This window comes from Syngnathoides biaculeatus, chromosome 3, assembly GCF_019802595.1.
Source record: "Syngnathoides biaculeatus isolate LvHL_M chromosome 3, ASM1980259v1, whole genome shotgun sequence".
Taxonomy (NCBI): domain Eukaryota; kingdom Metazoa; phylum Chordata; class Actinopteri; order Syngnathiformes; family Syngnathidae; genus Syngnathoides; species Syngnathoides biaculeatus.
The window spans coordinates 5,654,256-5,912,141 of NC_084642.1; the positions used below are offsets into that span (position 1 = coordinate 5,654,256).

Genomic DNA, 257,886 nt, shown 5'->3' on the forward strand with positions numbered 1-257,886 from the left:
ACTAAAATCTTTGTGACAATTTTTTTTTTTTTTTTTTTTTGGTCAACACATCTATTCATCTTCTTGTCAAACTAAAGCTCTTATAATTGCACATTTAATTCTAAATATCCTTATAATATTCCCATATAGCTTATTCGGGATATATCTTTATTTTATATCCTCTGATGTGTAAAACAAATAACAATAAATTATGCTGATATAAATCCTTTTCTTTCTGTCTCTCTCTCTCTCTTATCAAATATTTGAAAAACATTTTGCTGTCGCGGCCGCCAGGATGAACGCAGATGTGGCGCAGTTGCGTCTTGTGACCACGAGATGGAAGCAGAAGCGCTTTCTACTCCTCCGAGAAGAAGAAGAGTCGTGAAAGCGGTCAGGACGAGGAAAGCCGGGGAAATGTTTTAGTCCATGTGCAAGATATCCAGCTTCGGATCCGTGTACTAGTACCCATTTTGTCCTCACTGGTAAGACAATTCACCACTCTTGTGTATGTGTGACACTTTTGGCTTACTAGTGCACAATCACACCTTACTAGTGCTGCACGAATAACACTACAAGGGCCAACAAGTACCGTAATTTCCGGCCTATAAGCCGTGACTTTTTTTGGACGCTTTCAACCCTGCGGTTGATGCGGCTAATTTGTGCATTTTTTTGCTAAAGGCCGCGAGGAGGCACTCGAGCGGAAAAGCTAAGAGTGAGGCGGGTGGAATATATGTGCCGAGGAAGTGATTTTTACTGGTCCGGCCCTGTTAGCATTAAATTCCGTGTACCATTTTTCTTTGTAAATATCTCGTGTTTCAATGTGAGCACTTGCAGCTTTTACACAGCTGCGGCGTATGTATGTATGTACCAAATGGTATTTCCTTTACAAATGTACCGAGTGAGGCTTATAACCGGGTGCGCTCTGTAGGCCGGGAATTACGGTAGGCATGTGTCACGCGCTATTAGCAAAGGACTCTACTAATAGCATCAAACTTCCCACTGGTAGTTTTGCCTCACTACTAGTCTTACAGTATTAAAAAACAAAAAACAAAAAGACTTTACTAGTAGATAGAGTCTTTCTCGGAGGCCGCACTAGTAATACAACAAGTGCTGACTTATCTTACTTGTGAGTACAAAGCTAGATAACAAGGATATCGAATAAATGCTTCCTTGATATCCCTCTTGAGGTCTATGTAGTATTTTCGGACAACAACATGTTACCGGTGAGCTAAAACTGTGTAGTAGTTCACACTTGTAGCAGTACTACTTTTGACATTCTACATTTTTAACATAGTACTAATAACACCTAAATGCCCACTAGTAGTTTTGCCACTAGTTACATGGAGGTAGTTTTCCTACTAGTGCAGTAAAGTTGTACAGTAGTGAAAAAAAAAAAAAAAAAAAAACACGACTAGCAAGACAGATGTTCTACTAGTGTGCTGAATTGTCTTATTAGCGAGGACAAAGAGCGTACTAGTGCGTGGATGTCAAACCGGATATCAAGACGGTCGATTAAATGTCCCGACGGCGTTTCGAAAGGCCACGCCCCCTCGCAAGTGCTCATTTGTGGCACGTCCGCGTCAGGCGTTCGTCACAGGTCAGCAGGCGGGATGAGCGCAAGAAGCTTTCGTGTAAACCGGAATGAAAGTCCGACGCCGTAGCGGAGGTGGTGCGGTTTGAGGTGGGCCTTTAGAGCGCCGTCTCCTTCAGGTCATTGAGGTTTGGCATTCTGGTGCGGGAGGCACGGGTAAAGGTGGGTCCGTTCTGCCCCGGTTTGATGCCCAGCTGTTCGGCGGCGAACTGCGCGCCCTCGGCCCGCTGCAGCGCCGACACGTGCCAGGCGGACTCCAGCTGGCCCGGCAGCGGGTAGCTGGCCTTGCGGCTCTTGGCCTGGGACGAGCCCCGGCCCTCGGGGTAGACGGCTTTGGAGGAGGGCTGGGGGGGGTTGGGGGGAGGGGGCTGGAAGCGCAGGTCTGCGGGAGGAGGGGGAGGAGGAGGCTGGCCTTGGTTTGGCGAAGGCGAGAGGTGGAGGAGCCTGCGAAGGGATTTCAGCGGTTGGCTCTGCGAGCGACACACACGAGGAAAGGTCATGAGACTCGACTGAAACTTGATTCCAGACTGAGCCAACTCATTTATCAGGTGCGCTACCTGGGTGTGCGAGTCCACCGTCTTTTCCGTCTGCCATTCCGTCACCCTCTCCCTTCCCCTTTCCCTCTCCCGGTCTCGGTCCCGCTCTCGGCTCTGCTCCCGTTCCCTCTCTCGGTCTCGGGACCGCTCTCGGTTTTTCCGGCGGCTTCCGTGGTGCGAGGATGACTTGGTGGCCCTCTGCAGAGACAAATGCTCCGGAGCGTTCCCGGTTACCTTTTAGTCAAAAAAAAAAAAAGAAAAATAGCCAGGTAATCATCGCGTGCGTATTTTATTGTAGAAATTAATGATTCATATTTTCTTGCAGTAGCGTCAATGGTACCAAGAGTGATTGGACGTCAAAAATACAGACAGACTTAATACCCATCTTAAAGGTCTAATCCGGAGGAAATCTGTTTTATTTGTCTACCACACAAACGTAGCTAATTTTTCATCAAAAAAAAAACGTTAAAAAAATTCTCAACACAACAAAAATGAAACAAATTTTATTTGTTATCCGAATGCATCCGACGTCGGTTTCGAACCGAGGCCTTGTTGAAGCTGCTGCCGTGTGACGTCACGCCCAGACAACCCCAGTAAGGAAAATGGCTTCCTACGTAGACAATCATTCGCACCGCGAGTGGGATCTAGAGGAGATGAGACAGCAGTGCGGAAGAAGTTGTGACGGAATGCTCTGTGGAAGAGACGGGGTCTGAAGAGGTCCCGTCTTCGAAAAACATCCCATGCTGGTGGAACTCGAACCTGAGTTGACGAATGCGACACGGGGACGGGATTCGTCCAGACCCGGCGAAGTTGACGTGGAACTTCGCACCCGAAACACAGGCCGGTAGGTGCCTCAAGAAGTCTACGTACACCTTGTTGACGAAATAATCAAATTCAAACACGTTTACACGTCTGATGCTGCTTGCAGACAACAGTGAGTCGTTTGTTGTTGTTGGTGTACTAGCGACGGAGTCGGCGGAAAACAAAAATGGAAAAATTCAGTATCGTTCTGAGTTGAAAGATTTAGAATTGAAATAACGCACCTAACACTTGAAGAGCACACAGCGCCGTAGTCAAATTTCAGGAAGACCTCAGCGTCAACGGTACACTAACTTTATACAGTGTCCAAATTTCGTCACCTGCTAAACATCACACCGATAACGGATATTAGCTGATATATATATATGGATCGGTATTGTACTTAGATTTAAAACGAGGTAGATACTTGTCAATACTAAACAATTGAACACGTACTTGCTACCGTCAACGCTGTACCAGGTTTTTCAAAGCAGTCCTCCGTGAATCACTTGGAACATATTACTGTCCACTTTGATTTGTAAGTCCAATGTGCCCGCTTTGTCTTCACAAACCTGGTCCTCGACCCGCCTATCCGTTCACGTTTCGGCCATTCACTCCGTCGGCGTTTGACGCAGAACAGGCGCGTACGGCACAGCTCCTCACCATCTTTGCTAGCATTTTCACTCTCTGGATCAACGGGATCTAGGTGTGACATCACATTCCGGAGAGAACCAGAACTTCCCGGATCTGAGCGACATTTCGAACAAAATCTTGAGCCTGCCTTTGATGCTAATTTATTTCATTTCTGTTGTGCTGAGAATTTTTTCAATTTTTTTTTTTTTTCCAAATGAAATTTTAGCTACATTTGTATGACAGAGAAATAAAATAGATTACCTCTGGATTAGACCTTTAAAGTTCATGTACAGTACTAGGACAGTCTATGACCTCACTAGCGAGATAATTTCAGTCCACAGGTAGAACTGGTAATAATTCTTTTCTCAAGATAACTGAGCGCTAGTACCAGTATCTGTTTGTGAGCGCGTGTTTATTTTCACGTCATTCTACTACTTACTGTCGTAGCGGCGGGATACGGCGGGGGAGGGGCCTGCTGTTGTAGCATAGGCGAGGGAACCGCCGGGAGGACTTTGACAGCCGAGTTGTGCTTTAAGCTGTTCTTGGAGCTGAAGAGCGGGAAAAGGCTTTTCCTGATGCTGGGGTTCCTCCCGTCTGCCATGTCCGTCTGTGGAGAGGGAAATGCATCGATCTCGGCATCGTGATTACGAAACACTTTGTCGGTTCGCGGCTCGTTTTCGTTGTGGTTCTCATATTGGTGGTGGAATTGAAACGGACTTAAAAGTAAGAAAAATGCAACAGTGTGATAGCAAACGGAGAGTCGTTTAAGGAGTCGATATCCTGGACATCCAATTTAAGATCCATGTACTATTACATCCTCATAAGTAAAAAAAAAGTTCTGTGCACTACAGTACAACTGTGTCTTCCTAGTAATGTATTCTTTAGTGGCCCTTCTGGCCTACTAGTACATATTTAAAACCTTAGTCGTAAACTAGTGTGATGCACTAATAACACAACTAGGCTGAACTAGTGTCACATTCAAGTAATCTCCTGGACCTTGCTATTAGCACCACAATACCCACTAGTACGGGTAGTTTTGTCTCACTTTTATCCCAAATTTGTATTACCATTTGTCATGAGCGGGGCTGTAGCACTGCCGGGAGGGGCGTGGCCTGGTCACCGCTCGTCACAGCTTTTGCGCATTCGGCATGTGAATTGAAAATGTATTTACAGTATGTTGGAGTTTTTGTCACGGGCATTCGCCAGTTCATTGAGTTTGCACCGGGTCACCGGGTGCGGACGCCGCTTCTGCAATCAAACCCACCGGACATTATGCCTTTGTCTCGGAGTCCTGCGTTTGGTTCCTCCACCGCGCCGACGGCTCGTGACACCAGTGTGCAGAAATGTCATGCAGTTGTGGGATCAAAATGAGACTACGACGACACAGTCATTCAACTAGTGCGCCGAGCTGGTCTTTGAACTAGTGCATTCGTTGTCCTCACCGGTAGGACAACTACATGTTACCGAGCGAGGCAAAACTGAAATGAATAATGTACCATGTTTACAAATGTACTCCGTGGATCTCTGCTCGGCGTTGTCATGTTTTGCGTTTCTTGGTAACAATTTCTCCCGACCGGCGGCAAACGAGCGGGTCAGGGGCGGTTAAGTGTTCTTACAATTTGTGGCTTCTTCTTTTTCTTTTTAATGGCTCTGAAGAAGCCTTGTTTTTCCTTCTCTTTGGCGGGCTCCGGAGGATTCATCACCATTGCTTCCGCGGCGCTCCTGCGAGAGAAAACCTTCGTCATCATCGACGTTCGCATTGGCGAGACCACATTATGATAAATGACTTTGCTCTCATCCCGGCTAGGATCTAAAAATAAAAAAAATCGCACGTAGATCACTGCAATACAACTCTGAAAATTTCTCACATTTTTTGTTACTACTATTATTATTAACAATATTTCTACAATCTCTGTTCGGTATGATGTGGCATCCCCCGATTTTTTTTTTTTTTTTTTTTTTTTGGAGTTATAAGAAGATTCTCACCAGTCAAAGGCAGTCTGGCGTTTTGAGTGGTTGGCCATGGAAACAGGGTTGCCAGGGACAACGGATACGACTGGTCCTCGACCCTGCCCGACGCCGTCGTGGTAAGACGAGGAGTTATCCGGTCTTGGGGACGGCACTGAAAAGAAACAAACAGATACAAAGAAAGATTTGAACGGGGTTTGCCCCCTGGTATTTTGACCTTGGAGTTTACTATTTTCTGTGACAAGACTCTTAACTAAATTCATTCAATGAACAAATCAATTTTCCCCTTTGAAATGAATTGAAATGCCATGAATCCATTCCAGCGCCTCAAACACCATCATAATCTGTCTTTCGACAGTCATAAAAGGTCATGAAAACATTTTAGACTGAAGATTTAAATGCTCCAAGCGGACAAGTCCCTACATCTCCAGTAGATTTGACTATTGTAAGGATCTTCTGACTGGATTCCCCCAGAAGAGCATAAAACAGCCGCAGCTCATTCACAATTCTTCAGCTCAGGTTCTGAACAGAACGAATAGATCAGGCGGCACGGTGGACCAGCTGGTAAAGCGTTGGCCTCACAGTTCTGTGGACCCCGGGTTCGATCCCGGCCTCGCCTGTGTGGAGTTTTCATATTCTCCCCGTGCCTGCGTGGGTTTTCTCCGGGCACTCGGGTTTCCTCCCACGTCCCAAAAATTGGACACTCTGAATTGCCCCGAGGTGTGATTGTGAGTGCGGCTGTTTGTCTCGATGTGCCCTGCAATGGTCTGGCAACCAGTTCGGGGTGTCCCCTGCCTCCTGCTCGTTGACAGCTGGGATAGGCTCCAGCACTCCCCGCGACCCTTGTGAAGATAAGCGGCAAAGAAAATGGATGGACGGATATTACTCTAATTCTAAAGTCCCTTCACTGGCTCCCAGTCACCTATCAAATCCACTTTAAAGTTCTGATAAAGGTCTAGAAATCACTAACCCTTTTAAGTCTTGAATACTTGAAATGCTAACGTTTATTTATTTATTTATTTATTTATTTATTTTACCCCATTAGGGTTCTGCGATATCTACAGACTCAGATCAGATCGTGGAGCACAGAGTTCAAAGCTGTCATGATGCCCGAGTGTGAAAGTTTTGAAGTCATGTCACGATCCAGGTCTCATTGGTACTATTTCAGTCAGTTTAAGTCAGGTGATTACCTCTGTAAAAGCTACCAACTCTTCGAGGCATGGACTCAGTGAAGATCATCCTGTTCTCTTTGGAGGATGCGCCGTCCTCTCCATGAGGGTCGTGGTACATACTGACCTGTATGCCGCAGAACCAGAACAACAGAAATCTCTCAATATTGTATCACCCAGGATGCTCGGAGAAGAAAAAACTCTTCTCTGCGATAACGTTCATAACAGTCTCAAAGGGGCAAACCTCATTTTTAGGCGGTCGCTGATTATGAAAAGCAGCGGTGTTGTCCCTCGTTGAATCGTTGATGGGGGCGCAAGGGTGGCTCATGTCTTTAGGGGACTGCTCACTCTGGTGAATAAAAGAATATTCACGTCAAAGCAGATGTAAGGAAAGTCGTTTGAGAAGTTATTTGATACGTCGATATACAGCGGAAGGAAACGATAGTGCCGTTTGACTGAATCAGAATCAGAAATTCTGGAATTTTGGCCAATTCTTTCAAATGTTCAAGAGTACAAGAGCTCTCGAGTCGTAGGTGTTATATGCAGTACAGGTCTGCCACGGTGGGCATTAAAGGTAGAGTGAAGACAGGAAGTGTGGGAACGTTTCTAGAGATGTGACCGACCCATCTAGCTGCTGGGACGATAGCGTAAACCCAGCCCAAGCAATGATAAAGACTCCCCTGACGCAGTGCCGGCACTTACCCTGCTCATGCCATCCGTACAGTCTTCCCTGGAGGAGCTCACTGAGTGTCCCGTGAGGGCAGTCCTGTGCTGGAGTTGCGGGGAAAGGAGCTGCAGACTAGAGGCTCGCGTTGGTATGGCCTGACCCGGAGTGGGCAAGCCCGCCGTCCCGGCTTCTACGGCGTGAGGTCGGTGGCGCTCTCTCCTCACGTACATGGAGTGGCGTTGAGGCCGTTGCTGAGAGGAAAAGGGGGACGAGTAACCCAGGCCATAATGGTAGGAATCATGCGGGGAGGGCAGCGTGTGGGTGGAAGGCATCCCCGCACCCCCTGGGTCTAAGAGCTCCGGAGCTTTCGCTTCCTCTGTGGATGAGAGGGGATATTTACTGCACATTCCCGACAAGCAACCATCTGTTTATCCATTTTCAGTGTCAGTGGTGAGCTGTAGCCTCATTTAGCTCGAGGCAAGAATGGCGCTAATCTATCTGAACGATGCAAATGTGTCATGTGAATTGACCCTACATTTGCTAGCACGGTAAATATAATGAGACATCAGTCAATTTGTTTTTGTTAAATGGCAAAGTAAGAAGTCAATTTACATGTTGAACACAGCAAAACATGACAAAGTTAACCATTAAACCTTCCTTTTTTCCCTACACTCTACATAGCGACCACAAGCAAGTAATCATATGATGCTAGCTCATTCATTATTGCTTTAAGCATATTACTTACAATATTCTTAATAGCGTTGGGGTGAGCTGGAACCTATCCCGGATCTTTGGAACGGCTGCTAGCCAATTGCAGAGCACATGTTGGCAAATATTCACACTTATTAATTTTTATTGGACATTTTAGAGTTTAGAGTCGTGACCGAAAGAACAAGATACCGGATACAAGCGGCCGAAATGCGTTTCCTCCGCAGGGTGTCCGGGCTCTCCCCAAGAGATAGGGTGAGAAGCTCGGTCATCAGGGAGGGGCTCAGTGTCGAGCCGCTGCTCCTCCGCATTGAGAGGAGCCAGATGAGGTGGGTTGGGTCTCCTGTTCCGGGCACGTCCCACCGGAAAGAGACCCCGAGGACAACCCAGGACACGCTGGAGAGACCAAGTCTCTCCGCTGGCTTGGGAACGCCTCGGGATCCCTCTGGAAGAGCTTGAAGAAGTGGCCGGGGAAAGGGAAGTCTGGGTATCCCTGCTGGAGCTACTTCCCCCGCAACCCGACCCGGAAAAGCGGTGGATAATGGATGGATGGATGGATTTTAGAGTTTGTAAGAATCAACCAAATGGAAGGGCAGATCCAAGATTCAAAAGTGAACCTCAGACCTGTGTCACTTGCTGTTCTCTGACAAGGAACTGAATGAGAGAATCCACAACTGATATTTGATCCATTTAAGGACCAACACATGTCTCCTTCGATAGCTTTCTGTGACACTTCCAGTATCCTTTTTCCTCTGTTTCAAACTGATGATGACACAATAAACTCGATGGACATGTCCCTAAAAGGGATTCTTGCTTTAAGGCAAGGTACTAGTCGTCAATTTTTGGTGGGTTTTGGTCAAAATATGAACAGCATGATGAAGATGACTGTAGTGGTCGATTCGTGGATCAAACAGCTCTCTTCTCAGAGAGGGAAGTAGCTACTAAGCTTAGATCGTCACCAACAGATTGCAACAGAGAAAAAGAGTGCCTGGAGGAGTCTAACGCTTTCTGTAACTCTTCCAGTTTCTCTGAGATGAAAATGTATTTATGGATCAAAAACCTGTTGTGAAATCTGAAGTTCAGTTCCTCGTTTAGGGAACACGAGGTGTGCAAAAAAACTGAAACCACTGACACAACGGCTGGACGTTAAAGTTAAGAGAAGGTGGAATGAAGTCGTGTCAGTGTGTTCAACCTACCTGGAGCCAAATATTTTTGTCTAGACTTGTGTCTGGAGGAGGAGTCGAGCGTACTGCTCTCCATGCGGACGTTGCTGCTGCTACGGGATGCGGGGCTGTGCCCGGAGCGATCGCTGTGTCGTGCCGAGGGGCTGCCGGGCGGCCCCTGGGCCGCCGATGGGGCGTTGAGGTCCAGGCAGCTCGGGAAGAAACGGGGGCTGGTCCCCACCGCGGCTGTCATATTGGGGTTTGGGTCATCAGGGTGAAGTCGACCGTCGCTGAGGTTCCCTACGGATTTGGCGTCACTCAGAGCGCTGTGACTTTTGGACAGGCTGAGATAAGAGGCCGAGCTTTTGGATGACGACGACATGGATCCGTGGGCTGAGTCGGCCACGCTGTGGGGGTGTCTGCCGTGTTGTTTGTCTCCTCCGGACTGCATGGTGTTGGTCTTACTTTCCAGGAAGGTGTGACGCCCTCCTTGCTGCTGTTGTTGTTGTTGCTGCTGCTGCTGCTGCTGTTGCTGAGAGCGAGAGGAACCGCTGGGCTTGCCTGGGCCATACTTTACACCGTGTCCTTGGTCCGGCAACTTGGGCGCGGGTCCCAAATTGAAATCAAACTCGGACTTGTTTTTGACTTCTTTGGGGCTGAGGAGGTGCGGCAAGTTGTTATTGGCCAGATCTTTGCTGGATGAGGCAGAGCGATTGAGGGTCTGGGACAGGTACTGACTCTTGGGGTGGAGGGTCGGACTTAAACTCGATGGGGGTTTGTTGCCATTTAAGAAATTCTCATTGCCCAGGTGATGCAGGTCTCCGTGACGTGGGAGACTTGAACATTCTTTGCTGTTGGAGCGGCGTTGGCTTGAGCTTTTGGTGTGACTCCTGGGGGGGGGAGGCATGTACAAGGTCACTGTGAACCCCAGTTCATCACATTTATCATTACATTAAAACCTTCCTTCCTGGCTATATATGTTTTTTAATCATCCGGATGAATTGATAACATAACATTATTTAGATGAACCGATTATTTCTCAACACGATAACCGGTCTGTAGTTGAACTGTGACTCTATGCGATGTTTACGGGACCTTGTAGGGACTGTGTTCTCTCCGTGATGGTGCGTTTTCCTCTTGGAGGAGCGCGGCGGCTTGGGGGAGGCCGGCGAAGGCCTCTCTCTCTCCACCTGCCTCAGAGGCTGGAAGGCTGGATGATTCAGACTCTGCTCAGTCAGGTAGCGCTCGGTAGGATTGAGAAGCAGCAGGTTCTAATGAGTAAGACACGTGCGTTAAGTCAAGAGGAAGTATGCTCGACCGGCGGGGCAAACATTTTAGGGTTAAGCAGACAATATGGAAAACCACATCCTTGATATTCATCTTAAGATGGATGTGCTAGCTTGTTCTGTATGTCGTACCAGGGCAGCACCGACTGCCGGAGAAAAATTCCTCGTGTGTTTCTACACACTTGGCCATGATATATGATTCTGATTCAGACTCTGTTTCTGATAGTAGAAGACAGTGTCTCACTACAACAATTTTTACATTAGTGCCTTCTACAACTGTCGGCATTTTCTTCAGGACAAGTAAATGTTACTAGTTGGGCAAAACTGGGCATTAGTTTACATCTGCATATCAAGTAAAGCAAAGCAAATTTATTTGTATAACACATTTCATACATGAGGTGCTTTACATGATTAAACTACTAGACAAGTACTGTATGTACTGCTCCCCAGGCACTTTAGGTATGTTATTAGAATTGTATAATGTCACGAGAAGTACGAGTCGCTCACAGTTATCGATATCTGTGCAATTTTGTCACATCACCTAGATCTAGTTGTCCTACTTGTATGCTTCAGGTATCATTTTAGTTACATTCTGGAAGTCACTCATTCTAGACGGGTTGTTCACGTACCACTATTGGTACACAGGCTCCCTCTAGTGGTACTAGAAAGAATCACTCAACTCTTTAAACCAGTGGTCACAAACTCGATTCACCTCAGGGGCCGCTGTGGACACATTCTAGCTGAGCCACAAAACTGCAAATAGCCCGCGGGCCGGAAGTTTGAGACCCCCGCTTTAAACCGAACATAATACTTGTGGTACTGGTTACTGGTTCGAACATTTTTTTTTTTTTTCCCCAATTTGGAACAGCACATTTTTTAAAAATACATTTCAGTTGTACTAAATACGGAGCTCCAAAAGGGACAAAAAAACACAACTGGTTTCTCATTGTAATGCCAGTTGGGGTATTTTTTCAATGTCAATAGTTTCTCATTGTAATGAGAAACCTTTGAGGAAACCAGTTGGTTTTTTTCTCAATGTCAATAGTTTCTCATTGTAATGAGAAACCAGTTAGTTTTATTTTTTCCAATGTCCCTTTAGGGGCTCCGTAGTCTGTGACTAAACCTTTAACTAAAAAAAAAAAAAAATACTAATCTTTTAGCACTGTTTTTGAACACAAATAATTGCTTTATTAACCTGCACTCTACGTGTAATACATCTTAAATGAAGCATTACGAAGGTACTATTTTTTTCTGTCCTGTATTCAAGTGAAGAGTTTGTGTTTAAACTGAGCAAATTATATGAAATACTAAATGTTTAATATACAGGACTAGGACTAGAATTCCTGCCTCCGTTTTGACCATCAGTTCGCGGTACTTGGAAAGCCGAGTATTTTTTGTCAACCTCGTACTTGTTTTAGAACGTTTGAGAACAACTCGTCGGTGTACCTAATGAAGTGTCTGCAGCCGTCACGCAAATGCATATTTTATGCAACGACGTCCCTGTATTGTGTTTAAAATTTACCTTCATAAGATCCAACATCAAGCCGCTTAAAATGCCCTGGTACCTTCTCTCCAACGTCTGAGGATGAGTAACTGAGGGAAACTGAGACACACGCATGCACAAACGAAGAACGTTAAACCTTGATTATCGTAATTTGATTTTTTTTTTTTTTTTTAATTTCTCCCCCCCCCCCACGCTTGGAAGACATTCTAATTGGCCAAGGTCACACATCACTCGCAAACAAAACAATTTTCCGGACAGGCTCTCCCTCTCTATCACGCACATTCATTCTAGGCCTTGTGGAAAATGTTCTCCCGCGGGTTCGTTTGCATCTCATGAGTCAGAGCGCTGCATTCACTCACGCAGAACCGAGAGAGCGATTAGGAGAGTTAAGACAGGAGAGGAGGAGAGAAAGATTCGGACACCGAAGACGACGCAATGGAGAAACGGCGAGTGCGTCTAGTACCCTGATTCCGTGAAAGCGAGGGTTGTTGTAGAAGAGTTTCATCTGCTCAGCGGGAAGCGGTCCGAGGACCTTCTGAATGGTGAACAACTGTAAAATAAGAACGAAAAATTCAAATGTTGTGGAACGAATCGTGGGAAAAAAAAAAAAAAAAATCTGCACTAGTATCTATCTTAAGGTCCAGGAACATTTGATGGGTTTTCCTTGACTTGTAAGAGAATTCACAGAACTAGTATAATGCATACCTGTCAACTCGTACAGTTTGTATGGATTTTGTGGTGAATCTTACGTACACGGTTTGAATTTCATTTGTTTTGCCGGCAATGTTCGAATTTGTTTGGGCCCTTAAAGTAGATTAGCTTAGTGTAGCTCTTGCGTGCATTTTCCACCTGTTAGGTTGACTTTATTTATTTGACTCTTTGTTGTGTATACATATTTGATTTTCCATCCTTTATTTTGTTATTAAATGTCTGCACTTTTTGTTACATAAACAGCTTTATTATTTATCTGCACCACAGTTAAAAAAGTTAAAAGAGTTCATTTGCTAGCTTGATGATTTAAATTAGGATAACCTTAACTCATAAGGGGAAATATTGTTTCAGAGGCCTTTTGAGAGGGAAGAAGTGCACAAGTAAAGAGTAAAGTTGCAATACAAGTTTAGAATAATTAACATTGTTTTAATTGATTAGTTCCTAATGTTAATTGAGGAAAGAACTCAGGTTAGCCACTTCTCATCAAAGTATTATGTACTTGAGAGGCGCCACAGCCGCTTATCCTCACGAGGGTCGCGGGGCGTGCTGGAGCCTATCCCAGCTGCCAACGAGCAGAAGGCGGGGTAACACCCTGAACTGGTCGCCAGCCAATCGCAGGGCACATCGAGACAAACAGCTGCACTCACAATCACACCTAGGGGCAATTTAGAGTGTCCAATTTATGTTGCACGTTTCTGGGATGTGGGAGGAAACCGGAGCGCCCGGAGAAAACCCACGCAGCAACGGGGAGAACATGCAAAGTCCACACAGGCGGTTCCGGGATCGAACCCGGGACCTCAGAACTGTTTACGCTTTACTAGCTGCGCCACTGTGCCGCCACTAGTAATTCTCGTGCCACTTTTGGGCTACTACGGCGCAATTAAACCTTTCAAGTCACACTATTAGGCCCAACAAGTAAGCGTGTATCACACACTTGTAGTATCCTAGAGGCTACAAGTACGACTAAAATGCCGATTAGTACATTTTTTTTTTATCATTAGTAACGTGTAGAGATTCTGCTAGTAAGCCAAAGTTTTCCTAGTAGTGCGGAAAAATATAAAGTAGTAGATGGCACTATTACAGACGACAGATAACATGGATATTAAATATATCAGTATTCAATATAATGTACAGACATCAAGGACATTTAATATCCTTGATTTGCAGCTTAAAATTTGTGTACTAGTACATTATTGGTCCTAACTAGTTGGACAAATTTAGCAGTGCGGTAGGATAATTATTGTACTTGGAACTAGTTAAGCAAAATTGTGCAAAAGGTGACAACTACATACTATTTTAGTACTATGAAATTCTAGAAATGAACTATTAGATTTTTATAATTTCCCTCGTGCTAAATGTGCACAGTTTTTTCTGGTGATTTTTCTTTTTCCACTTTTTTTTACAATTGACAAACAAAGAGAACATAACTTGATATCAAAGTTACTGCATGAATGAATACTCAACGCTTCTGGGCAAAAATACGAATCTGCGATACACATTTGGAGGAGCACTCTTCTTGTCATGTTTATCTCATAATAACAATATGAAATATGGAATCACACGTGACTTTTCACGCTTGAGTGCTTAATGCAAAGGGGACTTTTTTGAGTCCCAATAAACCTGATCGATCTCGCTTTCGCCTGGAAACAAGGGCTGCCCGTCACTCAGCTCCCCGAGGATGCACCCGACTGACCACATGTCCACCGCTTTGCCGTAAGGAGCCCTGACGGGAGAAAGAAAATGTGGCAAGTTGTTAACAGCTCGTTTTAAACTCAGCGGGTAAACGGGGGAGGAAAAAAAAAAAAAAAAAAAAAAAACGAGGTTGGGAGCTCTTAAATTGAAGAGGCGGCGGAAGGGGAAAATGTTTCCGGCGCAGGGGGAATAAACGCAGAGATGGCGACGCTCATGAAGCAAATGGTCACTTGCGAGAAAATGGAGCTGAGGAGCGAGGAATGAGGAATGGCGAAGGATCTGGCAGCGGCCGAGCAGAGGTGCCGTTGGAGAGGGAGAAGATTTGAGGGGGCGGCAGTCAAACAATAAATGTTCCGGGGCATTTGCTGAATCGGGCGAGCGCACCGAGGCGACGTGACTTCGGCTTGTCTCTTGAGCTGGGCTGGACTTTCGGTGCGGAAAATCACATTCGGCGGAACGTAGCTCGCTGAACGGCGCGTGTCCGACCCCGAGACTCAAAACGTTAACGTCGGCAAAATGCAAAAAAACAAAACAAAACAAAGAACACTCTGTGCCCTACCCAGCCTTGAATATATCGGGAAGGGAACGACTCCGTTACGGGCTTTTAATGTGCTGTCCATTTTCCATGCATGCATTCTAGTAGTAGTACAGGGGTCACCAACGCGGTGCCCGCGGGCGAATGGTAGCCCGCGAGGACCTGATAAAGCGCCCGCGAGTTATGTTCTAAATGACTATTATTTGTGCTTTAAATTCTGAATCTGACTTGCTAACGTGAATTAAAATTTTAAAATACCTGTAATGTCATTTACTGCAATAAATTAAAACAAAAATATTTTATGTACGTGTAATGAACTGAGTCTGAAATTTGCCGCAGACGGGTCACGTAGACCTTCATCCGATCGGTGCTCACGAAGTAGCCCTGCTGTAGTATTTTTATAATGTTAAAGTGTATGGAATGTCTAATTTCTTACGCAAATTATCTCATCTAGATGAAAATATATGTTCAACTGTTTCATAAAATGCATATCCTGTTCGATGTTTTCACCCAAAAATATTGGTGTTTATGAATTAAAGTCGGTGAACTTTGACCTAGTTTCTCTTCCCTGCAAAACGACTCATTTCGTAGGCGGACCTATGACATCACAAATTCTGGGATGGGCCGTTTTGGAACGACGATAAGCTGGGAGTCTTTTGTGTTCACGCCAAAGAGAAAATGTTTCCAGAATTGTAAGCTTAAACCAATCCGTAAAAATGATTTTTTTATTTTTATTTTATTATTATATTATTAATTATTTGTGAAAATATACCAACTTAGACTATGTTATCGGCTTCTGTATGTTTTGGTGCCGTAATAAGCATTTTACACGCAAAGTAGTCGTCGGGTAGCAAATCACTCAATAAACGGCGTTTGCATCATTTCAAAACAAGACCGAAAACTTCGTATATACGTTCGGGGCATCGAAGCCTTCACGATTTGTCAGTTTATGACCAACTAAACCAAACGAGAACTTCACAAACGCTTACCAGTCGATATTTCCGAGTCGAGGCATTTCCTCCACGATGGGTCTGACCGCTGAGTCGGCTTCTTCGTCGCCAGCTACGTCGTCTGAATTCGAACGTGTGTACTGTCTAACTGGCTAAAATTGATAACTTTTAACGCCTTCACAAAGCTCGTATTCCTCACCGTCTTTGCGGGACCCTTCAGAATAATGTTCATCGCTCGAATTATCGGAAAATTCATCGGCGTTCTTACAGTGCACAACGTCCTACGTCACGCCCCTGATCGGCTGGCGGATACAGCAACGTGCGATCGTTTGTTGCAGATAATCGAAAAATAAAAATGTTTCCTTCATAACAGATTTAAGATTGGTATTCAGCATAGAAACTGTATGATATTAGCAAAAAGGGCCACTGGGGTCCTTCCATTCCCTTTAACCAAGGGGCCCCCGTCCCTGGGAAGGGGTGGGTCAAGAAGGGCATCCTGCGTCAAAACTGTGCCAAACACATATGAGCGTTCATCTGAGATGTCACTCTGTGGCGACCCCTAACGGAACAAGCCGAAAGAATCTTATTTCTGTTGTCATCATGAACATCTACAGCTGATTATAAACAACAGATTTTTCAAGCACTTGTGCAGATGAACAATTTTTCTAAATATTTTCAATTTACTTTTCATACTTTTAAAGTAAGAAAATGAAATTTGTAACATTGTCAAATCAAATCGGGTCCAATTTGACCTGATAGTATGTAAAGTTTTATTACTGTTGCTAAAATGAAAAAAAAAAAAAAAAAAGACTTGTGGTGTTTACATAATTCACCCGCGGGACCTCGAGTTGGGGTGCGGGGTTCCGCACGGACTGTTTTTGTTGTTGCGCTTCCGGAGCAAAAAGGTTAACAGAGTTCCCGCCGTTATGCGTGTAGTTTGGTGATGTCGAACAATAAAACAAGTTCTGTTTCTGTGTCCGACACTCCGCCTCCGACTCCTTTTCTCCGGCGCTACACTGGTGACCCCGACGTCAGTCCCGGCGTTTTCGAGACTGAAACGAACATGGCAACCGCCATCCTCAAATTGCCGGAGTTTTGGGAGACGTCCGCGGCAGCGTGGTTCGCACAGACGGAGGCTCAGTTCGCCCTCCGCGGGATCTCAGATGATTCCACGCGGTACTACCACGTTGTCTCAGCACTCGGGAGCTCAACGGCGGCCAGAGCAGTGAACTTCATCACCTCTCCCCCGGCCCGAGATAAGTATGCTGGGATCAAGGCTCACCTTCTCAAGGTTTTTGAACTTTCACGGCCGGAACGTGCCCGACGTCTGTTGGCTATTAATGGACTGGGGGACAGCAAACCTTCCGAACTCATGGAAATGATGCTAAACCTGCTGGGCACGGAAGAGCCCAATTTCATTTTCATGGAACTGTTTCTCAGGCAAATGCCACCGCATGTTCAGACGGCGCTCGCGAACAGTACTATCACTGAGCCCCGGGCCCTGGCCGAGGAGGCCGACCGTTTCTTCCTGGCAACCCAGCGCTTCTCCCCTGAGACGCTGGCCGCGACGCGCCCCTTGCAACTACGACGCGTCGGGAAACGCCAAAGCCCACGCTTCGCAGCGGCCGTGAGCGTGGGCGCGAAGAGCCGGCTGCTGTTCGTCAAGGACAACCTTTCCGGGCGCAAATTCCTTTGTGACACCGGCGCCCAGAGGAGCGTCCTGACGGCCACTGCGGAGGACGCCGCTGGCGGGACTCATGGGCCACCCCTACTGTCCGCTAATGGCTCCCCTATCCGCTCTTATGGCATGAGGACTGTGGACTTGTGTTTCGGGAGTCAGCGCTTCACATGGGACTTTGTCACTGCGGATGTCTCATTCCCTCTCCTCGGCGCTGATTTTTTTTGTGCCCACGGGCTGCTGGTGGATGTTAAGAGGGGCCGTCTGGTGGATGCACTGACTTTTTCCACGGTCGCCTGCGTCCGCAATGAGGCGACTTATGGTGGTCTCTCCAGTTCGCTATCGGACGGCACCAAGTACCAACTCCTCCTTGGTGAGTTCCCTGCCTTGACACGGCCCACTTTCTCCTCTGCCACGACTAAACATGGGGTCGAGCACCACATTGAGACCAAGGGCCCCCCGATCCACGCGAGGGCCCGACGGCTTGATCCCGAGAAGCTAGCAGTCGCTAAGTCCGAGTTTGCCAACATGGAGCGTCTGGGCATCGTCCGCCGCTCGGATAGCCCGTGGGCCTCGCCACTACACATCGTCCCTAAACCGAGTGGTGGGTGGCGACCGTGTGGTGACTACCGCCGCCTTAACGACGCCACTACGCCCGACCGCTACCCTGTTCCACACATTCAGGACTTCTCAGCCCACCTGGCAGGCAAAATCTTGTTCTCCAAGGTCGACCTGGTGCGCGGGTATCACCAGGTTCCCGTGCACCCCTCAGACGTTCCCAAGACAGCTGTAATCACTCCGTTTGGACTGTTCGAGTTTCTGAGGATGCCGTTTGGTCTTAAAAACGCGGCACAATCTTTCCAGCGTTTAATGGATTCTGTGCTCAGGGACTTGCCATTTGTGTTCGTCTATTTGGATGACATCCTCGTCGCCAGCTCCTCGGAGGATGAACATCTGATGCACCTCCGCGACCTCTTCGCAAGACTTGAGCAGCATGGCCTGATCATCAACCCGGCAAAGTGTGTTTTCGGGGTGCCATCTATCCAGTTCCTCGGGCACCTCATAGACAAGAACGGCGCCGCCCCCCTTCCGGCAAAGGTGGAGGCCGTCTCCGCTTTTCCCCGACCTCGCTCGGCTCGGGGCCTCCGGGAGTTCCTGGGGATGGTGACTTTCTACCACCGGTTCATCCGCCGGGCGGCCCACATCATGCGCCCGCTCTATGAGGCTCTTAAAGACAAGGCCCCCAACCGGGACGTTGAATGGACGGCCGAGAGGATGGAAGCCTTCGAGGCTACGAAGGCCGCACTGAGTCGTGCCGCTATGCTGGCTCACCCGACCCACGGGGCCCCTGTCGCTCTCACTACCGATGCATCGGACTACGCTGTTGGAGCCGTATTCGAACAGTGGGTCGGCGGCGCCTGGCAACCGCTTGCCTTTTTCAGCCGTCAGCTGGTCCCCAGGGAGCGCAAATACAGCACGTTCGATAGAGAGCTCCTCGGCCTCTGGCTGGCGATCCGCCACTTCCGCTCCCTATTGGAAGGCCGTGAGTTCACGGCATATGTGGACCATAAACCCCTCACTTTCGCCATGTCCAAGGTGGCCGAGCCGTGGTCCGCCCGCCAGCAACGCCAACTGTCGTTCATCTCTGAGTACACTACGGACATCCAACACATCGCCGGCAAATCCAATGTGGTCGCGGACTGCCTCTCCAGGGCGATCGTCGGCACTGTGCATCTGGGTCTCGACTACTCCCGCATGAGCGCAGACCAGGCCTCGGACCACGGGGTGCAGGCCCTCAAGACTTCTGACACGGGTTTGCGCCTGGAGGAAGTCGCGGTTGGTGACTCGGGCGTCAGGTTGCTGTGCGACCTCTCGGCTGACCAGCCTCGGCCGCTGGTCCCTGCAAACTGGCGAAGAGCTGTTTTCGAGGCGGTCCACAACCTCTCCCACCCCGGAAGGAAACCGTCCGTGAGGCTGGTGGCCCAGAAGTTCGTGTGGCGCGGTCTCAAGAAAGATGTGCAGGCCTGGGTCGACTCGTGCGTGGCCTGTCAGCGGGCTAAGGTGCATCGCCACACAAAAGCCCCCTTGGAGCCCTTTGCTGTCCCCGAGAGGAGGTTTGACCACGTCAACGTTGACTTGGTAGGTCCACTTCCTCCCTCGCACGGATTCACCTACTTGCTCACCATGGTGGACAGGACGACCCGCTGGCCCGAAGCCGTTCCCCTCTCCTCGACAACGTCGTCAGACGTGGCCCGGGCGTTCATCGGCACGTGGGTTGCACGCTTCGGGACACCGTGCGACCTTTCTTCAGATCGTGGCCCTCAGTTTACCTCTGAACTCTGGAACGCAGTCGCTGAGAGTTTGGGGGTCAAGCTGCACCGCACTACCGCCTATCACCCCCAGGCGAACGGTCTTTGCGAGCGGTTCCACCGCTCCATGAAAGCAGCCCTGCGTGCCGGCTTGACGGACGGCAACTGGTTGGATAAGCTCCCGTGGGTCATGCTCGGCCTCAGGTGCGCCCCCAAGGAGGACCTGTTGTCCTCATCCGCCGAACTCGTCTACGGCCAGCCACTGCGGGTCCCCGGCGAATTCATCCCGGATGCCACAGCGCCCTGGTCCGCAGCCAGGCAACGGTCCTCCCTGCTGGAGGCCGCAAAAGGGTTTGCGCCGGTTCCCACGTCGCAACATGGCACCCCAGCTGCCCGGCTGCCCCGTCACCTGCGCTCTGCGGATTTTGTGTTTGTTCGTCATGACGCCCACCGTGGACCTCTCCGCCCCCCATACGACGGGCCGTTCAGGGTCCTGGAGCATGGGGATAAGAGCCTGCTCGTGGACATTGGCGGCAGACCCGAGACTGTTTCCGTGGACAGGATCAAACCCGCGCACCTGGACATTGCCCAGCCTTTGGGGTTGGCCCTCCCCCCGCGCCGGGGTCGTCCCCCTTTGCCCTGTGCCCCTGCGCCCGCCGGGGTACCCTTGACCCCGCCTGAGCCCTTGTCCCGTGACTCAATGGACAGTGCGGCCCCGCCCCCATCGGCCCCTACAGTGCACACTCGCCGGGGTCGGGTCATCATCCCTCCACGGCACAAGGATTTTGACTATGGGTGAATTCTGGGGGGGCTTGTGTGGTGTTTACATAATTCACCCGCGGGACCTCGAGTTGGGGTGCGGGGTTCCGCACGGACTGTTTTTGTTGTTGCGCTTCCGGAGCAAAAAGGTTAACAGAGTTCCCGCCGTTATGCGTGTAGTTTGGTGATGTCGAACAATAAAACAAGTTCTGTTTCTGTGTCCGACACTCCGCCTCCGACTCCTTTTCTCCGGCGCTACAGACTTTAGAATCAGCATTGGACGTTCCCTTTTGGAGGACGTTTTTTTCCTCTGCGTGTTCGGTTAATTTCGGGTAGTGAGAATGTTGGTGATCCAAATGCAGGTTGGAGACGATGAACAGTTTCTTCGAAATTTTTACTTGCAGAATATTCCGGTTACTTATGAGTTACAGACGATTGCTGTAGCAGGTCACAAGTGCAAAGGTACAGAGAGATCACGCATCTTTTATCCTGTCTAAATGTCGGACCATGGGCGGTATCTAACCAATTACACAACATCGGGACCTTCCACTAGACAAAGAGTTTGTGTAAACCAGTTATAGCTGGCGGTGCATTACTACAAAGTTTCCAGTATACAGTTCAGCAAGGTTAACTTATGAGCCTAGGTGCAGAGGAGCGCGATATCACTCAAGGACAGAACTGGTCACAGAACAGAACAGAACCCCACTGAGGACATGAAGAAATTATGCCGCCATGACTAAATATGGGCAGGAGGCACACTTCAGGCCTTACTCACCCAAGCAGCAGCTCTGGTGAGCGGTACCACCTCGTGGCCACGTACTCCGTGTAGTTGGCGTCGGTCCCTTCGGACAGGTTACGTGCAAAACCTGAGCACAGCAACGCACAAGAGATGAAAAATGAACACACTCTGTCATTCATTATTTGATAATCACACGTATCTCCCGTTCTTAGCTATTTCGCTAGCTAGCTAGCTAGTACCTAGTTTAGTAGCTAGCCGGCTGGCTAGCTTCCACTACAGATGACAAATTATGTATGAACTGCACGGAACTTTATTTTTTTTTCAGGGCAAGCAAACAGCATTAATCTTACTTTCTCGGGGGGAAAAAAAGACATTTCACAAATTTTTATTATATAGTGTTTGTGTTAGTGGTGTTAGCTCACGGCAGAATTTCTCCCCCTGATACGCAACCTGCAAGGTGATAAATTAACTGTGAGATTTTTCACAAGGCAAAATTAAATGATAAAAATAACTACGGCGATTACTGCTAATTTGATAGCGGTGGTGACTCAGCCCACGGTGTTGTGGGCTTTAATGAACAGTAAACTAGTTCAATCTGCAAAAGGCTCCAGTGACATAGCGATGAAGACAGAAACACGATATAACACTTTCCTTGGCCCTGGGCACATATTTTAAATAGCGATACCGTGTGACAAAAAAAAAAAAAAAAAAAACCTCACCGAAGTCACAGAGCTTGAGGACATCCTCGGAGCTGATGAGCAGGTTCTCCGGTTTGATATCTGGAGCAGCAGGGGATCCAAACACAAATAAATGACTGACGCAGTTCTACTATTAACAAATGTAGCAACCTTCACATGTACACCCAAAAGCAGTCAACCCACTTTTTCATTGTTAGTATTTGTGAAGATACAATAGACACAAACTTATTAAATGTTATGTTCAGGTTTTGGGTGCAATGGACCTTTCCGACTGACGGTCCGACGCTGCGTCCCCCTTAGCTACATGTCCCACAAGCTTCCAAAATGGCGACACACCCTGCTAATAATTTTCTGTAGAACATTTCTAAAGAATTTCGAAAGAACTATAGAACATTTGTGTCCTATAGAATTTCTATAGAAATTCAATTCTGCACAAATTCTATAGAAAATCACAGCCAAAGTTCTACAGAACAAGTTATTCTGTACAAATTCTAGAGAATTCTATAGATTTCTATAGAAAATTTTTAGCAGGGGAACAGAACAGGTTTGAAGTCGATTCTCTAACGCGTATTCAAGCTAATTTTGCGGTATGTTTTTTGCCAAATCCGTCAGACTAGTCCAGGTCTCAACTATTTCACGCAAGGATATCTACACGGAATTAAGATTTTTGACGGAGCAGGAAGCAATGGCAGCGTTACAGCGAAGCATTAGCGATCGACGCAAAAAGGTTTGACGCCTCACAAAAATCTTATTGAAAGCCAACAGGATAAAATAGTGGAATTGTACTCCGCATGTAAAGCACGGTGAGTACTTTTTACTTGGAAAGATCACGAGTAATATCATTGTAGTCTTTATATGTCAGTAAGGTTCGATTTTCTACGTTTAATCAATGGTGATTAACTCTGTCAGTACCGTAGTCACCAGATGAAAAAGTTTGACTTGGCTCGTAATGGAACCAACCCAGTACTCTGTCTTAAAAGTCTGTATCACTAACCCGACTCTGCGACATAAAACATTACTCACTTCATTCAGCAGGTCAGTGATACACTAACAAAGTTGAAAGTTGTTCTCCCACAATGTATAAAGCACTGATAATAATTCAATCAAGCTCAGAGAAGATACTACAGCCTTGTGTTTGTTGATGTTGTCCACATTTAGTTGTACGTGCGCTCTTCCGCGAGCCTTAATCCAGTGTAGACACTTCCTCAACTGTGTTTTAGGCTTTGGAAAATGAATCAACCGGGCCCCTTGTAGGCTAGCAGGGTGTTTTCATCAGAATTGCACGTTCCTCAAGCGCATCTGAGGACCATTTCCTTTGTAACATTAACTTTTCCAAGCGCACGCTACTGACCACCGGCATTGCTTGTGGGACAATACGCCGAGAGGGGCGTGGCAAGCCAGGGGTTAAGACAATGCGGCTATCTGATTGGCTATTATTGTATGAGTGATTGACAGGTCGGAAAGGTCCATTGTAGGAAGAGCCTAAAATGAATGAAAACCATTACAGGCGAACTTGTCAAAACTCAGCAAAATTCACGACAGGTATTCGAACTATAAATGAATAGAAGGTCAAATGAAGTTCACCTGGAGCGCTTCACCCTGGAATTATCATTATTATTATTATTAATAATAATAATTCAATGAGAGGCAGACAATCATTTGCCATTCCCATTTTGAAAAATGGAACAACAATTTCACCTCTGTGGACGATCTCATTCTTGTGACACCAGTTGATGGCTTTGATTAGCTGGTAGATGTAACTCCGCACTTTGTCTGGCGCCGCGCCGTTCGGAACTTCCTCCAACAGCTCCAGCATGTTCTGCAAGCACACAATTTAACATTTCGTGAACTGGAAAGACAACTTATTTTAATATTCCCTTCCATCTTCTGTTCCGCTTATCCCCACTATGGTCACGAGCGCGCTGGAAGCTATCCCGGTTCTCCGCGGGCAGGAGGCGGAGTATGCCCTGAACCGGTCGCCGGCCAATCGCAGGGCACATGTAAACAAACAACTGTTCGCACTCACGGTCACACCTACGGGCAATTTCGAGTCCTCAGTTAATGCATGGGAGGAAACCGGCGTGCGCGGAGAAAACCCACGCAGGCACGGGGAGAAAGAACGCGCTAGCTCCACACAGGCGGGACTGGGATTTGAACCCCGGTCCGCAAAGCTGCGAGGCAAACGGTCCCTTCTCCGTGCCGCCCAAGAAAAAAAAAATGACTGGGCTGGAAACCCTAGCAACGTAGTGAGGGAATACCATCATGCGCTGAAAACAAAGTTCATATGTTGCCATGGTGATGCTTTTTTTTTTTAATGTGTAACTGAACTGTGAGAGCGTGCAGGCTGCACGGCGAAAATATTCCCTCTCCAGTGACAGATGAAAGTGCGCACCCTCTCCACGTATTCAAAGACGAGGTAGAGCTTCCCCCTGCGGCGAAAGGCTTCCTTCAGCTCGACGATGTTGTCCTGCTTCAGCGTGCGAAGCATCTTCAGCTCCCGAAGGGTCGTCTCCTTGACCTCTTCATTTTCTGTGCGGACAGGTCAAACGCAGCCGTGACTATGAACGAGATCATGTTGAGGATTTATTTTTTACCTTCGCTGTCTTTGAACTTCTTGATAGCCACCAGCTCATTGGTTTCCTGACAACACACAAGGATATACGTTGAAGCAGTCGCTCACATTTGGAAAAATGTGCGGGTGTGGTCAGTCATGCCCGCGGATGTAAAGTTGCGGACGTGTGTTCTGTTTGTAATTATGAGTGTATCCCTTTAAGAGCGCAGGGGGGTGGCGTCAGATAAACTAGGCTGAGCCACTGATTTAAAAAAAAAAAAAGAGACTGGATGGCTCATTGGCCACTAAAACTGAAGTCGCCATCCGCCATCTTGATACCCCAAAACAACCATGCCGACCTGTGCGTTAACCGCCAGTTTCGTGGCTGTGAGAAAACATTCCACAGGTAAGTTAGAAAGATTTACTTTAACACTGTTGAAGTTTGTAAAGTTTTGTTTTTTTATATGCTGATGAGCTTAATTCACTTGAACAAAGTTTTGTCTACAATTGTTGTTGTTCACTTTCTGCTTCACCTTTATAGGCTGATGACTTTTCGCAAATATTTTCCCAAACTTCATCGGTGGATAAGCAAGAAAACACATTTTCAGGGACAATTTTGATGAATTTCATAATGCGGAACTTGATTTGAATTAGATTTTCAAATGCAAAAAAAGAAGTTTACATTTTCTGTCTGAAATAGGACGTCGCAGAGACGATAAATGAACGATGCATTTAGCATGTATTTTCCCATTGCGAGTCCTTATTTCCAAAAATATATTGAAGTATGTCTTATGCCCATATTTAGTCAAGACTCCATAATTTCCTCATGTCCTCAGCTGAAGCCAGATGTGTCCTTGAGCGCATCTCTGCACGTAGGCTAACCTTGATGAACTGCATACTGGACACTTTGTAATAATCCATTTGCCAGCTAGAACCGGTTCAGAGAGAAACCCTTTGTCTAAGTGGAAAGCCCCAATCTCATGCCACAGGTTTGATACCACCCATAGTCCGCCCTTCTGGCAAGATAAAGGATGTGTGCTTTCTCTGTATCTTCGCACTTCTCATCTGCTCTCTACAGCCATTGTCTGTAACTCATAAGTGCCCGGAATATTCTGTAAGTAAATACTTCGAAGAAACTGTTCATCATCTCCATCCTTTGTTTGGATAACCAACATTCTCACTACCCGAAATTAAACGATCATGCGGAGGAAAAAAAAGCATCCTCCAACAATATCTAACAGATTGACTTAAAATTTGATGGTTTTATGGCAAAAAAGGCTTAGATTTTTGCTATGTTATGACGATAGTGCTTCACAGCGTATTTTGGGAAAAGCTAACATGTCACGGAAATCGGGCCCTAGGTAATATGTGCAAGCTTTCTTGGTAGTCACGGTGTTCTATGTCTTTCCTTTGCACTCAGCCTTTTTTGGCTTACCAAGTGGAATTAAAAATCCTTCATGTTACCAGAAGTGAAAAAATGTCAAGCTCACACGACCAGTTTTAATTCTCCATGCCAAATTTTGAAGAAAACGCCCACCATAATCCAACCTGTAAACCATGTCCTCCACACGTTTTGGGAGTATCAAGATGGCGGCCAACTGGCTTCAACCAATCGACATACCGCTCGATGTGTATGCGCTATCCAGTCTTTTTTTTTTTCTTTTCTTTTTTGATAAGAGGTTACGGACCGTGTGGTTCCGTGTTAAAAAAAAAAAAGAAAAAAGATGTCAGGCTGTGGTTCACTGCGCTGGATCGGGCGCATACGCGCCTGTCAAATCACAGTGACTGTGTTGCAGCCATGGACTAAGCCACTGAATGTATATAAATAAACATTGCTCATAATTAGAATCCTTAATACGGTGTCATCTTCTGAGTTCAATTCATTCCGTGTCTAAACTTCCAACTCAATTTATTCATCTATCAAACCCCCCCCCCCACCAACCCCCCCACCCTATTCCAATGGATCGAAATGCCATTAATGCCTTGCAGCTCCCCCAAAACACCACCATTTTTTTTTTTTGTTTGTTTTGTTTTTGTTACGCACACACACTGCAACTCCAGCTCTGACTTCTAGTTGGCCATTTACCATCCATATAATTTATTATTGAAATGTTCCTCCCGACGGGCACGGACGGATGGCTGTATGAACAGATGGATGGATACGTAGAAACAATGAAGCAGAAAACTATTTCACCGAGCTGAACAGATACAGTATTTCCAGTTTATAGAGGCGAAAGGCAATTACTTTATTTCTCTGCAGCGCAACCCACACGCAGAACAAAAACATCAAACATTGCATGAGGGCATCTCAGATGCATCTTCGGTCCCTTCAGCTTTTCTACAAGTTGCTTCAGTGACCTCGCTGGATTCAAACAATCTGGTCTCGTTCCAGATTTAGACTTTTGTAGATTTTTGCTTCTCCGCGGCGCTGATGTGCCGAGGATTTAACACATCCCACATTTCTTGGAAAGGCTCGACTTGGCTTCAATAACGGCCTGAGTTGGGTTTTTTTTTTCATCCCATCCTCAACCAACTTTGATAGATCGACTTTGAAGTCTGCTCAATTACGCTATTACAGCATGTTATACAGATCAATGGGTATGAGGTACAGTTCCCTACGGAGCTTTCCGACCTGTCAATCACTCGTGTGATAATGGCCAATCAGATAGCCGCATTGTCTTAACCCCTGTATTGACACGCCCCTCTCGCCGTATTGTCCCACGAGCAATGCTGGTTGTCAGTAGCGGGCGCTTGGAAAAGTTAATGTTATGAAGAAAATAGTTCTCAGATGCGCTTGGGAAACGTGCAATTCTGATGAAAGATATCCTGCTCTGTCGATTCATTTTCCAAAGCCTAAAACACAGTTGACCAAGTGTCTACGATGGATCAAGGCTCGCGGAAGAGCGCACGTACAACTAAATGTGGACAATATCAACAAACACAAGGCTGTATGTTCAAAGGTAAGGTGAGGGAGAAGTATCTTCTCGGTGTTTGATTGCATTATTATCAGTGCTTTACACATTGCAGGAGAACAAGTTTCACTTTGTTGGTGTATCACTGACCTGCTGAATGAATTGTGTCATGTTTGATGCCGAAGAGTCGGGTTAGCGATACGTAAAATCCGCAATGTCATGCAAGAGAAATGTCTATTTCCCCATTTGTATCACATCAGACTTTTAAGAGAGAGCACTGGGTCAAATGAATACACCCACTCACTTCTAAAGAATACAATGTTACTCGTGATCTTTCCAAGTAAAAAGTCCTCACCCTGCTTTACATGCGCAGTACGATTCCACTATTTTATCCTGTTGGATTTCAATATAAAGTTTGTGAGGCGTCAAACTTTTTTTGCATCGATCGCCAACGTTTCGCCGTAACTCTGACATTGCGTCCGGCTCCGTCCAAAATCCTAATTCCGTGTACATATCCTTGCGTGAAATAGTTGAGACCTCTCTGTAGAAACTGTCTTCGACAAGTCTGCCGCATTTGGGGCAAAAACATAACCCTATTTTATCTGGAATACGTGATAAAGAATCCACTTCAAACATGTCCTGTTCAGTCGCCATTTTGAAAGCTTGTGGGGCATGGCTAAGGGGGCGGAGCTTAAGATGCCAATTGGAAAGGTCCATTGTGGTCTACACTGTACCATCGATAATACTCCGGCAATGGCCAAAAGTGGTTGCCGGCCTAGCACGCACCAGTTTGCGGCGTCATCAATTATCTGAGTACTGTGAAACGGAAATCCCGTAGCTGAGCCATGATTTAGAACTATAAATTGAGTATCCATAGCATTAAACAAAGACCTGGTGACGGAGGAACACTTGTTAGATTTTAACACTGCACCGGTCATGGGTGAAGAATGACTTGTAACACTTTCATTTGTGTTTGTCTGGAAGTGTTCAGGGTCTACTACGCAAGAATGAAAATCCAGCCAAAATAGCGGAGAGGAGGAGGAAAAAAAAAAAACAAAACCCGAAGTGAAATCAATGAAAAGGCAAAAAAAAGGAAAAAGCAAGACGGGTGACCACCAGTAAGCCGTGACTCATTCTGTGTGAAAAGGGGAGTCCTGCATGTGGGAAGCAGAAAAAAAAAAAAAAAACACAACAGGCTCGGAACTCATCAAGCGGTGACACACGTCGTCTGATCGCGGAGCCAAAGAAGACCCGATAAGTGCCGGACGGCGTTTGGCGATCGATCGATTCACGTCAGTTTCTCTCGCAGTCGTGGGGCGATGTCGGCTTACGCTTGTGGGAAGGTCATCGTCAAGTGGGCTGAGCTCTCTTGGAGGTTTTTTTTTTTTTTTTTTTTGGGGGGGGGGGGTCAATGCTTTTGTTGTCGTACTGTATGTTTAAATCAATCATCTCTGGCCGTCATTGATGTAATATGCAAACGTGAGAGGAACACTCACTCGGGTCTCGTTTCAAAGGAGCTCATGGGGGACATGAATAATGCATGCCCCCCCCCCCCAAAAAAATGGACATGAATTAAACGCTCTGCATCTCGTTTTGATTTTGTGTTGTTTTTAGAAATGTATTTTTGGGTGGTAATAATGTATAAATATTCAAACCAGCAGATAGAATCAACTTTATTGGCCCAGAATGTTACGATGCAAAAGGAAATCGGAGTCACATCTGGGCCAGGAACAGAATTTCCAACACTGAAGTTTTTAATGTTAAAAATTCAGTTCAATAAAATTAATTACAATTAAAAATACTCCATCCAGATTTTTTTTTTTTTTTTTTTTTTTTTTTAAGGGTAAGGCAGGGGTGTCAAACTCATTTTTCTTGCGGGCCACATTGTTGTTCCGGTTTCCCTCAGAGGGCCGTTTTGACTGTGGAATAAAAATATCATCTCATCTTATGAACTATTTTTGGAATCAGAAATCAAGGCTAATGTGTTTTTCAACTATTCACGTTTGGTAACACAAAAATGCTTGTAATAGCTCAACTTTATCATTTACGATATATGACAATTTGAAATTTTGGTTCAGATTTTTTACAAGAATCATGGAAATTGACACTAGATTTGGCTTTGCGGGCCACATACAATCATGTGGCGGGCCAGATCTGGCCCCCCGGGCCTTGGGTTTGACACCTGTGAGGTGAGGTAACTGGTCAGTGCGAGATCCCAGGGGTGTGTCCACGAAGTGTCTGCCCGCTAAAGTGGGACAAACGACTTACACCTTGTCAGTCACAGATTGGTTGTTTTTCATTGGGCTCACTGTTTTCAAATTAGAGGTACAAAATTATTATTTTTTTTAATACATATTTATCATGGACAACTGTCAAGTCAAAATGACCATTTTTAACGAATCAGGTATGCCCTATTTGCGATCTGTCTTGTTTATTCAGGCCCTTTTTTAAGAATCTATTTTCTTTATTTTCCTATAAATAAGCCCAGTGTTAATTTTCAAAGTCCGCATAACGTTACAGTGGCTTGCCGTGATTACTTGTAGGAATGAAATTTCTCCTTGTTTTGAGGAACACTTAAAGTGGGCGGCGCTTCCTGTGAGGGGCGTGGCCAGGCCACTGCCCTGGGCGGTGCCATTTCTGACAGCTGTCACAAGCTGTGTTGCATTTTGGACACTAACGGACCAAGTACTTAAACGTTTCACTGGCATTTGCCAGTTCGTTGCATGTGCTTTACTGCATCCTGGGATACTCCACTACTCTGTGTAAGTCGCAACTTTAGTGTAGAGCAATCCTTTGTCACTGTGCCACCATAGTCAAGTCACGTTTTTGTTCATGTTTCCAAGTTTTGCGTCGTTGTCGTCGGACCTCGTTTCATGTTTTTGGACCTTGCCTCGAGCCTTACGTTTTTTGTGCCTCTGCCTTCCAAGCTTTGCCTCGTACTTCGGACCTTGTTCCAGGATTATTGGACTTTGACTTTTTGGCACGCGTTTTTGTGGTTCCGCCTTTTTGGACTTCTTAGGTTTGTACGACCTCTTCCTGAAATATAACCGTTCTTAAGATCATGCCCTCGCCTCGGAGTCCTGCATTTGGGTCTGTCCCCGTGCCGCTGGCCCATGACACCTATTGTATTTTATTGATACTCATGCTGGGGGTACTGAGTATTTTTGGAGGAGGTCCCAATTTGGAACAAAATTTACAGACTACTGACTTTCTCGTTTTAAAAATACTACAATTAAGCTGAAATCAATATTCAGATTGAATAGGCGAGTCAAAAGACTAAAAATAACAGTAGCACACATGTGAGTCTCCCTCGGCCGTCTCTTCGATTCCGATGCTTCTCGATGGCGTTGTTATTCAAGGAGGGTCAGACATCAGAGGTGGATCAGTGCTGGTGCGCAGCGTGGGGCTGGCAGTGAGATCTCCTACACAAACCCACTGGTTGGCTCAAGATGCTTCAGATAGCGGTTAAAAAAAAAAAAAAAAAAAAAGAGAGAGAGATCATTTTCACGTTGTCTGAGGAGTAAAATGTAATCCGCCGACATGTTCTTGTAGCCGAAGACGAAGGCAAGTGGATGTGAACGGTAGAGGAGGACGTCCCGATGATTAGCACCGGCGCACGATGCAGCGGGCCGCCTTCAAGATCTGTGACAGCATCTCAGCCGGGTGCTGAGGATCGTTTTAATCGTGTGCGGCGTCTCTGACCTTCGCTCATCAGCCTTTGGAGCCACTGTGGTGTCAGCACAGTTATAAATAAACGCTGACTTTTTCAGTCTGCTTAGGATACGAGCAGCTCTACATTGTCTCAGTACTACTGCTTAAAAACGATGATTTTTCATTTTAGGCACAGTAACGCAAAATGAAAAGATTTGGCTTTTAGCTTTTTTCAATCACAAATGTATGTTTGTCCTCGAGTTAGCTACTGTAGTGTTACATCACTATATGTTGGGGTTCATCATTTGTGCCACTGCTATGTTGTTGAGTATTTTTTTTTCTCACTGTCCATATTTCGTATGTGACATCACATTAGTTTGCGCTTGTATATTCTTTAGGCAAGTAAGGGTTAGTTAAAAACACTAAAGAATGTGCCATTCTGGAAGATCCAAACATACAGTATGCAGAGCAGGCTTGGGGAGTAACAGAATATACTGTATTTAAATGACAGGAGCAAGGCTAGACCACGGCCTGGGCGGTGTCACCTCTGACACCTGTCACCAGCCACAGCTGTTTTCCATGTGGACTCCAATTAGACTGTGTGTTTAAGTTTGGAGTTTTGTCACTGCCGTTGCCTTGAGTTAGTGAGTTGAGTTCACTCCTAGCAAGAATCCCCACCACAGAGAGAAAGTGTTTATTGAGCTATCCTCGTCACAGCGATCCTGTGCCGCCATAGTTTAGTCCCGTTTTAGTTCACGTTTTCAAGGTTGCCTCCTAGTCATCAGACCTCGCTTCATGTTCTTGGATTTTGCCTAGAGCCTTGCGTTGTTGTGCTTCTACCTTCTCGGACTGCTTACACGGTGTTTGATCTCAGCTTTGAATAAACCCAACAGCATGCCCTCGTCTCGGAGTCCTGCATTTGGGTCCAGCCTCGCACTGTTGGTTCATGACAGTAAAGGCATTACATAATCTGGACCCTCCCCCCCCCCCCAAAAAAAAAAAGATGACACAGTTAGAGAAAAGAAAAAACAATTTCTAATCAAGGTAAACTATTCCAATTTAATATCTCCATGATTCACAGGCAGCTAGTAACTATCTGAGAATACATTTTTCAAAGACGCATCCCGACCCTGACTTTACGTATTCACTGTCGACGGCAACTGCTTCTGCTCCAGCTTTCATAACATCTGTTTACAAAGTCACTTGATTGTGTTTCGTGTAATTATTTCACAGGTCATTCCTGACGAATCGGCTTCAGGCGAGTATGTAGGTTGCGCTATCGTCACTCCCAAATTGAATCTCGCAAGTAAGCCTCCGTACACACCCACATACGCTACAACACTTGGACTAGAACATTGCACAAATGCTGGCACGCGTTTGCTTGCCTAATTAAATATTCTCTCCAAGTCGCGCCGTTGTATGGAAGCGTACGTGATTTTAGACGTCCACGTTTCAGAACGCATTATGTTAAGTGGGGTGACAGTCGCCCGCTTGGGTCACAGCCCGGTATCGCGCGTCTTTCTATTTTCTTATGTTTGACTCAAGTAATCCCAGCTCGGCTTTAGCGTGTTATTAGAGTGACCCATTTACCATCAGCAAGGTCTCCACATTCAGTTCAGTACCTCCTCCGCTCCGTTGCCAATGCGCGTGCACGCAAAAATCCTCACGTTGCTTCTCTTTCTGCCCCCCCCCCTCCACCTTTTTATCCCCCCACCCCCTTCCCATTTGCATCTGAGAAAAGTAAAAATAACGGCTCTCGTGCGGCAAACCTATTATTAATTCGGTCAGGGTCCAGCTTCACACGTCGACATGAATGCCGGACTACGTCTGCTGTGTAAATCACAATCATTTAACATTTTTTTAGTTTTCATGTTAGTGAGTCCCAAAAGCGTGGAACCAGGAGGCAATGTATTGTTAAATATTTATTTACAGAAAAAGAAAAAAGGCATCATGGATGAATCTAAATATCTAAAGCAGTAACTACTATCCATCCATCAATTTTCTTAGCCACTTATCCTGACGAGGGTCGCGGGAGTGCTGGAGCCTATCCCGGCTGTCAATGGGCAGGAGGCAGGGCACGCCCTAAACTGGTTCAATGACATTTTAAGATTCCGTTAGTTAACATCTAGCGTTTCACGATTAGTACTAGTACTATTTCTTCTTTTCCTTTCAGCTTGTCCCGTTAGGGGTCGCCACAGCGTGTCATTTTTTCCTTTTAAGCCTATCTTGTGCACCCACAGTCTTCATGTCCTCCCTCACAACATCCATCAAGCTTTTCTTTGGTCTTCCTCTCACTCATTTGCCTGGCAGCTCCATCCTCAGACTCTCTCGCCTCGAGACATGTCCAAACCATCGAAGTCTGCTCTCTCTAACCTTGTTGGCTGTCCCTCTATGAGCTCATTTCTCTCTTTTGACTCTTCTGTCACATAGAACACCAGACACCTTCCGTCAACTGTTCCCCACCCCGCTTGGACCCGTTTCTTCACTTCCTTACCACACTCACCATTGCTCTGGATTGTTGACCCCAAGCATTTGAAGTCGTCCACCCTCGCTATCTCTTCTCCCTGTAGCCTCACTCTTCCCCCTCTACTTTTCTCATTCACGCACATATATTCTGTTTTACTTCGGCTAATCTTCATTCCTCTCCTTTCCAGTGCATGTCTCCATCTTTCCAATTGTTCCTCTGCATGCTCCCTGCTTTCACTGCATATCACAATATCATCTGCGAACGTCATGGTCCAAGGGAATTCCAGTCTAACCTCATCTGTCAGCCTATCCATTACCACTGCAAACAGGAAGGGGCTCAGCGCGGAACCCTGGTGCACTCCCACCTCCGCCTTAAATTCTTCTGTCACGCCTAAGGCACACCTCACCGCTGTTCTGCTGCCATCATACATGTCCTGTACTATTTTAACATACTTCTCTGCCACACCAGACTTACGCATGCAGTACCACAGTTCCTCTCTTGGTACTCTGTCATAGGCTTTCTCTAGATCCACAAAGACACAATGTACCTCCTTATGACCTTCTCTGTACTTTTCCACAATCATCGTTAAGGCAAATAATGCATCTATGGTACTCTTTCGAGGCATGAAACCATACTGTTGCTCGCAGATACTTTTGTCTGTCCTGAGTCTCGCCTCCACTACTCTTTCCCATAACTTCATTGTGCGGCTCATCATCTTTAGTCCTCTAATTAGTACTAGTACTACATAAATGCAGAAATGTCATACAGTACAGAAGGCATTATTGGAAATAAACATGACTAGTCTTGTTAGTCATCTTAATTGAATTGCAAGTGTGGAATATTATAGTACATGGACCTTAATTTTAATATCAAGGTGGTCGTAAAGAAAAAAAAAAAATGCAGAACTCGCTTGACATGTACCTTGACAGGTAACCGAAACGTGTTTCCAGTTTCTGTCTCTGTGATGCAGTGCAGTTTTACATTACTGCAAACTGCACCACGATAATACTGTATTTTTACAGATATAAATGAACATCTGTCTGACATTTCCAGTCCAAACCGGGCATCATCATATATGCAATGGCAAAATTGTTTGCTACAGCTCTTTGATTTGATCCTACGCTATTATGTACAATAAATGTACTAGATTCTGGTTGTTGAATGTAAACACTTTTACTCAAAGCCCAACATGGAGGGAGGATACTACCCTCAACAGATGGACTGATGATCACATCAGGAGAATATGTAAACATCAACAAACAAACTGCTTTCTGCAACGCTGTTTAGTTTAATTCATTTTTATATTTGTATCCTTGAAAATTGTGACCCGTCAACTACTGCTGTTGTTTTTTTAATGGGCACAGAGCGCAAGTGCTCGGCATTATTCAATTCTTTGTTCATAATTCATGCGTCTTTCAAAATTTATGATGTAGTCTTGAAGAAAAAACACACACATTGGGAATTCACTGACAGCAAACAAATCATTATAGAATAATTGTTTTAAACATTTCTTAGGTATTCATGAAGTAGAACAATGTTTAGTCTCCAAAATGAATTGACATTTTCACTCTTCAGTATTGTGTTGTTCGGTAAAGCCTTGGTTCTCGAACGTCTCCGTTTTTGAACGAAAATGTCAAGATTTTTTTTCCTTCTGTTTTCGAACGTCCCCGACAAAACCCGGAAATAACATATTGCGCTCGGCCAGATCAGCTGACCCATGAAGTGCTTTGTTGTGAATTCCCACGCCGCCGAGAAAAAAACTGGAAATAACGTCGCGCGCGGCGCGAGCGGTTGACCCGCCCACGACGCGTTTTGTTATTGTCAATTCAAACGCCCCCCCGGGAAAAAAAAAAATGCAACCAGCACACTTTTGTTATTCTGTATAACGCAGCCTCTGTACACAGACGTGTCCCGGTAGTGACTGCTGTTTTTCTTCTTATCGAGGACTACCGTATTAACCCCTAATCATGGTTCCAAAGAACGCGAGTTGCTTGTTTCAAGTTATTCTGCACTTTTGTTAATTTAAAAGAAAAATTTATAAGGCTGGGGGCCGACTCGCTACAGATACAGCAATGCACTCCCAGCCTAGCCTACTCTACTACTAAAGCATACATTTTAAGCAAAAAATACATGTATTTCTTAAATTATTTTAAAGTGAAAAATAATGCTTTAAAAAGCCAAATTTTTTAGGCTAGGAACGCATTATTTCTTTTTCCATTCATTGTAATGGGAAACATTGATTTGGTTTTTGAACAAATCACTTCTCGAATCATTTTCTGGAAGGGTTGGAAGGGATTGTTGTCGAGAACCGAGGCATCACTGTACTATTTCCCATGGACCCAGGGGCACATGATGTTGTATTTGAATAACCTCTTCATACTGCACATCATAATCAATATTCATGTTATGAAATTGTTCCAGTGTGAACAATATGTGAAGTATAGTAATATAGCTTGCGTTGAACTACTACAAGCAGTTACAGAAATAAAGGCAGAGGGTAATGTTTTGAAAATATAGTAATTTTTTTTTTTAAAAGGTCAATAAACTGACAAATGAGTGAGTCGGATCCCTCACCTTGACAACCGCCATTTTGCGCTTGAAATTGCCATTAAAATGATGGCACCTTTTAAAAGGTGCTCATAAATATGATGAAATATGTACACCCCGGACCATCTGCCAGTCAGTCGCAGCACATCCAGACGACGGCTGTCCGATAAAGATTTCAATTGAAGCCTTGCATAACTGTAGTGATTGGTTTTATTCATAGCTGCATGTGATTAATACAAATTGAAAATATAGATCACAAATAGCAAAACTCATCATTCCAAAAAGGTTTATGATTGCATACAGATGCCAAAATATGGTGTGAAAGTACTACTTATGGCTAAATCAAGCTCCTTGATTTACTTCCAAGGTATTTATTTTTTTGGCAGCAAGATAGCAGCGAAGCACTCTTTTTGTCTAAATGAAACTCTTCAACCCACTCCAACATACTATAGAGCACAGGTGTCAAACTCAAGGGCCGGGGGCCACATCCGGCCCTCCACATAATTTTATGTGGCCCGCAACTGCAAATAATGTCAACTAATGTGATTCTTGTTCAAATCTGGACCAAAATTTCAAATTGTCATATCATAAATCATAACGTTGAGGTATTGCAAGCCTTTTTACGTTACCAAACAATAGTTGAAAAACCCATTATCCTTGATTTATGGTTCCAAAAGCAATTAATAAATTTCAGGTGTCAATACGATGAGGCGATTAAACGATTTTTATGGTTTCACAATCATAACGGCCCTCTGAGGGGAAACCCGAACTACAACGCGGCCCGCGACAAAAATGAGTTCGACACTCCTGCTGTAGATCCTTCGCATGAGGATTGCACGAGATTTGTCAAGGCACTACTTTTGTCTAAAGGAAACTTTGTAAAGGTTTGGCCCGAAAACAAAAATGAAAAAAATAGTTAAGAAATGTTTGGACAGAGAACCCTCCAAAAAAAAAAAAAAAAAAAAAAAGAGAAGGTTCCTCAGGATTTGAGACCTTTAACCAAAAATGCGTTTCACATGGCAGTGTTGCTATTTATGAACGTCAAAAACCGGCTATAATAAATTACGCCCGCTTTGTTTGGGTTTAAACTGTACAGAAATATCATCCATCCATCCATTCCGTTCATTCATTTTCAATAGCGCTTATCCTCACAGGATGACGGGTCACTGGAGCCCATCCCAGTTGAATTTGTGCGAGAGGCCTTGGATTGAGTCCGTCGGTCCTGAAATAATCCCCATTATAAAACCGTGCTACCTCAAAATCAAATGTACTGTAAATGTAAACATGAATAGAAGCAGAGTAGTGGCGCTTTTGTAGCTCTTGACTGAAAAGAAAACAATTAATCGGATCGGTACACTTACGGGCTTCGGATAGAAAAATAGCGACAGTCATTAACCAAAGGACCGATTGATTGAAATACAGCAAGCGGAAATCTCCGATTCTGAAGTGGTGCGCTGGCGGCAAGGCCTCCTCTCCTGGTCCAAATTCTATCAAAAGCCCTGACCTACATGCGCAACCTAAATTCTTGCGTTTCTTTCACGAAACACCCGCTCGCCCGTCAACCGTACCTCAAACGACATCACAGGAACTTCAATCCATCCGCCTTCAAACTCTTGAATAAACGACCTCACAATCTGTGAAACCCACTGTGCAGTATTTTTTTATTTTTTATTTTTTTTCAATTGTAATCCCGCACACTTAAAAGTTCACACCGCCCAAGACCTCCGCAACCTTTCCGTGAAAGGACACGCCGTCGTTGCGTCGGTGCTCCGAACTCGCCGCGCACCGCTCTGACAAATTGCCAAACGCCCACGACGGACCTTGCACGAAAATTAAGAGGCGCCGGTTTTGGCACTCCACCGTCGTTGTGCAATCTTCAAAAATAGAGCCCCTATGTCTTTCAGCAGATATTATGAAATATACGACATTTTGCTGTTACTCGGGTTGCGGTACGGTCAGGGACTGTCTTGTCGGTCTTAATAATACTTCAGTGTTTGTGGGTCTGCTGTGTTGCTTGGTCTGCGCGACACATTTTTCTGAACCTTAAAATCCACGTCACCAACACAACTGGACAAAACTCACCTTGGTTTAAAAAGCACTTTGAAAACGACCACAGCGCCAACAAAGTGCTGTACACGCATTAAAAGAAAAAATCAAGTACAATAGACACACATATGTGTGTGTACGCAGGGGAGTGCAGGAACATATATTTTCTTTTCCTTTCGGCTTGTCCCGATTAGGGGTCGCCACAGCGTGTCATCTTTTTCCATCCAAGCCCATCTCCTGCATCTTCTTCTCTAACCCCAACTGCCCTCATGTCTTCCCTCACCACATCCATCAACCTTTTCCTTGGTCTTCCTCTCGCTCTTTTGCCTGGCAGCTCGTCCTAGCGGAGACTCTTCTGTCACATAGAACACCAGACACCTTCCGCCAAGTGTTCCACCCCGCTTGGACCCGTTTCTTCACTTCCTTACCACACTCACCATTGCTCTGGATTGTTGACCCCAAGCATTTGAAGTCGTCCACCCTCGCTATCTTTTCTCCCTGGAGCTTCACTCTTCCTCCTCCACCTTTCTCATTCGCGCACATATATTCCGTTTTACTTCGGCTAATCTTCATTCCTCTCCTTTCCAGTGCGGCCCTCCATCTTTCCAACTGTTCCTCTGCCTGTTCCCTGCTTTCACTACAGATCACAATATCATCTGCGAACGTCATGGTCCAAGGGGATTCCAGTCTAACCTCATCTGTCAGCCTATCCATTACCACTGCAAACAGGAAGGGGCTCAGCGCGGAACCCTGGTGCACTCCCACCTCCACCTTAAATTCCTCTGTCACACCTAAGGCACACCTCACCATTGTTCTGCTGCCCTCATACATGTCCTGTACTATTTCTAACATATTTCTCCGCCACACCAGACTTACGCATGCAGTACCACACTTCCTCTCTTGGTACTCTGTCATAGGCTTTCTCTTGATCCACAAAGACACAATGTAGCTCCTTCTGACCTTCTCTGTACTTTTCCACTGTTTTCTTTTCCACACTTTTTTACTGTTAGCCCAGGGGTCGGGAACCTATGGCTCCCGAGCCATACGTGGCTCTTTTGATGGTTGCGTATGGCTCGCAGAGCCCTCATAACGACATATACTGTACATTTTGATTTCTGTCGTGCGGTCAACGCAAATGACGCAGAGGTAGTTTGTCCTAGTGGAGTTGCCGTAGTTCACCAGAGCAGAAGACGTGCAGAGGCGCAAAAGGGGTCCAACGCAGCGCAGGTAGCGACAACTAATTGTGCAAACGATCGCTCAAGAAAAAAAAGATGGGGAGTTGTACAGTTTTCGGCAAGACTGAGCAGCCATTCACAGATGGAGGAGTATGCCAAAACATTCATGCCTGTTTTCGGGTAAAGACAAGTTAAACGTGCTCTTGTTAGGTTTTCGTACCGTCATGATAGCAAATCATCCTGAATTACGTTCACGATGAACGAATGGAAGTTTCAACGCCTGCATGAAGCTTCATCTAACGATGTATGAAAGACTATAAAGCCATACGCAAGACCAGAAGTGCTTTTGTCATCATTGGTTAGCAACATCATAACAATGTTATTTCAACTTATTTTACTCTAAAAGTGTCGGTTCCACATAAATGCTCAAATACACCTGTCTTTAGTTTTTAAACTATTGCATGGCTCTTTTGAAATTACATTTTCCCATTCATGGCTCTCTCGGCCTAAAAGGTTCCCGACCCCTGTGTCAGCCTATCCATTACTACCGCAAACAGGAAGGGGCTCAGCGCGGAACCCTGGTGCACTCCCACCTCCACCTTAAATTCTTCTGACACTCCTACGGCAGATCTCACCGCTGTTCTGCTGCCCTCATACACGTCCTGTACTATTCTAACATATTTCTCCGCCACACCGCACTTGCGCATGCAGTACCGCAGTTCCTCTCTTGGTACTCTGTCATAGGCTTTCTTTAGATCCACAAAGACACAATGTAGCTCCTTCTGACCTTCTCCGTACTTTTCCACCAGCATCCTCCTCAAGGTGGAAGAATGGAAGGTGGAACCTATATATAGTTATACAAACAATTTAACCATCATCAGTCCATTTGTAATTGTGTCACATCTCAGTACTTTTTGCTCAACTTGCCGCTCAGGTTTGAAATGAATAAAATTTGCTGTATTAATTAGAATGGAGAATGAAACAGTCCTCTTCATCATACTGTTGGCATTTTGACATCGTGAGATGAAGAGGACACCAAACAACTGCTCAACAGATGTACCGACACGTTGAACAATTGGACGTGCGCGTTTAACGGTTTAGGGAAGGTCAGATTAAGTTTACGGTACTTTTAAAGGTTGTAATGCGTGTATGCGGTAAGGGCTCCATCTTTTTTTTTTGCTGATGTGGCGGTCATTCCGTCTGTCCATTCTGTTGTATCTTGTCTAAAGAAATCTATATATTTCTTAAATTCCTCAGCTCATGATCTTCCCCCGCATTTCAATTTGAGTATCATTTCCGTAAGAGTGCCTCGCGCTTTGTTTGAGCGCAATTGACGAGACTTCCCGGCCAGACAACATTGCCGATGCTTCGATAAACAAAGTGCTGAGAAAACGCAAGCAGAGGAAGACACACGCGCATTCAAGTAGTGCGGCGGTACATAAAGGCAGCGCTGGAAGTGCCGTTCGCGTCGAATGCATTCATTTCGTTCAATTCATTTGGAAACTTCTTTTGAGGAGCTTCTGGGGATCAATCAACTTATTCATGAATGTGAAAACAGAGATTCAGCCCCTCTTACATAATTTTTTTTCCCCCTTTGAACTGTATTGTGGTTCAAGCGCAACAAAACACAAACTGTAAAATGTGATGTTACATAAATAAATGAGAGGCCTCTTACCTTATGCCTGCACTTGAGCACCACTCCATACGCGCCTCCAAGGAGAAAACAAAAAATTAGGATCAAATAAGACGTGAGTAAGAGATGTACGCTAGTGTATTGCTGCCACACCAAAAACAAAAATGTCGCTATCATGTTATAGCATGATATGTTTCATGTTATAATGTGGTTAATTACACATTATAACAGAACCATTTCATGTTATAACGTAATTCATTTCACATTATAACATGAAACATTTCATGTTATAACGTGAAATGAACCACATTATAACGTGAAACATATCACGGTAAAACCTAATAAGTTTTACGTTATAACCTGAAAAATTGGCATCAATTTGTTGCGGCCCTGTGGTCACTCACATCCTTCCAAGGTGGCATTCAGGAAGACACAGCTAGAAGTGGACTCCCGTTCAGTGTTGCACAAAACATGGATTTGGTGAGCTTTTTACAGAGTCGTAATGTACCCAAAGATTGCCTCCCACGCACTGGAGCAAGAACGTGTCGTAATGTAGTAGAACCGGAAGTGATTGCCTTTTGGGGATGGGGTGAAGAGGGGTGAAATGTAATTGTTATTTTCTTGATGATTCGTTTCACGTTATAACGTGGAACATATCATGTTATAACATGAAAGTTTCACATGATAACATGAAATAAATTACGTTATAATGTGAATCATTTCACGTTATAGCATTAAACTTTTCACATTATAACGTGTAATTAACCACAACATAACGTGAAACATCCACATTATAATGTGAAACATATCACGTTATAACGTGATAGCGACTTTTTCCTTTTTTTTTTGGGTGTGGCAGCAATACGCTTCCGTAGTGATGCGCATTAATTGTACAACATTTAAATTGCCATTTATGACTTTTCTGCAGCCTCCTAAACATCATCGAGGTGAGACGCGCCAAACTAAAAACAGCTAAGACGTGCAACAGGCATAGACTTCCTTCACAGTTTTCACAAATGCCACAAAAGTATTTTCCTTGTGGTTTGCTAAAGCTGTTTTGCTGATGTGCAATGCATTATGGGTTGACGACATTGGCAGTACAATCAGAATCTTTAGCCGATCTTGGAGTCTCGTTGATACTATCCACTTTGAGGTGTTTACATGTGACTTATACACTACACAAAGAGGTACTATACTCTCGTAGTATTACGATTCAATTTGTACTCAGTGGTAAAGACGGAGCTAAATCCAAATGCGAAGCTCTCAATTTACCAGTCGATCTACGTTCCAAACCTCACCTATGGGGCACGAGCTGTGGTGCCGTGACCGAAAGAACAAGATCCCGGATACAAGCGGCCGAAATGCGTTTCCTCCGCAGGGTGTCCGGGCTCTCCCTTAGAGAACGGGTGAGAAGCTCGGTCATCCGGGAGGGGCTCAGTGTCGAGCCGCTACTCCTCCGCATTGAGAGGAGCCAGGTGAGGTGGCTGGGGCATCTGCTCCGGACGCCTCCCTGGGGAGGTGTTCCGGGCACGTCCCATCAGAAAGAGACCCCGGGGGTGACACTGGAAGAGACTATGTCTCTCGGCTGGCCTGGGAACGCCTCAGGATCCTGCTGGAAGAAGTGGAAGTCGCGGTATCTTTGCTGAAGCTACTTCCCCTGCGACCCCACACGGAGAGGCGGTCGAAAATGGATGGGTGGAATTTGTACTCCCTTTCAGCGGGCAATATTATGCATACATATGATGCATAGACCTATCAACAATTTGATAAAATGTATATCCATCCATCCATTCATTTTCTTGGCCGCTGATCCTCACAAGGGTCGCGGGGAGTGCTGGAGCCAATCCCAGCTGCCAACGGGCAGGAGGCGGGGTACACCCTGAACTGGCTGCCGCCCAATCGCAGGGCACATAGAGACAAACAGCCGTATTCACAATCACACCCAGGGGCAATTTAGAGTGTCCAGTTAATGTTGCGTGTTTTTGGGGATGTGGGAGGAAACCGGAGTGCCCGGAGAAGACCCACGCAGGCACGCGGAGAACATGCAAACTCCACACTGGCTGGGCCGGGATTTCAAACTGCGACCTCAGAACTGTGAGGCCAATGCTTTCCAGCTGAGTCAACGCGCCTAAAATGTTTTATTGGGATTTTTTTTTTTTTTTACCTCACCATTAACCGTCACCGTCAAGAATACTACACTTGCCACTTTGCACGACTTGTACAAATATTGCTGCAGGATAATGATGTATGTCTCTGTCTATTTGTTTGACATTGTTTGATTCCTAATAGCAGCGAGGTTGCCAAAAACAGTGAATGACTTTAATGTCTGGCACATCGGCATTTCAACGCGTTGTCATTTATTAATTGCCATCAAGTTGTGCCACTTTTTTTTTTTTTTTTTCTCCACGGGGGTTAAGTGCATCAAACGCATTTCCTCTGCGCCATCGCTTTACATCTGAAGTGTCGAATGTAATTGACTGTACTTCTGTTAGCGATAGCGGGGGGAAGAAGCAGCGACGCTCGGGAATTAAAGCGCTGAAAAATAATTAGGAAGAGGTACTGTAAATATGCCAAAGCGTCTTGATATTAACATAATAAATCAATTAAACAGTAGGATTACAGTGGATTTGACTTTTTCTTTATTAATTCCAGGAGAGTAAATTTGTTCGGTACAGTTCGCTTGTATTTAACTTTCAAGTAAAATACATTTGCATCTTTTTAATTTTCTCAGTCGCTCTGGTACATTTCTTGAATCATCTTCGACATATGCGAAACATTAATTTCATTTCTCAAAACAATTTGTACAAATAGCCAATCTCTTTTTTTCAATAATTCATAGTTCATCATTCAAAAGTACGCAGATGTCTGTCGTTGAACATGTCAATTCCATCAGACTGAGCTACTGTACGCGTTTTTTGAGATGGTCCTCGATGTAAACAATTTCAGGACCACCGGCAGAGATGTTTGCTCGTCGCAGCAACCGAAATATCAAATAATTGACATTATTTTACATTATATTATTACGCGATGTCGTCAAAGAAGGTAATCAGATGCGGATGACCTCCATCCCCGCTGGGCGAGGTCGTGCACGCCTCGCACACGGCACCAAACGCAATCAAATCCGGCGACTCACCTTCACCCACAATGCCAAGGACTTCAAACTTATTCATCACATCACCGTTTGGCGGAGATCCTCCAGCGGGTGAAACGAGCCGCTTCCGTTTCAAGGTTGACGCTCTCGCCGGCGGATGGACGCGACTGTGGAGTCCGGGAGAAATGCAGCGAGCCTCTGACTACACCCCATCGTCGTAGGTCCTCTTCGTCTTCACGTCCTCGTTCGCCTCACGCGGCTGCTCCGTTGCTCGGAAATATCATTTTCTTTGATTTATCACTTCTGGTTTCTTCGGGTTATTCCACTCGGATTATTTTTCCAAAGCTTTTACGCAGCAATGGCTGGAAGACAAAACAAAACAGGAATAAGTTCAGAAGGAATTGATTAGATCAGGGGTGCCCAGACTTTTTTCTACCCCAAGATCTACTTTTCAAGCAGCCAGCCTCTCGCGAGCTACCGACAAAAAGGGTGGGGTGGGGGGGGGTGACAAATTAGCTTTTTGTGTGTACTGTATTGTCTGTGCTTTCATCCTGGATCAGGCTGTGCCAAGGTGGAATTTAAAAAATTACACACCATCTCATCCTGCACTTTCTACTTTGGCTTCGGACCAGACCAGAAAAGAGAAAATCTCGTCCAGTTTCACCGCTTTTTCTTCTATTATTCACATACTCCGACAGTCATTGCGTCTTAAAACAACAGTGTTTCTTTTTTTAACTTTCTCCATTGATATCGAAAGTAAACATAAGCAGCATGTCTAGCTCGTGTTTGCTCTACGTTGCCCAGACTGTGTTGCTAACTAAAGCAGCGGTGGTGGGCGCTGTCATTATAAAACACATTGGTGGGCTGCGTAAGTAGTGTAACATTTGTAATTATGAGTGTATGTTTTTAAGAGCTTGTGGTGTGTGTGTGTGTGTGTGTGTGTGTGTGTGTGGTGTGTGTGTGTGTGTGTGTGTGTGTGTAAGGTAAACTAGGAAAAAGAGAGTGCAGCGGTCGTCGTTAGAGAAAGTTCCGTGTGCTGCCTAAAAGAAACCAGTGGCTTCTTCTTTTCATTTTTTACAGTACGTATGTGAATTGTGCCATTGGATATAACAACCAGTCATCCCTCACTCATTGAATCACATTGCAAAATGCCACAAACTGAATAGCTGTATATTATATTTTCAATTTGCGTTGGATTATTATTTTTGTTTTTTTGCACGCAAGAGATTATCTGCGAAGAGACTGCGTCAGTGGTGCACAATTGCGCATGTGCGCAGTTTAGGGGGAACATTGGCTGACGTCTTTTTTTGGGGTTTTTTTTGGGCACGCTGTCCTTCGATCGACCGGTCTTGATCGACGCGTTGAGCACGCCTGGATTAGATGTTATGGATAATTTATTGTTGCCAATCATTTGGCGTATTTGACCTTTGCAATGTTCATGTCGATACAGTTTTATCATGCGGCTCTCGAAACCATCCAACAGTCAAATGAGTGAAGTAATGACTCTGTGACTGTACTTCAGTAGCTTTATCAAGTATCTGAACTTGAGCAGTATTTCATTACCTGACGACTTGTGAATTTTTTTTTACTCCCTGCATTTGAAAACTGGTGACTGTACTTTCTGCACCTTGCGCCATCAAAATGGATTCGTTACTTTTTTCAGAGGACGATGTAAAAACGGACAGGCGTTATAACGCTTTAAGGAACAAGATATTTGAATACAATCGGTGCAGCAACACACGTAGACAGACAATATAGGAGTTTATTCTTCAAACTCTGTGAAAAATTTCCACAGCTTACTGAGTCACTTAGAGCAACGGTGAAACTTTTCTGTGTGTCTGTGTTACAAAGTACTGCTCCCTCGACTAGAGGGAACTATAATGAATGAATCATGACCCACAATTTGTTTAATTCTTTACATTTTGGTATTATAATGATGCGTGGAATGTGTTTCTAGAGCCTTTGAACAACAAAACCGCTCGTGTTTGCGCCCATGTCGTAGAGGACGACTGTAAAATAAGCTACATTTCCGGGTTTGGAGCCAGCAAGCCAGCTGGCCGGACAGCTGCCGCGAGCCACGCGGATACAATCTAGAAAAGCTTCCACGCGTTGTGTTTTACGACAGCACTTCACCATATGTTGAACGTAACTGCGCTCGCTGTCGTCATAATGCGTGACAGATGCACGTCGCGCGGCGAGACGGTTATGTTTTTCGTGATGGAACGAAAGTGCCAAATTAGCGTTCGCCCATGGCCAATCAGAGCTAAGCATTTTTCCCATATTTTAATTGAGAAATTATTCAAACCGAGCAAAACTTCTTTACATCTCGGATCTGAAACCTGATTCTGGTGTACGTGTACTTCTACTTAGGTACAGTGTAGGTACTTTTTGCCACCTCCGCTCACAGTAATGAGCAAACAATCGCTATCAAGTTTCAAGAGAGTAGATCTCGTGTAAACTGCTGCAAGCTGAAAAAGGGAACACAGATCAATGGAACTAGAACAGGCTGATGCAAAATAATTAGAATTCTCCCAAGTTGGCTAAGATAAGATTTCAGACTGTAAATAGGCTTTTATTGGTTGTTACTACAGATTATATTGACATGATGTGTCATGGTTGTGCCGAGCGGGGACCACAAAGCAGTGACGGTTCTTTAAAGTCTTTACTTCGGTAAGATATCAAGAAAAGGCGCTACTTTGCCGACAAGTACAACAAATTTTCTTGTTTTCCTTTCGGCTTGTGCCGATCAGGGGTCGCCACACCGTGTCATCTTTTTCCATCTAAGCCTATCTTGTGCATCTTCCTCTGTAACACCCTCACAACATCCATCAACCTTTTCTTTGGTCTTTTGGTTCCTCGCTCGTCTGGCAGCTCCATCCACACCACCCTTCTACCAATGTCCTCACTCTCTCGCCTCTGGACATGTCCCAACCATCGAAGTCTGCTCTCTCTAACCTTGTCTCCAAAACGTCCAACTTTGGCTGTCCCTCTAACGAACACATTTCTAATCCTCCCCGACCTGCTCACTCCGAGCGAGAACTTCAAAGTCTTCATTTCTGCCACTTCCAGGTCTGCTTCCTGTTGTCTCTTCAGTGTCACGGTCTCTAATCCGTACATCATGGCATCACCACTGTTTTATAAACTTTGCCCTTCATCCTAGCGGAGACTCTTCTGTCACATAGAACACCAGACCCCTTCCGCCAGCTGTTCCACCTCATTCGTTTGCCTTTGGATATGTCCAAACCATCGAAGTTAGCTCTCTCTAACCTTGTCTCCAAAACATCCAATTTTTGCTGTCCCTCCAATGAGCTCATTTCTAATCCTATCCAACCTGCTCACTCCGAGCGAGAGCCTCAACATCTTCATTTCTGCCACCTCCAGGTCTCCCTCCTGTGGTCTCTTCAGTGCCACCGTCTCTAATCCATACATCATGGCCGACCTCACCACTGTTTTATAGACTTTGCCCTTCATCCTAGCGGAGACTCTTCTGGTACATAGAACACCAGACACCTCCTGCCAACTGTTCCACCCTGCTTGGACCTGTTTCTTCCCTTCCGTACCACACTCTCCATTGCTCTGTACTGATGACCCCAAGTATTTGAATTCGTCCACCCTCGCCAGCCGGTCGTTTTGGCACTCCACCGTCGTTGTGCAATCTTCAAAAATAGAGCCCCTATGTCTTTCAGCAGATATTATGAAATATACGACATTTTGCTGTTACTCGGGTTGCGGTACGGTCAGGGACTGTCTTGTCGGTCTTAATAATACTTCAGTGTTTGTGGGTCTGCTGTGTTGCTTGGTCTGCGCGACACATTTTTCTGAACCTTAAAATCCACGTCACCAACACAACTGGACAAAACTCACCTTGGTTTAAAAAGCACTTTGAAAACGACCACAGCGCCAACAAAGTGCTGTACACGCATTAAAAGAAAAAATCAAGTACAATAGACACACATATGTGTGTGTACGCAGGGGAGTGCAGGAACATATATTTTCTTTTCCTTTCGGCTTGTCCCGATTAGGGGTCGCCACAGCGTGTCATCTTTTTCCATCCAAGCCCATCTCCTGCATCTTCTTCTCTAACCCCAACTGCCCTCATGTCTTCCCTCACCACATCCATCAACCTTTTCCTTGGTCTTCCTCTCGCTCTTTTGCCTGGCAGCTCGTCCTAGCAGAGACTCTTCTGTCACATAACACACCAGACAGCTTCCGCCAGCTGTTCCACCCCGCTTGGACCCGTTTCTTCACTTCCTTACCACACTCACCATTGCTCTGGATTGTTGACCCCAAGCATTTGAAGTCGTCCACCCTCGCTATCTTTTCTCCCTGGAGCTTCACTCTTCCTCCTCCACCTTTCTCATTCGCGCACATATATTCCGTTTTACTTCGGCTAATCTTCATTCCTCTCCTTTCCAGTGCGGCCCTCCATCTTTCCAACTGTTCCTCTGCCTGTTCCCTGCTTTCACTACAGATCACAATATCATCTGCGAACGTCATGGTCCAAGGGGATTCCAGTCTAACCTCATCTGTCAGCCTATCCATTACCACTGCAAACAGGAAGGGGCTCAGCGCGGAACCCTGGTGCACTCCCACCTCCACCTTAAATTCCTCTGTCACACCTAAGGCACACCTCACCATTGTTCTGCTGCCCTCATACATGTCCTGTACTATTTCTGACATATTTCTCCACTCACTCTTCCCTCAGCGCCCCTCTCATTCACGCACATATACTCTGTTTTACTACGAGAAGACACTCAAAGTACCCAACAAGTAGAACAAACGGCAATCTACAAAGTACCAGTAATAATGCTAATCATCACCCGTGGTCGGTCCAGATTTTGGTTTTCCAAATGTCAAATCCCAAAGGTCCAGGGTCCCATTTTGTATGATATAAAGAGTGTCATATTGAAATATTCTCGGCACTGATGCTTGTTTACTAGCTCATGTAAAATGAACACAATCGCAACATTTCCTTGAGGACGTCTATAAATAATGTGTGACTTCAGCACGATTCCCATCCCGCGAGGCACAGGAGGTCGCAAATAGTACACCGCAAAGTATGTATGATCACTTGTCTAATTCCTACATTCAGATTTTGTGAATTTACGACATCAGGGATTTCAAATGACCTTTTTAAAAATTGGTTTGTACTCTCCTGTGTTCTGCAGAGGCAAGTCCGAATTTGGAGTCGCATGCCTTCAGTGTAGTACCACCTTGCACCACAACATGCCAAGCAGCGTTGGGCTTGATTGGGTGTCGATGCAACGGAATTAAGGGCAAGAATAAAAGGCAGCGCGGACGCCCAACCATACTAGGACTAAATAATCAGAGAATATATGTTCTCTATGTATTTGTGGCTACTCCATGTTTATAACTACCACGACATCCTTGCTGTTTTTGCTGGCCCGTCTATTGTCATGAGCAGAACTTGGCCACTGCCTGTTTCACATTGGGACTGTAATTAGACAGGGATTCAAGTTGGAGTTTTTGTCACTGGCATTTGCCAGTTCGTTGCCCTGAGTTGGTGAGTCGTATTCACTGACAGGAGGAATCTCCGCCACTGTGAATAGTGTAGTGTTGAGCTATCCTCGTCACAGCGTTTTAGTCCAGTCTTAGTTTGTGTTTCATAGTCATGGACAAGTCCTATTTCATGTTTCCTAGTTTTTCTCCTCGTCATTAGGCCTCGCTTCACGTTTTCGGATCCTGCCTCTGCCTTCTCGGACTGGTTACACCGTGTACGACCCTGTTCCTTGAATAAACCACGCCGAACATCATGCTCGCGTCTCGGAGTCCTGCATTTGGGTCCAGCCTCGCACCGTTTGTTCGTGACAGTCTATGGCATTAAACGGTGTCTGATAGCGTTAAGCTCGCAGACAAAATGATGTGGTTTGGTTAAATTTTGATAAACAAATACACAATATTTATTTTTATAGGTTTTCAACTCTAACTACGTGTGACAACTTAAAGCAAGCACATTTTGCCTCTGAGAGTCTTTTCATTTCATCAAAGTTATGTTATGATAGTGACGCTTTTTCACAGTGAGATTGTGAGAACGGACACTAAGGAAAACTTTTAAAAAATGTGTTTCAACCAATTTTAACGTGTTTTCATCATTTCAAGTGCTTTTACAATGTATGTAGGAAGGCATAAAATGATTTGTAAACATTTTTTTATACAGTCATATCCCCATATGTTAAACATGGATCGTCGTTCACGTTTGATGATTAATTCCATTAATAACCAATGAGTAATACGTTCGATCGGTCCAAAATTTCTTTGTTGCTTAATTTGCTTCAGCTGAATTTATAAGAAAAAGCAACGGCAGCACCCAAAAGACACACGCGCAGGTTTTATTCGGGCATTTTGCTCGCCAAAATGTTTCGGCACGGGCGTGATGAGCACGGGCGCCATTTGCGCGCCTGCTGGCGTCGTCTGCCGCTCTTTTCTTCATCGAGGGCGCTCAAAACGTTCACTCATTCACGCGGGGACAGCGGCAGTGGCGGGCTGCCCCTCGGTGTTTTGCTCAAGGGCACTCGGGCGGATGGAGAGCAGGAAGTGACTCAGCCGTACATATTACGAGATTACACACGAGAGCTTCGGAGCCACCGTTACAACAGCTCCCCTTGACTTTCCTCAGCCTTTGGGTGTTTTTTTTTTTTTCTTTCTTTTCGAGCACATCACACATCATTTCCGTCACGGCAAAAACATCTTTTCACCTTAGTACTAGTCTTTATCTTTTTTTATATATTTACATACAGTAAGTGAAGGAATTGAATCACAAATTTGATTTTTTTCCCTTGTCTTTTTTTTTTTTTTTTTTTGCACAACTAGCTGTATTTCTACTTCAGTACAGCATGTACAAGCGGGAATCTAACTTCAAAAAGCAATGGCGGCACCCAGAGACACACTGGAAAACTGTATAATCTATATTTTCCTCTGTATTTCAAAAGTTTAACTAGTAAAGGTTGTTTCTGCTGGGAAATTGGTGAGCAAATCTTGCTACAGCTGTATGATCTCTGCAAGAGGTTACTTGGGTATATACATTAAACTAACTCATTAAGGCTGCCGAAAAAGATGGGAAAATACTGATTTTGTGGTCAGCAGCCATGTTTTTTGTTTTGTCTATATTTGACTACTACGAGGCAGCACAGTGGAGCAGCTGGTAAAGCGTTGGCCTCACAGTTCGGTGGACCTGGGTTCAATCCCGGCCCCGCCTGTGTGGAGTTTGCATGTTCTCCCCATGCCTGCGTGGGTTTTCTCCGGGCACTCCGGTTTCCTCCCACATCCCAAAAACATATGACAGTAATTGGACACTCTAAATTGCCCATAGGTGTGATTGTGACTGCAACTGTTTGTCTCCACGTGCCCTGCGATTTGGCTGGCAACCAGTTCAGGATGTACCCCGCCTCCTGCCCGTTGACAACTGGGAGAGGCTCCAGCACTCCCCGTGACCCTCGTGAGGATAAGTGGCAAAGAAAATGGATGAATGGATGGATTTGACTACAACGCTGTTGGGTGTTCCCTCCTAATACTTCTGATTTCAACCAGCAATCACTTGTGGAACTTCAACTGTCCATCCATCCATTTTCTTAGCCGCTCATCCTCACAAGTGTAGTTCTAGAGCTGATACCTGTCAACGGGCAGGAGGCGGGGAACACCCTGAACTGGTTGCCAGCCAATCGCAGAGTACATGGAGACAAACAGCCGCACTCACAATCACACCTACGGTCAATTTCGAGTCACCAATTAATGTTGTTTTTGGGATGTGGGAGGAAACCAGAGTGGCCCGGAGAAAATCCACTCAGGCACGGGGAGAACATGCAAACTCCACACAGGTGGGTCAGGGATTGAACCTGGGTCCTCAGAGCTGTGAGGCCAACGCTTCCCAGCTGTTGCATCGTGCCGCCCAACTTCAACGGATGAACTTCAAAATTCACGCTGACAAAGGCCAAAATTCTTCTGACTAGCGCCAAAGCGGAGGGCGCAGAGGTGGCAAACAACAAAATGTAGAACATCACCATGGCCCATTATTGAACTATTGAAGAAACGGGCAAATATTACAAAAAACAGCACAAGTTTTTCTGGGTTTTTGGGGGAAAGGATTCATCTGTGCCCCTTGTCCGGCGTGACGGTCTGAGTGTTCCCGGTGCTGCAAAGTCTCTTTGTGAGTAATGCGCATGCACGTATTACCCATTCGCGTATATTTTGTAAACGTCCGGCCATTTTGAAACATCTCCATCCATGCTTCGACGTGTGCCATTTGACAAATTGTCGCCGAGTGTTTATGTTCGCTATGGACGCCTCAGAAAGACCAACAAAGCGAGCATACATATATGTGTATATCTTTTTTTTTTTATCAACTTTTGTTTTAAGGTTAGGTGATAACGTATGTTAGCTTCTTCTATGTAGAAGAAGGGGAACTATGAGACCGGGCGATTTCCTAGTAAGTGTTTACTATGTGCCCAGAGTTCCCCTGTTAGTAACGCATGCGCATTCATCACAAGGAGACTTTTCAGCACGGGGGAGCACTCAGACCCTCACACCGGGACAATTGGAAGTGCCTCCAGCCCCTACACAATCCATTTTTCCAAAAATCTACATCCTCAAAAGGCCCAGAATTGGCCAAGACTAACGAACGCAAGGCAATGCCAGGAACGGAGAGCCCGGCTGACAACAAGGCGACCATAAACCGTGTGACTCGACTTTAATGCAAAACATCATGTCCCCATCGCTTTGCTAGCATTTTTTACCCGCGTCGCGCGATTGGATTTTGCAAGTTTTTGCAATCGTGGAATCGTTTTAGCCAACGACGTAATGAAGCAATTCTCCAAAATAAGGCCGCACGGTTTGGGAATATCTTGCTTCCCCGAATCTGTGGCCGTCGTCGTCCGCGCTCCCGAGTTCACGCTCAAAAGTACCGAGCCCGCTTTTGTCAAATACAAAAGCACTCCAATCTGTTTCCAAAACTACGACGTGAAAGCAAAAGGTCGTCACGTCGTACGCGCACCTGAAAAATCCACTCAAGGGCAGTAAGAAATGATTCAGACTTGGTGACTTCCAGCCACTGACCAGCCTGCACGTATTCAACACTTGTTCATCTTCCCCCCCCCCCAAAAAAAGCCACTTTTAGTGATGATGTGGTGCTCTTCCCCATCCTCGAGGTCATCCAACGATATGCCTCTGCTGTAGATTAGTGACCATCAAGTCCATTATAAGCAAACCTGCACTCCAAAAAAATAAAAATAAAAACGAAAGGAACAAATCGATAGGTGGGGGAACATCCCGATTTGCTTTGTATTTGGCGTGCGGGGAAATTAAGAATGAGCTCGCTCGTGTGGATGTAAAACAAACACGCCTCCCGCGGTTGTGCACGCCAGAGAGAGAGAGAGACGGAGAGAAACGAGAAATGTTGATGGAAGGAGGACGTTGCACTGACACTGCTGCACCTTCTAACTGCGTTGCGGAGCGCGCCACCATTCCAGCACTGTGCACGCCTCCCCTCAGCCTACACAGCAACCGGTGCATACATTACAACGCGCCGAGCGTGCTCACGACAGTGTTGCGCCAACAAACGTGCGCCGACGAACGCTCTCGATGCGATCTACGAGCCCTTATCATGACGATCGGGTTGGGTTAAAAAAAAAAACAAAAAAAAACAAAACCGCCGCCTGAGACTGAGCTTGATTAATAAACGTGTTTACCTTGCAGATGTGAGGTGAGGATGCTCGAGCAGGCGTCATGCACACTGGTTGTGAGGACGAGGTGGGGGGCGGGGGGTGGGGATGAAATGAAGAGCTGTGCATGTGTGTGAGAGAGAGAGAGAGAGAGAGTGGGGTGGACAAAAAAAAAAAAAAAAAAAAGCCCAATCAGGCCCTTGCGTCGTGACATGATGAAAAATCACTCACTCAATCCCTGGACGGAGCTGGAGAGCGAATCCTCCGTCAATAAAAAACGCCGACGACGGGCTTGAAGTTGCATGTAACACTTGTTCCCAGGGCTGCGCGCTCACTGCCTGGGCATCGGAGGCTGCTTAGAACTGCAAGTATATATATATATATATATATATATATACTGTATAAAAAAAAAAAAGTGTCAATCCGATGAGCGACGCCGCCGAGAGCCAATAGAATCCTCGCAACATCGTCTTCGGCGTCCAACATCAGGAGCTGCGATGATGACACATGACACACAATTTTGGATTGGAATCTCTCTTCTTATTTTTTTTTTTTCAAGCTTGGCGAATGCATGCACGTTTCGTCTTCTACAATGACGCCTGTATAAAAAAAACAAAAAATCTTGCGGCAGTTTGTCCTCACTCTCCTCCACCCACACCTCCACGGTGCCCCCCACCACCCCACCCGCTGCATAGGGGGAGTTTAAAAAATATTAAATAAAATAAAAAAAAAAGACAACAACAACGTGTGGGTACCTTCTTGTGGGTACCTTCTGGTGAAACCTGTGCAAAAAAACAACAACAAATTTTTTTTTGGAAAGGTTACGTGCCCACTGGTCAACAGTGGAAAGTAACTAAGTAAAGATACTGAGTACTTTTTGGGGTATGTATATGCTATTCAAAAATGGTAAAAGTACTCCCATGGTTAGGCACAAGTAAAGATACTTGTGCAATAAAAATAAAAGACTGGTACAACTTCATTACGTAAATAATAGTTAAAAAAAGGACATGTTGAAATATATTTAAGTATAAAAGTAAGGATGGCCAAAGTGATGACATAAATAATGTAGAAGTACAGATGCTTGTGTTTAAAAAAAAAAAAAAAGTCTGGCAAAAGTCGAAGTACTGAGTCATCTACTTAAGTGAAAAAAATAATATATTTTAAAGTACAAACTTTGAAATGTAAGTATGCAGAAAAAGTACTCTCACTGTATTTAAGTAGAAGCATAGATTGTATTAACATGTACATGTAGGTACATTGGCTAAAGTACATTGATTTAACTCTTGTCCCAAGTACAGATTTTGAAATGCATTTAAGTAAAAATAATTTTTAAAAAAACATAGTCTAGAAGTACAGATACTTAAAAAAAGTAAAAAAATAGAAGTATTAATGATGACAGAGGTAATGCTTTTATTTCAGTAAAAATAAAAAGGATTACAGTAAATGAACATAAAAATACAGTATAAATGCTGCCAGAGAAACATAAAGTCAAAGTGCAAGTCCTGAGTCAACTTTTTTTTTTTCTAAACTAAAAGAAAATAAGTACATATTTGGAAATGCATTTAAGTCCTGGACAAAAGCAGAGGTGGCAAAAGTACTCACACGCTGTACTAAACAATTACACATAGCAAAATAGGCATTGGTAAAAGTAAAAGTAAAATGACCTTTACGATTCCCTGGCAACTGCAATACGAAATACTTTCCATATTTAAATCAACACTTATATAAGATATGAATATATAAACATAGTACAATGCAATAAGAGCAGGTCAAGAAAATAAAACGGGTTTTATAAAATGTAATCAAGATGAAAGTTACACACAACCTGTACTACAGTGTTGTATATTCATGTGTGGAGGTGCCTTTAAGGGGCGTGGCCTAGCGAATTACGTCAGGAGACATAACTCCGAGTTGGATTGACTGGTTAGTTCAGGATTAGCGTGTAGTCCATGCTCCTTGCGAGTGTTTTCATTTTGTTTTGGTGTATTTGACAATTTGACCCATTCACTAAAGGGTATACTTCTTTATTTTTATTTTTATTTTACAGCTGTTATTAATGTAGTGCTTTATCATCTGGAGTATTTTGTGCAGACCGTTCACGTCCTCTCTTGTTGAATAGCACTTCTGCGATAAGGTTATAGGATATCATAATTATCATCAATATTATTAACATAAAATAAAATTGGGGAGGGAGGACTCGCATAATACTGGAAAGAGTTAGAAATAGTCGTACATCAAATAGCGACACAAAACACTGAAAAATGAACAAAAACAAAACTGCAGACAACTTGATTTCCCTTTTTTATGAACGTACATCGGGTTTGTAATACATCTTTGCTTTAGTTTTTCACATTAGTTTTGCAGCCAGTGGTTTTTCTCTTGGCGCAACGGCTTCGCTACAAATCATACTTGACATGAAACAATTTTTCTCTTCCCCACCCCCCTAAAATTCAATATTTGAGTTTATTGTTTTTGTGCCTTCCGAGTTTGGATTGGAATTTAAGGGGTTTGATGTTTTTCCACGGTTTTTTTTTTTTTTGCAAGTTGCTGTTTAATTATGCCATTTTGTGCACATTTTTTAACCAACATAAAATCAGGGGGAAAATGCAATTTATTAAAATGATGTACACATTTAGATGGCACTATAATAGGAAAAGCTCTAGATTCAGCATAAAAATAAATTTGAATAAAATTTTTTGAAATCTTGTGATTTTTGTTGGCGAGTAATGCACAAATATATATATAAAATCACAAACAAATTCCAGTGTAGGAATTTAAACTCAAGATGCACAGATGGATATATTTTTACATTAAAAAATGTGTTAGCTGTTGTGATATTTTTGTGCCATTAGCCTTTCTTTCAATTTGAATTTAAGACACTGAATTTATTTTAGATATTTTTTTATCTCCAAATAATTTTCTGAAACGTATCTAAAAAATTATTACATCTTCAATTTCAGTTGAAACAGAGATGGCATTAAGATACTTGCAACATCTAGTGCATGATTTTTCTTTTTTTAAACATGAAAAAAATACAGTGTCGCAATTCAAATTCAGGTAGCAAAGATATATCTTGTGGTACTTTTGAAATATTTATCGTTATTTTCACAATCATACTATTGTACTCAGAGAAAATCAATCAAATTAATCAGCCAACAAATTTTGTAGGACTATATCAGTTATTAATTTTACCTCATTGTATTTATAAATATTATTACAGTATATGAGTGGCAGTCCCTCCCAAAAAATCTATGAACAATTCTATACATTATATATTATTGTTACTTATATATTATATTCAATAATAATGAGTAATTTCAGCATCTATTTTCTAACCCGCTTATCCTCACGAAGGTCAGGGAGTGCCGGAGCCAATCCCAGCTGTCATCGAGGAGGAGGCGAGCTCCACCCTGAACTGGTCGCCAGCCAATCGCAGGGCTTGATTTCAATATCATTCGAACTAAACCTGATTATTATTTTTGCCAATATGAATTCGAATCCAAGACGTGGAAGTTTGCACGTTGCATTCCGGAGACCGAGTTGAAATTGAAGTTCGGATGGCGCAGATCCACTTCCACGTTGTTCGTCCTCTGCTCTCATCGATGAAGAAATGATGTCATCAGGTAACATCCTTCCTAATCTTTGTGCGGGTAAAACAAACAAACAAACAAACAAACAAACCCGGAAGCTACACTCATACCTTCTTGTTTTCGTTTTCTCGCCGCGCGTAGGTTATTATCAACAGCCAAAAATTCGTCTTTTGATCAATGTAATCAATAATTCCCCCCATCGTCCCTTCTTTCGCTTTTGTGTTTTTTTTTTTTTTTTTGAGGAGGGAAGGGGTGCGTGTGCGCGCGCGTGGCGGCGACGGACATGCGCGGAGGTGCAGCGAACATGGCGGCCGCCTGTATCTGACAGAAACCCACAGCTCCGCCATCCAAAAGTCGGCGCCTGCGACGCTCGGTACGTCTCCTTTCTGCTTCTTCTTGCCCCGCGCCCACTCCCGGGACGTTATTTGACGGCTCTCACCCCCCGTCGTTTGTGCCAGAACGGTGGTTTTGGCCATCTTGGAAGCTATGTGCTGGTACTGTGTGTGTGTGTTTTTTTTCCTCCACTGTACTGCGTGTTGCTCGGATGAAGCGTACTTGTTATTATTGTTGCACTACTGAGTGCGAAGCGCTCTCGCTCTTCCGTTCTGGTCGGTAACCGAGTGGGCTTACTGTGTGAGATTTTATCCGGTGTTTTTAAAATATGTGTACATTTTATTTTTATTTATTGCAACATTAGCCGCCGTTAGCCTTGATAATAATGAGGGGGAGTCCCGCCCACCGAATTGGGAAGAGTGAAAATGCGTTATACAGTACACACACTATCTATCTATCTATCTATCTATCTATCTATCTATCTATCTATCTATCTATCTATCTATCTATCTATCTATCTATCTATCTGGATAAATACAAAACTAATAAACAAACAACGTTTCTGGAGGAATAAATTGTATTCACATCAAGTTTGAAAATTCTTCGCTCTCCAGGTAAACAACACTACAACCGAATAAACATTAAAAAAAAAAAAAACGCTTCTTCAGGATAAAGCTAAAAATACAAATAATAAAACTGGTATATCCACTGCTCTTGAGAATTCCCCCCCCTTGCTAATAGAGGTGGAAAATTCAAATAATTGATTTTGAGGTTTAATTGACATGTATTTCCATGATTGATGAATAGTTTTGAGCCGTTGTTTCCTTCAACTTGTTGAAATCGTCCGATTCTGGATTCTCAACAGTAAATAGTCTTTCATTCTTATCGTCCTCTATTAAAGCAGACAAATGATCTTTGTGTTTTATCCGAGTCACACATTTGCTTTTAGTTTAGTTGACATTTTTTCCCCTATTTTATGACCTGTTAAAAAGCAAACCAGGAACTGAAACACTTTATGGGGGAAAAAAAAACAAGAGTCATTTCAATCTGTTTCAAAATCACGATAGTATTTGCAGTCGTCGTATGAATAAGCAGTGGCGGGAGTCAAAACCGAAGCCGCCCCAGAAACATCGAACTATTATCCCTTTGCGATTAATCACCGCCCAAGAAATTTCCAAAGGCTTCCCTTCCGCTCGTGTGATATTGCTTCATTGTTCTTTATTTTATTTTGCTTAATCATTAGACAGTACTAAATAGAAATCTGTTAACAAACAGCAGAAACGAAAAAAATGATTTTGCAACACATTTTTAAAACGAAATAAATCAGATTATTTAAATCTCTGATGGAATAACTGATATAATAATTGATTCTGAAAATATTTGATTGTGAAAGCCCTTCTTTTGAGTGGTATCATGAATTTTTGACACAACTTGGAAGTTAAGTGCCAAAGATTATTTATTCTTATAATGTAGTGCCGATATATTTTGAAATGTTCAAATAATTCACAAAGTGAAAGTAGCCATAAGTTTTTTTATTTTTATTTTTTGTAATCCTGCACGGTACAATTGTTGAGTACTTTTCGGCTATATTTAACTTTCAAGTGCATTTACGCCACATCTTTTCAAACTGTTTCCAAACATTTACTCACTGATTTAAAAAAAAAAAAATGTAACTTTTATGTGACGCTTAAAATGAATCATAATTTCAGGACATATTTTTTATTTTCTGGTATATAAACAGTGTTTGCATAGAAAAAGTCAAACAAACGTAAAAAATGGATTTTCTCTCTCAATGAGAACTTACCGTAAATGTATTTTTTTTTGTCTTTTCATGAATGTACAATAATGTATGGCTCTAAACAATATTAGAATTTCATAGTTCAGTGACTCACAAAGTGTGGTATGCGTACCCTCTGATCAATTTTGGTTTGAAGAAATTATTATTTGTGGTGTCATTTTAAACAGAATTTAATAAACCTGTCATTTGGTCTGCATGTCAGAAACTAATTATTTTAGTGTTGAATTAAAAGGACTCCGTGCAGGGTTTTATCAATTTAACTCTACTGAAAGGTACATTTCAGTTTATAAATATTTTTTAAATATTTTTGAGCGTCATTATCATTATTTCAAATGTGTATAATCTTGACAGATATTTTTATGCAGTGCAACATCTTGGTTACATTAGGTTCATGTTATTTTGAAATATGTTTTTGGCCCTCTTAGCAATTCAGTTTGACACCCAGAAGTTTCCAAATTGCATTGTTGAGCCGATCACACGCGTTCACGTTTGTTTACGCGAGCGGAAAAAGATCAGTTTTCCCCAATCGTCTGTCTTTCGTTAAAGCCTTCTGCCCGGCTCAATTTTCTGATTCCGACTCAGTCGCATCGGTTCACCCGAGGTTTGGATCTACGTATACAGTTTCAGAGTAGTCGTGCGACGGGAATTGTGCCGCAATTTTTGCCCGTTTAACTGACGCAATCCTGGCTGCGCCCGCTTCACGGCTCAGCTTCCACATCGGCTTGTACCCGTTTACACACGCGCAGACCTTTTAGTAAATCAGAAGCTATGTGTTTGCACAAGTTCTGTCATCATTTCAACACTTTCAAAGAGTTTTTTTTTTCTTTTTTTTTTTTGTTAACAACAAAATGCCTCTCATATTAACCATGCCTGTCAATCAAAAGTTAAAACTGCTCATGAAACCACCAATTTTCCCTCCTTCATCTGCTCTGTGCAAAGCATCATAACGCTAATCTCAGACCGGGGGCCTCTTGAGTGGAAATGGAGGTTGTAAAAATGGAAGTGCTTCCTGGTCTGCTGAGCTTTTTAAGCATGACCCTCATGAGTGGAGCAGACAGGGGCGTGCAAACACCGAAGCCGTCTGTCGCTGAGCGAGTGGCAGGGCAGGAATCCTTTTCATCTGGGCCCGCAGATGTCCCATATCCGCGCTTCTTAATGGCTTTTTATGACACCTTGGAATCTTTATAGCGCCTTCCCACTTCGTGGCTTTTTTCTGCAAAGACATAAGAGCTTCACAGGGAGGAGCGGCTACACTACAATGCAGAGGTTAAAGTTCCCGGGGTGAAAAATTCTGGATTTTTAGGGGGATATTTCTGGCATTTTTTTTTTGTTTGTTTTTTTTTTTTGCTACTGACTGCTGGAAGTTGGACGATGGTCAGACCTTATCTGGATTATTCTGAAAAGATTTTCACCCTTAAAATCGGTGGTAACAACTTTAAAATGATTTTTTAGCAAATGTTGGATTTGGTTAATAATAATCTTTTTCATTGTAGGATCATCTGTTGCAATGATTGACCAAAAATGTGTGTATTTAACTTTGAAAAATCATTTTAGAATCAACTAATGTAGAGAGAGTTTGTCAAATAATCACCCCCCCCCCTCCCTATTTAAAATTATTATTATATTTTTACTACTAACATTTAGCATTTTATTCTCATATACAATACAGTATGAGTGCTGGAAATATATCCTGAAATATTGCATATTTTGGGAGCAGTTGCTAAACATTTAGCAATTGCAGTTAGCATTAGCGCATTTGCAATTACAATTTCAGTTTAAAAAAAAGACAAAAAAACACATTCTTATTCAGATCACTCATATATCATGTGATATGTATATTTCACATGTAATAGTGTCTTAAAAATCACGTATAGAGGCTTTTCTGTCGCTTTTGTCACTTGTCCACCAGCACATCTGCAACAAAAGTCTGTGCGATAAACATGGACATTACCCAACTGGTTCCAGGCGATGCAAATTGCACCCTGGTGACACAAATATGCTTTTATTAATGTTCTTATTGGGTCAGGGGCGGGCGTTTTTCCATCAACTTGACTGAGTTAGCAATTTGTTTTCACAGCCCTAACCATTGAAAGTTTTGTATTCATCAATAATGAAAAAAAATAATTAAAGAGACAAAAATCGACGATATTCATTTGTATTTTTCGGAGTGATTTATACTAACCACTCCATGACAAAGTTGCTGTCTTATTATTAGGATATTCAGATGCGTATTACTCCTCCTGCCTCCGACAGTGGGCTGCGTTCCAGGCCTCCATTGTTGAGGCAGCCGACTGGAATTATGACCGTAAGGTGGTCGGTGTCCTTTGTGGGGGCAATCCCTGAACCCATTGGCAAACACCAGGGTGAGGCTTCCCATTAAGATGAATAGGAGTCCTATTGAGCCATTTTGGCCTGCGGGACTCGCGAGGCAGCTGCTGGGTACCGGCAGACTAAGCGGAATGCCACTTTTGTGGTTGCTGAGGCAAAAACTCAAAAGGACGTGGAGAACGACTTCCGGACTGCTAAGAAGAAATTCTGTTCCACCATAGGTGTGTCGGGAGGGGGGAGCAGTGTACCATTAACACCGTGAATAGTGGGGATGGGGCGCCGCTGACCTTGACTTGGGATGTTGTGAATTGTTGGCGAAATTGGAATAGTTTGAAGACCTCCTCAATTCCACTTGCTATGAACAAGTAGAGTGAGGGTATTAAGTTGAAAAGGGTGGTGTGGCCTCCCCAGGTCGCGGATGAGATCCTGCCCCAAGTGGAGGATTTCATGAGTCTTGGGGTCTCCTTAAAAAGTGAGGGAAAAATAGAGCTGGAGATCGACTGCTGATTGATGGAGCATCTGCAGTGATGCGGACCCCGTATCGGTCTTTGGAGGAGCCAAGCTGAAGCTCTCGATTTACCTGTCAGTCTACGTTTATACGCTTATGATCATACTCTATGGGTTGCAACCCAAAGAAGAAGATCACAGATACAAGCGGGGTTCGGGATCTCCATTAGAAATAGGATAAGAAGCTGGGTCATCCGGGAGGGGCTCAAAGTAGTGCTGCTGCTCCCCTATATCGAGAGGACACAGATGAGTTTCAGGTTCGGATGCCTCCTGGACACCTCCCTGGTGAGGCATTCTGGGCACCGCCGAGCATTATGACTCCCGACTGGCCTGGGAACGCCTCGGAGCCACCGGATGAAGTCGTTGAGGAGAGGGAAGTCTAAGCCTCCCTGCTGGATTTGCTGCCCCTGCAACCCAACCCCATATGAGTTGACTAAGATGGATGGATAGACAGACTTTGCTTCTTTTTTTTTTTTTGGGTGTGTGGACATTAATAACCAAGTTATGTGCTTTGTGATTTTAGGGAAGAGCTTGTCTGATTTTCTCTGCTGCTGTGGGATAACATCTTGGGCGTCATGGGTCGAACGCCTCACAAAGGTTGGCCTTCTCTATCTTAATGTCACAAATCTCTGTAATGGCAGAACAGTAACAGTGCAGTTTTCAGGTGTACTTGACAAAGTATCTGGTAACCGTACCGTCACTCACGCTAATAAACACGGTTTGATTTCAGATCAGAAAGAGGAAAAGAAGGAGAGGCCGAGCATCGGCGCGGGCTCTGCGCTCGACAAATCTAACGGTGAGTGGCTCACCCAATTTTGCTAAACTGTCAAAAATGGAGAAACAGTCGGACTACAGTCCTATCCCGAAACAAAATACTTTTTTGTTAAAAAAAATCTGCTTTTCACTGGCATCCAAACTTTGTAAAAACAACAACATCAAAAAAATGTATTGTCTTAGCTTTAATCGTTTTATTAATTATTATTAATTACTCTGGAAACAACTCGACATATCCACTGAACAAATGAACACGACACCGTAAAGTTTTGTTAGGCCAAACAGTCAAGACAGTTCTGTCAATGAGTAAATGCAATTTATTTGTTTAACACACATGGAACGGTCTTTTTTTTTTTTTTTTTTTTTTTCCCCAACATTCCGGGTGATACAGTACAACCTCGGTTCTCGACCACAATCCGTTCCAGAAGGCGGTTCAAGAACCGATTTGTTCGAAAACCGAATCCATATTTATGTCTGCATACAGATGCTGCTACACAATAACAACGCGCGTCGTGGATCAGCTGGTCGGGCCGCGGGCGTTACGTGATTTCCGGGACTTGTCGCAGGCGTTCGAGTACGGATTTTCGCTCGAAAACAGAAGCAAAAAAAAAATCTCGAAATTTTTGTTCGAAAGCCAAACAGAGTACTCACTGTATTTGTTACAGCTTTGTTTGTTTCTTTTCCCAGAGCCATTCAGTTGGGAAGAGTACCTGAGGGAAACCTCGTCCATTGCGGCCTCACCAACTTGCTTCAAACAGGTAGTTGATCATTACTTAATATGAAGTGCAGGACCTCACAAGAGCTATTCACGCCTGACATTCCTGGAATCTTCCTGAGCGGTTTTACAAAGCAAAATCCTCCACGTCTGATTTGCACTTATAGGGAATGTTGGGCTCTGTGTTTTTGCTGCCATAGTATGGTTACCCAGTTATTGCAAATTCAAGGGTTAAATAAGGTTTTCCTCCCTGTCCTATGAATGTTGTGGGGTATTTTTTTTTCAAGAAAAATATGAAAACGTATTTGTGTGGCATTAGTTTTCGCATGGCGGCACGGTGGCTCAGCTCAGCTGATTCAATCTCGGCCCCGCCTGTGTGGAGTTTGCATCTTTTCCCCGTGGCTGTGTGGGTTTTCTTCGGGCACTCAGATTTCCTCCCACATCCCAAAAATAAACATCCAACATTAATTGGACACTCTAAATTGCCCCTCGGTGTGATTGTGAGTGCGACTGTTCCTCTCTTTGTGCCCTGCGATTGGCTGGCAACCAGTTCAGCGTGTGCCCCGCCTCCTGCCTGTTGACAGCTGGGATAGGCTCCAGCATGCCCCGCGACACTTGTGAGGATAAGCGGCAAAGAAAATGGATGGATGGATCGATAGTTTTAGCATACTCTTGTTAATTTTTGTAAAAGTATGTGCCTTTAATGTTCTTAAGAATAATGGGCTTAACCCATTTTTGGGCAGTGTCCCATTTTTTTCCCTTGAAAAATATATCCTTTCATGAGCAAGTTCCTATTTTTGGGACGATCTACTAAGAAAAACCGAGTACCCTCTCGTGGGCAGTGTCCCATTTTTGGGACGAGATTATAAATGAGTAAAGTTATCATATAATTTAACCATTAACGAAAAAGAAGTGTTATTTCCTTGATTGTGGCCTGTTAGGAGACTCTTATCTCAATAAGGCAAAAAAATTGCCACCCTGCCCATGAATGGGTTAAGCACAATTAAAAATGTTTGACGTAGCGTCTTCGTGAAGGAAGAATCACGACAAAGCCTGGAAAACGTTGTAGTGTAATAAGTCATGTTAGCTTCAGTATCTTTGACCACGTCTTCCATCTTTTTGTTTGGCTCCAGTCCAGAATCCCCCCCTCTAATGACTTCAAGGCAGGCATGAAGGTGGAGGCGCGCGACCCCCGTAACGCCAACTCCGTGTGCATCGCCACGGTGATGGGCATGATGGGGACCAGACTGCGCCTGCGTCTGGATGGCAGCGACAACACCAACGACTTCTGGAGACTGGTCGACTCGTCTGACATACAACCGATCGGGACCTGCGAGAGGAACGGCGACATGCTGCAGCCCCCGCTGGGTGAGACCACATTAAGATGTGCATGCTTTTTCATGCAGAGGCCGTTATACCCGGCATGGGAGCCTCCATAATGGGTCCGCACACATGTCTTAGCTTGATGGAACCACCAGGATATTCCATGATGCAGTGTAAGAAATACTAAAATGATTACTAGCAAATGAACTGCATCCAAATAACGCTCGACCTCAATCCACCAATCACTGTGGTTGTTTTATGACGCAGCCTCTCACATTCGCGCACGTTGTACGGTAAAAGTAATGATTCCAATTAGCGGCATCTCTATTAGAGGCCTACTTAATTAGATGCGTTCATGGAGCAAATCCATTGTTAATGTTATGACTATCACCAGTGTTTTTCTGCCAAGTTACATCTGCGAGTCTACATTGAGGACACGATGTCTTCATTTCCCAAAGAGATTTTAGACAATTCTACACTTTTAACATTGATCCTTTGGCCAAAGGTCTTTTCCTTTTCAGCACGACTTTGTCCTGGTGCACAAAGTAAGGTCTATAGAGCTTGTTTATTTTAGTGTTAAATGACTCGAGAAGGGCAGCACGGTGGAGCAGCTGGTATACCGTTGGCCTCACAGTTCTGAGGACCCGGGTTTGATCCCGGCCCCGTCTGTGTGGAGTCTGCATGTTCTACCCCGTGCCTGTGTGTGTTTTCTCCGGGCACTCCGGTTTCCTCCCACATCCCATAAACACGCAACATTAATTGGACACTCTAAATTGCCCCTAGGTGTGATTGTGGGTGTGGCTGTTTGTCTCTTTGTGCCCTGCGATTGGCTGGCAACCAGTTCAGGGTGTCCCCCACCTCCTGCCCGTTGACAGCTGGGATAGGCTCCAGCGCTCCCGTGACCCCCGTGAGGATAAGCGGCAAAGAAAATGGAAGGATGGATGACTGGAGAACACTGTCCGCAACTACTAACATCGTTGGGATGAATAAAAACTAAAGTTGAAGCTCCTGTAACTTCATATAAGAGACTCATGAGAAACTTACTTAGAACTTCCGTAGGTTAGGTAGGCAGGTTAAATAGCATATTTGATGAGCCAATATTTTCTTATTTAACTTCATTGACATCCATTTTTGGTGTACAGTGCTAGAATAAAAACATCCAGTCCAACATTGGTTAGCGGCATACCATGATGGTTAGCTCACAACTAAGGCTACTTTTCACCTAAACAACACATTGTTAACCATCCACCTATTTTTTTTTTTACACCACCTGTCCTCATTACCACCATAAAAGATGAAATAAAAATAATGGCTTGAATTTTTGTTCAGGTTTTAGAATGAATGCCTCCTCGTGGCCCATGTTCCTTCTCCGAACACTGAGCGGAGCCGAAATGGCGCCAGCGTCTGCTTTTAAGAAGGTTTGTTCCTAAAATCTGAAGCTATCACATAATGAAACTGTGCATATCCTTACATAATTAGCTTGATATACATTTTTTAATAAATGTATTAGATATTGTTTAGCTCAGAAAATCTGTGTGTGTGTGTGTGTCTAGGAACCTGCGAGCCCCATTAAAAACTACTTCAAGCCCGGTATGAAGCTGGAAGCCGTGGACAGGAAAAACCCTTACTTGATTTGCCCGGCCACAGTGGGTGAAGTCAAAGGTCAGGAGATCTTTGTCATGTTCGACGGCTGGCGAGGTGCCTTTGACTACTGGTGCGCCTTCGACTCCAGAGACATCTTCCCAGTCGGCTGGTGTGTGTTGACGAAACACAGTTTACAGCCACCTGGAAACTTCTGTGAGTGTAACTTTCATTTTCATCCAAATGGCACCCATTTTTAGTTTCCATGTTGGGATGTACACTGATCTTAAAAAAAAAAAAAAAAAAAAAAAAGAGACTGGATAGCGCATACACGTCTAGCGGTTTGTCGATTGGTTGAAGCCAGTTGGCCGCCATCTTGGTACTCCCAAAACGTGTGGAGGACATGGTTTACAGGTTGGATTATGGCGGGGTTATTCTCAAAGTTTGGCATGTAGAATTAAAACTGGTCGTGTGAGCTTGACATTTTTTCAGTTCTGGTAACATGAAGGATTTTTAATTCCACTAAAAAAGGCTAAGAGCAAAGGAAAGACACCAAGAAACCTTGTATATCACCGAGTTCCCGATTTCCGTGACATGTTAACTTTTCCCAAAATACAATGTGAAGCACTATCATCATAACATGGCAAAAAACTAAGCATTTTTTGTCATAAAAACATTAAATTATAAGGCAATCATTTCGATATATTTTTGTAAATAAGGACTGGCAATGGGAAAATACATCCTCAACGCATTGTTCATTTGTAGTCTCTGCGATGTCCTATTTCAGACAGAAAATTGAAACTTGTTTCCTCGCATTTGAAAATCAAATTCAATTTGCAGAATTCTGTATCATGAAATTCATCAAAAATTTCACAGAAAGTGTTTTCTTGCTTATCCACTGATGAGGTTTGGGAAAATATTGGCATCGCTTTTTTGTGAAAAACCGTCGGCCTATGCAGTTTATTTAGGTTTAGCCCTCCCACACAACTTCATAAAACACACTTAAACGTATTCAATTACGTTCTTAAGGTTTTCCCTCACTCTGTTCTTACTCTCTTGCTGTCAAGACATGGAAGAGATTGTATAACGTCCCTGTGATGAAACAAAAAGTCTCTCACTCAAACAGTTGTCCAAATGGAACGCAAAGCATGCTTGCTTAAAGCCGTTTGTCATCCCTAGTTGAAGTTTCCTGCGAAAGTGCTCGACAAAGCATACTAGAATAAAACATTGTATATTTAAACACCTAAGTGTTTAAGCAAACCATGAAATGTCATCAAATGAAAGTCTGCTAGCTTCATGCTAACATAATGTAAAATGCAATAAACAAGCTAATGCAAATTAGCATAGTTGTTGCGGAAATGATAAGCTTTTAATAAACTGCTGCTCTCTGCTTGTATGTGTTGCTTGGGCGGCACTTTTGAAAATACGTTGAGGTTTTGTCACATCCCAGCTCGTAAAGATATTACAGTATAAAACAGAACATATTCAATACAGCACACTTTATTTTGATTCTCAAGATAAATATGCTCCTATGAATGCTAGGCAGACTAAAATGAACTTTTTGCCTGATGCTTACTTACTCCTCTTAGAGCTGTGATGTAGACATTACAGGGTATTACCACTAGAGTGCAGCGCAACCAACATTTTCCATCTGAAGGTGGCGCTGCAGCGCAACCGACATTTTCCATCTGAAGGTGGCGCGTCTTAATTTAACAAAGCACGGAATCGGATTACAATCTTTTTTTGCAGCCAAAGCACCAAAATGAAAAGTTATCCTGAGGCCAAGAGGCTATCAGGCTAGACAGAAAAGTTTTGTTCGAGTCACTTGAAACCAGACTGCATCTAAAAGCCCCAAAACACCAGAGACCTGAAGTCTGTGCTTGGGCTTGTGAAATGAATACAAACTTCTCACTTTCATTTTTCAGGCTTTGATTTTCATCAGGTTCACTCATGCTTCCTTAACCTGTGGACCTGTTTTGGTGGTCTATTCCATTAGTCTGATATTGAGCCTGTTTAAGTATTAAGCCGCAATACTTTAACTGGAGGTGGAAAGAAGTGAAGACTAATAGAACCTCTGAGGTGATCCTACTTTAAGGTGCTTCTTATAACACTGAAATTCTGATATTTTCTTTTCGAGCCAGGAGGCCTGCTCGGAACTGAGTTCCTCCCTTTAAAACATGAAAAATTATAGCTGTTGCACATCAAGCTTGCGTAAGAAAAACAATCAGCAATCCTCCCCCAGGTTATAACTCAATAACAACACACAAAGCAGCCCGGTGTTTGGGAGTACTCCTGATACTAAGCATGTCCTTGTGCGGTAATCTGGGCTATTCAGACACAACCCGTCCAGAAGAACTTATCTTGGCTCCCAAGGAATGGTAAACACAGGTTTCAAACGTATCACAAAAGCAAGAGGCTTCCCAATGTTATAGTCGTCCGGTATGTGAAAACGTGCACTTGCACTTACACGAGTGTTCAAAATAATAGCAGTCCAATGTGACGAACCAGATGAATCCATGTTTTCAGTGTGCATGTGCAAGTGCAGTAGATTCTCAGAAAACCAACAAGAGCCAGCGTTCATGACGTACATACTCTTAGGTATCATCAGGTAGCATCATGAGGTGGAAAAATTATAGGGTTTTCAGCTAAAACGATCTTGCGATCGATGCCTTAAAGCCCAAGTGTCATCCCTATAAACGTTCTAAAATAGATATTATAATGAAAAATACATATAACATTATTCACTTCAGTGTCTATACGAAAAAATAAATATGAGCGGAGAGCGCGTCAACCATGCGCAAAGTTGCGGAAGTGTCATTCGACATCCAAGTGGTCGCCATATTGGCTGCATCTCCTGTCCGTGACGTCACCCCGGACATTCGCCATTGAAAACACGCAGTGGTCCCTACTATGGGAGACGAACACGCCCCTTCTGACATGGAAGCTCTTTTCAAAGAAGAGAACATCTCACAACCGAATGAAGTGACCAGGGCAATATTGCCCTGTCATTTCGACCATATTTAGATGATCATATGCGGATCACGGACAAACCACCTCCCTGCAGAGGCCGTCTTTCACCCTACTTACGGATTACGCCCCCACCAACTGACTATTGTTTTTTTTTCGTAGCTGTATACACACCTCCCTGTCATTTGGAACCCACAAAGCTCTCGCCCTTTGCACCCGTGCAGTCCATTTTTCACGACGAACCGGATCTTTTGGAAAAGTATTAAAAGCGAATCCATCCTCCCGAGAGTTCAAGCAATATCCAGTCATGCACAAGCCGGCATTTTGGCTAACACGAAGGAACAAAGAGCTCCCTTCCAGCAGGTAAAACTAGTATAAACAAACGAGTACACCTGAGGGCGGTCCTGCCATGTACGTCACTTCCTGCTTCTTCTCGAAAACAAATCCCTCGAGAGGATTTTCACGGCGGGAGTTATAAAAAGCCTAAATCAAGTCAAAATCATGCTTTGTGGTGAAAAAACGGCTGAGTTCATACCGGCTGCTGTTTTTTCATGAATAACATACTAAAAATCATGCATTTCATGACAGTGGACCTTTAAAATGGAGAGCAAAACCAGAGATACGTGGCAGAAAATGAAATATAACCAGCAAAATGGACCGCAGGATACCCAGAATGGCAACGTCTCAGCCGGGATGATCAAAGAGAGTCTGGAGTTACCTGGAAGTACTGTGACAGTGAGAAGACGTTGATGTGAAGCTAATCCATTAACAAGAATCCCTTGCAAAGTCCCTCTGCTTGGAAAAAAAAAGCTACAATTTGCCAAAGAACACATCAACTGGCCTAAAGAGAAATGGAGGAACATTTTGTGGACTGGTGGAATTAAAATTGTTCTTATTGGGTCCGGGGGCTGCAGACAGTTTGTGAAACGACCGCCAAAGTGTGAATTAAAGCCACAGTGCACAGTAAAGACAGCGGAGCATGGTGATGCACACATCGGGCGTGTTTCTCCAACTATGATGTTGGGCCTATTTATCGCATATTAGGGATCATGGATCGATTTTCTACTTGAAGAGGTCCTGACCTCGAAATGAGTGTTTCAACATGACAGTTACCCCAAACAAACATACTAGTAAACATGCAAAGTCTTGGTTCCAAACCAACAAGTGTTAATATCATAGCGTCGCCAGCCCACTCCTCAGACCTTGCGGGGGTGACATCAGAAATGCTGTTTCTGAAGGAAAAGTAAGAAATGTAAATGTATTGTGGAATGTCATGAAGGAATCTTGGAGTGGAATCGGAGGTGAAGTGCAACACAAATGTGAAAGTGATAAAAAAAATAAATAAAAATAACTGTGGTCATACAACCAGATATTAGTTTTGTGATTCAAAGGATTGTTAAATCCTAGGAACAAAAAAGTTTGTACAAAGTAGGTTTGAGTTTGTAAAGTCAATTTTTTTTAACGCACCCCTTTCAACAGATTTCCCAATTGGACACCTTTAAGAGCGTGATTATTATGAACGCTGGATCTTGTTGATTTTCTGAGAATCTACTGCACCTATCGGTAACTTGTTTGACATGTAGCAATAAAAAAATATACTGAAAATGTGGATTAATCTCGTTAGTAACATTGGACTATTTTGAACTGATAGTTGACTTTATTAATACATAAAGTACTATTCCAGTGTTCTCCACAATGAAAACTACTCAAGGCAAAGTCAATGAGCCAAATTATCCATCCATCCATCCATCCATCCATCCATTTTCCGAGCTGCTCATCCTCACAAGGATGCTGGGGAGTGCTGGACTCTATCCCAGCTGTCAACGTGCAGGAGGCAGGGTACACCCGAAACTGGCTGCCAGCCAATTGCAGGGCACATGGAGACAAACAGTCGCACTCACAATCACACCTAGGGGCAATTTAGAGTGTTCAATTGATCTTGCGTGTTTCTGGGATGTGGGAGGAAACCGGAGTGCCCGGAGAAAACACACACAGGCACGGGGTAGAACATGCAAACTCCACACAGCCGGGGCCGGGATTGAACCCGGGACCTCAGAACTGTGAGGCCAACGCTTTACCAGCTGATCCACCGTGCCTCGCTGAGCCAAATTACTGGAGTATTAATAATAAAAATATGAAACATATTCAACATAGTATAACTTCCCAAATGTACATTTCTAAGATGACAATGATAAGTCCAAATCAATCACAATGAATTTGTCATCATGACCTAAATCAAGGGGAAATATACAGTAAGTAATTATAAATATTGTTGTTGTTTTTTTTCTAATGTAGAAATAGTAAGTCTGACTATGGTGTGCTTCGCACATACGTCTTGCCATGGTGCGGCACAGTGGAGCCACTCTAGAGTGTTGGCCTCACAGTTCTGAGGACCGGGGTTCAAATCCCAGCCCTGCCTTTCCCCCCACATCCCAAAAACATGCAAAGACTGGAGACTCTAGATTGGCCCAAGGTATGATTTTGTGCGCGACTGTTGTCTGTCTCTGTGTGCCCTGCGATTGGCTGTCAACCAATTCAGGGTGCACCCCGCCTCCTGCCCGACGACAGCTGGGATTAGCTTCAGCACTGCCGTGACCCTTGTGAGGATAAGCGGCTCAGAAAATGGATGGCTGGATGGACACTTCCTGGCACGGTGAAATTGGACGGTTTCAGGAACAGATCTGTTCACAAAAGCAGAGCTCACAATGTGGAAAACCAGCCAGCGCCCAAGACGAGAAAAGTATCTTTGTGGCAGCGAGACAAAAACAGAAACCAGCCAAACTGCAACATCCCTGCCTGTGGGGGTGATTATGTTCCTTAGCCTCAATGTTTGGTAAAAGTGTGGCAAAACGCTCACAGATTCATTTTCAGTGATACAATGAATAAATAACAAAAGATATTATTCTACATTGTATTATGTTCCGTTTCAGAAACTCTTTTGGACAAATGTCATACTACATTAAAAAAAAAAAAAAACACGAAAATATTTTCAGATAACAAATAGTTAAGATTTTTCATTTCATGTTCTTCATTGTTCCCGGGTTTTGTTGGCCGGCTGGCCCTCAGTCCTCAGCGCTGGATGTGGTCTAGACAAAACAGTTTCTGTATACATGGGCAGGATTCGGCGGTCGAGCCGGCGTTATTAAAATGTGACGGCAAAGCCGAGCTATTCATTTTAATCGGCATATAATCATATAGTAGTTATGCTTTGGAGGCACGGGTATGTCGCTGTGTAATTTGCAGTAATGATAATGTTTAATGCTCGGGCTGCAGCGAGACATTTAGACATCAGCCGGCCATGTATGAAAATCACTTTGACAAGTAACTCTGCGGCGTGTCCCGTCTTTCCAAAATGGAGCTTTTTCATCATATTTTGCACGTAGGAAGTGTAGTCTTACCTACAATGGCATTGTGTATGATTTGATTGATTATGATTTGTCTGTTAACACCACAATAACTATGACTCACGGGATTCATAGTGAATATGTGCCCAATTTTTATGAGTTTTTCTAAATAGAGGTGACTGCTGTTCCTACTGAATTGTCCAACTCGTATGTTCTCATGCGGTATTTCTCTTCATACAGAAATATTTTGATGTCGGTAGACTCCATAGAGTATTCGTTTAGGGTGCACACAGACTCGGCGTTACCTCCTCATGTGGAGGATTTAACACAGATTTGCAGTGCGCGCGCACGTGTGCGTCTGGCGTGTGTGCAATAAAAAGGGGATAATGTGCACAGACAGTTGCCATGTTTGTCTGCAGATCCTACGCGAACGCATTGGGGGCTCGGGTGCACACTTAATGAGGTGTTAATGAGATTTTGCTTACATGTGAGAGAGTGTCGGTATACGGACTACATTTTAAAGAATTTCTTTATTCGCTTGCGCGTCGTTCCGTACCGCACGTTTTTTTTTTTTTTGTTTGTTTTTTTAATGAAACCGCAGAACATGGCGTCTTCCGTTGGAGTTTAACCCGTCAGTTGGGACATAACAACTGCTTTTGCATGGCAAACGTTTGGGTGATTACTCTTTGGATTTTTAAATTGGGTCAGTGTCGCATTCTAAATCATTCATGAAGAAAAACATTTGTGTCACATTTTGCTTTTCACATTCCGACTGGTTTCATTTTAAAACCCATTCGTGGGCAGCGCACCATTTTTGGGACATCCTGATTTTCACGCATTATATCGTTCAGTATATCAAAATATTTAAGTGTTTTAATCTGATTATGGTTTTTGGGACAATCTACTAAGAAAACCCAAGTACCCTATCGCGGGCAGCGTCCCATTTTTGGGACGTGTTTATAAATGAGTAAAGTTATCATATAACTTAACCATAAACGAAAAAGAAGTGTTATTTCCTTGATTGTGGCCTGTTAAGAGACTTTTATCACAATAAGGCAAAAAATTGCCACCCTGCCCATGAATGGGTTAAAAACAAACTAGGAAAAAAGTTAATAGTCTTGAATACTTGGCAGTGGACAGAATTTGGTACGTTTCATACAATTGCTGACAAAAGGACTTGGTTGATGAATCTGTCCATCCATCCATCTATCCATTTTTCTTCTTCCCTGAATGTGGGATGAGTTCATGGGGGCAGAAACTCTGAAACTCCCCAGAAGAATCACATTTTGAGACTGGCATTTCCAATCATTTCGATGGAGAAGAGGATTGGAGAAGTCAAGGTCATCGCTATATTTGTTTTGAGGGACAATGGCCCTTTCCAATGGCGATCTTAAACTCCGCCCCTTTAGCCATGTCCCACAAGCTTACAAAATGGCGATTGAACGGAACATGTTACAAGTCGATTCTCTATCGCGTAATCCAGATAATATTGCGGTATGTTTTTTGCCAAATGCGTCAGACTAGTCCAAGAGAGATCTGCAGAGAGCTCTCAACTATTTCACGCAAGGAAGGATTACAAGGAATTAAGATTTTGGACGGTGTAGGACGCAATGTCATAGTTACAGCGAAACGTTGGCAATCGATGCAAAAAAGTTTGACGCCTCACAAACTTCATCTTGAAATCCAACCGGATAAAATAGTGCAATCGTACTGCGCATGCAAAACAGGGTGAGTACTTTTTACTTGGAAAGATCACGAGTAATATCATTGTAGTGCTTAGAAGTGAGTGGGTGGTTTCAGTTGACTTGGCTCGTAATCGAACGCAGCGCTCGTCTTAAAAGTCAGATTTGATTCAAATAGGTAAATAGACATTTCTCTTGCATGACATGGCAGATTTACGTATGACTAACCCGACTCTTCGGCATAAAACATGACACATTTCATTCAGCAGGTCAGTGATAGATTAACAAAATGGAAGTTGTTCTCCTGTAATGTATAAAGCACTGATAATAATGAAATCCAACTCAGAGAAAATACTTCTCCCTCACTTACCTTCAGACATACAGCCTTGCGTTTGTTGATATTGTCCACATTTAGTTGTATGTGCGCTCTTCCGCGAGCCTTAATTCATCATAAACACTTCGTCAGCTGGGTTTTAGGCTTTGGAAAATGAATGAAGCCGGCCCCTTGTAACCGTTCCCCACGTTTCCCAAGTGGATCTGATGACCATTTTCTTCGTAACATTAACTTTTCCAAGCGCACGCTACTGACAACCAGCATTGCTTGTGGGACAAAACGGCAAGAGGGGCGTGGCAAGCCAGGGGTTAAGACAATCCGGCCATCTGATTGGCTATTATTGTACCAGTGATTGACAGGTCGGAAAGGTCCTTTCTGGTAGCCAATGTTATTTATTAAAAATCATTGATCTGCAGCTACACTATTTAAAAAATTATTTGTAAACTGGAATTTTGTAACAACACCTTACGCAATCATGCAATATCAAATGAATTGTGTTGTAATTCCTCTTTACGGGCAACGCCCAAAATGTTAAATTGGCCCAATAAGTGTGACTAAGACAAATAGCAAAGAACTGTGGACGCTCAAGTGTTGGTCATCAGAGCCCGATAAAGACGTCAGGAGTTTTTTTGTCAGGATTCTTGCAGCCACTAAGCTCCCCATTGTTCCGCAGACCAGCTGATATCAGACCATGACACTTTTTCCTGACATTTGGCCAGGCCATGGCCTATCTCAAAATGTCTGAAAAGGCTCAGGTTACAACGAGGGGTGGGTGGGGGGCGACCCCTGTCTGGTTTGTGTGCGCGTGTGTGTGGTGCTTGAATGCATGCTTCTGTTCACTCCCACTCTTAAAGTTTTCCCCATTTTCGATCAGGATTGTCCTCATCCAGTTTAACCTTTTACCCACCTTCTCAATCTGTAACCCCACCCCTGCGCACTCCTCCAAGCCCCGTTTGCTCCCAGGAGCCCCGGCGTTAACCCCTTTTCCCTTGACACCACCCCCTCCCCCCGGAGACTCGCCGAGAGGCAGGTGACTGATGCAGACTGTCGATATGGCCTACAGATAACATGAATAAAGGATTCAACACTCTCCCCCACCTCCCCTAATTCCATTCACCACACCCGCTCCTCTTGCTACTAACCCCTCCCTAACCCCTATGCACCCCCCCCCCCACACACATGCACACACACACTTCTCATTCATCGGGAGGAAAGCTTCGCAGCAGCTTCAACCAGCAGCAGATGAGTCGGCTTTGTTGTAGACTCAAAACAGACGAGAGTAGCGCGCCGAGTCGTGCGAAGGCAGCGGCGTTTACACGAAGCAATGAAGTGCAGGGGACGAGAGCCTAGTCGCTGAAGTTTGGACACAAACCGGATGAGGCAGAAAAAAAAATCTGTAAACGGAGCGTTGTTTCAAAGAAAGGAACAGGAAGCGACTGTCATTACTCACTAATACCGCGGCTGCTACTATCACTATTTGGGAAGCCGCAGCTGCAGCGCTCTTTCTGCATTTCCTGGTGAGCATGTTTTTTTGTTGGGTTTTTTTTTGCATCAACAATAGCTGAAACTTTGCAAGACTTTTGTCTGCGTCTCGTCTTTGTGCCGTCCCTGTATTTGTCAGAAACCATGTGTGTTGACTGCTTCTTTGTAGCAGCAGCATGATGTTTATTCAGCATGCACTTTAAAACGAGCCGCAGTCATGTATATAAATCAGTGAGCGCTTGCAAGACTTCAGATGTGACAAAATTGGTCAATGATCTACTTCAGATTTCAGGAAGTGCCGGGTTCTCGTCTTAAGTTTGAGCGCGTTGTGGTTTTTCTTTTAAAGACTTTCATCCACATGCAAACAAGTACAACTTGTAAGCAACCGGAGTTGTGATTATTATTTTTTTTTTCCCCTCCGCTCGAATTGTGTAGTTTGAGCTGTTTTTATTGGCTCGCACGTTCGGAGCCGCATTTGGTTTTGATCGTGCATGTTTTGTGGGCAGAGCATCAGGAAGCAGTTAACTCGAGATTAAGCCTCCCCGTACTCACATTGTTGGACACTCTCATTAACAATGGTGAGTGTTTTAGATGTGGGTGTATGTCAGTCGGCGGGGAGGGGGGGGGGCACACAGCTACGATACATTTGCTTAAGAAAGGGTTTTCCGGCTCTTTTTTTCCGATGCCCGCGACGAGAGCGTTTGTGTGCTTTTTTAAGTGGCCGAATCAACTGATGGTGTGAGGAAGCTCAGTTGTGTGAAGGGGGCGGCGGTGAGGTGTGTGTGTGTGTGTGTGTGTGGGGGGGGGTGATAGTGTAATTAGATGAGGACAAACTCTTTTGGGCCCCTCCCCCACCCTCCAGACAGCAGACACACACACATACTCAGCGACCTCATTCTGATATATGCGCACGCACACACGCACACACGTTTCCTCGGGCTTTTGCACAGGTCAGAAGGTCGAGTTGAAATTATATAGTCATGATCAGGGCCATATGTCTATTACGTGTGTGTGATGCCTGCACTTGAGTATTTCTTCCCAAGAACGATTACCAAAACATATTTAATTAATCTTACAAATATACACAAAACTTTTGATTTCGTTAGCGCAGTGATGGCCGTGCCTAACTGTAGGACGGTTATCAAGCTGTGTTGTTACGCATTTTAATTTTATTCAAAAGATTTTGTGGAAATTACGAAAAAGCATCTTCTAATGCAATAACTGCTGTTGAAGCTTGCTCTCCAAAAAAATTGTAAATGCAGCGATCGGGTCAACAATCAACAGTCACGTGGTTAAGTGTAAAATTAATGTGTGCTTAGAAGAATTAAGAAAGCGGACCAAAAATATTTCTGTATTGCTGACATGCAAACACATGTGGCTGCTCCTGGTGAATAATTGAGATGCACCCCCTCCCCCGGAACAAAACACTGCATGATTCCACACCCACTTCCACTCCTTTCACAATTAAGCGGCTTTTAGGCCTCTCCAGGAGGTTTAAATGAAAGGCTTGTCCATTCGAGAGCCTCCATGCTGACTGACCAGCAGGCCCCTGCGCACACTTTTACATCGAAGTACAGTAAAAGGTACCAGGTAGTTATTACTGTCATTTCCTTATTTTTTTTTCACCGCACTTCTAATGAAATGAAACGATTTTTAGGCAAATGAAGACAAAACAAGTAGTGGTGCTGTTTTTTTTTTTTTTTTTAACGTCCACACAATAGCTCTTTCTTCACATGAACCCATTTCAACTTCTTTGCCCCGAGCAAATTTTTTTTTTTTTTGAGAGAATGGATGATTTGTAATTTCATCCATTTATTGCGGGTTTAATTTTTTTGGAATTGGATTCCTAAATCCAAAACTTAAAACAGCCGCCGATGAACAAATTTGACTGACACATCATTTTGCATGTTTTGCCACCCAATATGATCTCACAAGAATTCAGTAAGAAATCGTACAAAACAAAGAATCACTATATTACCTATTATACAGTACAACCAAACATTTTTTAAGTCATTTACCCAAAAATGTGCTAATTTGTATTTTTTCATTTTTTTTTTTGCATGCCATTTCACAACATTGCGGTTATTTCCTTTTTAAATCCTACTAAATTCATGTGGGACTAAACTTCAACAGCTTTGAAAACAGCCGACACTGAACCTGACTTGGGAACTTAGAAATCAAACCTCCAAACCTAAAGGACAAAAACAGCCTTTTACTTGGTTGAGTGAAGCATAACGTGATGTAAGATAGTGACAGAATTACTCTAGTGTTTGTATTTCGCTTCCTGGATAAAAAGTTGCTGTACAGCGGGAAATTATTGTTGTTGATTATTGAATTCAAAATCCATGCCTGAAAATGCATACATTGATGCAACGTTTTTGGAAGAAGTTGATTATTTTGACCTCAACCATTACTAGCCAATACTAAACATTCACATATTATGTTTCCCTAGGCCAGTTATGACTTGAAATCAATACTTAAAAAAAAAAAAAAAAAAAGGTGCTTGTTAGGGTGGAATGGTGGCGCAGCTGGTAAAGCGTTGGCCTCACACTTCTAAGAACCCGGGTTCAAATCCCGCCTGTGTGGAGTTTGCATGTTCTGCGTGGGTTTCCTCCGGACACTCCGGTTTCCTCCCACATCCCAAAAACACGCAACATTAGATGCTCCAAATTGCCCCTAGGTGTGATTGTGAATGCGGCTGTTTGTCCCTATGTGCCCTGCGGTTCCCTGGCAACCGGTTCAGGGGGTACCCCGCCTCCTGCCCGTTGACAGCTGGGATAGACTCCAGCACTACACTTGTGAGGATAAGAGGCTAAGAAAGTTGATGGATAGATAGAGGTGCCTGTCAAACACTTGAGATGGTACACAAAAAAAAAAGCACAATGGGTTTTAATATACAGCCAAAATATTAGGGGATGGGATTAAATGTATTTTTGGAATGTTCTGGACTATTGCATTGTTTCTCTGCAACACATGGAATATATGAAGTATTCCAAGAGTGACTAGTTCTACCTTCATCTCATCTTTATAAGATGCAGCCGATCACCTTTGAGTTCTACAATAAAATTTGTTTCAAAAGTTATATTAATCCTTTAAAAAAAAAATATACCGTTGAGCTCGCATCTGCGGTAAATGTATTTGCGCTTCTTAAAAGTGATTCCCGGTATTGACTTTCTTTACGAGCTCACATGAATGGTCGAATGGGTAGTTCAAGGACAAAACAAATTTATTTGGGATGAACTAAATCAGAGATTGTGAGCCAGGCCATCTCTCTCTTCCCACCATTGTCTTTTGTACTCACGTTGACCTAACGACTGCATATGCATGAAACTTTGTCATCCGCATAGAAACCTCATCCACTCTTCCTCCCTTCCTTTTTCAAGTCACACTTCCCGGCGCGCTCCTCGCCCCCGTTTCGTCGTCCTCGGCCTCCCTCACGACGCGCCGCTCCACCTCCAACTCCTCGTCGTCCGCGATGCAGACGTCCTACCGACTGCCCAACCCTTTGCCGCCACTGCCCGTTCGCAAGGGTGTCCGAGGCCGGCGTCCCAAGTCGCAGACGATTGCTCTGTTGAAGGCCGCGGCCGAGGCTGCCGCGGCCGCGGCCGTCAACGGGGCGCCTCAGAGCCCCGTCAGGACCACTCAGCTGGCCCCGAGACCACACAGGAAGCGAGGGCCTAAACCTGGGAGCAAGGTGAGATCATGTTGTTTTAGTTTTCCTTTTGAATACGCTGAATTCGACCCAACCGCGATATTAAGAGACCACATCAAAACAGTTTTTATATTGATTTGACAGTTAAAATACACTGAATATATACGGTAACTTCCTAACAACTTATAGCAGATGAGGTTTATTTGTTTTGTGTTTTTTAGTTTCATTCTTTGTTTTTTTTTTTTTTTTTTTTTTAGAGAAAGCCCCGCATGGCTCAGTCACTGGGCTCATCATCAATTCCAGCTTCTCCTCCGGAGACCAGATTGAGCACCAGCCACGTCTCGGTAGACAACCACCATAACAACAACTCAAATGTAGTCTGCACAGGTAAACCCATCCAGTACAAGTGAGAGGCTTCAGTGTATATTCTTCTTCTTCTTCTTTTTCTTTTTCTTCTTCTTCTTCTTCTTTTCTTCTTCTTCTTCTTCTTCTCCTCCTTCTACTTCTCCTCATAATTCCCCATCTCCTCCTCCTTCTTCTCCTTATTCTTCTCCTTCTCCATCTTCTCTTTCTCCTTCTTCTCCTCCTCCTTCTCCTTCTCCTTCTCCTCCTCCTTCTTCTCCTTCTCCTTCTCCTCCTTCTTCTCCTCCTTCTCCTCCTCTTTCTTCTCCTTCTCTGTCTTCTCTTCTTCTTCTCCTCCTCCTCTTTCTCCTCCTCCTCATTCTTCTTCTCCATCTTCTCTTTGTCCTTCTTCTCCTCCTTCTCCTTCTCGTCCTCCTTCCGGCTTGTCCCGTTAGGGGTCGCCACAGCGTGTCATCTTTTTTTCCATCTAAGCCTATCTCGTGCATCCTCCTCTCTAACCCTCACTGTCCCCATGTCCTCCTTCACCACATCCATCAACCTTTTCTTTGGTCTTCCTCTCTCTCGCTCTTTCGCCTGGCAGCTCCCTCCTCAGCACCCTTCTACCAAACCATCGAAGTCTGCTCTCTCGGACCTTGTCTCCACAACATCCAACTTTGGCTGTCCCTCTAATGAGCTCATTTCTAATCCTATCCAGCCTGTTCACACCAAGCGAGAACCTCAGCATCTTCATTTCTGCTACCTCCAGTTCTGCTTCAGTGCCACCGTCTCTAATCCGTACATCATGGCCGGCGGCCTCACCACTGTTTTACTGCAGTGTATTAACACTGGAGGGAAAACACACTGATTTTTTTTTTTTTTTTTTTTTTCCTTGTTGTGTCCATCCAGTGTGCGTCTATGTGAACAAGCACGGCGACTATGGCCCCCATCTTGACCGCAAGCTGGTGCAGCAGCTCCCAGACCACTTCGGGCCGGCTCCGGTCAATGCAGTGCTCCAGCAGGCCGTGCAGGCCTGCGTGGACTGTACGTACCAGCCTTCAGTGCTGCTGTCGTTCCTCCAGAGCCAGTCCCACACAGGAGGAGAGGTCATCCGAGGTCTGTAGACTTAAATTCGCCCGGCATGAAACCAAAGCTTTGGGGGGAAAAATGCAGCAGCTTTTCATCCAGGGGGATTGGTTGCAGCAGCTGTGTTGCCTTTAATTTGAGTTATGGATTGGAGTTGCTCATTATTTGGAGGAACGTTTGTTGGTTCTTCTTGAGGGGATTAACTGCGTTGACTTTGGTAATATGATATCGGCGCTGTTCTGTGAACACGACTAGGCCTGTTGCAATAGTTTCCGCCAGAACGATCATGATAGACGGTAATAATAGATTTTTTTCTGATATAAATAATGCCCCTGAAGACGAGCCCTTCAGCTGCCAATCAGATATATTTTATGTTGACGTGCACCGAATAAACTGCTGTCTGAATAACGTGCTACTGGGGTTACGCTAAAGAAACACTTAACTTTCCCGTGTTTGTGTTTCATAAATGTCAACATGCAATATATTTGATTGACAACGTGCCACTCAGGTTTTGCTTAATAAGCAGTTAACTTTCCTGTGTTCTTGTTAAATGGGGACTAAGACACGGCCCACAGAGAGCCACTGACATTTCTTCGGCACGGTGGAGTCAGCTGTTTAACTCCTTAGCTCGCTCGCTCTTAACCTTGTGGGCTAGTGTACATCATAAATAGTTCACGTTCTAGTGTGTGTAGTAATTGGGGAGTAACACACACCCACATAATAACTCAAGAGTGAAGTGCTGATGTTTTAAACGACATGTCTGCTTCCTTAACTCGGTAATTCATGCCACAGCGAACACAATAAGGCGTTAACTTTCCTTCAAGCGTGTCTGTTCTCTGAATCTATGCACTGCATGTAGACCTCTTCTTCTTTTCCTTTCGGCTTGTCCTGATCGGGGTCGCCATAGCGTGTCATCTTTTTCCACCTAACCCTTTCTCGTACATCTTCCTCTCTAACTCAAGTGCCCTCATGTCCTCCCTCACCACATCCACCAACCTTCTCTTTGGTCTTCCTCTCGCCCTTTTGCCTGGCAGTTCCATCCTCAGCACTCTTCTAACCAATATACTCACTCTCTCGCCTCTGAACCTGTCCAAACCATCTAAGTCTGCTCTCTCTAACCTTGTCTCCAAAACATCCAACTTTGGCTGTCCCTCTGATGAGCTCATTTCTAATCCTATCCAACATGTTCACTCCGAGTGAGAACCTCAACATCTTCATTTCTTCTTCCGGTTGTTTCTTCAGTGCAACAGTCTCTAATCCGGACATCATGGCCGGCCTCAAAACTGTTTTATAAACTTTGCCCTTCATCCTGGCGGAGACTCTTCTGTCACATAGAACACCAGACTCCTTCCGCCAACTGTTCCCCACCCCACTTGGACTCGTTTCTTCACTCTCCATTGCTCTATTGTTGACCCCAAGTATTTGAAGGCATCCACCCTCGCTATCTCTTTTCCCGGGAGCTTCACTCTTCCTGGTCCGCCCCTCACATTCATGCGCTGCATATAAACCAAGGCGATGAAATGCGGGACTGAGCCGACACCGACAAGAGCGTACCAGTCCGCCCACCTCCCGCGATCCCACTACTGGTTAATGACTCGGGTGTCCAACTGTATTGGCTCACAACAACAATGACAATTTATCGAGTCTGGAAAAAACAGTCGTGTCCGTTTTATTTATTGAACACTAAATCTATAGACTCATTATTGCGACAGGCCTAAAGACCACATTACTTGATTAGAAAAGTAGGGCGGACCCCGGACGGTTACGCCAGCCAATCGCGTGGCATGTATCGATGAAATGAGCAGAGATTTGCAACTGAGTGGTTCTAACCAATACTTCCAACCCAAAGACGCACATTGATATCAAATGCAGCTCTTGTATTGGGTGTCTTTACGTTGTGCAGATGGACGTAATGTTGTGGGCCGTCTATTGTAGATCATTCCCCCCACCGGATTTCTTTTAGCTTGAAGCTACTAAAAGGTCACATAATCCTGCTAGCATAAATTCAGACGAATGCACCAACAATTGCAATAAACCTTTATCTTTTCTTTCTTTTCTACATTTGTTAAGTTTGGCCTTAGTGGAGGTTGTTAATAGTAATCGTTATGCGTTCCCTACGTAGGCAATCAGCTAAATCAAATTGGAAGTAATCCAGAAGTGAATGCCACTGACCGTGCGTGTGCATTTTGGGAAGAAATTGCAGCGATACACGAGGAATATAAAAGACAATGCCCATGGCCACGTCTGATGTGAGCGCGAAGACTGTAATCAGAAGCGACATGTGCATCTAACCTGTTTTTGGATGCCGGGATTGAGTCTCCCTTGAGGGGTGAAATTGGGAAGAGTATGGGCCGATGGGGAGGGGCCGGGGACATTAATTTGTGTGTTTGTGCTAGCTTGGCTTGGGTGGGAGGGTGTTGTGCAGATTGAGGGTTGTGGGTTTGTGCTGATAAAAGGAGGGCGCTTAACCCCAAACCATCTGCTGTTTTCCTTTAACCGTGGATGCATTCAGCCTGCGTGTGAGCAGGTGCGAGCTTACACACTTACGCACTCACGCAATACGTGTTTATGTTGTGTCTTACAGTGCGCTCCGAGCACGGTATCCGTTATGTCAAGCTCCCCTCGGTCTCCAGCGCGTCCACCGTGCTGAGGTTCTTGGAGAACATGTGCCAGCATCTGGAGAGCGTCAGTTTGTTCAGCTCGCAGCCTTTCAGTCCATTCGCCAAAAACACACGCTTCTTTGACAGGACAAAGTCAGGTTTGTGCACATGAAGACATACAAGTATTCTGAAATGTGCATGAAATCAAAAGAACATGAAAACCATACAACAGCCTCGATTAGGGCATACCACTTTATTCATTTTTTCCATTTTAATTTGTTAAATCAGAACTACCATGTGTAAACCCCTAATGCCACAGGACTTAAAAAGTTGCTCATTTTCACAGGAAAAAAATGCCAGGACAATATAATTTTTTGTAATTAACTTTAAAAAAAATTTTAATTAAAATAACAAAGACATTTTGTCCAGATAAAATGTCGTAATCGAATAAGGTTGTTGTATTTTTCCAAGATAAATTTGTAATATTATGAAGGAATAAAAAAAAAACAAACAACGTTAGCCTCATAAAACTAGGGCCTTTTATTCTGGAAGATTCTCTAATGTTAACTAGTGTTTTTTTTTTTAGACTGGTATGGAGATCACTAGTTGCACGCATGCGCCCTCAAGTGGTATGTGAAAGAATCACTCAATTAAATGTTCTAACTGGTTTAAATTTTTTTTTTAATCCAGTACAGTATATTTAAGTACAGTGCAGTAGTATTTAAATTTAAAGTAGAACACATTTGCATTTCATCAATGTCATCAACACATTGATGACCAAAATATAAACGAGACTTTATTGCAGTAATGATTTGCATTTTGGTCAAAAAATAAATAAATGGATAGATAAATAAACAGATAATAAATAAACAAATAAATACATACATTAATGAATAAAATTGACTTAAAGCTTAATTAGGGAGGAACTCATGGGTGTATTACATTTGGTTTTTGTCACCCCCCACGTATGTCTGCACTTTTCGAAATGAAATGACATAAATTTGCATTAAGAATTACTTTGTGGTCATTATTTTAAATTTTGAGGTGTATGCTTGGTCTAATCTTTTATTTTTTGTTTTCCCAATTGTTGCAACAGAGGCGATTAGTAAGGATAAGATTTCGCCCGAAAGAATTCCAGATTGTCTGGCAGACTTTGAAAGGTTCCGACACCTGTCACTCACGCAACAATTGCCTGAATACATCTTTCATTTTCCACGATGACAGCCCCATTGTGACTTTGTCAGTGTTGTGATGAGATCGCCCATTGTCAATTTAATGTGTACAGTGAACCCGTTGCTTGTGGGGGATGCATTCCCAACCCACCTGTGAAAATCTGCAATAGAGAAGCTGTATATATATCAAAAAGAAAAACAGTTTTTAGAAAGAATATGTTGTGGCCCTCCGATATGCTATAAAAATGTGTTAAAACACATTTTTTAACACATTTTTAATGCCTGTTCTCACTCAAGAAATAGAGAGTATCATATTGCTTCTAATTGAGGGAAAAAGAAAATTCTTGCTTGCACATTTTTCTAAAAACAGAGATGGCGTACTTGCTACAAAATATTTGTCACTCCCAGTTGAAATTACTGCAAAGACCTTGATGTACTGTAAAAGCTTGCAATTAAAACAAAAGAAGATTCAACATTGTATATTTAAACACCAAAATTTTCAAAAACCCTTTAATTTCACTTTATGAAATACAGATTTCTTAATGCATTATATGAAATGCCATAGGCGGGATAACGAAAATTAACATCGCTGTTTTGGTTCTGTAAAATCTCGAAACAACTGCTACATTTACATAGCAACAACAATGCTCACTGCTCTGTTGGAACGTTGGCTATTTCTGAAGATTAAAGATATTTTGATGCATAGATATAGAAATCCAATTTTGAAGACGTAACAGTGAGGTAAGTGTTTTTCTCGAGCGTACAATGAAGTTCAATCAATTTTTGAAAGGCCGGCTCACCCGGGCTTGATCTCTCCCCTCAGAACCGCTGTCTCACACGGAAAAGAGCCCGTCGAACAATGATTCCTCAAAGGATCCCGCTCCCAACACGCGGCCTCCTCACATAGCGGCGGACTATCGGGCAACGAAGCGGGAACGGCCCTATTTCGCCTCGCACTCGCTCACGCCGCCGCCTCTGCAGAGAGTCAGCTCCAACCCGAATGAACTCGGACAAGCGCCCACGCACAGACGCGTGGAGGGTAGGATCACGTATACGTCTTCATATGTGTACACATTTCATTTCATACACTTCAGAGGACAGTTTTAAACATCTTTACCTTGAATTAGTGTTCAAATTCAGTGTTGGGATTTTTAAGAGTTTTTCATGGGGAATTTTGGAAGTGTTGCAAATTAGAAACTTTGATCCTAATCCAGTGGTAAGGTAGAATTTTCATACGTAAATATGAATGTTCTTCTGTCACAAGCAGCATCCATCCAAAAGAATACATTTGAAAAAGCATGACAATTTTATTGTAATTATAAATTGAACAGGTATTTTATTGCACAATCAGTTGTTAAATCCCCCAACAAAATCCTATTCAAAATCCCCCCCCCTTTAAAAAAAAGTCCTATTTAACATGTTAACAAAAATTAATGTTTGCTGAAAACGTCTCTAGCTTAGCGTTTGCAGTTTTGCTCAACACTTTCATGCAGTTGCTCCTCAAATTCATCTGTACTTGCCAAGGATTTGGTTCTTTTAGTCTGGATTATGGAGAAACATATTTGGCCCAATTTAAAGTTCTATTACCTTATCACTGTAATTTACGGCCTACAGGGCGCACCTGATCATAAGCCTCACCCAGTACATTTGTAAAAGAAATACCATTTGGTACATACATAAAAGCCACAAGTGCCCACATTGAAACACGAGATATTTACAAAGAAAAACGGTACATAGAAAGAGTTTTCAAAGTTTTAATACATTATCTTAACTTTTAACATAGCAACAACAAGGTAGCACGAACAGGACTGATAAAAAAAAAAAAAAAAAGCAAACATATCTGTAAAAAAAAAAAAAACATCCTCGGCAGCTTCACAGTAGCAACAGCATTAACGGGGCCGGTTAAAAAAAAAACATACCTTACGCTAGCGCGGCGCTAACAAAAAAACCATACTGGTAAAAGTCACTTTGGTACACTGAAAGAGTTTTCAAACTTTTAATAGCTTAGCTTAGCATAGTAACAACACAGTAGCACAAACAGGGCTGGTTAAAAAAAAAAAAAAACCGTGGCAGCTACACAGTAGCAACACAGCAGCACAGCACTAGCAGGGGCGGTTAAAAAAAAAAAAAAACATATACCTAAATCATTGAGATGAGGCAGTAACACTGCAGCAACATGATAGTGTGACGCTAAACAAACGCTAACAAAAAAAAAGGTAAAAATCACTGAGACACGGCAGTAACACTACACTACCGAGTAACGCTAGCGCTTACAGGGCTGGTTAAAAAAAAAAAAAAAAAAAACATACCGGTAAAAGCCACGTCCTCGGCATATATATTCCACCAGTCTCACTCTTACCTTTTCCGCTCGAGTGCCCCCTTGTGGCTGTTAAAAAATGCACATATTAGTCGCATAAACCGCAGGGGTGAAAGCGTGTGAGGGGAAAAAAAAGTCTTGGCTTATAGGCCGGAAATTACGGTCGATTTCCTATTCAGAGCCAATCTTCTATTTTATAGAATCTTGGTTAATTCCCATAACTTCCCGTGGAACGTTTCCGACTCTGAAAACTCAGAATTTTGCAAGGTCAACTGTCAAAAAAGGTCCTCGTGTCATTTTGTTTTTCTTTTCTTCAGCAGCTAGTTCAACAACAGGCCCAGACCACATGACTCAAGACAAGGAGAGTTCGGGGAACGATGCGTCTTCCTGGTCAGTTGACGACGTGATCCGGTTTGTCCAGAAGGCAGACCCGCACACGCTTGGACCACACGTGGAGCTGTTCAGGAAGCATGTGAGCACTCCCCCATCTCTTTTCTTGAATGGTTGAAACATTGATTGGCTTTTTAAATCCAACTCGAAGTGACAACACGCAGTAAAATGTTTAAATTGTGTAATTATATAATAAATCAAAAAGAATTTGACGCAATGGCTGCAGGGATACCGGGATGAAGTACCCGCTAAACTGTTTTTCTTTTCTTTCCGCAGGAGATTGACGGCAAGGCCCTGATGCTGCTGCGTAGCGACGTCATCATGAAGTACATGGGACTGAAGCTGGGCCCCGCGCTCAAACTCTGTCATCACATTGAGAAGCTGAAACAGACCAAACAGTAAAAAAAAAAAAAAAAAAGAGCGACACGTTCTCCACTCGCTGGAAAACACAAACACAAGTACGTGTTCTTGTACAGGGATGAAGCACTGACAGAAGCCACCGCGTCGTCTGTCTTTGCACTGTTTTAATGTCGTGTACATACTGGATGTACATTTGGGGAGTTTTAGCGGTTTGCAGGATGTTGATATGTCCTTGGTGGTTTTTTTTGTTTTTTTTTTTTTTCACCCAAACTCTCATGCTGGTAAATTCAATTTTTAGGACAAAGAAATGAACCACAAATGCGAGGGTGTCCAAACTATCCATCCATTTTTCTTAGCCGCTTATCCTCACAAGGGTCGCGGGGAGTGCTGGAGCCTATCCCGGCTGTCATCGGGCAGGAGGCGGGGTACACCCTGAACTGGTCGCCATCCAATCGCAGGGCACATTTAGACAGACAACAGTCGTACTCACAATCACACCGATGGGGCAATTTAGAGTGTCCAATTAATGTTGCCTGTTTTTGGGATGTGGGAGGAAACCGGAGTGCCCCGGAGAACGTGCAAACTCCACACGGGCGGGTCCGGGATCGAACCCGGGCCCTCACAACTGTGAGGCCAACGCCTCACAGCTGGTCCACCGTGCCGCCCAAGTCTAAACTCGAGATGTCACATTTGCAGCCTTATGGTCATTTTGGTTTTTGAATTTTTTTGACATGGTCTACATTGCTATTTCAAATAAAAAATGAAAAAACATTGATTTTCTGAGCTGCTTATCCTCACAAGTGTCGCCGGACTGGTGGAGGCTATCACAGCTATATTTGGGCACACCCAGAAATGATTGCCAGCCAATCGCAAGGGCACATGCAAAATTGTATCAAAACTTGTCCCGTGCCCTGGCGAATAACAAAAGCAGAAACACTTTCCGCCGCTATCTGCTGTAAAGATCCGATTTGTGGACTTATCATTTTATTACTTCTCAATAAAGGTTTTTTAAATAACTTAGTTTAATACAGATTGCCACGCTCGGCGCAGGGGCGGACGTATCCAAGTGAGATAAAGGGGCCGTGGGCCACCAAAGTCCTGAAAAATCACAATCAGATTGTTTTATCACCTTTAACAGAAAGCGTGAACATATTGCAGTTTTTAAAAAATAAACGACGGAGCAGTGAAAGCCCTTTTAACAAATTTACTGCAAGTCGAAGTGGCCCTCTGAGGAAAAAAAAAGTTTGGACACCCCTGCACTTACCAGTTTTTAATATTTTGGACTTTTTATTCAGTTTGAAGAAATAAAACATCCAAAAATACAAGTTATAGATCAAGTATTTTGGTCTTGGGGGGTGGAGGGGGTGGGGGGGGCGCTCATGACCTCAGCATTGTTTGCTCTGATATAAACTTATTTTTTTACATTACCAAACATTTACTTTAGATGAAAGCGTTGCATTTTTTTTTTTTTTTAGCATTAGCCGAAAATGTAATTAGCATCCGATACGTGTGCAGAGGCATGTTTTTTTTTTTTGTTTTTTTTTTTGTATTATTCAGTTTGCCTTAGCATGGACAACATTAGGCCGTTATTTAATTGCATTTCTTTGAAGAACGTAACCTCAGACAGACACTGTAGCTTCGCCGTTTCGACATTTTGACGCCGACGACGGGTGATGTTCGCTACCGTTGCAATAACATTTCGGACTGATTCCTTTTTAGGGTGTGATACATCCTCGAGTAACGATACAGTACTTGAGTGCTGCAGTCGTGTGCGCAGGTGAGGAGTGAGAGCGGGAATTGTCCAAGTGTTGGAGGTAGGGGGGTCATTGTTTGAAACCGCTCTGTCGTTTTGCTGAACTTCTCGCACTACTCTTTGCTATTCCAAAAAACGTATTACTCGTCCCCGCTCCGAAAGTTTCACCTTGAGTTCGACCTTTATCGTATTACATTTTGACAGTTGCACACGCGTAACACCTGTGACGACTGGAAACCTCGCGAGTGTTGCTATGGAAATAAAAGCCAGGTACAGTAATTTACCGCCGTCGCTGTACGAAAAGTGTTCCCGAGACAGAATGCCAAACGTTTTCCTTCATCATTTCGTCGCGTAACAAAGTGTATCAAGCCTGTGAATATTCTCGTTCATCCCGGTGATTGGATTTTGTCAGGGCATTGAATTGAACCGATGGCAGCTGGACTGTTTTGAACGTCCCAAAAAATCATTTCGCCGCTCATCCGAGCAGTCAATTGGTGCGCGCGGGACGACCCGAGTGTCGGTGTGAAAATTCCTTTCGAAAGACATTCAATAATTCCGCCTCGTAGCCGCTTTTGGACTCCGGGTGCAACCACTGTTACAACCGGAGCGGGGGTCGGGAACCTTTTCGACTGAGAGAGCCATAAAGGCCATCCATCCATCAGTTTTATTTGCCGCTTATCCTCATGAGGGTCGTGGGGGAGTGCTGGAGCCTATCCCAGCTGTCATCGGGCAGGAGGCGGGGTACTCCCTGAACTGGTCGCCAGCCAATCGCAGGGCACGTCGAGACAAACAGCCACACTCACAATCGCACCTAGGGGCAATTTCGGGTGTCCAATTAATGTTGCATGTTTTTGGGAATGTGGGAGGAAACCGGAGTGCACACCCGGGAGGAAGTCCACGCAGGCACGGAGAGAACATGCAAACTCCACACAGGCGGGTCTGGGATTGAACCCGGGACCTCAGAACTGTGAGGCCAACGCTTTACCAGCTGACCCACCGTGCCGCCCCCAAAAAAGCCAAATATTTTAAAATGTAATATCAAACGAGCCATACAGTATTTTAAAAACTAAGTATAGGTGTTTTTGCGCATTTATGTTAGACCAACACTAAGTCTCTGAATTAGCGTAATTTCCTGCCTACAGAGCGCACCTGATTATAAGACTCACCCAGTACATTTGTAACGGAAATACCATTTGGTACATACATAGGCCGCAGCCGTGTAAAAGCCGCAAGTGCCCACATTGAAACACGAGAAATTCACAAACCGGTAACGCTAGCCAAAAGAGCCAGGTTATGGCTCGCGGGCCGTAGGTTCCCCACCCCCTGAAATAGTGTTAAAATACTAAAAAAAATTTAAAAAAAAAAATCATCGTCAATTTGAATGATTCAAGTCGCCGCCAAATGTTACGTGGCTTTCGATTTGTGAAAAATCAAGACTGCCCTCAAACACTGGGCGAAAAAAAACCCACAAAAAAATACGACGACCATAATTCAATGCCCTGCGAAACATAAATCCAGTGTAAGTGCTTCCAATTTCCAGTTTGAAAGGACTGGATTTTTTTTTTCCTTCTAATTTCTTACCTGCAATTGTTATTTTTTTTTTTTAAGGCACCAGAAAGCCTTTCAAACCAAATCCGATGTTTTCTTTCTCCCCGTCCCACACTACGTTGCTCTCCGTAGCGGCGCCGCGTCGTCGTAAAACTCAGGTTGAAGTCGGTTCTTGGGGGGATGCTTCGCAATTGTTTGTTTGTTTGTGTTCATGCTACATTGTAGAGGAGCCATAATATAACCAAGTATGTATATTTGAAATGCCTTGTCATTTAATGCCCCTGCAGCATTTTGTGTCAAAACTTTTTACTCTGCTCAAAAAAAAAAAAAATGTTTTGTTATATGTCTGATATGCATTCAAACAATTAAACATTTTCACTTATCATCTTTTAGTGTTTGAGGCCTGAGACCGAGAGGACAAAAATATAACGAAGCTCTGCCATTTATGGTAAAAAAAAAAAAAACAACAACTTTGTACTGTATTATCACAAAATGGTGGCAAACGACTACTTTGGTCTAAAGGAAGCTCCTCAGCTCACTGTGACGGTTTCTCGGCACCAGGATGGCACTCGAAAAGACCAAATGTGCGTTTTGCGGCAAATAATGAAAGATGGGTTTGAAATAAAAAAAACAAAACGCAAATGTAGAACCACAAATGGGAGGAGGTTCACTGTCTAAACTGCCTGAGAAATTCTAAATATCTATAACTATACTATATTACACTATAAATAACTGTATACAGGGACGTGAATTTTCCACAAATACGCAGAATTTTGAGGGTTTTTTTCAGGTGAAAATGTCATTTTTGTGAAACGTGTAAATCCGTGGTGGTGGGAGGCGTTTGGGGGGTACGGCTCGACGCGGGCCGAGGACCCGATCGAGACCGTCCGCCAGCATCTATCGACAATGCTCGTCGTGAAATTAGTCACAGATCTGAGAGCAGAAAACGGCGCCGCTATCTTTTTACGGCATTGCTATCTGTTTTCATTAAATTTGGTGTTTATAATAACGACAACATTCCGATTTCCGGCAGCATTTTGGCGGTATTGTCACTCTGATGTTAACATTTCATAGAGAAGCGTTCTGTTTACTACGGCATAGTTATAACTTATAGACATACGCACACAAATCTTATCGAGTGGTATGTACGTTTGCCAGGATGGCGAAAGCCTCGGAGCGAAAAGATGAAAATCGTGCCGGGGAAATTGATAAAAACCACGGGGTGAAAAAAACTGTTTCAGATGGTCATGGCTTGAAAAAAGTGTAACCGTGCCGATAGGAACAAAAACTGGATCAACCCGTCTAACCAAACACACACAAAAAGTGGACGTTCCCGGCAAAGTGCTGTGATATGATACGATATGATCAATTATGGAAGCCGAGGAGCAAAAAAATATCCAAACCCGGAAGCGCAAAGGTAAGTCGGACGTAAATTTCTCAAATATTATATAATTGACAACTGTTAATACGATTAGGCCCATCTGTAGCACTGGCCCTGTATATCATGCATTTTATGGCTTTTATATTTCATATATATAAACAAATTACTTGAGTACTTATTTCTGAAGTATAACTTGTACGTGCAGTAGCCTATTTGATATAAATTTCACTCAGTCTACATTTTTATGTCTGAAGTTTGGCAAAATTATTTGGGTTGTTTGGGCTCATATTTGAAGTTTTCAAAATGTTATGATTGCCCCATATTTACACTGTTAGGTGTAACCAGAGGTCACCGTGTTTTAGGAAAAAAATGTTGTGCCCCCCCCCCCCCCCCACGTACACATTTTCAGTGTTTTTCCAAATTGCTCATTCTCATCCCTGTATATATGAAGATTTTATTTGGATATCTCTTTTTTTTTTTTTTTTTGACAAATCTACATTATTTTAGCACCTTTGTGAGGTTTAATCTATTCATTTGTAGTCTAGAATGTTTGTGACTGTACGTTGTGGAGCTGAATATATTTTTTAAAAAGCACCATATGTTCACCCCGACTTGAAAAAGAACATTTTCATTGAGTAAATTATGATGAAGTATTTCCTGTTCTTTTTCATGTTACCCCTTAGGGGTCGTCGTCTCCCCCCACGCTCGCAAAGTTGGCCACTGCTTGTCTCGTGCATCAATAATTAATTCTTACACTTAAAGATCAAAGAGCAGTGCTGAGTGCGCGCAGGGTGGGGGTCGGCCTTGGCGGGGGTAAAAAATAATAATCATGAATAGCGTGGCTTGAATAAAGTAGTTTACAGTGCCGTGAAAAAAAGTATTCCACCCCCCCCCCTCTCAAATCCTTATATTTTTTTGCATAGTTTCCCTACTTTAATGTCATCAAACAAATGCAAATATCAGACTAATATGCCACAGCTAAGTTTAAAATGCATTTTTTTTTATAATGGTGATTTCATTTATTCACAGGTTACGTGGGCCTGTGACAAAAAGTATGCGTATAAATATTGATTTCTAAGATGACAACGGATTTTGAGATAAGCGCGTTCTTGAAACCGCATTGACAAATTTAAAACAAAATCCGATGCGAAAAAAGTGGATGTGCCAAAAACTCACTCAGTAACAACAACAACAATGTATTACATATATAATAATGTCAAAGTAAAGTAAGTCTTTAAGTAGGCTATGGAATTGTATCCATAGTACAAATTGTAGTACACTTGAAAACATGATTTGCAGAGTGATTTTTGTACTGCTGTACCATGAATTGTGTAAGTGTAGCTATATGCTGCCATCTAGTGTTGAGCTTGTTTTGGTGCATTTAGAAGAATTGGGGGAGGGGGAAAACTGGATTATTGTAGTAGTCGGCCCATCTATAACGTCTATGAATTACAAATCATTTTTTTTAAGGCCTACTTAAATTCTTCTGGTATCCCTGCTTTACCCAAGTATTTATTTTTAAGGCTTTATTATTTACTCCCTGCTTTTGAAAGCAAATGTTGTACTTTGTCCTTCTTACTTTTGTCACGTTTATTGAAGAATAAATTCCTACACGGGGAAACTACAACAACAACAAAGCTCAAAACAAAATGGGGCCCAAATATGTTCTCAAAGGAAGTTGAGGGAATGTAACGACACCTCAGTGATTATTTAAAAAAAAAAAAAAAAGATGGATGAATTGAAGAAGTGGACCTTTTAAAACACTAAATGGGTGAGGGAAAAAAACTGCAGGACCTGGAATAGGAGGTGAAAGGGTCAAAATCTCTTCACACGTTCACAGAAACAAATACCGGGATTGATTCCATGAAGGTACCCAAGCACGTTATCAGATGATAATTTAGTCATTTTGTTAGCCACTTCAATTTTTATCCTCCGTATGAGTACTATGAAAGTTAATCCAGCCAGAGGGCATCTATTTCGTGTGCAGTTTAACAAAGTACCGTAATTTCTCAAAGAAAATAAGCAATTTTTGCCCAAAATATTTGCAAAAAGTCAAGAGAGCGCATTATATTTAGGTACGGATGAAAGAAAATTCACATTTTATCATCGTATACAGGTACATAGAGTGGTTAAAAATTTTTATATATATATATATATATATATTTTTTTCATATATATATATATATATATACACACACACACACACACATTTCAACCCATTTGATGCCTTATGTTACACATTTATGTAAATTACGGTAATGTGTGCCACCGACGTTAGCATAGCGTATTTGTTGCTACCGCACCAAACATCAGAAACAACAGCCCGTGAGTTTGTCTTAACTTAAAGGAAGACAAAAAATGTCGACTCCACGGGCTCGTTGTGCAGCCGCTTTGAAAAGAAATATGACCGATGACGCGCCCAAACCGGAAGCAAAACAAAGAAGGGTTTTCCTGATTTCTTTTTTTTTTTTTTTAGGTCAACTTTGGGAGTGCGCGTTATACTTCAGGACGCATTATACTCGAGAAATTACGTTAGGTATTGTAAGTGACGGAGAAAATTCCGCTGTCCTTTTGTTGTTTTTTTTTTTTTTTTTACTTATTTTATTCCCTCGTTGCAGTAAATAGCACGACAACCCACCGAACGCAATCACAATAACCAAACAACCATTCCAAATTCATTTGTTTTCATTCTTTTATTTGGTTATTTTACAAAAGAAAGAATTTCAACATTGTTTTTTTTTTCCTTTTAAAAACGTTATGTACACGTTTATACAAAAATACAAAAATGATTCAAATCTGTTATGTCCTATCTACCTTTAAACCTGGAGCTTCTTTTAAATAGACGGTTACACTTTTGCGTATTTTCTCACATATATTTTTAAAATGTTTTAAACTCTGTTTAGTGCTATTCCATACTGTACACCTTTTTTGAAAAAAAAAAAAAAAGTTTCCATTGGCTGTCACGTCTCATCCCGGCAAAAAAAGAAATAAATTGTTTGCGAACGTTGAAACATTTGGAACAAAGTCGTCGTGAATTCAAAAATTTGGGGGTACTCTGAAAATTGATAATTGATTTTGATCATAACCCCAACACATTGATTGACGTTCCGAAATGATCCAAATTGTGTTGCAACGGCGTCGGGATAAACGTCGGGTACAGTACGGAAAAAAACAAAACGCACCACACAAATCTTCAACGCTGGTTATTATTTTTTTTTTTTTTCCCCACTCTTCTTCAAATATGTTCCCCCCCAAGTGGCAGAGAGAGAACCCATTTTGCTCCCGGGGGTTCTGTAACATTAAATGGCAATTTCAAAATAATAAAAAGTAGGAGGGCTGTTTAACAAGTCGCACTTTTACCCCCCCGCCCCGCCCCGCCCCGCCCCAAGCTCGAGTTTCCCCGATTCAAAGTAAAAAATATCCCTCGCGCCAAGCTTCTTTTTTTTTTTTTTTTTTTTTTTGCTGCCCCAGCACCACAAATCTTCCCACTTTTTCATTTTTTTTCAGCCTCTTCCAACAAATGATTGTCCAGTGAGTAAAGATATACAGTACAAGATAAAAAACCCCTGTTGTGATCACACCTATACAGAACAGAATTAGCCAGAAGACAGTTTGTACATCTATTGAACACACGATTGAACTCGACGATAGAACAAAAAATACAAATTCTTCTTCTTTTTTTTTTTGTTTTTTTTTTCCTCATCTGGAGACATCCCCTCAGATAACAACGTAATCACGCGGTGGTGTCCCCTTTTTCTTCTTTTTCTCTCGTGTGTCTTATTGCATGCGATAGAAAACACGACAAATAAAAATTAAAAATCATAATAATAATGGTCAGGATCAAGTGCCATGAAGCCATGTGGGGTGTCATGAGCGTCAAATTCTTCTGAGCAATTCACAGCTTTATTTTTTTTAACCTCACTCCGACATACACAGTGTGACTTCTGTAGTTCAGGTTCGCTGAGTATGTTTGTCTGCTACTCTATCTATCTATCTATCTATCTATCTATCTCTATCTATCTATCTATCTATCTATCTATCTATCTATCTATCTATCTATCTATCTATCTATCTATCTATCTATCTATCTATCTATCTATCTATCTATCTATCTATCTATCTATCTGTCTGTCTGTCTGTCTGTCTGTCTGTCTGTCTGTCTGTCTGTCTGTCGTCTGTCTGTCTGTCTGTCTGTCTGTCTGTCTGTCTGTCTGTCTGTCTGTCTGTCTGTCTGTCTGTCTGTCTGTCTGTCTGTCTGTCTATCTATCTCGAGCTAGCTAGCGAGCTTGCATTTATCGTAAAACAGTAACGTGTTTGTTGAGGTATTCACAGAATACAGTGACTGGTTCCTGTCGAAGTGCGGTCTCTGAACGTGAGTACAGTAAAATGTTTGCGGTGGTTGAGCAGGTGAGAGTTCAAGCCGTCGAAGCGGCGGTCCTACGTGGGTTCCACCGCTTGCGGTACGTGAAAGAATTAGTGGCAACGTACACTTCGGTTGTATTTCACTTTGACATGAACAATGTGGGGACGGTGATTCAGCTGGTAAAACGTGGGCCTCAGAGTTCTGAGGACCTGGGTTCGATCCAGGGGTTTTCTCCGGGCACTCCGGTTTCCTCCCACATCCCCAAAAACATGCAACTTTAATTGGACACTCTAAATTGCCCCTAGGTGTGATTCCGACTGCGGCTGTATGTCTCAATGTGCCCTGCGATTGGCTGGAAACCAGTTCAGGGTGTACCCCGCCTCCTGCCTGGGATAGGCTCCAGCACTCCCCGCGACACTCGTGAGGATAAGCGGCAAAGAAAATGGATGGATGGATGAAAAATTTGTTTAGGGATACCTTTTATTTCAATTAACGTGGATTTAATCTTAATTCGTCCAGTAAGTATGATTTTCTATCCAGCTAATGCTAACTATGGTCGCGGATGTGTTGGAGGCTAACCTAGCTATCTTCAGGCATGTATTAAAAACAAAAGTGTTCGATGGAAATATTTGTCAATCCGTATTAAAAAAAAAACTACGACAACAACATATTAGAGCTGTAATTAAAATGCCACAATCATGTGATACTGTAAAATTTTTGCTCGAGGTTATTTGTCAAAATTTGATACACATACAGTAGCTTAGCTTGTCTAGTCTAACGTTATGTAGAGCTCGTGCACCTACGTCATGAAATCATGTGACTTTTGTTGACCTCGCCATATTGCCGGTCAAGCTAAGCATTCCTCAATGCTAAGTCGGTTGGAGATGACACGAAAATATGTCTTATAGCACGACGCCCAGAGTCTTGTCCGACACCGTTAGACATTTAGAAGGTCAAAATAAACGATGATACTTGGAAAAATGATATAAACTCAACATAGAGGACCCGTATTTAATGCCGAAGTCGATGTTTTCGCCGATAAGAAAGTGGACTGTTAACCCGCTTCCGCTTGTCTCGGACAACTGGATCTACACACGGATCTGGTGAGTAAGTCGTCGAGATTTACACGGAAAAGTCTGAAAGCGTAGAAAAGTCTGGACGCATACAAATACTTTGTTGCTGGATCTGTTCTCATCAGGAATAAATTCCACATAGTGACGGTTTTGACAGCTCGTGAACGTGGAAGCGTTCAGCTACACATTAACCTTTGCTGGAAAATATCAATCTTTTCAGCTAATATTCAATACAAATACCAATATTTAAATAAATGACCCCCGGTTTTACACAAAACTCGCATTCATTAACTATGACTGGGAAAAAAAAAAAAACCGAGGACGGCGTCATCTCCTCGGAATGTACACGGAAGCGATTGTGGCCAAACTTAACCTTCATTTTCTTTTTTAACATGGATTGTTCTCGAATGAGCCAACTTGGCATTATAAATACTTTCTGAGATTGAGAAGAATAATTCCTACCTGAAATGAAGCGATCGGTACACAGGGGTGTGCGTATTTTGGTTGGGCACCATCCATCACGTTTAATTGCCGAAATCAATCGATATTTTCTGGTCTTTTCACCTGCTATTCCATAGAATGACCTCTTTGAATATCTGTCTGGTCCGTTGTATTTATTTACTTCCTTAATACTTATTTACTTTATTTGTTGGTTTACAATTTGAAAAATCTGCTCTGGTTCAACGGCTGCGGCAGTGGAGAGCAGCTCGGTTTGACCGGCAAAATGGCGCCGGGCAAACATGTGACGTCACGCGCACGAGCTCTATAATACGCCCTCTTTGTTATGGAACAAAAAGGCAACAAATGTTGGTTTTCACTCGCCTGCCTTACGGTCAAATGTGCAAGTTTACGGCTAAAACCTTGCGTTGTTTTGATAAAACGCGCGTCGGCTTGCTGCGCGACGACATTTCTTGTCGGTGCGTAGCGTAAAATGTTGGAGACGTGCGCAGCCGTACTAAAATTACAGTTGAAGGAATCGAGTCCGAAGGCGTCAACCGTTGATGAATTGCTTTTGAAAAGATGGGAGCGCGTGTCCGATATGCGGATTTGGACCAAATGTCACGCGGCAGCCGGCCGTCGGGTTGAGCTCTCACCCGTCTCGTGCTACTGGGTCAGTGCAAATGAAGGGTCAGGCAACTCGGACAGAACAGCGTTCGTTGCTCGGGTTTGACGACGGCGCCGCCTGTTCTTCTTTGCTACACTCTTGATAAAAATGTCTTTTTTTTTTTCCTCAATATAGATATGATTTCATATTCGATACAAATATACATATTGTAATTCACTATAAGATATAACTTTTCATCTTTCTCAAAGAATGGTTCAGTGCAAAAAGGGGGAGGTCGGTTATCGGAAAGCTTCGCAAGCGACTCTCGGGCCGACCCGGTTTTGGACCCCCGCCCGGAAGCGTTTTCGCCATCTGCACTGAATGGCGGCTTCAAATGCTTCGTTTTTATCTCGAACGACGACAACGACGGGGGTTTTACGGTTCGTGTAAAATACGATTGTGGTCAGGGGGGTTCGCCTTGAGTCGCCCCCCCAACAAAAGCAAAAACAATCCACTGCGCGATTGTCCCGACGTCTTCCACCAATTGATCTCGTCGACTTTAGCGACTTTTCGCTCCTTAAAAATCCCAGAAAAAAAAAAAAATCTCAATTTGGATCGATGGAAATGCCACAAAAACTTTGCACAGGATTGTTTTGCCACATGAAAAAATCATAATCATAATCATAACAATTGAATAGATCCAGGGGATGTTTCCATTCGGGTCATGCAACATGATGAAGCTTTAGCATCATGTTCAAAGACGTTTTACAAAAATACATGCATCATATTCAAAGTTTCGGATATCATTTATGTGAAGCGATCCGTGGTTCGTCTTTATAGTTTTGCGCTTGATCCCGGTTTTGCTGATATGAACGATTAAAAACTCGGTTTTGGGACCGTTTGGCAACCTACGCAAAAAGACGACGCTCGCCCGCCGTCGGGAATATTTGCGACGCGCTTAATGCAGAGTCCGGTTACTGCTTTGGGCACCAACAGTTGGGAGAATATCAAATTTTTTGTATGTCGTAAGAAAACGCGGGCCCGCGCCACACAGGAAGTACAAATGTCGGTAAATCTCGCATGTGCTCGTACATGCAATCGTTTCACAAAATGTCGCGTCTTATTTTCGTTTTGCAACTTTTTTTTTTATAAATTACAAAAGACAGTTAGATGAAAATATGTATCTTATCTATGAGGGAGCTATCTTTTTTTATAGACATAGTTTTAAAGTAAGGTCTTTTTTTGTTTGTTTTTTGTTTGTTTTTTTAACTTAAAATTTGACCATTTGTCATTCAACTTTTCACAACATCTGAAACCCAAAAATTGCAGTTTCAAATACGGGGCAACACTCAGATTCGGGGGGAGCATTACACCAAAAGCATCAAAGAGACACTCAGTATTATAAAAGTAGGAAGGGGGTGGGGGGGGGGCATTTTGAAAAACAAACAAAAAAAAAAAAAAAAAAGAGAACGTGCGTCAAGCAGTTCTACGAAGATCTGTCGTCATGGGGACTTCCATCTGAGTTCTCGGTCTCCCCCTCAGAGATGGCTTGCATGGGTGCAGTGTAGAGGCGGCTACGAGTACTATAGCGACTACTGTTGGCTACCGGCGGAACCCGAGAGCGTCCCTGCCGAGACGCCGCCGTCATGGGCAGTATTTTCGGGGTGAAGCTCTCGGAGTTGGCCCGGGGAAAGAGGCCCGGTATCTGGATCGGGTCCAGGTTGGGAAGCGGCGGTTCCTGGGGCGCTGAGGTCGTCTCTTCGGCTTGACCGATGGGGCCTTCCAGAATGGATTCCCCGTGGGTCTTTGGCGTTATCGGGCTCTTCAGAATTTCTGTGGCTGACATGCGGTAGCTTGAATCGGACCTGCTGCCTTTCTTAAGCAGCAGGAGTTTGAACTCTTCGTTGGATGTGCTGGATTTCTTCGCGCTGCGGTAGATCGGAACGGGGACGCGTTGCGACCCAGAAACGGCGGCTACGGTGGCCGGGGTGTTGAGCGGGGGGGCTGGTGGCATAATGGCATTGGTGACACTGTGAGGATTCGGCGGTGCTGGGGGGCAGAGACGAGACTTCACATTTAAGTCTCCGGAATCTTTGCGGCCGAGGACCTTTCTCTTGGATCTGATGGGGGTAAAAAGTCAGAATAAAGTCAGATGAGTGAACATAACTGGATAACAAAAACTAACAAACAGTAAATGTACATCCATGCATCAATTTCTTTGCCGCTCATCCTCACGAGGGTCGCGGGGAGTGCCGGAGCCTATCCCAGCTGTCAACGGGTAGGAGGCGGGGTGCACCCTGAACTGGTCGCCAGCCAATCGCAGGGCACATCGAGACAAACAGTCACGCCTCGGGGCAATTTAGAGTGTCCAATTTATGTTGCATATTTTTGGGATGTGGGAGGAAAACGGAGTGCCCACCCGGAGAAAACCGACGCAGGCACGGGGGTAACATGCAAACTCCACATAGGCGGGTCCAGGATCGAACCTAGGACCTCAAAACTGTGAGGCCAACGCTTTCTTGCTGACCCACTGTGCCGCCAATGGTTTTGTATGAATATATGAAATTGTATGTATGTATGAAAATGTTTTATCTTCAAATTATTCTACGTGCTGTCTAACCCTTTGAACAGCGGACTGAAAACAAGTGGTTCTGCAAGAGCATCGAAAGGTACTGACAGTCATATACTCTGAGTAGAACAACTAATTTGAGTGCCACACTGACGAGCTCAGAGAGGAGTTGAAACATTATTCATCCCAGTTCTAGAATCTCGACCTGCAAAAGGACTGGCTGCTGAGGATGAGGCAAGGACCGCTTGGAACGCAAGTCGGTTTCATAATAAAGCCTCGATAAACAGTTGAGCCGTTCTCTGGGTTACACTGCCCCAGGTGGCCAAAACGGGCATAGCAGAAAAAGCGGCATTGAATTGATGCGGAGTGACGAAAAAAAGATTTTAACTATGCCATAACTGTATATTATGGAGTGCTATTTTCTGTCATTTAAATACCTTTCACAATAATTGTAGTTGTTGTTTTTGTTTTGTTTTTTTTTTTTTTATGGGGAAGGCTAGAACTAACTAATGTTCATTTAAATAGGAAAAACCGATTGGTGATGCAAGCGTCTGGAGGTCCTAGTGTGGTCCCAGAGCGAATTAAATGGACTTTCGCAGTAAGAGCGCAGCGGTGACTTGACCACACCTGTGTATCATGGCAAACAGATCCTCAGTTGTCCTGGACTTGTTGGGGGATGTTGTCATATCGTCGTCAACTTTGGCGTCGTCCGTCAAAGGGGAAAGCGAGTTGTCAGTGGGTGTGGAATCTGCGACAGAAGAAACCCCCCCCCCCCCAAAAAAAAAAAAAAAAAAAAATCCCATCACACGTGATCTATGTCTGGTCGTTTAAGTTCAGATGTAGTCAAGCGTACCTTTACTGAAGTAGTCTTCCGTTTCGGGGGTGGTGGAGTCGTCTTTATTCTCGTGCGGCAACAGGTGATGGGCACTTCTGGTAGCACCTGATGTCTCTTCCTCGTCTTCCTGCACCGCTTGCCTCATTCGCCTTGCATCGCTGATTAGGTAAGGATGCGATGTGTCCGCTGTGGTACCAGGCACTTTGACTGGACTAGTCCAGGGTCCTGAGTCCAGGTGAGATCCTCCGGCAAACTCGTAGGCGGGAGGGGGAGGGTGATCCGATCGCATGCCCGCCCTGTGACATGTAACCCTCTGTGGTTCTTTTACCTGTTCTTCTTCCTCCTCATCTTCCTCGTCGTCATCATCTTGGGAAAAAGAACGCTCCCCTAAAATCCGAAACTCGGGGTGTGCGCAAGTTGAATGAGTGAGCCCTCTAAATTCTGTGTGCGAGCGAATATGTGTGTGTAGATCCACCGGCGAAGGGTGCGGAGCGCGCGGCACCGGCCGATGCAAAGGCGAACTGTCATCGGAGAGTTCTGAAAAAGGGTCTATACGGGTCCTGAATGCCGTCATTGACCAGAAGGTACCAGGCCCGTATCGATCTTGCCTGAGTAGGAGGCTTTCGTAAGATGGGGGCCCATCTGGGTGACGTCCGGGGGTGGGCGGTTGAGCGTGATCCGGAGAGGAGGTGTAGTCCTGAGATGGAGGTCTGGGGGGCGGTCTGCGAGGTGGCAGAGGCCTCGTGTGGATTGGGGGTGGGGCTAGAGTAGCCCCACTGGGAGGACATTTGGGTTTGGTAAGGGTTCTTGCTGAGCTTGCAGATTCCAGGTCTGAAGTGGTCACGTTATTACTCGATTTACTGACGGAGTGAAGCTGCACTGAACGTAGAATCGATGGCGTTATTGCCAACAGATTTGAGGTTGGAATTAAAGCAGCAGAGTTTGAACACGGTGGAAGGTTGCTATTTAACGTCTCGGGCACCAACGTCTTTGGTCCCGTGGGCACAGCATTTGCGACTCTGTGTTTGCTGTGGTGAAGCGTATGCAGGTGCTGCGTCCTGTGCGACAGCGTCTGCCTGACGTAGCCGCCGTGAAGAATGTTAAGATCAAGCTGAGAAGGTGGAGGCGGGAAGTCCGGGTCTCTCTTGTAAGCGGAGGCAACAGTAGTTCCATCCCTCGGAAGGTGTTGCAACGAAGAGAGAGAAGACTTCCTCTCTGGCACTTTCGGCTTTCTTTTGCCGGTGGATGGGGACAGCGGTCCTGGAAAGAAGGCTGTTGAAGTTGACGGCAAGGTAGAAGTTGGTGTTTCGGATTGACTGGAATAACCACTGGATGGTGACGCCAGGCCGGCCAACTTCTCAGGTGACCCGAGTTTAAAGTCTCCGGGTGGTTGAGGTGGACTAGCAGCTCTTGTCTCAGAAGACTGGGAAAGATTCTGGGATTGCGTGTCGGTGGAGGAGGAAGAGCTGTCTGGGGACTTGATACAATCCATAACAGTTGTCCCTGTTGCTGTGCTCGAGTTGGACAGGGATTTGTACTCACAGTTGCTGGACTTCAACTCAGCATTGTGAAGCCACAGGTCTGCATAGTCAGATTGTACAGCTCCTTCATCCTTAAACGAGTGCGTGTCTGCTGAGCTAAAGGACATGGGTTCGACTATATCTGTTTCTCCTAGCCCCATAACCCACGTTCCCATGGGCTCTGCGACAAGGCAGGATGTCTCTGAGGGTTCTTGAATGCCTCCTAGATCCAGTTCCAACTTAATATCCGTGGAAGACAATGCGCAGTCTTGTTCGCTAACCATCTTTGGTTCTTCTTGATCTGCCTGTGTGTCTGTTCCCACATCAACACTATTACTGGCGTCTTTCAGGGACGATGTCCGTATGGGTGGGGGAGGTTTAACTTTGGGTTTCCTCAGTGGAAGACAGGGCCTACCCAGTGTCATGGTGCCTGTTTTGTAGTCAGCTGAGGCTGGGGAATAAACTCCTTGGGAAACGGGGTGTGGTGCCACAGTGTTGGATTGGTCACAATCACTCTGATGGTCTGCATAGTTATAGATGTAGTTTCTGTAAGTCGGATTGCTCTTAGAAAACTGCTCAGATGTGTACAAACCCTCCGCATCGGATGAGTAACGAGAGCCAGTTTCTTTGTCAGCGTTGTTGGTCTTTTCACTGAAACACGTTTGGTCTTCTAGAGCTTGTTTGGAACTACAGTGGTGGGTTTGACCGGGGTTTTGGGTCTGCTGATGGTATTGGTCTGGGTCAATCTGGTCCTGGTCTGGAGGATATGCCCATTCCCCCTCGCTGGCTGTACTCACCCCCGCATCATCTAGCTGGTCTGTTGCTGAGGATGTGAAAGAGCTCGACCTGTGGCCTGGTCCTTGAGGTCTCATTTCAGAATGGTATGAGGGGTCCAAGGAAAATCCCTCATCCATGGCATTGGGTACAGTGTTAAGCGATAGTTCAGAGTCACAGTGGGACGAGCCTGTAAGCGGCGGAGAAGAAGGTGGTGGGATCGTTTCAGAGGTCTGAGATGGGCACGTAGAACTGGAGCCACTCCAATTGCCACTTGAAGACTGATGGTCTTCCTTGTGGTCCACGTGGCTACTCAGAGCCCCTGTTGTCGACACGGAATGAATTGGGCTGCTAAAAGTATCGGAACTCGATGAAATCTCACAGCTGCCCATGTCAGCTTTTCGCGGCAAGCGAGACCGGCCCCTTTCCATCCAGCAGTGCTCTGGGCTGCCTCCTCCTCTATCTCTTTCCCCAGATCGTTGCAACCGTTTTAGGCTTCCTAGTTGCAGTGGCTCGGGAGCTGCCTGGTCGTCGGTGCTCTCCTCTTCATCCTTCATCATCATCATCTTCATCCGCGGACTTGGGCCGGGTGGAATAAAATCCTCTGCCTCGTACGGTGACAATTCCTCATCCTCGTCGTCGTCGTCGTCGTCGTCGTAATTGTCATCGTCGTCCTCGTCACTGTCCGTCAGGCGTCCGCCCTCTCGCGGGAGGCTGCGAGATCGCAAGCGTCCGGTGTGCGTTGCGGTGCTTGTGTACGTGGAGTCGGACTGGTCGCCAAGGGAAGAAATGTTGCCCGTCGAGTGGGACAGAGAGGCCGGGATTCCCTGATGGCCTCGTTGCGCTCGAATACGTCTCCTGGAAGGAGCTGCTGTACCTGCAGCGAACACAGAGGGAGACATTCATTAGATGGCAAAAATATTGACAATATCGTTTTACCAGGGTGCAGTGAACCCCTGCAAGTTCGCAGTTCGGCATTCAGAGATTTCTTTTCTTCTGACTTAAGCTTAATTTTTCACTGAAAATATTACTTTGGCACAATTTTGTAGATTATATGCTGTTATTTGATTTAATCAATAAAACTTTTGGGGTTTTCTGACCCCTACAGGAGGTAGTCAAATGGCTGCTTTGTTTGAAACCAGTGTACCAACCACTAAGCCAAGTGGCTAGTCTCAACACTACTTAATATTAATTCATTAATGTACTAGCATGTATTTGTTGGGAGTCCTTGAATGCACCTTATGCGCAGTCGAAGTGAAACTCAAATTGGGTTTTTGCTTCTCATGCAATGCGGCTACTAATAGAAAGTCTACTTTTCTCCACATCTATTATTGTGTGTAAATTCCAAAAGGTAATTTTAATAGCTTCAACCATTTGTCTATTTGTTTGGCCACGTCATGTCATTGTCAGGTCAATTTGTGCTAGCATGTTATTCAGGCCAGTATTCAAGCTAATAGCACTGATGAGCCTCATTTGCAGGTGTTTTAATTGTGTTGAAATTGTGAACTGCTGAAGACAGCCATTAATGTACTGCTAGTTGACATTTGTGTACCTACTAGGTCAGGGGTGCCCAGACTTTTTTACCCCAAGATCTATTTTTCAAACGGCCACCCTCTCGCGAGGGGTAGGGGGTGGGGGTTAAGGTTAATTCTATGTTGCCTCCTATATTTAAAAAAACAGAATTAGCTTTTTGTGCACTGTATTGTCTGTGCTTTCATCCTGGATCAGGCTGTGCCAAGGTGGACTTTTAACATTACACACCATCTCATCCTGCACTTTCTACTTTGGTTTCGGACCAGACCTTTCCCACTCCGAAAACAGAAAATCTCTTCCAGTATAACCACTTTTTCTTCGATTATTTACATCCTCCGACAGTCATTGCATCTTAAAACAACAGCATTTATTTTTTTAACTTTCTTCGTTAATATCGAAAGTAAACATAAGCAGCATGTCTAGCTCGTCTTTGCTCTACGTTGCCCAAACTGTGTCGCTAACTAAAGCAGCGGCGGTGGACGCTGTCATTATAAAACACATTGATGGCCTGCGTAAATACCGTAATACATTTGTAATTATGAGTGTACGTCTTTAAGAGCGGGGCGGGGAAGGCGGGGGTGTAAGGTAAGCTAGGAAAAAGAGAGTGTAGCGGAGCAGCAGTCGTCGTTAAAGAAAGCTCCGTGCGCATCGAGCACCCCTGTTGATTATTCTTTGTCTCTCTCCTGACAGACCGCAGTAAATCAACGAATCCATAAAAATACCAGTCTCAATTTTGGTGGCGAGGTGGGTATAATTTTTTTTGTGGCTTTTTGCTTTTCGCGCCAGGGCTCGGTCCCCAACCCTCACGAGTAGCCCGGCCGGGTTCACTGTACTCGAAAATGGAGTTGCTTGTTTGATGTCGGTGAGGCCAACACATGGCTGTCATCTTCAAACACAGCAATAGTGAAAGGTCAACATGAAACTATGCAGTCACGATATATTTCTATACGTTTTCTTTGTTTTCTCGGGAATTTTTAGCGCGTCGTCGTTATTAACAACCTGGGGGACAAATGGGAAGGAGTGACATGAGGAAACATTCAAAGGAACTTACATGCTATGAGGAAATCGTCTGTTTGGCAGCCAGAGTCTCGAGTGTGGTGAAGGCGACCACTAATTGAGAAGTCTTCGTGACACAGCGAGAGTTGGTGCGGATTGGCATGGACAATTACTGTCCGTTCTCTCGCTACCGGTGATTCGTCTGAGTCTGAATGTAAAATGACATAGCATGCTGAGTCTCAGTAATGTCATGTTGAAATCACTTTCATCATGGGACGTGGAGGGGGTGACGGTGAATCACAAGACTGGAACAAAGTGCCTAACCCTTAGCATCCTCAGATCCCTTCAAACATTTGCGTTACGGACGAATGTGGGCATAGGACATGGTAGTTTGTACGTTTGCAATTGTAAATTGGATTAGAAGACTGCGTGTACGTGAAAAAAATAAGTCAATAAGTAAAGCAAAAATGAACTTAGGGGATAGCTCAGATCTTCTGATGCCTTTTCTTTCCTTTATTTGGGGGTAGTAGAGGGTGCACGGCAAATGGTATTCATTTTGACGGTGGGGGGAGGAAGGGGGTGTTGGGCTTTTGGGGGTGTAATCGTCATCCGGGGGGGTCCTGGATATATAACAATAAATTGAAAATGAAACGAGTTATCGCCGTTGTGCTGAACTTGAAAACTTGTAAAATTCTTTACAAGGCTTTCCGGCGAAAATAGTGCAACGTTTATTTTGTCTTTTAAGACTGTGATGGCCGATTTAAGTATCATTTTAAGGAAGATTAAGACCGTCATTTTGGAAACCCTAAAGTAGCTGCAGAACACAATGTTAAAAATCTTTTTTTTTTTTATATGAACACACAGTACAACCAGTGCCAAGTACAATAATAAATAGGTATTACTTGAACAACACTGTATATCATAAGTATGTGTACTATTACGGTTCTGGGGGTGGGAGTAAGGTGCGGGGGATCAGGTCTCAGGCAAATACGAAACTCCTGAAGCGGTTCCCCTCTACTGCGGGGTGATGCCGACATCGTTACGGCTTTGCGTTACCATGGTTGCCGGGCCAGAACTATTTTGAGCCCGAGTTACGATCAATTGCGTATGCAGTGGACCCCCCCACCACCCCCAAAAGAAAAAATACGCCACCCACCCACATTTGATAGACTGAGACTGCAGAGACACAGTGACTCAAATATTAGCAATTAAAAAGTCAGATTGAGTCATATGTCCCCTTGAAGTAATACATTTCTTGTAAAGAATCTCATTATTGTACCCTGTAGCACTGGTTGAGGGTTTTAAAACGGTCCTTCACCAGATCTGAGCCATCCATAAATCTATAAAAAGAAGACGGACGACAAAGATCCACATGGCCCAACGTACCCATGTCCTGTTGCACTCGTTTGGGTATTCCAGTGATGGTCTTCCTCCTCCGTAACTTCCTCCTTCTCTGAAGAACCGACTGGGAGTGGACAAGGGAGCATCGTGCGCTCGCCTCGCGATCAAATCCGACTCCTGAAGACAAAAAAAAACAAACAAACGAGAATGAATTGATGCCCTTCTTAAATTTTACTTTGAAAGGATTAAAGACTCATTTTTCGTTATCCACTGTTTTAACTCCACCTTGTGGTCTTCACACTTCATTAAGATACTGGACGGTGACTGGGCACAATATTGTTATGAAATTCGGTCTAGAACGTTTCCGCCGTGGAGACGCCAAGTCTAGAACTTTTACTGCATAACTATCCAATACCTACTATGTGTATTGTAATGAGAAAAAAAATACATTTTGGATCCCGATGGTGTTTACTCGCCATACTAGTTTTTCGTTTTACCGTGTTCCGCTCGTAGCCTGTACTGTAGCTATCTTGCTTAGCATTTAGCTTGTCGCTACTTTGTGCGAGCTATTCTCTAAGCTTTCTGTAAAATAAGTTGGCAGTTATCATATGGTGTTCACAAATGTAGAGTATATTGTGTGAAATCCTGTGTACTGATTTATGCTTGTTTCCGTTTTACAGTTTTACAAAAAATAATATTACAACTGACTTTGACAAAGTACAAGAACAGACCAAACCTCGTGTGTTTATTGGATGGAGGGCATTGGATGGACCTTTCTGACTGGTGATATTAAGCTCCGCCCCCCTTAGCTAGATTTGCCATATGCCGCAAACTTCCAAAATGGCGACTGAACAGAACAGGTTTGAAGTGGATTCTCTAACGCGTATTCCAGGTAATATAGCGGTATGTTTTTTGCCAAATGCATCAGACCTGTCCAAGAGAGTTCTACAGAGAGGTCTCAACTATTTCACGCAAAAATATGTACACGGAATTTAGATTTTGGACGGAGCGGGACGCAATGTCAGAGTGACAGCGAAACGTTGGCGATCGATGCAAAAAAGTTTGCCGCCTCACAGACTTCATATTGAAATCCAACAGGATAAAATAGTGGACGTGAACTTTTCCAAGCGCACGCTACTGACAACCAGCATTGCTTGTGGGACAATGTGGCGAGAGGGGGCGTGTCAAGCCAGGGGTTAAGACAATGCGGCGATCTGATTGGCTATTATTATACAAGTATAGACGCTGCGTTGGCTGGTACAGACATTAAGTATTTAAATTTTTGCTCCCTTAGGTCCAGTTTCAAAATAATCACATTGCACGTTTTTTTTTTTTTTTTTTCATTGCTTTTGAATGCTAGCAGGTTCAATTCCACTCTTGTATTTTACCTGTGACGTTGATGGGGATGATACAGGAGGAGACGCCGCGAGATTCGTCAAAAGTTGTCTTCTGATCAGAGGGGGACAGGTTCTCCTTGGACCATTTTGTCTCTTTGTCGGGGGCCGAGGGGACAGCGGGCGTTGAGGTCTTTGTTTTGTGACCTGTTAGCACCTCCTCGTCGTCTCCTTCGCCCGTTGAGGTAGCCTAGATGTGGAAGTCAAGCACGACATGTACAGTAGGTGTCCAATCCGTTCAGCGACATCTTCAGTCTCACTATTGGAAGATCACGCAGTGTTACATGTGAGGACAGAATAATAAAAGGATCTGGTGCCGGGCCATTCCAGAATTGGTGGGGAATTTAGGAATCAATGCTTCTGAAAAATGGAAATCTATAAATTTTCAAGATAAACTAATAATATTGGCATATCAGTGGCAGTTGGAGGGAAGTGCCAGGAGTATGTGAATGGGACCGGAGGAACCAACGGAGCCTGAAAAAGCTCCGCCACCCCCTTTTTGTTCCTTCCCACGTCGGCTTTCAACTCGTATTCCACATTAGTGGGCCAACAAGCCAAAGAGCGCTTGGTGAATTTTGCTTATGAATGATAGTGAGACCGCATCCAACGTCCCGATGATGGCTTGGCCACCACGAGGCGCTCTGATATCGGCAAATATCGATTAGCGCAAAGCTGATTTACGCATTTGAAATAAGAATAGTAGCTATCCAATCAAACTAAAGCAAATTTACAGATTGAATGTTCACGAGAAATATGGCCGTCTCAACTTCCAGTTGTTAAAAAAAAGAGGGGAATAGATTGAAAAAGGGCATCCTGGACATTTCCAAACCAAATGATCATGTTAAACCTGGTTTAAGGACGTCCAAAAAATAAAAATAGGGATTTGGTGGCATTGGATCTTTACATATGTTTTAAAAATTATGAGCCACAAAATCACACCAACAAAACCTTAACCCTCACAGTTCTGAGGTCCCGGGTTCAATCCCGGACCCGCCTGTGTGGAGTTTGCATGTTCTCCCTGCGCCTACGTGGGTTTCCTCCGGGCACTCCGGTTTCCTCCAACATCCCAAAAAACACGCAACATTAATTGGACACCCTAAATTGCCCCTAGGTGTGATTGTGAGTGCGGCTGTTTGTCTCTATGTGCCCTGCGATTGGTTGGCGACCGGTTCAGGGTGTACCCTGCCTCCTTCCCGTTGACAGCTGGGATAGGCTCCGGCACTCCCAGGAACCCTCGTGAGGATAAGCGGCATAGAAAATGACTGGATGGATGGATTTGATGTATGCATATTTTGTTTTTTATATTTGTTAAGCGGGATGAGGGCGGGGAGGCATTTTTGCAGCGCTCAATAGCTATTTAATATTTGAAATCATATTTGGGAATTTCTTTGACTGGAGCAACAGTTGCATTTGGTCTAAGGACATTTATATTTCGTACAAAAAGTGCATGGATTATTTAGACATTTCATGGGGAGGGACAGAACAATTGTGGAATGGCCCCGTTGCCATTGAGTGAAGTCACCAGAAAAAGTAACAGCAGAAGTAAAATATGTAAATGTGGGATAAAGTGAATGAATGGAGTGGCACACACGACGACACAGGTCCAATACCTTTCTATTCCACGGAATGAAGATACATCCCTCAATACGGTGAAGTGAGTAAAAGCACTCAAACTATAAATAAATGGTGCAACAAAAGAAAAGACAAAAAGATGTCATGAATAAAAAATAAAAAAACAAAAATAAAAGGATGAACTAATGAGTGTTTCATTGCATTAGCAACAGCACAAAAAAAAACATTCCCTTAAATTACAATCCTGCACTGTCCTATTTCCTTGTATAAACATCCTCCTTATTATTGCCAAAATCCTCATTTACATTCTTTTATTTTGTCCTAATCAGCATAAAAATAAACAAAGCATGTTTCACTGTCGTTGAAGTGCATCTTTTCAGAACTGTCCTTACCTTTTTTTGCGTCGTCTGAATGTCCGCTTCCTTCCCTGCTCTCTCCTCCACGGGCGGAAAACACAAAAGTCACAATGTCGCTATTGATACTACAGGTATATTAAATATAAATACATAAATAATAAAATATATAAATAAATGTATTCGCGTGGACAAAGATTTGAAACGCGTTCTTCAATCACATCCGTACCTTCCTCTGAATTGTTTGGATTTCTGTTTCTCCCGCTGTCCTCTCCTGAAGGGAGTCAAAGAGAAATAATTCGAGTTAGTGTGATTAAAAATACTTTTCATGAACCACAAAGAGGCGGAGACTGGATGAACAACTTCGATGAGGTACATTTACTATTACATACATTTACATTTCTTACCAGACATGTGATTTTCCCGTTTATATGCGGAATTCGGTCTTTTTAAATTGGATTGATTAAAAAAATAATAATTATATATATATATATATATATATATATATATATATATATATATATATTTGTATGTATTCTCCGTTTTTTTCCCCCTCCGTGCCAGAATCCACACTCCTTCCGACTCCGGTCCGACTTTTGCAAGCGATCTAGAAGATTAGATACGAGTCTGTTGATTGGTTGAATGTGTTCCTCCCGACCAATGAAAACGCTTGTTGCTACGAGGCAGTTCATGGGGCCATTTTCAAGTGAACAAGATGGCGGTGCTCAAGAGGAAAGACGCCTCTCGAGGGAAAGAAATTGATCGATATGTCAACAATAAGTTCCGATGGGGTTGGAAGGGACGAGAAATCGTCGATACCGTTGGAAAGAAGGACGTTGCCACTCTGTTCAGCGACTTCTTTCACAAATGGGATCAGGATACTATTGACTACGGACCAAGAAGTGTCAGGGCATTGGAAGTCTACGCAAAACGACGAAAACTTGTCAAACTACTGAAAGCAACGAAAACAAACTTTTCCATAGCTGCTACATTAAGATATCAACCCAAGGGCAAGAACCGACCCCTGTTGCAGACAGGTCATCAATAATCAGGTGAGAGTTCAGAAACAATTACTTGGAAAAATGTCTCAGTTGCCAAATTATTATAATTGTTGTCAAATTCATGCGTTTCAATCATTTCCTCAAAAAAAAAATCTATATGAAACCACACTTGCATGCCATGATGCAAATATGAATTCAATTTTTATTTATTTAGTTGAATTTGTATATGAATTTTTTGAGGGGTAAAGGTAAGCACCTATATAATGAACGATCGTATTGTGTACATTTTGAAAACAGAATAGCATTTATTTATAGATGTGCTGGATGTATTCCATTCATAATACAATTTATAAAGCGTGCATGTTAAAATTGATGATCATCCTTTGATCATGCTTGGAGCCACCCCCCCCCCCGCCCGCACCTGCTATTTTTCACTCTTTTTTTTTTCCCATTCATTCAAATCACACGTCTGCATTCCAATCACGTTACATGACAACAACGGAATCGAGTATGAGATGGAATGACAAATTTTTTTCAGTACAGGTTGGGATGGTGTAAACAAAGTGAACTTTTGGCTTTAAAAAAAATGTTTTTACCTTCCTTGGTTGAAAGTCTAATTCTCGCTCTCGCTCTTCTCTTTCTTGCTGCACGGCAACACCACAATAAGAGTTTGCGTCAGTTTGATTCTATTCGGAGCATAACATAATGTCAACAATCCCTTTTTTTTTTTTCCTTCCCGTCTTTCTGTCCATCCTCACCAATGCCGAAGTCTCCCCCCCTTTTCACTGGCTGTACATTTGGATCACTGGCTTTACTTTCCCCTGCTTTTCGTAGTTTTACCCTCCCACGTAAACGGATTAAAAGACACTTGAAGACAGTCTGTCACCAAATGGGCGCCCGTCGTGCGACATCGCTTCGAGTTCATGAAAAGAAAAGTCTGTCGCTTGCAGTGCTCCAAATTAGGTCCATCGCACACCGGGCGATGCAAGCGAAAACAAATAAAGATGACCATCAAGAAAAAAAAAAAAAAAAACCAAAAAACAAATGATTGTCGGCGACTCCGTGCGTCTACCGACGGACTGGAAAAAAGAAGAAAAACTGTCAGATTTTGAGGCTCCAATTACAAGACGCAGTATGGTCGTGTATTACTTTTTATGAAACCACAAAAATATGGCGTTATTGTCACGAAAGTAATAGATACTGTAGCCACGAAAAGAGGAAATGCGTGTGGATAAAAGACAGCGTGCATATTTGGAGAAATTTCAATGACAGCGACTTATTTAGTTTCTGGCCACCTGTATGTATGTATATATGTATATGGTATATGTATATGTGTATATGTATATGTGTATATGTATGTGTATATGTATATATATATATATATATATATATGTATGTATCTGTGTGTGTGTGTGTGTGTGTGTGTTGTATGTATGTATGTATCTGGTGTGTGTGTGTGTGTGTATGTATGTATGTATCTGTGTGTGTGTGTGTGTATGTATGTATGTATCTGTGTATGTATGGTGTGTGTGTATGTATCTGTGTATGTGTGTGTGTGTGGTATGTATGTATGTATGTGTGTGTGTGTATGTATCTGTGTGTGTGTGTGTGTATGTATATATGTATCTGTGTGTGTGTGTGTGTATGTATATATGTATCTGTGTGTGTGTGTGTGTATGTATATATGTATCTGTGTGTGTGTGTGTGTGTGTATGTATATATGTATCTGTGTGTGTGTGTGTGTGTATGTATATATGTATCTGGTGTGTGTGTGTATGTATATATGTATATGTATATGTATATATATATATATATATATTATATATATGTATGTATGTATGTATGTGTGTGTGTGTGTATGTATGTGTGTGTGTGTGTGTATGTATGTATGTGTGTGTGTATGTATGTGTGTGTGTGTATGTGTGTGCGTATGTATATGTGTGTGTGTGTGTGTATGTATGTATGTGTGTGTGTTGTGTGTATGTATGTATGTGTGTGTGTGTATGTATATATATATATGCATGCATTCCATGACAGCGCCTTAGAGGCCAAAGTGGACATTAAAAACCAAACAAAACCATGTGTTGTCCTACTATATAGCAGCTGTTTGTTGAACAAGTTTAGCGGGTGAACAATGTGCTGCTGATACCCCCCCCCCCACACACACACGATCTCACGTTGACGGCGTAGTGCTTACCGCTCGAGCCAGCCGACTTCTCTGTTGCCGCCTGATGGAATGTGGTGAGGGGAAGCTGGGTATAGGGGGCACCGTCGAGATGGAGATGGTCACCCTGTTCTTCTCTCGACTCGTGGGCCGCTCGTTCAGCTTTTCGTCTGAAATTTGGAACCACACACGCGTGTGAAAATCTGCACCCAAACGGCCCGGACTGGAACTCTGGGAGACGAAACGCTTGCCACCTCTGCGTAGGGCCCGCAGGCTGAGCTGAGCGTTTTTGTGCAGCTCCTCCAGACATGGCGGTCGGGTGCACGGGTGGAACACGTTGTGTTGTTGGTGCCACGGGGCCTGGTAGTGAAGGGACAGCTTGCTCTCTATTTCCAAGTTTGACACAGCTGAAATGAGAGAGGAAAAAATGTCTTTGAGCAAAAACGTGACAGCAAGCAGCTTAATGATGCATTTGCTCGGAGGGCGCGTATGGACATTATAGTATGCAGCACAAAGCCACGAAAATCCTTTTTGTGAGGCGCGTCACATGGCCAAACAGCTCGCGACTCTGCGCATCTTTACATTATAATAACATTATTTTCATATGCGAATGGTGGCAACACTGTCAACTAAAGCTGATCTGCGCCGACGCTTGATTTGTTTTGGCTTTACATGGTTGTGCTTTGCCCACCGTTTCAAAACGGTTCTTCCGCTCTGGAACTTCAGCCAGCCTAAAATTCATGTTGGATTGGTTAGTATCTTCATTAGCCTCACTGTTTTTGTACGAGTGGGGCATAAGTGGAGAACAACTCACGCGCTAATGCGCTTTCAGAACCATAGAACGAAATTGAGTGCGCCAAGAGGCACCGCTCTGGGCGGTGCCACCTCTGACACCTGTAACAGCGGGTTCGCATTCGGCACTCTAATTGACTGGGACTTGGGGTCAACAATCCAGAGCAATGGTGAGTGTGGTAAAGAAGTGAAGAAACAGGTCCAAGTAGTTGGCGGAAGGTGTCTGGTGTTCTATGTGACTGAAGAGTCTCCGCTAGGATGAAGGGCAAAGTCTACAAAACAGTGGTGAGGCCGGCCATGATGGACGGATTAAAGACGGTGGCACTGAAGAAACAAAAGGAAGCAGAACTGGAGGTGGCAGAAATGAACATGTTGAGGTTCTCGCTCGGAGTGAGCAGGTTGGATAGGATTAGAAATGAGCTCTTTAGAGGGACAGCCAAAGTTGGATGTTTTGGAGACAAGGTTCGAGAGAACAGACTTAGACGGGTTGGACATTTCCAGAGGCGAGAGAGTGAGTACATTGGTGGACCTCGTTTCATGTTCTTGGATCCTGCCTTTAGTCCTGCGTTTTTGTGCCTCAGCCTTGTCGGACAGCTACACCAGGTTTTGACCTGTTTGTGCGATAGTCATCAGACCTCGATTCACGTTCTTGGATCCTGCCTTTAGTCCTGCGTTTTTGTGCCTCAGCCTTGTCGGACCGCTACACCTGGTTTTGACCTGTTTCCGGAATAAAGCCACGTTGAATATCATGCCGTTGCCTGGAAGTCCTGCATTTGGGTCCGCCCCCGTGTCGCTGGTGCATGACGCACACGAGGCGAGAGAACCAATCACAAGCTTCTCCTAAAGTGAGGAAGTGAAATAAAAGCTTTTGTGGCTATTTTTCACCTATAATCAACATCATCTAAAAGCACACATGCCCGCATTATAGGATCATCGAGTGCCATCTGCGATGAGGGAACTGGAGCACGCGTTTGCGCCCCCCTGCGTCATAATTACACATGCCCGCAGTTACGGTTCTCTGCGTGGTGTCACAATGGATGTTCCGAGCGTTAGACTCATTTGCGAACGCGACCCAGTTCTTCGTCTTCATTGAGTTTCGTCATGCTAATTATCGACGTATGTAAAACGCGGGGACGTATTTCGGCGGGTTCTACTGTTGTCTAACGAGAGACAGATGAGTCATCTGGCTATTAATAGAAACTAGTACTGAGTTCTGTAGGATGTATTCAAAGAGAGAGAGCGTAACTTGCAAATGGTGAGAAAATAATAAATAGTAATCAGCAATCAAATGTAAAAACAAGTCAAATTGCAAAACTCGGATGTGGAGGAATCAAATGAATCTATGGAAAGAAAATTAATAGTCAGAACTGGACGGGGACGAGCCAAGATGTGGGCAGAACCAAGTCATTAAGCGAGGACGTATTAGTTTGCATCTGGGTCGAGCAGCGGCATCTCGAGCGCTGAGTGCAAAACCTTGTATTTGGCGGCTGTTAGATACAGTTGCGGTCGCAAGTTCACGGTCCCCAGGACCATTTGGCCCTAAAACCAAAAGCCGAAGAGCCATCACATGACTTCTCAGTTCCAGAAGCTTCTCGCGACGGCTGCTTGTTTTCAAACCGTGCCGCACCAAGCCGTGCTGTCTTCAACTCCTTACGTAGGATTCATTTTCTATGAATCCTCATAATTGGCTACGTAAGATTATGGATGATTTCGTCCATCATCAATGCTTCAGGTGTCAAACCACCCTTTGACCCCCCGACTTGTGTTCCTTCTGTTTCGAACGTACTCTACCGTAGCCACGTTTTACATTCTCACCGTTTTGAGATTCGCCCACGACTCTTTCAGTACCAGCAAATTGTACAAACGTGATGGAAACATGGACAGTTTTCAGTATCGTTTGAAATTGCCCATTGAACTCTTTTCCCACGTCACTCAATCAGTACACATAATGTACTGCAACCACAACTTTTACTCATTTTTGTTTCAAAAGTACACCAGGACCATTCAGAGACCAAGAGAAATGTTTTTGAGGAACCTTCTTTCAATGTGGTGACGGTTCTTGGGACTCTTAGGCGCTTCCTCGACAAAATTGGAACCACTGTCCCATTAATAAAACAAAACACATATACACAATCATGACATGTACGGTTTTTACAGCTTCAAAATCATTTCCACAATTGCCACCATCTTTCGCGTTTGACACAATCTATCCTCACAAGTGCTGGAGCCCATCCCAGGTGTCATCGGGCAGTAGGCAGGGGTACTCCCTTAACTTGATGCCAGCCAAGACCAAAAAAAAAAGTCCCATCAGCGACCCAAACCGAAAGAAATTGCTTTGTTTTGGTTTGCAAAATGCAGAAGTCATATTTATGACACTAGGATGTGATAGTTTTTCACATTATAACGTGAAACCTGTGACATTCTCACATGAACCTTTTCATGACATAATATGATCATAAACCATCCATCCATCTATTTTCTCAGCCGCTTATCCTCACGAGGGTCTTAGGAGTGCTGGAGCCTATCCCAGCTGTCATCGGGCAGTAGGCAGGGGCACTCCCTGAACTGGACGCCAGCCAATTGCAGGGCACATTGAGACAAACAGTCGCACTCACGATCACACCTAGGGGCAATTTAGAGTGTCCGATTAATGTTCCATGTTTTTTGGGGTGTGGGAGGAAACAGGATTGCCCGGAGAAAACCCACGCAGGCACGGGAGAACATGCAAACTACACATAGGTGAAACCGGGTTAGGATCTAACCCGGGAACTCCGAACTGTGAGGCCAATGCTTTGCAGCTGATCCACGGTGCCACCTGACACAAACTAGTAAATCTGAAGTCCATTTCACCCGATGTGGGTCAAATTTGAACTGTCAAAGCCACATTGTACGCACAGAATTTTGAGTTTTTGCGTATTTTGGGTCACATTTGGAATAGTCATCAAAAGTCATTATACTTTATACAAAAGGGTGGAGCAGTTACTATAACGGTACGACTGTACCTGGAATTTCGCTACATCGACCAGGTTTTTGTTTACCTGCTAGCACTGATGCCACCTTCACGTGCTGTAGCCGCGTAAACGATGACATGATCCAAGTTATTGAACGAGTGGGTATCAACCCTACCTTGAGATGGCAGCGGCGCACAGCCGATCCCGAGGCAAGCCAAAGCCATGATCGGCAGCTTTTCACCGGTTTCCCCTTTTCCCCGGTTTCTGTCTTTGTTTGCCGCTCATCCTTTTCTCCTGTACGTTCCCCCGCTTCAGCCACTCCCGCGAGCTCAGCTAAAAATATTTCCGCGCAAAGCGAAACATTTAGACGGCCAACATCTGTAGGCAAACCTCCCCACCCTCCACCTCTCCCCCCGCCCACCTCCTGTTCCTTTTTTCCCCTCCCCATCATCAGATGGCCTGGCAACTACGTGAAAATCTCTCTTTCGGCCAGTGGAAAAGTGGCGGCGGTCAGTATTTTTTTGTTGTTGTCGCTTGTGCCAGAAATGACTTCAAACTTGGGGGGGGAGAAAAAAAAGAAAAGAATATTTCATCACAAATGTTGTGTTTTTCACGTGAAACATCATTTGAACGCGTCCGGGCATGGCCTGCCCCTGACCGTAATCTCCTCATGGTGCAGTAATATGTGCGAGGGCACGACGGGAAGGGGGGGGGGGGGGGGGGGGGGAGCGCTCGGCTACAAAGTATTAATGCATTAATCCACCACATGCTGCGAAAGTCTCTCGCGTGCTCCCGTGCACTAAGTGACATTCCAAATACGCTCGTGTGCGTGAAACAAACGCTCGAAATAATCATTCAAACACAAAAGCAATCTGACCTCAGAGATGTGTGAAAAGAAGCAAGATTTTTTATTTTTATTTTTTTTCGCACAACATAAAAGGGGGGGGGGGGATGACCCTGCTCGTAATCTTATGTAATCCGGAGCTCTGGCGGTTCCTGGTTTTGGACTAAATCTCGGGCTGTTTGGCAGTTGACTTGAGGAACGTTCGAGTTCTCAAGCACAGCGGGCCGAGACATCAAAAAGCATTTTCAGAGAGGATAAGTAATATGGGCGGAACGGCGGATCAGCTGGTAAAGCGTTGACCTCACAGTTCTGAGGACCTGGGTTCGATCCCAGCCCCGCCTGTGTGGGTTTTCTCTGGGCACTCCGGTTTCTTCCCACAACCCCAAAAGATGCAACATTAATTGGACACGAAATTGCCCCTAGGTGTGATTGTGAATGCGGCTGTTTGTCTCTGTGTGCCCTGCGATTGGCTGGCAACCAGTTCGGGGTGAACACCGCCTCCTGCCCGTTGACAGTTGAGATAGGCTCCACCACTCCCCGCAACCCTCGTGAGGATAACCAGCAAAGGAAATGGATGGATGGATAAATAATATCAGTGTACAATACAGACATTGTTCACGTTGTGGGGGAGATCCTTTCTTGTGCGATAGCGCCACTTTAATGCACTTAGTTACGCTAGCCAGCTAGCTAACTCACGAAAAATGACTATTTTGTGGAAATTTTCACTCTGGGTGTCCTCATTTTTGCTTCCAGTGCTTTTGACATTAACTGGCGTTGCCACGAATTTAACACACCTGCTCCTCGTTCACAATACGCCTTGAGACGCTAATGCAGGGGTGGGGAACCTATGGCCCGCGAGCCATATCTGGCTCTTTTGACGGTTGCATATGGCTCGCGGAACCCTCATAACGACATACTTTACACGTGATTTCTGTCGTGCTGAGAAGGTTTGGCCTGGTGGGGTTGCCGTAGTTTTTCTGGGAGGCAACGCAAATGGCGCAGAGACAGTTTGTCCTAGTAGGGTTGCTGTAGTTTTTGCGTGGAAGTTGACGTCCACAGGCGCAGAAGGGTCCAATGCCGATGGTGTCGGAACAACTAATTATGGAAACTCTTTGGACATCACTGGTGAGCAACAGCATAACAATATTATTTAAAATAACGCAGAGGCCTCGTGTTGGTCTCACATAAATGCGCAAATACACTTGTACTTAGTTTTTAAAATGCAGTATGGCTCTTTTGAAATTACATTTTAAAATATTTGGCGTTTACGGCTCTCTCTGCCGAATAGGTTCCCGACCGACCCCTGCGCTAATGACTGGTCCCAATTCGGACATTTTCACATAGGGGTGTTCTCACTTTTGTTGCCAGTGGTTTAGACATTAATGACTGTGCGCTGAGTCGGTTTTAAAAATGCATTAAATTGATTTACTTTGAGTCCGACTCCAGCCGGGCGTCAGTGCCATCCAAGCACATCGCATTGACGACTCGATCGGGTTTCTTCTGGATCAATTTATTCATCGACAAATTCAAGGAAGTGTTAAAAAAAAAATAAACGACTGAAGCGATAACACCAAGCCCTGAGGCATCCCTGTCAGTGGTTTTATTGGTGATTAATACATATTTTAATAGTGATTTTCCAAGGAAGAAAAGGTTAGAAATAATATGTCCAGATTTTACATGTAATTTTACAGAGAGGATCGGAGGGCCGCCATTGCTGCGAACACACATTTGTACTTCTCTCCATTCATATTCATAATGTTCCCGTGAATCTAATTTTCCCCACCCATCCCTTTTATCTTTTTTTTTTTTTTTTTTCGTGTGCGCGCGCGCGCCGGACACCTGCACTATTGTCTCGAGGCGCTCTTCCACGTCGCCTCTGACCCGCAAATCATTTCTGGCGTAATAAGTCTGCACGGTTTGAAACGGCTCGCTTTGAACTCAGGTTTATGGCTCGTCTGTGTTTAGATTGGTTCAAAATAAGCCTTTAAAAAAAAAAAAATCATAATAATAAATCGCCGTTACGTCACAGCGTGTTTGGCAGACAACATCGACACGATAACTGCAGGTTAAATGTTTGAGAGATTATCCAGTTTATGGACACGAGTGGCTCGTATGGTTCTTTTTACACAACACCTTTAAATTGTAAAATGAATATTATTGGTAAATTCTCCCAAATTGAAAATAAAATGAACATAAGTGGACGGCACGGTGGAGCAGCTGGTACAGCGTTGGCCTCACAGTTCTGAGGACCCGAGTTCAATCCCAGCCTGTGTGGAGTTTGCTTGTTCACGCCGTGCCTGCTTGGATTTTCCCCGGCAACTCCGGTTTCCACCCACATCCCAAAAACTTGCACTCTAAATTGCCCGAAGGTGGGATTGCGAGTGCGGCTGTTTTAAGCCCTGTGATTGGCTGGCAACCAGTTCAGGGTGTGTCCCGCCTCCTGCCCGTTGACAGCTGGGATTAGGGTCCAGCACTCCCCTCGTGAGGATAAGCGGCCAAGAAGGCTTAAATGGATGGGTGGATCAACATAAGTGCCAATAAAATGGAAATTTATACAATAATTTCAGAATAAGAACCACAATGTTGTTTATATGAAGCATCCATGAGTAAATTTCCCAATTAAAATGAATAAGTAGTAATGAATATGAAGTATATACACAAATATGGATACTAAATGTCATTGTATTGATTGTTCATCGTCAAAGTCAATCAAGTATTTTTACAGTAAAGGATTTCAATGGCATATTGCAAAAAAATCAGAACCCTTTCTTCTGCCCACACATCCCGACATGTTTGAAAATTGCCGGCTGGTTTTTTTTTTTTTTTTTTTTTGAAATTTCAATTTCGGGGGCTTCCCACGCCGTGCCGTGCCGCGACGCGAGGCGCCAGCCGGCGGCGAGATGGCGAGCTCGCAGCCTTTTCCGGAGCTCCTTTGACGGCAAAATGAAAGAGGTTGGCGTGAAACGGACTGGCGGTCGTCGCGCGTCGACGCGCTCCCTTGTGCCCGTAACGAAAGAAAACGGTCGAAAATAAATCATACAATTCTTTTAAAAGATATGGAAGGCCTGCAATGTTTTAATAATGCAATCTGTGTATTGTATCTCGAAATGTCACCAATGATGGGGTGCTGCCTTCGCCAGTTCGGGGTGTTGGGGTTCGCCCGACGTCAGCTGGGATAGGCTCCAAAAGGGAAAAGCGCTATTTTGGAATATCTATCCCAGATTCAAAAAATGAATTTCCACACAAGTCCTCAAACTGTACAGTAGAACCTCCATTTAACAGACCCCGATTTAACGGAGGTCAGAAGTCAAAATCACCCCCCCCCCTTGTCCCTTTGCTCCCGGTGAGGGACGTTTGGGTGAACTTTCAAACTTTTCAAACATTTGAAAGCGTCGTTGAAAATGTATTTATTCACAATCATGATTTAGTGTGCTCGGTGTTTTCAGGCTCTGAAAAAAAATTGCTTCAATTTAACAGACAACCGGATTTCACGGACGACCCCTCTTCCCTATTAGTCCATTAAATTAAGCTTTCACTGGATGGGCATTGAGCTCTCGCTCGCTCTCTCTCTCTTTCTCTCTCTCTTTCTCACTGGATCAGGATTGAGTTCTCTCTCTTTCTCACTGGGTGGGCATTGAGTTCTCTCTCTCTCTCTCTCTCTCTGTCTGTCTCACTGGATCAGGATTGAGTTCTCTCTCTCTCTCACTGGATGGGCATTGAGTTCTCTCGCTCTCTCTCTCTCTCTCTCTCACTCTCTCTCTCTCACTGGATGGGCATTGAGTTCTCTCTCTCTCTCTCTCTCTCTGTCTCTCTTTCTCTCTCTCTCTCTCTCTGTCTCACTGGATCAGGATTGAGTTCTCTCTCTCTCTCTCTCTCACTGGATGGGCATTGAGTTCTCTCGCTCTCTCTCTCTCACTGGATGGGCATTGAGTTCTCTCTCTCTCTCTCTGTCTCACTGGATCAGGATTGAGTTCTCTCTCTCTCACTGGATGGGCATTGAGTTCTCTCGCTCTCTCTCTCTCTCTCTCTCTCTCACTGGATGGGCATTGAGTTCTCTCTCTCTCTCTCTGTCTCTCCCTCTCTCTTTCTCACTGGATGGGATTGAGTTCTCTCTCTCTCTCTCTCTTCTCACTCTCTCTCTCACTGGATGGGCATTGAGTTCTCTCTGTCTCTCTCCTCTCTCTCTCCTCTCTCACTGGATGGGCATTGAGTTCTCTCTGTCTCTCTCTCTCTTCTCTCTTTCTCACTGGATCAGGATTGAGTTCTCTCTCTCTCTCTCACTGGATGGGCATTGAGTTCTCTCGCTCTCTCTCTCTCTCTCTCTCTTTCTCTCTCTCTTTCTCACTGGTGGGCATTGAGTTCTCTCTCTCTCTCTCTCTCTCTCTCTCTCTTCTCCTCTCTCTCTTTCTCTCCCTCTCTTTCTCTCTCTCCTCGTTCTCTCTCTCTCTCTCTCTCTCTTTCTCTCTCTCTCTCTCTCACTGGATGGGCATTGAGTTCTCGCTGTCTCTCTCTCTCTCTCTTTCTCACTGGATCGGGATTGAGTTCTCTCTCTCTCTCTCTCTCACTGGATGGGCATTGAGTTCTCTCGCTCTCTCTCTCTCTCTCTCTCACTGGATGGGCATTGAGTTCTCTCTCTCTCTGTCTCTCTCGCTTTCTCACTGGATCGGGATTGAGTTGTCTCTCTCTCTCCTCTCTCTCCTCTCTCTCTCTCTCTCTCTCTCTCTCTCTCTCTCACTGGATGGGCATTGAGTTTCTCTCTCTCTCTCTCTCGACCTCAGAACTGTGAGGCTAACACTTTCCAGCTGATCCACCGTGCCGCCTTCAAAAATAATAATAGTAAACGTAGGCGGCACTGTGAAGGTGGCACGTTGGCCTCACAGTTCTGAGGTCCCGGGTTCGATCCCGGACCCGCCTGTGTGGAGTATGCATGTTCTCCCCGTGCCTGCGTGGGTTTACTTCAGGCACTCCGGTTTCCTCCCACATTTGCCCCGAGGTGCGATTCTGAGTGCAGCTGTTTGTCTTGATGTGCCCTGCGATAGGCTGGCAACCAGTTCGGCGTGTACCCCGCCTCCTGCCCGGTGACAGCTGGGATATGCTCCAGCACTCCCCGTGACCCTCGTGAGTATAAGCGGCAAAGAAAATGGATAGATGGATAATGGCAGTAATACGCATTCACACTTCACATCGAGTATGTAAAATTGTACATAAACTGAAATGAGATCATCTTTTTGTGACTTTTTGTTTTGTGGTGTGCTCAATGAAGTTGGGGGAAAACGCTGCCCGAATAGACAATGAGCTAAGTGCCTCGTCGCCCACTTAAGACAAATAAACACCGCTCAATTTTCACATTAGGAGCAAAATAGTATCTTGGACTACCTCGTACACGGGTGGACTGTAAAAAGTTAATGTTGAGCCCTTTTGAGCACCGTCGAGAGAAAACTGCAGCGCCCAAAGTACGGAAACGGTGTCACAGGTCCAGTGGTAAGTGAACGGGATTAAAATGGGCCATATGAGTTATTATTGTTCCGTGCGGTTGAGATTGTATCAGCTGTGATTTTGGAATGCCAAAAAAACAAAAAAAAGAACCCCCCCCCACCAAAAAAAAAACAAGCCGTCGCCCATGTTATTTTTAACTGTGTGTCGCCATGGAAACCGGTGCATCGGCAGCAAACGGCTGACTTGCGTGCGTCTTTAGGGGAAATCTACCGCCGGTCGTTGTATGTGTGTGCGTCTGCGTGTGTGTTCAGGACAACTACTTTTAAATGGATCTTACTTTACATTACCACATGGAAAAACTTGAAGTACTTTTTATATCCATCCATCCATTTTCTTAGCCGCTTATCCTCACCAGGGTCACGAGAGCGCTGGAGCCTATCCCAGCTGTCAACGGGCAGGAGGCGGGGTACACCCTGAACTGGTCGCTGGCCAGGGCACATCGAGACAAACAACCGCACTCACAATCACACCTAGGGGCAATTTAGAGTGTTCAATGAATGTTTTTGGGGATGTGGGTGGAATCGGAGTGCCCGGAGAAAACCCACGCAGGCACAGGGAGAACGTGCAAACTCCACACGGGCGGGGCCGGGATTGAACCCGCGTCTTCAGAACTGTGAGGCCAACACTTTTACCAGCTGATCCACCGTGCCGCCCACTTTTTATATCATCGATTTATTGGGTATTGTATACAGATTATATTTGCAATACTTCTTTCCAGACTTCATGCTGTTGCCATCATTAAATTATTGAAATCAATTCACACCCTTAAAAATTTACGGCCTACTCTATGAATATGTCAGATGTTCCAGATCCACCAGATCACGCGGGCGATCAATTTTATAGACGTATGTTTGGTCCCTTAAAAAGTGCCACGCAGAAACAGCGTTCACCTGCTTGAATGTTAAAAAAAAAAAAAATAATAATAATTCAGTCTGTAGTTTGTTCCATTCCAAATCTACCGGGTCAGTGTTAAAAGCCAAAAAAAGACGACAATTGCGTCGACGTCCCAATATTTCCGGCGCTGACGATATCGCGGCGGGGGCTTCAAGGCGCGCCGTTTCTCTCTTGATGCGCCGCAGAGGGTGGGCGCTACCTTAAATAACCCAAGCTGTGCTCCGAGTGTCCTCGACAAACCGGCAAATGTACAAGAATATAAATTAGCAGGGGTGGGGTGGGGGGGGGGAAAATCCAGACTCCAGGAATAAGGACATTAATAATTGAAGTACTGCGTGCCGCATGGTCAGTACTTATTTCGCTTTCCTTATTTCTAATGGATGGATGTGTGCGTCTGTACAGTGACCAAGATGTTCTGGTTGTCCCCCCCCCCCCCCCCCTTTCCCCGTATACGTCTTGCTTTAGCAGCCGTCTGACAGTTACTGAGCGAACATATCGTTTCTATGGAAACAACTTAAAGATTAAAGCTGTGAAGAGCAGAGACTTGCCAGAGAGAATCCCACAATGCTTTGTGCCGGGGGATCTCTGGGAAAGAGAAAGGCGGAGGCACATTGTCAAAGTAGAGTGTGTGTGTGTGTGTGTGTGTGTCCGCTTGTGTCTTTGCCAGCTGCAGAGGTGTTGTGCTACAAATTGGCGCCGTATTGTGACTGTTTGTTACGCCAAAGTCAGCGCCCATTAGCCTCTCCTTCCCGGGCCCCTCCCTCCATAAAATGTTCAAATAAAAAATCAAGCAACTTTCATACAGGATGGGACCGGCAAGCGCCCGTCTTATTATTGAAAACGATTGGCTCCTTATCGTCTGTTTACCACGTGATAGCCTTGACCAAAAATTCCATCGCAGTGGCAGCTTCCCACCCCCCAATATGGGAATGAAATGTAAACAATGCAAAAATGTCGAAACTCGAGCGTCACGCTGACCTTGCTGCCGCCTCCCATTTGGCGTCCATCCAATCATATTTGCCTTTTCCTTTTTTTTTCCACCCATTACAATTTTTTTTTTTTTTCAAAATAAATGTGCCTCCACCCCATATCTTCGTAAACCCCCCCACCCCCACCCCGCTTCCCCCACCCCCCTTGGGTGATGCCAGTGCTGTTGTCAGACTAGAGCTGAAAGCAGCCAATCACGCGGCTCCATGCTGAGGAGCTCTGGGGTGATGTTAGGCAGTTTCATGCTCATACGATGAGCTTTGCCAAATGTAGGTCATGTTTCTCCTCGCTCGCCCCGCCTTCTCGCGCCCGCTCATGTTTTCGTAGACGCACACATAAACCTCATCACCCCTCGCAGTCGTACGCGGACGCGAATAACGCGCAAGTGCCTTTTGGTGCCTTCGCGAGCGACAGATGTGCTCGAGCGCTGCCTCGATGTGCGAGTCTGATGCCTTCGCCGACCGAGCTCGTAACCAAGTTCAAAGCCGTTTTTACCCAAAACAGTATTTTGAGGTTGTTTATGGCGCTGTATGATCTCAAAACACAACACAACAACATAAGAAAGAAGATCCATCCATTTTCTTTGCTTATCCTCACGAGGGTTGCGATTAGTGCTGGAGTTTATCCTAGCTGTGAACGGGCAGGAGGCGAGGTACACCCTGAACTGGTTGCCAGACCATCACAGGCCACATAGAGACAAACAGCCATACTCACAATCACACCTAGGGGCAATTTAGAGTGTCCAATTAATGTTGCATGTTTTTTGGAATGTGGGAGGAAACCGGAGTGCCTACCCGTGGAAAACCCACGCAGGCATGGGGAGAACATGCAAACTCCACACAGGCGGGGCGGGGATTGAACCCAGGTCCTCAGAACTGTGAGGCCAACATTTTACCAGCTGCCGTGCCGCCCATAAAATAAATAAATATATTTCTTAAATTATTTTATGATATGAAGTATTATAACATGTATTTCTACTATGCCGTTTATTATCAGGAAAACGTAATAAAAAATGCTTTAAAAAGCCCAATTTTTTAGGCTTTACCAGCTGAAGCACCGTGCCGCCCCACTGTAATATTAATTTAAATCCTTTGGAAAATGAAAAAAAAAAACAAAAAGTAGTCAAAATAAATTGACACTTTATTCATGTCCCTGGGTTTACACTCGATTCTGTTCCCCTCAGAAAGTTTTTATCACCCTGTCAGAAGGGTCTTGCATCATTTAGAGGGTTTGCAGGCCACGGGGAGGCTGAAAGTAAGTGCATCATTTAGGAGGGGGGGGGGGGGGCTTTATACAGAGGCGCATTGCTGCCACACCCCAAAAAAGAAATTGGTCATGTGGAAGATTGGTCAACAACCCTTTTTGCGACCCTGCGGTCTCTTAAATCCTTCAGTGGTGGGTTTTTTTTTTGACGCAGGCAGACGTATCGACACACACATGTAGCTTTGATATGTAAGACCACAAAAAAGAGTCCACCAGTGACCCAAATCAAAAGAAATTGCTTTGTTTTGGTTTGCAAATTGCAGAAGTCATAATTATGGCACTACGACGGGAAGGATGTTCACATTATAACGTGAAACCTATGACATTCTCGCATGAACCTTTTCATGATATAATATGATCATAAACCATCCATCCATCCATTTTCTCAGCCACTTATCCCCATGAGGGGCACGGGAATGCTGGAGCCTATCCCAGCTGTCAACAGGCAGGAGGCGGGGTACACTCTGAACTGGTTGCAAGCCAATCGCAGGGCACGTAGAGACAAACAGTCGCAGTCACAATCACACCTATGGGCAATTTAGAATGTCCAATTAATGTTGCATGTTTTGGGGATGCTGGAGGAAACCGGAGTGCCCGGAGAAAAACCACAAAGGCACGCGGAGAACATGCAAACTTAACACAGGCGGCGCTGGGATTGAACCCGGGACCTCAGAACTGTGAGGCCAACGCTTTACCAGCTGCTCCACCGTGCCGCCGATCATCAACCTTTTTTTCATAATTATTATTTCCTGGTGGAGTAGCAACATGCTTCCATAATCCAATCTGTTTATGAATGGTTAGGTTGGTTTTAAAGACCAACTGTATTTTGTGAGCGCGCCAACCAACAAAAGGCACCGAGTCGGTGGACCGGATCATTTTCATGCATTAAGAAGCATCAGACGCAATTAAAAAAAAAACATATCTGTGCTATGATGCAATTTGCACAATTTGTGTTGAGCCCACTACCACACAGACACATATACACTAAGGAGTTTGTGTACACTGAAGTTTTTCCGTCTCAGATTTGACCCCTGACCCTTGTAGAATCACCAGTGTGCTAATGCTTTAGCGCTACTGGTGAGGAATTTTAAAAACATACACACATCAAATATGTTTTTTTTTTTTTTTTTTTTATGGGGGCAGTGAAAGTTGAAAGATGATCTTAGCGTGGCGCAGCCCCGAGAACTGCACGTGTTGCTTCCACATTTGTACGGGTTGCCAGGTTTTCCCGGTTTCCCACAGAAACACGCAAATGTTGTTCTCTGAAGGGTCAGCGGGGACCAAAAAAAAAAAAAAATAATAATCATAATTACTGCAATGATGCAAATAGGTAATAAGAATCCTCTTTTCTCTGAAACACTGATTAAGGATTCCTCATCCCTTTATCAATCTTAGACAGTCTTAAATAGAACTTTGAAAATGTCCTTTAGAATTTGATATTGGCATATGGAAAAAAAAATTGTCCGCATGGAGAATGAATGAAAAAGAGTCAAAGTAAGCGTTCGTTCTTCTTGTGAACTTTTGGTGAACCGCTCAAGTGTGCTGCAATGTAACACTTGTGGGATTACGATGTAAATAGCAGCCACGGGAGCGAGCAGATTATATAGAAATGCATCGAGCAGTCGGTCTTTGCCGCAAACAATCAACCGAACGTTTGATGTATTTGTGAGCTTTTTTTTTTTTTTTGCTGTAATTACACTGACGGAGGTCATCTGTCGTCAGATTGTTTGAAGATATTTTTTTTTATTCCACCAAAGCATCGCACGTCTTTCTGGATGGCAAAATCCAGAATTTTCTCCGATGGTGCCGCTAGTAAGATTGAGATTGAGAAAATGGGCTCAATGATGATTTTAACCGTCTTCTCTACTGTAAAACGGGAAATTCATCCATCCATTATCTACCGCCTTTCTGGGTCGGGTCGCGGGGGAAGTAGCTTCAGATAGGATACCCAGACTTCCTTTTTCCCAGCCACTTCTTCCAGCTCTTCCGGAGGGATCCCGACATAGTCTCTCCAGCGTGTCCTGGGTCGTCCTCGGGGTCTCTTTCCGGTGGGACATGCCCGGAACACCTCACCAGGGAGGCATCCGAATCAGATGCCCCAGCCACCTCATCTGGTTCCTCTCAATGCAGAGGAGCAGCGGCTCGACATTGAGCCCTTGCCGGATGACCAAGCTTCTCACCCGATTTCTAAGGGAGAGCCCGGACACCCTGCGGAGGAAACTCATTTCCGTCCCTTGTATCCGGGATGTTGTTCTTTCGGTCACTACCCAGAGCTCGTGCCCATAGGTGAGGGTAGGAACGTAGATCTACTGCTAAATTGAGAACTTCGTCTTTACCACAACGGACCGATACAAAGTCCGCATCACTGCAGACACTGCACCGATCCGTCTGTCGATCTCCCGCTCCGTTCTTCCCTCGCTCGTGAACAAGAACCCAAAATACTTGAACTCCTCCACTTGGGGGAGGATCTCATCCTCCGTTCTTCCCTCGCTCGTGAACAAGAACCCAAAATACTTGAACTCCTCCACTTGGGGGAGGATCTCATCCCCGACCCGGAGGTGGCATGGCACCCTTTTCCGACTGAGGACCATGGTCTCAGATTCGGAGGTGCTGATTCTCATCCCAGCCGCTTCACACTCGGCTGCGAATCGCTCCAGTGAGAGCTGGAGATCGCGGCTTGATGAAGCCAACAGAACCACATCATCTCCAAAGAGCAGAGATGCGATGCTGAGGCCGCCAAACCGGACACTGTCTACGCTTTGGCTGCACTTAGAAATTCTGTCCATAAAAGTTATGAACAAAATCGGTGACAAAGGGCAGCCTTGGCGGAGTCCAACTCTCATCGGAAACGAGTTACTGAGGGCAATGTGGACCAAACTCCAACAGCGGTCGTACGGGGACCAAACAGATCGTATCAGGGGGTTGCGTCACTCAAATTTGCGATGCTACATGAGATCAGCTGCTTGAAAGGAGGGTGAAAGTAATTTATAAGTCAACAGGTCCATTTATTTAAAAAAAAAAAAAAGACAGGCTGGGATTTCTGACAAACTAAGTAACAAGTTAATTGAGGGACCGTGAAATTAATTGAATTTCATTTCACTCCGATTCATGGGACAGATATGCCATTCCACTCAAATGGCAAACATTTAATTATGCTTTTTTGTAATTATTTTTGACCGCTTCAATTCCAGGATTCTCCGTGGTACATTTTGAAAAAGACAGCAACTGACGTTTTAAAGGAGTGAACGGAAATGGATCTTTTCTGAAAAGGAGGCGGGCCAGAGCTAAAATCGAGCCACATCGTCAAATTTTAGTTCAAAAGGTTTTTTTTTTTTTTCTTCTGACAGTGTGACTTCCGTTTTATTTGAACACTAACCCGTTATGCCGATGAGCCAGGGAATTTACTATCGCAGTTTAATTACTATCTACTAAAAAAAACGCATTCAGTACATTTACGCGCTCCCCGTAAAAATCACTCAACTCTTCCCTTGGAAGTATTAAAACCCAACTTTTAAAATGCATTTAAACACTTGAATCTTGCTGTGACATTTAAAAATTTTTTGGGATGAACGCCCCGAGACAATTGCAGTGGGAACCCAATTGACCCGATTTCACCTTTAACTGGAACCGCCAATTATCTGCAAAATAATCCTCAAAAGTTGAACAAAACTTCGTCAAATCATCATCCAGGCGTCCAGGATGAACTCCACAAATGTGTTTGGCGAGTGTCAGTGGTGGCAAAGCGGAAAAATGAACATGAATATTACTAATACTCTCAATGATGTTTCTTCAAAGAACGACTTTTACTTTCTTTTCTTTCTTTTAGTTAACTTCTCATCATACTGCAGTGAATACTCGGACCTCGAACGTCTCCAGTCTCGAACAAATTGTCTTTTGAACGAAACTGTCGAGATTTTTTCGCTTCTGTTTTCGAACGAAAATCGGTACTTGAACGCCCCGGACAAAATCCGTAAATAACTTAACGCCCGCGGCCCGACCAGCTGACCCACGACTCGCGTTGTTATTGTGTATAACGCAGCCTCTGTACGCAGACGTGTCCCGGTAGCTCGATTTACTGACTTGTTTTTTCTTCCTATTGAGGACTATTAACACCTAATCAAAGAAGTGACACTAGATTAAAATTAGATTTTTTTTTTTTTTTTTTTTTTGCTTTTCCCCTTCATTATTGTTGTTTAGTTATTCTGCACTTTTGTTAATAAAAAAATAAGTTTCAAAGGCTGGGGGCCGAGTCGCTACAGATACAGCAATGCACTCCCAGCCTAGCCTACTCTACTACTAAAGCATACATTTTAAGCAAAATATAAATATATTTCTGAAATTTTTATTATTTAAAGTATTTAAACTTTACATGTATTTCTACTGTACAGTTTATTATCAGGAAAAGCTAAAAAAAAATGCCTTTAAAAGCCAAATGTTTTAGGGTTGGAACGCATTATTTTGTTTTTCATTCGTTGTAATGGGAAATATCAATTCGGTTTTTAAACAAATCACTTCTCGAACCGCCTTGTGGAACGGATTGTGGTTGAGAGGTTGTACTGTAGTTAGGGATTGTCACTTAAGATTCCTTGCACTTGTAGCTGTTACTTAAAAGATTGCTTGTACTGTTGGTACTTTTTATCCATCATTCATCCACCCATTTTCTGAGCCGCTTATCCTAATAAGGGCTCGCAGAGGTGCTGGAGCTGATCCCAGCCATCATCGGGCAGGAAGCGGGGTACACCCTGCACTGGTTGTCAGCCAAAGATAAACATTCGTCATTGCACGTTTGGGGCAGAAAAATTATTTTCTTTCCCTTTTATTCCAGTGAGAAATATCATATTAAAATATACTTTTCAACTTTGGAATTTTCGCTAACCCACACAATATAAAGCACATTCTGTTTCTTTGACGTTTTCAAGCTTTTTCATTCCAAGTCAAAACAACCTTAGGTTGTCGTGACGTTGTGACAAGCAGTCAAACGTAGACAAATAAAATAAAAAGAAGGAGGCGGCCACAACTCAAAGCCAGACATTTACCGTCCATAAAGATGAAAGAGCCAAACGCGCGATGTCACTCAATAGACCACGCCCCTTAAAAAGCACTCATGCAGCACTACTCCGCTTGTTGTTTATCTCACCGTACAGTAATTACACTTTATAAACCCATTTTTTTAAGTTGGGTTTTTAAGTTACTACACCCCAAAAAATAAAACATTAACAACAACTTGTGGCATTTTTTTTTTTTTTTTGGGGGTGGGGGGGGTCTGGAAAGGATTAATGACATTTAAATTCACGATTAATGATTTGAAGTATCTTGTCACAAGACAAATTTCATCCAGAAATCAACTTTCCACTGTACAATGTTGTGTCGCAATTATGATTGTTTGCGTTCCCGCCGCGGCTTCCTTTTATGGACATGATGTACTGCTTATGTTTTGACATACACTCAACGCGACGGTGGTGGTGGTGGTGGTGGTGATGACGGGGGGGGGGGGTTTGTTGTCTGGTATGAATAAGTGCTCGTGAGCTCCTTACAAATATGCAACCTTCCCTGACACACACACAAAGCTCCTCCTCAGAGAGAGAGAGAATCATTTCTACTTGCCTGGGTTGCCACAACTAGGTTGACCTATTTTTGTCCAGACCTCTCTCTCTCTCTCTCTCTCTCTCTTTCTCTCTCTTTCCCTTGCTCTGTCGCTCTCTCTTTCGCCCTCTCTCGCTCGCTGCAGCCCCATAATTCACCTCTGCTTAATAATTCACAACAGCTTCGGAAGCCCCCCACCCCGCCCCTCAGCAGAACCACCGGCTCGGGAAAACGAGGAAAGGGACGTCAATAGAACGTGGCGGTGCGCCGCGTCGAAAATGTAGTCTGTTATGACACGATATTGATGGAGATATTAACTATAGCGGCTTGAAGAAGTTAAGGTTGATTTCTGATAAACGCCACCCCAGACCACCCGAACCCACATTCACGACGCCAAAAACTAACGGTTTCGGCATTTAAAACGAAGCCGTAGAGAGACGGCTGTGCAGGTTGTGTGCTGTTGTATTGTTAAAAAAAAAAAAAAGCGCAGATTATTTGCAAGTCTGTGCACACACTCGCTGCGCTCGACGCGATTGGACGGTCGGATTTGGCAGGAACCAATGAGGACGCCGGGAGCAAGCGAGCAGGCGCTGCGAGTACTCTCGCTGATGCTGGGCACACCCTGGAGCTGTGTGTACGTGAACGCGTGGGTGTGCATGTCAATGTGTGTGTGTGTGTGTATCTGCGTAGAAAATGAAGACGGATCATAAATTTGTAATAGCACACCTTGGAAAGACACAATATTCATTTTAAAACAGCTTTCCAAGGTCTATTCCATCCGCTCGTCTGTGTTTTGTCTTCCCAGGAATTGGTACAGAAGACAACTGTACGTTATAGTAGAGGTTATTTCAATTTAAAATAGACGGAGTACCTATATTCTAAAATTGAATCGGAGGGGGGGGGGGTCATTGTTTTAACTCAGTGGCCCTGATTTACTAAAGTTTCACGTGCACAACACTTTTACATCTTTAAATGTGGCATCCCAAAGGCAGCTGTAAACCGGCAACGTGGCGATGACCGCTTATCGTTGCAAGGAGGAGTCGACCGCTCACGCAAAAAACGGCAAAATCACGTGGCAAAAACGAAAATGACCGATGAGCATATCTTCTACGCAGAAATACAATTTTAGAAACTTTGCCCTTCATCCTAGCAGAGACTCTTCTGTCACATAGAACACCAGACACCTTCCGTGAGCTGTTCCAACCTGCTTGGACCGGTTTCTTCACTTCTTTACCATTGCTCTGGGTTGTTGACTCCAAGGATTTGAAGTTGCCCACCCTCGCTATCGCAGAGGGTGGACGACACACACCTGACTTTGGTGCAAGCAGCAATTTTCCTCTCCCTGATAGTGTCAATATGTCACCTGTGACTGCCTGGCGACCAGTTCACGGTGTAGTCTGCCTTTTGCCTAATGTTAGCTGGGATAGGCTCCAGCGCTAACGCAACCCTTCTGAGGTTAAGCAGCTTGGAAAATAGAAATGCAAGCACACTCATTTTTTGAATGCCTGTGAGTCACAGTTCAAATGGCAAGATATCTACGGTTAGTTTGCCTCTTCCGCTAACACTTCCAATTCCATCCCCTCAAACTTCATTTTTTTGTCATATATTGTAAAAACACACAGAGGTAGCATAGAGGTACACAAATGCCCCCTTTTTTCATGGGTTGCTCTCTACCACTTTTCCTTCCATCTATCCATCCATTTTCTTAGCCACTTATCCTCACGACCGTCATGGGGAGTGCTGTCAACGAGCAGGAGGCGGGGTACACCCTGAACTGGTTGCCAGCCAATCACAGAGCACATAGAGACAGACAAAAGTCGCACTCACAATCCCACCTACGGGCAATTTAGAGTGTCCAATGAATGCATGATTTCGGGATGTGGGAGGAAACCGGAGTGCCCGGAGAAAACCCACACAAACATGGGGAGAACATGCAAACTCCACACAGGCATGGCTGGGATTGAACCCCAGTCCTAAGAACTGTGAGGCCAACGACTTCCAGCTGAGCCACTGTGCCGCCACTTGTTACTAACTGTGGCAAATTTTCTATAGAATAGATCAGGCGCAACACATCCACTAAGCACATCATGGAGATATGTTATGCATGTGTTTTAAGAGCTTAATAAATCAAACTAATGCTCCCTACAAGCCCAAATCCAATTTTCGAGGTGTCCAAGTCAGTGAGACGAGATGACGTTTCAGCAATTGTTCAGCCAGGAGCTGCAAAATGGCTTCTCCCCCTCATACGTTACACGACAACATTTAAAGAGTCCTCATTTCAAACTAAGTTGGCTTGCTCACAAACAGCCTTTAAAATGATCTCAATTCGAAACAAATTCTAAATCTGGTTTCGTCCATTCCCTATTCGGTATTGGGCTGTGTCGTAGTTAACTTTACTGTACAAAGTTACAATTCTCAACAGAGCTTTATCAACCGGTACATGTGAAGGACGTGTCTTTTAGTGTGTATGTGTGGTGTAGCATGTGGGGAAAACATTTCATGAGATCCATCCATTATCCAAGCCGCTTATCCTCACAAGGGTCACGGGAAAGCTGGAGCCTATCCCAGCTAGCTTCGGGTGAAAGGCGGACTGCACACTGAACTGGTCGCCAGACAGTCGCAGAGCAGATACCGACACCATCACTCAGCGGGAATCGATCCCGCGCTGCCCGCACCAACGGCAGGGGTGCGTAGCACTACACCATCAGTTCATAAGATGCCAAACCATTTAGCACGAGGTGAAAATCTTCTCTTGGATTAAAAAAAAAAAAAAAAAAAAACCTGCCTTCATGGCGTCTCTTAAATCGACGCAATAGTTGCCGTTAAAGGGAGGGCAGGAGAGGGAGGCAGCGTTGAGTGCGTGAACGTGTGATGTTTTCGTCTGATTGATGTGACAGTGAGAGTGAGTCTCCTCCAAGAATTCGGGCCTTATTGCTGTTCTCGACGCTGCCCCGTCACACGTACAACATACTCTGTCTCTCAGCGTTAACACACACACACCTCACCGCGTTAAGTGGAGTGACAATCGGCATGATCAGATTTGGCTTTCTGATGCAACGTTTGACCGTGTTGGTTGTCCACGCAACGCACCCTCAGACCACTGCGTGACTTCTCCTTCCTATGTTTAGTATGTACGGGGATCCTCGGTCTACGACTGAGATCAGTTCCTACAGCGGCGACTTAACTCAAATTTCGACTTGTCTGATCCTGTCGTTTAAGTCAAAATTAACGTTAAAATACTTTGTGTAGAAAAACAAATAAATCGAAATAAACAAGATGATGAACTTAGCAAGACTGCCGAGAGGTCGATGGAGAAGGAGAAGAAGGGGAAGCTGTGCTTAGCTATTGCGAAGGAACCTGGTCCTCAATCCTCTCCATCTCCACGAGTATCAAAGAACCATGTTTTGTGAACAAAGAACCTTGTTTTGTGATGATTGTATCCAACATAGGAACGGAACCCTTCACACATGCTAAAAAACAGTCTTCGTCTCGAATAATTGTCACCACAGTCGACCGACTGATGCCTTGGTGGTGTTGGCGTCTCTCCTTTCTCCAATATTTTAATGATCTTGAGCTTTGTTTCCATGGTAATGGATTTTCTTTTGGTTGCAGAAACATTGGAGGACGAAAAATGGGAAGATACTCCCGGCGCACAAACACGGACAAGCATTAGCCAAACAAAATGGCGGACGGGCGACGGGCGTCGTAAAGTCGAAACGTCTTGGGTCGAGACCGTCTTAACCCGAGGCCTCCCTGTACAGTACAGTACGATCATTCTTACGTTATGCTGCTTTATTCTGTCAGGCGAAAGCAAGCGGCAATGAAAAGCGTAACAAGTTGACGAAAGGTGAACAAGAAACCTGAAACGACGCAATCTAATCGAAACAAAGTGAACAAAAATATAGATCATGACCCAAAGTCTGCAGCAGTTCTTCTGAAAAATCCCGTTATTGATCACAGTGCCTGCACTGATGTCCTTTGCATGTAGTCTGTAATTCTTCAAGAACGAGCTTCAACCTCAAGAGACAATACAGTAGAATGCGGAGGGCATAAGAACACAAATATTAATATCTGTGCTGATTTCCTTTTGTTCTTTTTGAACTGTTGCTTATTATGCAGGTTAGCGTTGTGTGGGGGTGTTTCAGTAGCTCGTGCTTTTGAAAAGAAATCTGAGGTTTTGTGGGACATGTGCGCATGTTACCCAACGTTCAGCCTGCAAATTGAACCGTCTTAACCTGAATGCACCAAACTGCAATTTAAGGGTTGCTTCAAGAGAAAGAAGACGAGAGTGAGTGATGTTGCCTTTGCCTCGTCCCCCTGAGCTTCTTTTATACCGAGAATCGAGTCCACGCTTGCTTATCTGGTCCTGGTTCGCATGTTCACCTTGAAAAAATAAATGGCAAGGAAATTGTTATTGCTGTGATTGCGACACACAAATCCGGAGCGCCACCCCCTTTCAAATGTTCAACTTTCCCAAGCAACAGCAAGCAGTTTCTCCCAAGCAGAACCAAGGACTCATGTTACTGTATCAACAAGCCCTAAAGCTCAGACCCGCTGTCAATCCGACTTCTCCGAGACCCAATGTAACAAGACCAGTGTTTATCCTGTGCAATCTATCTGTTTACTCCGGAGTTAAGTAAGGTATTTATTCCCTAAATCTGTTTGAAACCGCCGCACTTGTTGTATTTCACCGCGGATTTACCATTAGAACCGGCCTCCTCCACCATACGGACCCCAGCCATTAAAAAAATGCGCCGAATGCTTTGTAGGTTTGTGGCCGCCCTCGGAAATAAACTCAATTGAGCCCAGACAACATACAAAATCACATCAGAGCAGATCTTAAAGTCGCTATATTGCATTTCTGAGAGCGAGATATGTTTCAGACCCACCGGTGAGACAGCAATATCGTAACAATATACAGTGCAACCTTGCTTCTCGACCACAATCCATTCCAGAAGGTGGTTCGAGAAGCGATTTGTTCGAAAACCAAATCGATATTTCCCACTGTAATTAATCCAAGCAGAAATAATGCGTTCCAAACCTAAAAAAAATGCTTTAAAAAGCCAATTTTTAAGGTTTTCCTGATAATAAACCGCATAGTAAAAATACATGTGTAGTTTAAATAGTTAATATAATTAAATAATTTAAGAAATATTTATTTATTTTTTGCTTAAAACTTTAGTGGTAGAGTATGCTAGGCTAGCATTGCCGTATCTGTAGCGACTAGGCCCCCAGCCTTGTAAAGTTTTTTTTTTTTTTTTTTAATATAAACAAAAGTGCAGAATAACTTTAAACAAGCAATAATGAGGGGGGGGGGAGTAAAAAGTAACGTACAAAAACATTAACTTGTAACTTGCGTTAATGAAATCTTTGAAACAATCCCCAGCTAACTGTTGTTCGTTTATGAAAATTAAAAGCAACTTTTCAACTTCCTGTTATGTGGCCTCTATTTGCTCAACGCGGTTCCTCCTTTAGCAACATCACTCGCTTTAAGGGCGTCCTTGTGTTGGTGATTATTGTTAATTTCATTAAAATCATTCATCAACGGTCACTACCGGGATACATTTGCGTACAGAGGCTGCATTAAACAAAACAACAAAGCGTGTAATGGGTGGGTCAGCTGGTCTGGCCGCGCACGTTATGTTATTTCCGGGTTTTTTTCGGGGAGTTCGAGTACTGGATTTTCGTCCGAAAACAAAAGCAAAAAAAAAAAAAAAAAAAGTCACGAAATTTTCGTTCGAGAACCAAGTATTGACTGTATAACATTCATCCATCCATTTTCTTAGCCGCTTATCCTCACAGGGGTCAAGGGGAGTGCTGGAGCTTATCCCAGTTTTCAACGGGCAGGAGGCGGGGTACACCCTGAACTGGTTGCCATCCAATTTCAGGGCACATCGAGACAACAGTCACGCTCACAATCACACCTAGGGGCAATTTAGAGTGTCCAATTAATGTTGCATGTTTTGAGGATGTGGGAGGAAACCGGAGTGGCCAGAGAAAACCCACGCAGGCACGGGGGGAACATGCAAACTCCACACAGGCGGGTCCGGGATTGAACCCGGGACCTCAGAACTGTGAGGCCAACGCTTTTACCAGCTGCTCCACCGTGCCGCCATATATCATTCCCATTTTTTAAAAATAGTTTTAGCCTTCCCTCACACTTTAAACATTTGTAATTGTATTCAAACACACTTAACCTATTAAAACGGACCTTTTAAAGTCCTCCTTGGCAGATGTTCTCAATCCCGCGCGGTCAAATAGCAGAAGCGTCTAACGTCACTTTGGCACAGTTCTCCAAATAAGTGGCAAAGAATGAAATTTTGACACAAACTGATCATTGTTGTTGTTTTTTTTTTTTTTTTTTTTTTTTTGTACACATCAACCGACGGATATCTCCAAGGGTCTTTTGCCGCGATGCGCGAGTATCACCTTTGACGACGAGGTTATGCTGCAAGCTTCATTCTCATTAGGAAGTGTTTTGAAGCTGCGGCTGTAACATAATGAGCAGTTGAAGAGAAGAGAAGAGAAGAGAAGAGAAGAGAGAATGTATTATGCATCATCCCCACCCTCCCACTTTCATCCCAAGGATGAGAGGAGGGCCAGTTTCTCTGGGACTTCCAAGCGTTGGTCACGGATTTGTGCAACAGTCTGGTTGTCTGACTGCGTGGCGCCGGCGCTCGCGCGTCGACGTGCCTTTTCCGCGTCCAAAGATTGATTCCCTTCAAGCAGAGAAGCAACGAGAGGCGACGTCACAACTCGCCGCGTGCGTCTAGACGATCACGTCACTTCTGCGTTATATTATTTGAGGATGAATACTTGAGGGAAATTGCCTACAAAGACGATTGCAGCAAAATTGCTTTCCAGCACGAGCTCGACTTTTTCTCCATGTTTGGGGGGGAACGTTTACAACTAAACTGTCCATAGGTTGAAACAAAATTGCACATCGAACATCTCGAAATCTGTCACCATCATTTTTTAAAATTTTATTTTAAGTTACGTGTATGCTCTAAGTCCAATTCCAGATCATTGGGGGGAAAAAAAAAATTCTTCCTTTGGAATCTCCACAGCAAATTTCATATATATACATAGATACATGTGAGTGAAAAACGGGTTTGAAAACGTGTTTAAAGGGGAATTACGGTGGTTTGGATTAACAAGGTATCCAATAGGTTATGCAATATTTACTGTATCTTAAAAATGTGATGTTAATCTCTCATTTTATGGTGTTTTGAGATGTTTATCGACAATTAAGGCAAGCCTCAAGCGAGCTCTGGCGGCGGGTCGCGAGCGAACTCTGCCGGCGGGTCGCGAGCGAGGTCCGAGGGCCGGCCACCGGCCGCGAGCGAGGTCCGAGGGCCGGCCACCGGCCGCGAGCGAGGTCCGAGGGCCGGCCACCGGCCGCGAGCGAGGTCCGAGGGCCGGCCACCGGCCGCGAGCGAGGTCTGAGGCCGGAGCTAGCTTGCGAACGGTCACGGCCCGCCGCCGGACCTCGCTCGTCAGACTGTGTGTCATTCCTGTCCGAAGAACCATCCGAAAATTCTGCATTATTTACACCCACAGGTTCAAATCTGTACGCAAGTATTCCTCCGTCTTCCCTATCAACCGATACTATTTCTTCATCAGATGAGGATAAATCCGAGAAATCAGAGCCGGCCGTAATTGTGTCCCATCGTAATCGAGCGTTTGGTGCGGCACGGTACACGTCGCATCCGCGCACGCAGGTCATGTGACCCACCAAAATGGCGGCGCCCCTGAAAATGCGTAATTGATAAAAATCTTCTCAAAACAGCATTAAATGAGAGATGATTAACATCATATTTTCAAGATACAGTACATATTACACGAACTATTGGATACATTGTTAATGCAAACCAGTGGATTTCCCCTTTAAGTAGTGTGTCAGAACATTTTGTATGCGTGAAATGTGTCCCTGATGCCCCCTCTCATATTCTCAGACAACATATATGAAAGTCATATAAGAAGAAAATGAGAAATTGTCGAACGAGCTCAATCCTTTTTTTCACAGTGAGTCCTTTGGAGAGTTTTTCCCAAAACCTTAAATGGAGACGCACGTATGCTAATGTCGAGTTTGGCGCAACAAGCACGGCGCGCTGATAAACATCAGATGGCGTAAATATGTTGCACGTGCGCACGGGCACGCGCAGGTTCATCCGGGGTGGTATCATCCTCAGGATCACTGCTTCTGATCCGCTCCAAACCATATGGCTGTGCTTTATTTCAACCGGCACCGGATTAAAAGGTCTGGGCCGCTCCTCCGCGGACTCAAATCTGAACTCTGGGCTGAATGGATTTTCTGAAGATGGCGCCTCAGTCCGTTTCCGGTTCAGTTTTGAATGAAATATTGTACAGTGCGTGACGTTGTTGTGCTAAATTGCGGGAATCGCTTCCGTGTCGCTGTAATCTCGGAGGGCAATTCAAAGAAAAACACACCGCCTTGATCGTTGTTTTTGTACATTAGTTTTGTAATTACTTATTAATAACTTTAATTTGTCTGGGATCTGAAGTTTTCTCTCATGTCAAGTGAGACAAAATATCTCACGATAAAACACTCAGCACAATAGAAAAAAATAATAATAATTCCCCCCCCACCCTCCCTTTTCTGATCGTTGCACACTTGCGTGAAATCTCAGCGCGTTACATAATCATCTTTTGGTAGCATCTGTCAGTTAACTGTGATTAATTTTGGATTATAGCGAAGGTGACGCCGAAGAACACGGAGCGATGACGAAGCGGTTCTCGTTACGAAAGAGAAATAATAGAGAGTCTGACTTTAATATGTCGGACTATTAATCTGCTATCATTTATCATCTGCGGGGACCCGAGCTCACGGGAATAATCTACACGCGTGTGCGACGGGAGTCCCCGCGTAAGTCGCACAATCAGTTAATTGTAATTTGCCGCGCATGTAATTATTCGACTCTGTGGCGATAATTACCAGATCAAAGAACGGGGGCAAGTATCTGTCGAGATACTGTAATTATTTTTGCATGTCGCGTCGGGAAACGCGGCGTCGAGGAAGTCGTTTCTCGCCTCGTGCGGATCACGTTCAGATCGGTGGCGCGAGCACACGGTAAAAAGACAAATGATTGAAAAAAAACCAAAAAATTATCGATCCAATTTTTTTTTTAAATGAGATTTTCAGGGTGGCTGTTTCGCCATGTTTATCCATAGCTAAGAAATATTGTAACACAATTCACTTTGGTGTCTGCTGATGTTTCAGATGTACAATATCGGACCGCATGTTGGTTTGCATGTGTTGCGCCTCCATGTGTGGTAAAAGAGTAATGTTTGGAAATACCCATTTTATATATCAATATTTACTATAAAATGTATGCTAATTAGGCTCCTGATCTTTCTTTTTTAATTGTAATTAATTGTATTTTTTTTCCAAGCCACTCAAAGTCACCGTAGAAAAATAGTTTAAAGAAATAAAGCATAACAATAACAAGACGAAAGCATAAAACATGAACGAAAATGGAAAATGATATGCGAAGCGTTAAAGTGAGTAAGCAGTCGGGAATCGATAAATGCGTGTTGATTTTTACCTTTCTGAAGGGTTAATAAAGATGTAGGTCTATGTAGTTTTCCATTATATGTTAGCATTAAGCTAGCGTACATTTTTGGTTGAACATTTCTGTGTTCAGTGTTTATTTAGAGTGTCCAATTAATGTTGCAGGTTTTTTGGGATGTGGGAGGAAACCGTAGTGCTCAGAGAAAACATGCAAACCCCACGCAGGCGAGGCCGGGATTGAACCCGGCACCTCAGAATTGTTAGGCCAATGCTTTCCAGGTGCTCCACCGTGCCGCCCGTGTTTAAATATGCAATGTTTAATCCTCTTTGTTATATCTGGCAGTTTTACAGTAAACATGAACTGTGAGTGACAAGTAAAGAGCTTGAAGCAAGCACGCGGGACCTCTATTTGACCAAGTATGCAAACGGGAGTCGTCTTTTCATTTTCTCCAAGTGACGCTTTCCAAATGCCTCTCCATGATCGCGAGTTAAGAGTCGAGCGTGTCTTGACATTCAACGCTCCCGCGCTACTTTAGCAGCAGACCATCAGCGTGCTGCCGAGGCGAAATGCGAGCGCGAGTCCGAAACGGCAGCTGTTCGTCCGACAAAAGTGCAGGACGCGGAGAAGATGGGCAACACGGTGTTTTTTCTTTTTTCTTTCCCCGACACTCTCTTCTCTCCACTGGAACAGCTGCGGTTGCCTGAAGCGTTTGGCTCGCACATCCCTGGCCTGTCATCCGGAGGTACATTAACTCAGTCATCGTGACGGACAGCGCGTGCGTATGTAGCTAGTGCGCTGTGGAAAACAGCAGACCTTGTGTCAAAATAGACCGTCTTACGGGACAAAGAACTTTGACTTTATCGCGCGCAAAACAGAAAGGAAGCGCGTTTCGAAGCGCGTGCGCGGAAAGTGGTCGGCGTCGCTCGGTTTCTCTGATCCAACTAATAGTGACAGAGATATGGCCGATTAGCAAAGCTTTGTCTGCCCTCACCTCTCGACTACCCGCTGTGAAATTGGATTAATTTACCCCGCCTAAGTAAACCATATCAGCTCGAACCCTCAGCAATCGCTTTTGATGGGATTTTGTACCACTTTAGAAAGAAGCTGCTCTGTTTGTGTTCTGTTCTATGCTGCAACCTGACAACAGCAAAAAAAATGATCGGGACCTCGTCTCACCCAAGTACACACATTGTTATGTGGCGCAAACGCCGGCTCGCTACTAGTCCAATTAGGACGGCTCGTCTTCGCAGCGTGCTAAGGATCTTACGGAGCCGATCTGGTTCCGAGGAAGTCCTCCGGAGCAGCTCACCCGTTAAAACAAGAAGCAGACAGTCTCTGCAAAGATTTGCACCCTCCATCTGTTTTCATGCCGCGCTGAAGGTTTTACTACTCCGACCTTCGGCTCGTCTGCTGTTCAGTACCACGAAACATCCACAACATTATTGGCTGGGACTGAATTCATATCCCATCTTTCTTATCGTTAATACGAGGCGGTGACAACTAACGTAGTGCGGATGTATCTTTAAGGGTATTAACTGTTTATTTGATATCTTTAATATCTGGCTTTAAGTCCATTTACTAGTACACTCTTTTGTTCTCCTGAGTAAAGCAGTACAGTGTGCTAGTAGAATGCCTATGGCACTGGTGTCAAACGCAAGGCCCGGGGGCCAGATCTGGCCCGCCACATGATTTTGTGTGGCCCGCGAAGCCAAATCTAGAGTGTCAATTTCCATGATTCTTGTAAAACCTGTACCAAAATTTCAAATTGTCACATATCATAAAAGATAGAAGTTGAGATATTACAAGCATTTTTGTATTACCAAACCTGAATAATTAAAAAACACATTACCTTTGATTTCTGATTCCGAAACTAGTTCATAAATTGATTATGTAAATATGATGAGACGATGCCAAATCAGTTGGTAAATGTTGGTTGGCCTCACAGTTCCGAGGACCCGGGTTCGAAACCGGCCCTGCCAATGTGGAGTTTGCACGTTCTCCCCGTGCCTGCGTGGGTTTTCTCCGGGCGCTCCGGTTTCCTTCCGCATCCCAAAAATATGCAACATTAATTGGAGACTCTAAATTGCCCCTAGGTGTGATTGTGAGTGCGGCTGTTGTCTCTCTCCATGTACCCTGCAATTGGCTGGCAACCAGTTCAGGGTGTACCCCGCCTCCTGCCCGTTGACAGCTGGGATAGGGCCCAGCACTCCATGCGACCCTCGTGAGGATAAGCGACTGAGAAAATGGATGGATGGTTTATGATCATATTATACCATGAAAAGGTTCATGTGAGAATGTCATAGGTTTCACGTTATAATGTGAAAAACTATCACATCCTAGTCATCCCCGCGACCCTCGTGAGGACAAGCGGCAAAGAAAATGGATGGATGGATGACGAGACGATGAAATGTTTTTATTCCACAGTCAAAACTGGAAACTGGAACACCCATGTGGCCGGTGAGAAGAAATTATTTGACTCCCCTGGCCTATGTTGTACTATTAGAGCAACAGCTTCTTCTTAGTAATTGTTTCCCTCCGTACTAGTGTCAAAATTGTCTGCAAGTGTACAGAAATATAATACAGTAGTGGGGAAAAAACATAGGTTACCCGTGTGACAGATTGTTCTACCAGTGTGCTAAATTGTCTTACTCGTGAGGACAAAGAGTTTACCAGTTCGTGGTTATCGAGGATATCGAATAAATACTGAAACGGCTTTCCATAAATCTATTTGTCGTCACTAGTGAGACAATTCAGCGCACTAGTAGAACGACCAGTGTACACAAGTAAAATGAGCTTTTTTGAAAAATTCCAAGGGTTCACAAAGTTGTCGGGTCTGCTGAAACATAGCATCAAAATACATTTTCTGTGTTGTAATGGGCACAAACGGGTACCCTGGGAGTTTCCCCCTCTCTCTGGGGGATTACGTGATGGCTCATCTCTCCTAACTGCTGCTCCCTACGGAGGCCTGGCGGGGACAATCTATCATGGGAATAATGTTTTAGGGTTTTAATGCAATTATGGCAAAACTCCATTTGTGTGGTTTTCGACGAAGAGGTAACCCATAGTTGTTTGGACGTGTAATCCTCTTTCAAAGTTGTGGCACGCCTGAGCTGGGTCTGCAAAAGCAAACGAGGGGAAAGTGGGCCACCTCAATGGATGGGAGGAAATCCATTCTTTCTAAAGGCTGTCAAGGTCAATTCTTCGCCATCATTTGAGTCAGGGTGGAATCTGATCTGGAATATTAGAAATATTCGATTGTACATGCCGATAAGATCTACAGAAATATTCACAAATTTTGTTTCGTTGTCGTTGACTGCGATTGGTTGGCAACCAGTTCAGGGTGTACCTCGCCTCCTGCCCGTTGACAGCTGGGATAGTGTCCAGCAACCCCCCGTGACACATGTGAGGATAAGCAGCTAAAGAAAATGGACGGATGTTGTGGTTGATGGTAAATGGATACAAGTGGCCGAAATGAGTTTCCTCCGCAGGGTGTCCGGACTCACCCTTAGAGAGAGGGTGAAAAGCTTGGTCATCAGGGAGGGGCTCAGTGTAGAGCCGTTACTCCTCCGCATTGAGAGGAGCCAGATGAGGTGGCTGGGGCCTCTGATCCGGATGCCTCCCGGACTCCTCCCTGGTGAGGAGTTCCGGGCACGTCCCACCCGAAAGAGACCCCGAGGACGACCCAGGACACGCTGGGGAGACCATGTCTCTCGGCTGCCTTAGGAACGCCTCGGGATCCCTCCGGAAGAGCTTGGAAGAAGTGGCTGGGGAAAGGGAAGTCTGGGTAGCCCTGACCCAGAAAAGCGCTAGATGATGGATGGATGGATGGATGGATGGAAGGAGAGCCACAGTAGAAATAGACATAGTCTCCGGTACTTGAATCGTTTAAATTCCAGTGACCGAGTAGTCTGACCTTGTTACAGAGTGAGGTAATTTGGTAAGGAACCGTGTTTGCTGACCAGTAAATTCCCGATTTACATTCTTTACGCGGTTAATAAGCTCCCGTGCTCCGTACTCAGGGCTGAGCTTCTCGCACTTGTCAATAAAAACTCGACTGTTATGTAACATAAAGCTGGAGGAAAAGTTACTCATGAATCCTGGTGGAATAGCAGCATGCTTACGCAGCAGGAACCCCCCCCCCCCCCAGCCCCCCTCCGGGATTACAAACATGTCCACTCATGGACGCGGAGCCAGCATTTTGCCGGGTAGTTGACGGCGATGATTGAGTTTGACGCCACTAGGGCTTGAAACAAATATGTATGCATACATCAAAATGAATGGAGACGTATTCTGTATATAGTGCGTTACTGCACTCCAAACCCAGCGATAGGTGAAATTATGCAATGTATTGAGACCATACGGGGAGAAAATGGATTGTTTTACCCGTGCCACGTCCTTCATACTCATTTAAACTCATCTAAATCACACTTAAACTTATTCAAACACATTTTGTAAAGGATTCCTTAGCGCCTGAAAGAAATGATTTACATAAAACATCACTTTGAGGAACCAAAAATAAGAAGGTGCTGTTGTACAGTTCGAAAGCCAGAAGGAAAAGTGGGCTAGCTTCTAGCGGTTTCCTTTTTGGGGTGGGGGCGGGTCGGTTTCAGATGCCGTTTACTGTAAAACGGACACATAACACAGGGGAGAATTCAAATTTGTGTATTTTAAACACTAAAATGCCAGCTAGCTTAATGCTAACGTATAATGCGTAACGCTATAGATGGGCTCGTAGACATGAGCATGGATCTCACGGTAATTCGAAACCTTGAAATAACTTCAAATTTAGGACCCGTGGAGCCACAGCACATACGTACAAACAGATCATACAACATTACTCGTAGGTCAATAATCTACAACTCGTACTGGAGTTTAGTTGGGGACCTTCTCTGCCAATCTTCCCTCAAAGCTGCGCAACTGCGCATTTGCGCACTTGTCGCACACTCTCAGCACACATGAAAACCGATCCAGCTAAAAACCAGCTGCTGCTCGGCCACACGGGGTCACACACTCTACTTCCTAGTTTACCTGACAGCCCCCCCCCCCCCCCCTCCCTCCACTCTTAAGGGGACACACTCGTAATTGCAAACACCCTCCACCACCGGTGCTTTAGTCAGCAACACAGTCTGGGCAACGTGAACCAACCAAAACAAATGGTGATATTATATATATATATATATATATATGAATGAAATAAAGTTAGATAGTTGGCTTGGTTTGGTTAGCAATGTATTTTTTTTTTGTTTGTCGACATTTTCATTTGCAAAAAACACAAAATTGTTCTTCAAAATGTTCTGATGGGAACGTAAATACTGTCATCAGAATCTGTTAACGAGCCATGCAGCTTCAATGGATGACACCGATCTGACCACAGTGCGTACGCCTGATGTTACTCGCAGTGGTCAAAGGGGGCGCTCACGGGCTCAGTGCGTTTGCTCAGAGACCTAAAAATTTAGAGGGAACATTGTTCTCTGCATCTTCATTTTTTTTTGCTCTTTTTCTTTCGGATTAGCCTGTATACAGTTAAAAACTAATTAAAAATGACATGTTAAAAATCTGTAACATCGCAGAGAACCTTTTTTGTAGCAGAGGCTCACTTAATTCCCAAAACACAGAATGCGCTTCAATTCCATTGCTTTGAGATTCTCAAGGCCTTCCCACCAAGACACAAAGGTGGGGAGAAAAGAAAAACATTTCAATCTTTACTTTGAGTGTCATCGCACACGAAAAAGTCCTTGAATCGGCTCGGCACAAGGAAAGCCGAGATTGCCGACGTGGTCCGAGCGCGCGCGACGACGTACCCCCCGCATGCATGTTTTATTGCGAGTCGCCACAGGGGGGGTGGGGGGGTGGGACAGGTTGGTGCACTTAAAGTAGCATTTCCAATCTGAACATGAAAGTCGACGGGAAGGTTACGGAGTTCACTGCGTGGGTGCTTTGGTCTTAATTATACTTTTTTTTTTTTTAATCCTTCAGATTCTCTGTTGTGATGTTCCATTATGTATCTATTTTACGACACAGTGCTATGTTCCGTTATTTCTAATATGTAAGGAAAATAATTGTGATGTTGGGGGTCGAAATGATGAATGTCATTAATTAAGTGAAATTAATCGAGGTGGGATTGTATGATATGATGTTCAGGTTTAGGGCGATCAAATTACTGGACATTTCATTCGGTCCACCTGCAAAATTAAATTTTAACCACTTTAATAATGCTCAGTGTTTGCTGTGAACAATATTAATATATAAGATATAGGATAATATTGTGCAGGTGATGCTGAGAGTGTTTTTTTGGGGGGGGGGGTCAAAAGAAACGAAAAATAACCAAACGCAAAACTCCTCGACTTTATTGTGACCTCCGTGCTTCCGACCGATGGAGAAAATGTCATTGTGAGTTTGCGCTTCAGATTTGCCCTTGTGCATAAAAGCGTCTACACGCTATGTTAATGTAATGGCGCGATAAAAACGTGCGCATCCCCTACAATCTACTAACGGCCTATGCATTTCAATTAAAGGGGCTCGCAGATGAGAGTCACATTGTGCCTCCCGTTGGCCGAAGGCCCGCACGACTGAATGGTCCCTTTCACAAGTTCGGGTACCCCCCCCCCCACCCCCAAAACACTCTGCGAGTCAGAAGTGAAATTTAGGAAAAACTCCTCAATAAATCTCTGCGGATCGAACTTCTCGTGAAACAAATATTAACGGCGATCGCTGAGATCAGTAGAGCCGATCTCGCGAGGCAAAGGACGATCTGTGACGCTGATAAAGTGTAATTCAGAGACTCCGTGAAGAAGTGCTGCCAACGCGGGGGAAAATACAGTCCAATCTTTTTGGAGGGGATAAAAACTGGTGAAAGGAGACATATTGCGAAGCATTGACGTTCATACACAGACACATGAGAGCCGATACGCTAGATATTTTTCTGTTGGCTATTTCTAAATGTCGCCATTGTCGTGGGCCAGCGGCACGGGGGCGGACCCAAATGCAGGACTCCCAGGCAAAGGCATAATGTTCGGAGTGGCTTTATTCCCAACTAAGGTCATACACAGGTTAAGCAGAGGCACACTAGAGGCAAGGTCCAAAAACGTGAGGAAAATTGTAGAAACCTGAACAAGAACTTGACTTGACTATGGTAGCACAGGTGACAACGGATTGCTCTACACTAAACTTGCAACTTACGCGCAGTAGCGGAGTAAACCCAGCATGCAGTGACGCATACGCAACGAACTGGCAAATGCCAGTGACACATTCTCCACTTAAAGGTCAAGTCTCATCCCTATAAACAGATATTGAAATGAAAAATACATATATCATCATTCACTTCAATGTCTGTACGAAAAAATAAATTCGACATCCAAGTGGTCGCCATATTGGCTGCGTCTTCTGTCCGTGAGGTCACCCTGGACATTCGCCGTTAAAAACACGCTGTGGCGCCTACTATGGGACACGCCCCTTCAGACACAGAAGCTCCTTTCGAAGAAGAGAACATCTCACAATCGAGTGAAGTGTCTGGGGGGCATTATTACCCTATCGTTTCAACCATATTTAGATGATATGTGGATTACTTCTAAGTAACAACAGACTCCCGGACAGTATGTATGAGCCACCCCGGCCGAAGTTGTGCTCGTCCGAGAGGCATGACGTGGAAGCCTTCGACGCCATCCATCCTCCCGAGTGTTCGAGCAATGTCCGGCAATGCACCGAGCCGGCATTTTGGCTAACACGAAGGAACAACGAGCTCCCTTCCAGCAGGTACAACAACTAGAAACAAACGAGTCCACTTGAGCGCGCCAATGCCTCCGACGTCACTTCCTGCTTCTTGTCGAAAACAAATCCCTCGAGAGGATTTTCACGGCGGGAGTTACAAAAAACGTATACGTCAAAAATCATGTTTTGTGGTTAAAAAAAAAAACAAAAAAAAAAACGGCTGGGTCCATGTCGGCTGCCGTTTTTTTTCATTAATAACATACTAAAAATCATCCATTTCATGACAGTGGCCCTTTAAGTGCTTGGTCAATAAGTGTCCCGGACGCAACACGGCTGTGACAGCAATCAGAGGTGGCCACGCCCCTCACATGAAGCCCCGCCCACGGCAGCGGGCAGGCCGTGCCCATGACGGCCGCATTCAGTCCGTGAAAAGTGAACATCGCAACTCTGAAGCGAAAACTGATCAACTTTACTTTTTTTCCCCCTCATAAAACGGTTTTCCATTCACGTCGGAAGTGACGGCGAAATATTTTCGGCAGCGGCTTTTGTTCCTAAACCTTTGTAAAGCGTCATTTATGACTCTCCCTGTTCGCAGCACAGGCGCCACACTTATGCTGACACATTTTTGTGTTTGTTTTTTTTTTTTTTTTTTTTCCCCCCCCTCTTATGCTGCTCACTCCTATCAAACTTTCTCCTCTCAGGCTTGTGTTTGGGTGGAAATCAAAGTGCATTAAACATTAAATACGCTGTCAAGAGGCACAAGTCTCTCCATGCTGCTGAGGATGGGGGGGAAAGTAGGGCAGTGTGGAATAGGAGGTATAGATGGAGGAGGAGGAGGAGGAGGAGCGTGGACACGTAAGCAATGCATGGAGGGCAAAACCACAGGAAAGGCTGTCAAAATGTGCCGATTCGTTTACTTTTGGAAAGGAAAGTTGAATTAGGACTGGTTTTTGTTGTTGTTGTTGTTTTTCTCTGTGAATCCTGATTGTGTCAAAGACGGCAGCACGGTGACACCGGGCCAAATATGTCGAGGCCGCAGTCGAGCGCTTTTGCGTTTTGTCCCTGCGCTTGCGTCAGTTTTCTTCGGTTCGTCACGCATCTCCAAAAATATGCTTTTGAGGTTAATTGAAGACTCTAAATTGCTCAAATTTTGTTTGTTTGTTTGTTTATACGGTGTGTCGGGACCCCCAAACAGCGAAAATCAGCGATGAACCAACAACCCCCACCCCGCATATTTACCCACCCCGCTCTACTCCTAAAATCCATCCATCCATCCATTTCCTTTGCTGCTTATCCTCACGAGGGTGACAGGGAGTACTGGAGCCTATCCCAGCTGTTTTAGTTTTACCCATCCCACATGCTTCAAACACATTTAAACATCCATCCATTTTCTTCGCCGCTTATCCTCACGAGGGTCACGAGTAGTGCTGGAGCCTATCCCAGCTGTCACCGGGCAGGAGGCGGAAGTACACCCTGAACTGGTCGCCAGCCAATCGCAGGGCACATGGAGACAAACGGCCGCAGTCATATTCACACCTGGGGGCAATTTAGTGTCCAATTAATGTTGCATGTTTTTGGGATGTGGGAGGGAAACTGAGTGCCCGGAGAAAACCAATGCAGGCACGGGGAGGACATCCAAACTCCACACAAGCAGGTCCGGGATTGAACCATTTTCTCAGCCGCTTATCCTCACGAGGGTCGCATGGAGTGCTGGCGCCTATCCCAGCTGTCAGCGGGCAGGAGATGGAGTACACCCTGAACCGGTTGCCTGCCAATCGCAGGGTATATAGAGACAAAGAGTCGCACTCACAATCACACCTAGGGGCAATTTAGAGTCTCCAGTTGATGTTGCATGTTTTTTGGGATGTGGGAGGAAAACCGGAGTGTCACGTGCCGTCGGTGCGGAGGTGGACCCAAATGCAGGACTACAAGACGATGGCATAATGTCCAGTGGGTTTTTATTGCAGAAGTAGTGTCGGGACCTCAGAGCTGCGAGGCCAACGCTTTACCAGCTGAGTCCACCGTGCCGCCTACTCCCAAAATGTCTGAAGTTATCCAAATAAATTAAAGTATTTCACCATAAGGTGGCACCTTGGTGCAGAGGAACCGTTGCAGTGAGTTGAGGAGCTTCATTTTCAGAAAAGTCGTCCTTTGCCACCAACTTGTGGCATCTATATGAAATTCATACAAAGATTTTTAAGAGGGCGTCTGTTAATCCCATTTTCTCTGTTTGCGGCAGGGCTCGGACGGTGTCGCGGTTGAAAAGCGGCGATTCACGTCAATTCCTTGCAAAAGAGATTTGTGGACATCAGCGAGTAGGCGCCATAGCCGGGGTTCAACCGGTTTTGCTGGTTTTGTACCTGAAAGCAGGTGGGGGCCCACTTCAGTCACTGCCAACCAAAGCGGCTCCTCCCACTCCCTTTAAATGGGGCACAATGAATTGACAGTCGCCACGGAGACACGTCAAGTTCAGTATTTGTCTCTCCCTGATCGAGTTCACCAAAACCACATGACACCGGGAGGTAGACCTGGTCCGAGGAGGCGTAGGTTGACATTCAACATTCTCTCTTCATCGGACCTCCAATGTTAATCCCGAAATGTGAATTTCCGCATCATCGTCTTTTTTTTTTTTTTTTTTTTTTTTAAATTCAGGAGAAAGCTCCTCAGCGTGATCTTTCCTACCCAGCGGTTGTTCGGCTGTACGACAACAACAAGTTCAAACGCAGGCCCGGGGAGGGAGCGACGGAGTGATTGACTCAGCGGAAAGGTTAAAGCGCTCGTCTCTCCCTCTCCTCTCCTGTTACTACGCAGACTAGAAAGACGGAGCAGTTCCCCCCCGCTGGTCGCGCTGGCAACATCCAAAGTCGAGTTGGCTTTGAGGGCCTGCGCACGGGAAGGCCAGAGTACAATCTATTCGCCGCCGAGATCAATATCCGGAAATCCCTTCCGACTTATGTTCGGCGCTGAGATCTCTCCCGCGACGCGACGATTTCCTCGACTGGAAGATGAGTTGAATTTATGCGGGAGATCATCGTTTTCGGGGGGTAACCTGGCCGCTGTTACTCGTTTTTGTGTTCCGCGACGAAGATCGAATATCGCTTTGGTGCTTTCCTGGGAGACAAGGAAATATGTTTTTTTTTTTAACCATCTTTTAGTTTCTGTTGCCAAATACTTTTGGGTATGTATCTATTACTTGTGGATTATTTCTGATTACAATGATGCTTTCAGATAAGAGTTTATTATGTTACGTGGCCACGCTCGTTACGGAAAACTCTCACATCTGAACAAGGACCGCGGCATAATATTTAACTATTAAAAACATGCATTTATGACATAATGAAAGAGAATGGAAAGAAACAATAACACATTTATTAATGAATGAGTCTCATTTCGGTGCGCACACTTTGTCCACTGAGTGGCATTATAATACAGTTATAGACATCCATCCATCCATTTTCTCAAATTTTTTTCTCACGGGCCACATTGTTGTTGCATTTTTGACTGTGGAATAAAACTATTTAATTCATCCATTTTCTTTGCCGCTTATCCTCACGAGGATGACTAGGATGTGTCACATTATAACGTGAAACCTATGACATTCTCACATGAAGCTTTTCATGATATAATATGATCATAAACCATCCATCCATTTTCTCAGCCGCTTATCCTCACAAGGGTCGCATGGAGTGCTGGAGCCTATCCCAGCTTCTCAACAAGCAGGAGGCGGAGGTACACCCAGAACTGGTTGCCAGCCAATCGCAGGGTATATAGAGACAAATAGTCGCACTCACAATCACACCTAGGAGCAATTTAGAGTCTCCAATTGTTGTTGCATGTTTTTGGGATGTGGGAGGAAAACCAGAGTGTCACGTGCCGTCGGTGCGGAGGTGGACCCAAATGCAGGACTACGAGACAACGGCATAATGTCCAGTGGGTTTTTTTTATTGCAGAAGTAGTGCCCGCACACGGTAACACAGTGAAAACTCAATGAAGTGGCAAATGCCCGTGACGTAAACTCCAATACAAATAGATGGTTAATTAACATGCCGAGCGCGCAACAGGTGTGACGAGTGCCGGAGGTGGCACCGCCCAGAGCGTTGACCAAGCCACGGGCCTCCTGGCAGTGCCCCAGCCCCGCTCATGACACAGAGTGCCCGGAGAAACCCCACGCAGGCACGGGGAGAACATGCAAACTCCGCACAGGCGGGTCCAGGATCGAACCCTGGGTCCTCAGAACTGTGAGGCCAACGCCTTACCAGCTGCTCCACCGTCCTGCCCAGTTATATTAATCATTTTCACAAAGGACGACATGCCTTTGAGTGTTGCTAAAGTATTTGTTCTCTGTGTTCTCAGAGGGTGACCACCCGTCTATGGCGTTTTGCATTTTTCGTTAGCATTAAGCTAAACATACGTCTTTAAGGCAAAGCTGCGCGGTTGTAATTCTCTTGGTTTGATGTTTAGTTTGACAGTAAACTTCAACCGGGAGTGGCAGTAAACAGATTGAAGACTTTTTGGGGGAAGAATTGTTTACCTGGAAGTTGAGTGGAGTTCAGGTATTCCGTACCTCGGAATTTTACTCGCACGTCAAGCAGAAAAAAAATTGCTTACGTGACGGCTCATATCTTGAAAAACTCGTTCAGTGAGTCAATCATAACTCAAAAATCCACAGTTTGTATAGAATAGCCTATGGGGGGGGGGGCACTGTATACCACTTTAATTGATTGAGGACCAAAAATAATTCTAAATTGTATTAAAATGCAAACATTAATTCTTTCAGGACCAATTAGCTAATATTTTATGAATATAATTTTTAAAAATGTGACAGTTCATTTATTTATTTATGTATTATTTTTTAAAGCTGCTTGTGTGCTACTGTAACACTTGAATTTCTCCTCCGGGTATAATTCAAGGATTCTCTCATTTTACCTGATATTATCTCATCTTCCCTTGAAATCAAAATCTTTTTAATCCGCAATAACGTTTCAGCGACATCTCGGCACGGCGGAGATTGCCGACTATACGCTGTTGCCATGCGACAATTTATGTTTTTTTTTCTTTCCCTGCGTAACGTCGTCTCCACGTGTGGACATTAAATGATGGAAAATGAGCTCAAAGGGGTTGAAAGCACCACAACAAGATGTCTGACAATTCTCTGAGGATCCACAGTCGCTCTCGGGACATTACGCAGTCCTGTGAGTCATCGTTCATCTCAAACGTGCCCGTTTGATGTGACGTTTCCGTAACAATTCAACGTTCTCCCCCCCCCCCCCCCCCCCCCCGGCGGGCTTCAAAAGAAACGCTGCATCGCCACAAACAAAACCAAATCTTCCTCTCCTCGGGGCTCGGACTTATTTGATATTACGATCTTCGGGCCGGCGGAGGCTGGAACTCGTTTGAAGTCGTCTCCCGGTTTTCAGGTTTGAAAAATTGAAATCCCCTTGCAAGCTTTATTGTACAGTAGAACATTCTTCCTTTAAAAAAAAATTAAAGTCTTGATTGACACTTTCAAAGGAATATTAATTGCAATGGAATGGATTGAAGGCCTCGCCGTTCATTTTGAAGATAAAAAGTATTTGAACACCCTGCTATATTGCAAGTTCTCCCACTTAGAAATCATGGAGGGGTCTGAAACTTTCATCGTAGGTGCATGCTCACTGTGAGAAAGATAATCCAAAAAAAAAAAAAAAAATCCAGAAATCACAATGTATGATTTTTTTTTTAACGATTTATTTGTGTGTGTGGGTTCGTATCCCACTGGGGCCTCCACTCCCTGAGAAGGGTTGCGTCAGGAAGGGCATCCGGCGTAAAAATTGTGCCATACATATGTGCGTTCATCTGAGATGACACGCTGTGGCGACCCCAAAAGGGACAAACCGAAAGAAACTTACTTATTTGTGTGATACATCTGCAAATAAGTATTTGAACACCAGAGAAAATCAACGTTAATATTTGGTTTGAGTAGCCTTTGTTTGCAATTACAGAGGTCAAACGTTTCCTGTAGTTCTTCACCAGGTTTGGACACACTGCAAGAGGGATTTTGGCCCACTCCTCCACGCAGATCTTCTCTAGATCAGACAGGTTTCTGGGCTATCACTGGGAAACACAGAGTTTCAGTTCCCTCCAAAGATTTTCTATTGGGTTTAGAACTGGAGAGAGAACCTCGATATGCTTCTTACAGAGCCACTCCTTGCTTTTCCTGGCTGTGTGCTTCGGGTCATTGTCATGTTGAAAGACCCAGCTACAACCCAGGTTGTTCCCCCAAATCTCACAAAACATGGCCACGGTCATCCTCTCCTTAATACAGTGCAGTCGTCCTGTCCCATGTGCAGAAAAACACCCCCAAAGCGTGATCGTACCACCCCCGTGCTTCACAGTAGGGATGGTGTTCTTTGGATGGAACTCATCATTTGTCTTCCCCCAAACATGGTTAGTGGAATTATGACCAAAAGGTTCCATTTTGGTCTCATCTGACCACCAAACATTCTCCCATGACTCCTCTGTATCATCCAAATGATCACTGGCAAACTTAAGACGGGACGGGCCTTGACGTGTGCTGGTTTAAGCAGGGGACCCTTCCGTGCCATGCTTGACATCTTAGTGTATTACCAACAGTCACCTTGGAAACGGTGGTCCCAGCACTTTTCAGGTCATTGACCGAGTCCTGTCATGTAGTCCCGGGCCGATTCCTCACCTTTCTAAGGATCATTGAGACCCCACGAGGCGATACCTTGCATGGGGCTCCACTCCGATTGAGATTGACCGTCATATGTTTAGCTTCTTCCATTTTCTAATGATTCCTCCAATACCGGACCTTTTTTCCACACCAACCTGCTTGGCAATTTTTCCGTCACCCTTTCCAGCCGTGTGGAGTCGTACAATTTTGTCTCTGGTGTCTTTGGACAGCTCTTCGGTCTTGGCCATGTTACAAGTTTGAGTCTTACTGATTGCACGGGGTGGACATTTGTCTTTATGCAGCTAATGACCTCACACAGGTCCACCTGATTCAGGATAATACATGGAGTGGAAGTGGACTAACAGGTCTTAGAGGGTCAAAAGTCTAGCTGATACACAGGTGTTCAAATACTTATTTGCAGCTGTATCACATAAATAAATTGTTAACAAAAATCATACATTGTGATTTCTGGATCTTTCTTTTTAGAATATCTCTCTTACGGTGGATATGCACCTCTGATGAAAACTTCAGACCCCTCCATGATTTCTAAGTGGCAGAACTTGCAATATAGCGGGGTGTTCAAATACTTTTTTTTCTTCACTGTTGATGTAAATTTAATTGGTCACGGAAGGAACTGACCTCAGGAGTCAAGGTGCAGTGCCGCTGCATCGATGCTCACATCACAAAACTAGCGGACCTGCTGCTAAAGCTGCGATGTTCGCTAGTGTCGCGCGAACTTCCCCCAAAGTTTGACGCGCCACATCAGCAGCAACACCAAAGGAATCCTAAAAAGTTCCATCAGACTGAGCGCGCGTCATTAGTCACGTCTAATGGATCCCGCTGACTGCTCGTAATAACAGATGACCGACGCGTTGTTTTTCCTGCAATATCAGCCATCTGCCCAACGCCAAGTCCGCGATCGATCCCGGTTTGCAGCATATTGACTCTCTTCCGCGTCGAGCGCCTCAGCAAAGAAGCGAACGGATACTAAACGTGGCTCCGTGCAAAAATATTCATTTCCTCAGGGTGATGTCTGTTTTTTTTACAGTATGAAAGCAAAGATAATGGTCCTTGAAAAGAAGAGAGAGAGAGAAAAGAAAATGGAATAAAAATAGCAAATGTTTGGTGGGCTTCCAAGTATGAGAGTTGGCAAAGAGGACATAAAAGCGTTCATGCCGCCAAGATGAAAATCTCAGACAAAACACACGCCCAATACTTTCCCGCTTTTCCAACTTTATCGCCACCGTGTGTTTAGGATCGTCGAAAGAAAGTTTGACCCTTTTTGGAAGCAGTACAAAGAAAAACTAGAAACAACATTTCGTAAAGTGACCCGAAATACACAGAACTGCAAATATCTACAAACGGCGTCTTTACTGCTGCGACAAAGTGTGTGAATACCGAGCCGGTACTGGGTCCAACTTGATTTGACGTGTCTACTGAAATACATTTTAACGTTATAAGTGAGTGTTTAATACGTCCAAGTTGTGTGCATCATCATAAGACCGTGTTGCAAAAGAGTCCTGAGAACTGTCTTTGGTTCTAACACATTGGTTCCTGTTGCTCTTTGTAGGGTCAAGCTTTCACATTGTTTGGTACTAGTATCTTTTTATCCAAAACCAAATGATGTCAGTGGACCTTTCCGACCTGTTAATCACTCGTACAATAATGGCCAATCAGATAGCCGCATTGTCTTAACCCCTGGCTTGCCACGCCCCTCTCGGCGTATTGTCCCACAAGCAATGCCGGTGGTCAGTAGCGTGCGCTTGGAAAAGTTAATGTTACGAAGGAAATGGTCCTCAGATGCGCTTGAGGAACATGCAATTCTGATGAAAACACCCTGCTAGCCTACAAGGGGCCCGGTTGATTCATTTTCCAAATCCTAAAACACAGTTGACGAAGTGTCTACGGTGGATTAAGGCTCGCGGGAGAGCGCACGTATAACTAAATGTGGACAACATCAACAAACACAAGGCTGCATATTCGAAGGTAGGTGAGGGAGAAGTATCTTCTCTGAGTTTGATTGAATTATTATCCGTGCTTTATACATTCCGGGAGAACAACTTTCACTTTGTTGGTGCGTCACTGACCTGCTGAACGAAGTGTGTCATTTTTTATGGCGAAGAGTCGGGTTAGTGATACGTAAACGCGCCATGTCATGCAAGAGAAATGTCTATTTGCCTATTTGTATCGCATCGGACTTTTAAAACAGAAAACTAGGTCAAAAGAACATACGCAGTCACTTCTAAAGACTACAATGATATTACTTGTGATCTTTCCAAGTAAAAAGTACTCACCCTGCTTTGCATGCGCAGTACGATTCCACTATTTTATCCTGTTGGATTTCAATATGAAGTTTGTGAGGCGTCAAACGGCCAAACTTTCGCTGTAACTGTGACATCGCGTCCCGCTCCGTCCCAAATCTTAATTCCGTGTACATATCCTTGCGTGAAATAGTTGAGACCTCTCTGTAAAACTCTCTTGGACAAGTCTGACGCATTTGGAAAAAAACATATCCTAATATTATCTGGAATACGCGTTTGAGAATCGACTTCAAACATGTTCTGTTCAATCGCCATTTTGAAAGCTTGTGGGACATGGCTAAGGGGGCGGAGCCTAAAGTCTAGATTACCTTTGAATGGTTGTTACTGACCGTCTTCTTCGTGTATTTACAAAGACATACGCATTAATAGTGCCCTCTGGTGGCAAAGTCACGCGTACCAGATGAGCCGTAATGAAACTCATCATCCATTTTGCTCCTATTTAGACTAAATTGGCACCACTTTTTTTTGCTGATGTGCAAGAACACCCTCAAGAAAAAAAAGACATTTGACGATATTTCAACAACTACATTAGAAAGATTGGTTCTTTGCTTTGGTTTGACATTACTCGAAATGTTGGTTTTTGGGGTCTTTTTTTGTTGTTGTACTTGTTCTCTCGCCTGTGTCGGACCTCTGCTCCGTATCTTTCGCATATCTGATTATTCTTATACTCTTTTACTATTTCGCTGTTTCAAAAGTCCCCCGTGACACTTTAGAGCTCAACAGGTACAACCGATACAAATGTGGTGGGAACACAAAGAGTTGTTGGGTCTTTTTCCGGCTCCCGCTTGAGTGAAAACACACACTTTTATGTAGTTTTTACCCATCCATCCATTTTCTTTGCCGCATATCCTCACGAGGGTCACTGGGAGTGCTGGAGCCTATCCCAGCTGTCAACGCGCAGGAGGTACACCCTGAACTGGTCGCCAGCCAATCGCAGGGCACATAGAGACAAACAGTCGCACTCACAATCACACCTACAGGCAATTTAGAGTGTCCAATTAATGATGCATGTTTTTGGGATGTGGGAGGAAACCGGAGTGTGACGTGCCATCGGTGCGGAGGTGGACCCAAATGCAGGACTACGAGACAACGGCATAATGTCCAGTGGGTTTTTATTGCAGAAGTAGTGAGACAACCAATTGCACTCACAATCACACCTACGGGCAATTTAAAGTGTCCAATTAATGTTGGATGTTTTTTGGGATGTGGGAGGAAACCGGAGCGCCCATCCGGGGGAAACCCACGCAGGCAGGGGGAGAACATGCAAACTCCACACAGGCGGGGCCGGGATCGAACCCGGGTCCCCAGAACTGTGAGGCCAAGGCTTTACCAGTTGCCCCACCGTGCCGTCTATGTAGTTTTTAATAGTTTCAAAATTCCCCTTATCATAACCGTCTTCAGTGATTTAACCCATAAACCTAAAATCAAGTTAAGTAGACGCGGGTCAAATTTGCCCTGGAACAAACTTTATTTACATTTTTTTCCCCCCATTTTTTTTTAATACGATTTACTTTACAAAAACAAGTAAGCGAATTTCAGAATGCAAAAAGACGTTTAGGGGCTAATTTTGTTATTGTCGTCACACATACAAAAGAAAAGGATGATTTTTTAAAAAAAAAAACGATTTATCTATTTTTACCCTAATAGTAGGTAAATGTGTTTAACTGTGGCGATGTAGGCAAGCAGGAGAAAACGATCCGTCGCTGCTGCAGAGGACATAAATAATATGTAGCTGTTGTTCCACACCAATGTGGTCTTTTGTTGATGCCAGTCAAGGCTTATGCTGCCCGTGCACGTGAGTATGTGCGCGCACGCGGGGCACATCCTGCACACCCTTGTCACGACCACGGACGCGCCGCTGCTGCAACACGCTCAACCGGACTCATTACCGATGCTGGCTCGGCGGCGCTGCGTGCGTGTGCAAAAGGGTGGGAATGGCGCGCGCGCGCGTGGAGGTGGGGGGGGGGGACGTGCGCACGCACACACACATTTAAAAACAGTCGACTCCAAAGATAACAACGTGACATTCTTCGGAGGGAAGCCAGACACGCATGCATGCATGTGTGTGTTGCGTGCGTGCGCGTGGGTGTGCGAAAACCCGCAGCAACGGAACAGCGACGCGGGGCCGATGCAGCGGCAACACACACACACGCGCGCGCGAATATTCGCCCTCTCCCAGTCTGGGTCGTCAACACGTACCGGAACTAATATGAAAGCATAGATGTGGATTAAAAATGTATGTGGGAGGGGGGGTGCGTTTGTTTAAAAAAAAAAAAAACATATGGGTGGGCACCCTTCGAAGCGTGAACGCGCACATGTGCGTGATTGAATGAGTTTTTAAATTACATACCCGTGGCTCAGGTGTTTTTTTTTTGTTTTTTTTTTAAAGAAGGGAAGAGGGCGTCATCCGCTTGTACTTACGCACTGCCTCCTTTTTGGGGTCCAGGGCACCGGCACTCTGCTGGATCTGGCCTATTTTATTCTGGAGCCCCCAGACCCGCTGGCTGGTGCTGACGATGTCGTTCTCCAGCTCCTGGAACAGGGAGCACGCGTGCCGGGCCAGGTCGGACAGCTGTCGCAAGGTCCGGGACAGAACCACGTTGCTGATGGCGCACAGGTCCTCGAAGAGCAGACCCTCGTCGTTGGGGATCGGGTGCCTGCACAGGAGCGGGGGCTCCACGATCCTTTTGGCGAAAGGCATTTTGCACGCCCCTGACGAGACTTGGAGAGCAAACGTAAATTCCCAGTGTCTAGAAAAGGTGGGAAGAGGGACAACATCCAAAACCAGTAGATTTCCCCCCCACCCACCCCCCACACCCCAAAAAAAAAAAAAAAAAAAAAAACGTGCAGCCTGACGAGGTTCAGGTCGACCGCGCGTTATTCCCGAGCGTCAATCCAAAGTTCTCCTTGAGATCCCTCCATGCTGCTGCTGCTGCTGCTGCTGTTGCCGGCCGACCATGGGCATCACTCACACTCCCACGCGCGCGCACGCACACGCACGCGGTCAGGACGAGGAAGCTCAGGAGCTCAGGTCAGTGGTTTGAGCCAGGAGGAGGCGGAGGAGGATGCGTGTCGCCGCTGCGATCGCGGACGGGTTCGCCTCGGCGCACCGTCAAGGCAGAAAATGCAACAGCAGCGTGCACCGGGGGTGCGGGATTTTCAGAATTAAAGCAGTTCCCGGAAATGATTTCTGCTATTTGTCGTTAGGTGACTAACATCCCACTCGCTTGACGAAAATTGGATTTTATTTTTAAAGGCAAGCGTCCCACTTTCGGTAAAAAAAAATAAATAAATAAATATATATATATATATATATATATTTTTTTTTTTTTTGCTTCTGTGACCCGAGCAGGATAAAACCCGAGATGACCGGAATTGAGTCCCTTACACGTATCATTTTTCAATTGTTATGGATCAGTTCTTTTCATTTTTTAATTAAAAAAAATGATTGTCAGCTACTATTAAAAAAAAAAAAAACGGCACGATGACCCAGCTGGTAAAGCGTTGGCCTCACAGTTCTGAGGACTGGGATTCGATCCCAGCCCCGCCTGTGTGGAATTTGCATGTTCTCCCCGTGTCTGCGTGGGTTTTCTCCCACATCCCTCCAAAAAATGCAACATTAATTGCAGCCCCAAGGTGTGATTGTGAGTGCGGCTGTTTGTCTCGATATCCCTTGCAATTGGCGGGCAACCAGTCCAGGGCATACCCCACCTCGTGCCCGTCGACAGCTGGGATAGGTGTCACGAACCTCCGGTACGGGGGCGGACCCAAACGCAGGACTTGGAGGGAGAGGCATGATGTTCAATGTGGTTTATTCTGGAAACTGGGTCATACACGGTGTAGCAGTCCGACAAGGCAGAGGCACACAAACCCCTGTGTGGCCTTTTCATGTTCTCCCCGTGCTTGCTTGGGTTTTCTCCGGGAACTCGGGTTTCCTCCCACACCCCAAAAAAAAAATGCAACATTAATTGCACACTCTAAATTGCCCCAAGGTGTGATTGTGAGTGCGGCTGTTTGTCTCGATATGCCCTGCGATTGGCTGGCAATCAGTTCAGGGTGTTGAAAGCTGGGATAGGCTCCAGCACTCCCCGTGACCCTTGTGAGGATAGGCGGCTAAGAAAATGGATGGATGGAAATAATCCATTGTAACAGCATACAGAGTTGGAACGTTTAATTCAGTGATTCTTCTGCTAGCCACTAGAGGGCGTTTTTTTCCAATGACTCCACTATAGTAAACAAACCTTTCCATGTCAATTCGAGCAAGGCACGGCAATCGACAACGCAAGGTCGTGGAATTTGGCCGAAGTTTAATTGCGAGACGTGTCAGTCAAAAAGATAGCACATGAGGTCACTTCACTGGTCCAAAGGAACAATGTCTTTAGAAGTTTTCATCAAAATCAGTTCAATATTCTTCAGATTTTGTTCATTAAACATATCGACTAAGATTTGTTCCAGTTAATATGAATATGTATTTAAAGAAGAAAAAAAACTCAGTTTATATATGAGTCACTCCCCCCTCAAGTGTAATTCTAATCCTCCTTCATGATGTTGAACTCAATGCTTAGAACGTGCTGCAGGCAAGTACGAAGAACAGCCCAAAGCACAATTTGTACATCTCCACGTGACAGTAAACAAAAGCCGCAGAATTTCATCAGATGCGTTTTTACGGGATCTCTTGAACAACATCTGGGGCCGTCTGATAAACAACAAGCAGGGAAGGGGAGGGGTCGGGGTGCGTTTTTTTTTTTTTTTTTTGCTGAGTGTGGACCGGCCGCTAAGCCGCCTCGTTGTCCTTTTTCCATTCACCGCGATTCGCAATTCAGCCACCGGGCTCAGTCGGTATAGAGACGTCCGCTCCAAATCTGCCGCGGAGGCAAATTCGAGGCGTTGGGCGGTGACGACGAACCCGTCACTGCGCTCTCGCTAAAAAGGGAGCGGGGGGAGCAGAGCCGGCAAAAAAGTATTCAGACTCGCTGGAAAAAATGCCGTCAATGACTTTGACAAATGAGAAGAATCCACTTGCTTTCCGCCGATCCTTTGTGGATTAGCGCGACCTGGATAAACGAAAAACTACACAAAAAGAAAAAAAGAATCATCAAAAAATGCATTTATTAAAAAAAATATATGTGGTGACCGAAATTCTGAAAATATGACCGAGGCAATTTATGATTTGTCTAATGTGTGAAACAAAAAAACTAAAAATACTGATTCGAAGCCATTACTTAAGTAAAAGTAAAAAAAAAAAAAAAAAAGGGCAGACTCTGAAGTTTAAAAGTAAAATTTTTTTTTTTAAATCTTAGATATAGGTACTAAGATTTTTGATAACTTGGCACATAAAAGGAAAAAAAACACACAAAATAATTTCCCTGTAATATTAATTTTTGCTCATACTGAGAAGTAAAATTATATATATACTGGACACCGTCTGAAAATGATGTGCTCCCGTATAGTTTTTGCGAATTGAGTAAATGTTTTTAAAATATAGAATATGTGCGTCACTTCAGTTTAAAATTAGAATTATCCTTCACTTGTTTGTTGGTCAGCTTTAATGGCAATGATGTAACAATGCATTTATATAATAATTTTTAATGTTTTTTTTTATTTATATTTTTTGCTGTACAAAAGAAAACAACCGACGGAGGGCGCTGTTTCCTTCAGATCACCTTCCCTATTTAGGCCTCATGTACAGTACAGTACTGAACTGTACAGTTTTATTTACACAAGGTATGAATGACACAAAAAGAGAATAATGTAACTCCACTGTATTGTTTTTTTGGGGGGGGGATATATTTTGAGGTAGGAAATTAGATAATTAAATCATCCTTCCTGGTTATGAATGGCAATAATAAATAAAGTGCTGTAGCAGCCTTTGCCGCTGTGTTATCAATATTTCAAGCCTTACAGGACACTTTGTGTTTATGATGCGGCGATATCAACGATGAGTCGATAAGAACTTGTTTCCTGTTTTCTTTTTTTTTTTTTTTTGGACATGTCAGGGTCGCATCATATTGAATCACGTGGACATTTTGCGACGTAATGAAAGAAAGCTACTGGAAATGTTTCATTTCATTTCTGATAATTCATGTGGATTACGATTTTTCTCCATTTGCTAAAACGTTTTTTAACATCAGGGTTGTGTATGTGTTGAGACACGACTTTACGGTCTACTGTACTTATTTTATCTGTTGTGTATGATATGTAAGTGTGTGTGTGTGGGGGGGGGTTGTACATTGTACAGTTCTCAAGGGCAATTTGATATCATCAAAAAATGTATACTTTGCAGTTCCAGTTACATTTTGTTCCTGGACGAATACGATTTACACCTTTTCCAATTGTGGTACAGTTTTTGGAAGTTTTTGTTTTTCAAACTTGTCCAGAACATTTGCCAAAGCCTTCTCAGCTGTATTTAACTTTTTAAGTATACAGTAATGGGCGGCACGGTGGTGGCTCACTTGGTAAAGTGTTGGCCTCACGGTTCTGAGGACCCGAGTTCGATCCCGGTCCTCCTTGTGTGGAATTTGCGTGTTCTCCCCGTGCCTGCGTGGGTTTCTTCCTCGCCCATCCCAAAAAACAAGCAACATTAATTGGACACCCTAAATTGCCCCAAGGTGTGATTGCGATACTGGCTGTTTGTCTCGATGTGCCCTGCGATTGGCTGGCGACCAGTTCAGGGTGTGCCCCGCCTCCTGCCCGTTGACAGCTAGCATAGGCGTCACGAACCTCCGGAACGGGGGCGGACCCAAACGCAGGACTTCGAGGCAGCGGCATAATGTTCAATGTGGTTCATTCCGGAAACTGGGTCATACACGGTGTAGCAGTCCGACAAGGCAGTGGCACAGAAACGCTAGGCTAGGCGGGATCCAAAAGACAGCAAGGTCCGATGACTGTGGGGCAAACTAATGATCAAACTAAAGGAATCGCTATGACTAGGGTTACTCTAACTTAAAACGTAGAAGCGGAGAGTCCCACAGGCAGTGAATGCAACTCACTAACAAAAGCAAGAAACTGGCAGGTGCCGGTGCCAAAAACCTGCCTGTCCAGTTACAGTCAGTGTGATTTTGAGTGCAGCTGTTTGTCTCTATGTGCCCTACGATTGGCTGACAACCAGTCCGGGGTGTGCCCCGTCCCCCGCCCGTCGACACCTGGGATAGGCTCCAGCGCTCCTGCGACCCTAGTGAGGATAGGCGGCAAATAAAATGGATGGATGGATGGATGGATGGATGGATATACTTCAGTAGAGTCCAGGCCTGAACTTGAACCTTTGCGACGTGCCCGCACAGCAACTTTTGGGCTGCTCCTCCGTGAAACCACATCAAAGCCGCGTTTCACCTCATTTTATTTTCAAAACCGTCGGCTCGGTGTCCACTCGAATGAACCACGCGGCGCTATCTGGAAATGAAAACTCAGATACACCCTCGGTTACGACTCCGTCCAAAGGCCAAGGCAGCGCAGACGATTATCGCAAGAGTTCTACGCACGTTCCAGTGTTCCGTCCTTGTCAGAGTGCGATTGTGAGCGAGCGTGAGCGGATCGCAGCATGTCCGGAAAGATTTTGCCGAGCTTGCTGGCTCTCTGTTGCGCCGTCTGGGCTCAGTCGCCGGTGGAGAACCAGGCCAGGGACTTCCTGCGGAAGTTCGACGAGGAGGCCGGCGCGCATATGTACCAGTACTCGCTGGCGTCGTGGGCCTACAACACCAACATCACGAAGGAGAATTCGGAAAAATTGGTGAGAACTTTATTTATTTTTTTTTTTCAAATGAATTATCGTGCCGATGACACGTTTCACTCGTTCTGTCTGTTTTCGTGTATTCAGTCAATTCAGGGTGAAATTTGGGGCAAGTTCTACACCCAGCGGTCCGAGGAGGCTCAGAAATTCCCCATTGACCAAATCAAGGACCCTCAAATCAAATTGCAGCTCATCTCACTCCAAGACAAAGGCGCCGGTGTTCTGGAAGCGGACAAAGCGTCGCACGTAAGACTCGCTCGGGTCTCCTGGAAAGCCGACTCGGCTCTTTTTCTGCGTTTTCGAGATGGCACCGTGTGACCGTTTTTGTTTGAAATCTGCCCGCAGCTGAGCAAGATCCTGAGCGACATGAGTACGATCTACAGCACGGCGACCGTTTGCATGATGGACGACCCGCTGAACTGTCAGACTTTGGAGCCGGGTACGCTCCGTTAATAACCCCGTAATAAGTGCTCTTACCGTATGAGGTGTCTCCTTTTCTTTGTTTATTTGTTTCAAAATGTTCCATTCATGCGGACGCAATTTGCCTTTTTTCACCTCAGACTTGTGTTATACCTTATCCTAATTATACATTTTATTTTTCAGAAATCATTTCAGTCCTGTTACACTGAAACAACTGATATTTGATTTAATTGTCCACAAAGTCCCCGCTTTTATTTTTCTGTATATCAGAAGAGTCCCTGCTACCTCAATGATTTTTCAAAATAAAATTTTGTTGAATCCGTTTAATGTTCCTCATGGCAACGTGCTATTAGCATAGATGCTTTATGACTATATTTCATGCTGCACTGTAATTGCAAATTTGATGCAAAGTTTGTTTCGTTCCTATTACACCACTGAGACGCTCCACTACAGTAAAACTCCGACCTTGAGAAAAATTTCTTTTGGTCGTCCAGTGCACATTTCGAGGAGTTCAATACGTACAATATTAGCAGATTTAAATTGAAACAAATCGACGGGAATTTCAGGTTATTACTTGCAGAAGTGCGTACAGAAATAAAAGTCATCGTAAACGACACATCTAAGAACTTGTCAAGGGAATCAAACGTGGAGTCAAGTGTGTCTCGGGCATTATTTTTACCCACTCAACCACAGCGCGGAGGACAAACGACACGAGAATTTCTGAAATTTTATTCTGACAGCTAATCTGAACCATGAATGTTCCCGTTTGTTTTTTTTGTTTGTTTTGTTTTTTACTTTGGGGGACTTTAGGCTTGCTCACTCAACTGTGGTGCTTTATTTTATTTTACTTTATTTTTAATTTAATTGAATATTTTACTTCTTGCTTCGTTTTCCTTCAGGCTTGGAGCACGTGATGGCCACCAGCCGCAACTACTCGGAGCTCCTGCACGTGTGGGAGGGGTGGCGGAGGGAGGTGGGGAAGCGGATGAGGCCGCTGTACCAAGATTACGTCCGTCTGAAGAACGAAGCCGCAAAACTGAACGGTGAGCCGGCGGGCACGCGAGGCCGCGGAATTTCGAAAGTCGGGAAACGTTCCACGGGAAGCGACCGCGCGCTTAACAAAAGTGAAAGGGAACACGAGTACAGTCGGGGGGAATCCATTTTAGCGCAATCTGTGTACGGTGGTGGTTTAACGGCGAGCATTTTAGCATAATCGGGACTTTAAAAACTAAAAACTTGATTTTTTACTGATGAGCAATTTTCGCTGAGGGAAGCGAGGGGAAAGCAAACTATTAAAGTACTTTAAAGCCCTCAGGTGGGCAAGTATAACTACCTATTTAGTATTTTGCCTTCCCGGTAAAAAAGGATATTTGACTTCTAAATCCGTCAATGGCACTGAACGTTTTTAAATGACCCCGCAATTGCCTTTAGCTGCTACAAGATGGCGCCAATTGACTACTTTTGTGTATTTGAAGATCCTAGACTGCCTTTAACAGGGAAAATAAAAACATTTGTTGAGTTTTTAACCACATAACAGAGGACAGTTTCCCTCCAAAATTTGCAAATGCCGAACCACCACTATGCTGTATTTCCTAAAATTCCCAGCTTCACATCCCCCGGAAATGAACCGCAAACGTAACAGAACGTTTTGGCTCCTTTTGCGATCCTTCTGGCAAAGAAGAATGCCACGCGCTAGTTTTGAACCGTCCTCTCCTGTGATTTGCCCACATGAAGGTTTTGAGGACTACGGTGCCTACTGGAGGTACAACTACGAGACTATTGACGAGGAAAGTCCGTACCATTACACCAGGGATCAGCTGATGGAAGACGTACGCGCCATCTATAAACAGGTGTGTCTGTGCCATCTGAAACATGGAGGTGGTTGGGGGGGGGGGGGGCAGAGAATCGTACGCCAACCTGTCTTCCCACAGATCCTGCCCTTGTACAAAGAACTTCACGCCTACGTGAGGGCCAAGCTCATCAAAGTCCACGGGGGGCACATCGATGAACGAGGACCTCTCCCGGCCCATCTCCTCGGTACGATATTTTCGCCGTTGACGATTTCGCGTTAGTCGAACTACTGTTAATTTGTTCTTTCTTCATTCATTGTAATGTGAAATATTGATTTGGTTTTCAAACTAATCACTTCTCGAAAGAAAAAAAAAACATTTTTGGGCTTGGAACGCATTATTTATTGATCCATTCATTGTAATGGGAAACATTGATTCGGTTTTCGAACAAATCACTTCTGGAAAAAAGAATCTTTTAGGCTTGCAACGATTATTAATTTTTCCCTTTCTTGTTCCATTCATTGTAATGGGAAACATTGATTTGGTTTTCAAACTAATCACTTCTCGAACCGAGTCACTACAGATACGGCAATCCACTCCCAGCCTAGCCTACTCCACTACTAAAGCATATATTTTTTAGCAAAAAATAAATATATTTCTGAAATTATTTTATTATATAAAGTATTTAAAGTCTACGTGTATTTCCCCTATGCAGTTTATCATCAGGAAAAGCTTAAAAAATGAGTTTAAATATATATTTTTTTCGGTTTGGAACAGATTATTTCTTTTTCCATTCATTGTAATGGAAACATTGATTTGGTTTTCGAACAAATTCCTTCTCGAACCGAGTCGCTACAGATAGCAAAAAATTTAACATATTTCTTAAATTATCTTATTATATAAAGCATTTAAAGTATATATGTATTTCTACTATGCAGTTTATTATCGAGAAATGCTTAACAAAATGATTTAAAACAAATAATTTTTGTCGGCTTGGAACGGATTATTTCTTTTTCCATTCATTGTTACGGGAAACATTGATTCGGTTTTCGAACAAATCACTTCTCGAACTGTTTTGTGGAACAGATTGTGGTTGAGAACCGAGGCATGGGAATGGTAAACATTGATTTGGTTTTCGATTAAATTCTTGAAAAAAAAAAATTTTAGGTTCGGAGCCGATTATTTATTTTTCCATTCTTTGAAATGGGAAACATTGATTTGCTTTTTGAACAAATCAAATATCGAAAAAAACATTTTTTTCATCTTGGAACGGATTCTTTCTTTCTCCATTGATTGTAATGGGAAATATTGATTTGGTTTTCAAACTAATCACTTCTCGAAAAAAGTTTTTTCATCTTGGAACGGATTATTTCTTTTTCCATTGATTGTAATGGGAAACATTGATTTGGTTTTTGAGCAAAGCAATTCTCGAAAAAAATCAAAATTTTTATAGGCTTGGAACGGATTATTTCTTTTTCCATTCATTGTAATGGGAAACATTGATTTGCTTTTCGAATCCTGCCGTCCGTTTTGCACATCGGAAGATTGTTGTCCTTTGCACCTGCGTGACTTTGACCAGGCGACATGTGGGGAAGATTCTGGGCCAACTTGTACCCTCTGTCAGCGCCCTACGAGGGGGAGATCGACGTCAGCGAAACGATGGTGGCACAGGTACGCCACAGCCGAGTCTGCTCGCGCTCTTTGCAGCGCGGGTGTCGAACTCATTTTTGTTAGTTTCCCTCAGAGGGCCGTTATGAATGTGAAACCGTGAAAATTTTTCACCTCATCATATTTACAGACGAAATTTATGATCTTGTTTTGTAGTCACAAATCAAGGGTAATATGTTTTTGAACTATTGCTGGTGTTTGGGCACAGAATATTGCTTCCAATATCGCAATGTTATCATTTATGATATGGCGATTTGAAACTTTAGTACAGATTTTTTTTCAAAATTATGGAAGTTGATATACATAATTTTCCTTCGCGGGCCACATAAAATCATGCGGCGGGCCAGATTTGGCCCCCGGGCCTTGAGTTTGACAGCTATGCTTGAAATTTTATTTAAGCTGCATTTTTCACGCCAATTATGTCGTGAATAGCAAAAATTGCGCAAGTGATTGACACGCCCCGAAAAGGTTTAAAGCTGCTTGTAGATGCCACAAGATGGCAGCATAGCACGTTAAGCCTCCTCAGCTCACTTGAACATAGTTTGTCGCCGACAAAGCTCTACGTGACGCTCCTCAATTCACTTCGACGTAGTTTCACGATGTCACAAGAGGATGTCGAAGCAACACTTATACTAAAATACTTGACTGAAATCATGATCTGAATTCATCAAATGAAATTTATTGAATCTAAGGGCAGCAGCGAGATTGCGCAGCTGGAAAGCTTTGGCCTCACACGTCTGAGGTCCCGGGTTCAATTCCGGACATCTCCCGTGTGGAGTTTGCATGTTCTCACCGTGCCTGCGTGGGTTTTCTCCGGGCACTCCGGTTTCCTCCCACGTCGCAACATTAATTGGACACTCTAAATTGCCCCAAGGTGTGATTGTGAATGTGGCTGTTTGTCTCCATGTGCCCTGCGATTGGCTGGCACCAAGTTCAGGGTGTACCCCCCCTTCTGCCCCTTTGACAGCTGGGATAGGCATCACGAACCTCCGGTACGGGGGGCGGAGCCAAACGCAGAGGACTTCGAGGCAGAGGCATAATGTTCAATGTGGTTTATTCCAGAAACTGGGTCATACAGACTGTAGCAGTCCGACAAGGCAGAGCCACAGAAACGCTAGGCTAAGCAGCAATGTCCGATGACTCTGGGGTAAAAATAACAAACTCAACTGGACAGGATCAAACTAAAGGTCACAGAATCACTGTGACTAGGCTTACTCTCACTTCCGCGTAGAAGCGGAGAGTCCCACAGGCAGTGAATGCAACTCACTAACTAAAGCAACAAACTGGCAAATGCCAGGGCCAAAAACTCCAACTTAAATGCCCGTCGAGTTACAGTCAGTGTGATTGTGAATGCAGCTGTGTGTTTCCACGTGCCCTGTGATTGGCTGAGAAGCAGCCCAGGGTGTGCCCCGCCTCCTGCCCGTTGACAGCTAGCATAGGTGTCACGAACCTCCGGAGCGGGGGCAGACCCAAACGCAGGACTTCGAGTTCCAGTCCAAATGTGAAAGAGCTGTGAGCGGTGACAGGAGCAGTGGCCAAGCCTTGCTCATGACAATAGGACCGTGACCCTCGTGAGGATAAGCGGCTAAGAAAATGGATGGATGGACGAATCTAAGTTAAAATGCATTGAACATAACTTAATGCAAACTGTGCCTTTACAAATGTAAATTATTGCATCTGAGGACCATTTCCTTCGTAACATTAAATTTTCCAAGCGCACGCTACTGACAACCGGCATTGCGGCGGGCAGGGGCGTGTCAAGCCAGGGGTTGAGACAACGCGGCTATCCGATTGGCTGTTATTGCACGAGCGATTGTCCGGCCGGAAAGGCCAATTGCAACCGCGACGGTTGCGACCGTCCATTTTCATTGGAGGGCGACTTGAATTTCAGGGCTGGACTGAGCGTCGACTGTTCGAAGAGGCGGAGAAGTTTTTTATGTCGGTGGGACTGGAGAAGATGTTTGACAACTTCTGGACCAACTCCATGCTGGTGAAGCCCGAGGACGGACGCAAGGTGGTCTGTCATCCCACGGCCTGGGACATGGGCAACCGAAAGGACTTCAGGTACACATTCAGAAACTAACAAATATTATATTCAAAAGAAGTCGTTTGTTATTAAAACAGCGAGCTAGAAAGACACAAGTTGGACCAAGAAGGGTTACTAGCGCAGTACGATACTTTTACCATTAAGGTTGAATTGTCGGACCAAAAAAAAAGTCACTAGTAACGGGGAAAAAGAACCAAATAGCAGTTCTATGACTGCTCCCTCGTCGTTCTACTAGTGCTCTGAATTTTCTTACTAGTGAGCACAAAGACGAATGAGTGACTGGGCTTTAACGTGGATGGAAATTTGATATTTCTCCTGATGTTTATGTACTGATATGCCCGTTATCTTCACTAGTACAAGTACTACATGTTACGAGTTGAGGAAAAACTGTGCAGCAACTGTGTACAGTGTCAAATTTTACCAGGTCACATCTTCTGCTTCATAAGCCGTACTAGTAGCAGGAAGATGTCAACTAGTGTAGAGTTTTGGCACACTAGTAACATGTACTTAGTTGTCCTTTTAGTACGGCAAAACTGTCTTAGTAGCGTCCACAGATATCATACAATAGTAGGGAAAGAAATGTTATTAATAAGACAAACTCTGGCTAATAGTGCGCTGATTGGGTTACTAGCGAGGACAAAGAGCATTCTCGTTGATGGACGTTTTCCTGGATATCAAGGATATTTTATAAATGCTCAAATGGCTTTCCACAAGCGTGACTATCGTGTCGTAGAAATCTCTTTTAGTACATACAGTCAAGAAAATAAGTATTTGAACCCCCTGCTACGTTGCAAGTTCTCCTACTTGGAAGTTATGCAGAGGTGTGAAATTTTCATCGTAGGTGCATGTCCACTGTGAGAGAGATAACAGAAATCACAATGTATGATTTATTTGTGTGATACAGCTGCAAAAAAGTATTTGAACACCCGAGAAAACCAGTGTTAATATTTGGTACAGTAGCCTTTGTTTGCAATTCCGGAGGTCAAACGTTTCCTGCGGAAATCCAAAGATTTTCTATTGGGTTAGGTCTGGAGGCTGACCTTGGTCTGGTTCTTACGGAGCCACTCCTCGGTTTCAGCGGCTGTTTGCTTCGTTTTCTCAGGTGTTCAAATACTTATTTGCAGCCGTATCACACCGATAAATCGTTAAAAATCGTTTCTGGATTCTCTCTCACAGTGGACTCCTCCATGATTTCTAAGTGGGAGAACTTGCAATACAGCAGGGTGTTCAAATACTTGTTTTCTTCACTATGCGTGATTTGACTTTTTGCACCTTTACACGATGTAATGAAGTACACGTATTTATGGTTATAATTACGCTCGGTGTCACGCATTGACGGCAGCATTTTTACTGCCCATCACTTATGACTGGTTCTTCGGCGCTGATAAAGGGAACAATTTCATATTTTTGTCTCGTCAAACATTAATCAGTGTACTGCAGCCACGTTTCCTCAACACTGGCTGACAAATAAGATGTGATAGTACAAAAGGATTATTAAACACGTGTTACTCATCAAGAGCAAAAGAGCAAAAACAACAACACCAAAAAAATTACTGTCCAATGACTGCCTCCATTTTACATGCCATATTAAACTCAACAATAAATGGTCGATAGCAAATATTCTTAAACTGTAGTTTAACTGTCAAGCTTATATATAACATATACATATATATAATATATAATAAATTAATAATACTATAATATATAACATATTTTTTAATAATTTGTTCTTTTTCAATATTTATTTATTTCATTTTATGGGCAATATTACATTATCTCACCATAATTAATGTACTTTTTAGGAAAAAAATATTTATTGTTTTTCTACACACACACATATATATATATATATAATATATAATAATATAATAATACAATAATATAGAACATATTTTTAATAATTTGTTCTTTTTCAATATTTTTTTTTCATTTTATGGGCAATATTACATTATCTCACCATAATTAATGTACTTTTTAGGAAAAAAAAATATTTATCATTGTCTTTCTACACACACACACACACACACACACACACACACACACATATATATATATATATATATAGATAGATAGATAGATAGAAGATAGATAGATAGATAGATAGATAGATAGATAGATATAGATAGATAGATATATTGTGTATACATTTTTTTTCTCTTTTATTGAATAACCAAACTTAGTTCAGTTCAATAGCTTTCCGTGTCCCGTTTGGCATTTGAATCTTGTTTTTATTTATGTATTGCCGGCGCTCTCTCCATGACTCATCAGAGAGTTTATTGATTACCGCAATCTGTTTTATTGGCGGCGTATCGCGGCTACGCTATCGCAACAAATCTTTCTTCCGTAATAAAAGCGTTATCGTCTTGCGCCAGGATCAAAATGTGCACGAAAGTCAACATGGACAACTTCCTGACGGTGCACCACGAGATGGGCCACAACCAGTACCAGATGGCTTACCGAAACCGGCCCTACCTGTTGAGGGACGGCGCCAACGAGGGCTTCCACGAGGCCGTCGGGGAGATCATGTCCCTCTCGGCCGCCACGCCCAAGCACCTGCAGGGACTCGGACTCCTGCCGCCGGACTTTGTCTACAATAATGGTGAGAAGGAGCTCGCTGCGTCCGTCCGTCCGTCCGTCCGTCCGTCCGTCCGCCTATCTATCTATCTATCTATCTATCTATCTATCTATCTATCTATCTATCTATCTATCTATCTATCTATCTATCTATCTATCTATCTATCTATCTATCTATCTATCTATCTATCTATCTATCTATCTATCTATCTATCTATCTATCTATCTATCTGTCTGTCTGTCTACGTTGCGAGTGAGCAAGCGTCATTCGGCAGCGCTTAAAAATTCATTTTTCTTTTCTTTTCTTTCTTTTTGTCCCCCTTTTTCGTCGCCACAGAGACAGAGATGAACTTCCTGCTCAAGCAGGCGCTCACCATTGTGGCCACTCTGCCGTTCACCTACATGCTGGAGGAGTGGCGGTGGCAAGTTTTTGCCGGAAACATCCCCGAGGATAAATGGATGGAGCGCTGGTGGGAGATGAAGTAGGCAGACGGGCGGGCGCTTTGCGTCCCGTCATCATTTCATCGCGCGCGTTAGAAATCCGCCATCGGGTCCGAGTGACCGTTTGTGTGCCGCAACAGGAGGGAGCTGGTCGGCGTGGTGGAGCCACTACCGAGAGACGAGACGTACTGTGACCCCGCTGCTCTCTTCCACGTATCTGGAGACTACTCGTTCATCAGGTGAAATATTGAACCGATGGACGTGCGTTTTAAAATTGAGAGAAGGTCGCGTGAAGTCCATCTGGAAAGGTCAGAGTGCATTGCAGGTCCATCCGTGGTATTTTAAAGCACGTCCGAGACTACGTCCATTGCGAGATGTGTAGAAATCATTATTCTCTGTTTTGTTTTTGGTTTTGTCTTGTTTACACATACACTGAGTGGAGTGTTGCATTGTTCTGACCCACAAGAGGGCGACATTCAACACTATCTGCAAGGGGGAAGGCAAGAGATGAGAGAGTCAAAGGGAGTCGTTGGCTTAAAAGGGAGTGGTTGGCTGTTTGATTGGAAAGCAGTTTGTGTGGGCGGAGTCAAATATCACTGCTGGTTCTCGTCACCTCGTCTTATTTACGGCATCCCCACAACATTCCCAAAAAATCTGAATCAGATTTAAAGTCGTTGCTGCCCTGGTACGACATTCAGAACAGAGAACGAGGGACAACGTAGCAACAAGAACAAGAGACATTTCTGTTTATAGGAACTACAGCGGTAACTTGGTTTTCGAACGTCTTCGTTTTCGTACAAATCGGTTTTCACGCGAAAATATTACGATTTTTTTTTTTGCTTTGGGTTTTGTAACGGAAATTGGTATTCGAACGCCTCGACCAGCTGACCCACGACGATTTGTTATTGTGCTTTCGAATGCACCCCGGAAAAAAAACGGAAAAGACGTAACGGGCGTGGATAGTGTTGTCGAGGAAGTTGAGGAGATGTCGTCCGATGAGGCTGAAGGCAGGAAGGATGTCTCAAGTGCCGACGTTAAAGCTATCTGCGCGAAATGGAACGACATCCATAATTTTGTTCAACTTCATCACCCGAATAAGGCTGAATGTTGCAGAGCACTGCAAAATTTTAATGATGTTGTTATGAGCAACTTCAGAAAAGTGCTTAAAAGACGACAGAAACAAACAATTAAATTCGTTCTTTGTGAAAAAGGGGCGAGTCACCCCCACCAAAGACATCTGAAACTGTTTTGCATTGCTTTTTCTTTTGTTCCATGAACAATTACCATTTAGCTGCAAGTTAATTTTTTTTACGTTACGTACTTTCTGTACAAATAAAAAACAATTTGTTTTTTTTCCACCTCATTATTGCTTGTTTAAAGTTATTCTGCACTTTTGTTGATAAAAAAAAAGGTTTACAAGGCTAGGGGCCGAGTCGCTACAGATACGGGAATGCACTCCCAGCCTAGCATACACTACTAGGCTAAAGCACACATTTTAAGTAAAGAAAAAAGTATATTTCTTAAAGGATTTACTTATATAAAGTATTGAAACCACACATGTATCACTACTATGCAGTTTATTATCAGAAAAAGCTAAAAAAAATCACTTGAAAATTTTTTTTTAGGCTTGGAACAGATTATTTTATTTTCCATTCATTGTAATGGGAAAACGTGCTTTGGTTTTCAAACGTTTTGGTTTTCAACCAGCCTTCTGGAACAGATTGCGTTCGAGAACCAAGGCACCACTGTAGCTGATTCCGAGAAACGTGAACAGCAATCATCTTTCTGTTTCTGACACTTTTTGGATGTACTTCCATTCAGGTACTTCACAAGAACCATCTACCAGTTCCAGTTCCAAAAAGCTCTTTGTCAAGCTGCCGGCCAGGCTGATCCGTTACCTTCATGCGACATTACCGGTTCAATAGAAGCAGGCACCAAGCTCAGGTACTAGTTACTTCTCCTTTCAACCATTTTAGAAGATTGTAGAGAATATCGCTATTGAGCCACTTGGCTAAATCAAAATTATGAGCCAATTTTCCTGTAGCCCGAGTTGCCCTTTCAGGAGTCATCACCAAACGTTGTTTCCTCAGGAACATGTTGGAGTTGGGTCGTTCACAGTCGTGGACCAGAGCTCTACATACAATATCTGGAGATATCAAGATGGACGCCAGGCCACTGCTGGACTATTTCCAAAAACTTTATGCGTGGCTTAAGGAGGACAACATGAAACACAAGCGCACGGTAGGCTGGGATGCAGCAATAGATCCATGTGAGTAGTCCCATGAAAACAACCGCACGTTGCTAAAAAAAAACAAACCAAAACGTTAAATCGGTTTTGTGGAAAAACAACTGTTCTGGCATTGACCCTCGTTGCAGATTCGGATTATGCCATCAAAGTGAGGCTGAGTTTAAGAATGGCCATGGGTGACGAAGCTGTGAGTATTCCAACTACCGTCATTTCCGGCCTACAGAGCGCAACTGATTATAGGCCTCACCCAGTACATTTGTAAAGGAAATACCATTTGGTACGCACATAAGCCGCACCTGTATATAAGCCGCACCTGTGTACAAGCCGCAAGTGCACATTGCAACCCACGTTGAAACACAAGATATTTACAAAGATGGTACGCAGAAAGAGTTTTCAAAGTTTTTATACCTTAGCTTAGCTTAACAATGCAAAAATCCGGTAGCACCGAAAAAAAAAAAATACCGGTAAAAAAAAAAAAAACAGCCGCGACAGCTACACAGTAGCAACACGGTAGCACAGCACTATCAGCTGGTTTAAAAAAGAAAAAAAAGCATACCTATAGACACGGCAGAAACACGCTAGCGTGGCGCTAACAGGGCCGGTTAAAAAAAAACATACTGGTAAAAATCTCTGAGACACGGCAGTAACACAGCAGCAACATGCTAGCCCAGCGCTAACAGGGCTGGTTAAAAAAAAACATACCAGTAAAAAAAAAAAAAAAAGCCGCGACTGTTACACAGTAGCGACACGCTAGCACAGCACTAACAGCCGGTTTAGAAAAAAAACATACCTAAATCACTGAGGCACGGGAGTAACACAGCTGAAACACGCTAGCACAGCGCTAACAGGGCCAGTTAAAAAAAAAACACCGGTAAAAATCACTGACGCAAGGGAGTAACACGCTAGCCCAGTGCTAATGCTGGCACAGCGATAACAGTAACAACACGGTAGCACAGCACTGACAGCCGGTTAAAAAACAGAAACATACCTAAATCACTGAGACGTGGCAGTAACACAGCAGAAACACACCAGCGCAGTGCTAACGCTAGCGCGGCGCTAACAGGGCCAGTTAAAATAAAACATACCGGTAAAAATCACTGAGACGCGGCAGTAAGACAGCAGCAACATGCTCGCACATGCTAACGCTCGCGCAGCGCTGACAGAGCCAGTTAAGGAAAATATATACCTACCGGTAAAAGTCACTTCCTAGGCACATATATTCCACTGATCTCACTCTTACCTTTTCCGCTCGAGTGCCCTCTTGTGGCCGTTACAAATTAGCCGCATCACCGCATAAGCCGCAGGATTGAACAGTGTGAAAAAAAGTTGCGGTTTATCGGCCGGAAATTACGTTAAAACCAGTATGAAAATAACGACATGGCTGACATTAATCATGTGAAAAATCATGTTGCAGTATTCCTGGAACTCCAACGAGCAGTACCTGTTCAGGGCCAGTGTTGCTTACGCTCTGAGGCAGTACTACGGCCAAAAGAACGTCACTCTTCTCTTCACGTCAGTGCGCTTCGGCTTTGTCTCGACTTGAACTCGACACGGCTGACGCGTGACGACGTTTCTCCCGTTTTGCATTTGCAGAGCCGACAACGTCATCACCTACAAACAAACGCCCAGGATTTCCTTCTACGTGGTGGTTACCGACCCGAACAATCCCTCCGTGTACATCCCGAAAGAAGACGTCAAGGCAGCCATACGGTGAGGCCGAGCATTACCGCACTTAAAACTAAATGAATTGACTTCAGGTGTAGTGTAAATAATGCGATATGACCTCTTTTAAAGATCAAGACAAATACCATAATTTCTCCTGTATAATGCACATTTTTCCCTAAAAAAAAAAAAATAATAATAATAATTCTAAAGTCTTTTATTGCGCATTATACATGAGTGTAGGGGAAAATGGGGGGGGGGGGCTTTCATATTTTATAAAGGTATGCCACCATCTGGAGGTTATAAAAAAAATGTGTACACTTTCATTCTAGTATGCCACCGCCACCTAGAGGTGATGAAACAGGTGTCGCCTCCACTTCTACTATTGCAATATGACAGTGGTACATATGACTGCATATATGTACAGTTGTGCTCAGGTTTACATACGAAGGCAGATTTTGTGTGCAACTGATGACTTGAACAATAACCACCATTAATTTCTTGATGGTTATGTTTTGTTTAATGCTCATGCGTTTTTTTTTTTTTTTTTTTTTTTTAAATGCTCGACGGTTTCACTTGAATTAAAATACTTTTCTTGAAAGAATTGTACACATCTTGGAAATTCTGCCTGGCTTATTGAACATATGAGTACAACTGTGTTTTCTCATTTATTAAATGAAAGTGGGGCTGTGAATTTCAAAATAAGAGCAAGTAAAAGTGCTTTGCTTCAGAACAATTTTGAAATAAAAACTCAAATTACAGATAATATTTCCCGTATTGACCATATGGGGCGGCACGGTGGCTCAGCTGGTAAACAGTTCTGAGGTCCTGGGTTCAATCCTGAATCCTCCCCATTCCTGCGTGGTTTTTCTCCGGGCACTCCGGTTTCCTCCCACATCCCAAAAAAAAAAAAAACCATGCAACAGTAATTGGACACTCTAAATTGTCCCAAGGTGTGATTGTGAGTGCGGCTGTTTGTCTCGATGTGCTCTGGCAACCTCTTCGCCCGTTGACAGCTGGGATAGGCTCCAGCACTCCCCGCGACCCTCGTGAGGATAAGCGCCAAAGAAAATGGATGGGTGGATAGAAGCAAAATCCTGCATGGTGAAAATGGTAGAATGGTAAAAAGGTAGAAAAGTTTTCCAGGACTTCGACACGGGTGCGCATTATACACGAGAAACTACAGCATATGTAATACAAAGGGACCTCCCTACCGAGATGTTTGATTGATTTGCGCGCGTCGCAGACTATCCCGAGGACGACTCAACGACGCTTTCCAACTGGACGACAAGACGCTGGAGTTTGAGGGCATCCCGGCAACCCTTTCACCTCCCGCGGAGCAGCCGGTGGAGGTGTGGCTGGTGGTCTTCGGAGTGGTCATGGGAGCGGCGGTGCTCATGGGGTTCGTGCTCATCGTCTCCGGCATCAGAGAGCGCAGAAAGTAAGTTGAAATGTGGCGACGTGGGGGGGGGGGGGGGGGGGGGGGGGGTGACGCAGATGTCACATGACACGCGGCTCTCCTCCTTTTGCAGGAAGTCGAAAAACACGGGAGTGGAAAACCCGTACGAGCCCGACGGACACGCCAACAGAGCCTACGAGGACAGCAGCGACGAACAAACCGGTTTCTGAGGAACGGCGCCGTCTTCATCCGCTTCTCTCGGCGAAAACGAAGGGAAACGCTGGCCCGGAGTTGGACCTGCGGCCCCTTCCGAACCGCATCGTAAAGACTTCCGAGGCGGAAAAAACGGACGCTGATAGCATCACGGACGCTGACACTACTCCCAAAATGTTAGCGATATCGGGCTTTGGGCTGAATTAAAAAAAAAAAAAAAAAAATCACCCAGAATGCATTCTCCTACTTGTATATTTTAAAATTACTGTACAATATTCTAAAATATTTCCATTGCAATGGAAGACACCCCACCGCCACACCCCTTTAAATAAATTCCTGTCTTTCTTTCACGTTGTTAACGTGCATTTATCAGTGTTATTTACTTTATTCTGACTCCGTAGGCTCTTTAATGTAAAAAAAAAAATGATAATAATATTTTTCTGATTATATATAGATATAGGCGGCACGGTGGATCAGCTGGTAAAGCATTGGCCTCACTGTTCTGAGGTCCCGGGTTCGATCCCGGACCAGCCTGTGCGTAGTTTGCATGCTCTCCCCGTGCCTGCGTGGGTTTTCTCCGGGTACTTCGGTTTCCTCCCACATCCCAAAAAAAACATGCAACATTAATTGGACACCCCAAATTGCCCGTAGGTGTGATTGTGAGTGCGGCTGTTTGTCTCAATATGCGGGTGCACCCCGCCCACCTCCTGCCCGTTGACAGCTGGGATAGGCTCCGGCACTCCCCGCGACCCTCGTGAGGATAAGCGGCGAAAAAAATGGATGCCTGGATAGATACATACGCGAAGATGTGGAGAGTTTGTAGGTGTACTCTTGTCTATTTGTGTAATGTAAAGCGTGTTTTTATCGTTTTATTGTAATTTAGTTTTCAATAACAAAAAAAATGAGACCTCACGTGTGATATGAATGTATGAAGGAATAATTGATAAGCATTATTACTTGATGGCAGTATTTTATGGCAGTAGTTTGGGATCAAGCCTCGAGCTTTCTTTTTTTTTTGTCATAACATTCGCTATATAAGAATTAAAATTTTCTCTCCACCTTTTTGTGTAATTGAAATTTGGGATCATGCGTAAATTAAAGGATCAATAAATAGCAAGTTTGTCATTTTTGTACAAATTTATACTTGATTCTCTTTGAAAAAAACTTTATTACAGCATCGTCACAGTAAGTCGTTGATTCCTATTCATCTTCGTTTGTGTATATTATCATACTGTCTCCAGAATGCCGAGGCAGGAACGCCAGAAGGAGTAGCACAAAGAATTGAGTTGCAACATTGAAGATTTACAAATCGTTCATTTCTTTACGTTCTGTTTCATTTTCCCAAATTTCGAGGGAGCAGAACCACGTCATTGACGTTCATTTCGGTGGCAAAAGAAGACTTGAGGTTGTAGTGTTTTGCGTTACGCGCTCGTTTACGGCACAAACTGGAATCTCAAGACAAAACCGGAACTGTCGCGTCTAATGCGCCGTCACTCGTTGCTAGGCAACAACATGCACTGAGGGGGAGGAGCTTCGTGTTCCTAATTGAAAAGCGAGCTTTGCCCCTATCTTGTGGCAGCTTGATACAAATACATACTTCTTGAGTGGGGAACAATTCATATATATATGTATATTTTTTTACATGTCGCTGGATAATTGTCAAATTATGAATGCAATACGCCGTATAACTTTGCGACGTTCTTATGTTTGGATGACGAAGAGGAACGACTGAATTCCTTGGTGTCCGTCTGACTTGGCCATTTCCACGGAGTCGGAATCGGAAGTGGCGATTTGGATGTACCAGCCCCGGTAGAGCGCGGATTCAAACTTGCGCTGCTTGGTGCTGTCGCTTTTCATGTAGAAGACGAAGCAAAGTGTGGTCTCGTCGTTCATGGAAATGCTTTTCAGCTTCTTCTTATCCACCGCCTGCAAAATCAAATATGGTTATTGTCCATCCATCCATTTTCTTGGCCGCTTATCCCCACAAGGGTCACAGGGAGTGTGGGAGCTGACAACACGTTTTTGTGCCTCTGCCTTGTCGGACTGCTACACCGTGTAGGACCCAGTTTCCGGAATAAACCACATTGAACATTATGCCTCTGCCTCGAAGTTCTGCATTTGGGTCCGCCCCCTGTAGCAGAGGTTTGTGACACCTATCCCAGCTGTAAACGAGCAGGAGGCGGGGTAGACCCTGAACTGGTCGCCAGCCAATCGCAAGGCACATGGAGACAGACAACAGTCGCACTCACAATCACACCTATGGGCAATTTAGAGTGTCCAATTAATGTCGCATGTTTTTGGGATGTGGGAGGAAACCGGAGTGCCCGGAGGAAACCCACGCAGGAACGGGGAGAACACGCAAACACCACACAGGCAGGGTCCGGGATTGAACCCGGGACCTCAGAACTGTGCGGCCAACGCTTTCCATCTGATCCACTCTTCTATCGTGGTTATTAAACATTCTCAAATGTGGCAATAATGTTCATTAAAATAAAAAAAAATAACATTTACATTGGTATGTTGACTGAGATTTGAAGTAATTCTGTGACCAAATTGTAACTTTTACAGTTCAATACCCATGGATTTACCTATTTGCTGATTTTTAGATATATTTTTTAATTTCCTGCATTTTTTTTCCATTTTTAAAATTTTTACTTTGAGTTTTTTTCTTTTTTTTCTTTATCTTTTTAAAGGGGTGAACCAAAGACAGAAAATGCTAATTGGCAGTTTATTCCAAATTTTGAAGGGTTACATTTACCATCAACATATCTTTTTGCTATTTCAGATCTCTAAAGTGTACTGCATCGTGAAATATAAATATTAAAATATTAGATTAAATAGATAAAGAGGAAAAAAATAAAGCACAAGTCACAGACATGCTGGAGTTGTGTCTTAATGTGTGCCTTTAATGGGCGTGGCCTAGCGGGCGAGTCAGTGATTCCATTAATTTAGCGTTCGCAGTCACTGATGGTGTAGTGGTACACACGCCTGGCTTTGGTGCAGGTAGCGTGGGATCGATTCCCGCTCCGTGATGACGTCGATAACTGACAACCAGTTCAGGGTGTCATCCGCCTTGCGCCCGAAGCTGGCTGGGTGAGGCTCCGGCTCTCCCGTGACCCTTGTGAGGATAAGTGGCGTGGATAATGGATGGATGTTCCATCTCCATGTGAGTATTTTCATTTTAGTTCATCTATTTGCTGTTTTTTTTTTGCTCAGGTGAAGTCATGTCTAGTACTAAAATGTGTTTTTGACGCCATCGTGTAGCATTTGGGGCCAAAGAAACAATTTCAAGCAATAAAGACGAGACACAAAAAAAAAAAAAAGACAAGCTTGATTTAAAAAGAACTTTGCCGCCACCCTGTGGCATCTTTCAGCAATTACAAACTTTTTGGGGCGAACTTGCAGTATCACAGTGCAATATTTGTCACGTCATTATCCAAGCCGCTTATCCTCACTAGGGTAGCGGGAAAGCTGGAGCCTATCCCAGCGAAGGCAGACGACACCCTGAACCGGTCGCCAGTCAGTCGCAGGGCGGATATCGACGCCATCGCCGAGCGGGAATCGATCCCGCGCCGCCGGCGCCAAAGGCAGGTGTGTAATATTTCCATGTTCGGAATTGGTCATACCTCCACTTGCAGAATCACATTTTCTCCTTTCTTGGAGCACTTGAGAAAGCAGTCAGAGTCCGTGAAGTTCAACACCACCGGGTAGTGGGGGTCCAAACAAGTCGACTTGTAGTAGTAAATGGTCATTTTCTCTGAGTACGAAAACATACAGAAAATGGTCCTCGCAAAGCAAGTTTTGTTCTGTAGGTGAATCCATTGACAGTGAGGAAAATAAGTATTTGAACACCCTGCTATGTTGCAAGTTCTCATGGAGGGGTCTGAAATGTTCATCGTAGGTGCATGTCCGCTGTGAGTGAGATCATCCAAAAAGAAACATTCAGAAATCACAATGTATGATTTTTTTTAAACTGTTTATTTGTGTGATACAGCTGCAAATAAGTATTTGAACACCTGTCTATCAGATGGAATTCTGACCCTCAAAGACCTGTTAATCCGCCTTTAAAAGTTCACCTCCACTCCATGTATTATCCTGGATCAGATGCACCCGTGTGAGGTCGTAAGCTGCATAAAAAGACACCTGTCCACCCCGTACAATCAGTAAGACTCATACTTGTAACATGGTCTAGACCAAATAGCTGTCAAAAGACACCGGAGACAAAATTGTACAACTCCGCACGGCTGGAAAGGGCTACGGAGAAATTGCCGAGCAGCTTGGATGAAAAAAAGGTCCACTGTTGGAGCAATCATTAGAAAAAGCTGAACATGACGGTCAATCTCAATCGGATTTGGATGATACAGAGGAGTCATGGGAGAAAGTTTTGTGGTCAGATGAGACCAAAATGCAACTTTTTGGTCATAATTCCACTAATCGTGTTTGGAGGAAGACGAACGATGAGTTCCATCCCAAGAACACCATCCCTACTGTGAAGCATGGGGGTGGTAGCGTCATGCTTTGGGGGTGTTTTTCTGCACATGGGACAGGACGACTCTACTAGCCTCGCCAGTCTCCAGACCTAAACCCAATAGAAAATCTTTGTAGGGAGCTGAAACTCCGTGTTTCTCAGCGACAGCTTGGAAACCTGTCCGATCTAGATGAGAGGCCAAAATCCCTCCTGCAGTGTGTGCAAACCTGGTGAACAACTACAGGAAACGTTTGACCTCTGTTATTGCAAACAAAGGCCACTGTACTGAATTTTTCGTTGGTGGACGTGCACCTAAGATGAAAATTTCAGACCACTCCATGATTTCTAAGTGGGAGAACGCGCAATACAGCAGGGTGTTCACAGACTACAGAAAAATGAAATGAAAATGTTATTTCTACTCGAATGTTGACTATTGCTGATCGTACTGGATGACAAACCTGGTTGTTGCGAGACGTAGAGCGTCTTCTGCGAACAGAGTCCTCGTAGATATTTATGAGAGGCCACATGTTCGATCGGAGTGTCGAACATCCTCATCTGTTTGAAAGTGCCCCCTCCTCTTGAAACTGGAACACAACATCCCAAAGAGCAATGACACAGACAGTCCTAGTTGCGTTTTTTTTTTTCCAATTCATTGGTCTGATAAACGTGACAGAAGCTGATATTGAGTAGGACAAGGTGTATTGTCGGAAAAAAGAACGTAGAACCGTTGGACGTACGAAGTTTAGATTGGGTCAAATCGAGTGCACCTGTAAAGGTCAGAGTCCATTTTAGGTTTATGTTGGAATTTCACCCGATATCCTTACATTTTGGAAGTAATATATGGCGGAAGTGTTTAATTTTTATTTACAGTGATACCTCAGTTTTCGAACGTCTCTGTTTTCGAACGAAAATTTCGAGATTTTTTTTGCCTCAGTTTCCAAATGAAAATCGGTACTCGAACGCCGCCGGAAATAAAACGGAAATAACATATCGCGTGCGGCGCAACGAGCATAATTTTGTTATTGTGTATAACGCAGCCTCCGTACTCAGACGTGTCCCAGTAGTGACTGTTGTTGTTTGTGAGCAATCGTGTCGAGCTCACTACCGAAGAACTCCTGCACCTTCAGGAGGAGCAGAAGAAGACGACGACGGAGGAGGAGATCTCGTCCGATGGGGCTGAAGGCAAGAAGGATGTCCCAGGTGCTGACATCGGTGCCAAATGGAACGAAATCCATAATTTCGTCGAACTTCATCACCCCAATAAAGACGAATGTAGCGGAGCACTGCAATATTTTTATGTTGGGATGAGCCACTTCAGAAACGTGCTTAATAGACGGCAGAAACAAATAGATTCGTTCTTTGTGAAAAGGGGGCGAGTCACCCTCCCCGAAGACATTTGATACAATTGTTGAAATATTTCTGCCTTTTTGTTTCGTTTGTTAACTTGAGTTGCGAATGTTTTTGTGTTACTTTATGTAAAAATAAAAGAATGCTTTCTTTTCCCCTCATTATTGCTTGTTTAAAGTTATTCTGCACTTTTGTCAAGAAAGAAAAATTTACAAGGCTGGGAGCCGAGTTGCTACAGATACGGCAATGCACTCCCGGCCTAGCCTACTCCACTACTAAAGCATACATTTTAAGCAAAAAAAAAAAAAAAAAATTCGTAAATTATTTTATTATATAAAGTATTTAAAGTATACATGTATTTCTACTATGCAGTTTATTATCAGGAAAAGCTAAAAAATGATTTAAAAAAACAACAACATTTTTTTAAGCCTTGGAACGGATTATTTCTTTCCATTCATTGGAATGGAAACATTGATTCAGTTTTTGAACAAATCCCTTCTTGAACCAAGTCGCTACAGATACGGCAATGGACTCCCAGCCTAGCCTACTCTACTACTAAAGCATTTATTATTTAGCAAAAAATAAATATATTTCTGAAATTATTTTATTATATAAAGTATTGAAAGTATACGTGTATTTCCACTATGTAGATTATTATCAGGAAAAGCTAAAAAAAATATGCTTTTAAAAACCCAATTTTTTAGGCTTGGAACGGATTAGTTCTTTTTCCATTCATTATAATTGGAAACATTGATTCGGTTTTTGAACAAATCCCTTCTCGAACTGAGTCGCTACAGATACGGCAATGCACTCCCAGCCTAGCCTACTCTACTACTAAAGCATACATTTTAAGCAAAAAAAAAAAAAATTAAATTATTTTATTATATAAAGTATTTAAAGTATATGTGTATTTTCCCTATGCAGTTTATCATCAGGAAAATCTTAAAAAATGAATTTTAAAAAACATTTTTTTTTCGGCTTGGAATAGATTATTTCTTTTTCCATTCATTGTAATGGAAACGTTGATTTGGTTTTCGAACAAATTCCTTCTCGAACCGAGTCGCTACATATAGCAACAAATTCAATATATTTCTTAAATCATCTTATTATATAAAGTATTTAAAGTATACATGTATTCCTACTATGCAGTTTATTATCAGGAAAAGCTAAAAAAATATGCTTTTAAAAACCCAATTTTTTAGGCTTGGAACGGATTATTTCTTTTTCCATTCATTATAATTGGAAACATTGATTCGGTTTTTGAACAAATCCCTTCTCGAACTGAGTCGCTACAGATACGGCAATGCACTCCCAGCCTAGCCTACTCTACTACTAAAGCATACATTTTAAGCAAAAAAAAAAAAAAATTAAATTATTTTATTATATAAAGTATTTAAAGTATATGTGTATTTTCCCTATGCAGTTTATCATCAGGAAAATCTTAAAAAATGAATTTTAAAAAACATTTTTTTTTCGGCTTGGAATAGATTATTTCTTTTTCTATTCATTGTAATGGAAACGTTGATTTGGTTTTCGAACAATTCCTTCTCGAACCGAGTCGCTACATATAGCAACAAATTCAATATATTTCTTAAATCATCTTATTATATAAAGTATTTAAAGTATACATGTATTTCTACTATACAGTTTATTATCAGGAAAAGCTAAAAAAAATGCTTTTAAAAACCCAATTTTTGTCAGCTTGGAATGGATTATTTCTTTTTCCATTCATTATAATTGGAAACATTGATTCGGTTTTCGAACATATCCCTTGTCGAACTGAGTCGCTACAGATACGGCAATGCACTCCCAGCCTAGCCTACTCCACTACTAAAGCATATATTTTAAGCAAAAAAATAAAAAAAAATCTTAAATTATTTTATTATATAAAGTATTTAAAGTATACATGTATTTCTACTATGCAGTTTATTATCAGGAAAAGCTAAAAAATGATTTAAAAAAAAAAACTTTTTTTTAAGCCTTGGAACGGATTATTTCTTTTTCCATTCATAGGAATGGAAACATTGATTCAGTTTTTGAACAAATCCCTTCTTGAACCAAGTCGCTACAGATACGGCAATGGACTCCCAGCCTAGCCTACTCTACTACTAAAGCATATATTTTTTAGCAAAAAATAAATATATTTCTGAAATTATTTTATTATAAAAAATATTTAAAGTATACGTGTATTTCCACTATGTAGATTATTATCAGGAAAAGCTAAAAAAATATGCTTTTAAAAACCCAATTTTTTAGGCTTGGAACGGATTATTTCTTTTTCCATTCATTATAATTGGAAACATTGATTCGGTTTTTGAACAAATCCCTTCTCGAACTGAGTCGCTACAGATACGGCAATGCACTCCCAGCCTAGCCTACTCTACTACTAAAGCATACATTTTAAGCAAAAAAAAAAAAAAAATTAAATTATTTTATTATATAAAGTATTTAAAGTATATGTGTATTTTCCCTATGCAGTTTATCATCAGGAAAATCTTAAAAAATGAATTTTAAAAAACAATTTTTTTTCGGCTTGGAATAGATTATTTCTTTTTCTATTCATTGTAATGGAAACGTTGATTTGGTTTTCGAACAAATTCCTTCTCGAACCGAGTCGCTACATATAGCAACAAATTCAATATATTTCTTAAATCATCTTATTATATAAAGTATTTAAAGTATACATGTATTTCTACTATACAGTTTATTATCAGGAAAAGCTAAAAAAAATGCTTTTAAAAAACCCATTTTTGTCAGCTTGGAATGGATTATTTCTTTTTCCATTCATTATAATTGGAAACATTGATTCGGTTTTCGAACATATCCCTTGTCGAACTGAGTCGCTACAGATACGGCAATGCACTCCCAGCCTAGCCTACTCCACTACTAAAGCATATATTTTAAGCAAAAAAATAAAAAAAAATCTTAAATTATTTTATTATATAAAGTATTTAAAGTATACATGTATTTCTACTATGCAGTTTATTATCAGGAAAAGCTAAAAAATGATTTAAAAAAAAAAACTTTTTTTTAAGCCTTGGAACGGATTATTTCTTTTTCCATTCATAGGAATGGAAACATTGATTCAGTTTTTGAACAAATCCCTTCTTGAACCAAGTCGCTACAGATACGGCAATGGACTCCCAGCCTAGCCTACTCTACTACTAAAGCATATATTTTTTAGCAAAAAATAAATATTTTCTGAAATTATTTTATTATAAAAAATATTTAAAGTATACGTGTATTTCCACTATGTAGATTATTATCAGGAAAAGCTAAAAAAATATGCTTTTAAAAACCCAATTTTTTAGGCTTGGAACGGATTAGTTCTTTTTCCATTCATTATAATTGGAAACATTGATTCGGTTTTTGAACAAATCCCTTCTCGAACTGAGTTGCTACAGATACGGCAATGGACTCCCAGCCTAGCCTACTCTACTACTAAAGCATACATTTTAAGCAAAAAAAAAAAAAAAAAAATTAAATTATTTTATTATATAAAGTATTTAAAGTATATGTGTATTTTCCCTATGCAGTTTATCATCAGGAAAATCTTAAAAAATGAATTTTAAAAAACAATTTTTTTTCGGCTTGGAATAGATTATTTCTTTTTCCATTCATTGTAATGGAAACGTTGATTTGGTTTTCGAACAAATTCCTTCTCGAACCGAGTCGCTACATATAGCAACAAATTCAATATATTTTTTAAATCATCTTATTATATAAAGTATTTAAAGTATACATGTATTTCTACTATGCAGTTTATTATCAGGAAAAGCTAAAAAAAATGCTTTTAAAAACCCAATTTTTGTCGGCTTGTAACGGATTATTTCTTTTTCCATTCATTATAATTGGAAACATTGATTCGGTTTTTGAACAAATCCCTTCTCGAACTGAGTCGCTACAGATACGGCAATGCACTCCCAGCCTAGCCTACTCTACTACTAAAGCATACATTTTAAGCAAAAAAAAAAAAAAAAAATTAAATTATTTTATTATATAAAGTATTTAAAGTATATGTGTATTTTCCCTATGCAGTTTATCATCAGGAAAATCTTAAAAAATGAATTTTAAAAAACAATTTTTTTCCGGCTTGGAATAGATTATTTCTTTTTCCATTCATTGTAATGGAAACGTTGATTTGGTTTTCGAACATATCCCTTGTCGAACTGAGTCGCTACAGATACGGCAACGCACTCCCAGCCTAGCCTACTCCACTACTAAAGCATATATTTTAAGCAAAAAAATAAAAAAAAATCTTAAATATTTTATTATATAAAGTATTTAAAGTATACATGTATTTCTACTATGCAGTTATTATCAGGAAAAGCTAAAAAATGATTTAAAAAAAAAAACTTTTTTTTAAGCCTTGGAACGGATTATTTCTTTTTCCATTCATAGGAATGGAAACATTGATTCAGTTTTTGAACAAATCCCTTCTTGAACCAAGTCGCTACAGATACGGCAATGGACTCCCAGCCTAGCCTACTCTACTACTAAAGCATATATTTTTTAGCAAAAAATAAATATATTTCTGAAATTATTTTATTATATAAAGTATTTAAAGTATACGTGTATTTCCACTATGTAGATTATTATCAGGAAAAGCTAAAAAAATATGCTTTTAAAAACCCATTTTTTTAGGCTTGGAACGGATTAGTTCTTTTTCCATTCATTATAATTGGAAACATTGATTCGGTTTTTGAACAAATCCCTTCTCGAACTGAGTTGCTACAGATACGGCAATGGACTCCCAGCCTAGCCTACTCTACTACTAAAGCATACATTTTAAGCAAAAAAAAAAAAAAAAAAATTAAATTATTTTATTACATAAAGTATTTAAAGTATACATGTATTTCTACTATGCAGTTTATTATCAGGAAAAGCTAAAAAAAATGCTTTTAAAAACCCAATTTTTGTCAGCTTGGAATGGATTATTTCTTTTTCCATTCATTATAATTGGAAACATTGATTCGGTTTTCGAACATATCCCTTGTCGAACTGAGTCGCTACAGATACGGCAATGCACTCCCAGCCGAGCATACCCTACTACTAAAGCATACATTTTTAGCAAAAAAAGAAATATATTTCTGAAATTATTTTATTATATAAAGTATTTAAACTATACGTGTATTTCCAAATACAAAATGTGTGCTTTAAAAATTGGGCCCGGAGTACGAGGCCAATTAACGATGAGTTTCTTCCCTGATTTTGAGGTTAGGAGGCTTTAACTGGAGTCGCTTACATTTGCCTTCAATACACCAAAAAGTTTCCGCTATCGCACCGGTGTCAAACTCAAGGCCCGGGGGGCCAGATGCGGCCCGCCACATGATTTTATGTGGTCTCAATTTCCATGATTCTTGTAAAAATCGGGACCAAAATTTCAAACTGTCGTGTATCGTAAATGATAACGAGATACTACATGCATTTGTGTTACCTAAGATGAATTGTTGAAAAAAAATATTACCCTTGATTTCTGATTCCAAAACCAGTTCAAAAACTGATGATGTACAGTAAATATGATTAGATGATTCAATACTTTTTTTCATAACGGCCCTCTGAGGGAAACCAGAACTACAATGCGGCCCGTGAGAAAAAAGGACTTTGACACCCCCGCTCTGCCGCGTTGAGATTGCGCAACTGAACTGAAAAACAGTGGAACTGCCCTGCCTACCAGTTTTGTATCTCCACAGTGCTACAGCAAAATACATATAAATATAGATATAGTAAAGTGCTTTTAATTAATAAATGGGATTCTACAAGATGACACTTTGTAAAAAACAAACCAAAAAAAAACAAAACAACAACATACAGTAATGACGTGCAATCAAATGTTACTCAAAAGAATGAATCAGTTCACACTTCCCCCTTGAGTCGTGTTGCTCATTCTGGTGTGGGCGGCTTTTCAATCTATCTGAGACCAACCGCGACAGGTCAACTCAAAGCCAGCGCACATGCGAGACGTTCCGGCATGGAGGATCACTTGGTCTCAATCCAGATGATGCAAAGTTGTGCAATCCACACGAAGCCAGTCGGGAAATTCTCAGATTTCGCCGTCTTCTTCATCCACGACGCGCAGAGAGCAGAATACGGAAAACGGGGAAACTGACTTGACCTTGTAAAAGTATTACAGAGTCGGGGGGGGAGTGACTCAACCGGGCTGAAGGTTCCTCCAGGAGGCGACCAAAGGAATACGCAACCTTGAGCTGGCAGAATTCACGAGCGTGCGTGGAATTCCGAAGGCTGGCCAAGAGAAACAAAATGAACTGACAGCGTTGGGGGCTCTCGCATCTTTAAATGTAGGCCGGAACATCATCCCGGTCTTGAAGAGGGAGGAGTCAGTGACCGGGTACTGACAAGTGATTGGCTGACAGACTGGCTAGCTAGTAGAATGTAAATGCAGGCCGGAATATCATCCCGGTCTTGAAGAGGGAGGAGTCAGTGACCGGGTACTGGCAAGTAATTGGCTGACAGACTGGCTAGCTAGTAGAATGTAAATGCAGGCCGGAATATCATCCCGGTCTTGAAGAGGGAGGAGTCAGTGACCGGGTACTGACAAGTGATTGGCTGACAGACTGGCTAGCTAGTAGAATGTAAATGCAGGCCGGAATATCATCCCGGTCTTGAAGAGGGAGGAGTCAGTGACCGGGTACTGGCAAGTGATTGGCTGACAGACTGGCTAGCTAGTAGAATGTAAATGCAGGCCGGAATATCATCCCGGTCTTGAAGAGGGAGGAGTCAGTGACTGGGTACTGGCAAGTGATTGGCTGACAGACTGGTTAGCTAGTAGAACATAATAGATTGATCGACGTAGAACACTGTGACATAAAAGGTAACGACAGTGACACAAGATGCTAATTGTTAGTCTATGTGCTTCTGGAGTTCCCCCACTGTATGCTAGCATATATTTAGCATGTTAGCATTCATTCAGGCTGTGTGGCTACTTTAAACATTGTTTTCCGTTAAAAAAATAATAATACTCACCGAGTGTCACAGTGCTGGACTTTGCAACCATGACAATGTCGTTAAGGGTGCATCCTGCCCCGTGACACCACCCGCAGCCGGCCCCGGAATCGCACCCCCTCCCTCTCAGCACAGAGAAGCTCGTTTTTGTCATGCTGACAACAAGCAGATCGCGTTCCGGCTCGTTCTTCTCGTCTTCGGAGGGGAAAATGTCATCCTCAGCAACAGCGTTCTCTTCTTCTTCTTCTTCTTCTCCGCCCCCGAAACTCTGCTGCAGGTTTTCCTCCCGCACCATCTGCATGCTGAACTGAAGTCTGGTGACCTCCTTTGAGATGGGGTAAAGAGAATCTTGCGGCGAGCATGGCGGCTCATTTGTCCTCCCGGACTTGTGCACCGTCTAATGACAGGAAAAAATAATAAAAAAAGAGGTCAACACTGACTTCGGCAGTGGTAGGCCGGGATTTTGAAACCAGGCTCTTCAGTGGAAACAGCGCAAACTGGATCTGCCTCTTAAAAATATTGTAGCAGCATCGAGTTCCCATTATGAAAAATATCAGTCTTATGCAAAAACACAACAGAACAGCATATAACTGTGCCATATTAGCACCTGGAGAAGTTCCTCATCAACATTTATCGCTGAACTGAGCAAAAATATTTAAAAAATATAATCTGTTATTCCGGAGATGAAGATAATAGACTGTTGGGAATCGTTTAGAACAAGTGAACTGAATAAATGTCGGAATTCGGGGTGTAAAAGTAGGTCAGTGGCTCTGATGCGTCGCAGTTCAGCACATGCGAGCCCCGACCTGGTGTCAAGTTACGGGATTCAACTTGCGGTTTTGCCAGTCATTGTACGGACAGATCAGAGAATGCTGGACCCGAAATGGATGGTGTCACCTCACCAACATGGGCTGCCCCTCCGCTATGGCCTGAGCCACCTCATCGGGGGTCAAATCCTGCAGGTCGGTGCCGTTTATCTGCACCAGCTTGTCTCCTTTCCTAACAGAAGCAAAAAAAAAAACAAAAAAACAAGAATGGAATTTCCGGCACTCTCCAGGGACGCGGTGGATATATATTTAGTCATCAAGTCCGAATAAATACTTGTGATAAATATATCACTGTGTCACGGTCTGCTTTGCTATTTCATTAGTTCAAATCAAATCAAACAAATCTGGTTTGCTCCTTTTCAGCTCCAGCGCCACCAGGTGTGAGTCAGACGGAAAGAAAGCAACGGGTCCACACAGGGTGACGGAAAGAGTTCTTAAGGCACATGTAGACCAGCTAGCAGAGGATTTCCTGTCATTGCCAACCTCTCGCTACTGCAGTCCCAGTTCCCACACAGAGATCACATTGTATGATTTATTTGTGTGATACAACTGCAAATAAGTATTTGAACACCTGTCTATCAGGTAGAATTCTGGCCCTCGAAGACTGGTTAGTCCGCCTTTAAAAGTTCACCTCTACGCCATGTATTATCCTGGATCAGATGGACCAGTGTGAGGTCGTAAGCTGCATAAAAAGACACCTGTCCACCCCGTACAATCAGAAAGACTCAAACTTGTAACATGGCCAAGACCAAAGATCTGTCCAAAGACACCAGAGACAAAATTGTACAACTCCACACGGCTGGAAAGGGCTACGGAGAAATTGCCGAGCAGCTTGGATGAAAAAAAGGTCCACTGTTGGAGCAATCATTAGAAAAAGCTAAACATGACGGTCAGTCTCAATCGGATTTGGATGATACAGAGGAGTCATGGGAGAAAGTTTTGTGGTCATATGAGACCAAAATGGAACTTTTTGGTCATAATTCCACGAACTGTGTTTGGAGGAAGACGAATGATGAGTTTCATCCCAAGAACACCATCCCTACTGTGAAGCATGGGGGTGGTACAATCACGCTTTGGGGGTGTTTTTCTGCACATGGGACAGGACGACTGCACTGTATTAAGGAGAGGATGATCGAGACCATGTATTGCGAGATTTTGGGGAACAACCTCGCTCCCCCAGTCAGAGCACTGAAGATGGGTCTTGGCTGGGTCTTTCAACATGACCATGACCCGAAGCACACACCCAGGAAAACCAAGGAGTGGCTCCGTAAGAAGCATATCAAGGTTCTGGCGTGGCCGAGCCAGTCTCCAGACCTACACCCAATAGAAAATCTTTGGAGGGAGCTGAAACTCCATGTTTCTCAGCGACAGCCCAGAAAGCTGCCTGATCTAGAGAAGATCTGTGTGGAGGACTGGGCCAAAATCCCTCCTGCAGTGTGTGCAAAGCTGGTGAACAACTACAGGAAACGTTCGACCTCTGTAATTGCAAACAAAGGCTACTCAAACCAAATATTAACATTGGTTCTCTCAGGTGTTCAAATACTTATTTGCAGCTGTATCACACAAATAAATCATAAAAAAAAAAAATCATACCTTGTGATGTCTGGATTTTTCTTTTTAGATGCTCCCTCTCGCAGTGGACATGCACCTACGATGAACATTTCAGAGCCCTCCTGTATATCTATTACCTCAGAAAATGTAACAGTGGCCAAGTTCTATTTGAAGATTTCTTTCCAAAGAGAACTTGTAGTTGATAAAGTAACGACTGTTAATATTTCTTTTCCATCTGCTGTTGAGTTTTATGTTAAAAACCCTCCGGCGGTCAAAGTGCTAATACCTGATCATCTTCGTTCCTCCGCCACTTGAATTCTGAGACTTGACGACGTTTTCCACTTCATAATGGTGCTTGCCCTCGTGGAGCTGGTGAACTATTAGGACGCTTCCATTCACAGGTGAATCCTGCGGTGTGGCAATGAAAAGGGATTTTAACCTGAACCCATCCAAATTGATCTGTCTTAGAGGGCGGGGGGTGGGGGGGGTGGGGGGGGGAAGCCTTGGTTACCCACCGCCACATCCATGTTGCCGCCAACGTCCGCAAATTACGATTGAGATTCTCTCGAGCGTGTATTCCTCCTGTGTCCTGTCTTAATTTTGTTCTCTGGGCAGAAGAGGAAGCGGCACACGGCCGCTGCGGAAATAGCAGAAGTGATCTGGAATCCAGGCGTAGTTATGCGATCGACGGTGTTACAAAATAATAACTTCACATCGACGCTGCATCATAATAATACAATTTTCTAGGGCCCACATCAGTAAGGTGCAACCTCCTGAATCAGTCTTGGTCTTATCAGTTCTTTGCTTTCTTGTGCTTCAACTTCAGAAGAGGACTTTCTCTTGGATGACAGAAATGCAGACCAAGTGTTGGGGTGTACGGTCTGACCCCCCCCCCCACCCACCCCAACCAACCCTCTCCAAATCGCTTCAACCTCTGCGGCAATGCTCATGGCGTTCAGAATGCTCATCACTGTCCACGCTGGACTGCGGTTTTCTCTCGCTACATAACGACGGCGAGGCTCTTCCCTTCCGAATTAGCGGCGGCGTGTCGCTGAACCATGAGCAAACACTTTCAGAAGGGGAAATGGAAGTCCACAGTTCAACCGTACGCTACTGACACGAGAACTTGACGGATACTACTTCCCCTGTGACTGCTTCTGGACAATCATTCAGTGGAATTAATGATGCGTAAAATTACTACAATTGACGTGGGAGGAACAGAACCACTTCGACCGAAGGGTCAGGACGTCACTCGACGGTTTCGACAAAAACGTTTGAACTTTGTAATCGGCACAACTGACAGAAATCATCTTGAATCATTTTGTTTTTTTAAAAAAAAAAGTGGAGGGACTATTACACTATATTCCATAATTTATACTAATAGCCTACCGGGTGGGTGTCCAGACTCATTTATAACATTAATAAAGTGGTGGCATGTCATGTCACTATCCAAGACGCTTATCCTCACAAGGGTTGCGGGAAAGCTGGAGCCTATCCCAGCTAGGTTCAGGCGTAAATCGGACTACACCCTGAACTGGTCGCTGGTCAATCGCAGGGCAGATATCGACACCGTCACTGAGCGGGAATCAATCCCACGCTGCTTAGACCGAAGGCAGGCGTGTGTACCACTACACCATTAGTGACCTAATAAAGTGTTGCATCATGACCAAAAAAAAAAAAAAAAGTGTATAAATATGTATTGGAAACTGTGCCAAAATTAATAGCTAAACCATTCATCCATAATCTGAGCTGCTTATCCTCACATGGGTCACGCGCCCCAGTTGTCATCAGGTACACCCTGAAGTGGTTGCCAGCCAATCGCAGGGCACATAGAGACAAACAGCCGCACTCACAATCACACCTAGGGGCAATTTAGGGTGTCCAATTGTTTTTGGGATGTGGGAGGAAACCGGAGTGCCGGAGAAAACCCACGCAGGCACGGGGAGAACATGCAAACTCCACACTGGCAGAACGCCAGTCCTCAGAACTGTGAGGCCAGCACTCTAACCAGTTCCTCCACTGTGCCACAACCAGCTAAACCATCCGAGTAAATGCTTTTGGGTGAAGAAAAACTGACGTGATCAAGATTTGTCGATTAAATCCTCGAGTATCTTGATCCGCGACGGAAAAACGTGACAACTGTCAAGGGTGTCATGACCCAAATGCAGGACTCCCTGGCAAGGGCATAATGTTCAGAGTGGTTTTATTCCCAACTAAAGTCATACGCAGTTCAAACAGTCCAAGAAAGCAGAGTCTCAAAAACGCTAAGTTAGGCACGATCCATAAAACACGAAACGAGGTCCAGTGACTATGAGGCAAACCAAGAAACTAAAAGGGCACAGACTCGCTGTGACCGCCCAGGGCAGTGGCCTGGCCACGCCCCTCACAGGAAGCGCCGCCCACGGCAGTGGCCAAGCCGTGCCCATGACAAGGGACCTTGACCACCTTGGGGACTCACTAGTATCCTCTTTACTAGTAAAAAACAATTCATCACCCTAGTAGAATGATTAGGGCGCTCTCGTAGAACGACTGTTTCATACTAGTGCACTCTTTTGCTTTAGTAGTAAGGACAAAGGACTGCATGCACTCGTAGCTTTTCACATCTTTCAACAGGTGGACATAAAAACATAGAATGGTTAAATTTGGGGAGGGGGGGAGGAGTACCCCCCCACAGACCGTACACTGAAGCTATTTCCAGCCATCCCTGCACCGGAGGGCTCAAATTCGGATTGAGTTACATGAAAATCACATGGCCACTGTTGCAACGTTTCATGTCCTCAACGACAGCTGGGACACCAAAAAAAAAAAAAAACATTTGAGGACACAAGCGGACGCTCAATAAGGTGCGGCAATGCTATTCATTCTGAAAAATAGGGTGTAATCTTTTGAGTTATTACCTAGCAAGTTTGAATTCGTGACTAATTTTACAACTTGAAAGTGTCTGTAAAATTGTGGTTTGTGGTGATTTTACGGGTCGTGCAAAAAAACTTGGATTTGTTATTTGTTACGCTATGATTCTAACCAATGCGGTTACAAACATTAAAAAAAATATATCACATAGAAATAGAAAAGAAATTAATAGAGGCTAAAATGTTTGTGATCTGACCTTCTGCTAAACTTTTATGACTACATACCGTTGTCTGTTGGGAAAAAAAAAAAAAAAAGAGCATCCAGCGCACAAAACGTACATCGGCACCAGTCCCAAGAAAATGTGCATGATAAAATTAATTTCAATTATTTAAAAATGACACACAGTTAGGTAAAAGAAAAAGAGAATCAACTAGCACAAACACCTATTGCTATGAATAAAGTACTATTTTTTCATGTTAACATCTCTGCTGTGGTGTAAATAAATTGAAAAAATGCCAAACAACAAGTGATATGATATGCAAAATAAAATATCATAAAAAGTGTGGCGTTTTTTGTTTGAGCTGGACTGAAATTACTGTACACCCTGCAATGGACCTTTCTGACCTGTCAATCACTGGTACAATAATAGCCAATCAGATAGCGGCGTTGTCTTAACCTCTGACTTGACACGCCCCTCTCGCCGTATTGTCCCACAAGCAATGCTGGTTGCCAGTAGCGTGCGCTTGGAAAAGTTCATGCGCAGTACGATTCCACTATTTTATCCTGTTTGGATTTTAATATGAAGTTTGCGAGGCGTCAAACTTTTTTTTGCATCGATCGCCAACGTTTTGCTGTAACTCTGACATTACGTCCTGCTCTGTCCAAAATCTCAATTCCGTGTACATATCGTTGCGTGAAATAGTTCAGACCGCTCTGTAGAACTCAAGTCTAACGCATTTGGCAAATAACATACCCCAATATGATCTGGAATACGCGAGAGAGAATCGACTTCAATCATGTTCTCTTTGATCGCCATTTTGAAGGCTTGTGGGACATGGCTAAGGGGGCGGAGCGCAAGGTCGCCGTCGGAAAGGTCCATTCTGGACGAAGACTCCTTTGCATTGTTGTGATGTCGAGCGTATTAAATATGCAAGTAAATATGAGCCACCAGGATTTGAATTCAAAATGCCACTGAAAATTTTATGCTGTAAAATTCACGTTGTTATTTCAAAGTGATCACATTTTCAATAGCTGTATTTCAGTTTAATTTTTCAACGTTGACAAATTCGCCATATGAAAAAAATTCAAACGCCATATTTTCAGTCTCCTGAGATTCAACTGGCTACAATTTGCCGTCTGAAATTCAGTCTCACGAAGGGTTACTTCAGGTCAGAACCCAACACCCAGCCAATCACTGTTAGGCGTTCTCAGTCACATGACGTCACATACTAAGAAAGCGTAACTGGATTGGCTCGGTGTTGGGTTCTGACCTGAAGTAACCCAACAACCTAAAATTTCCAGCGGCATTTTTAATCCAAATCCTCGCGGCACATATTTACTCCCATAATTACATATCTATGTTCCCGTATCAGATGGTCATGCTCGATGTGTTGATAATTGGGGGTGGGCCTCACGCTTTGACCCTGGCCAGCATGCTGTCACCTCCCCACTCGGAACCAAACTCAAACCCGGCGCAGCTCTCAGACTGTCCCGAGCCCTGCACTGAAACGCCAAGACTCGAGTCCAACCCTGAAATCTGTACCGTGCGACGCAAGGAGGAAGGTAACAAATGGTACAGTATTTCCTGCTATACTTTTAAGAACAATTATTTAACCTCCCTACCGAACGCCTACCAGTGTTGTAGTCTCCGGAAAGTTCTCCGTTATTGTTTGTGTTTTTGTGTTTCTCGGGTGACTCGGGACTCAAGAGAGGACTTGCTAACCATCAGAGAGCCTTATTATCACTTGTTTTCGACAACTCCCGGCAATTCGCTGAAGTTTTTTCCAGAGTTGCTAGTCGCTAGCTCTTCAAAGTCTCGCGACGAAGAGGCTCGTGATCCGGGATACAAGTCCGATTTCAAAAGCGGGGACATCGTCTAACGCTTCCGACGAAAGAGTTTGGACGTTCTGTGGCTCTGTACTTCATGGAGACTTGGCCTTGTGGACAAGTGCCAGACCAGTACCCGACGCTGCTATCTCGCAGCACAACGGGTGACGTCGCGTCAAAACAACCGATGGGGTTTACAAGAGTGTTCTCGTCACGTGTGTGAGGGAAAACTGTATCATTAGTCAGCGTGAGAGCATTTCATTAAATCCACGACAGCCTCTCGTAAATTTCAGCAGAACCGACACGAGAGAAACAGCTCGCCGAGTCCGCAGTACCGGAAGGACTCGTTCGGCCCCGCGTCCTCAGTCTCCAAGTGGTCGACACGTACGGAGAGTGGACGTCGCTGTGGAAGAGTCAATTCGCAGCCTTGAACATCCCTCACCTGCGCTCGCACGCGCTAGTGCACACGGAACCGGGCGACAAGGTCAGAAACTCGCGCCGGGCGACGTCTCCTGATTAAAAACAAATCCTAAAGCCGACACCCTGTGTCCGATGTTTTCTCAGGAAGCGCTGCAGGACTTTGCGCTAAACCGCGATCGCTCGGCCGAGCTGCGCAGCCTCCCGGACCGGGTGCGGATTCTGGATGAAAACGCTTTCTTCAACGACGCGCGGCTGGGCAAGAAAGAGAGAAAACGTCTGAACGTCTCGTCCAACCTCAAGAAGAGTCTCGCCTTCAGCCTGCCGTCGACTAACCTCAGCGTGGATTTCTTCAAAGATCAGGTCTGGGGTGCGTTTGCGTGTTGAATTAACATAAAATAGGAAGTCAGTTGTGTATTCTATTATTCACACACCAATAAACACAATTCAGAGCATGAAACCTCACATTTTTTGTGTATTTAGTATTATAATGTTTTACCGGACCTGCTATAATATTTATTATAATTCTCATATTTGCATTGTGGTGTTGCCTGTTGTTGTGCCCATTGTTCTCTTGTTCCTAGCATGATTTATCTTCTCTGCATGACTAATGTCTACCATGATTTTTTTTCTAATAAACTGACCTTTTATGGGTGTGACTTAAAATTAAGTTTTAACATTTAAAAAAAAAAAAAATCATTCTACTCTTTATTATTATGTTATTACACAAATTTGATCCGTTAAGCTATTTTCTTGCACAAATACTCTCTAAAATACTGGAGTGTCTTGAGATAATTTAACTCATTCTGGGATTATGCTCATAATTTTGAATCTCAAATCGTCTTTCCCCATTAAAATTAATACAGAGACAGTTCCTCCCCCCAAAAATTATGTAATGTGTTTTTAATAAGGAAAACAACACTCTATGTTACTGGATGTTATTTTAAAAAACAGACTAATTACATAATTAGGTAGCATGTACAGAATTAAATAGTTTGTACATCTTTGATTTAAGGCTTCAATTCAATTCATTATGCTGCTCCTTGTCATACTTCCATCATGGCCGCCGGGGTCAATATAATGTAGTAATGTTTGCACAAATGAAAATATTTTCACAACTAGTCTGACTGTAATGTCGATGATAAATGATGATAAATAAAATATCCCCGTGAGTATTTGTTTTATTGTTTGTCTACTGGTGTTGCTCCACTATTTGTGTATGAATATCCATCGCAACTATTGACGCTAAGTCTTAGCCTGCCGGTGGTGTTTTCCATTTTGTGTTAGCAAAACATATAAATACAATACAAATAATCTAAAGTTAATTGAGTCACTGGCTTGGTCATGACACAAATTTAACTCATACGACAAGGTAACACTGCCTTTATTTTATTTATTTACATCTTTATTTTTAAAATATATTTTTCAGCCAAAGTTGAACAATATTAGGTCAACATTGAGCATGTAGAACGTGGGTCACGAATGGTTCGTGCAGTGCCTGTCACGAGCCCTCGGTGGGGAGGAGGACCCAAATGCGGGACTCCGAGGCAAAGGCATAATGTCCAGTGACAAAAACTCCAACTTCGATGCCTGTCTAATTAGTCTGATTGTGAAACAGCTGTGAGCGGTGACGGGTGTCGCGTTGTTACGAACTGTAAGTCGTTTAATTGGATGGATATGAACTTACAGGTGGACAGATACGACTTGGACAAGGTGCTTGTGAAAGGAACCGCTAGTCGCATCACGGTGGTGACTGAAGACCAGCAAATGGACCGAGAAGATTGCGCAACAGAGGAAGAAACTTCAAGAACTGACCGACAAGGAGGCCGGATGAGGAAGAAAAGAGTGAAACATTTCCAAGTCCACCTCGAAGATGGCGACGTGCTCGAAGCTCGCCGGGTTGTAATGGCGACGGGACCCACCCGCGCCCAAATGGCAAACGTCCCGCAGTGGGTAGCTAATATCGAGGAGAGCTTCCCGGAAGAGCGGCTGCGACACACCGTGCGCCTCATGCACGGTCTGTCGAGGGCCCGGCAAAACCTTCGCGACGCCGACGATGGCGCGCAAGGTAAGACGATTGCGTCACAACATTCAGTGAAGAAAATAAGTATTTGAACACCCTGCTGTATTGCAAGTTCTCCCACTTGGAAATCATGGAGGGGTCTGAAATGTTCATCGTAGGTGCATGTCCACTGTGAGAGAGAGAATCTGAAAAGAAAAGTCCAGAAATTACAATATATGATTTTTTTAATGATTTATTACTGTGATACAGCTGCAAATAAGTATTTGAACACCTGAGAAAAACAATGTTAATATTTGGTTTGAGTAGCCTTTGTTTGCAATTACAGAGGTCAAAACGTTTCCTGTAGTTGTTCACCAAGACAGGTTTCTGGGCTGTCGATGAGAAACACGCAGTTTCAGCTCCCTCCAAAGATTTTCTATTGGGTTTAGGTCTGGAGACAAGCTAGGCCACGCCACAACCTTGAGATGCTTCTTACGGAGCCACTCCTTAGTTTTCCTGGCTGTGTGCTTCGGGTCATTATCGTGTTGAAAGACACAGCCACGCCCCATCTTCAATGCTCTGACTGAGGGAAAGAGGTCGTTCCCCAAAATCTCACAATACATGGCCGCGGTCATCCTCTCCTTAATACGGTGCAGTCGTCCTGTCCCATGTGCACAAAGCATAATGCTACCACCCCCATGCTTCACAGTAGGGATGGTGTTCTTGGGATGGAACTCATCATTGGTCTTCCTCCAAACACGGTGAGTGGAATTATGACCAAAAAGTTTCAACTTTCTCCCATGACTCCTCTGTATCATCCAAACGGTCATTGACAAACTTAAGACGGGCCTTGACACGTGCTGGTTTAAGCAGGGGAACCTTCTGTGCCATGCAAGATTTCAAACCATGACATCTTAGTGTATTACCAACAGTCACCTTGGAAACGGTGGTCCCAGCACTTTTCAGGTCATTGACCAAGTCCTGTCATGTAGTCCCGGGCCGATTCCTCACCTTTCTAAGGATCATTGAGACCCCACGAGGCGATACCTTGCATGGGGCTCCACTCCGATTGAGATTGACCGTCATATGTTTAGCTTCTTCCATTTTCTAATGATTCCTCCAATACCGGACCTTTTTTCCACACCAAGCTGCTTGGCAATTTCTCTGTCGCCCTTTCCAGCCGTGTGGAGTCGTACAATTTTGTCTCTGGTGTCTTTGGACAGCTCTTCGGTCTTGGCCATGTTACAGGTTTGAGTCTTTCTGATTGTATGGGGTGGACAGGCGTCTTTATGCAGCTAAAGACCTCACACGGGTGCATCTGATTCAGGATAATACATGGAGTGGAAGTGGACTTTTAAAGGCGGACTAACAGGTCTTTGAGGGTCAGGATTCTAGCTGATACACAGGTGTTCAAATACTTATTTGCAGCTGTATCGCACAAATAAATTGTTTAAAATATCAGACATTGTGATTACTGGATTTTTCTTTTTAGATTATCTCTCTCATGGTGGACATGCACCTTAACGATGAAAATTTCAGACCCCTCCATGATTTCAAAGTGGGAGAACTTGGAATATAGCAGGGTGTTCAAATACTTATTTTCTTCGCTGCATACATTTGAAGACAGAAGTTCACGTACATTGTAGGGGGGGGGGGGAGGAAACACATTTATTATCTCATTGACTAAAGTCAAATCAGGCTCAATCCCTCCTGTTACAGTTCCGTCAGGATCGCCCAAATTTTGCAATTTAGTTAAATGCCACAAGAATGAAGGAGAGAATTTTATATTATTTTCCAGCGGGTAAGAATTAAGTGCTGTCGTGACATACACGGCTGTCTATTTTCCCAGTCAGGTTCCACTCCAAAAATGTGTTCAATGTGCAGTACTTGTACCGTTTTAGGCTTCATCCTAAAAGTCGCGCTTGACTTTGTGCCTCTAGGCTCGTGCGTGGTGTGTGAGGCAGGCCAGAGGGTCGCGGTCGTCGGCGGGGGTCTGACCAGCGCTCACGTCGTCTCCGTCGCACTGGAGCAAGGGGCCAGTCACGTGACGTGGCTCATGAGAAAGCACCTCCAGGTCCGCCGGCACAAATACTACACATTTGCAGACGCTGCCAAATTAGTCTATGATTGAAAAAAAAAAAAAGAAGAAAAAAATCTCGCTTTTTTGTCCTGTTTAATGGCCGTCTGAGAACTACAATAGTGCTCTGCCGCCACCTAGTGACTGGTAATGATTACTGCATTTGATTACAATCGAAACCAAAGGCCAGATCGGGGTCGCCACATCATTTCATGCAAATCATGCACGTCGCACTGAACTGATTCTTGTTGAAATCTATTCCAAAAAAATTCCATGTCATGTGTAATTAATACAATAATAGTTTTGAGATATTACGAGCGTTATTGTTTTGCCGAACCCGTTTTTTACAGTCATTTCAACAATGCTTGAACAAACTATTATACTTGACTTCTGATTTCAGAACTAGTTATCCCTCAACTCGTTGTGTATATCTAATCAGATTTATGGACTAATTATTAATTATAATAATTACAAATAAACCTGGCGGCATGGTGGAGCAGCTGGTAAAGCATTGGCCTCACAGTTCTGAAGTCGAGGGTTCAATCCCGGACTCGCCTGTGTGGAGTTTGCATGTTGTCCCGTGTCTGTGTGGGTTTTCTCCGGGCGCTCCGGTTTCCTCCCACATCCCCAAAACATGCAACATTAATGGGACACTAAATTGCCCCAAGGTGTGATTGTGGGTGTGGCTATTGATCTCTATGTGCCCTGTGATTGGCTGGCAACCGGTTCAGGGTGTACCCCGCCTCCTGCCTGATGACAGCTGGGTTAGCCTTCACCACCCTCGTGAGGATAAGCGGCAAAAGAAAATGGATGGATCGATAATTAAACCCACAAGAATATTTTTTTTTCACCGTTCCTCAAATGTTTGCTAATAATATCCAAATTTAATGAAGTTCTTTTTACCACAATAATAATTATTTCCTATATTTTGACAACTGCCTATGTTCCATTCAAATTATACTATTTAATTGTATCATAAATTTTTTTTCTGTTCCATTTGATTTTGCGACTGCGTTTCTCTTTAGTTTCCTACTGTTTCAATATTCCTCACTTTTTTACTTATATTTGTTACGAGTTATTATTTTGATATTGAGATTTTTTTTTTTTTTTACTGGACTTTTCGCAACAATATTTCCTCTTCTCTGCGTTTTGCCAATTAGTGATTTCAACCAGAAAAAAACTGAACTCATCGCTTTGACGTTTACTATGTGGAAATTTCTTGGCACATATCGATAAAAATCTACAAATTCTAATATAAAATTGACATGCAATGGCAAATATTTGAATTCCCAGTGGACATTCGACCCTCCGCAGGGGGTAAAAAAAAATGTCCTTCTTTTACTGTGTGTGTGTGTGTGTGTCTCACAGTTAAAACAGTTCGACGTGGGCGACGTGGAGAGCCTGGTGGGTCGTTATTCGCACGTAGAGCACGGCATCAAGATGGACGGCCAAGCCTTCCTGAGACAGTTCTTCAGTGAGAGGAGTCTTCACAAGCGGCTGGCGATGATTCGCCGGGCCAGGAAAGGAGGCGCCGTCACCCCGGAGGCCTACATCCAATTGCGGCCATTTATTTTGAAAGGGCGGGTGGATGTGAAGACGTACTGTCAGGTACGATTGCGAGAACCGATGGGAGAGAAGAGTTCGAAGTATTATGGATACCACCAGTGGTACGTGGCCCCCCTCTAGCGGGAGGGGTGTCAAACTCATTTTTATCACGGGACACGTCATAGTTCTGCTTTCTCTCGGAGGGCTGTTATGGCTGTGAACCCAATGTATGATCGCCATGATATTATATGAAATTATATTATATTATGCGCCACGGTCAGCTGGAAAGAGTTGGCCTCACAGTTCTGAGGTCCCGGGTTTGATCCCGGACCCGGCAATGTGGAGTTTGTATGTTCTCCCCGTGCCTGCGTGGGTTTCCCCTGGGCACTCCGGTTTCCTCCCGCCTCCCAAAAACATGCAACATCTATCTATCTAGATAAACGTAAAACAACGAAATCTATATATCGAGATAAACGTAAAACAACGAAATCTTTATATCGAGATAAACGTAAAACAATGAAATCTATTTATCTATCTATCTAGATAAACGTAAAACAACGAAATCTATATATCGAGATAAACGTAAAACAATGAAATCTGTCGAGATAAACTTAAAACAATGAAATCTATTTCTCTATCTAGATAAACGTAAAACAACGAAATCTATATATCGAGATAAACGTAAAACAATGAAATCTATATATCGAGATAAACGTAAAACAACGAAATCTATATATTGAGATGAACGTAAAACAATGAAATCTAACTATCTAGATAAACGTAAAACAACGAAATCTATCTATCCATATAAACCTAAAACAATGAAATCTATTTATCTATCTAGATAAACGTAAAACAACGAAATCTATATATCGAGATAAACGTAAAACAACGAAATCTATATATTGAGATGAACGTAAAACAACGAAATCTTTATATCGAGATAAACGTAAAACAATGAAATCTATTTATCTATCTATCTAGATAAACGTAAAACAACGAAATCTATATATCGAGATAAACGTAAAACAACGAAATCTATATATCGAGATAAACGTAAAACAACGAAATCTATATATTGAGATGAACGTAAAACAATGAAATCTATATATCGAGATAAACGTAAAACAACGAAATCTTTATATCGAGATAAACGTAAAAACAATGAAATCTATTTATCTATCTATCTAGATAAACGTAAAACAACGAAATCTATATATCGAGATAAACGTAAAACAATGAACTCTATCTATCTATCGAGATAAACGTAAAACAACGAAATCTTTATATCTAGATAAACGTAAAACAACGAAATCTATATATCGAGATCAACGTAAAACAATGAAATCTGTCGAGATAAACTTAAAACAATGAAATCTATTTCTCTATCTAGATAAACGTAAAACAACGAAATCTATATATCGAGATAAACGTAAAACAATGAAATCTATATATCGAGATAAACGTAAAACAACGAAATCTATATATTGAGATAAACGTAAAACAATGAAATCTATATATCGAGATAAACGTAAAACAACGAAATCTATATATTGAGATGAACGTAAAACAATGAAATCTATCTATCCATATAAACGTAAAACAATGAAATCTATTTATCTATCTAGATAAACGTAAAACAACGAAATCTTTATATCGAGATAAACGTAAAACAACGAAATCTTTATATCGAGATAAACGTAAAACAATGAAATCTATTTATCTATCTATCTAGATAAACGTAAAACAACGAAATCTATATATCGAGATAAACGTAAAACAATGAAATCTATCCATCTATCGAGATAAACGTAAAACAACGAAATCTTTATATCGAGATAAACGTAAAACAATGAAATCTATTTATCTATCTATCTAGATAAACGTAAAACAACAAAATCTAAATATCGAGATAAACGTAAAACAATGAAATCTATATATCGAGATAAACGTAAAACAACGAAATCTATATATTGAGATGAACGTAAAACAATGAAATCTATCTATCTAGATAAACGTAAAACAACGAAATCTATCTAGATAAACGTAAAACAATGAAATCTATTTATCTATCTAGATAAACATAAAACAACGAAATCTATATATCGAGATAAACGTAAAACAATGAAATCTATTTATCTATCTAGATAAACGTAAAACAACGAAATCTATATATCGAGATAAACGTAAAACAACGAAATCTATATATTGAGATGAACGTAAAACAATGAAATCTATTTATCTATCTATCTAGATAAACGTAAAACAACAAAATCTATATATCGAGATAAACGTAAAACAATGAAATCTATATATCGAGATAAACGTAAAACAACGAAATCTATATATTGAGATGAACGTAAAACAACGAAATCTATCTATCCATATAAACCTAAAACAATGAAATCTATTTATCTATCTAGATAAACGTAAAACAACGAAATCTATATATCGAGATAAACATAAAACAATGAAATCTATTTATCTATCTAGATAAACGTAAAACAACGAAATCTATATATCGAGATAAACGTAAAACAACGAAATCTATATATTGAGATGAACGTAAAACAATGAAATCTATCTATCTAGATAAACGTAAAACAACGAAATCTATCTATCCATATAAACGTAAAACAATGAAATCTATCTATCTATCTATCTACCTAGATAAACATTAAACAACGAAATCTATATATTGAGATGAACGTAAAACAATGAAATCTATCGAGATAAACGTAAAACAACGAAATCTATCTATCTAGATAAACGTAAAACAACGAAATCTATCTAGATAAACGTAAAACAACGAAATCTATCTATCTCTCTCTCGATCTATATTATATTCTTCTTCTTTTCCTTTCGGCTTGTCCCGTTAGGGGTCGCCACAGCGTGTCATCTTTTGCCATCTTAGCCTATCTCCTGCATCTTCCTCTGTAACCCCGACTGCCCTCATGTCTTCCCTCACCACATCCATCAACCTTCTCTTTGGTCTTCCTCTCGCCCTTTTGCCTGGGAGCTCCATCCACACCACCCTTCTACCAATGTCCTCACTCTCTCGCCTCTGGACATGTCCCAACCATCGTAGTCTGCTCTCTCGAATCTTGTCTCCAAAACATCCAGCTTTGGCCGTCCCTCGAATGAGCTCATTTCTAATCCTATCCAACCTGCTCACTCCGAGCGAGAACCTCAACATCTTCATTTCTGCCACCTCCAGTTCTGCTTCCTGTTGTTTCTTCAGTGCCACCGTCTCTAATCCGTACATCATGGCCGGCCTCACCACTGTTTTGTAAACTTTGCCCTTCATCCTAGCAGACACTCTTCTGTCACATAACACACCAGACACCTTTCGCCAGCTGTTCCACCCCGCTTGGACCCGTTTCTTCACTTCCTTACCACACTCTCCATTGCTCTGTATTGTTGACCCCAAGTATTTGAAGTCGTCCACCCTCGCTATCTCTTCTCCCTGTAGCCTCACTCTTCCCCCTCTACTTTTCTCATTCACGCACAGATATTCGGTTTTACTTCGGCTAATCTTCATTCCTCTCCTTTCCAGTGCATGTCTCCATCTTTCCAATTGTTCCTCTGCATGCTCCCTGCTTTCACTGCATATCACAATATCATCTGCGAACATCATGGTCCAAGGGGATTCCAGTCTAACCTCATCTGTCAGCCTATCCATTACCACTGCAAACAGGAAGGGGCTCAGAGCTGATCCCTGATGCAGTCCCACCTCCACCTTAAATTCCTCTGTCACACCTAAGGCACACCTCACCATTGTTCTGCTGCCATCATACATGTCCTGTACTATTTTAACATACTTCTCTGCCACACCAGACTTACGCATGCAGTACCACAGTTCCTCTCTTGGTACTCTGTCATAGGCCTTCTCTAGATCCACAAAGATACTATGTACCTCCTTCTGACCTTCTCTGTACTTTTCCACTAGCATCCTCAAGGCAAATAATGCATCGGTGTTACTCTTTCTAGGCATGAAACCATACTGTTGCTCGCAGATACTTACTTCTGTCCTGAGTCTAGCCTCCACTACTCTTTCCCATAACTTCATTGTGTGGCTCATCAACTTTATTCCTCTATATTTCCCACAGCTCTGAACATCCCCTTTGTTCTTAAAAATGGGAACTAGAACACTTTTCCTCCATTCTTCAGGCATCTTTTCGCCCGCTAGCATTCTGTTGAATAAGTTGGTCAAAAACTCCACAGCCATCTCTCCAAATTGCTTCCATACCTCTACCGGTATGTCATCAGGACCAACTGCCTTTCCATTTTTCATCCTTTGTAGTGCCTTTCTGACTTCCCCCTTAGTAATCATTTCCACTTCCTGGTCCTTCACTCTTGCCTCTTCAACTCTTCCTTCTCTCTCATTTTCTTCATTCATCAACTTCTCAAAGTATTCTTTCCATCTATTTAGTACACTACCGGCACCAGTCAACACATTTCCATCTCTATCCTTAATCACCCTTACCTGCTGCACATCCTTCCCATCTCTATCCCTCTGTTTGGCCAACCTGTAGAGATCCTTTTCTTCTTCTTTTTCGTGTCCAACCTGGTGTACATGTCTTCATATGCCTCTTGTTTAGCCTTTGCCACCTCTACCTTTGCCCTACGTCGCATCTCGATGTACTCCTTTCGCCTCTCCTCAGTCCTCTCAGTATCCCACTTCTTCTTCGCTAATCTCTTTCCTTGTATGACTTCCTGTATTTTGGGGTTCCACCACCAAGTCTCCTTCTCCCCTTTCCTACCAGATGACACACCAAGTACTCTCCTGCCTGTCTCTCTGATCACCTTGGCTGTCGTCGTCCAGTCTTCCGGGAGCTTCGGTTGTCCATCGAGAGCCTGTCTCACCTCTTTCCGGAAGGCCGCACAACATTCTTCCTTTTTCAGCTTCCACCACATGGTTCTCTGCTCTACCTTTGTCTTCTTAATCTTCCTACCCACCACCAGAATCATCCTACATACTACCATCCTATGCTGTCGAGCTACACTCTCCCCTACCACTACTTTACAGTCAGTAACCTCCTTCAGATTACATCGTCTGCACAAAATATAATCTACCTGCGTGGTTCTACCGCCGCTCTTGTAGGTCACTATATGTTCCTCCCTCTTTTGGAAATAAGTGTTCACTACAGCCATCTCCATCCTTTTTGCAAAGTCCACCACCATCTGCCCTTCAAAGTTCCTTTCCTGGATGCCGTACTTACCCATCACTTCTTCATCGCCCCTGTTTCCTTTACCAATATGTCCATTACAATCTGCACCAATCACAACTCTCTCGCTGTCTGGGATGCTCAGAACTACTTCATCTAGTTCCTTCCAGAATTTCTCTTTCAACTCTTGGTCACATCCTACCTGTGGTGCATAGCTGCTAACCACATTATACATAACACCCTCAATTTCAAATTTTAGTCTCATCACTCGATCTGATACTCTTTTCACCTCCAAGACATTCTTAGCCAGCTCTTCCTTTAAAATAACCCCTACTCCATTTCTCTTCCCATCTACTCCGTGGTAGAATAATTTAAACCCTCCTCCCAAACTTCTAGCCTTACTACCTTTCCACCTGCTCTCTTGGATGCACAGAATATCAACCTTTCTCCTAATCATCATGTCAACCAACTCCTGAGCTTTTCCTGTCATAGTCCCAACATTCAAAGTCCCTACACTCAGTTGTAGGCTCTGTGCATTCCTCTTTTTCTTCTGACGCTGGATCCGGTTTCCTCCTCTTCTTTGTCTTCGACCCACAGTAGCTGAATTTCCACTGACGCCCTGCAGGTTAGCAGTGCCGGGGGCGGGCGTTGTTAACCCGGGCCACGACCGATCCGGTATGGGATTCTTTAGATGAACGCTCACATTTGTTTGGCACAGTTTTTACGCCGGATGCCCTTCCTGACGCAACCCTCTGCATTTATCCGGGCTTGGGACCGGCCTACAGATTGCACGGGTTTGTGCCCCCATATCTTGTATATTACATGTACAATAATTGATGGATCATTACTTTTGAAATCGGAGGCCAGCAAAAACTGCTTGTTTGACTCTCAGTATTATTTAATTATAATAAATAATTAATGCAAAATTATTATCATCAATCATTTAATAAGGTGACTGAGGCCAGCTGGTGCTACAGGAATCAGGCCTGGAGGCTGTCCCTCAGCAATGGAGACCACTGGACAGGTGATAGGATCTGGTTGGCCACCGGATGTAAACTTGATGCCAAACAGGACCCTTTGCTTTCTGAAGTCATGAAGGAGTTCCCGATCCAGGTGAGCCTCACACGCTTGGGCGCCTTGGAGTCAAGTCGTTGCTGGAGAAAATCCCCACCTAGTCACAATTGGCGAGTCACAACAATCCATTTATATTTCTGGACCTTGCCACGAGCCTCGCGTTTTTGTGCTTCTACTTGCGTTGGATGGCCTTTTTGGTATTGACCTGTTTTTGGAATAAAACCACTCTGAACATTATGCCTTTGCCTGGAAGTCCCGCATTTGGGTCACAACGGCAAAACCAAGATCTGACAAAATGAAGCACGCATACCTCGCACAGAGATGCCACCAGATGGCTCTAAAGTATTTTATTTCCCTTCACATTCAAAAGACACAATTTTCTTTGACATTATTTTGCTTGAGCACAAAGTCCGAGCCCAGAGAATGCAGTCCTGCCTATATCGGCCATATCAGAACCCACCACTGATTTTCAAGCATAACTAATCAAGCGTTATATTTGCGAATGGGCAAATCCATAATCCCAAAAATATCGACTGCGGCTGTTTGTCTCTATGAGCCCTGCGACTGGCTGGCAACCAGTTCAGGGTGTACCCCGCATCCTGCCCGTTGACAGCTGGGATAGGCTCCAGCACTTCCGTGACCCTCGTGAGGATAAGCGGCTAAGAAAATGAATGGGTGATGCACTCACTGTACATGTGTTACCGCAAAGGTGCTGGATGGCTGGCCATGCATAACAGAGAGTTTAGAATGGGCCGAAGGGTGTCCCCTTTACTTGATGGGCCAGTACACCGCTCTACAGGTAATCTTTTGGAGTATAAAACAATGCTAAATATATGTACATACACAGGGAGTCCTCGGTCTATGACTGAGATCCGTTCCTAGATTAGCGACTTACCTTGAATTACAATTTAAGTCGAATTCCACCATTAAAGTCAGAATTTCCGTTAAAATACTTTGTATAGAAAAACAAATCAATCGAAATAAACAAGATGATGTACTTAGCATGACTGCTGAGAGGTGGATGGAGAAGAAGAAGAAGGGGAGGCTGTGCTTGGCTATCGCCAAGGAACCTGGTCCTCAATCTTCTCCATCTCGACAAGTATCCAAGAACCTCGTTTTGTGTTCTTTGTATCCGACGGGGGAACGAAAGAAACCCTTCATCACATGCGCTAAAATACGAACTTTGTCTTTAATAATTGTCACCACGGTTGACCGATTGAAGCCTTGGTGTCTCTCCTTTCTCCAATCTTTTTATGATCTTGTGCTTCGTTTCCATGGTCATTCATTTTCATATGGCTTTAGAAGCACTGCTAAAAGACACGGTTTTCTTCTTTGGGGCCATCATGTCTAAAAAGGAGGGCGAAAAATGCGAAGATACTCCCGGCGCACAAACACGGACAAGCGTTAGCCAGACAAAATGGCGGACGGGGGACGTAAAGTCGAAACGTCTTGGGTTGAGACCGTCTTAAAGCGAGGACTCCCTGTGTATATATATATGTGTGATTAATTTACAGACAGCACACAATATGCGTGCGTTACTCTTTCCCGTGCGCAGATCGGACCTCACGCGGTAAACCTGGCAGGCGGACAAGCGGCTAGCGTGAGGATTGCCGAGCGCATCCTGCGCCGCCGTGACGACGCGGAGTTGACGGAGTCGAGGGCTAAAAGTGAAGAATATATCCAGCAAATGCGAGGGCTTTTGTGGCTCTAACGGCAACATTTTGCATCTACACGACTTGTTCACGCGCTTAGTGAAAATAAAACGCATTGTAAAATATGTATGAGCATGTACAGTAGGTGACCACAATAGACATGTTTAATGTATATTCTTTTTATAAATACTTCACATAATGTTTATTTTCTATGCATGTGCAGTAGGTACCAGGTCAAAAACAAACAAACAAATGAAAAAAATATTTTCAATAACATCGATTATCAAATGATGAACTACAGATATTAACATGTATTCATAGCTTGTTTTAGATTAATAACTGACTTTTTTCCTCTTCCCAGATGAACAAATGTCATGCAAACACGGTTCTTACGAGTATTTGTCTTAAATACTATTTCCACAAATACTATTACCACTGTATCATAAAGAATACGCACATTTATTGTATGATTTCCACGATGATTTCCAGCCTTGTCACACACATACCAGTAAGATCTGAAGTCCATTTTAATAAAAGATTTGACCAGAAATGGCCTCAGTGTACACAAACTTTGCAGCACCTCGATATTTTTGGCATATTTCGGGTCTATTTTTTGGGGTGGAAGGTCATCAAATTCAAGTGGATTCTTTTGTTGCGGTTTTTATTGCTATTACATGTCAAAGAAACCGGGCTCAAAATTGACCAAAAAGTATGCAAGGGTTAAACACAAGCTCAACATGCGTGCCACATCCCAGTCCGACTTGTTACTCCTGTTCTTCATTTTTTGTTTCATTTTTGCTTTTTTTTTTTAAGCAGTTACTCAATTTGAAACGTAACGTGTGTGTAGTCATCAAGGCCATGGCAATTGAAAATAAATTAAAAATATTTTAATTTCCTTCTCTGTGTTTAAGGAATTTTTTTCTAGTGTCTTTACTTATTTATCGTATTTTTTCCTGTGTGATTTTTTGTTTTCTAATGTTTCTCTGTAAGCACGATGTAACTTCATTTTTAAAGAGTTCTTGTGCAGGTTTTTCTTGTAACAAATTGCCAGAATAGTATAATACAGTCTGTGTGAGTGTGTATAATTTGTTTTACTGTATTTACATATACAGTATATCATAAATATATACGTGGGAATATACACCTATTTTTTCAATGCAAGTGTCAACTCAACTGCTATTCCCTTCCATTCGTGTGTATTTACGTTCATCTGATGGAGTAAAATCTTGTGTCATTCTATGACTCATAGAAAGTGATCTAAAAAAAATAATAATAATAATCGAGCGGTATGTCGATTGGTTGAAGCCAGTTCGCCGCCATCTTGGTACTCCCAAAACACGTGGAAGACACGTTAGATTATATTGGAGTTTTTCCTCAAAGTTTGGCATGTAGAATTAAAACTGTTTTTTTTCAGTTCTGGTGACATGAAGGATTTTTAAATCGACCTGATAAACAAAACAAAACAAAAAAAAGCAAAGTGCAAAGGAAAGACAGAATAGCGTGACTACCAAGAAACCTTGCATATTACCGAGGGCCTGACTTCCGTGACATGGTAACTTTTCCCAAAATATGCTGTGAAGCACTGTCATCATAACATAACAAAAATACTAAGCATTTTTTGTCATATAAAACATAACATTTGAAGTCAATCAGTTAGATATATTTTGGGAAATAATAAATACATGCTATACGCATTGTTCATTTGTAGTCTCTGCGATGTCCTATTTCAGACAGAAAATTTAAACTTCTTTCCTTGCATTTGAAAGTCAAATTCAATTTGCAGAATTCGGTATCACGAAATTCATCAAAAATTTCACAGAAAATGTGTTTTCTTGCTTATCCACTGATGATGTTTGGGAAAATATTTACATCGCTTTTTCATGTAAAACCGTCAGCCTATTAAGGTGAAGCAGAGAGTGAATAGCGAACAACAACCGTAAACAAAACTTTGTTCAAGTGGATTAAGATCATCAGAAAATTAAAAAATAATCCTTTACAAACACATTTCAACAGTCTCAAAGTTAATCTTTCTAATTTGCCTGTGGAATGTTTTCTCACAGCCACGAAACTGGCGCTGCACAGGTCGGCATGGTTGTTTTGGGAGTATTAAAATGGCGGATGGCGACTTCAATTTTGGTGGTGAATGAGCCATTCAGTCTTATTTTTTAGGATTAGTGCTCATAGCCGCGCCCCCGAGGCACGTCCGTGTTTTGGTGAAGCAAGTGGAGAGAAACGAACTTGAATGCGAAACCTTGGAGGTTAGTCTGTGTCCTATACTGTATCGGAAAAATGAAATATTACTTGCTCTCAGAAGGTATATAACACATACTATAAAGTACTGAACACGTTCCTCGTTTTATTCAAACACTCTTGTACAGGGCGACACATGCAAATGTGCACAATTTAGGAGTTAACAATGTTCCATTTTTGATTCCTTTAAATAACATTTATGAATCGGTTTCGCGTGTTTACCATTTTATTAACACCGAAATTAAAAAAAAGCATGTTGATGACGTCACCTACCCGCGACGCTCCGGAAAAGCGATCAGCTGACTCGAGCTCACCTGGTCGGCTTTTAAATATTTAATTTTCATTTTTTTAAACCCAAAACCGCGACCACTGTTAAACTCGAAAAATTAAACGTTTCAGGTGCCATTATAAATTTTCATATGCCATAATACAAACTTAAAAACAATAAAAATCTGTCAATATCGGCAGGTTTTTATTTAAAGAACTCCCAAAAAATATTTCAATAATTGACTCTTATGTGTTTTTTTTTTTTAATAATATTTACATGCTCCTCTCATCTGGTAATCTTTTGGAAAAGCACATTTTATTTTCAGTGGTTATGGATTTGCAAAGACATGTTTTACAGCACAATGAACGGGAGAAAAGTGGAGAAAACTGTACTGAGTGTGGAGCAGGGTGAGGGCGTTGGGGCTCGTGTGCGCAGGAGCATTGGTAGAAAAGAGGTACACTGTGCGTCTGCTTATTTTATTGTATTCATTTTGTTTTGAATATATTAAAATCTCATGCAGTTATTCCCAATTTCCATTCCCAGTTGCAGAACCTGGATCCTTTTTTGATGTTGGATGAGTTCCGCGTCAGCAAGCCAGCAGGTTTTCCGGACCACCCTCACAGAGGATTTGAAACGGTACGGGTACTCCCGTCCCCTCACCGTAGTCGCTTGACACCGAAATGCCACAAAATGGTGGCAAAGCCCTGTTTGTGTCTAATTGAAACTCCTCGACTCATTTCAACTAGTTTCCTTGACGCCAAGGTTCCACAAAATGGCGGCAAAGCACTATTTGTGTCTAAATGAAACTCCACAACCCACTTCAATGTAGATGTGCCAAAGGTATTTTTTACTGTTTTTTTTCCCCGAGCGCAAGCAGACTAGAAAATGGACAGATTGTGCAGTAGGGCAACTGTTTAAAGCGTCTGGCTCGCAGTTCTGCGGCCTGAGGTTCAAATCCCGGCCCCGCCTGTTTGAAGTTTGCACGTTGTGCCCCCCCCGTGCCTGCAAGTGTTTTTATCCGGGCACTCTGGTTTTTCCTCCAGCAGTCCGGCGACCCTTGTGAGGATATGTGGCTAGGAAAATGGATGGATCGGGTGTCATATAGCGGTTTCTAATGAGAATTTTTTTTTTTTTGGGGGGGGGGGTTGAAAACAAGCTTATCGCGGACATTCCGCACGCGCTCTCCAAATGCGGGTTTATACGGCTGAGCTCCCAGCATGCCTTTCTGCAGGTGTGTTTGCTCACACTCGCGTAACTTGGGAGACGCCGCAGCTGCGGCGAAAGATCACAGGCGGCTCGCGGTAGGAAACCCAACTTTCAGACGTTCCCCGGTGAGTTCCCGACCCTGAACTCGGCACTTTTTTTTTTTTCCCACCCCCAAACGACTTGAGAAAAGATCACACACGCAGAAAAAAAAAACCCAAAACAATTATCACCCAGGTCCGATCCAGATTGTGCATTTAACGGCGGTTTAAAGTGTCATGCGGAAAGTCCAAATTGTTCCAGCTTGCCGTGTCTGCCGCAGTTCATCGTTCAGACGCCCGCTTCATCTGAGATTTCTTTTTGAATCACCTTTTACATTATTTGGACTGGCAAATCCAAATTTAGCGCTGCGCAGTTTCAGCGTTGGACCATTTTTTTCCGTGGTCAGCACTGAGGTCTACTGGAAAGAAATGTCACGTAATTAACAGTGAAAGTATGTCAATAAACAATATGGCTGTGAGTAATGGCGCATAATCTGTTTACCGTAATTCCCGTCCGACAGCGCGCACCTGGTTATAAGACTCACCCAGGACATTTGTAAAGGAAATACCATTTGGTACATACACAGGCCACTGCTGTGTGAAAGCCGCAAGTGCCCACGTCGAAATCGACATTGAAACAGAAGATATTTACAAAGAAAGACGGTACGCAGAGAGTTTAACGCTCGCGCCGCCACTCATGCTAATTCTAGCTTGGCTGAGTGAGCTAATGCTAGCGCCACCGCGCTAACGCCAGCGTGGTGCTAATGCTACCACCATTCTGCGCGCTAACGCCAGCGTCGTGCTAATGCTAGCACCATTCTGCACGCTAACGCTGATGCTCGCTTGGCTGCACGAGCTAATGCTAGCGTCGCGCTAAGGCAAGCACCGCGCTAACAGGGTCGGTTAAAAAAAATATATACTGATAGAAATCACTGAGACACGGCAGTAACACGCTTGCGCAGCTCTAACAGATCTGGACCAGTAAAAATCCCTTTCTTGGCACATGTATTCGGTCTCACTCTAGCTAAGTGGTTAGAGCATTGGTTTGGTAAACGAGGTTCGTGAGTTCGTATCTCACTGGGGCCTCCGCTCCCCGAGAGGGGTTGCATCAGGAAGGGCATCCGGTGTAAAAACTGCCAAACAAATATGAGCGTTCATCTGGGATGTCACGCTGTGGCGACCCCTAATGGAACAAGCTGAAAGAAACTTACTTATTGTTACCTTTTCCTCTCGAGTGCCCCTTGGGGCCGTAAGAAAAAAAAATGCACAAATTAGCCGCCTCGCCGCATAAACCGCAGGGTTGAAAGTGTATGAAAAAAGCCGGAAATTACGGTATATTGCCTTGCTGCCCCATATGTGTTAAAGTAACAGTTATCTGAAGATTTATAGTTACCGTAATATCTATGCTAATTTCCATTAGCCCATCTATAGTTTCACATTACATGTTAGCGTGAAGCCAACCGGACTTTCGTGTAAATATATAGTTTGGTGTTTAAATACCGTTCAGCGTTCAAATGTCTTTTATGTTCGGCGTCAGTTTCGGAATAAACCTCAGCCGGTAGTGACAAATGAACAGTTTGAAGCAAGCGCGCTGCGCCTCTTATCTGGGGAACTGCGGGAGGGAGAACAGCCACTAAGGCATAGTTAGCATGCTTTAAATAAACTGAGGCGCGTCTTTAAAATGCTTACATTTGTTTCAAGCGTGTGGGAAGCATAAAATGTATAAATACACATACATTATGTGTATTATATATAATTATGTGGCATCTCAAAGTTACATATTTTCACGTATTTCAGGGCGTGTCCACTCTAGCACGTGGATCCCTGTGATAGTGAAGGGTGGGTCGACTGTATTTTTCTCGGGATCAGTTGCGCGTATGCATTTTTCGTGAAAATGGTCACCGTCATGTGACCCATCGCAATTTTTTTTGTATCCCGGCAAGAAAACACGGCGTAGATGTCAGGAAGCAGCCAGGGGAGCAGATGAGGTGACCTACTTTTCCGATACTTTGGTCCGCCCCTCCCTCCCAATCGGTCGACCAAGCCAACCGTCCGTTGGGCTCGCGTCGGCTGTGTTGTTCCCCTGAAAGCGTCCCCTGGATCGAGAGGAAACGTCCTTTAATCTTTCTAAGTGCTGATCATTTATCAAAGTCTCGGGAATATTAATGTCGAAGAAGATGCGTGTTTGCTTTAATCTTTGCTACGTTATCTTTTGTACCGATGCTGTGTTGTTCCCCAAACAGGTCACGTACGTGTTGGAAGGGGTCGTAGCCCATGAAGACTTCTGCGGCCATTCAGGGCGACTGCGACCTGGAGATCTCCAAGTAGTTCTTTTCCAGCAATTCTTGGCAAAATTTTAGAAGACAAAATCCGTGCCAATCATGTCTGCGGTTCAACAAATCTCCAAAAATATGACAAAAGTTTTTTTGCTTCATATTTCACTATTTACCAGTCTTAACTTAACTTAACTTTGTAACAACTTGGGAACACGATGTGAACGCGGACTTTTCAACGGCCTAAGGCTGTACATTCCTCTCTGATGTTCTGACGATGACTATGCAGTTTTGTTTTTTTTTTTTACATTGAAAATTATTTTAAAATAAATGTTCTTTTCCTGTTCCCAAATTGACCCCAAACATAAGCCATGGTACTGTTCTTGATCACAGAAACAGTTTTTCCACTGAGCGAGGAACCAGCACACCCGCGGGCTTAGTGAGGTTACGGAAAATGAATGCTTTATATAACACAAATTTGTATATTGTGTATCGATCAAATCATAAATCATAGTTTTATCTGTCAACCTCCACATATTTGCATATTTTTGAGGATGTAACCTCTTCAATGTTGGCCACGGAAAAACTCACCTATTTGCTGTATTCGTGCTCAGGCCAAGAAGCATTGCTTTGGCGCCATCTTGTGGCATTTTTGCGCCAAGGAACTATGTTAAAGTGAAAGGAGGAGCTTAATTTAGTCATGCCATAGCGCCATCTAATGGAAAAGTGGTGCTTTGCCACCATCTTGTGGCATCTTTCGGCAATTATAAAGATTTTGGCGGCAGGGCTCAGTCCCTGTAAACTATAAATTCATTTGAAATACTAAAAGTATGTTTAGTTGTGGCGGAATGGTGGATCAGCTGATAAAATGTTGGCCTCAGAGTTCTAAGGACCCGGCTTCGATCCCGGCCCCGCCTGTGTGGAGCTTGATTGTGAGTGTGGCTGTTTGTCTTTATGTGCCCTGTGATTGGCTGGCAACCAGTTCAGGGTGTGCCCCGCCTCCTGCCCGTTGACAGCTGGGATGGGCTCCAGCGCTCCCCCCTTGTGAGGATAAGCGGCAAAGAAAATGGATGGATGGATGTTCATTTCCAAATTTAAGTGAAGCAGTGAGGTTTTACGGTCATCTGTTTCTTGATAGTCGCGTAAAAGGAACTCTGGATTCGCACGTGGCTCGGCGGTTGAGGTTTGTTAGCATAACGGGCTAGTTAGCATAATGGTCAAATTTACGGAAAGGATTAAAAAAATACAAGAAAATTTGGAGGTCACGGGAAGGTTTATGTAGTTATGTTTTCCATGTGGCTTCCTTCTGTTACTGAGGAGTAATGTGCACTATAAAAATGAAAATGTGTGCGCTTGTCCAGTGGATGACTGCAGGACGGGGAGTGGTTCACGCCGAGATGCCCGTGTCCGAGGAACCCCTGGTGGGTTTGCAGTTGTGGGTGAACCTGTCCAGACAAAACAAGATGGTGGAACCAGCCTATCAGGAGCTGCGGACCTCTGAGATCCCCAAACCGAGTCAGGGAGGAGTCACGGTGGCCGTGATTTCTGGCGAAGCCCTCGGCGCAAAGGTGTGTTGTCTTGTTTTTGCGCTACTGGATTTGTTTGTCTGCTGATTTGCGCTGTCTTACAGTCCAAGGTCTTCACAAGAACGCCGACCATGTATTTGGATTTTGAGCTGAGGACGGGATCCCAACATGTGCAGCCGGTGCCCTCGGGTAAATAATAGCACCGGTAGTCATACGTTTGCTCTATGGAAGCGGTTCGGGTATTGAAATCATCCTGTTGTGGTCCATCTGATTAACGGAGTAATTGACAGATGGTACTGATTTTATTAAACTATGTCGCTCGCTGTGAGGAATACGGAAGTTGTTTTACTTCAATAATTTGACTTTATTTGTTTTCTTCCACAGGATGGACCACTTTCATTTACACTCTATCGGGGACCATTCACGTTGGTGAGTGTCTGCGTTGAAAAGACGAAAAAGTTCTCCCTGCTAAAAACTTTCGATAGAACATTTCTATAGAACTTTAGGACCCAAGTCCTGTAGAATTTCTAAAGAAAGAAACATTTTTGTTCTGTAGACATTCTATAGAAAATAACAGCAAAAGTTCTACAGAACAAGTTGTTCTGCACGAATTCTATAGATTTTTTTTTTAGCACGGCTAGTTTTACTTGCATCGTACTAGTAGATCTGCTACGGTCTCTGTCAATCTACTGTTGTCTTTTACATCATAACAACACAGTCAACTTTTATCACGGAGGACATTTTTTTGGTTAAATGAAGCTCCTCAGCCCACTTCAACACACTTCTTTGGCACTTAGATGTTGGGGAGGCACACAAGCCGCGACTCTTTTCACACGCTTTCAACCCTGCGGTTTATGCGCTGATGCAGTGCTAGCATTAGCGCGGCGCTAGCGTTAGCATGGCGCTAGCATCAGTGTGGCGCTAGCGTTAGCGTGGCTGTAGCGCCGGAGAAAAGGAGTCGGAGGTGGAGTGTCGAACACAGGAACAAATTCTGTTTTATTCACAGACATCAACTCACCACTCGCATAACGGAGGGAACTCGCTGACCCGTAACTCCGGAAGCGCAACAACAAAAACGGTCCGTGTGGAACCCCGCAACCTAACTCGAGGTCCCGCGGGTGAATTATGTAAACACCACATGGCAATAGCATCAGTGTGGCGCTAGCATTAGCGTGGTGCTTGGGTTAGCGCGGCGCTATCTTAGCACGGCGCTAGCATTGGCACACCTGGTTATAAGCCTCTGCGCTAGCGTTAAACTCTTTCTGTGTACCGAGGCTTATAACCAGGTGCGCTCTGTAGGCCGGGAATTACGGCACTTTTATTTCTTGAGCTTGAGCAGCGGATGGACTGGAAAGAATCTGCGACGGGGTGAATTTGCAATTTCGCTGGATCCAGATGAGGACATCATGGCGTCATTCGAAATATTCGATCTGCCACGGTAGTCGTGCTCTTTGAAATCAGGAAAGGTTATCACATGATTTGGATCTGTGCGTGTGAGAGGAAAGATGAAGATATTAGATCAAGATAAATTAGGGACAAGCAAGTCTTTCTGTTTCTTTTTTTTTTTCAATCCAGGTCCAGATGAGGACCAGCAGAAGGTGGAGCCCCATCACACGGCGGTTTTGGGGGACGGAGATTGTGTGCAATTTGAAAACAAGGTAAGAGATATTCCATCCTTTCTCTCGCTTCCTCCCATTTTGCCCTCAGTTGGCTTCTTTTCTTTTCTTTTCTTTTTTTTCTCCTTCAGGGCGCCGACATTTCCCATTTCGTCCTGGTCGCCGGAGAGCCAATCAACGAGCCTGTGGCCAAACACGGTACGTTTGTTTCCGCGACATTTTTTTTCCCACCCGCCGTGCCGACTAAAAGGAGCAAAACGGCGTCTTGTGTTTGCCCCTCCAGGTCCGTTTGTCATGAACACGCAGGAAGAGATCAGCCAGGCTATCGGCGATTACAGGAACGCTCAAAATGGCTTTGAGCGGGCCTTAAATTGGAGGTCGAAGATCGGGGGGGCTTTTTGACCACAACGTTGTGCAAAGTCTCTTGTTGCTTGTATAGATTTATAATATTTGCTAGCATAAAAAAATGTTCATTTTACCTTTCATTTTATTAAAGCGTCAACACTCTAGCACAGTGCTTGTTAAACTATTTATTATTAAAAAAAAAAAAAATCAAGTACCATAATGAGCAACGTAAACATAGAGTAGTATACTAGGTCTAAGCGTTCGTTTTTTTAGAAAAAGGGTTTATGCTTGGCAAGGTGGCTCAGTTAGAAAGCGTTGGCCTCACAGTTCTGAGGTCCGGGGTTCAATCCCCGCCTGTATGAAGTGTGCATGTTCTCCCCGTGCCTGCGTGGGTTTTCTCTGGGTATTCTATTTTCCTCCCACATCCCAATAACATGAATTGGACACTCTAAATTGCCCCTAGGTGTGATTGTGAGTGCGACTGTTTGTCTCGATTGGCTGGCAACTAGTTCAGTGTGTACCCTGCCTCCTGGGCGTTGACAACTGGGATAGGCTCCAGCATTCCCCGCGACCCTCGTGAGGATAAGTGGCAAACAAAATGGGTGGATGGATAAATCTTTGGGAAAAAAACATATTAAATACTAAGATATTGTAGTGAAACGCCAACATTCACATGATTTTCCATCCGTGTGTGTGTGTGTGTGTGTGTGTGTGATAGCAAAATGCAATTAGGTGGAACCATTACCATTTTTAATATTACTAAATATGTAATTTCACATTGGCATACAAAAAAATGAAGTACACTTGCACAAATGACTGAATCCCAATACTAAAATTCTCCATCATTTTCCTCCATCTTTGCATTTATTGATGGGTAGTACCTGCGATTTTCTGGCAACCAGTTCACGGTGTGCCCTGCGTTGGGGCAAGAGGCCCCGGGATGCCCGTGACCCAGTGAGGATAAGCTGTATAGAAAAATGATGATAAAAGGATCAAGTACACGTAGACATTTGTTTCTCTTCAAATGGTATGACCTTTGACCTTTTGCTGAAGGTAAAATGATGTTAGGGGCGGCACGGTGGATCAGCTGGAAAGCATTGGCCTCACAGTTCTGAGGTCCAGGGTTCAATCCCAGACCCGCCTGTGTGGCGTTTGCATGTTCTCCCCGTCCCTGCGTGGGTTTCCTCTGGGCACTCTGGTTTCCTCCCACGTCCCAAAAACATTAATTGGACACTCTAAATTGCCCCTAGGTGTGATTCCGTGTGCAGCTGTTTGTCTCCATGTGCCCTGCGATTGGCTGGCGACCAGTTCAGGGTGTACCCCGCATCCTGCCTGTCGACAGCTGGGATAAGAGCCAGCACTCCCGCAAGCCTTGTGAGGATAAGCGGCTAAGAAAATGAAAAATGATGTTGGATAATCGGTGATACTAAAATTTTCATCAACTCATAATCTCAAGAGATGATATACGTATGTTATCATTTTCATACGAAGACCCATTGGACTAAACGAGGGTTCCCAACGAAGCGTCGACAATGGCGGCGTTCCCTCCTTGACGCTAATTTCCTCCGAGCAGGGAGGGGGCCGTCATCTGCGGGTCGGACGGGGCGGCGCCGGTCGCTCGCTTTCTCCCCTCACGTGTCGCAAATGTCTGGATCACATTTGAAACACGTGCGCGGACGAAAAAACGCTTGGCGACGGCCCGACGGGATCGAACGACGGTTGGGAGGGAAGAGTTGGGAGCGAGACGCCTTGAAGGTCGGAGGGCGGGCGGGGGGGGGGGGGGGATGCACTTTGTGGACCAAGCGGCGCAGTCGGTCTCGGGCATCCGACGGTTTGAATTGATGAGAGAGCAAACGGACTGAGACTCTCTCAGGTCTTCGCGCCGGGTCCATTTGGGCTAAGCAGAGCGGTGGGCGAGAAGCAGTTTCGAGGGACTCTTCCAGTTTTACGAGGTCGTTTTCAGCTTACTGAAGTGAATTCCGCTTCAAAGCTCGACAAGACGTTCAAGTTTTAAAGCACCACCCCCCACCCCCCCCACCCTCCATTTGGCCGGCGGGCGTCTGGGGGCTTCTGTTGTGACAGGTTCCGTCTGACTCGCACACACACACACACTAAAACTGTTCTGGAGGAGGTTTCGCAGAACTCTCGCACACACTCACAGAGGAGGTCAGCTGGTCCGGCACTCGGAGAGGAGGCCAGCTGTGAAAAGGAACACGAGACCCGAGGCAGTCTTTCTCGGCGGACGACGGGGGAAAAGGATCTGGGGCGGGACGCCGGTGAAGATGAAGCGGACCCTTTGTGGAACTTCCTGCCTGGTGACTCTGCTGGTGGAGCTCAGCTGGATCAACGGCGGCCTCGGTCTGGAGAGGGAGGCGGGAAGTCGGGTGAGTGGCGCGGGACCTTTTTGGTCTTAATGTGCAAAAAGGCGCTTAGATCGAGACGCGGGTAATCCAGTTCAGGTCTGGGCAGGTGCATGTACCGCGGTCTTCGCAGGAACCGGAGAAGGGCTAAATGACAAAATGTGAAAATATGGATCTGGACTTAAAAATCTACTGAAGTATGTCTCCAAAGTATTTGTACTTTGGGAAAATCAAGTTACACGTTGGACACGCAAATGTCTCCTCGGCTGTTGAGGGAATACCGGGAGACGTCCCGGTCCTCTGTTTCGAGGTTTTTGCCGACTTTCTCGAAAAACCGAAAGAGGGAGTCGATGATATTGGAAGCAAAACTTCCAATTTCCAATTTTTTTTTTCCCCACCCAGCCACGTGATGTTTCACTTCCTCTTTCAATATCGTCATCGTCATCTCGGGAGCTGTTTCTCATTAGCTGACTCGACTCTTCTGAGCAAGATTGCATGTAAATCTTTTTTGTTTTTTTTTTCTCATATTAAAGTGGCAGAATTGTATTACACGTGCGTGTGAAGGTCGCGACACGCCGGACAAAGAGACGCTCGGCTGCATGATGGTCCGATTCCGAGTTCTGACCAAGTCCTTGAAGAGAAATTGTCTCTGGCTTGTCCTTGCCCGGCAGCTCCATCCTCAGACTCTCTCGCCCCTGGACATGTCCAAACCGTCGAGGTCTGCTCTCTCGAACCTCGTCTCCAAAACATCCAACTTTGGCTGTCCCTGTAATCAGCTCATTTCTAATCCTATCCGAGCGAGAACCTCAACATCTACGTTTCCGCCACCTCCAGTTCTGCTTCCTGTTGTCTCTTCAGTGCCACCGTCTCTAATCACGGCCGGCCTCGCCACCGTTTTATAGACTTTGGCCTTCATCCTAGCGGAGATCCTTCTGTCACATAGAACACCAGACACCTTCCGCCAGCTGTTCCACCCCGCTTGGACCCGTTTCTTCACTTCCTCACCACACTCTCCATCGCTCTGGATTGTTGACCCCGAGTATTTGAAGTCGTCCACCCCTCGCAGTCGCTTCTCCCTCCTCCGCCTCTCTCATTCACGCACATATATTCTGTTTTTCTTCGGCTCGTCTCCATTCCTGTCCTTTCCAGTCCGTACCTCCATCTTTCTAACTTTTCCTCTACCTTCTCCCTGCTGATCACAATATCATCTCGGAACATCCCGGTCCAAGGGGAATCCAGTCTAACCTCGTCTCTCAGCCTATCCATTACTAGAGCAAACAGGAAGGGGCTCAGCGCGGAACCCTGGTGCACTCCCACCTCCACCTTAAATTCTTCTGACACACCTATGGCACATCTCACCGCTGTTCTGCTGTCCTCAAACATGTCCTGTACAATTCTAACAAATTTCTCCGCCACACCGGACTTGCGTACGCAGTACCAGAGTTCCTCTCTTGGTACTGTGTCATAGTCTTTCTCTAGGTCTCCAAAGACCTCCTTCTGACCTTCTCTGTACTTTTTCACGAGCCATCCTCAAAGCAAATAATGCATCTGTGTTACTCTTTATTGCAAGTGAGATATTGAGTTTTGATATCTGCCGATTGACCTTCAGGGCTTGATTTTTGCGAGCGGTCCGTGCAGGTCATGAAGCAGTGGGAACGGAAGGTGCGTTCCGCCTCCAGCCTGGACGAGCTGCTCAGGCTCGCCGACTTCCCCGACTGGAAGTTGTGGAAATGTCGCATGAGACTGCAGCAGTCGGATTCTCTTTTCTGGCCCCCGTTGGCCGGTTCCCACCGCTCCACGCGCTACGCGGCGGAGTCTTACAGCCTGGAGATACTCAAAGGTAGGACAGCGAGGCCCTGTCCGGGGTGTCTGCGCATACCGAAATGCGTTTTTCACAATGTATGACCGCATGTCATTCAATTATGAGAGTACTGTAGTCTGGATTCGGTCCCTGATGGTCTTTCAAATAATGTTGTGTCTCGCCGTGCAGCCATAGATGAGGAGTGGCAGCGGACACAGTGCATGCCCAGAGAGACTTGTGTGGATGTGGCCAAGGAGCTGGCCACCGACCCGTCCGTCTTCTTCAAGCCACCTTGTGTGTCCGTCCACAGGTTCGTTTGGCACAAACCCACATCCTCAGCGTTCACTTGATCTTTAGGCCAGAACCGGACCACCAGGGTTTTCCAATCCGGTCCTTAGATGACGGAGAACACATTCACTGCGATTTTTCAATAAAAGTACATTTTTGTTGCAAACTTTGTCCACTAGAGGGCGCACTGACAAGACTTAAAATGACGGCGATGCGCTTGTGAAGGCCAAACGATGCCAGGTTTCAGGTGCACATCCATCCATCCAATTTCTTTGCCGCTTATCCTCACGAGGGTCACGGGTAGTGCTGGAGCCAATGCCAGCTGTCAACGAGCAAGAGACCGGGTACACCCTGAACTGGTTGCCAGCCAATTGCTAGGCACAAACAGTCACCCTCGCAATCACACCTTGGGGCAATTTAGAGAGTCCGATTAATGTTGCATGTTTTCGGGACGTGGGAGGAAACCGGAGCGCCCGGAGAAAACCCACGCAGGTACGGGGAGACAATGCGAATTCCACACAGGGAGGGCTGGGATTGAGCCCGGGACCTCAGAACTGCGAGGCCAACGCTTTCCAACTGAACATCCTGTACGTTATTTCAGTCCTTTTTGTTTTTAATTTTTCCTCATCACAGATGTGGCGGCTGCTGCAATCAAGAAGGTGTCACGTGCAGAAACACAAGCACAGTCCTGGTCAATAAAACTGTAAGTGGGCCAGCGTAGTACTCAATGGCGTCATCATTTTTTTTAGCGGACTAACTCGTTGACGCGTTGCAGGTCCTGAGCGTGATTCCGTTCAAGTTCGTACCGGAGCCCGTGTTGATAAAAGTCTCGAATCACACAGAATGCCGATGCCTGGAGCCGGCCATCATCCGACGTCACGCTCAGCCTCAGAGGGGCAGCGGGTGAGTCTCTCCCAAATAGAGGGAAGATGTGATTGCTTTGCAATATTCATCTACTTTTATTTTCTTTGATTTTTTTTTTTTTTTTTTTGGGGGGGGGGGGTAGTTGTTCCCTAATCGGTCAGCACCCGGAGGCTGAGAATTCCAGGAGACTCTGCGTCAGCGGTTGGATTTGGGACTGTGCAAGTGACAGGTGCATACCGTACCCCTCCAGTAGTAGACCAGGTGAGTGAGTCTGGAATCTGCGTGGTCATATAGTGTGCAAGGGGACTCGTTCCTGCACATGTTCATATATATATATATATATATATGTATGTATGTGTGTGTATATAAATATATATACTGTATGTATCCGTGTGTGTGTATATATACAAGTATTACAATCGAGCATGGGTGTCAAACTCGAGGCTCGGGGGCCCGATGTGATCCACCGCGTCATTTTATGCGGCGCGCGAAAGGAAAACATTTTCGTCAACTTATCTCTACCCAAATTCCAGATTGTCATAACACTGTAATAAACAATAATGTTGCAGTCCTGCATTTTACTGTTACCAAACCCTTTTTTTTTTCAAGTTACTTCAACAATACTTGGACAAACTATAATCCTCGTCATTTGATTTCAAAACTAGTGTAATGTGTTAGGTAATGGTAACAATATGATTTGGTGATTAAACATTTATAATGTAATATAAATGTATTTAATTAGTATATATATATATATATATATATATATAATATATATATATATATGTATGTATGTGTGTGTATATAAATATATATACTGTATGTATCCGTGTGTGTGTATATATACAAGTATTACAATCGAGCATGGGTGTCAAACTCGAGGCTCGGGGGCCCGATGTGATCCACCGCGTCATTTTATGCGGCGCGCGAAAGGAAAACATTTTCGTCAACTTATCTCTACCCAAATTCCAGATTGTCATAACACTGTAATAAACAATAATGTTGCAGTCCTGCATTTTACTGTTACCAAACCCTTTTTTTTTTCAAGTTACTTCAACAATACTTGGACAAACTATAATCCTCGTCATTTGATTTCAAAACTAGTGTAATGTGTTAGGTAATGGTAACAATATGATTTGGTGATTAAACATTTATAATGTAATATAAATGTATTTAATTAGTATATATATATATATATATAATATATATATATATATATATATATATATATATACACACACACAGGCATATATATACTGTACACACACACACACACACACATATATATGTATATATAGAGATTATATACATTTATATTACATTATACATTTTTAATCACCAAATTATATTGTGACCATTACCTAACACATTGAGGGATAACTAGTTTTGAAATCAAACGACGAGGATTATAGTTTGTCCAAGTATTGTTGAAGTAACTTTTGAAAAAAAAAATGGTTTGGTAACAGTAAAATGTGGGGCTGCAACATTATTGTTTATTACAATGTTATGACAATCTGGAATTTGGGTAGAGATAAGTTGACGAAAATGTTTTCCTTTCGCGCGCCGCATAAATTGACGAACACGTTTTCCTTTTGTGGGCCGTATAAAATGATGTGGTGGGGCACATCTGGCCCCAGAGCCTTGGGTTTGACACCCGCGCTCGATTGTAATACAGCTCCAGCCCGACCTCTGTTAAATGAACCACCTCAACAGTTATTTTAGTATTTTTCAACAGTATTTTCAGATTAGTTTAGCAGTTAGTCATTAAGTACGCATACAGTATGTGAGACTTGCAGTTACTGGATTGAAAAATGCCCGGAAATGAAATTATGATTGCCTCCATCCGTCAATTCTACGATAACGACCGCGCCGCCCGTTTAGACTTTCCACTCAGTTCGTGGATGCCCGACTGTGAGATCGACGTCGAGCGTTGCGACTGCGTTCCGAGAGCGGAACCGACCGCCCAAGCGAGACCCGTCCAGCGCTGCCACCTGAACAGCTCCGTCTGTTCTCACAGACGTCATCAATATTTTGACGCCTCATCCTGCAGGTGTCGGACTCACCAGACCTTGACATGATGTTCGGGGGGGGGGGACTGTGTTGTGTCTAAATGCGTATGTTTGGGGAAGGAGGGGGAGGGGGGGGGGGGGGGTCCCCTCTCTTTCCTAATGGCAGGTGCGAGTGGCCCAAGTAGCTGCAATCAAAATCCGGCCAAGTCTTTTTGGAAGCAGAGAAGTAGAGGCACATAATTTATTTACAAAACTATTTATGCAAATTGCGTGAACTAACAGAGATGATCGTTTGTCGCAGGTCCGTGTTCGTTGATTTTTAACACGCTGAATCATTGTGTGAATTTTGATCGTTTGTTTCTGTGCACTGAATATTTACATTATTAAAAAAAAAAAGATTATTTTTATATAATGTAGACATGTGAAATTGTGGATTATTGCATTTTACGAAGCACTTCAAAGTATCTGCATCTACACTTATGGGGAAAAAAAAACACTTGAAATTACATGAAAATCCATCCATTTTCTAAGCCGCTTATCCTCACAAGGGTCGCGGGAAATGCTGGAGCCTATCCCAGCTGTCAAGGGGCAGGAGGCGGGGCACATACCCTGTTCTGGTTGCCAGCTAATCGCAGGACACGTCGAGACAAAAAGCTGCACTCACAATCACATCTTGGGGCAATTTACAGTGTCCAGTTAATGTTCCATGTTTTTGGGATGTGGGGCGAAACCGGAGTGCCCGGACCAAACCCACGCAGGCATGGGGAGAATATACAAACTCCAAAGAGTCGGGTCCGGGATTGAACCCGGGACCTCAGAACTGCGAGCCTGATGTAATAATTAGTCAAAATACATGAAGTTCTCACCTTTATTGAGATATTTAACATTTTTAATTTCGTCCAACTGACGGCACATATATATCCATCCATCCATTTTCTAAGCCGCTTATCCTCACAAGGGTCAGGAGAGTGCTGGAGCCTATCCCAGCTGTCAAGGGGCAGGAGGCGGGGTACACCCTGAACTGGTTGCCAGCCAATCGCAGGGCACATGGAGACAGACAATCGCTACACTCACAATCACACCTTGGGGCAATTTCGAGTGTCCAGTTAATGTTGCATGTTTTTTTGGGATGTGGGAGGAAACCGGAGTGCCCCGGAGAAAACCAACGCAGGCACGGGAGGGACGTGCAAACTCCACACAGGCGGGTCTGGGATTGAACCCGGGACCTCAGAACAGTGAGGCCAAGGCTTTCCAGCAGCGCCACCCATCTTTTAATATAAATTTAGATCACGTTCACGAAGATAAAAATCCTGACAAAAAACATATTGCTAAAAGGACAATACATGTTTCTGAAAATGAAGAACCATTAGGTGGCAAATACAAAATATGTTACGTACTTTATCCCCAAGTCATTTTTTGTTTTTCACTTTGTTACATCTCTGTGACAATATAATTGGCAACAGCATCCCAAAAGTCGCCCGATGATTTGTTGTGACATTCAATCCAAGCAAAAACACATTTACAAAAACATAAACAAGCATAAACAACTACAGATTTGACTTAAAATAGCAAAGTCGCAAGTACATGTCAGCCATTTTGTACAATCGCGGATATTTATCATCAAGTAAGTGAGCTCAAGAATGCTCGAGCTGTCCCCGGAGCGGCGTCGCAGAGGTCAAGCGCACGTCGTGATTCGGAGTCCGCGGGGACGCTTTGTTGCGCTCGCGGCAGAACCAGCAGAGGTTCTCCTCGAACCGCTTCTGGAAGCTCTTGCTGAGCAGGTAAAGAGCGAAAGGGTTCAGGCAGGAGTTCACGAAGGCCAGGATCCGAGCGACCACGCTGCACACAAAGTGGCTCAGGGACGTGTCCACCTAATGCAGCCGCAAAGATTATGCGATTATGCTCTGGTGAATTTTGAAAAATGTCAAACAAAAATTACCACTAGTAGGCATCGTTTCAAGTTGTTTTCCTTTAAAAAAAAAAAAAAAAGAAAAGAACGGTTGTAAAAGACTGCATATTTGCAGTACGGCATTAGCGAAACTGATTAGTCGCTGATTTTTCCCGACTTTTTTTTTTTTGCGCCATCTTCTGGTATTTTTGGTACAAGCAACAATTATGAATTGAGGGGAGGAGCTTCATTCAATCATGACGTAGCCTTGTCTCCCCGGAAAAATGCTTTGCCGCCATCTTCTGGCATAAACAGCCAATTACAACTCTTCCGAGCAGGGCGCCAAAGCCACGCCTACTTAGATACGGTTGTTATGCACCCCAAGCTACCGATCAAAATGGCGGACGCAGTGCGGCCGATGCGTTCTATGAGCGATTCACTAGAGCGAATTCCCGATAGCATTTCTGTTTCCTTTCTGCCCAAGGTATCGACAAAAACTGTATAGAAAGGCCTGAACTATTTTCAACGGGGATATATTCATAACGGGCGCCATTTAAAGGTTCTGCAATGTGTTGGCCGTACGTCCGTGCGCAAGAATCGACCTTCATGCAAACCTTGTTAAGTTTGCATTTTTACGCTACATAAACATGTCTATTCGAAATAATATCTACGTTCGTAGTGGATAATTAATTTACATAAATGATGGCAGTGTGCGTGTCCTCTATCGGTCTGAACGTACGTACTGTACGCGTAAATGTAGGCACAGAATATTTGTATTCACGTGATGTGTTCAATCATGGATAAAAACGCTTGAGAGCGGAGCCGAGATGCGGCGGGAAGCTTTGAGTTTCGCTTGGCTCAGGTCAGGTAGAGCTTCCTCCTTCCTTTATTAAAGGGCTCCTGTCATGGAATGGATGATTTTTAGTATGTTAGTCATGAAAAAAAACGTCAGCCAATATGGGCCACAAAACATGATTTTGACGTATCCAGCTTTTCGTAACTCCCGCCATGAAAATCCTCTCGAGGGATTTGTTTTCGAGAAGAAGCAGGAAGTGACGTGAAGGACAGCGGCGCCCCCAAGCGGACTCGTTTGTTTCTATTAGTTTTACCTGCTGGAAGGTAGCTCGTTGTTCCTTCGTGTTAGCCAAAACGCCGGCTCGTTGCATTGCTGGACATTGCTCGAACAGTCGGGAGGATGGATTTAGCCTTCAGAAGTTTGCAAGAGACCCGGTTCGTCGTGAAAAATGGATTGTACGGGTGCAGAGGACGAGAGCTTCGTGGGTTCCACATAACAGGTAGGCAGTAATGCGCCTGCTTTGAACATCCCCCTAAAAGCGGCACGGCTCGGCTCCATTATATGCCACCACGGCGCCGAAAATCAGCCACGCCGGCTGAGGCGCCGTGTTCGGCGGTCACCGGTTCCGCGAAGGCTGCGCGTCGGGCTTTGCGGACGGGGGCGGCTCTGAAGAACCCAGCCGAGAATGCCTCAGTCAGCCGCGCGCGCGCATCAACTGTGTTGCTCAGTACTGCGGCGTCTGTGAACAACCCTCTAAAGCAGCACGGCTCGGCTCCGTCATAAAGCCACACCGGCCGGATCGCCATGAGCCGCGATGGCTCATCTCCGGCACGGAAGCGGATCGGACGGGGGATGCGGTTTGGCCGTGATCACATATCATCTGAATATGGCTCGAAACAATCGTGTAATATTGCCCCGGTAACTTCTCTCGGTTGCGTGGGTGTTCTCCTTTTCGAAACGAGCTTCCGTCTGGGAAGGGGCGTGTTTGTCTCCCATAGTTAGGGTGCACCGCGTGTTTTCATTGGCAAATGTCCGGGTGACGTCAGGGACGGAGGGCGCAGCCAACCGCTTGGATATTGTAGAGTGACACTTCCGCAACTTTGCGCATGGATGACGCGCTCTCCGCTCACATTTATTTTTTCGTATAGACATTGAAGTGAATAATGTTATATGTATTTTTCATGACAATATCTATTTTACAATGTTTATAGGGATGACACCTGGGCTTTAAAGTAACCACGCGCTCTCTTTGTTTGTGGGTAAAGGACCGCGGCTGTGGGCAGCGTGGGCGGAGTTCAGAAAATGACGCTCACTGATTGGTCAAAAGGGAGCTGTCAATCATTCTCCCGGATCCATCCATTCACAATATCGCCTAATGTATGCTCTGAAACGGACTCCAAAGACATTCCAAGTACTGCGCACGACAAAGATTGACTTTGAACCAAAAAATGAAAAGAAATGGATAACATATTGCACAAAAAGTTGTAGGAAGTGACTGTTTAAAAATAATTGGAAAGAAAATGCTCGATGTGGCTATTTAAAAGTGTTTGAACATTTATTTGATATCATTGATATCCAGCCTGCAGTCCATCCACTAGTATATTCTTCATCCCCGCGAATAAAGCAATTATATGCACTATAAGAACGACGAGGGTGCACTAGTAGGTGGCACTTTAAAAAAACGTCTTTCAGTACAAGCTAGTAGTACCTCTCTGCCAGTCTTAGGATAAGCATGTTTGTAAAAGTATGACATATCTTGTGTTTGCATTTTATTGTGCAAGTTACCACTTGTTGACGCTTACCTCGGAGTAGTGATAGGAGCGGTATAAGAAGATGACGTGACTGGGGAGCCAGGACACGGCGAAGAGGGCAACAAAAACCAGCACTGTCTTGGCCAAGCGTTTCCTGGACTCGACCTGTCACAAGAAACATTTCAGAAAATTGTAAGAAATCATCGACTCGGGCAGTTGGTTATAGGATTACATGTACTGTAATATTTATGCGAATGGCCTCACAGTTCTGAGGTCCCAGGTTCAATCCCGGACCCGCCTGCGTGGGTTTTCTCCGAGCACTCCGGTTTCCTCCCACATCCCAAAAACATGCAACATGGATTGGACACCCTAAATTGCCCATAGGTGTGATTGTAAGTGCGGCTGTTTGTCCCCATGTGCCCTGCGATTGGCTGACAACCGGTTGACGGTGTGGCACCGCCTCCTGCCCGTTCACAGTTGGGATAGGCTCCAGCACTCCAGCGACCCTTGTGAGGATAAGCGGCTAAGAAAATAGATGGATGGATTGGATTGGACGTATGGATATTAGCCTGTCTATGGCTTTTCACATAATACAGTATGTTAGCAATAAGCCAGCAGCCTTTCAGTAATATCTGTTTGTTTGACCATTACAATATTGATTGTCCTTTTGTTTTATGCTGCGTTTTGTAAGTCTGTATTAAAGTAGCAATTGTTTGAAGGTTTAAAATCATCTCATCCGTCCATATTGATATCTGGTAGCCTGCTGTGGCATTTGGCATTATACATCAACATTAAGCTAGTACGCTTTGTTAGAAGAAATTATAACAGTTTTGGGAACAATTTTACTTTGATTTATATGTTTGTTTTACGGGAAGTGACGGAAAGTGTGAAGCAAGCAGGCTTTTTAATTTTTTTTTTTTAGTGCGCAAAAAGAGAACACATAGTAAGAAATGTTTTTAAAAGAGTTTTTGAAGTGTGTGGGGATGATGGAATTATTTTAAAGCTATTCGACATGATCTCTACTTTGCTGCTTGTCTCCTATCCTGGGTTAGCTAAGAACGTATCCGCCGGAAAAAAACGGGTTCACTGCCAGTCTAAAACTTGCCTGCTGTCTTGCGTGTTTTTTCTCCTCCACGGGCAGCTTGCATACGCCCCTCATCAGGCTACTGGCGATGAAGCTGTAGTACACGCCTATGACCAGCAGCGGGATGATGTAGAAAACCAGGAAGGTGACCGTGGAGTGGATCTTGGGATGCAGCTTGCCACGAGGCGGGTAAGGGGCGCAGGTGACGAAGCTCTCGTTGGTGAAAGGAACGTGAAAGACGTGAAGGTCAGAGAAGATGGCCTCGGGAGTTGCCAGGACGAGAGAAACCACCCAGATGAGCGCCGCCCGCAGGACGATACCGCTCGTAGAACTCCATGCCTGGGTGTCGAATGGCCTCACGATAGCCCTGTACCTAAGTCAGGATAATGTCGTTAATATTTATCTTGCAATCTCACTAAAGTAAGCAAAAGATGTAATATGTTTTGGCAAACCACGAGGAAGTATTATTTGAGGTGAAAACAAAATAACCAAATAAAATAGTGCCGTTTTTGGCTGACCACTACACAGTTAAACTTTTCAGTAAACTACTGTGCTGAGGACGTAAAACTAGTAAGCGTCTGTCAAGCACTAGTACCAGTCTCATATGCACCAGTGAAATATTCCTAGATAATTTTTTTTCCCCCACTCATATATTTCACACAGTACACACTACTGAAATGCTCTCGTACAAACTACTATACAGAATTATTTTTCACTCATATCTTCTTCTTTTCCTTTCGGCTTGTCCCGTTAGGGGTCGCCACAGCATGTCATCTTTTTCCATCTAAGCCTATCTAGTCCATCCTACTCTCGAACACCCACAGTCGTCATGTCCTCCCTAACCACATCCATCAACCTTTTCTTTGGTCTTCCTCTCGCTCTTTTGCCTGGTACCTCCATCCTCAGACTCTCTCGCCCCTGGACACGTCCAAACCATCGAAGTCTGCCCTCTCGGACCTTGTCTCCAAAACATCCAACTTGTCCCTCTAATGAGCTCGTTTCTAAACCTATCCAACCTGCTCACTCCGAGCGAGAACCTCAACATCTTCATTTCTGCCACCTCCAGGTCTGCTTCCTGTGGTCTCTTCAGTGCCACCATCTCTAATGTGTACATCATGGCCGGCCTCACCACTGTTTTATAAACTTGGACTCTTCTGTCACATAGAACACCAGACACCTTCCGCCAACTGTTCCACCCCGCTTGGACCCGTTTCTTCACTTCCTAACCACACTCACCATTGCTCTGGATTGTTAACCCCAAGAATTTGAAGTCATCCACCCTTGCCCCTCTCATTCATGCACATATATTCCGTTTTACTTTGGCTAATCTTCATTCCTCCCCTTTCCAGTGCGTGCCTCCATCTTTCTAATTGTTCCTTTGCCTGCTCCCTCCTTTCACTGCAGATCACAATATCATCTGCGAGCATCACGGTCCAAGGGGATTCCAGTCTAACCTTGTCTGTCAGCCTATCCATTACTACCGCAAACAGGAAGGGGCTCAGAGCGGATCCCCGATGCAGTCCCACCTCCGCCTTATGTTCTTCTGTCACACCTACGGCATATTTCACCGCTGTTCTGCTGTCCTCATATATGTCCTGTACTATTCTAACATATTTCTCCGCTACACCGGACTTGAGCATGCAGTACCATAGTTTCTCTCTTGGTACTCTGTCATATAGAGTTCTGAAATGTTTTCATATATACCACTGAAATTCTCTCATGCACATGAGCCCACTGAATCACTTTCATACACACTCTTGAGTGCTCTCGTGTGCACACGTGTTGTTTTTTTTTTTACTCATACACACTACTGAAAAATGCCACTGAAATGCACTCATGGACAATACAGAAATGCTACTGAAACTCTCTCATGTACTGAACTCTACTTAAAAACTGTCGTACATACTCACAAATGATTCCTTCACTCCTGAAAGACTCTCGTAGCCACAACTGAGTTTCTTTTCTCTCATACACAGGACTGAAAGTAGAGAGTGTCAATTCTCGTGCGTACCTGTCAGCAGCGAGCGCCGTGAGCGTAAACACCGACACCCCAACAGAGGTGAGCTGGATGAACGCGATGACCTTACAACCGACCCTCCCGAACGGCCACTCGCTGGTCAGGTGGCGGCTGGCGTCCACCGGGGCGCAGGTCACCAGCAGCAAAACGTCCCCGAGAGCCAAACTGGACAGGAACACGTTGGGGACTTTGCGAACGGAACCGGCGGAGCAAAGCGTCTTGATGAGGGTGACGTTGCCGACGATTCCCAGCAGGCTGATGACTCCGTAGACCGAGGCGATGACCACGCCGGACACGCTCATCGTCGTCGCCGGCGCGCTTCTGGAAGGAATCTGAACTACATCAGCGCCGGTGCTGACAAGTATAGTAAATATTGAAATCACTGTGTTATGGGGGGCTGTCTGTGTCTGGGGAGGGGGGTGGGAACTCAGCTTGGCCAATAGCAATAGTGATCCCAACAATGCTCCATCTGGCTGGATCCTGATTGGCCAACAATGACATTTGCCTCTCACACGTGGAAAAAAATATACACACACAATAAAAAAATTCTACACAAGAAAACCTCTCACTCACACCGATCTCTAATAGTCAAAACAACTCTCTCACTCTCAGAAAAAACTCTCAAAATTCAAACGTACCGACAAACTCTCACATACACCCTAAATAAAAAATCTCACACACAATAAAACACTCACACACACTTAAATATGATTGCATAGATCAAGAAGCCTCTCACACATGAAAAAAATCTCACACTCACAAAAAACACTCTCACTGACAATACCAAATCTCTCACACAAAAAATCCACCTAAGACAGGCTCTCACGGTTACCAGACAACCTCTCGAACTCACCCAAAATCTCTCACAAATGGGAAAAAAAATACTACTACTTCTCACATCATAAAATTTGAATACACTCAAATAAAATCTCATTAAAATGTCATTAAAAAAAACCTCACAGTCGAGAAAACTTAGACTTAACACCGCAATCTGAAAAAAAAACACCACAAAAAAAAAACCCTCCCAAAAATCTCACACAGTATAAAACCTCAGACACAAAACTGTCTCTCTACTGCCAAACCCAAAAAACTGAGACTCACCCTAAAAACTCACCCACGGACATAAACCCCACAAACCTTTGGCACCCCAAAAAAAATGCTCACTCACACACAAAAACGTTTTACAAACCTTTCACTGAAACCTAAAAAACTCACACTCCCCCAAAAAACCTTGACACCAACCAAAATACCTCTCATTCATGCCAAAAATGCACAAAGAAACTCTCACAAAGACCACAAAAGCTCTCTCCCTACTCAAGAACACTTCACACACACAACCAAACACGCCTCACTCACACCAGAAAACCTCTGTGGCAAACCAGAAAAAACTCTCACACACATCAATAAAGTGCCACAAGATGGCACCAATGCAATTGTTTATTAGACATGGCTTTGGCGTGAGCCCAAAACCCCAGACAGGTGAGTTTTCAGTGAAAAACTGATGATAGGATCAAATCGTGAATATGTGGGTTGGGGGCACGGTAGCTCATCTGGAAAGTGTTAGCCTCACAGTTCTGAGGTTCCAGGTTCAATCCCGGCCGCACCTTTGTGGAGTTTGCATGTTGTCCCCGTGCTTGCGTGGCACTCCGGTTTCCTCCCACATCCCAAAAACATGCAACATTAATTGGACACTCTAAATTGCCCAAAAGTGTGATTGCGACTGCGGCTGTATGTCTCAATGTGCCCTGCGATTGGCTGGAAACCAGTTCAGGGTGTACCCCGCCTCCTGCCTGTTGTCAGCTGGGATTTGCTCCAGCACTCCCTGCGACCTTTGTGAGGATAAGCGGGGACGCTGAACTTCAACACATGAATCAGGGAGTGAGGCATGTGCGACAAGTTCTCATCTTTCCACAGACTGACTGCTCGAAGTCACCCAACTCCCTCCCTCCACCTCCCGCTCGGTGTCAGGGGTTCTCTTCCGAAATCCGTAGTCCTCTTGCAGCGTGGCTCCGTCAACATAATGGAACTTCACAGGTACCAAAACCACCAGGAGACACTCGAGACACCTCTTAAAGGTGATGAATCGTATGATTGCAGACACACCCCAAAAATAAATCGAGAAAGAAAGAGAGAGAAGTCACTCACCAGTAGGGTGGATTTCTTTTCATCCTGCGGCTTTTGTTGGATGTGAAAAGGAAAAGAAACAAAATTGGATGCAGCAGCGGGAAGTGAGCGTAGGGGAAGGAAGAAAAAGCAGATTTGGAGGGGGAAAGACGACTTCATCATCACCTCTAAAGCCTTCTTTGTCAATACTCCGGCGGGGCTTCATGGGGAAAATGCAATCGAAATCGTTCGCGACAAACGCAAGCGGAAGGAAACGTTTTGGCGCAAAATGTCATGTAAATATCAAATCGATAATTTAGTCGGCCTCATTATTCGCGACAAATGACGCCATCGTTCTGTGCCGCGATTATTCGGGTGCTGCTTTTCTAACAGAAGCTCTTCTTGCCGCGTCAAAAGCGACGCAACACGACGATGCAAGGCCGAGCTTGAAAAAATGTAAACATTCACAGCTACGGGAAAATTTATCATAACAAAAATCAATCAAGGCGGCACGGTGGAGCAGCTGGTAAAGCGTTGGCCTCACAGTTCTGAGGTCCTGGGTTAAATTCCGGCCTTGCCTGTGTGGAGTTTGCATGTTCTTCCCGTGCCCGTGTGGGTTTTCTCCGGGGCACATCTCAAATCTATCTATCTATCTAGATAAATGTAAAATTAATTAATTGGACACTCTAAATTGCCCCTCAGTGTGATTGTTAATGCAGCTGTTTGTCTCCATGTGCCCTGCGATTAGATGCACCCCCGCCCCCTGCCCGTTTACAGCTGCGATAGGCTCCAGCACTCCTCGTGAGGATAAGCAGGAAAAGAAAATGGAAGGATGGATAAATCAATCAAACCGTTCTCTAACACACATACATACATACACAAAAACTTACAAAAAATGAAAAATACTTTCACAGGAACCCCAAAAAATGAGAGAAAATGAGACAGCTTCCTCACCAAAAAAATCACACATTACAAAACACAGACGCACACGCATACACTCCCAAAAAAATTTCAACACACACAAAAATATATTTTTAACAATAAAAAAAACTCATAAAAATGTCAGTTTAACAAAGAAAAACCCTCCATCCATCCATTTTCTTCGCCGCTTACACTCACAAGCGTCACGGGGAGTGCTGGAGCCTATCCCAGCTGTCAAGGGGCAGGAGGCGGGGTACACCCTGAACTGGTCGCCAGCCAATCGCAGGGCACATGGAGACAAACAGCTGCACTCACAATCACACCTATGGGCAATTTACAGTGTCCAATTAAAGTTGCACGTTTTTGGAATGTGGGAGGAAACCGGAGTGCCTGGAGGAAACCCAGGCGGGCACCGGGAGAACATGCAAATTCCACACAGGCGGGGCCGGGATTGAACCTGGGACCTCTTAAATGTGAGGCCAACGCTTTACCAGATGATCCACCGTGCCGCCAAAGAAAAACTTCACCAAGAAAATAAAACTCTTCCGTACTTACACACCCACCACAAAGATCAATCAAACACAGCCCTGCAAAAAAATCCCATTCCCACAACAACAAAAAAAACTCATGCTCCTGCGAAAAAAAATTACACGCATTAAAAATCCTCTCGCAATCACACCCAAGAGGTACACCCCTAAAACACCCCCCCTCCCAAAAAAAAAAAAATGCTCACGTATTGCATCTTATCTTGTTGTCAGAACAGGTATCACCCAAGAAAATTTGAAACCTAAAAAATGTTTTTCCTTGAAGCAAATATGTACATAATTGTACATTGTTTTGGGAACATTTGTTGTAAGGTGCTTAGAGGTGGTATCAATGTTCTTCTTTTTTTCCACTACTATGATTATTATTGTTTACCCTTTTTTGGGGGGGGATCACTTACGGGTATGAACTTGTTTGGAGATGAGAGAAACACTCCTACTCTGTCATACATAAAGGTATTATTATACAACCGTTATTGAATGTAAATGAATCTTATTTTTTTCTCTCCTTTTTTCCTTTTTTCTTTTCTTCTTTCTTTCTTTCTCTGTATATAAAAATGTGGGAAAAAATAATTAAAAAAAAACAAAAAAAAACGCTCAATCACCAAAACCCCGTTTTGCACCCAAAAAAAAATCTTCCCATAAAAAAAATACAATTTTTCAAATTTACACAACTAAACTTTTTACAGTTGCGAAAATACTTGTCACACGCCCAAATACTCTCTCTCTCTCTCTCTCTCTCTCTCCTCTCTCTCTCTCTCTCTCACACACACACCCAAAAAACTCTCTTCCCCAATCAAAAAACTACTCAGGCTGTACTGTTGTTTACAATAAGTGCATTTCTGCATCTCTCATTTCAGCAAATGAGTCAAACCAGTCCTTTCTGTACAACAAGTGCGTCTTTTTTTCTTTTTTTTTTTTTTAACTCAAGTATCTGTATTTGTATTGAAATACAACCTGCACCTCTTCCAAGTATTGTATTCTTAAAAACACGGACATGAGATTCTCATCCGACCAGTCTGGCAGGTTCCAACACTTGTTGTCAGAACTTGTTTGTTGCGCCTCCAACTCGCCTGTTTTGACAAGCTCCGCGGTTTAACCGAACATGGTGACATTTGGCACCTTTTGTCAACAATCTAACTCAAAATTTATAACAAACGCGGCTGAATGTGAAAAGACATCTCTGGTGAAACTCCTTCCCGAGCCAGGTGGTCCACATCGGAGGTGCAGACCACTGATCTTAAAAAAAAAAAAAAAAGACTGGATGGCCCATTGGCCACCAAAACTGAAGTCGCCATCCGCCATCTTGATACTCCCAAAACAAGCATGCCGACCTGTGCGTTAATCTCCAGTTTCGTGGCTGCGAGAAAACATTCCACAGATAAATTTGAAAGATTTACTTTGACACTGTTAAAGTTTGTTTGTAAAGGTTTTTTTTTTTTCTAATGAGCTTAATTTACTTGAACAAAGTTTTGTTTACGGTTGTTCGCTGTTCACTCTCTGCTGACGGTTTTTCGCGAAAAAGCGACGTCGATATTTTCCCCAAACGTCATGAGTGGATAAGCAAGAAAACACATTTTCAGTGACATTTTTGATGAATTTCATAATAGAGAAATCAGAAAATTTTATTTGATTTTGAAATGTGAGGAAAGAAGTTTAAATTCTCTGTCTGAAATAGGACGTTGCAGAGACAACAAATGAACAACGAGTTTAGCATGTATTTTCCCATTGCGAGTCCTTATTTCTAAAAATACATCGAAATGATCGACTTAAAATGTAATGTTTTTATGACAAAAAATGCTCCGTTTTTTTGCTATGTTATGCTGATAGTGCTTCACAGCGTATTTTGGGAAAAGTTAACATGTCACAGAAATCGGGCCCTCGGTCAGTGATTCCCAAACAGTGTGGCGGGGGTACATTAGTGTGCCGTGAGTGCTCGTCAGGTGTGCTGTAGGAAGTTATCCGATTTTTATCTATTTGCTAAAAAAAAAAAACATTTATTCCCAGAAATACTGTATCTTTATTCATCTAGTTATGCCAGTGAGGCACAATGACAGATGGAAAAAAAATCCTCTTCTATTAGATGGCAGGAAGTACATCCTGTAATTATTCGATCCATTTTTGGTGACATTTACTTTTGTTGGTGTGCCGTGGGATTTTTCAACTGTAAAATATGTGCCTTGGTTCTATAAAGGTTGGAAATCACTGCCCTATGTAATATGGAAGGTTTCTTGATAGTCACGGTGTTCTGTTTTTCCTTTGCACTTAGCCTTTTTTTTGGGGGGGGGGGCTTAGCAAGTCAAAATAAAAATCCTTCATGTTACCAGTTACTGAAAAAATGTCAAGTTCACACGACCAGTTTTAATTCTACATTCCAAATTTTGAGAAATACCCCGCCATAATCCAACCTGTCAACGATGTCCTCCACGCGTTTTGGGAGTGCCAAGATGGCGGCAACCAATCGACATACCGCTGGATGTGTATGCGCGATCCATTTTTTTTTTTTTTAAAGATCAGACAGGCCAAGACACGTTCTGTGGGCGGGACAAGAATGTTACCTGCTCACCGAGAGAGGCCGTGATTGGCTCAGGGGAGCTGTCAGTCAACAGTGTAGGACTGCACACAAATCGACGAGGGAGGACCGGTTTCAAATTCGGGACTCGGTACCAGTTTCAACTAGGACAAGACGCGCAAGGCCACATGGAGATGAGGATTTTCACTGTTACTCTTCTATATCTAAGTGAGTCATTTTTTTCTTTTTGGTTTTCTATCCCCCCCCCCTCTCCATCTACGGAGGCCATTACCTTTGTTTGTGCTCATTTTTAAAACGTTCTTTTCTCACAGCTTATCGCTCATGAGAAGTGTTTGTGTAGTTACTAGAAGACAAAACTTGACCTGCTATTATAGACCCAATTGATTGTAAAAAGATAGCTCGACATGTAACTGTGTTTTTCTGTCTCATTTTAATGTTGTTTGAAACCGGGTGGCAATCAAGTGGGGGAAACGCCCAACATGGCCGTCTCCCAAAAGTACGCACAGGGACAGGCTGTGTTCAAAAAATGACTGGCTATTGATTTTCAATCTTTTGGCATTTTTGTGGTTCTGTTAGAATGTCTTGTGAGGATCAAGTTATGCAGCAGGAGTGGGGAAAAGTACTCTTAACTACGTATTTGAGAAGTACAGATAAGGCTACATGTTTCAAATAACGAAATGGAAACATCAAAAATGTACCCGCCCGCAACGACTGATTCCAAGAATTGATTAAGCTGTCATATTTTGTTAATTGTATGAAATAACTTCAATTTATCTAATTCCTTCCAAAAACGGAACCTTTCAAATGGACAGTGCAAAAAGTGGCCAAACAATTTCATTACAATTGAGTTACTTCTTCTTTCTTCTTCTTTCTTTCTTCTTCGTTTTCTTCTCCTTTTTTCTTCCTTTATCTTCTTTTCGTTTCGGCTTGTCCCGTTTACAATTACAATTCATTTCTTGATGTTCATAACATGGGCAAATTAAAAAAAAAAAGTTGATCTTTGTTTTCCAAAGTAAAAGAGGGTATTTATAGAGCCAAGGCACATTTTTACAATCGGAAAAAAATCCCACGGCACACCAACAAAAGTAAATGGATCGAATAATTTCTGTATGTACTTCCTGGCATTAAATAGGAGAGGATTTTGTTTGTTCTGTCTGTCATTGTGCCTCACTGGCATAACTAGATGAATGAAGATACATCATTTCTTGGAATTTTTTTTTTTTTTTTTTATGCTATTACATAAAATTGGATAACTTCCAACGGTACTGTTTGGGAATTACTGTATTAAAGGATGGGTTTCCAATTACCCCATCTTGTGTGTCATAGAGGTCCAAGAACACAGGTGATAGGTGAAGCGTGAATTTTGTTCCATCGATAATTTATCCGATTGGTCTAGGGGTGGTGGTGACACACAAGATGGCGTAATTGGAAACCTATCCATTGCTGTTGACTCATTTTCCTTCAACACAAAGATACCAAAAAAAAAACATTTTCTGTTGATGTTGAAATTCTGAAGTTTGACAATTGTAGGTCATCTGAAAAGAGTAATGAATTAGTTGGTCTTATGGGTTGTTTTCACTGACGTCACATTTTTTTGGTGAATTACGCATACACCACAGCGTGCCGCCATTTCACCTCTCTACCTAACGCGTACCTGTGTCTCCGCAACGCTCTCAGTTACTGTTTTTGTGTTTCACGGGCGTCTCAGGACTCAAGTACACAAGAGAGGACTTGCTAACCATCAGAGAGCCTTCTTCTGACATTTTTCGACAACTTTCGACAATTCGCTGAACCTTTTTCCAGAGTTACTAGTCGGCGCTAGCTCTTCAAAGCCTCGCGATCCGGTACACAAGTCCGGCTGCGTGAGCGGGGACATCGTCTCACGCTTCCGACGCAAGACTTCGGACGTTCTGCGGCTCTGCGCTTCACGGAGACTTGGCTTTGTGGACGAGTTCCCGGCTTCAACCTCAATCGTCGTGTCGCCGAGCTATGCTAACAAACTTAATCGATACTCTTTACATTACAGTTAAGATCTTTTTTGTCAGTCACTTGAAAGATTCGAGAACTTTGTGAAATACTGGATTTGTTTATTCTTTTGTCTTTCTGCCGTTCATACCTGTCAACTTTTCGGAGCACCAACCCGTATAAACTACCAAAAGAAGCCTTTTAGAGAACAAAAAATCCTTATAACATACCGAAGCAAATTATATGTCAAAATAACGGAGGGAAAAACGTTTTTCAATTATTTTTATTGTAGATCTCCATAATTATAATATCTGAAGTTAATGTCTAATGATCAAAGTCTATTTAGTGGCATTATTGTGTTCAGAATTGTATTCATCTGTAGCTTTCTTCACAAACTGTAAATGCTGACCCTTATTGATATTATATTGACTTTGCATTGCAATAATGAAAAAATCCGTATGATTTCTGATATACGGCCGTGTACGCAAGGTTCACCAGAAAATCCCTATGAACTATGGCTAAACCGTACGAGTTGACAGGTATGGGCATTGTCATCACATTTTAAACAAATAAACATTTCGCTTTGCATGTGGTGAACTAATATACAGGTTTAAGTTTAAAAAAAAAAAAATGGAGTGTGCCTCTATTAAAAAATACCAATTAAAATGTAAAATCTGCATTATGAACTGTTGTGGCTTCGTTGCAGTGGCGACGGGCGCTGGTGCCTTAGAAGTGAGCATCCCGGAGGAGCAGTACGAGTACGCCCGGGGGGACAACATAACGCTGCCGTGTTCCTTTCAATCCGTCTTCCCCAGGCCGTCGCAAGTGATCATCTTGTGGTCCGTGGAGGGATTAGAAGCTAATGCTGACGAGGTTTGTTAATTATCCAGTTCTCTCGTAGCAGTGAGTAGAAACTGGTCTTCACCTTTTCAACATCGGGCATTTTTTTTTTTTGCTCTCGCTACCCTTTCAGCTTGTTTGTTGTCATTTTGGCGATAAATGCAACTTGAAAGGTTTTGTTTTTGTCTTCTTTTACAGCATAAAGTGGTTGACATCCGTGCTTGACATTGGTGTAAAGCAGGGGTGCTCAATGCGTCGATCGCGAGGCAGTTTCGTTCGGTCGATCGCGATGGCGGCTAGGGTGAGGGGGTGGTCATGAGCCATATTTATTTATTTTTTTTTTTTTTTAAACTTTAGCTCACTGCGCATGTGCAAACAACGACAGTACAGGAAAACACGCTAGTCGGTGACGTCAGCCTATTTTAAGTTCTCGCTTAAGAAATCTTAACAAACATGAGTATGGATGCTGCAGTAAAGAAGACAAAAACGTATCAATTACTTACGGAATGGGAGGTGGACAATTTTTTAACGATGTCATTTTTGAAGCACGTTTGCCTCATCTACCAGTGTAGCGAAATGCGTCACGGCATTTTAGAACTGTTTATGAAAAATATGACACCGACATCCCACCGAAAAGCAAGATGAGAATGAGAAATGTGAACGAACTAAAATCGCAATTGGCCGCGCACACACATTTCAGGTTGAGTGTTTCTCGCTGCAGTTGGACAAATCCACTGACGTGAGTGACACAGCCCAGGTGTGCGTTTTCATTCTTTCCCCCTTTTTATTGATCATCAACGTGAACTTGGATAGTTACAAAATATGTTTAAAGTTATGCTGTGTAATATTGCCCCATGCGGTTATGCAGGGCACACAAACATACAGCTACACAAAAAGAATCCTCAATATACTTTAAAATAAATATGTTTTGCATTTTTCTAGTGGGTAGATCTTTGTGATTTGGTCATTGTAAAAAAAAAAAAAAAAGTCAGGACACCCCCCCCCCAACTTCGATCGCAAAAGGCTGGATGCTTGAGAAGTAGATCTTGGGGTTAAAAAAAAAAAAAAAGTCTGGGCACCCCTGGTGTAAAGTATGCATTGAATGCATGCAGTTTTTTTTTTTTTTTAAACTTCTTTTTAAAAACTTTTTAAAAATTCCAGTTTCTTTGCACAAAACCAACTTCAGGAAAGTACTAACACGTTTTTTTTTTTTTTAATATTGCTAATAATCTTTCTGCGGGCAGCAGAATGACCTTCCCTACCGTAAATCAAGATGTAATTTTTGTTTCTAGTCAGCAGAAGTTATATCGCCACTTCTTAAAATCAAAATTTGGACCTTTCGGTAACTAAAAATATCCAAATGTCCAAAAATTGCAAAATGGTATCATCAGGTCGTAATCAATTAAAAACTGGATCAATAGGGTAAGGAGAGATTTGCTTCGGTTTTGTTATTTTTATTTTTATATTTGAATTACTCCAATTAGTTGTTGCGGTCCTTGACTAGAATGAAATCCACTGGATACAAATTGAATGATTCAATCCAGGAAATAAAGAATTTTCAAAATGTGTTGAAGTGCTTAAACTTGGAAAAACTATGAGGTGAGAATCCCCATCCGTGAAGTTTCATCATATTAGCATTCGTGTAGTTAAAACCAAATTATAGTCAACCATTGTGATGTCGTTCATTTCAACAGAAAATGGTCGCCACTTATTACTCTTCCGATGCGTTGACGAATTTCGGAAAAGCCTACGAACGGCGAGCGGCCTTGGACGTGGACCTGGCCACGGGGAAGGCCGACCTGAAACTGACCTCCATCTCCCTCGCGGACAACAAAGAGTTCGAGTGCCGCGCCCTCATCCCCGGCGACAGTGGGGGCACGCTGTTCGACACCACCCGCTTGGTGGTTCTGGGTAACAATTTTCATTCAGTGCAAAAGAAGTGAGCGGCACGGTGGAGCAGCTGGAAAGCGTTGGCCTCACAGTTCTGAGAACAACGGTTCAAATCCCGGCCCCCCCTGTGAGGAGCATGTCATCCTCCGTCCCTCTGTGGATTTCCTCCGGGCACTCCGGTTTCCTCCCACATCCCAAAAACTTGCAACATTCATTGGACACTCTAAATTGCCCCAAGGTGTGATTGTGAGTGCGACTGTCTGTCTCTATGTGCCCTGCGATTGGCTGGCAATCAGTTCAGGGTGTACCCCGCCTGTTGCCCGTTGATAGCTGGCTAACCCTAACCCTTGTGAGGATAAGCAGCTAGGAAAATGGATGGCTGGATGGCAAAATAAATGCACTTCACCTATTGTCGCTGCCTTTTTTTTGGTTCGTTTGACATATTCTCACGCGTCCCCTCATAAAACACACAGTGTGACTTCGCATATCCAGTGAAAAAGATCTCATTAAAGCATTTTAAAATATCTTTACTCCTCCCCTATGCTTTAAACTTGTGGGTTGAATGTAAAAATTAAAACATGCGCTACTGACATTGAACGCTTTTTTTTAAATGATACTAAAGAATATCATATGTGCACTTATTTCTGTTACTGTGTTGCTTGTAGTGGCTCCGTCTCCACCCATCTGCAAAATTGAAGGGAAAGAAGAATACGGACAGAACATTAACCTGACCTGTTTCTCAGAGGAGGGCTCACCACCCCCCCAGTATGAATGGACCAGCCTTAATGCACGGAATGTTCCCCATGTCAAAGACCCAAGGACAACCAGCAGTAAGTACACCAGTTTTTTTTTATTTTATTTTTTGTTGGTTCCCGTCCAGGCAACGCACTGCTGCTTGCTTCAATCTGATCTTAGCCAAAATTAGGAAGCGGATCAAATGACTGACTGACTGACACATCATTTTTACCACATTAAGGCTGGTAAAAATGCTTTGCCGCATCTTGGGTGGGGCTACACCCGAACTGATTGAAGGCCAGTCACAGGACGCATAGTAACAAAATAGTATTCACTCGCAATCGCACTTAAAGAGTAATTTCGAGTCTCCAATAATGCATGTTTTTGGGATGTGGGTGTAAACCCATGCGGGCACAGGGAGAACATAAAAGCTCCACGCAGGCAGGGCTGAGATTTGAACCCCAAGCCTCAGAACTGTGAGGTAGATGCTCTAACCCGGAATTCCCAAAGTGGGGTCCACGGGGGGTTGGAAAAAAAAAAAAAAAAAAAAAGTCTTTCCAGGAGGTCCGTGATGTGAAGACGAAAAAACTAAATCGTCTGGAAGCTAATCACGATGTGAGAATTGCCCTTTCCAGTGTTGAACCACGTTTTGATTTATTGTGCAAAAATAAAAAGCAAGCGCACGTGAGCCACTAAAATGGAGTATTTCTTTGTACCAGAATGGCAAAGCTGTGTCCAGCGCTACATTATACGCGGAAGTTGAGGTTGGAGGTCCGGGAGCTTTTTGAACGGCTCACTGGGGGGTCCGGGCCGAGCTTGACTTTGGGAACCACTGCTCTCTCTAACCGGTCATCCGCTGCGCTGCTGATTTTTATCATTTGCAGGGCTCAACTTCTGCCGCAGTGAACTAAATTGTTTCATGTTCAGTTTTATAATGTACAGTGTTTTGATGCAGCTCTTGTATTGAGCACGTGTGCCGGTGTGTTTCAGGCAAAAAAATGTAGATTTATACGAGGAATCTCAGGAAGTCCAATCATCAAACCCGTTTCATTGTGGTTTGTCTCTGTCAGAGGGTGGCGTTCTTTCTCTCTTCAACATCAGCAAAGAGACGTCGGGATACTACACCTGCACGTCAAGCAACAAGATCCGCTCTGCCATCTGCAACATCACCGTCACGGTCATGCCACGTAGGAAACTCTTCTTCTATCACTGCAGCAACTTTTTTCCCAAGTGGATTGCAATAGCTTCTGCTCACAAGTTTGTCTTCCACTGTTTGTGCAGCGTCCATGAACATCGGCTCAACAGCGGGAATAATTGCGGGAGTTGTCGCGGTGTTGATCATACTAGTCGTTGTCATCTATTGCTGCTGCTGCCGCAAGAAGAACGAAGAGGAGGAATATGCATTGGGGTAATAATTAATGTCCTTCTTTTTGCGCAAACGTGCTTGGATGATTATGATTATGATTGGATTCGTTTGACTCCCAACAGCTACTGTCCATTTCAAGTGCTTGGTTTAAAACCAAATCCTGTTGGTTGCGTCAATGTAGTGCTGCGGCTAATTACGTCTATAGCAAAATATGCATTTAGCAGACAGGTGTCAAACTCAAGGCCCGGGGGCCAGGTCCAGCCCGCCACATGATTTTTTTTTGGGGGGTGGGGGGGCTCGTGAAGGCAAATTTAGTGTTGACTTCCATGATTCTTGTGAAAATCTGTACCAAAATTTCAAGTTGTCGTGTCACATAAATTATAATGTGGAGATATTACAAGCATTTTTGTTACCAAATATAAATACAGTAATTTCCGGCCTACAGAGCGCATCGGATTATAAGCCTTACCCAGTACATTTGTTAGGGAAATACCATTTGGTACATACATAAGCCGCAAGTGCCAACATTGAAACATGAGATATTTACAAAGAAAGGCGGTACACTGAGTTTTCAAAGTTTTAATACCTTAGCTTAACATAGCAACAACACAGTAGCACGAACAGGGCTATTAAAAATATACTGGTTTAAAAAAAAAAAAAAAAAAAAAAAACGGCCTTGGCAGCTACACAGTAGCAACACGGTAGCACAGCACTAAATTACTGAGACACGGCAGCAACATGCTAGCGGGGCGCTAACAGGGACGGTTAAAAAAAAAAAAAAAAAGCATACTGGTAAAAGTCACTTCCTTGGCACATATATTCCACCGGTCTCACTCTTACCTTTTCCACTCAAGTGCCCCCTTGCGGCCGTTAGAAAAATGCACAAATTAGCCGCATAAACCGTTACAGAAGTTGAATGAAAAAGTACCCTCAATTTTTGATTCCAAAACTAGTTCATAAATTTCATGTAGTATGATGTGATTAAATTATTTTTATGGCCCTCTGAGGGGAACTCTAACTACAACGTGGCCTGCGACAAAAATGAGTTCGACACCCCAAAACAGGAAATACACAAGAGTGAATGGGGAAAAAAAAAAGTTATCTGATTGGGGACTAATATACAGTATGTATTTTAAGATTCATCAGGCAGCACCATTGATTCTGAAGGGAAGGTTAAAATAACATGGAGACTGAAATGTGGATGACAAAAAATCAAATGTGCATATAATGCAAGAAGTGCAGCCCAGTGAAACTCTAAAATATGAAAAGTATAAATTGAAGACAATAATTTCTGTCCCATATGAACTTTTCAGAGTTCGTGAGGAAGGGCACCCCGAGAAAGTTCCAGACCGCAACGGAGATGAGAGGTCAGCTGTGAGACGCGATGACGAGTCCAGCGAGAGGGCTCCCCTAAGGGAGAGATATGAAGAGGGACGCAGAGATCCCGACGACCGGCGTAGCGACTACGACGACCGGCGTAGCGACTACGACGACCGGCGCAGGGATCCCGACGACCGGCGCAGGGATCCCGACGACCGGCGCAGGGATCCCGACGACCGGCGCAGGGATCCCGACGACCGGCGCAGGGATCCCGACGACCGGCGCAGGGATCCCGACGACCGGCGCAGGGATCCCGACGACCGGCGCAGCGATTACACCGATCGGCGCAGTGACTATTCCAACGTGCGCGACGAGTACAGCCGTGAGCACTAAATCTCGTGTGTCCAGGGTTTTTAAAAATGAGTTGCTGGTTACAGCATATGTATATCAAGAATCTTTTTTTTTTTTTCTTAGTTATACTGTATACATATTTTTAATGTTTATGGCTGAAGTGTGTGTGTTGCATGTCATTTTACTACTGTCCAGTTTTGGTCACTTTCCAAATGATGTTTTTAAACACTGCAATTAAAAACGTGCAATTATGATTGCAGTTAGACTCCAATGCATAGCATTTATTTGTTACCTTTTGTTGCCTGACACAATCCTTCGAATTAACCTTCATTCCGGAAAAGCTAGCAAAAATATTTTTAAAGTTTCCATGCAAGAGTTTTTTTTTTTTTTTTTTTTTTTTTGTAGTTCAGCTTTAATCAATTTCTGTTTTCCACATGGCACAGTGATGTCTGTAATATTACTAGTAACTTTTTTTTTTTTTTTTGTCACCAAGTGCCACTTTTGTAGAAGTGTATTGGTGTTGCCCCAAAAAATTTGTATTTTTTTGGACTTTTTTTTTTTGTTTGTTTGTTTTTCTGGCTATTTTTTTATTTTTTGTTTTGTTTTTCGGGCTAATTTTTCCTGTTTTTTCGACCCCCCCCGGGAGTTATCGGGACACATCTAAGTCACACGAGAACCTGTGAACGACAAGTGACTCCTGATTTCTGTTTTTCCACATGGCACAGTGATGTCTGTAATGTTTGTAAAATTATGTAAATGTCTTCTGTTTTGTCGTTGTATTCCATCGGAAATATAAAATAAAGTAAGGTTTTTAGACTTAAGAATGATTCAGTGATTCTAAAACACTAGAGGGCAGTGTCCGACTCGAGCGGTAACTTGGGTTAGTAGTAGTACTTTTTTTTTTTTTTTTTTTTGTCACTACAAGTGCCACTCTTGCAGAAGTGTGTTGTCACCAAAGGGGGGAAAAAAATTTTCAGGGTATTTTTTTTCTGTTTTTTTGGGCTGTTTTTTTCTGTTTTTTCACACCAATTTTCTTTTTCCTCTGTTTTTTTGAGCTATTTTTTCTGTTTTTTTTTTGTGTGGTAAAAATTTTCCCTGTGTTTTTTTTTCATTACGTTTTCTGGGCTATTTTTTCTGTTTATCGAGCTAATATTTTCTCCCTGTTTTTTGGGCTAATTTATTTTCTGATTTTCAGACCAATTTTCTTTTTCTTTGAGCTATTTTTTTCCCTGTTTTTCAGGCTAAAATTTATCCCTCTTTTTTTTATCTTTTCTGTTTTTCGGGCGAATATTTTCAGTTTTTTGGGCTAAAATGTTTCCCTCTGTTTTCTGGGCTATTTTTTCTGTTTTTCGAGCTAATATTTTCTCAGGTTTTTTTTGGGCTAATTTTTGTTCTGTTTTTTGGACCAATTTTCTTTTCCCTCTGTTTTTGAGCTATTTTTTTTCTGTTTTTCAGGCAAAATTTTATCCCTCTGTTTTTTTGAGCTATTTCTGTTTTTCGGGCAATTTTTTTCTGTTTTTTGGGTTAAAATTTTTCACTCTGTTTTCTGGGCTATTTTTTCTGTTTTTCCAGCTAATATTTTCTCCTTGTTTTTTGGGCTATTTTTTTTTGTTTGTTTTTTGGACCAATTTTCTTTCCCTCTGTTTTTTTTAGCTATTTTATCCCCCTGTTTTTTGAGCTATTTCTGTTTTTCGGGCAATTTTTTCTGATTTTTGGGCTAAAAATTTTCACTCTGTTTTCTGGGCTATTTTTTCTGTTTTTCGAGTTAATATTTTCTCCATTTTTTTGGGGCTAATTTTTGTTCTGTTTTTTGGACCAATTTTCTTTTCCCTCTGTTTTTTTTTTAGCTATTTTTTCTGTTTTTCCAGGCAAAATTTTATCCCTCTGTTTTTTGAGCTATTTCTATTTTTCGGGCAATTTTTTTCTGTTTTTTGGGGTTAAATTTTTTCACTATGTTTTCTGGGCTGTTTTTTCCGTTTTTCGAGCTAATATTTTCTCCCTGTTTTTTGGGC

The 257,886-nt window shown here is 43.7% G+C and overlaps 10 protein-coding genes across 19 annotated transcripts; 6 read left to right on the forward strand and 4 right to left on the reverse strand.

Moving 5' to 3' along the window:
* Positions 1-1,656: 1,656 nt before the first annotated feature.
* Positions 1,657-36,243, reverse strand: cdkl5 (cyclin dependent kinase like 5). The gene is made up of 19 exons (XM_061813384.1): positions 36,229-36,243; positions 24,668-24,713; positions 24,466-24,602; positions 23,772-23,892; positions 22,095-22,154; positions 21,412-21,502; positions 14,334-14,436; positions 12,466-12,552; positions 12,021-12,101; positions 10,308-10,483; positions 9,246-10,102; positions 7,377-7,717; positions 6,919-7,023; positions 6,696-6,801; positions 5,524-5,659; positions 5,154-5,259; positions 3,977-4,144; positions 2,128-2,340; positions 1,657-2,040 (listed from the first exon to the last, which is right to left on the reverse strand). The coding sequence occupies exons 1-19, from the start codon at positions 36,241-36,243 to the stop codon at positions 1,669-1,671; spliced, it is 3,321 nt and encodes a 1,106-aa protein (XP_061669368.1). The 3' UTR covers positions 1,657-1,668.
* A 21,184-nt stretch (positions 36,244-57,427) lies between these two features.
* Positions 57,428-92,180, forward strand: scml2 (Scm polycomb group protein like 2). Of its 3 annotated transcripts, XM_061814137.1 has the most exons (15): positions 57,428-57,443; positions 57,653-57,783; positions 62,900-62,973; positions 63,107-63,172; positions 63,838-63,908; positions 64,999-65,233; positions 66,518-66,606; positions 66,742-66,985; positions 79,962-80,272; positions 80,488-80,617; positions 81,479-81,685; positions 84,240-84,413; positions 86,251-86,466; positions 88,062-88,216; positions 88,411-92,180. In XM_061814137.1, exons 3-15 carry the CDS (start codon positions 62,952-62,954, stop codon positions 88,534-88,536), a joined length of 2,046 nt encoding a protein of 681 aa, XP_061670121.1. In that variant the 5' UTR covers positions 57,428-57,443; positions 57,653-57,783; positions 62,900-62,951; the 3' UTR covers positions 88,537-92,180. The 3 variants fall into 3 exon arrangements, with proteins under 3 accessions (XP_061670121.1, XP_061670122.1, XP_061670123.1); XM_061814138.1 differs by lacking the exon at positions 57,428-57,443 and having other exon boundaries at positions 57,544-57,783; XM_061814139.1 differs by lacking the exon at positions 57,428-57,443 and having other exon boundaries at positions 88,065-88,216.
* An 8,963-nt stretch (positions 92,181-101,143) lies between these two features.
* nhsb (Nance-Horan syndrome b (congenital cataracts and dental anomalies)) lies at positions 101,144-163,535 on the reverse strand. The gene is made up of 13 exons (XM_061813868.1): positions 163,175-163,535; positions 115,964-116,116; positions 115,743-115,879; positions 114,142-114,189; positions 112,774-112,818; positions 112,584-112,628; positions 112,230-112,292; positions 110,614-110,809; positions 109,271-109,402; positions 107,940-108,092; positions 103,080-106,232; positions 102,854-102,974; positions 101,144-101,777 (listed from the first exon to the last, which is right to left on the reverse strand). Exons 1-13 carry the CDS (start codon positions 163,452-163,454, stop codon positions 101,144-101,146), a joined length of 5,160 nt encoding a protein of 1,719 aa, XP_061669852.1. The 5' UTR covers positions 163,455-163,535.
* Positions 113,250-183,429, forward strand: ace2 (angiotensin I converting enzyme 2). 3 transcript variants are annotated; one of them, XM_061813857.1, is made up of 19 exons: positions 113,250-113,596; positions 166,379-168,479; positions 168,567-168,725; positions 168,825-168,918; positions 169,799-169,942; positions 170,634-170,749; positions 170,831-170,936; positions 172,269-172,360; positions 174,249-174,421; positions 176,777-177,003; positions 177,316-177,460; positions 177,560-177,658; positions 179,241-179,363; positions 179,510-179,688; positions 179,796-179,854; positions 181,082-181,179; positions 181,261-181,377; positions 182,576-182,770; positions 182,862-183,429. In XM_061813857.1, exons 2-19 carry the CDS (start codon positions 168,291-168,293, stop codon positions 182,956-182,958), a joined length of 2,412 nt encoding a protein of 803 aa, XP_061669841.1. In that variant the 5' UTR covers positions 113,250-113,596; positions 166,379-168,290; the 3' UTR covers positions 182,959-183,429. The 3 variants fall into 3 exon arrangements, with proteins under 3 accessions (XP_061669841.1, XP_061669842.1, XP_061669844.1); XM_061813858.1 differs by having other exon boundaries at positions 168,191-168,479; XM_061813860.1 differs by lacking the exons at positions 113,250-113,596; positions 166,379-168,479; positions 168,567-168,725; ... (1 more) ...; positions 169,799-169,942; positions 170,634-170,749 and having other exon boundaries at positions 170,834-170,936; positions 172,234-172,360.
* A 666-nt stretch (positions 183,430-184,095) lies between these two features.
* On the reverse strand, positions 184,096-219,524 carry LOC133497731 (uncharacterized). 3 transcript variants are annotated; one of them, XM_061813862.1, is made up of 8 exons: positions 219,452-219,465; positions 198,613-198,734; positions 198,384-198,505; positions 196,622-196,718; positions 195,741-196,116; positions 187,868-187,993; positions 186,568-186,698; positions 184,096-184,867 (listed from the first exon to the last, which is right to left on the reverse strand). In XM_061813862.1, the coding sequence occupies exons 2-8, from the start codon at positions 198,622-198,624 to the stop codon at positions 184,643-184,645; spliced, it is 1,089 nt and encodes a 362-aa protein (XP_061669846.1). In that variant the 5' UTR covers positions 198,625-198,734; positions 219,452-219,465; the 3' UTR covers positions 184,096-184,642. The 3 variants fall into 3 exon arrangements, with proteins under 3 accessions (XP_061669846.1, XP_061669845.1, XP_061669847.1); XM_061813861.1 differs by lacking the exon at positions 219,452-219,465 and adding an exon at positions 208,856-208,993; XM_061813863.1 differs by lacking the exons at positions 198,384-198,505; positions 198,613-198,734 and having other exon boundaries at positions 219,452-219,524.
* zgc:113276 (uncharacterized protein LOC553748 homolog) lies at positions 202,443-217,008 on the forward strand. Its single transcript, XM_061813869.1, has 9 exons — positions 202,443-202,729; positions 203,287-203,477; positions 203,558-203,773; positions 205,100-205,427; positions 207,314-207,486; positions 208,858-209,097; positions 215,154-215,315; positions 215,986-216,075; positions 216,832-217,008. The coding sequence occupies exons 1-9, from the start codon at positions 202,525-202,527 to the stop codon at positions 216,985-216,987; spliced, it is 1,761 nt and encodes a 586-aa protein (XP_061669853.1). The 5' UTR covers positions 202,443-202,524; the 3' UTR covers positions 216,988-217,008.
* Positions 218,906-226,606, forward strand: pir (pirin). 4 transcript variants are annotated; one of them, XM_061813866.1, is made up of 10 exons: positions 218,906-219,186; positions 219,804-219,900; positions 219,990-220,082; positions 222,934-223,014; positions 224,325-224,531; positions 224,594-224,678; positions 224,874-224,918; positions 226,065-226,147; positions 226,237-226,303; positions 226,389-226,606. In XM_061813866.1, the coding sequence occupies exons 2-10, from the start codon at positions 219,808-219,810 to the stop codon at positions 226,505-226,507; spliced, it is 873 nt and encodes a 290-aa protein (XP_061669850.1). In that variant the 5' UTR covers positions 218,906-219,186; positions 219,804-219,807; the 3' UTR covers positions 226,508-226,606. The 4 variants fall into 4 exon arrangements, with proteins under 4 accessions (XP_061669850.1, XP_061669848.1, XP_061669849.1 ...); XM_061813864.1 differs by lacking the exon at positions 218,906-219,186 and having other exon boundaries at positions 219,694-219,900; XM_061813865.1 differs by lacking the exons at positions 218,906-219,186; positions 222,934-223,014 and having other exon boundaries at positions 219,694-219,900.
* Positions 226,607-228,495: 1,889 nt separating this feature from the next.
* Positions 228,496-233,847, forward strand: vegfd (vascular endothelial growth factor D). The gene is made up of 7 exons (XM_061814513.1): positions 228,496-228,834; positions 230,449-230,650; positions 230,801-230,921; positions 231,533-231,602; positions 231,675-231,802; positions 231,906-232,024; positions 233,645-233,847. Exons 1-7 carry the CDS (start codon positions 228,733-228,735, stop codon positions 233,839-233,841), a joined length of 939 nt encoding a protein of 312 aa, XP_061670497.1. The 5' UTR covers positions 228,496-228,732; the 3' UTR covers positions 233,842-233,847.
* Positions 233,848-234,700: 853 nt separating this feature from the next.
* On the reverse strand, positions 234,701-241,685 carry grpr (gastrin-releasing peptide receptor). Its single transcript, XM_061814514.1, has 4 exons — positions 241,303-241,685; positions 239,313-239,664; positions 238,259-238,372; positions 234,701-235,643 (listed from the first exon to the last, which is right to left on the reverse strand). Exons 1-4 carry the CDS (start codon positions 241,608-241,610, stop codon positions 235,407-235,409), a joined length of 1,011 nt encoding a protein of 336 aa, XP_061670498.1. The 5' UTR covers positions 241,611-241,685; the 3' UTR covers positions 234,701-235,406.
* A 5,750-nt stretch (positions 241,686-247,435) lies between these two features.
* On the forward strand, positions 247,436-255,916 carry LOC133497491 (cell surface A33 antigen-like). Its single transcript, XM_061813385.1, has 7 exons — positions 247,436-247,614; positions 250,079-250,245; positions 251,907-252,123; positions 252,768-252,932; positions 253,908-254,024; positions 254,119-254,245; positions 255,517-255,916. Exons 1-7 carry the CDS (start codon positions 247,575-247,577, stop codon positions 255,914-255,916), a joined length of 1,233 nt encoding a protein of 410 aa, XP_061669369.1. The 5' UTR covers positions 247,436-247,574.
* Positions 255,917-257,886: the final 1,970 nt, after the last annotated feature.

What these genes read in the sequence shown, in the direction of transcription:
- cdkl5 (XM_061813384.1), bottom strand. An exon ending in GTACGGATGGCATGAGCAGG is followed by an intron (nt 7,024 to 7,376) that starts GTAAGTGCCGGC and finishes TTTATTCACCAG; the next exon opens with AGTGAGCAGTCCCCTAAAGA. An exon ending in CGTATCCCGCCGCTACGACA is followed by an intron (nt 2,341 to 3,976) that starts GTAAGTAGTAGA and finishes TTTGACTAAAAG; the next exon opens with GTAACCGGGAACGCTCCGGA.
- scml2 (XM_061814137.1), top strand. Translation starts at nt 62,952, where the DNA reads ATGGGTCGAACGCCTCACAAAG. An exon ending in GGGTCGAACGCCTCACAAAG is followed by an intron (nt 62,974 to 63,106) that starts GTTGGCCTTCTC and finishes GTTTGATTTCAG; the next exon opens with ATCAGAAAGAGGAAAAGAAG. An exon ending in CTTTGACAGGACAAAGTCAG is followed by an intron (nt 84,414 to 86,250) that starts GTTTGTGCACAT and finishes CTCTCCCCTCAG; the next exon opens with AACCGCTGTCTCACACGGAA.
- nhsb (XM_061813868.1), bottom strand. Translation starts at nt 163,454, where the DNA reads ATGCCTTTCGCCAAAAGGATCGTGGAGCCCCCGCTCCTGTGCAGGCAC. An exon ending in TCATTCCGTGGAATAGAAAG is followed by an intron (nt 110,810 to 112,229) that starts GTATTGGACCTG and finishes TTCCACATCTAG; the next exon opens with GCTACCTCAACGGGCGAAGG. An exon ending in GGAAGACTACTTCAGTAAAG is followed by an intron (nt 102,975 to 103,079) that starts GTACGCTTGACT and finishes CTTCTGTCGCAG; the next exon opens with ATTCCACACCCACTGACAAC.
- ace2 (XM_061813857.1), top strand. Translation starts at nt 168,291, where the DNA reads ATGTCCGGAAAGATTTTGCCGAGCTTGCTGGCTCTCTGTTGCGCCGTC. An exon ending in AGGAGAATTCGGAAAAATTG is followed by an intron (nt 168,480 to 168,566) that starts GTGAGAACTTTA and finishes TCGTGTATTCAG; the next exon opens with TCAATTCAGGGTGAAATTTG. An exon ending in GGAGACTACTCGTTCATCAG is followed by an intron (nt 177,659 to 179,240) that starts GTGAAATATTGA and finishes ACTTCCATTCAG; the next exon opens with GTACTTCACAAGAACCATCT.
- LOC133497731 (XM_061813862.1), bottom strand. An exon ending in CTACGTCTCGCAACAACCAG is followed by an intron (nt 186,699 to 187,867) that starts GTTTGTCATCCA and finishes TTTCGTACTCAG; the next exon opens with AGAAAATGACCATTTACTAC. An exon ending in ATGTGATTCTGCAAGTGGAG is followed by an intron (nt 184,868 to 186,567) that starts GTATGACCAATT and finishes TTGATTTTGCAG; the next exon opens with GCGGTGGATAAGAAGAAGCT.
- zgc:113276 (XM_061813869.1), top strand. Translation starts at nt 202,525, where the DNA reads ATGTTCCCGTATCAGATGGTCATGCTCGATGTGTTGATAATTGGGGGT. An exon ending in CACCGTGCGCCTCATGCACG is followed by an intron (nt 205,428 to 207,313) that starts GTCTGTCGAGGG and finishes GTACCGTTTTAG; the next exon opens with GCTTCATCCTAAAAGTCGCG. An exon ending in TGAAGGAGTTCCCGATCCAG is followed by an intron (nt 215,316 to 215,985) that starts GTGAGCCTCACA and finishes GTTACCGCAAAG; the next exon opens with GTGCTGGATGGCTGGCCATG.
- pir (XM_061813864.1), top strand. Translation starts at nt 219,694, where the DNA reads ATGTGTTTTTTTTTTTTAATAATATTTACATGCTCCTCTCATCTGGTA. An exon ending in TGTGCAGCCGGTGCCCTCGG is followed by an intron (nt 224,679 to 224,873) that starts GTAAATAATAGC and finishes TTTCTTCCACAG; the next exon opens with GATGGACCACTTTCATTTAC. An exon ending in ATCGGGGACCATTCACGTTG is followed by an intron (nt 224,919 to 226,064) that starts GTGAGTGTCTGC and finishes TTTTCAATCCAG; the next exon opens with GTCCAGATGAGGACCAGCAG.
- vegfd (XM_061814513.1), top strand. Translation starts at nt 228,733, where the DNA reads ATGAAGCGGACCCTTTGTGGAACTTCCTGCCTGGTGACTCTGCTGGTG. An exon ending in CAGCCTGGAGATACTCAAAG is followed by an intron (nt 230,651 to 230,800) that starts GTAGGACAGCGA and finishes CTCGCCGTGCAG; the next exon opens with CCATAGATGAGGAGTGGCAG. An exon ending in CCCCTCCAGTAGTAGACCAG is followed by an intron (nt 232,025 to 233,644) that starts GTGAGTGAGTCT and finishes CCGCCCGTTTAG; the next exon opens with ACTTTCCACTCAGTTCGTGG.
- grpr (XM_061814514.1), bottom strand. Translation starts at nt 241,610, where the DNA reads ATGAGCGTGTCCGGCGTGGTCATCGCCTCGGTCTACGGAGTCATCAGC. An exon ending in AAAAACACGCAAGACAGCAG is followed by an intron (nt 238,373 to 239,312) that starts GCAAGTTTTAGA and finishes TTCTTGTGACAG; the next exon opens with GTCGAGTCCAGGAAACGCTT. An exon ending in GCTCCTATCACTACTCCGAG is followed by an intron (nt 235,644 to 238,258) that starts GTAAGCGTCAAC and finishes CGGCTGCATTAG; the next exon opens with GTGGACACGTCCCTGAGCCA.
- LOC133497491 (XM_061813385.1), top strand. Translation starts at nt 247,575, where the DNA reads ATGGAGATGAGGATTTTCACTGTTACTCTTCTATATCTAA. An exon ending in TAGAAGCTAATGCTGACGAG is followed by an intron (nt 250,246 to 251,906) that starts GTTTGTTAATTA and finishes TCATTTCAACAG; the next exon opens with AAAATGGTCGCCACTTATTA. An exon ending in AGACCCAAGGACAACCAGCA is followed by an intron (nt 252,933 to 253,907) that starts GTAAGTACACCA and finishes TGTCTCTGTCAG; the next exon opens with AGGGTGGCGTTCTTTCTCTC.